Source organism: Lepidochelys olivacea (genome assembly GCF_965140295.1).
Source record: "Lepidochelys olivacea isolate rLepOli2 genome assembly, chromosome: 11".
In the NCBI taxonomy this organism is placed as follows: Eukaryota; Metazoa; Chordata; order Testudines; family Cheloniidae; genus Lepidochelys; species Lepidochelys olivacea.
Genome location: NC_140421.1, coordinates 67,243,614 through 67,531,971, shown reverse-complemented (window position 1 = coordinate 67,531,971; position 288,358 = coordinate 67,243,614). Strand labels below are relative to the sequence as shown.

Here is a 288,358-nt window from a genome sequence, read left to right as displayed (position 1 = left end):
TGATACCTTAAATGACTGCTTCTTGGAACAGCCAGTCCTGGAACCCACAAGGAAAGAGGCAATTCTTGATTTAGTCCTAAGTGGAGCACAGGATCTGGTTCAAGAGGTGAATATAGCTGAACTGTTTGGTAATAGTGACCATAACATAATTAAAGTTAACAGCTGATGGTGTGGGGGGAGTGGCAGACACCAAAGCAGCCCACCACAGTAGCATTTCATTTCACTAAGGGGAGCGACTCAAAAATGAGGGACCAAGTATCAGAGGGGTAGCCGTGTTAGTCTGGATCTGTAAAAGCAGCAGAGTCCTTGGCACCTTGTAGATTAACAGACGTATTGGAGCATATAGCTTTCGTGGGTAAAAACCAACTTCGTTGGATGCATATGGCATCTGATGAAGTGGGTATTCACCCATGAAAGCTTATGCTCCAATACGTCTGTTAGTCTATAAGGTGCGACAGGACTCTTTGCCAAAAATGAGGGAGTTAGTTAAACAGAAATTAAAAGGTACAGTGCCAAAAGAGAAATCCCTGCAAGCTGCATGGAAACTTTTTAAAGACACCATAATAGAGGCTCAAACTAAAAGTATGCCCCAAATTTAAAAAGTGCCACGGTGGCTAAACAACAAAGTAAAAGAAGCGGGCAGAGGCAAAAAAGCATCCTTCAAAAAGTGGACGTTAAATCTTATTGAGGAAAATAGAAAGGAGCATAAACACTGGCAAGTGAAGTGTAAAAATATCATTAGGAAGGCCAAAAAAAGAATTTGAAAACAGCTAGCCAAAGACTCAAAGTAACAGCAAAAAAAAATTTTGGAGTACATCAGAAGCAGGAAGCCTGCTAAACAACCAGCAGGGCCATTGGACGATTGAGATGCTAAAGGAGCATTCAAGGAAGAATAAGGCCATTTAGGGGAAACTAAATGAATTCTTTGCATCCGTCTTCATGGCTGAGGATGTGAGGGAGATTTCCAAAACAGACCCATTCTTTTTAGGTGACAAATCTGAGGAAATGTCCCAGATTGAGATGTCATTAGAAGAGGTTTTGGAACAAATTAATAACTTAAAGAGTACTAAGTCACCAGGACTAGATAGTAGTTCTGCAATTTCTCATTTCAGTTCCTTCAGAACTCTTGTGTGAATACCAACTGTGGTATGTAACCCATCATTTAAATCAGCTTCTGTACCAGATGACTGGAGGATGGCTAATGGGATGCCAATTTTTAAAAAAGATTCCAGTGTCGATCCCAGCAATTACAGGTCAGTAAGCCTAACTTCAGTACCCTGCAAATTAGTTGAAACTATATTAAAGAACAGAATGATCAGACACATAGATGAACACGATTTGTTGGGGAAGAATCAATATGGTTTTTGTAGAGGGAAATCATACCTCACCAATCTACTAGAATTCTTTGACGGGGTCAACAAGCATGTGGACAAGGATGATCCAGTGGATATTGCGTTCTTAGATTTTCAGAAAGCCTTTGACAAGGTCCCGCACCAAAAGCTCTTAAGCAAAGCAAACCATCATGGGATAAGAGGGAAGGCCCTCTCATGGATCAGTAACTCATTAAAAGATAGGAAACAAGGGGTAGGAATAAATGCTCAGTTTTCAAAATGGAGAGAGGTAAATAGCGGTGTCCCCCAGAGGTCTGTACTGGAACCCGTCACTGGTCCCTCTAAGCTATGCGCGTGTGCGCGTGCGCACAGATCCTAAACCCTGCGCACGCAGCAAAACACCACACGCACAAAAATTTGCACAGAAACACAACAATTTGCACAGAAGAAATTTTTTTGCTCACACGGCCTGTCAAAAATTAGAGGGAACACTGGAACCAATACTGTTCAACATATTCATAAATGATCTAGAAAAGGGGGTAAACAGTGAGGTGGCAAAATTTTCAGATGACACAAAACTATGCAAGCTAGTTAACTCCTAAGCAGATTGCGAGGAGCTACAAGGGGATCTCACAAAACTGGGTGACTGGGCAACAAAATGGCAGATGAAATTCAGTGTTGATAAATGCAAAGTAATGCACATTGAAAAACATAATCCCAACTATACATATAAAATGATGGGGTCTAAATTAGCTGTTCCCACTCAAGAAAGAGATTTTGGAGTCATGGATAGTTCTCTGAAAACATCTGCTCAGTGTGCAGTGGCAGTCAGAAAAGCTAACAATGTTAGGAATCATTAAGAAAGGGATAGATAATAAGAGAGAAAATATCGTATGGCCACATCTTGAATACTGCATGCACATGTGGTCACCCCATCTCAAAAAAGATATATTAGACTTGGCAAAGGTTCAGAAAAGGGCAACAAAAAGATTACAGGGAGGGAACAGCTTCCATATGAGGAGATTAATAAGACTAGGATTTTTCATCTTGGAAAAGAGACAACAAAGTGGGGATATGATACAGGTCTATAAAATCATGACTGGTGTGGAGAAAGTAAATAAGGAAGTGTCATTTATTCCTCATAACACAAAAACTTGGAGTCACCTAATGAAATTAATAGGCAACAGGTTTAAAACAAACAAAAGGAAGTAGTTCTTCACACAACACACAGTCAACCTGTGGAACTCTTTGCCAGAGGATGTTGTGAAGGCCAGGACTATAACGGGATTCAAAAAAGAACTTGATATGTTCATGGAGGTTAGGTCCATCACTGGCTATTAGCCAAGATGGGCAGGGATGCAAAACCATGCTCTGAAGTGTCCCTAGCCTTTGTTTGCTAGAAGCTGGGAATGAATCATAGAATCATAGAATCATAGAATGTCAGGGTTGGAAGGGACCCCAGAAGGTCATCTAGTCCAACCCCCTGCTCAAAGCAGGACCAATTCCCAGTTAAATCATCCCAGCCAGGAATGGGTGACAAGGTGTGGATCACTTGATGATTACCTGTTTTATTCATTCCCTCTAAAGCACCTGGCATGGGTCACTGTTGGAAGACAGGATACTGAGCTAGATGAACCATTGGTCTGACCAGTATGGCTGTTCTTATGTGATAGTACCAAATTAACAAATGCTTGTAAAGTATTTGAGATCCCTGGATGAAGGAGCAATCCATGTAAAAAGTATAGAGGTATAAGATACAGTTACACTATATATTAGTCATACTGTACAATGCTATATCCCAGCTGGCATTATTCACATTGGAAATAGGTCAGAAGTCAGCACAGAGGGTAAAATACTGTATTCTAGGGCCTAAAATACCCAGGAAAATTTGGCCCAGATCTTCAAAAGTATTGAGGCGCCTATCTCCCATTGAAATCAATGGGAATTAGGTTCAGACGGCAGTTAGGTGCCTGCATATCTTTTGAGGATCTGAGCCATTTGTACCTTCATCCATTGCGAATGTGAGATAGCAAAGCTGGGTAGCTCAGGGCTAGAGTAGAATTATGGAAAACACTATTCTTCAGAACTACTGTAGCAACCACAGGAGCCAAATACAGAGTAATTTAGAGCAAGCCTTCCTCTAAAACATGAACGAGGAGTGACCGCAGATGCTTATTGGAGATGTAATTGTCCTTGTCAGCAAAGCTCGTTATCCATATAGAAACATATGTGCTGCTTTTCAGCATAAAAGTGCATTTTTCAAGAGACAGTTTGAAATCTGAATCCCTTTAGTGTCAAATTAGAGAAGGCTGGCCTAGTTTTTAACTACACTAGTCAGTTACTGCATATCTATTGTATTGTGCGGAGCAATGAGGATCACACTACTTTCCAAAGCAAAGGAGACAACGTTGTGAAATTCAGGATGCAACCGTGATCCCGATAGAAATGTCAGCACTTGACATGACTTAATGCGTTCTTAGTGTGGCAAATAGGAGTCCTTACAGTGATTTCAACGGGCTTTTTTGATCAGGCCCCTAGAAAAGGATGTAATTGTGGAATAACTAAATGACAACTTTGTAGCATCTCAGCAAATGTTGCCTTTTTAATAGTTTCCTCTGTATTATTAATGTAAAGGCTCACATATATAAAAATAAGCAGCCTGGTTCTCTGTTGTCCTTCACCTTTAGTCATTTACAAGAGCAGAAGCAGGTTATGATGCTACCAGCTCACTACATTCATTCTTCACTGGTATAAGTAGCTGTACAAGACCCAAGAGGAAGAAATGATTTCCTCTGTGCATTCTGGCATGGTGTGTCAGGAAAACAGGGAGTAGTCAGCTATTTCCCTAATGACATTCGCCAAATAAATGAATTTCCACCCACACTTGATGTGAAGCATAACCTTTTACTTAGTGATGATAGAGACCGATGTGCTTCAAAGAATGGATGTGTTTAATGTTGGGAGTGGGCATAAAAAGAAGAGCCTTTGAAGTATGAATAGAAAGATAATGGGTTGGGCATGGAATGAGAAGGGGGAGTATCCTGACAAGCAGAACAGGTTGGGTGAAAAGAGGGAGGGTGAAATTTTTTTAAAGCTATACTTTCAACGTTAACTCAGTACCTGCTCATATCTCTCCTTGCTGCCTGTTCAGATTTTAAAATATTCATTTATCAGATTTCTAATTAATGGATGTGTACTCTAGTTAGTTAAGTGAGTAGATGTGTGTGGGTGGGTGTGATTTATGCCATAGTGGAGTTGCTAGGAAAGTTATTAATTGGGCAAGGTGATTGTCAGGATCCAATGATACCCTCCCCATTCTCATGAGCAGAGATCAACTGAATCAAGTTGGGTCAGGAACCAGCGAGTAATTCCACCTCAAAAGCATATTCCTCCTTTCTGCCCCAGCCCAACTCTCCTGCAGTCCCTCTGTGCTTATAAAGGCAACAAGACAGGCAGGGGCCAGCAGCTCTCCAAGGCATTGTCCCCGTCCTGTACCCTGTGGAAAATTCCAGGCCAAGTTAACAATAACCCTGTGTCAGTATTACCTTACATAACCTCCGCAGCACTGAAGGTGCTTGGAAGCAATGGTTGACATGGGATAGAGTGAGATATGCAGGAGAGCTTGGAGTCAGTATGGAAGAGCATTGCCTCACCGTAGATAATCCAGCTCTGTGGCAACATCCCTGACATTCAGGGGTTTATATCCCCCACAACACAGACTGAAGACGAAACTCCACAAGTACAAACTTTTGGGGCTTCTTTTTTTCCTAGAGCTGAAGAGTGTGCCTAAGGGAGACTGGAACTTAAATGAGGGCCAAGCACTCCCTTCTGTTAGCTTTTCCCCGCAAATGGGATGGGAGACTTTGCGGGCATTTACTCAGTTTCATTAAGCCTCTTCTGTTGAGGTGAACAGAGGCAGAAGGAACGGACACGGAGGGACACTGTGCAGAGAGCCTGCCACTTAGCCCACAGTGGCACATGACTGACAGGAACTGTGTTCCCTTGGACTCCCCCAGTGTCCTCTTCCCTCAGTCCATCCTCAAGGGGAGCAGGTAAATGAATGTTGACAGTGACAGCATTAATTCACTCACTGCTTTCCCAGGGGGTAGGTGGGAAATGGGGAACGGCTACTGCAGGTACTAACCAACCCTGCCTGCTGTCTCTCCACCTCTTCCTTTTATCTTTGATCAAGAATGTGGAAGCTCAGGAAGGATTTAATAATGTAAAATACATTTTAAGGTTTTTAGGTGTACACACCCAAAAGCCTCAGAGCACTTTAACAAACGCAGCATTTCCAACTCTCACAACTTCTGCTGTTTGGTGGTTTCTGTAATTACATGACTCCAGGAGCTGAGGTTTTATGAAGAATCTCAGCTTTCATTTAAAAAAAAAAAGTTTTGGAGGAAAGCTCAAAAACCTAACCTTAAGAAAGATAACCCAAATTTTAATTTGTGTGTGTGTGTGTTAAATCTCCATGATTTTTATGCTAATCTAATGCAGTGTGAATACTTGGGTTCAGCCACACTGGAAACAACAGAATTATATGGTTAAAGTCTTTAAACCTGCCCACCCTCCCCAGAATACCCCCAAAAGAAACTGATCCTACAGTTGGCTTGTATGCGGATTGTTACACACTTGAGGACCCTACACAGCTCTCCTTGCACCCTCTGCAAGTAAGGTTGACAAAGCTTCAGAGTAAGCAACACACAGGGCCCCATCTGCAGTTCTTACTCAGACAAGACTCCCTTTCAGAATCAATGGAAGTTTTGCTTCAGTGGAATCGGATCGTCAGTTAAAATCGTCTCTCGGAACTCCAGTGTCAGCTGCCCGATCTATTGTTTTCTAATATGAAAAACAGGAGAGTGTGTGTGGTATTGAACACTACCTTGTTACCAACCAGATCAATATTGCACATCAATAGTGCCTAATGAATCTGGCCCACTTTTACCATATATGAAAGAAAATACTCTTAGAAATCCCTGAGTCATTATTCAGTGGGCAGCTTAGATCTTGTTCAGTGTGAACTTCATGCATGGTGCTATTCTAGTCTACACAGGTTTTTATGCCACGCTCATCACCAGAGCATCTGAGCATCAGTGCTTGTTTCCTTCATGTATATTTTTATCCGCTCTCTTACCCAGAATTGCAGTACTGCCCAACACAAGTATTCACAAGTCAGGTCCCCCCAAAATCACAACATTTTAAACAATACGTTTTGGGGTTATTTTTCTTCTGGTGTTCAAACTCTTAAGGGTCACAATTTCAAGCTTTTCCATCACAATTTCAAGCTTTTCCATCCACTATGAGGGCAAAAACTTACTTTCCCTCCTGCACGCTCAAATAATAGCTGAGATTCATAACTCCAGGGCTAGGGTTTGAAGAAAAGCCCTAAATGTCAGAAGACTAGTACTAAAATCACAAGAGCTGGCAACACTGTAACACATACAAGAATAAATATAAAACCAAGACCAAAAAAGAGAGCAATAAACAACTATTCTATTTTCACTGGTTGTGGGTAGCCATGTCTCAGTCTTTATAAGTCTGACCACTCAAGCTGTTGTCCTGTAGCCAAATTCACTCCATGGAAGTCTAGAATGAATCTGGACCGACTGAAATCAATAGGAACTTTACTATAAACTTCAATGAGAGCAGAGCCAGGCCTGTGGGAGTCCAGTATTGGTGACTCCAAGCCAATCTGTGTTTTTTTGCTTGTGGGAAGTCCTTCCTGTCTCCTCTGGCTAGCAGAACTGATGTAGGGTCTCACGGATAGCAGACTTTTCAAACTTACTACACTGGCATGACTACACTAATAGCTTTGTAAGGTCCCTATCCTGAACTGAGAACAGTGCAGAGTGGACTCCTGCAGAGCCTCATAAAAGCCAGTGCAGAGGGACAGGAACAAGTTGCAGGCTTGAAGCCTCAGAGGAGGAACTGATCAAGAAGATACCCTAGATAGGGGAAAGAATCAGGCTTTACTGCTCCTTAGAATACTCCATGTTCTCCCCCAACCTTCCACACCCTGAGCATTGAAAGAGGCACCAGAGTTAAAACAGTGGTAAGACACCCAACCAAATAGATATACAGAGTGAATGCAGAAATCCCGGGTTCAATGTGCCCACTGATTTGGTCTGGGTGCTTGCTCCTACCTGCAGTTTAGACAAACAAATCAAACTAAATACATATTTGATTAACGTGGGGATGTGGGAGAGAAAGAAAACACACACATCTTGGGCCTGCTGCGGATTGCTCTGTGGGATGAATGGCTTTGCCACCCACATAAGTGATTAATAACATTTTGATTTTTCCTGGTATTATGTTTTTCTAAGGCTCAAAAAAGGGAATGGAACTTTTTTTTAAAAAAATCAAAACAACCCTTCAAACCTCTTTTGTGCATCATATTGAAACCAAAAAAAGGCACAAGACTACTTTTAAAAGGAAATCCTCCGCAGGTCACCTTTACTGGACTTAGACCATGGATTCCAACTACTGTAGCACTGTCAGCCCCAAACATTCAAAAATCATGAGTCAGGCCCCTAGAATTGTGAGATTGTCTTAAAAATCACGAGATTGAGAGAGAGAAGGGTACTCTCCCCCCCCCCCCCCTTTCTGATTTTTGAGCCTTTATGATACACATGGATCACATTGTCAGGTTTTTCTGTAAACATGAGTACTAGAAATTTACATTTTTAAACAAATGAAAGCTGAGATTCTCACATAACCTCTTGCCTCCATGAGCTAAAGTGTTAAGAAAAAGACCAAAAATTGTGAGATTTTCTGTTTAAAAAAAAAATCACGAGAGTTGGCAACAGTGTAAAGTTATCATGGTAACTGCTTTCCGTTACAAATCCAGCTGGCCTTGCATAGTAGCAGCCTGTGATACTTTGCCCCTCTCATCACCCAGTGTGCTGTCGGTGTGTAATATTTTATCATTTGGTTAGTTTGCAAGATCCTAGAGGGCAGGACTTACATCCTTAATATTCAGTAAAGCGCACTGTTGATGCAGTAAATAATGTGCCAGAAATAACAACAACCAAGAGCCTATTGCCCATAAAGGAAGAAGTATTTCTGTTCTAAACCTCCTGTATCAGCATTAATATTGTGGAAGCAGCATGGTCTGGATGATAAAGCACTGGGCAGATCTGGGAGATATCTGGGTTCTATTCCCACCTTTGCTACTAAACTGCTTTCTGACCTTGCACAAGTCACTTTACTTCTGTTTCCCTTCCAACAGTCTATCTGTCTTGCCTATTTAGACTGTAAACTCTTCAGAACAGGGACTATCTCCTGCCATGAGTCTGTAGAGTACTTTCCACAGTGGGGCCAAAATCTCAGCTGGGACCTCTAGATGCTACTGTAATAATAATTATTATTATTATAATTTTGTACTAGGAGGATTCTATTAGCAATATTGGATTAGTCATTGCCCTGATCATTTTCACAAATATGCAGTTTGTCCAACCTGCCCAGATTTCAGTAGTAGGGCATTCACCTTCCCCCACAGCTGGATCACATTCCAGTCCAATTATAGTCCAGGTAGAAAGTCACACGGATCCTAAACAAAGTCATAAATTTCATGAAAGCCCATGCTTGGTTGATCACCTATGTGGAGAGTTAGCTCAGAGCACTTGGAATATTTGGTGTGCCCACTGAGCATTGAAGGTCTCTGTGATAAAGAGAAGATTTATCAGGATGACAACAAATAAATTTGGTTTGCTGGCCAGACATTCGTAGCTCAGGGCTGTACATAGTCAGTGGCTATCAACCTTATTAGTGATATTATGGTAGAGCTGGAGGACACCAGTTGAAATCAGTGCCCCATTGTGCTAGGTATGGTACCTTACATATACTAAGAGAGTTTCTGCTAACAGACAAGAGGGATAAAGTGTGGGAGGAGAAACAGAGGAGAAGTTGGTTGCCCAGCGTCATGCAATGGCTCAGGAGCAGAGCTGGGAATAGAATCCAGATCTCCTGATTTTTAGGCCAGTGACCTATTCACTGGATCACACTACCTCTCAACGCTATGTTCCACTTAAGCCCTGAGTCAAACATTATATTAGGCCAGTAAAAATTGTGATGGAGATAACTTTAAATTTTATCCAACCTACTTTATCTCTTATTGATTCTTAATAATAATAATTGTAGGGTTGGAAGAGACCTCAAGAGGTGATCAAATCCAGCCCTGCACTGAGGCAGAACCAAATAAACCTAGACCATCCCTGGCAGGGGGCAACGTGTGTGCTGCTGGGGGAGTTTGGGAATGGAGCACTGCTCTGCGTGGGCTGAGCCTTCCCAGTTAGAACCTGGGCATGACCCAGAGATCTCCTACCTGGGCAGCTGACTGCAGTGTCAGTCTTGCAGGGTGGTTAATCTGCTTTCACCCACACAAGGCGTCTTCAGACTCATTTTGTAGCAAGTTACTGGAGAAGTCTTTCCACTCCATTATAAACCTGAGAGGATAAGATGATCCCATGGGTCTGCTAGGTTCTTCTGGGCATATCCTATCTAATCAATTCCCTGCCATTGCTGGGGCCTCAGGTATTGGTGGTGACACATCAATCTCTCCTGTTCTCTGCCTTGGCGCATGACCATTGAGTCTCCCAAGGAATTAAATGCTTTAGCGTAACTGAAGTTAATGGGGTCAATATAACTGGATGAAATTAATGCCCTATGTTATACAAGAAGGTAGACTAAATGTTCTAATGATCCCTTCTGATCTTAAACTCTATGAATCTATGAAAGTACACGTGGCCCTCTGTGTGTTCGCATATCTTATGTAAACAGTAGAATTAGTGTAGATTTTCTACTGTTGAACTCATATTCTAAGAGGGGTAGAGAGTGAACTGTGGGGCCAGTAAAATCCTGAACCTTATTCGCCTTTCATTAAGTGCCTGATCTGCAGTGATGAAGTAAATGGAGGTTTTATGACTGACCTAACATAAAAACACCACAAAGGAATAGTGCTGCACTCAGAATGAAACAGTTAAATTAGGAAAATTGAAATTGCTCCATTCAAAATAAATGTCAAATCTATTTGGCTTTTTTCCCTGCTAAGTAATGCAATGTAACTCCCGAGTTACACATTCCTAATGGCCAAAAGGTGGTACTGGCCATAGTTTGCCAGTAATGTCAGATAGAACTAGTCAAAACTTTTTGAACTTTAATTTTTAGATTGAAATTTTCATTAGAGACTGGTATTTCAGCACTGTGACCTACCAGGGTACAGTCCAGACTAATGAGCAGCTGTGTTACCCCCTGCCTGCAACTTTGGGTGCCTTACAATGCCTTGCTGAAGTAACTCCCACCTGAGCTGCTCACAAACAGCCTTCCAGCAGGCAAGCCACATCCTGAGTGTCTCTGTGTAACTGTAGCCTGCCCACCATTCTTGGATTACACTCTGGCTCTCGCCAGCCTTGGTTATACTGCAGGGTGACTCCAACACATCCCAGTCTTAGATTTTTCCCCCCAGACATGAATGTCCTATACTGCCCAGTCCTCTCCTGGACAATACAAGTTGTATTAAGTCTTATTTCTTTAAAAGAATAGTATGAACACAGCTTGTTACCACACATGGAGTTTTCCCAGATGCTTCAATTCAAACACACTGGGTTAGATTAGATCTCCCTCTTTGTAGTTAATAAACTTGTTTGATAGTTTTAAGTGAGTACCAGTAATGAGGCAGAAAAGTCAGAAATGAATACAAGAAACATAAAGATAAGACATTTACTAACACCTCGCTTAACAAACTATATCAGATTCAGGCAACATTTTTCACCACATGCTTTTAGCAGTCTTACTGACCAAACCCTGTAGGTCAGGACCCCTTCTCCCAAAATCCAACAAATCTTTTCTTTGTCATTTCGGGTGCCGTGAATGTGATGGGAAGGGAAGGGAGAGAGGGAGGGAAGGGTCTCTTAGTGTGTTTGTCCCTCCTTTTCATAGTTTGTCCCCTTCTTGAAAAACATTTCTAGCTGAGATTCAGGAGATAAAGAGTCTATGTGGAAAGATGTTCCCTGCTGCTTTTTATCACCTGTTTGAGCTTCCTTTGTTTCCCATCCTGCTTGATGACTCTGTTTACTGCTTAAATGCAAATTAAGCAGAGCACACATTTCTTTATTCAGGGTCGACCTGTCTGCCAAGTGCTGTTTGGGCAGGGCTGTGGGGTTTGGAACATGTGTTAATAACATCATACAGGGAAATCTTATAACTTCACTTACAGTGTTGCCACACACATTTTATCAGGAAAAACAATGTTCAGCCAACTATGAGTTTTCAAATGATACTTTGCAAGGCATACTTTGTTCAGATATTATTATAATAGTGTGTAGGGTGTGAATACAGGTGTATATTCTGTCACAAGCACATACACCATCTTCCCTCCCCCCTGAAATATGTTGATAAGCTTTTTTTTTCATGGTTTTTGACAAGCTGGTTGAAATTTTTTAGGTTTTGAAAAATGTCTATGAAATTCAATTTTGGTTAGTGATTTTTGAAATTGAAAAAGGTTTTTAAAAAAAAGAGCAGATGTTATTACTCTCTCGATGAGAGTAGCTAGCAATGTTCAGAAGTGCATCTTAAAGTCAGTTTATCTAATTACTTGAAAATGACGGGTTTGGAAATGTAGTAGCAGTTGCAATGGCGACCAGGCGCGCGCGCGCGCGCGCGTGTGTGTGTGTGTGTAGTTAGTTTTAGTTATATAAAATACAGATAATACAAGAAGTCAAAATACATGGGGCTACTTTACAGTGGTCCTGGAAGACAATGGATTGCCTTATAAATGTTACAACATGGTTCACATGAAAACTGATGCTAAGGGCTATTGTTGTCAGTCTTTGCAGAAAAGTCAATGATCCTCAATTCAGCAAAGTACTTTAGCAGGTGCTTAACGTAAAGTACATGAGTAGTCTCATTGGAGTCAAAGGGACTGACTATTCATGAGCGTGAAGGTACTTAAGTGTATGTGTAGCTTGCTGCTTAGGGGATTTAATGAGCAAGAAAACTGAATTACCTTCTTCTTGTCCTTAAAAGGAGCCACAAAAGGTTAGCTTTAAGAAATCACCTGTACTAGAAAAATATGGTTTGTAATATTACACACAAGAAATCCCAGCTTTCGACTGTTAGAACATATCTTACCCTGAGAAGCTCAATGGAGATCAGACCTTAAAACTGCTACAGCTCCAGGACTGAATATAACAAATATAATTATTAGTCCTTGCTCTTGCCTGATCCCAGGTGCCACCTGTGAAAGAAGGGAAAGGTAATGTTGGGTTTTTGTTTGTTTTTGTTTTTAAAGGGATGGCTATGTAGAAACATTGACAAGCTGAGACTGTCGCATGATGTCCCCACAGACCTAGGTCTGTGGGTAAAGTGTAGGTGAGAAAATAAATATGCTTCTTTCATGCTTAACACACCCACATACTGTCAAACAAAGGTATACTTAAGAAAACAAAAAGCAAGCTACCAGTGCACATTGGTGACGTGTCACTCATTAAATATAATGTAACAGCTAATGTATCATGTTTCAGATTTCTATTGAATTTCCTTGATTATACATGGAATTAAATATATATTGCCATAACTATATATATACATGAAAAATGATGTTTACTTATGTGTGTATACATATAATCTTGTGTGTGTGTGTGTGTGGATATATGGATTTTATTGAAGTAGCAAGTTTCAAAATGAACTGCCCAGGCATATGACCAACTAACTAGATTTCTAGCTGTGCTTTCTAAGCTAACATTAAGTACAATGGTTTGGAGCATAAAATAATTGCTTGTAAGGGCGAGGAATTATTTATTATTGGAATTGCAGTAACACTTAGGAGACTCCAGTCATGGACCAGGATCCTATTGTGCTACACACTGTACAAACACAAAAGAAAAAGACAGTCCCTGGTGCAAAGAGCTTACAATCTAAGTACACGACAAGAGACAACAGACAGAGATGAGGGGAGTACAAAGAAACAATAAGGCAATATATATCAGCATAGACAATATTGGTTTGGATACATTTCTCCATACAGCATACTAAAAAATTGGTGTAGTGCATTGTTAGGAATTTCTTTGTCTGTGAAGCATTAGGCACTGGCTACTGTTGGAGGCAAGATGCTAGACTAGATAGACCAGTGGTCTGATCCAGCATGTTTCAGAGTAACAGCCGTGTTAGTCTGTATTCGCAAAAAGAAAAGGAGTACTTGTGGCATCTTAGAGACTAAGCAATTTATTTGAGCATAAGCTTTCGTGAGCTACAGCTCACTTCGTCGGATGCATCCGACGAAGTGAGCTGTAGCTCATGAAAGCTTATGCTCAAATAAATTGGTTAGTCTCTAAGTCCGACGAAGTGAGCTGTAGCTCACGAAAGCTTATGCTCAAATAAATTGGTTAGTCTCTAAGTGCCACAAGTACCCCTTTTCTTTGATCCAGCATGGCCAATCATATGGCTAACACGTCTGAAGATAGGCATCTTTGTATCAGTAGCCTTTTTTTCAAAGGGCTGAGCATGCGCACCTCCCATTGCTAACCTTAGGCACCTAAGTTTGAAAATTTTGGCCTATATTTCTATATCTGCTACTATGGTAACTGAGCCATGTCTGCTTCTCATCTGAGAAGTTGTAGGCCTAGAGCTTTGGGCAGCACATAAAGGGTAGTGTGGAAAGGTAGCGATGGCATTCCCCCAATTCTTGGAGCAGCCCTATGCTGGGTTGGCTCTTCAGAACAGCTTCCCCTATAATAACATAAAGATTGAAGGTGCTTTAACTTAAAGCTGCCTGCCATTGCTGCCAATGGCATAAGGGCTGTTATGGTGGCCAAGGGTCACAAGTTAACAAGGAAGCCTTGCCCATGTCTCCTTGCCAGCAGGACTGGAAGGAGTTACTCTGACTCTATTCCCCTCTACTGGGGTGAAACTCCTGAGGCTTGTGACACCGGCTTTATGCCTATGGTGTAGTGCAAATTGCAACAACATAAAATGAAGGCAGTAATGTAAACATTATACAGAATTGCTCTCTGTTTATCCCAGGGTCATGGTGTGTTCCCTAATAAGTTAGTTGAACTCAAAGTAATTAATTGAAGTGGAGCCCATGTCTATGTGTTTGTGCCCACAGTAATTAACTGAAGTGAAACACTTGTATTACTAATCTTGCAGACTGTGTTTAAGATAGAAATGAAGATGGCTATCAGATTGAATTATTTCTTTATTAGCAAGGCTCAGGGACATTTTTACAGCTATGTAATTAATTTTCATTGTGTATATGAGTGTCTCCTATTATAGGTTTAAGTAAGATATTATATCAGTGTTCTGGGAGGAAGGAAATAACTATTAATATATGAGAAAGTACACAAAGAGTAAAGATTTAGTGATCTGATTTTCTTTAATGCTTTCTTTGATTTTTTCCAAGGTGATACAAAGAGAAAAATCCTTCGTGAGTGTGTCTTTCTTCACTAAATAAGAGATCTTTGTACATTAATATGTTAACCAGACTGTACTGCACACTCTTTGGCATACATTCAACAAGGTAAACAGGACAGGAAATTTCACTGGAGGAACTTCAACTTTTGCATTTCACGTTTTTTTCAATTGGAACAGTAACTTAAACTTTGTATCAGCATTTTTTGCAATTAATTTCCCTGCTTTTTTTTAAAGGACAAGGTTAACAATCCCTGATAACTGTGTTTGGGATTTAATGCAGCACATCTATTTAAGCATAGTAAGGCCCCAGTTGGCAATAAGGCCCCAGTTCTGCATACATTTCATTGGCTTCCATGAGATTATTCCTATGAGTAAAGTTAGGCATGTTTGTAAATGCTTGCAGGATCAGTGTCAAAGGCTCAGATATTTAAAGGTATTTAGGCATTGTCCCGCTCAGCGTTGAAATACCGAACTAGCTTAGGAACCTAAGTTTCATTGAAAGTTAATGGCATTTAGGTTCCTAAGTGCCTATGTCACTTTTCAGAGTAACAGCCGTGTTAGTCTGTATTCGCAAAAAGAAAAGGAGTACTTGTGGCACCTTAGAGACTAACCAATTTATTAGAGCATAAGCTTTCGTGAGCTACAGCTCACTTCCTCAGATGCATATCGTGGAAACTGCAGCAGGCTTTATATATACACAGAGAATATGAAACAATACCTACTCCCACCCCACTGTCCTGCTGGTAATAGCTTATCTAAAGTGATCATCAGGTGGGCCATTTCCAGCACAAATCCAGGTTTTCTCACCCTCCACCCCCCCACACAAATTCACTCTCCTGCTGGTGATAGCCCATCCAAAGTGACAACTCTTTACACAATGTGCATGACAATCAAGTTGGGCTATTTCCTGCACAAATCCAGGTTTTCTCACATCCCCCCCACCCCCATACACACACAAACTCACTCTCCTGCTGGTAATAGCTCATCCAAACTGACCACTCTTCAAGTTTAAATCCAAGTTAAACCAGAACATCTGGCGGGGGAGTAGGAAAAAACAAGAGGAAACAGGCTACCTTGCATAATGACTTAGCCACTCCCAGTCTCTTTTAAGCCTAAATTAATAGTATCCAATTTGCAAATGAATTCCAATTCAGCAGTTTCTCGCTGGAGTCTGGATTTGAAGTTTTTTTGTTTTAAGATAGCGACCTTCATGTCTGTGATCGCGTGACCAGAGAGATTGAAGTGTTCTCCGACTGGTTTATGAATGTTATAATTCTTGACATCTGATTTGTGTCCATTTATTCTTTTACGTAGAGACTGTCCAGTTTGACCAATGTATATGGCAGAGGGGCATTGCTGGCACATGATGGCATATATCACATTGGTGGATGTGCAGGTGAACGAGCCTCTGATAGTGTGGCTGATGTTATTAGGCCCTGTGATGGTGTCCCCTGAATAGATATGTGGGCACAATTGGCAACGGGCTTTGTTGCAAGGATAAGTTCCTGGGTTAGTGGTTCTGTTGTGTGGTATGTGGTTGCTGGTGAGTATTTGCTTCAGGTTGGGGGCTGTCTGTAGGCAAGGACTGGCCTGTCTCCCAAGATTTGTGAGAGTGTTGGGTCATCCTTTAGGATAGGTTGTAGATCCTTAATAATGCGTTGGAGGGGTTTTAGTTGGGGGCTGAAGGTGACAGCTAGCGGCGTTCTGTTATTTTCTTTGTTAGGCCTGTCCTGTAGTAGGTAACTTCTGGGAACTCTTCTGGCTCTATCAATCTGTTTCTTTACTTCTGCAGGTCCATAAACCTGGAAATCCTGGGCGCCCCATCATCTCAGGCATTGGCACCCTGACAGCAGGATTGTCTGGCTATGTAGACTCCCTCCTCAGGCCCTACGCTACCAGCACTCCCAGCTACCTTCTAGACACCACTGACTTCCTGAGGAAACTTCAATCCATCGGTGATCTTCCTGATAACATCATCCTGGCCACTATGGATGTAGAAGCCCTCTTCACCAACATTCCACACAAAGATGGACTACAAGCCGTCAAGAACACTATCCCCGATAATGTCACGGCTAACCTGGTGGCTGAACTTTGTGACTTTGTCCTCACCCATAACTACTTCACATTTGGGGACAATGTATACCTTCAGATCAGCGGCACTGCTATGGGTACCCGCATGGCCCCACAGTATGCCAACATTTTTATGGCTGATTTAGAACAACGCTTCCTCAGCTCTCGTCCCCTAAAGCCCCTACTCTACTTGCGCTATATTGATGACATCTTCATCATCTGGACCCATGGAAAAGAAGCCCTTGAGGAATTCCACCATGATTTCAACAATTTCCATCCCACCACCAACCTCAGCCTGGTCCAGTCCACACAAGAGATCCACTTCCTGGACACTACAGTGCTAATAAACAATGGTCACATAAACACCACCCTATACCGGAAACCTACTGACCGCTATTCCTACCTGCATGCCTCCAGCTTTCACCCTGACCACACCACACGATCCATCGTCTACAGCCAAGCTCTGCGATACAACCGCATTTGCTCCAACCCCTCAGACAGAGACAAACACCTACAAGATCTCTGTCAAGCTTTCTTACAACTACAATACCCACCTGCAGAAGTAAAGAAACAGATTGATAGAGCCAGAAGAGTTCCCAGAAGTTACCTACTACAGGACAGGCCTAACAAAGAAAATAACAGAACGCCGCTAGCTGTCACCTTCAGCCCCCAACTAAAACCCCTCCAACGCATTATTAAGGATCTACAACCTATCCTAAAGGATGACCCAACACTCTCACAAATCTTGGGAGACAGGCCAGTCCTTGCCTACAGACAGCCCCCAACCTGAAGCAAATACTCACCAGCAACCACATACCACACAACAGAACCACTAACCCAGGAACTTATCCTTGCAACAAAGCCCGTTGCCAATTGTGCCCACATATCTATTCAGGGGACACCATCACAGGGCCTAATAACATCAGCCACACTATCAGAGGCTCGTTCACCTGCACATCCACCAATGTGATATATGCCATCATGTGCCAGCAATGCCCCTCTGCCATATACATTGGTCAAACTGGACAGTCTCTACGTAAAAGAATAAATGGACACAAATCAGATGTCAAGAATTATAACATTCATAAACCAGTCGGAGAACACTTCAATCTCTCTGGTCATGCAATCACAGACATGAAGGTCGCTATCTTAAAACAAAAAAACTTCAAATCCAGACTCCAGCGAGAAACTGCTGAATTGGAATTCATTTGCAAATTGGATACTATTAATTTAGGCTTAAAAGAGACTGGGAGTGGCTAAGTCATTATGCAAGATAGCCTGTTTCCTCTTGTTTTTTCCTACCCCCCGCCAGATGTTCTGGTTTAACTTGGATTTAAACTTGAAGAGTGGTCAGTTTGGATGAGCTATTACCAGCAGGAGAGTGAGTTTGTGTGTGTATGGGGGTGGGGGGGATGTGAGAAAACCTGGATTTGTGCAGGAAATAGCCCAACTTGATTGTCATGCACATTGTGTAAAGAGTTGTCACTTTGGATGGGCTATCACCAGCAGGAGAGTGAATTTGTGTGGGGGGGTGGAGGGTGAGAAAACCTGGATTTGTGCTGGAAATGGCCCACCTGATGATCACTTTAGATAAGCTATTACCAGCAGGACAGTGGGGTGGGAGTAGGTATTGTTTCATATTCTCTGTGTATATATAAAGCCTGCTGCAGTTTCCACGATATGCATCTGAGGAAGTGAGCTGTAGCTCACGAAAGCTTATGCTCTAATAAATTGGTTAGTCTCTAAGGTGCCACAAGTACTCCTTTTCTTTATGTCACTTTTGAGAATGAAGTTAGGCTCCTATGTCTGTTAGACATTCCAATGCTGAGCAGAGAAAAGCCTAAATACCTTTGAAGGTGCTTATGGTGATATGACCCATTAGTTTCTGATTCTGAATAGTGTCCAGTACCTACACCTCTTATTGAACCTCCTAGGATCAGGCCCCTAAGGTAATAAAAGTGCTACTATGAAAGGCCACTGGCATGTGCAGGGCATCTCTATTGGTCGCATACTCAGAAGTGTTAAGCATTGGCCTGACTCTGCTCCTGTTGAAGTCAGTTAGGCTAATGCTGAGCACGTTTGACAATCCCACCCTAAATGTGGGCAAATACTCTGACTTCATGTAATTTTCTGGTGCTCAGACACCATAGCCAAATTTCTGTTATCTGAAGCTTTAAATTACTAGCCAAATCATTATTGTTTTCAGATTTGGTTCTGGACTTACTCCTCAGTACTGACTACTTATATGAGGACTATTTACCAAGTTTGAAAATTCATCTTTGAGTTACCTGTGCAAGGAGGTAGTGTAGCTATATATGTACCATATTTGAATGAAGAAAAGAGAGATATTCCACTCTAGCTAAATTTAAAAAGAAAATGGCTGAAGGGGGGTTGTTCAAAGTTTCAACAACAATAACCTTAGTCTAGAGCAGTGGTTCTTAACCTGGGAAGTGACCTACTTCAACGATTTTTGATAAGGGGTGCAAGAACATATTTTGAGAGCCAAAGGGGTGCAGGCCGCAGTAAAGGTTAAGAACCACTGGTCCAGAGAGATCAATCATAAAAAAATTCAACCTAAAGAGTAAATTTCTGAAAGTCACTGATACCAAACAATTATCTTCTTTGCAACCCTTTCTGTAGCCTTCACAACCAAGTGCATATCTCTAGATAACTGCTATATAAGACTTCTTTCATGTTTTTTTTCCACTCCCTAATTCAATTTGATGTGATTTGGAATTACTGCAAGAGGAGATATGGCTAGGTACATTTTTAAATCAGGGGTTGTCTTTCTGGTTCAGAGTTAACATAGATTCCAAGGCCGGAAGGGAGCACTGTGATCATCCAAGTTAAGATCTGGCAAACGGTTTAGCTTGTCGGGTGAATTGTTGTCCTACTATTTTTTTAAAATGAGGGGGAAAAGACAATGATCTCAACCTATTGGAAGAGCATCTATATAAATATACCTAGTATCTATGAGGCATACTGCAATGTATTCTCAGTGAGGATATTTACAATCACTAATATTCACTGCCCGGCTAATTTTGGTCCGTTTACGTTTATTATCCCATCCTTGATTTCATTAGGTAGTGTGCAACCTTTAAATATTCTGAGGGGGATTTTAAAACACCTGAATATGTTCACAGAGAGGTAGTCATAGGACAGAGAGTAGGTCTCATAGCTTTCTTCTGTTCTTGTCTCTGCCATTACAATGTTCTGGCTCCTTGGAGAAGCCATTTAACCTCTCTGCCCCTCTTTCCCCAGTTGTAAAATGGGGCTAATATTTTCTTGTCTCTTCAGAGCTTAGTAGTGCTTTGAGGTTCTCCGAAGGGCCTGTAGTAGCATTAATCTTTATATGCAGCATGAATATGATTGAGAAGCAGTATGGCTAATGGCTTGAGGACTGGACCCATGGAGCTCCTCAGTTCTAATTGCTGCTCTGCCTATGACTGTTTGGCTACCGGCAAGACCTGTGTCTGCTGCTCCTCCCATTTGTAAAACAGGGATAATCCTTCAATATTCCACAAGATTATTAGTTAATAGCTATATACTAGACTATTAGTTAATATCTGTAAAGGGCTTCAATGTAAAATGCTAAAATAACTGCTAAGTATTATAAACAAACACGATCCATAATTAAAGCTGCACTGTGCCCTTTCCTTTTGCACAGAAAACATTTACTCTGTATTCCAGCCTTCACTGCACTAGTGAAATACCACCTAAAAGCGACAAACTATGCTATGTTTCTAATTGCAGCCCAGCTTCTGATCAGTTGTGTATTTCTAAAAGAGAACTGTGGCTTTGTGTGTATTCTGTGTTACGTTATTATTCAGTAGGTCCTAAACCACAAAGAGCTCCTAGGGGAAGAGTCATGGTAGCATTAAACACGAGAGACGCAGGGGCTGGCTCACTAGCAGTCACAGGCAGGGTGCTTTTGTGTTTTTATTTTGCTTGTTGGTGGTGGTAGTTGTGGGGGGGCATGTGTGATAGAAAACAGTTTGAGATACAGTTGCATGGAAAAAAAAAATAAAGAAGCGACTGACCGCAGACTGAAGCTGTGCAGCAGAATGGAGGTTTTTAACGGCTCCCCTCCGACTTCAAACATCTCCCCAGTGTGCAAAGAGCAGCCACAATGTAAACTTATCAGTCTGATAATCATCTAGAATGAGAGGGTCTGGTGCAGGCTCCTCTCCTTCCGAGAGCCCCCCTTGCCTCAGAGCAGTGGCATGCACAGAAGCAACTCGTCTTCCCATCTGCCCTTTTACAGGAACTTTTTTCCCCAACATGTCTTACTGGGACTGGCCCTTTAGATTAAGGCTACAGCTGCTTGGCGAGAAGAGAGTCCGTTTTGCAACTTGCTGCTGTTTCCCACATCTCCCTCACTTTCAGCTAATAAATATTCTGAGAGAGGCTGTGTGGTCCAGGGGAAAGGGCACTCAGCTGGGGGTCAGCATTCTGTCCTCAGCTCAGCCACTGACCTTGGGCGAGTCACTTCACCTCGGTTTCCTCTCCCATCCTTTGTCTCTTTTCTCTTCAGGGCAGAGGCTGTCTATTCACAGCCGGAGCCTCCTGGTCATCAGAGGACACCTGGGGGTCATAACACCCACCTCTCCAAGGAAGCCTTCTTGCCCTATCACATGTATCCAGAGGTGGAAGATTATGGAGGGATTTCACAGGGGTCTGATTTTTCTGTGCCTATCCCTCCCCTCCAGCATTTCAGCATGTCTGGACAGACTAGCACCTTGCGGTTCCATCCATCCTTCGCGGCCACTGGGGAAGAAAGAAGGAAATATTTGTTACTAGTGAAAGGAGAAAAGCAGAATGGCCACACCAGCATTCCCCTGCCACTTCCTCCTTAATTTTAGGAGGTGCCTATGGAGCTTTCCGACCTCCTTTGTCCCCTTCTTCTGAAGAAGGAGAGTTTCAGATTGCAGGTGCTTCCTCGAGCAGGAAAGGGGTTGGTGCAAATTGTGACATAGAAAATATGAGCAGCAAGCTGCCTCATCCACACTGAAAAAAGGAGAAAAAAAGGGCATTTCCACACTGTGGGCTGTGCTGAAGTTATGTAGCCCTATTCTGATGTTAGAATGGAAGGGGAGGAAAGGGCCATACAGAATCCTAGAAATCCAGGGCTAGAAGGGACCCCAAGAGGTCTTCTAGTCCAGGCCCCTGAGGTGAGTCAGGACCAAGTAAATTCTCAATCCTTTCTCATTTGCTGACCCCTAAACTATTTCAAATGGAGATTCAGACCCCTTTGGAAATCTATTGTCTGCATATATAGTTGAATTCTATACAGTCAGTTTTCAGTCTAAATCTTTCATGGACCTCTTAGATGTAGTCTGCAGACCCCGGGAGTGTGTGGACCACAGATTAAGTACCACTGACCTAGACTATCCCTGGAAGGTGTTTGTCCAACCTGTTCTTAACAACCTCTGATGATGGGGATTCCACAACCTTCCTTGGAAGCTGATTCTAGAGTTTAACTACCCTGATAGTTAGAAAGTTTTCCCTAATATCTAACCTAAATTTCCCTTGCTGCACGTTAAGCCCATTATTTCTTGACCTACCTTAAGTGGCCATGAAGAACAGTTAGTCACTGTCCTCTCTATAACAAAAAGAAAAGGAGTACTTGTGGCACCTTAGAGACTAACCAATTTATTTGAGCATAAGCTTTTGGGAGCTACAGCTCACTGCATCTGATGAAGTGAGCTGTAGCTCATGAAAGCTGATGCTCAAATAAATTGGTTAGTCTCTAAGGTTCCACAAGTACTCCTTTTCTTTTTGCGAATACAGACTAACATGGCTGTTGCTCTGAACCCTCTCTATAACAGCCCTTCACGTATTTGAAGACTGTTGTCAGATCCCTTCTCAGTCTTTTTTTCCTCAACACTGAACATGCCCTGTTTTTTTAATCTTTCCTGACACAACAGATTTTCTAGCTCTTTTATCATTTTGTAGCTCTCCTCTGGACCCTCTCCAATTTGTCCCCATCTTTCCTGAAGTGTGGTGCCCAAAATTGGACACATTACTCCAGCAGAGGCCTGACCAGTACTGAGCAGAGTGGGACAGTTAGTTCCCATGTCTTACATATGAAACTCCTGTTTAATGTACCCCAGAATTATATTAGTCTTTTTTGTAACTGCGTCACATTTAACTCATATTCAGTTTGTGAGCCTTCTCAGCAGTACTAGCCAGTTATTCTTCATTTTGTAGTTGTGCATTCGGTTTTTCCCTTCCTAAGTGAAGTATTTTGCACTTGTCTTTATAGCCTTATATGTAATGGTGAAGCCAGTGTGTTCTGGATATTTTTCAGATGTCTTTTTGCACTCTGATTAAAATGGCTCTCTGCAAAACTTCCAACTTGGCAGGGATTTAGGGTAAAATTTTCAGACGTACCAAAGTAACGTAGGAGCCTAAATCACATTTTCAAAAGTGTCTTAAGCACTTTGGGGCCCAGATTTTCAAGGGTATTTAGGTACCTGACTATGCAGATAGGTGCCTAGTGGGTTTTTCAAAAGCTACTGAGCATGTGGGATACTTTTGAAAATTCCACTGGGAGCCTATCTGCAGTCTTGGGTGTCTACATACCTTTGAAAATCTGGCCCCCAAAGTGCTTCAAACACGTTTGAAAATTGGACTTAGGCATCTATGTGACTGGCTTTTTTGGAAATTTTACCCTAAGTTTCACTTTCAAAAGTGTCTTAAGCACTTTGGGGGCCAAAGGTATGTAGATGCTTTTGAAAAACCCACTAGGCACCTAACTGCATATTCAGACATACCTTTGAAAATCCAGCCCTTGATCTTCTAAGAGGACTCATGCTTGAGATGTATATGAAGAAACCTGGTCCATTATAGATCTTATGAAACTGTTGCATTGAATGAACTCAGAAAATTACTTTATGTAACTCTAACAAAGGAGTGGGGTGTAATTCTCTATATATACACATGTACATCTGTGCACATTGCTGGATAATATCCACACATCATAATCAACAAAACTGCATTTATTTCAGAGATTACCAGGATTGTGCATGGGTAGCATTTTATAACACCCTATATAGCAGGGAATTCCACAGTTTCAAAAATAGCTGGTTCCCTAATTTGTGTCTTTTTTAAAAAAAAATACATCACTTGTGCATTATATTTTATTGATGTTACTGTAAATACATATTTGTTTGCATTCCTAATTGGGAAAGCACAGATGGCAGTGGCTTCTGTTAAAATGATATGCTCTTTAAAATAGCTGGCAACATTACAGAAAAGTATAGTCATTAAAATGTGCGCCTTGTATGGAGCAGGAGTTTCAGTCTCTGGAACAGGATGCTGTCTTATTTTAAGGAAGTAGGCCTTGATTTAACCCTTGTTCATAATAGTACTTGAGACAGTGGACTAAATTCTGAGCTAGTATGAATGGGCAGAACCTCACTGACGGTGCTTTGTTTGTCTGAATGGAAGACAAGTGTCCAGGAAGGACTGAACGCTTGTCTTCACATACAGCACTGTAGCTTTAGTAAAAGACACCACTGTGCAGATGGGAGAGCTTCTCCTGACGTCATAGTTAATCCACCTCCCCAAGAGGCGGGAACTATGTCAACGGGAAAAGCTCTCCTGTCGACATATTGCTATCTGCCCATGGGGTCAGGTCTGTATAACTACATCGCTCAGGGGTGTAGATTTTTCACACCCCAAGTGATGTAGTCATACCAATATAAGTTTGTAGTGTAGACCTGGCCTTAGCCAGACTTGCATGCATATAGTACATAACTAGGGTTCTGGAGTTGATTATTTTTTTATTTAAATATGCCTGGGTACTTTGTTCCTTGCATACAGAACAAAATAACAAAGTATGGTAGTGTCTTGTCCCCCCAGATGGTTACATCATAGTCATAATGAGGAAAAGGTAAAAGGAGTTTCAGTCCAGGAGATCCTCTAAGCTTGGCCATTGGAATATCCCATCATGTCTCTACAATTGGAAAATCAAGTGTGTAATCATGATAATTCATCATCTTCTGAACAGAAGGGAAGAAAAATCATTAAAAACGATCAAAATCAGGCTGTCACGAGTGACTGTAGCACAGATGAGCAGCATTGTACAGAGCACCTGTACTCTACTCGCATAGGTGCAGATCCTCAAAGGGATTTAGGCACTTAACTCCCGTTGAAGTCAATGGCAGTTAATCACCTAAGTACCTTTGAGGACCAGGGCTGTAGTTGTTTCTTCTTACACCGACAACAAAATGGGGAAAATCCCCTTCTCTCTATTAAAAGAAAAGACCAGAGAGAGGCAATGTCTGCAGGGAGAGGCCTCTGAATCTGAGAAATTCCACGGGGTATCATACACATCACAATGCTTGCATTCCCCACTGTAGTTTCCTGTCCCCAAGCCTTGCTTGAATTGATGCATTTTATGATTGCCTCCACTGTACATTTCCTGGAGCAGATTTCAACATCCAACTCTGAACACCAATTCTGACAGACATTCAACCACTATAAGAGGGTTCATATTTCAACAGCCTTCATCAGAGACAGGGACTGTATGATTTTTGTGCTCTTAAAGGCCCTGATTCAGTACAGTACTTAAGCACATGCCTCACTATCAAGCAGGTGATTAACCCTGTGGTCCTCAATAGGACTACTCAATGCTTAACTATAGGTGAGTGCTTAAGTACTGCGCTGTACCCATCTGCAAAGCCACTTCATTATCCATCTTCAAATCCCTCCTCAAACTCTCCTTTGCTATGATGCCTACAAAAATCTTGCAACTGTTAGATTGCTGGTGAGCTCAGCCTATCATACTGATCAATATTATCTCATGATTTATTTGTGCTCCCCTATCACTCTATAGCAATCTGTTGTCACCAGTCTTACATTTAGATAGTAAGCCTCCTGGGGCAGGGACTGTCTTTTTTTTTCTGTGTTTGCGCAGCACCTAGCGTCTTGGGGTCCTGGTTCAGGACTAAAGGCTCCTAGGTGCTATGGTGTTACAAATAATTCATAATAATAATGAGTCAGGGTCCCTGACTTCCGCCTCTGGGGAATTTTTGAGAAGGAGCGAGGAGTGAGTGAGTGTGCACTCACACTTACGCTTGTACGGTTTTTTTGTCTTAAGATCATCTCCTAGTGTGTTTGCAGGACGCGTGTGTGACTAGCAATGATAACACTGAAGGGACAGAAAAAACTAGACTGGTGGGTTTGCAGTATACCCTGCTCCCCCAAGGACTAGGCTGCCAAGGCAGTACAAGCCAAATTCAGTGTTGCCAACTCTTGTGATTTTTGTCAAAAGTCTCACACTATGTAAATGTTCACAAGGTTTGGAACGTAACTCATTGACAGCAGACTATGGGTTGGATATACACCAAAAAGGTCTATTTTCCTCCTCTATTTCTGGTTCAAATATGGCCAATGTTTCAGGAGAATAACTAAGACTGGAAGGATGATACTTTAATAATCCTAGCTCAGATTCCTCTTTCCTTTCTCCCTCACAGCAAGCAGTGCTCTTTCATGCCAAAACCAAGGAGTGCAGCGAAGTACAGCAGGCCGCTTTGAAAATATGTCTCCAAGCTTGTACAGCAAGAGGGAGAGACCAGGCTGGGGGGAAGGCATGCAAACCATGCCACCCCCCTTCCTCCCCACTAACTGCACTACTCCCACCGTGTTGTATTTCCTCTAATGGAAAAAATTGCTATAGAAGAATTTCTAATAACGGGGTTTCTCTTCAGGGGTTAGCAGCAGTGTTGAATGTGCGGGAGGGGGCACCGTGGTTGTAAACAAGACTCATTGTTTCACGTAAAGTCTGATTTGTTAACAAGTGTTTACTGTCTGTGGCTGGATTCAAGAACAGGGAGGGGGAACAGGCAAGTGAACACTGGTGAAAAGAGCACTTCCTCAGAGCAGCACGGTTTTATATTTGCATTTTGGAGGGGGAAAGTGTTTAAACGCTGGGAGGAGGTGCGGGGAGGTGGGAGGCAGGAACTTGGGAAGATGTTTGAACAATGAAAACCAGACCGTCTTCATCCACATGCTGTTGCTGTATGATCCTGAGACCAGAGAGAGGCAGAGAATCTCTCTGGATTAAGCTGTGAGGCCTGGAGAATTACTGCTCCCTGCAACGCACTCCTGCTTTTAATATAAAACCAGCCAATTTTTGTGAGGTGAGAGAAAGACTGGCATGAAAGAGGGAGAATAGGAAGTGTTACACAGGGTACTGCTGACACTGTATCCAACTTACTAAAAGCAATTAATGCACATTTAAAAAAATTAGCATCCAAGTCACAGAATTTCATTGTGTAGTTTTTGAAATTTCCTTCTTTTATACAGTGCAATGCATGTGCTACGTTACAAAGATTTGAGTCTTACAAGACTTGCGAGTTTCACAGCATGGCTAAGTGCGCTATATCCCACAGCTGCTAAAAATGTGTGGCTTTCGATGGAAGAGTGCACCGAGTTTGGCAACTTGTCACACACACAGTGGATCAGCAGCTGTCATGACAAACCAGTGGCATTCAGGTGTTGTCTAAGACACCAATACGCTTGCAGTCAATCTTATAGTTAATGCTGTAAAGAAAAGAAAAGAACTATGCTCACTCAATGGGAATCTTTCCATCCGACTTTGGATCCGGCCCTTTTAGTCTCATGGAAGGCGAATAGTCAAATAATTAAAAAGGAGGCAAAGAAGCATTCACGGTCACATCTGCTTTTATTTTGTAATGACAGTGTTAAATTTCGCCTTGGGCAATAGCTGAGGCTTGTCGATAAGGCATAGGAATGAAACTGTAGAGCCCCCAGATATGGAAAACTTGGCTATCTGAATTTTTCAGTATAGCCAACTAACCGCTTGCAAATTAGGAGCTCTGTAGCCTCCTTAATAAAACGGCCTTTAAACATGAGCAGGTTCCTCTTGAGCAGAGGGCTTAAATTCTCAAAGAGTATTTCCTGGAGCCCCCTCTGGGAGGCGATGGGGCTTGGGGCATCAGTCCCGTGGGTTTAAAAATATTTACCAGAGCTCCACTCCACACAGCTTCAGCTGAATTTAAGCCTTGGCTAATATGATAAGCAGCTTCCTTCAGTGCTCACCCGGCAACTCAAAGACAGGAATGCAGTATAACCTATAACATCACTTATGCAATATTACTCCAGGGTTGAACTTTGTACACTGGTATATAGTCTGTGTACAATCACTTACCCATACGGAAAAGGCCCGGGATGTGTAAAACAAAGACTCATTGGAAGACACTTTGTGCTTCTAGAGTGTCTCATAATGAGTGTATTCACATCCATTTATTTCTAACCGGTACTGCCACATTACTTCAACAAAATAAAATCTGAGGCCATCATCTTTATACGTCATTAAGAGCCCTAAACCAAAATACTTTAGTTTTGGCTTTGCAGTTCACCTCAGAACGAAGGGAGCTGTGCCCAGGACCATAGGATTTACCATACTGCATCAGATACTAGTCCATCTAGACAAGAAAGTACCAATGGCTCGATTTCTGAAACATAATTGATGTTCCCAGCTGAATCAGCACAGCAGCACAGAGCGCGGACACAAATTAAAACAGGTTTGCAAATATTCCAAGGTGATCATTAAAATCTCTAACAAGGGCGGTAGTGGGTGGGAGTGGGTGTGGACGTGGAAAATTCGCTCTCTTCTCTCCACCTTGCATCACATTTTTTTAATTGATTTAGCTTTGTTAGCCGCTGCTACCCTTTCCCCTTCCAGGGTAATCAGCTGGCACAAATCACAACTGAAGTTCCACCAGTGTGTAAATTAAACACCAGGTGCAATTCCAGGTGGTGAGGAGAGAGAAAAAAAACAGCAAAATTAAATGAAACCAGATTAACTCTTCAGTGATGTTAGCAAGTTTCCAAAGTACATGCATGTGTTCTCTGTATCTTAGGGCATGTCTACACTACAAACTTAAGTCGACTTCAAGTAAGTCAACATCCAGCCACAGTAATTAAGTTGGTAGTGCGTGTCCACACCACACTTCTTGTGTTAGTGGAGTGCATCCTCACTAGCAGCGCTTGCATCAACGCAGAGAGCAGTGCACCGTAGGTAGCTATCCCACAGTGCAACTCGCCACAGGGGGTTTTGAGAAGGGCTTGCATTGCCTCATAGGTCCAAAACATTCTCTCACGGGAGGACTGGGTACATGGCTTCAACATCCCATGATGCAATTTTCTCCCTCCCTCCCCTGATTTCAACTGCAACCCATAATATTTCACACTTTTTTAAAAAGGCTGGCGTAGCCCATGTCCCAAGAAGTATGGACCCCACTCAACTGTGCACTATTGTTGTGAGCATTACAAACATCATGCCCCTTATCCTGCGGTATTTCCAGTCACGCAGCAGCTGAACACGGTGGAGCACCATTTCCGGTCCCGAGAAACAAGCACAGATTGGTGGGATCACATTGTTATGCAGGTATGGGATGATGATCAGTGGCTGCAGAAATTTTGTCATGCACAAGGCCACTTTCCAGGAACTGTGTGTGGCACTCTCCCCAGCCCTGCAGTGCAGCCACACTGAAATAAAACCTGCTCTGACAGTGGAGAAGCAAGAGGCGATCGCTGTGTGGAAGCTTGCAACACCAGACTGCTACCGGTCAGTGGGGAATCAATTTGGAGTTGGTAAATCCCGTGTGGAGGTTGTTGTGATTCAAGTGTGCAGGGCAATTAATCACCTTTTGCTAAGAGGGGTTGTGACTCTGGGCAGCGTGTTTGCGATACTGGATGATTTTTCCGTGATGGGGTTCCCTGACTGGGGTGGGGCAATAGATGGCATGCATATCCCAATCTTGGCACCAGACTACCTTTCCAAAGAGTACATAAACAGAAAGGGATACTTTTCAATGATGTTGCAAGCCCTGGTGAATCACTGGGGCCATACTACCGACATCAACATGTGATGGTCAGGGAATGTGCATCACGCACACATTTTTAAGAACACAGGTCTGTTCAGAAAGCTGGAAGCAGGGACTTTCTTTCCTGAATGCAAAATAACAATGGGTGACATTGAAATGCCAATAGTGCGCCTCAGAGACCCAGCCTACCCCTTACTCCCATGGCTCATGAAGCCGGACACTGGACACCTGGATAGCAGCAAAGATTGGTTCAACAATAGGCTCAGCAAGTGAAGAATGGTGGTTGAATGTGCCTTTGGCCATTTAAAGTGTTGCTGGCGCAGTTTGCTTACTAGCTTAGACTTCAGTGAAAGCAATATCCCCATGGGTATAGCTGCCTGCTGTGTACCTCATAATATCTGTGAGGCAAAGGGAGAGACGTTTCCACAGCGGTGGGGCATGGAGGCAGATCGGTTGTTTGCTAATTTTGAGCAGCCGCATACCAGGGCTATAAGAAGAGCTCAACGTGGAGCATTGACTCTCAGGGAGGCTTTTGAAAACCCGTTTCAGTAATGACCCACAGTAATGTGCGCTGCTTCTCTGTATTGGGCCTTCCCATAGTGTGAACCTAGCTCTGACTGCTGGGTTTTTCTTTCCAGCACATCCCCTCTGTTGCCTCAGTTTCCCGGTCTCCTCTCCTCCCTCCCCCCCCAGATAAAGATAATTTCATTCACAAGACATGGACTTTTATTGCACAAACATACTGAAACTTAAAGATCGCAAAAAGAATTTAACCTTGGACACAAGGTGGAATAAAATTAGGGAGGTAAAAACACATTCATCTTGTCTTTAAAAGCACAGTGGCCTTGCCAGTCACACATCATCGTATGTGCAACTTTTATTCTTAGGACCCTCCCCTGGGGTTGAGTGGAAGGGATATTGCATTTCCCCCCGTCACTTCCTGGAACATTTGAGAGCGGGAGAGGGGGAATATGTTGATGCTGGAATGCCGTTCTGCAGGGGCTGCAGAGGGAGCCTCGCCTCCAGGTGTTTCTGTTGAAGGTCAGCCAGACGCCTCAACACGTCTGTTTGTCCCTTCAGAATCTCCAGCATCTTCTGCTGCGTGCTATGTTCACTCCACACTCTCTGGTCAGTGTCTGCTGTCCCAGAGGCGTTTATAATCTCATTAAACATGTCCTCATGCATTCTCTTTCACCTTCATCTTATCTGGGAGAACCTCTCCGCCAGTGTCAAGGAAGAGCTGAAGACCACACTTTCAGCTGTAAGCCATGGAAAGCACAAAGCAAGCTTGTCAGTGGAGAGCCAGGGCCTAATGCAGAGTTGCCATATAGAAATCATTCCCTTATTTTACGGAAGTTTAAGGCAGAACATTTTCATTGAACCAGTTTACTGTCCCAGCCATTGTGAGTACAGCCCTGGGCCCTGGGTGCTGGACCTTCAGCAGCTCTGGGTGAGCAATCCACAGCAGGACCAGAGGTGGGCAAGGGGCCATGCCACCTTCCCTTTGTAACATGGACATTATCTGGAGATCGGAGACCAGTGTTGACCCTCCCAAACTGCAAGCCTTGGCAGAGGAAGCACCCTGGGGTGCTTGTGGCAGAGAGTGGGCACCACAAAAATTCGCTTCCCTCCTCCCCCACTATAGTGCTGCTGCTGCTAGCCATCGCCCAAGGCTTGCAGTTACTAAGGTCACCGCTGCCCCCTGCCCCTCAAACCACAGCCATGTTTTGGAAACTGGGGTGAAGGGGCAGAAAATCGCAATGGGTAAGGGGGAGCACAGGCACTGGTGTTTGTGATTTGAGCAGTTGAAATGAAAAGTATCATCGTCTCCCTTGGTGACCCTCACTGACCTCGATCTCCTGAGGATAACAGAAGTGGCAAGGGAACAGATTCTGCAAGCACCCAGGTATAGACCAGGTCCTATGCTGCCATGATGCGATGATGCCGGACGAATTAATACAGGAGTGGCACAGGAAAATGCCCTGCCATGGTGGAAGAAATAAAGCACCCCTTCCCAGAAACCTTCTGCACCAGATTGCAGAGTACCTCCTCAAAAGTTTCCTGGAGATCTCTCTGGAGAATTCCCAGGCCATCCCTGTGTGCATAAACAGTCTTTTTTGTGGGCACCTCTGCCTAGCTGGTGTGGCCCTTTGGAAGCAGATAACCACTGTACCTCACCTTGTTAATTTTAATTAAAAATAAAATGTAAGAATGTGTGACCCCAAAATATTACTTGGAATTGAATACTCACCAGAAGTTCCTTCAACAGCATCACGCTTGGCTACGATGCTGTTCTTCAACTGGCTGGACTGCTCCGGGGTTACAAACAGCTCCTGGCTCTCCGGGAGAATGGATCCTCCGCTGGCCTGTCTCCCATTCTCCTCCTCCTCTTCCTAGTCCGAGACGTTGTCCTTAGTGCTGCCTGCACTGGCCCAGGACTCTGGCTCTTCAGAGGTATCCACGCTGCTCTTGGGGGTCCTGCTGGGGTCGTCCCTGAGAATCACGTGTAGCTCCTTGTAGAAGTGGCGTGTGTGCTGTGCTGCACCAGAGTGACTGTTCGCCTCCCTTGCCTTCTGGGACGCCTGCCACAGGTCCCTGATTTTCACACAGCACTGCTGCATGTCGCTGGTGCAGCCCTTCTCCCCCAGGCCCTGCGCGATCTGCTCAGAGACGTCTACGTTTCTGTGGCTGGATCGGAGCTATGCCTGTACAACCTCTTTTCCTCACAGACCCAGAATATCCACCACCTCCCACGTACTCCAGGCTGGAGCGCGCTTGGCGCATGGAGCCACCGTGATCAACTGGGCAGACGAACTCTCGATGGCGAAAATACAGGAAATGGACATTCAAAAGTCCCCAGTCCTTTCACAGGGGAGGGGCTGTTTCCTGTGTACCTGACTGCTGTGCAGCAGAGATGAAAATGTTTACCAGAGTGGTCACAGCGGAGTATTGTGGGACACCTCCTGGAGGCCAGTTAAGTCGATGTAAGCAACACAGTGTCTCCACTGCATCTACATCAACCTAACAGCATCGAATTAAGCACTACGCGTCTGGCGGACATGGAGTAATTAAATCGATGTAGCAGCTGAGTTACATCAACAGAAGGGACCTGGTAATGTAGGCACATTCATTATTAGGTTGACATAAGGCAGCTTACGTTGACCTAACGGTGTAGTATAGACCAGACCTTAGTGTCTGTGATGAGAAGGGAATGCAGGACAGACCTATTACAGAAGAACATAACAAAATTTCCAACTCTGCATAACTGTGGGACGTGTTCTTTAAAAACCTACAAAATCTTATCAAATTTAAAGACTTTCTTTTTGTTTGGAATGGAAGGTCAGATTCTCTGCACGGGCTCCAACAGCACAAAAGAACTTGGTCACAGCTTCCTGGTCGAGAAATTCCTCAGCAGGAGGGAAAGAGACCCATCCACTGACATACACATGGCAGAACCAGTTTCTATGCCAATCGCTGCTCCCTTAATGTAGGGGGCAAGCTAGGGGCAGAGCAAAGCACAGCCAATTCTGACAAGTCATAACTGTCATGGGGTTCCCTAGGGAGAGCAGCTAGTTGTCACAAATTAGAGCGGCCCCAAGGCTGCTCTAATTTACATCAGTTCAGGGGCAATCTGAGAATCAGGACCAGAATCAGGGAGCCTTAACCAGTTCCCTGACAGCTCTTCCCCCTTTTATGGATCTCTGAGCAAGAAAGAAGCTAAACCTAAGCATGTATTTTCTAACTACTTGTCGCCTTGTAGCAATCAGAATCATAGAATCATAGAATATCAGATCCAATGGAAGGATCCTCAGGAGGTCATCTCATCCAACCCCCTGCTCAAAGCAGGACCAATCCCCAACTAAATCATCCCAGCCAGGGCTTTGTCAAGCCTGGCCTTAAAAACCTCAAAGGGAGGAGATTCCACCACCTCCCTAGGTAACGCATTCCAGTGCTTCACCACCCTCCTAGTGAAAAAGTTTTTTCTAATATCCAACCTAAACCTCCCCCACTGCAACTTGAGACCATTACTCCTTGTTCTGTCATCTGCTACCACTGAGAACAGTCTAGATCCATCCTCTGGAACCCCCTTTGTCTGGCGAAGTGTGTCTTTATTTGAATCCCCAGATGATGCTCTGCAACTGACCAGCTTTTACTCTCTTCCTGAGTTCTTCCACCATTCTTCTCTCTTCCCCCAACCCTCACACATACCTTTGTGTCTTGGGCTGCACTTCAGAGTAGAACCTACGTGAGTCTCTTTCCCTCACACTATTATAATAACAAACGAAATGTCAACTTTAAAAGCAGCACATGGTGTTTGAGTGAGATGAGTGAAACATATTGCTGTACTCTGCTACGCAGGCCTTCATCAGCTGTTGTTGCTCTTTGCTTATCTGTACATGCTCTACTTCTTTTCACTATTCATGAAATGTGCATGTTCCTTTCAAGCTTTGCCTACATTCAGAACTGCAGAGTTACAAATTGCCCCAGCAGAACTGAACTGGTGACTGGTGTAGTGCTCCCAAACCGCCCACCCTGCTTCAGATGCAGACAACGGACCACACCTGTCCAGCGTGCGGTCTGCAAGCATTGCAGGGCCTGTAGAGTCTTACACATATTCCAGCACTTCTCTCTAGAGCAGGTGCACCAAGTCTGTGGCCCACGGGGTGTATCTGGATCTGCTCACACTGTTTGGTTCGGTCCAATGGATTTTTCAGAAAGGTTCAGTCCTGCACAAGAACTTATATATGTTGAGGGGCAGAGCCTATTACCTGCTGCAGCCTGATGCATACAGATGCCATGGGGGTGGTCATCAAGCTATTGGCAGACAGACAGACTTATATTATTCCACGGTGCTCGTGCTTGAAGATTTAGGAAGCTTGAATCTGTTTGTTTTCCTCCTAGAAACATTATTAACAATGCTGGATTTAACTTATTTCTCTGTGTCTGTTTCTGCTGCTCTGTGGTTTGTATGAGGGGGAAAATGGAGAACTGAAGAAACAAAACCAGCCGATTAGTTGCTCACCTGAACTCAAACTTGCTTTGAACAGGTTATTGGGACTGGGCAGAGCCGAGAGCAGCTGACTGCTTCAGATGCTGTCGGACTGGCCAGCAGCTGGTAGAGGAATAGCTTGATAGGTGACAGTGACAGTGCTCTGAGCTGTCACCAATGCAATGGCGGGACCACAGCGGGAACTTCAGTGAGAGAACTGATTGCCCCATTACAGCTGCAACACTTGTGTTTCCTGGCCCCTTTGGCTCTGTAAAGGCACTGAGTGATGCCCGACTGCTTGCAACAGTGGTGAACCTTGACATGTTCCCTATTGCAAGGAGGTTTGTGCATAGATGCAAGATGTGCAAGAGGTATGTAAGGGGCTTGCAGTGCCAAAATACTATCGGTTTTGGACAAGGCTTTAGAATGGATGGGGCTTAATTCAAACACCCTCCTTCACCTAGCTGTGTTTAAATGAACTGATCTCAAAAGGAGCTAGCACAATCAGGTGCTAAAGTCCTATAGACTCCTTTGAAAACGTAAACCTAAATGTCTAGCAAGCATGTTTAATTCCTTGTAAGCAATGCATTCTCTTTTTTCTTTCTGTTTCTCACTCCTCATTTTCATCTTGTTTCTTTCTCTCACTTGCTGACCTGCCATCCTCATTGATAATCCACTCCTTTCTCCTCCTGAAACACAAATGTTCAGGTTTCAGAGTAACAGCCGAGTTAGTCTGTATTCGCAAAAAGAAAAGGAGGACTTGTGGCACTTGTGGCATCGGATGAAGTGAGCTGTAGCTCACGAAAGCTTATGCTCAAATAAATCTCTAAGGTGCCACAAGTACTCCTTTTCTTTTTACAAATGTTCAGAAAGCAGTTCATGCATCCCCTTAGGTCCTGCTCCTTGAGGAATTCTGCAATTGAGTCTAAGGTACTCAGGTTACTGTCCCTCCTGATGGAGTTCTCAAAGCAACATGTGTTAGAGTTTAAAGTCTATGCACGAAGCCACTGCTTAAGAGTGTTTGGTGTTTTTTTGCTAACCACAAATGCAACGGGAAAGAAACTAATTGGATACAGTTAGCATTGCAAGCTAACAGGTGTGAAATAACATATGTGGGAGATCAACATCCTCTTTACCATAGCAGCTTTGTGGTGGTGTCAGAAATACTAGACACTAACTTAATTTTTACCCTTTGTGCTCTCACAAAAGGCCTTCACACATATTCACTGCAGCCTCCTTTCCAGCCCCCACCCTGCACGGCTTAAACAATGCTAAACTGAACAAAAGTTAAACGGTTAAGAGTTAGAGGCACAGTCCAATCCTGTAATTCGTATAAAAATTGCTCCAAGGTTTGTTTTAAAATGCATCTTTCAATCATTTGAGGGTGGTGAGGGAAACCCGCAAATTCTAACATATTAGTTCAAAATGCTAATGACTCAGCTGGTCAAAATTTTCCATAATATATCATCTTCTTATTCCTTATGTGATCACCTGCTACTTCATGCATCAGGAGTCATGTACATTTCACTTTTATATCTCCCTAGTACAAAATGCAGTGGCTAGGGAGCTCCAGGTTTTGCTCATTTTCATGATTTTTATTGCAAGTCTCGCAACAGTAGCTGTTTTTTCTTAAAACCTCGGCTCCTGAAGTCATGTGAATATGGGAACATTTCTCTGTTCATTTAAATAAAAAGTAAGTTTGCAGAGAAAATCTGAAAATGTGACCTGAGCGTACATCTAAAACCAGAAGTCCAACTATTTTGCCTTAAAAATCAGGTTTGGTTTTTTGTTTTTTGTTTTTTTATCTCATGGTTTTTGGGGTCTGACTCGTGATTTCTGAATGTCTGTGGTTGGCAGTGCTGAGTGCTGCTAATCCAAACAAAAGAAACCCACTTTATTGACTTGCATGGAGCCCATTTTGAGCATCATACAGACCAAGCATCCGTGGTAAGGTAGCTGTCAGGTTATATTTCCACAAAGAAAGAGTAGAACATTTACTTTTAGTCTAAACTCTCTCTCATTGTTCATTAAAGAAAACAAGAAAGAACAAAGGTGAAGTCTCTACCACCCAATTAGCATAGAGCTCTTCTTTCTCTCTGAGCATGAGGCCTGGTCTACACTACAGAGTTAGGTCAAAGGAAGCAGCCTTAAGTCAACGTGTTAATGTATGTGTCTACACTACCGGGTCCTTTACATCAACCTAAGTCGCCTCTGATGTCGACTTCTGTAATCCACCTCTGAGAGAAGCATAGCGCTTAGTTTGATTTTCATGGGCTGACTCTGCGGCAGTGCAGATGCAGCATTGTGTAATTCGATTTAATTTGCCGCCAGGTGGTGTCCCACAATGCTCATCTGTGACCGCTCTGGAGATCATTCTCAACTCTGCTGCACTGCAGCCAGGTACACTGGAAACAGCCCCTCCCCTGCTCAAGCCCTGGGAACTTTTGATTTCCCATTTCCTCTTTGATCAGCATTGGGAGTGTGCCATCTTGAGCACAGCTGATCATGGAGACTACGCGCTCCAGCCTGGTCTGCGCGGGAGGCGGTGGATCTCATCGCTGTGTGGGGAGACGAGTCTGTACAGGCAGAGCTCCGATCCAGCAGAAGGAAGGCTGACATCCATGCAAAGATCGCTCGTGGAATGGGGGAGAAGGGCTACATGAGGGACCAGAAGGCGTATCAGAAGGCAAAGGAGGCGAACAGTCGTTCTGGTGCTGAACCCCACACATGTCAGTTCTACAACGAGCTGCATGCGATTCTCAGGGGGTGACCCTACCAGCACCCCCACAAGCAACATGGACACCTCACAGGAGTGTGAGTCTAGGGACAACAAGGAGGATGATATGGTGGGTGAGGAAGAGGAGGAGAATGTGAGACAGGCGAGTGGTGGATCTGTTCTCCCCAAGAGCCAGGAAATATTTTTAACCCTGGAGCCCTGTGGGTTGCAGGACATCATAGTGGCTGACTGCGATGCCAGAGAAGGCACCTCTGGTGAGTATACAGTTACAGTGAAAGTCCAGTTAAACTTTAGCGGGTGCACACATTTGGTGGTACTGCATGTTTACTGTGAAGAAAAAGCGAGGTGCTGTGGTTCTCTGCTTACAAGAGGCTGCTCCAGCTATGCAGAGGGTGGCCCCCGGAAAAGACTGTTTATGTGGACTGGGATAGCCCGGGAATCCCCCATCGATATCTCTAGGAAACTTTCATGGAGGTACTCTGCAATCCTTTGCAGAAGGTTTCTGGGCAGGGCAGTCTTATTTCTTCCACCATGGTGGGACACTTTCCCACACAACTCCTGAATTAATTCTGCTGGCATCAATGCAGTACACAGCATGGCAGCATAAGGACCGGGTCTATACCCAGACACTTGCAGCATCTTCTTCCTTTCCGCCTCTGTTACCCTCAGGAGACTGATATCACATAGGGTGGCCGAGGGGAAACAGGGGAAGTTCTCATTAAAAGTGCTCTAACATGGGGAAAAAAGGGCAAGTCGGCCCACCCCGCCCTGCCACATTCCAGATCGCCAAACCACACGACTGCTAATGTGCCTTTACTGTGCTTGGCATGGTCGGCAAGTAGTTTAAAGTGGCTGATAGGGGACTGGGGCCCCACATGAGAGATTCCGCACATTCCCCCACACCCCATTCACAAACAGCTTCCTGTGGTGCTATGAGGAAGGGCCATTGTTCGACTAGCTACCTCTGCTCCCGACATAAGCCTGCCATAAATTTCATTAAAAGTGTGGTCACCCATGACCTGGGGGACCTACTCACCATGGCTGGAGCAGCAAAACGGCATAGTGAACGGTTATGGATTCTGATTATGTTATTGCTGCACCGAGTGTAATAAGCTGTTTTATTTTTATGAAAATGGCCTTGCTATGGAAACTTTTGATTCATGTATAATAGCTCCTTTATTTTTTCCCCTGACTGACAGCTGGAAGTGTGTCCTTCAGCCGGTCATCAACACCTGAAAGCAGACTTTCGGTGATTAGAAGGAGGAGAAAGAGAGCGCGGGAGGATATGTTGACCAAGAGAATGAACACCTCAGGGACAGCTGACACAGAGCTGAGACCATGGAGGATTTCACTGTCCGAAAAGTTAGACATGGACAGACACGGAGAGCAGGAAAGCTTCTAATGAGTGAGAGCATGCAGTGCAGGATGAGATGCTTCAGATTATGAGGGACCAAACAGACATGTCGAGGCATCTGGTTGAACTGCAGGAAGAGAAGCAGGAGGGTAGAGTCCCTCTGCAGACACTGGTGGACAGCCAGCCAGCAACGCCTGGCACAGAATCACCCTCCCCCAAGCAGTCCATGATGTGTGGGCAAAAAGTCCATTATCCCTTTCTCTTAACTCGGTGGGGTGGGGGGGGTACAAGGAATAGAAGGCACCCATTCACAGACCTCTGATGGTTTGGAATGCAGTGTTATGTTACACAGCTGAAAATAGAACAGGAGGACTTGTGGCACCTTAGAGACTAACAAATTTATTTGAGCATAAGCTTTCGTGAGCTCCCGTTTTACAATCCCCTTTCCCCAAGGTTACCTTTTCTTTCTGTTCTTCCTCTTTACTTAAGTTTGTTAAATAAAGTAAATGGATTTGAGAAATAAATGTTCTTTATTAAGTAGAAGCAGTGGGCTTGGGTGGGGGATTGGCTTTAACAGGGACAGTGATACAAGCCAGGTGAAAGTTTGGGAAAGCACATTGCAGACAAGCAGCTCACATTACTGTGACTCATTATTGAAACAACTTTTCAAAGCCTCGAGGAGATGCAGCACCCCTTGCTGTGCTCTTCTTCTTGCCCTGGTGTGTGGCTGGTCAAAAATGGCTGCCATGTGATCTATCTTTGGCTGCCATGTGATCTATCTCAACTGCCCACCCCTGTGGAAAATTTCCCCGCTTTTTTTCACAGATATTATGGCGCACACAGCAGTCAGCTATAACCATGGGGATGTTCTCCTCACTAAGGTCCAACCTTGTTAGTAGACTTCTCCAGCGCCCTTTCAAAAGACCAAAGGCACATTCAACCACCATTTTGTACTTCCTGAGCCTATAGTTGAACTGTTCTGTACTGCTGTCCAGACGGCCGGTGTATGGCTTCATCAGCCATGGGAGCAAGGGGTAGGCTGGGTCCCCCAGGATAATTATAGGCATCTCAATATCGTCAATGATAATTTTGTGGTCTGGAAAGAAAGTCCCGGATTGCAGCTTTTTGAACAGACCCAAGGTGCACACGTCTTGAACCTTTCCCAACCATCCTAAGTTGATGTCGGTGAAACGCCCCCTGTGATCCATCAACGCTTGAAACACCACAATAAGGGAACCCCATCATGGCAAAACCATCCACTATGTCCTGCACATTTCCCAGACTCACTACCTTTTGTAGAAGAAGTTGATTAATGGCCCTCCACACTTGGAGCACAGCAGTTCCTACGGTTGATTTACCTACTCCAAATTGATTCTCCACTGACCGGTAACTGTCTGGCATTGCAAGCTTCCAAATAGCGAGCGCCACTCGCTTCTCCGCTGTCCGAGCAGCTCTTATTTTTATGTTGCTGAACTGCAGCGCAGGGGAAAGCTCTGCACAACGTTTCTGGAAGGTGGCCTTCTGCATTCAAAAGTTCTGCAGCCACTGCTCGTCATCCCATACCTGCAAAACGATGCGGTCCCACCAGTCAGTGCTTATTTCACGGGACCAGAAATGGCGCTCAGTAGAATGTAGCTGCTCTGTGACTGCCAGCAGCAACTGTGAATTGTTTTTTTCAATGGCTTGCCGCAGTGCTGCTTGCAGGACATCGCTGTGTTCCATGCGGCGGGCCCTATTTTGGCTCTGGAAATACTGCAGGAGACGGCAAGAGGTGTTTGAGATGCTCACAGCAAGAGAGCACAGCTGAGCAGGCGCCATGCTTCTGGGGATATGGTGTACATGCAGCGGTTTTAAGACGCGAAAACCACTGGGTTGTTTGCAGTGGATATGAGGGAGGGAGCACAGTGCATCATGGGATGCCAACGCAATGGTCCCATTCTCCCCTGCGACAATGGTTTGGTCCCATGCACAAACTTCCCAAAACACACTGTGGCAAGTTGCACCTTGGGATAGCTACCAATGATGCACTGCTTTGTGCATCAATGCAGGCGCTGCTAGTGAGGATGCGCTCCATGGAGACAATGAGCATGGTGTGGCCACGCACAATTGACTTCATTGGTTCGGGGGCTCAAGGTCGAATTAGATAAACAACTTTTTGTAGTGTAGACAAGCCCTCAGATTTGTTTGGGCTGTCAGTGACTGAACCCCAAACCTAACACATGAGAAGCATTAGCCTACACCATAACTGTATACTATGGCAGCCAGGCATACCTGGTGTGGACGGAGCATATATTGGCAAAACTAGACTTCTGGTAGGACGGATTATTTTGCTATACCAGCAACAATGCAGTTTTGCTGGTATAACTGCGTCTACTTAAGGGGCTTTTGCTAGCAGTGCTGCATCAGTCAGGTATCACACCTCGTCATGCCCCTGACTGACACATCTATGCCAGGAAAAGTCTGTAGTGTAGATGTGTCCTAACTCCTATAGCTGGAAGCGGTAGCAAACACAAACCTCTTTTGCGAACCAGTTGCTAAAAGGGGATGCAAACCCATCTTCCTTAGTGTTACAAGGGCTGGGTATGAAAAGCAATATCTGTGTGTGTGTGGTTAGTATATCTAAACATCAGCATCTAGTGGTATATAGGAACAATATCATCTGTTGCGTTGTTCATAAACTTGTAGGTTCAATAAAAGAAAAGGAGGACTTGTGGCACCTTAGACACGAACCAATTTATTTGAGCATAAGTTTTCGGGAGCTACAGCATGCTCAAATAAATTGGTTAGTCTCTAAGGTGCCATGAGTCCTCCTTTTCTTTTTGCGAATACAGACTAACACAGCTGCTACTCTGGAACCCAAAGGTTCAATAAAGTTATTGTTATACACAGCAAATGGCCTTCTGAGTGCAACTCTTAATATCTAGTTTCTCATTGTATTACCTGTTGTCTCCCATCCTATGTTCTTTCCCCTTACGCACTTCCCATTCTGGTTCCTTGCTGTTGCCCCTTCCTGCGTTGGTTTATCTCACTCTTGCTTGGAGCCAGGAGGGGCATTTTTTGAAGGGGAGCGGAACTTAGGAAGTGGAGGGGGCAGAGTTAAAACTCCCTCTCCATTTCCCACTGCACAGCTCTAAACTCCTCTCCTTCCCACCCTCCTTCCTTTTTACGTTCTCCAGTAGCTCCACCCCTTGTCTGCAGAAGTGCAGGGATTCAACTGCAGCAAGTTAGGCTGTTGCCTGTTGTTAATTACCCTAGTCTACGATTAAATGCCTCTGGGGTATATCCCAGTCCAATTCACTTTCTGAACAAACCTGGACTCTTAAAATGTCAGAGGTGGGGTTTAGGTGTCTTAAAATGTCAGAGGTAGGGTTGAGGTGAGTTTTACAGCTGCAGTTCATACCATTTTTTGCAATGTTATAATTTTTATGGAAAGCAAAGCTGGGAATGGGATTTCATTAAAATGGCGCTTCTTTCATATCGGCTAGAAGAAAAAATTGAAGTAATCTTTACTTGGAGACTGTAAAGGTATTAAAACAACCTTCCTCAGATCTTTGAAATCTTATTACTTCTGCATCCAGTTAGAACTTCAAGATGAGCCAAGTGCAATTTTATAGCCCTGATTTTTTTTGATCCTTTGAAACAATACCAGCCTCTCTTTGGTAAATGATTTAAATGATGGCAGTTTTTGTTGTTGTTGTTTTTAATGAAAGGACCACATTAATTCTGCAGCCATGCACCCAGTGTAAATCTATTCTTATGATTGTTAGCCTGCGGCAAAGTATACTAGGATAGTTCCACCAGGATAATGCACTAAAAAAAGTGATGCCTGCATGTAATTAATGCAATGACAATAGAAGTCTGTCTGTGTAGCGTTTCCTTCCCCTCCTTTGTGCTGTCAATGTCTAAGGACCACACTGTGTCCTTTTCTGATATTAATTCTAGTTACAACGGTGGTTTTTTGAAGAGTTATTGCTGCAAATATTATGGACAAACTTTGTAGATATAAGATTTTATTCATCCTCTGGCACTGCAGATAATGAAGTTTTATCAACTCCCTTTTATTACAGTGATCTAAAAAAATGTATCCTGTAATAGGATCATAAACATTTAATGAAACTCAGTGCTGTATTGAATTTAAAGAAAGGAGGGAAAAAAGAGATTTTTAGGGTGGACAAGTAGGTCACAGAAAACAGAAATCAAAGTAACTCATGCACCATGAGTTCAGAACTCCAGAGTACAATATCATATGCTAATTTATGACAGGACATCACGATTTATTGCATCCAGTCCCTCACTTTATTACTTAGTTATTCACAAGCCATAAACCGTATTAAGGATCTGGCTTAAAATGATGAAGGAAGTGCAAGGAGTTAAAAGTAGAACTTCAAGGGAGTCTTTTCTACTTTTCGCACACGTCCGTGAATCCCGTGAGCGTCAACAAGTGGTTTACCTCCCTAGAGAGCAAAACTAGAGCCCTTAAATCATTGCTTTCCCGAGTGTGCCTACTGCAGAGGTGGCTGAACATGAGATGATTCCACAGACAGCATCAATTGCTGTAGTGCCTTGGCATGTAAAATATGAACCCTTGAGTTTCCGACAAATGTTGAAATCAGTCTCCATAATTTTGCTACATGTGCTTGGTTACTATAATGCAAAACTAAGGCCCCAATTCAGCAAAGACTTTAGCCCATGCTTAGCTATACAGGCTGGGAGTGGCCCTGCTGATGCTCCCACTGCATAAAGTATAGCATGCTTCTTAGTCTTGGCAGGATGAGGGAGATGGGGGTTTGTGTACCCAGATTAACGAAAAATAAACATGTAATGCACAAAAGCTACTTTCCCCCCACATCTCTCTCCTCTTTTCTCTTCAGATGCTGGATTGACTTCAAGTCCTGAATTGACATCAAAGGAAGCAGTTGTCTTTTGCATATCCACAGAACAACTACAACTTAAGCAGTGTGGCTAGTTCAGGATTTGCTATTCTGTCCAGCCAACGTGTTTCAGTGGCGACCTGGTGGAACCACCTCCATGAGAGAAAGGATGGTTTGGCCTCCATTATTGTTCAGGTGCCAAATCAGCAAAGCACCTTTGTGCATGCTTAAGTCCCATTGGCTTCACTGAGGCTTTAGCATGTGCTTAAAGTACTGTCGTGAAGAGGGCTGTTTGCCTGAATCAGCGCCTCAGGCCGTGACCTCTTTGAAGAGACTTGAAACTAATGTCCGGTAGTGAGGATTTGGGCTGTAAGGCCCCACTGGGTCTCTGCATCTCAGTGCCATGTTAAATTTTTGTGGGCTCTGGCATCTAAAGGAATCCAGACCACAAGGTCTGAATGCTCTGAAAAGAGTTGTAGGGTCATTGAAGTAAATGGAGCTGCACCCGTCTAGGTAGATGAAGATCTGTCCCTACAGTTCTTTTATTTAGTCTGCAGAAGAGTGAGGGGGGATTTGATAGCAGGCTTCAACTACGTGAAGGGGGTTCCAAAGAGGAGGGAGCTCGGCTGTTCTCAGTGGTGGCAGATGACAGAACAAGAAGCAATGGTCTCAAGTTGCAATGAGGGAGGTCTAGGTTGGATATTAGGAAAAACTGTTTCACTAGGAGGGTGGTGAAGCACTGGAATGGGTTACCTAGGGAGGTGGTGGAATCTCCATCCTTAGATGTTTTTAAGGCCTGGCTTGACAAAGCCCTGGCTGGGATGATTTAGTTGGGGTTGGTTCTGCTTTGAGCAGTGGATTGGACTAGATGATCTCCCGAGATCTCTTCCAGCCCTAATCATCTATGATTCTATTAATGCTACGGAGAGCTAGAGGCCAGAGTAATTCATGGGGGAAGAGTGCCAAGGTCTCTGAAGGCCTGGCAATGGGATAGGCCTCCTTCACTGAACTGATCTAAGCACTGGGTTTCATTTAGACCTATTCTTATTTTGGCTTCATGGAATCCATACATTTAACCTCCATATTCTTAAGTTTTGTCCATCACTGTTTAAAATTCTGTGTATAGTATAATATCCTCATTACCTCCCTTCCTGTTCAGAAAAGCACCTAAGCACGTGCTTAAATGCCCACCAACTTCAATGGGACTTAAGCATGTCTTTAAAGTTAAGCATATTTTTAAGTGCTTTGCTGAATTCAGACCCTAATCTTTATAATTGTTGGGATGCTCTGGAGTTTATAACCTTTGTTGATTAGTCTATTCTATGGATATCTTTACTGTATTGTTTCATCACATACTTTAAAAAAGAAAGTTTGCATGGGGTGTTAATTACTTTGCTACCATAAAAGGCATGAATTACTGTCTAACTGACTTTCCCCGGTGCATTTCAAAGAGCAGATGTATATTATTATTGCACATCAGTTACACTGAGTCTGTGCAGTTCCAATAGGAAAAACTGATAACAGACATCTAAATTACCTGACTCTCACCACAGAAAAAGAAAAGATAAAGTGTAGTGGAAAGTGTTTTGTTTTTCTTAAAAATAATTACATGCCTCCCCCCTACTCTAAACCTTTCAGTGGGGAAAGTTTTTTTAGACTGGAGAATACAGCAACCAGCCCACACAAGACATAATTCTGCTTTGCTCACAAAAGAAGCATGTACACAGTTATTGTGAATGCAATTTCTTATCAGAGGGTTTTATAAGGATAAACTCATGAATATACTCAGATACTATGGTGATGGAGGGTGGGCCATGTAATACCCTGGATTGACTGGTCTTTAATTGACAAAAGGCCAAGTAAAGACAAATGGTGCAGTCATAGGTTGCTGAATTAATATAAGGTAAAATATTGGCCGCAGAGAAGTCAAAGGCAGAACTCCCATTAACTTCAATGTGTGGCCACAATTTCATCTATATATATTACGGCCCAGATCTTCAAAGGTATTTAGGCCACCTATCTCTAGTGGGTGATATTCACCCATATCTGACCTCTGACCTTTTTCCTTTTCTTTCAACAAGTTTACAGCCTTTGGACTTCTGCAAGGTAAAACTGCAAAGATTTGAACCAGGACTCCTGTGCATCTCATGCAAAAAATTACAGGAGCATTTACTATATTCTTTACAAATTTCTAGTGACTTGTCTAACAGAAAGGGAAATCTCAAAACCACATAGAATAATTTGCTATCCTGCCTTGAAAAATGCACACTTTGCAGAAAAGCCTAAAAGGGCCTGTCAATAATTCTCCATGGCAAGACTCTTGGTAAAACATAAGGTACAGCACACATCTGAGCTATTGTAATTATGACCTTCACCATGCCATAGGAAGCTTGTGACATAATATATCCTCGTGGGCATATTATGGGCCAAGGCCATGTGTCGTGTTTGTTTTCACCACTGGCAAATACACAAGAGGCCATAAAATTCTATAGTTCCTACTGCTGTCTCTTGATAGAGGCAAAAGCAAAGCTTTTACATGATCCTTGGGTTATATTTGATATACAATATTGCAGGCAAATTGCCTGATGTAGTCTATGATTTTGGCCTTCCAACAGAGCTATAAATGTGCTTTAGCTAATATTAGTCCCACTGGTAATGTAACAATGGTAAAGAATCATGGAAAATTGCTTTCTTCTAACATTAAACAAAGGACTTTATTAGAATAAGGGAAACAAAATTCTCCCTAAAGCTACTTTGTGTCTTTCTCTCTCTCTGATTCACTATTGATCTTTTGTCTAGAACGGGGTGGCCAAATTTACTGACCTTCTGAGCTGCATACGACAATCTTCAGAAGTTCAAGAGCTGGAGCACACCTACTGGGAGCCAGGGCTCAGGGTTTCAGCCCTATGCCTGCTAAAGCCCCAATCCCCAGCAGGTGCACCCTGCAGGGCTGAAGCCCAGGACTCTCCTCCCCACTGGACAGAAGCTCCTACCACACTGTAAGGCAGAGGTCTCAACCTCCCCCACCCCAAGTCTGGTAGGTGGAGAATGGAGGGAGGTGAGGGGAGGCTTGTGAACCGCACTTTAATGGTAAAAGAGCCACATGTGTCTCACAAGCCACAGTTTGAACACCCCAGTCTAGAAGCTTCTCTAGTTTCCACCTGATCCCCTTGCTTCCTGCTATGCATTTAAAGAAAAGGTAAATATTTAGGACTGGTTGAAAATATTCCACCAAAACTTCTTTTTCAAAGGAAAACTAGGGTTTCAATGAAATTTTTCATGAAAAGCAACTGTTTCCCCAAAACATATTGATTTTTCATTAGAAAACCAAAAACGTGTGGCTTTAAAAATAAAAGAGATTTGTTTGTTTTTTTGTCAGTTTTTGGCTGAAAATCTTCTGGTTTTGGTTGGCAAAAGAAACAAAATGGGGTGGCTGTTTTTTGATGAAAAATCAGAATTTTCCATTGAAAATACAGATGAAAATTATCGGTTTTTTGTTTGTATCTGTTTCCCATCCCATTCACTGCTCAGCTGTCGAATTACTTACCCTCTGTTGAGGTTCCTTCCCCACTCTGAACTCTAGGGTACAGATGTGGGGACCTGCATGACAAACCCTCTAAGCTTATTTTTACCAGCTTAGGTTAAAACTTCCCCAAGGTACAAACTATTTTGCCTTTTGCCCTTGGACTTTATTGCTGCCACCACCAAGCGTCTAACAAATATATAACAGGGAAAGAGCCCATTTGGAAATGTCTTTCCCCCCAAAATCCTCCCAAACCCTACACCCCCTTTCCTGGGGAAGGCTTCATAAAAATCCTCACCAATTTGCATAGGTGAACACAGACCCAAACCCTTGGATCTTAAGAACAATGAAAAAGCAATCAGGTTCTTAAAAGAAGAATTTTAATTGAAGAAAAAGTAAAAGAATCACCTCTGTAAAATCAGGATGGTAAATACCTTACACGGTAATCAGATTCAAAACATAGAGAATCCCTCTAGGCAAAACCTTAAGTTACAAAAAGACACAAAAACAGGAATATACATTCCATTCAGCACAACTTATTTTCTCAGCCATTTAAACAAAACAGAATCTAACGCATATCTAGCTAGATTACTTACTAAGTTCTAAGACTCCATTCCTTTTCTGTTCCTGGCAAAAACAACACATAGACAGAGAGAACTTTTGTTTCTCCCCCCTCCAGCTTTGAAAGTATCTTGTCTCTTCATTGGTCATTTTGGTCAGGTGCCAGCGAGGTTATCCTAGCTTCTTAACCGTTTACAGGTGAAAGGGTTTTTCCTCTGGCCAGGAGGGATTTAAAGGTGTTTACCCTTCCCTTTATATTTATGACACCCTCACATATGTGAAGACGTATTCCTTTGTTCCGGTGGCGGGGAGCTAAGGAGTGAGGTCTGCATTTGCCTGCGAAAATAAGAGACAGAGAGGGAGATTTTCCTTGGCAGAAATGGCACTAAGGTTGCCTCACTGCCGTTTCTCCCTTAGAAAATTTCCCCCTGGGAATCTTCTGTCACCTACATCTATGCAGAGATAGGTTTCTAACTGTTCATTGGGCACTGATGTAGGAGGGGAGTGCAGTTCTGGAATCTCCCCCACCTCTGAGGCAGAATTTCAGTCAAAATGAGACTCACAGGCAATGGAGAAACCCACAGGAAAGGAGGATTTTTCCCTAAAACTTATCTTTGTTTTGAAAAAATGACACTATTTAATGTTATTAATTAATTTTAATTTTATTTATTAATTTTAATTTTATTTATTTAATTAATTTACTATATGTTACATGCCAACGTGGTACCACCCTTGAACACACAAAAGTCCCATATCACAGCAGGGCTAGAGCTCCTCCCTCCTAAGATCGGGGTCCCATCGTGGAAGGCACTGTACGAATGCATCATAAGAGAGAATCTCTGACCCAAAGAATTCACAGACTCAATACAACTTTGAGTTAAATAAGAGCTACGTACCTGTATGGGCTGCAGGATCTAGCCCTTAGAGTTACTTTATATATAAGTTCTGTTTTTCTTTTTTCTTTTTTCAATATGGATGCAAACTTCATCGATTTTAGTGTGACCTCCTGTGCCAGAGAATTCCATCCAGTTACTCCTGTATTGAAACCAGCTTATTACAATAGCAACGAGGTAGTTCAATGTTTTAGGGTAAATAGTTTTAAAATATATGATGTATGTAAGATGAAACTAGATTCTTTTTTAAATGAACACCTTTCTATCTGTTGACCTATCCTCTATGGACCAGATCCTCCGCTAGTGTAAACTGGCATAGCTGGTTTTTTTTTTTTTCATTTCTCTATTTCCAAGCTAAGGGTAATGACAAATATATTAAATCTCTCACTAGCCCTCATTTTCTTCAATTATATGTTTGGTGCAATATAGACTGAAAAGAATGATGTGTTACTGAGAGCAGAGTTATGTAATCTTTGTATCTGTCTGATCTGAAAATATCATAATTCATGGGTATTATAGGTTTTCATTTTTTTCTGTTTTGTGAGTGAGTGTCTGGAACCAGGTGAACATCAAGTATTGTTGTACAAGAGGATAATTTAAAAATCTCATGTTGTCTGGAGGTGTGAGTGAATGAATTATCAAAGCCAACTCTCAAAATATACATCTGCAAGTGTTCCAGTCCCACACATACATCTGCAAGTGTTACAGTCCCACACATTTTAGAACATAAACCATAGTAGTTTTAAGAGAAATGACTCCTGTTATTTTCCTCCAAGGAACGCAATACATAGTACTGCCATACTTGTGGGTTATGTCTACACTGCAGTAACATACTCACAGCTGGCCTGTGTCAGCTGGCTGGGGCTAGAAGCCTATAAATTTGCAGGTGGGAGGGTCCCAGAGCCTGGACTTCAGCCTGAGCCCAAACATCTACACTGTAATTGTATAGCCCCACAGCCTGAACCCTGTGACCCCAAGTCAGCTGACCTGGGCCAGCTGCGGGTGGGTTATTGCAGCGTAGACGTACCGATGATGTCTGAGCTCCAAATTTCTATTATTTCTGAATGGGCAGAGAGTTTTCACAATAGAACTCCAATTTCACGAGGCCTTTGATAGGTCATTTTTTTCAGCTAGCTTCCTTTTTTTTTTTTAACCAAATTCTGAAAAAAATTGATTTGATGAAAGAGTGAAAATATTCTATGAGTTATAAATATTCCTAAAGGACACAATTGTGACCTTTGCGAACCAGAACATATCATGTTCTCCTCCTTCAAATCGCTTCTTCAAACTCTCTTTTGCCATGATGCCTATGAAGACCTACACAACAGTTAGGCAGCAGGTGTGCTGAGACCACTGCCTGGCATGATGTGCAGGATTGTCTCATTGTTTTCTTGAGCGTCCTCATTTGTCTGTATCCACTTATCATCTCTTGCATTATATTTAGATTGCGAGGTCTTTGGGGTGGGGGCTGCGTTTTGTTCTCTGTTTGTACAGCACCTAGCACAATGGGGTCCTGGTCCAGGACTGGGGCTCCTAGGTGCTAGTGCAATACAAATAATAAATAATTATTTATTTGGGTATCAGCAGGAGGGCAATTTCTGTGGGACTACTCCCACTCAGGTGGGTGGCACCTTGCATCTGCTTCTCCCATCCCCCCATTTTGATGCCCAGCACATAGGAGCCAGCATGAAATCGCAAGCAATCTGTGCTAGGTAAAGAACAGGAGCCACGAGGAACCAAACTCTGACTCTGACTCCTGGTCCGCTCTCGGGGCAGTGCAACAATGTCACTTTTGGGTCCAAAATAAAAGCCTGCCTTGTTGGAAGGATGTTGCCGGTTAGGACACCTTGAGCCAGAGTTTAGCGTGCTGGCTTTTCATGTGTGTTAATTGCGGGTTTAGGCCGGATTTAGCAAAACACTTAAATAAGGGTTTAAGTGCTTTGCTGGATCAGGTCATTAAAGTGAAAAATTAGAGAAAAATGTCTATGTGCCCCACGATTAGGAGGAATGCCACATGACAAAGAATTTAGATAATTTGCTGGTCAGTCTAATACCAAAGGTGACCAATGTAGTTTCACACTAGAAAAGTAAGTGTTGAGGCAATTATGGAAGCATTGGTCATGAGTGACTCCATAATAGGGAAAATGCATGGAAAATGCGGTTAAAATTGGGACTTATTCCGTTGATTAAGGAAAATAAAATATTTCTTCCCCAAACTCGGACCATTTAAGGAAGATATCAGATTGAATTTTTATGTAAGTTTTAAGATATTCCACTGAATGTGTGAAAAATTAGAAACACATCACAGTGACTACATCTTGACATTTTAAAAATGTTTTAATATCTTCGGGTCCCTCTCATTTAATATTGAAGACATGTGTAAAACCTGGACTTTCTGCCTACATGCAGAGGGTGTACATAATAAATTTTTATCCAGTAAAGGAATTTTCACCATATTGTTTCCCTCTACATCAGTGGTTCTCAACTGTGGTCCACGTTTGTTCAGGGAAAGCCCCTGGCGGGCCGAGCCGGTTTGTTTACCTGCCGTGTCTGCAGGTTTGGCTGATCGCGGCTCCCACTGGCCGCGGTTTGCTGCTTCAGGCCAATGGGGGCTGCAGGAAGGGTGGCCAGCACATCCCTGGGCCCGCGCTGCTTCCCGCACCCCCCATTGGCCTGGAGCGGTGAACCGCGACTAGTGGGAGTCGTGCTCAGCCAAACCTGCAAACATGGCAGGTAAACAAACTGACCCGGTGCGCCAGGGGCTTTCCCTGAACAAATGGTGGACCACAGTTGAGAACCGCTGCTCTACATCATAATCAACATTTAATATTTTCATTTAAGAATATTTTCATTGCCAAGTATATATGTCATCCAATGGATGCTCCAGAATCTTAGCCTTATTCAGGCCCAGTACAAGTCAGACTTGGAATATTGTATGTGCCTGATGGTATGTGGATTTGGATACCACAAAGCAGGGCACATAACAGCTTACATGGCTGCAGACATATTATCGCGATATTAGTCTAAGAAGCTGAAATAATTGCTTGGTAAGATACCGACTAGACCTCACTTTCACTGTGCCTTTGCAGAGGTCTTAAAAGGATTCAGTCTGGTCAATATTTTAAAATGTCAAATATTAAGTCAACACCATCCGCTTCCTATATATCTGGGAATTGAGCTCAGTTTGTGCAAGTGTGGCTCTGTGCTATGACTTGCACCCAGACCAGTGGCCTGAGTCCTGTAGTTGCCAGGAGCTCAGTTTTCAAAAATTCCCCATAAAATTCTACATATGCCCATTTACACACACCTAACCCATGTTTGTGCACAGGCATTGAGGACCCGAGCACCTAACCACTCATTTACAGGCACAACTGCGGATTTTGCATCTGCAAATGCCACGTTTGTGCAATTTTGTGGATTGGTTTTTCAGAAGTCCCTTTTGAAAATGAAATCCTCCAAGTTAAACAAGGAGATGTTCATCAATATGAAACCAAAATAACCAAGAACCAAAGGGAGAGATCTCCAAAAACAAGCAAAGAAATTCCTCATACTGAAAGCAATCCAATAGACAAAAACCCACAGCATGTGTGTGGGCATGTACTAAGCTGGGGACTTACTCATATTCTAATCATAACCCATGATCTCCTAAGGTACATATGGAAAATCCCAGGCCACTCTACAGAATGCATCATATTTTTTAACATAAAAGCAATTTATAGCAGAAAGCCTGCAAAGTGACAGATTTTTTTATATGCCTGAAATCATGACTACCTTCAAGCACTGAAAATCAATAAATGATGTGTAGGGTGTGCAGGGTGGCCTAATATTAATTTAATAATAATACTGTGAAGAGAAAGAGATTTTATTTGTCTCAATCAAACATGGTGGCCCTTGCCTTTGTGAAATGACCTAGGACAGGAATTCATGTCTCAACATTCTGCCGCTGTTTAACCAATACTTTGTACATGGTTACACATTTTCCTCTCAGTGTAAACTCAAAATCAAGCAACCCTAGAAAAATCAAGTTTGTTACAGTAAGGCATGTTGCTATAGATTGTCAGGTGGTGTAAACTGTCATAGCTCCACTGAAGTTCCTGCTAGACCTGCCCCCTGGTGTACTGTCAAACCCAACTACTACCTTTCCCCATCTGTGCACTCTGCCGATTTGGCTTCTGTGGTGAAGGCAAATAACGTTCATATAGCCACACCCAGAATGGGCACAGGGGATCGTCTTTCTACCGTAGGCGCGATACCTCTTCCAGCTCAGCCCATGCCAAGAACTGCCTAATGAGTGGCAGAAACCAAATTAAAATAAAATATTTGTACTAGCTCCATTCAAGTCAGTGGAACTCTGCTGATTTACCTCATCTGAGAATCTGGGTGAAATCCTCACACCACCCCTGGCTCCTTTACACTGGGTAAAAGGGCCTGAGGGGTCTAAAGGGGCACTAAAAGCACTGTATCTGGTCTTGGGAGGATTCTTCTCACCCAGGCAATGCAGAAGACAGTCAGGCTGTCTTCCCAGGAGTCCATCCCAAGCCCTGGCATAAGGGGTGTCATCAGGAGGGGCATGATGGGGAGCAGGAGACAGCAGGCAGTACTGAGGAGATTCTGGGCAATGCTGCAGCCCATAGGATAGTCCAGAGAAGCTGCTATAAGTTAGACAGGTCCCCAGAGCTCTCTAAGGGTAGGTCCATGCTGTGTATGGGACCTGGGCTTGTGGACTCAGTGTTTCCAAGCCCGCGTTTGAGAGTCCACACTGCATTGTAAACCTCGATTTGCAATTGCTGGCCCTGGCTCTCACAGCTGTGCTTACATGTCCATACTGCGCTACACAGACCTTCTAAGTCAGGTTTGAGGATTGACCTGTATCCGCACTGCAAAATGAGAGGGCTTGGATCTAAGTCATAGCAGGACTCGGGCTGTGACCCACCCCCAGCAGGATCCTAGGACCTGGGTCCTGAGGGCTTGCTGGCCCAAGTCAGACTCATTTGTGTGTCAGAGCCTGGGCTTGTCATGCAGTATATCCATACTCCAATGGCTGCTCCAGTCCCCAGAGCAGCCCAAGACTGGGAGGACACAAAGGTGGTTTAAAGCTACCATAATCCCCCCAACCCCTGGGCTTGGTATTATTATAAAGCTGAACCATTGGTCTGTTGCCGCGGTGTTTGTAGTTGTCCAATTCAACCATATACTTTTTTTTTTAAAGTGAGCAAAACCAAAATACACCTGGAACTTTTGTTGTGATAAGTGGAGCAGCACCAGATCTCACCCTCTGCCTTCTGGGTCAGATTTTATAATACTTATGGGTGCATTTATAAATAGCTTATAAGGGTTAATAAATGATTTATAGCTACTGTAAGTATATTACAGTCATGTACATACATGTTATAGATGATTAGAAGCACATTAGTAGAGAATTATCAGCCATGGTTATAAACAACCTATTGACCTGCTGGATTCTATAATAATTCATTAACCAGTTATTAAAATATCTAGTAATAATTTATTAGCCCTTTATAAACTAATTATAAATGTTCCCTTAATATAAAGCGTGACTGTGTTTTGATTAGATCTACAAATTAAAATGGAAAGCCATTTGCGAATATTAAAAAAAGGTAACAGCATGAGTTTAAATAGGAACCATAGATCTGAATAAATGTTTAGTTAAAAATAATACAACTGAAAAAGTAAAGCCCCGCTCTCCTAGGTAAGAACTTTATGCGCAGATCTGAACATGAGAGACAGACAGGGAGAGAATGATTACTTGAACTTCTTTTTTCTTCAGTAGCTGAGTCAAATTAGATAGTAGGCAGGAATGAAAGAGGACAGAATGTTAATACGTACGGGTAACATTTTGTTGCTGCCCAGTATAACAATTTAAGATGTGCTACACTGCCTGGCAACTGTGATAAGAAACAGGACAGCATTTTAAAGATGCCCTGCTTTAAATTTTGAATAATGTACTATCAGGCTGTTTTAAAATAGCTAAAGTGCACACCAATCACACAAGCTTAAAAGGGTGTACTGGTTACATAAAATATAATACAGTACTGTTCAGCAAAGTGACATGTTCCAGATAGACTATGAAGCACAATATGAAATCAGTAACATATAACAGTGTTGGGAAATGTTTCGAAGACCCACCAGGACCAAGAAATAACAAAAAGAGCTACAGTCGGATGATACATGACATGTGCAGGAAATAAGAAAATTAGATTCAGGTGGAGGAGGGGAAAGAGGGGAATGGAAGTTATGCATGAGGGAATAAATATAATCTGAAGCACAGATATTCAGCGGGAGGGAGCTACTTAGGAAGCAACAATGCCAAAAAGATACCTAAGTGGACAGCAAATCAGATATGTACTTGCAGTGTAATTGCAGAATACATAGATAAATGCCAATGTAATTTTGGACTGTGACTCACATCATAGAACTGGGAGAGAATGGTTCTCTGTACTGCATTGGTGAGAGGGCACCCAATGTATGGCAAGCTCTTTGGGGAGCCTTGACGGTAAGCTGTCCACAACTGGAGGGAATTCACAGAAGAGTAACCAGAACGATGATTGGTCTGGAGAGATTGCCTGTGAGGGCAGAGTGATATTGGGAAATATGTTCAGCTGGGCCAGTTACTATTGAAGGCAGATACGTTTTTGATGTGTGGAAGTGTAACAGACCCTGCTTGGGGTAATGGGATCAAACTGAACAAATGCAAGTTTTTGTGCTGAAAAATCATGAGGTAAGTTTGACTGGAATCACCTCCCAAGGGAAGCAATAGAAGCCCCATACTATGTCATCTAAAATGGGTGTGTGAGGAGACATGCTTTCAAGAATACAGTGTAAGGAATGAATCCAAGGACCAGTCATCTGCATGATTGTGCCTCGCGCAATTCCAGTCCAAGTCAACAGGAATTGTGTGCATACATCTAATAAGATGACTGGGCCTGTGCACTGTGAAGAAGAAGGGGACAATAAGAGCAATAGGGCTTTCCCATCTCTAATTTCTATGGTCCTACTGTAAAGCATGAATTATTAGTTAACAGCACTGTAGATGGCCACTGGGTGGCATCTTTGCTCTATCAAAAGGCTGTTGGAGCACCACTTATCTAGAGTTAAGAAACTTACTCTTAAAGGCTATCAGACATGATTCAGCTCCCACTGAAGATAGTGAAGCGTTTCCCATAAGAAACTATGGGGCTAGGCCCATAGTTCTGAAGATCGTTTTTTGGCTAGCCCTGCTCGTTACAAGAGCCATGCAATCACAGATATGAGAATTGTTGTTATTATTACAACTTTAAAACAGGATAGGCATGTTATTTTATGTGGGGGAGCTTGCTGCCAGCCGGAATGGTCAACCAGATGCCAAGTCCCGACTCAGGGAAGATGGCTGTGTCCATTTTAATATAAAATAATAAACAAGGCATAGCCTCAGGGTGATATTTTAAAAAACCACCTCATTGATGGCTAAACTGTTCCCATTGAAGTCCCCAGTAAATCTCAAAATTACTTCCATGGAAACAAAGTTAAGCCAAAGATGCATGCTTTTGAAAATCTGTATCTGGTGGCTCGCTATATAGAAGAAGTCAGGATGCCACAATCTAAAGTAAACAAGAGCCCTGAGAATCTTGAAGTGAAAATATCTTGTGCAAAATTTCATAGGACACCATATATGATAACTTCACTGGAGGCATGTGATTCTGTTGTTGTCCTGTCAAGTTAACTCAGTATAAGATGGGAATCAGTTTAAAACCAGATCAGCTGAATGTACCTGCAGCTGCTTTGTCTGCAAAATTGGACAACTGTTCTGGAAAGGTTCTATAGCATTTCAGAGAACATTACAATTTTAATTTTTTTTTTAAAATCATCCTATAGAATTTAATATACAATCATCACTGCTAGAAAATGCTACAGAAGAGTTAAAAATACCCCAAAGATTTCATTTCTATTTAGATGTGTAAGTTGTAAGACTGCTTTTCTACAGAGTTTCAGCCCTAATAAACTCCGTTCGGCTTATCCGTTATGGGAAACTCTTGTGTAAGGTGAATACTCTTCAGCAATGGATGGATGTTATTGGAATGCCCAATGGCTGAAGCAGGCTAAGGGTAGCCCAGGGCTGTTATCAAGTGGTGCGTGAGTGGTCAGGTAGCCAGGAGATTAATTGGTATTAGAGGCAGTTCAAGGCAATGGTCAGCATTCTCAGAGGAGGTCAGTAGCTAAGAGATTCAATACAAGGAGCTGAATGGGCAGGTTAGGGGGCTGAGGCAGCAAGGCATGGTCAGGCAAGGCAGCAATCAGCAGGCAATGGCAACTTCCTTTTCCTGTTGGGGTCTTTACAGAGTCCAGTTATCCAATGGGAATGCTGCTTGTCCAGCCAATCAGTGACTTGGGCTGTGGCTGCTGTGAAGCTATAGTCCCTGCTGGTCAGGGGTGGTGAGTCTGCATTGCCATGGAATGGTGGCTAAGGGTGATGCCTTGGGGCCTGAGTTTGATATTGAGGTCCTGATAGCCATAAACTGAGACAGGCAACCCAAAGAGGAATTTCAAATAAATGGCCTTCCAAGCACAATGAAGGTCATTTACAAAGGCACAAGTCTTTTTATTTAGGTTCTGATTCATTACCGATTGAAGTCAACAGGAAACTTTTGACCTTAATGGACTCTAAATTAGGTCCTTAAGGATCAATTCTACTGCTGCTGAAATCACTGGTAAAGTTCCTGTTGATTTTAGTGTTGCAGGATCAGGATCTTGCATAGAAAAATTGATTTCTGAAGTGTTGAAATTGCACTTAATCAATGACCCTACAAGTCTAGGAAAGATGGACAAGATCTTGGTTAGGAAAATCACCACTACTGTCAATACACAGAAACTACTTGCAATTCCAGACATCAAAGACCATGATAGGATTTTGGCAGAAGTCAGGAAGAAAAGATTTGTTTTAGAATAATAGAGATGGACTTATGCTCTTCTCTGATTTGTCCTCAAAGGAAAGCTAAAAGAAGGAATTTCTGCCTTTAGAAAAATAAATGATTACAACAATGAGATTTAAAGTGCTCTTTTCCCGGAAAATTGTCTGTGGGTAAGGTCTGGATGTAGGCAAATTTTATTTCTTTTCTGAAATAATAATAATTGTAAAAAATCCTCTGAAAAAATAAACTAATCTTTCTCACAGTATGATTCAGACTCGTAACAAAAGCTCTGAACCATTCCACCAACTGCATTGTTACAGAGAGCTAGCTGAATGGTTCACAAAATTAACATGCAGTTTTAAAAGGCTGTGGTCAAATATACTTTAATGTATTATCTGCAGAAGTGTCAAAAGCGGTTAATAAATGTTTAATTTTCAGGATCTGAATTGTTGCCTATGGTTAATTAGCATTAATGTGGCTTCACTTAAAAATGGATGATTGGTGCATTTAATTTAAGGCGAGCGTATCTTCACAATCAAATGCCAGAACACTTTTGCGGTGACACTTTTTTACTGGCATGAAATATTCATGCAAAAGAATACTTTAAAAAAAAGTCTATCTTGGTACTTGTACTCCCTTTACTTTATTATCTGAGCATCTCACATTCTTTCATGTGTTTAATTATCCTCAACATCTTTCCACTGTGGCAGAGAAAGGGTATCATCCCCCTTTTATAACTGAGGAACTGAGCCACAAAATGACTTTTCCAAGGTCACACAGGAAGTCTGTGGCAGAACAGAGAATCTAATGAATCTAAGTCTTGCAAGTCCCAAAGTTACACTCTGACTATTGGACCATCCTTCCTCTCCTACATGAGGTGGTGTCATGGTTGTCAGCTTTTGAGTCAACAGTGACATATGCCTGTTTCTCAGAAGGGAGTGTTTTCTTTCCGTTAATTTTATGTTCTGAATGAGTTTGTCCTGAAACACTGAGAATCATAGAATCATAGAATCATAGAATATCAGGGTTGGAAGGGACCCCAGAAGGTCATCTAGTCCAACCCCCTGCTCAAAGCAGGACCAATTCCCAGTTAAATCATCCCAGCCAGGGCTTTGTCAAGCCTGACCTTAAAAACCTCTAAGGAAGGAGATTCTACCACCTCCCTAGGTAACGCATTCCAGTGTTTCACCACCTCATAGTGAAAAAGTTTTTCCTAATATCCAACCTAAACCTCCCCCACTGCAACTTGAGACCATTACTCCTCGTTCTGTCAACTGCTACCACTGAGAATAGTCTAGAGCCATCCTCTTTGGAACCCCCTTTCAGGTAGTTGAAAGCAGCTATCAAATCCCCCCTCATTCTTCTCTTCTGCAGACTAAACAATCCCAGCTCCCTCAGCCTCTCCTCATAAGTCATGTGTTCTAGACCCCTAATCATTTTTGTTGCCCTTCGCTGGACTCTCTCCAATTTATCCACATCCTTCTTGTAGTGTGGGGCCCAAAACTGGACACAGTACTCCAGATGAGGCCTCCAATGTCGAATAGAGGGGAACGATCACGTCCCTCGATCTGCTCGCTATGCCCCTACTTATACATCCCAAAATGCCATTGGCCTTCTTGGCAACAAGGGCACACTGCTGACTCATATCCAGCTTCTCATCCACTGTCACCCCTAGGTCCTTTTCCGCAGAACTGCTGCCTAGCCATTCGGCCCCTAGTCTGTAGCGGTGCATTGGATTCTTCCATCCTAAGTGCAGGACCCTGCACTTATCCTTATTGAACCTCATCTTTTGGCCCAATCCTCCAATTTGTCTAGGTCCTTCTGTATCCTATCCGTCCCCTCCAGCGTATCTACCACTCCTCCCAGTTTAGTGTCATCCGCAAATTTGCTGAGAGTGCAATCTACACCATCCTCCAGATCATTTATGAAGATATTGAACAAAACCGGCCCCAGGACCGACCCCTGGGGCACTCCACTTGACACCGGCTGCCAACTAGACATGGAGCCATTGATCACTACCCGTTGAGCCCGACAATCTAGCCAGCTTTCTACCCACCTTACAGTGCATTCATCCAGCCCATACTTCCTTAACTTGCTGACAAGAATACTGTGGGAGACCGTGTCAAAAGCTTTGCTAAAGTCAAGAAACAATACATCCACTGCTTTCCCTTCATCCACAGAACCAGTAATCTCATCATAAAAGGCGATTAGATTAGTCAGGCATGACCTTCCCTTGGTGAATCCATGCTGGCTGTTCCTGATCACTTTCCTCTCATGCAAGTGCTTCAGGATTGATTCTTTGAGGACCTGCTCCATGATTTTTCCAGGGACTAAGGTGAGGCTGACTGGCCTGTAGTTCCCTGGATCCTCCTTCTTCCCTTTTTTAAAGATGGGCACTACATTAGCCTTTTTCCAGTCATCCGGGACTTCCCCCGTTCGCCACAAGTTTTCAAAGATAATGGCCAATGGCTCTGCAATCACAGCCGCCAATTCCTTCAGCACTCTCGGATGCAACTCGTCCGGCCCCATGGACTTGTGCACGTCCAGCTTTTCTGAATAGTCCCTAACCACCTCTATCTCCACAGAGAAGCTGGCCATCTCTTCCCCATTTTGTGATGCCCAGCGCAGCAGTCTGGGAGCTGACCTTGTTAGTGAAGACAGAGACAAAAAAAGCATTGAGCACATTAGCTTTTTCCACATCCTCTGTCACTAGGTTGCCTCCCTCATTCAGTAAGGGGCCCACACTTTCCTTGGCTTTCTTCTTGTTGCCAACATACCTGAAGAAACCCTTCTTGTTACTCTTGACATCTCTTGCTAGCTGCAGCTCCAGGTGCGATTTGGCCCTCCTGATATCATTCCTACATGCCCGAGCAATATTTTTATACTCTTCCCTGGTCATATGTCCAACCTTCCACTTCTTGTAAGCTTCTTTTTTATGTTTAAGATCCGCTAGGATTTCACCATTAAGCCAAGCTGGTCGCCTGCCATATTTACTATTCTTTCGACTCATCGGGATGGTTTGTCCCTGTAACCTCAACAGGGATTCCTTGAAATACAGCCAGCTCTCCTGGACTCCTTTCCCCTTCATGTTAGTCCCCCAGGGGATCCTGGCCATCCGTTCCCTGAGGGAGTCGAAGTCTGCTTTCCTGAAGTCCAGGGTCCGTATCCTGCTGCTTACCTTTCTTCCCTGCATCAGGATCCTGAACTCAACCAACTCATGGTCACTGCCTCCCAGATTCCCATCCACTTTTGCTTCCCCCACTAATTCTACCCAGTTTGTGAGCAGCAAGTCAAGAAAAGCGCCCCCCCTAGTTGGCTCCTCTAGCACTTGCGCCAGGAAATTGTCCCCTACGCTTTCCAAAAACTTCCTGGATTGTCTATGCACTGCTGTATTGCTCTCCCAGCAGATATCAGGAAAATTAAAGTCACCCATGAGAATCAGGGCAGGCGATCTAGTAGCTTCCGTGAGCTGCCGGAAGAAAGCCTCATCTACCTCATCCCCCTGGTCCGGTGGTCTATAGCAGACTCCCACCACTACATCACTCTTGTTGCACACACTTCTAAACTTAATCCAGAGACACTCAGGTTTTTCTACAGTTTCGTACCGGAGCTCTGAGCAGTCATACTGCTCCCTTACATACAGTGCTACTCCCCCACCTTTTCTGCCCTGCCTGTCCTTCCTGAACAGTTTATAACCATCCATGACAGTACTCCAGTCATGTGAATTGTCCCACCAAATCTCTGCTATTCCAATCACGTCATAATTCCTTGACATCACCAGGACCTCCAGTTCTCCCTGCTTGTTTCCAAGGCTTTGTGCATTCGTATATAAGCACTTTAGATAACCTGTTGATCGCCCCTCATTCCCAGTATGAGGCAGGAGCCCTCCCCTCACAGACATTCCTGCCTGTGCTTCCTCTCGGTATCCCGCTTTCCCACTTACCTCAGGGCTTTGGTCTTCTTCCCCCGGTGAACCTAGTTTAAAGCCCTCCTCACTAGGTTAGCCAGCCTGCTGGCAATGATGCTCTTCCCTCTCTTCGTAAGATGGAGCCCGTCTCTGCCCAGCACTCCTCCTTCATGGAACACCATCCCATGGTCAAAGAATCCAAAGCCTTCTCTCCGACACCACCTGCGTAGCCATTCGTTGACTTCCACGATTCGACGGTCCCTACCCAGGCCTTTTCCTTCCACGGGAAGGATGGACGAGAACACCACTTGTGCCTCCAACTCCTTTATCCTTCTTCCCAGAGCCACGTAGTCCGCAGTGATCCGCTCAAGGTCATTCTTGGCAGTATCATTGGTGCCCACGTGGAGAAGCAGGAAGGGGTAGCGATCCGAGGGCTTGATGAGTCTCGGCAGTCTCTCCGTCACATCGCGAATCCTAGCCCCTGGCAAGCAGCAGACTTCTCGGTTTTCCCGGTCAGGGTGGCAGATAGATGACTCAGTCCCCGACCACCACCACCCGCCTTCTCCTCTTGGGAGTGGTGGTCGTGGAACCCCCAACCTCAGGACATCGCATCTCATGCCTTCCAACCAGCGGAGTCTCCTTCTGCTTTCTCGCCCCAGACATATCATCTGGTCCACTCTCCGCAACGGTACCTGTGGAGAGAACATGAAAGCGGTTAGTTACCTGTGTCTGTGTTACTGGAACCCGGACATTCCGCTTACCTCTTCTGGAGGTCACATGTTGCCAAGCTTCTTCACTGGCCTCTTGGCTCCTCTGTGCAACCTGCTCTATATCTTTAGAGCTTTGTGCCCCTAGAAGCATATCCTGAGCAAGTGTCATTATCCTTCCCTTTGAGCAAAAGAATGGCTTTGATAGCATCTACGCTCATTCGACTTTTCACTGAAAACCCTTTTTATCACACCAAACACTCGTTACACTGCACCATTTGCTTGAGGTAAACAGAGTAAATTTTATTCTCTAGAGCAATACATCTTGACCAAATGTTTTTGTCGACATAAAAAGAAACATTTTGAATGATGAAATCAGGACATTTCAGGTATCCTGAAAGATGCTCCGGGAACACCAGGATATTGTCTGAAGAAGTGGGACTGTGCAAGTAAAACTGGAAGGCATGGTCACTTGAACTTAGTTCTTCAGGGTTGTAATGGGCCTTTTGGGTTAGAGTCAATGAGAAATTTAACTTTGCTTCCTAAACTTTTCCCCACTTTTAGAGCAGAACTCAAATTGCAATTCTTTTTGCAGGTCAGAAATGTTTGTACAGCAGGTGGTCTTATCAATTCTGGTTTCCAGGCAGGATCAGGACCAAAAGTGCTGAAAAACCATAAATGTCGTCATTCTCGCAGTATTTCTCTCTGCAGCCAGAAGAGTAAGTGCCAGATTTCTTGCAAGAAAGTCAATTCTCATTGTCTTAAGAACCCAATTTGGTAGACTTGAGAAGTTCAGAAAGGCTTTGTGACTTTGGATGCTTATCTGAACCAGATCTGAACTCCTAACCTTTTCAGGTTCACCCAGAAGTCATCCTGTCAATAGAAGAGGAGTTCACCTTAAACAGAATTTTCAGATGAGACAAAGTTGTGATTCAGTTCAGTTTCCATTAAACATTTCCATTGTACTTTCTGCAAGAGTATACATGTTGACATCTATGATTTGGCCAAATTCCAGGTTGGGTAATAATTGTCCGCCTACCAAAAAATGCCTCCTGGAACTCTAAATGGAGTTTGTGCTCTTTCATATCAGATACTGTGTGATCTGTTGTGCTACCCTATTGGAAACAGTAAAATGCCAACTATATTTCACCCTTATGATAGTAACATTTCAAGGGTAAAGTGATCTTTATATTTAATTATTTGTATTAAGGTAGTGCCTGGAGGCTCCAGTCATGAACCAGAAGCACGTTGTGCTAGGTGCTGTACAAACAAAAAGATGTTCCCTGCCCCAAAGTGTTGTATCTATAACTAGTACAGTAGTTTAAATTTGTAAAACACATTGGGATCATTTTACATGAAAGATGCTCTATGCATGTAAGTTTATATATTGATAGTAGAACATCAAATATGTAGGTTTTTATTATTGATAGTGAAACATAAAATACATCACCATAGGGACAGCATCTCTGACAAAGCAATTTGATTGGGCACTGAGGTACAAGGAAAAAGGCATTTCAGTGTGCATATGTATATTTATGTGCTTTATCTTGTCCACTTGACAAACAATAATGCATTTTCTGTGTCTTACACAGAGGATGTTGAATTCAGGTGAGGAAAATGCAGCAGAAGCCGGTGTACTTTTAAGAACCAAACATTGAGTCTCCATGAATAAACCTTTAACTGCAAAGAGACGAGAAGAAAAATACAGAAACCACAGGATATGCTAGCAGAGTGTTTTACAAAGTTCCCCACAAAGCGTCCATTGCCCTTGAAAGCCTAACTACCTCTAGTGTGGGGAGCTGAGGAACTATTCACAAATTAAGGATTCAGATTCCATAATCTACCTTTTCCCCAGTTCTACATACAGTGTATGCCTGTACAACAGTAACAAACACAGATCTGCAGCTTCTGAGTTCTTTGAGCTATTATGAGCATTGTGCTTCACCATAAATTAAATATGTTGGTCTGGAAAATATCAACTGTTTTTAATAGGCATTAATCTATCGGGTTTTATTTCCGTGACTACAACGAGTACAGTATGTTGTGCCTCTCTCAGAATTAACAGGGTATAGCTTGCAGATATGCCAGGATGATCATTATTTTCTTTATAGGTCTCTTTATTGATGCTGGTGCATATACATAAAAACCAGTGCCTTTGTGTTGTAAGAAGAGAGGAGTGTGGAATAAATAGATTAGTGTTTATGTAGTTTTAGGTAGTCTTTGCAGAATTAGGTAAATAATAGTCTATGTATGTTCTCTTGAAAATATATTAGGACTTGAAGCAATTTGTCTTCAAAGTAGCCCTTGTGTGACTAGATGATTGATGATTCAGTCCAATAGTAGGTAAGGGAGGCAGTATGTCTCAGTGGATTGAGCACTGGACTGGGTTCTATGTTTAGGCACCACTGGCCTGCTTGGTGACCTTGGACAGGTTACTTTCCCTCCGTGTCTCGGGTTCCCCTTTCTAAGTGCTTTTCATCAATGGATCTCAGAGCACTTTGATAGGAGCTTGGTATTACTATAAAGCCAATCCATTGGTCTGTTGTTGCATGTTTGTAGTTGTCCAATTCAACCGCATACTTTTATTTTTCAAAGTGAGCAAAACCAAAATACACTTGGACCTTTTGTTGTGATAAGTGGTTGCTTGGAGGGCTAATACCTATTACACTGAATTTGAGGGCTGACATAAATTCTAACATAGATATTTTACTTATTGTTTTGAAGAGTGACTCCAAGAACTCCTTGACCTTACATAGCTGCATAGCAAAGGAGCATTTGGGGATTTATCTGAAAGTATTTTGACAGATGTTCGGAATGATTTTGTGAGTGTTGCTGTATATATATATAAAGGTGAAATCGTCTCTTCTATTCAGGTTCTTATGCCGGGCCTATCAATGGAATATTAAGTGCATTCCTGAAATGCCTTAATGAACTCATCCTCACAACAATCCTGTGTAATGGAGAAATACTATTATCCCCATTTGAAAGACGATGAAGAACTCAGGCACAGATGTAGTAAGTGCCCGTGGTCTCACAGGGAATCTGTGGCAGAGATGGAAAATTAACTCAGATCTCCTGAGTCCCAGTTTCGTGCCTTAACCAAAAGATCATTCCAACTGCTCCACTCAGTAATATTTATAAGTGCTTGGTGTAGAATATTATGGAAACTCCAGTCTCAGCTCCTAAATTAAGGCTGAGTTGAGGTTTGCATTTAGAGCATGGATTCAGCCTGTGATGCCAGGCAATAACTATAGGATTATGACTTGAAAGATTTTAGTGTTCATGGTCCCAGATTAGATTAAACTGATTTTAAAGACACATTTATTCTTTTTTTACTTTTACTTTTGCCATTCTTTACTTGTTCAAAAGACCCTTAATGTTTGAGAAGTTCCAGGGCACCAAAAGCAAAAATAAGAAAAAATTTAAAATGATTAAATAAAAGGCCCTAATTTTCATCAAAATTTCAACAACAAAATTATGACAAATTTTTCACTTATATTTATTTCATGCCCTGCAGAGCTGATCAAAGTTTTTGAAATGCTAATAAAATTTCTAATTTAGAAACTGAGAAAAAATTAATTCCCAACCCACCTCACCTGTTTTTTGACCCACTCTAAAGTATAAAGCTTCTCCATCTGGAGAAGCAGCGTAGGGCTTGTCCACAAACGGAAACCGACCAGCAGACCTAAAGTGGTATAATTATCCAGCTGTAGCTATGCTGGAATCTCTCTCTCCCCATGTGGACACTCTATTCCAGGATAAAAGTGATTTTGTAAGTCACTTTATAAGATCAGCTCTTTATAAATCACTTTTATTCTGGAATAGAGTGTCCACATGGGGAGAGAGAGATTCCAGCATAGCTATAGCGGGATAATTATACCCATGTAGACAATTTCCCTTTGTAGACAAGACAAGTCTGTAGGTGTGGCAGTCAGAAGATCTGCTTTCTAGTCTCATCTCTTGACACTCAACATGGCCTTGGGCTAGTCACTTAATCGCTCTATCTTTTCCTACATAAAAAGAACAGTAAAACTTACCTACTTCACAGGTGTTTTGCAATGATTAATTAGTTAATATTTGTAAAATGCTTTGGAGGTGTAAAGAGCTATATATAGACGTTAGCCTTAGTGCCTTTGATTTCTGTAATCGCTTCTCTGAAGTATTGTCAATAACTTATCTTGATTCAGAGAGCTAGACAACAAGGTGCTTTACAGGGTAATAGTGATTTTTTGTAATACTATCATTTTAAAAAGTGGAGCTTGATTTGGTGTAGGATAGTTGTGCTATCAAATCTGGGTGACTAGGATTGAGAATGGAAATACCAACTCAACATGAACTACTGAGTTTTAGGCACCAGAGAATCCCAAAATGCAACATGAAAGAGTGATAACTTTTGGCTGTCTTAGTAAGATAACAGCAGCCCTCTGTTAACACAGGCGGAGTGAAAATCCATATGTTGCAACCAGAAAATGTAATTCAATTATAAATAAAAGAAAATCCAAAATATCTTGCGTAGACTGTCAGTCCTTCATCAGTTGAGACTGAGACGATCACAACACATCTTCCAATCTTCTCTCTCTCTGGCCATCCTTCGCCATGCTTGTCCATATCTCCTCATTGGGAAGTCATCCCACCTCTTTGGAGGCCAACCACGTGGCCATTTCTGTTCTCGCGGATACCACTCAGAAATAGCTCAGGTCCAGCTGCTGTTGCTGAGTCAGGCCACATGTCCCACCCACTGCATTGAGCCTACTTTCAACAACAAAGTCTCACACTCCAGACTGCTGCCTAATTATTTCACTGGGGATGTGATCGCGGAGCGAAATGCTCAAAAATGTTCATTCCATCACCCTCTGTGAGACAGACAGTTGATCTTCAATCTTTGTCAGCAACCATGTTTTGCTGCCATATAACATCACTGGAAGCACGGTCGAGTTAAAAAGATTTGCCCGAGTTGTTTTGCTGATCTTTCCTTGGAGGATGTCCTTGATGTCATTGAATGTGCACCATCCAGATTTTTTTCTGGGCAACAGTTCACCTTTCTGATCGTGGTGCATGTTGACTTCCTGGCCCAAATAATCTTAGGAAAGAATTATTTCTGATGTTATATTAAAAGATGTATATACACATAATTTGAAAGAAATTTTATGAGAAGCTCTTCATTATATTTAAATAAGCTGCTTCTCCCTCTCACTGTACAGAAGATAATAGCTGAACATTTTCTGAATTGCCTTAGAATAGTGTATGGTATTATTTCATCAAGCATCAAATGCCTTTATATTCTCTGATTTAGTTTTTCATAACACACACACAATGTATTTTCACCCCTAAAGTGAAATCCTAGCCCCACTAAAATCAATGGGAGGTTTGCTATTTACTTCAACAGGGCCAACATGTTACCCCTAGTGTCAAATCTGTTCCCTTCCCTGAGTCCCGCCATTGGAGTCAATGGGCCATATTCCGATATAACAGTAGCAGTACCATAGGTTTCAGAGTAGCAGCCGTGTTAGTCTGTATCCGCAAAAAGAACAGGAGTACTTGCGGCACCTTAGAGACTAACACATTTATTTGAGCATAAGCTTTTGTGAGCTACAGCTCACTTCATCGGATGTAGCTCACGAAAGCTTATGCTCAAATAAATTTGTTAGTCTCTAAGGTGCCACAAGTCCTCCTTTTCTTTTTAGTAGTACCATTATAACTCTCTGATTTACACCAGTGTCAATGAGAGCAGAATCTGGTCCAATGAGAATACATGTATAAGGCAAACAGAATTTGATCCTTAAAATGAAGAAAACATTATTTAATTTGCATTTTTATTTTATTGCTTATAATTAATGTATCTCTATATGCATTATAGGCTGCACTGATAGCACCGCTGACAATTGCCCATCACTTCCCATTTTAGTACCCTGTTTCCAGTTGCTTATACTTTGCTTTCAGCCCCATTTGGGCTGAAATTTTCCATGCCAGGTGTCTGCCTCAGACTGATTTTTGTTCAAAGTTTCAAAGAATGAAATTTGGGGATAATATGTTGTTTTGCTCATATTGGAAATAATTCGTATGACTGTTTCGTTGAGAAGCACGAGTGGGGACTTGAAATTTGGCACGGGAAGTCTCCCTGGTGCCCAGAATATGCCGTTTGCTGTCCCTATGAAAAGATGCCCAAGTTTGGCCAAGTTATAAGTCTCTGAAAAAGTCTCTGTTCACTCATGCTCAGTACACATTTGTTTGACAGCTAAATTCTCTGAAGATTTCATCTGCACAGAGCATGCTTCAGCCAAGAACGACGGGCTGAGCAAGCCTTCTCTGCAACTGCTGCTCCTGGCTGCTGGGGGGCCCGGCACCAAAACTGACCACAGGGAGAGTATCTGTACTGTGCTCTCAGAACTCCACCAGCTTTTGCCTAGGCAATGTGGTGGAAGACGTTTGCCTGACCACAATGCAGAGGGCACAAGAGCTGCACCTGTGGGAGGAGGGGGAGGCAGCAGAGGGAGTAGATTGTGATCAGGACCCAGGTTAGGAAACTGAGGCGTGACGGGACTGAGATTGGCTGGACAAGGAGACTGGAAGGTAGGGTGGGGAACGGGTTGGGACACTGCGATCGGATAAGGAGCCCAAGTGGGGGAAGACTGGGACTGGGACGGGGGTCAGGAGGTGGGGGTAAGGGGAGCCTGGGACCCAGTCCAGAACCATGGAGGAGATAACTGGGACTGGGCCAAAGACACAGCAGGGGAAGGGTGGAAAACAGAGGACTGTGCCAGGGCAGGCTGGAGGGGGAAAGGGTCAGGCTTGAGGGATATGGGCACAGGGATCTGTGACCGCTAGCGAACAGTCCCCTCCAGAACCTGGAATGGAACCCAAGCTTCCTGAGTCCATAAACACGCATTCCGGAAACATACAGCAGTGTGTGTGTGTGTGTATTTTATATATGCACACACAGAGGGAGATACATACACACACACACATAAATAAATAAAATATTTCCAAAATAAAACACTCCCCTGCACACACTTCATCTCGTGGGGAGCGGAAGAGAGATCACGTGACAGATGGTAGTCCCATTGCCGAATTCTCCGCTGGAAAACACACAGATAATACTACGGTACTGAGCACGATCTGAGAACCTAAATAGAATGGACTAGAGCAAGGTTGGCCTCCCCTGGAATAGAGTCTCAGGTTGCTCTGCAAATGTGTGAAATATCTGTGAAACCCTCTGGCAAAATCCTCCTCTGGTGTACATAAGGTCTGACAACCAACTCCTATAGCAGCTACTCTGTTAGCTCAAGTGGCCGAGGGTGCACGGGCCACCTGTATTCTGGCATTTCCAAGACGCTGAGTGTTTAACTTTGCAAATTTAATGTTCTTTTAATGCAGTTTTGTGTGTAATACAATATATATAATACAGTGTAGATGGCATATAAACAATAGCTCAGAAAGTAAGTGTGAATTGCCTCCTTTCATCTCACTGGACCATTAACCCTGACACTTAATGATGATATTTCAAAGTCCATCATCAAATTAACTAATTCAGTATTGATCAAAGCATGAAAGAACAAAAGGAATGATCATGTTGGGCCTGACCCAAAATCCATTAAAGTCAGTGGAAAGACTCCCATTGTCTTCAGTGGGCTTTGGATCAGGCTCCAAATCAAGTCCAGGGTGAGTGGCATCAAATTTTCACATATTATTTTAGCTTCACATGATGGTAGTACCAATTCCCCAGCTAAACCGACTCCTTCATATATGACCTGAGGATGCTAAATAAATAATGTATCTCACACTTACAATGAATGTCCAATTAAATAAAAATAATGGATTTGAAGCAGTTCTCTCCTCTTTGTTTCCTTTTGTCTTTTCCCCATGCATTCTCATGTAGACTGTAATGGGGGCAAAGCCAATAGACCAAATAGTTACAAAATTAAAAATCCAATCTAGGACAGTACATTGAAATTGCACGGGATTATGGGCACCAGAGATTGTTCAATTTAGATTTGCCTTCATTATCCTTACACCCCTATAGGCACAGTGCTATCTCGGCACTGATTGGCTGAGGTTTTCACAGCAGTTTAGGGGATTGAGGCACATAACTCACACTCATTTCAACGGCAGCTTTCAGAGTCGCACCCGTGTTAGTCGGTATTCGCGAAAAGGAAAGGAGGACTTGTGGCACCTTAGAGGCGAACCCATTTATTTGAGCATCAGCTTTCGTGGGCTACAGCCCACTTCATCCGATGCTGCAGCTCAGGAAAGCTGATGCTCAAACAAATGGGTTCCTCTCTGAGGTGCCACAAGTCTTCATTTCAATGGAAGTTATTGCCCCTAAATCCAACATCTGAATCTATAACCCGGAAAGGCTCGGGGTCGTCCTTTCTGGCGCACAAAACACAGTCTTGTGGTTTGAGCACTGGCCTGCTAAACCCAGGGTTGTGAGTTCAATCCTTGAGGGGGCCATTGAGGGATCTGGGGCAAAAATTGGGGATGGGCCCTGCTTTGAGCAGGGGGTTGGACGAGATGACCTCCTGAGGTCCCTTCCAACCCTGATATTCTATGATTCTCATTCCTGCTGCTGCGCCTGTGATGGCACAGGGGCAGAGTCTTGAGAAAGAAAGTTCAGAAACAGAACTGCTGAATCATGAATCCGAGAGCAGCACAGGGAGGTCGCCCCGGGCGGCGGCTCCGCTCCTGCCTCTGGCTCTCGCCGCAGAGGGAGCGGAAGGGCTCTGCCCGCCGGCCATCCGGGGTGGGGGGGGGGCCCTCTGGCGCGGTGAAGCCCCCCCCCCCCCCCGGCCTTCCCGCTCCTTCGCCGGGAGGGCGCGCGCCGGCGAGCCGCCGGAGCAGCGCTTCGCCCTGTAATCGATTGCCGAGCGCGCTGAGCAGCCCAGCCGGCGCGGAGGCGCACTCCCGGCGGCCTCCCCGGCGCAGGGGGGGGGGCCTCTGAGAGAGGCCGCCTGGGCGAGATGCGCTCTGAGGGCGGCGGGGGAGGGGAGGAGGGGGGAGGGCGCGCGCGCGAGGGTGTCTCTGCCGGATCGGTTTCTCGGGGTTTGACCAGCTGTCCCGGGCCGGCCCTGCGCTCTGAAGATGGAGGAAGTCCAAGCAGGATTACCTTTAGCGACAGACCCGCCGCTTGCGCTTCCCGCAGCCCGCTGCGGCGCCCCAACGCGCAAGCACTAGGCGCGCAGAGAGCGCCAGGGCGAGGAGACACGAATAAAAACACCACACACAAGGGTGATGGAAGTGAGGTACTGCCTGCGCTGCTGAGGTAAATCTTCGCTTGGCATTTTGGTTTCCAGGGGCGGCGGCGGGGGGGGGGGGTTATTTGTGTGATGATGGCTCACAGAAATCTCTCTCTCTCTCTCTCTGTGTGTGTGTGAACGTCTCTGCTTTTGCCAAGGGCTGGGGGGGGGGGGGGCTGTCTCAAAGTAAAGTCTAACGGTGGGGCATCCCTCGCGCTGTGATGCGATCAAATGACTTGTTGCTGTTACCCAGGAACAACAATAATACGAATTAACACTAATCAGCCGGTCTGCATACGTGTGGTCGGAGGAGGGGGGAGATTAATATGATTTGCTGTAGGGTTAGCATAGTGACTGGCTCTACGGGGTAGGACCGGCAAAGCCTTTTGGGGTGCTGCTTTTTTCTTTTTTTTTTCTTTTTTTTTTTCACAATTAAAATGCTCGTTTCTGGGCTGTGAATCGATTAATCAGTTCTCCGCTCTGGAAACTGACAACAAGGGTTTGAATTGCAGTTTGCAGCAGCTTCCTATTCTAGCTGCAGCTACCTGGGAGAAAGTGCTCTACATCCCTTTTTAGTGTTATTTTCGGTATTATTCCTGGCATGACAGACACGATATTGAATGAGGCAGGACTTAAATTACTTTGACAGGTTGTGCTCTGGGCGGGGATTGACAGAGATGAAATTAAGATCTCTTCATTTTGCCAGGGGCCAAAAACAATCCTGTGAAGTTGGCCTAGGTTTATTGCTCTGTGTGGGTGGTTTTTTTTTTTAACTTCTCTGTTCCTCCCCCCCCCCTTCTCCAAGTCCCCCCTTTCTTCCTCTCCTCCAGTTTTCTTGTCGATTCTTAAGGAACCGGTGGATCAAGTTTTTCTCTCTCCTGGTTAATCGCATTGCTGTAGCACTGGCTGACCTCTCTCCCCTTCTCCCTCCCTCCCTCTCTCTTTTTGTTCTTCATCTTTCCTGAAAGTATGTGCCATTCCTGAGTGAGTTTCTCAACAAGACCATCCCAAGGGAGGGAGTCCTCGCTCATTTTTTTTTGTTTCTGTTCAGTTTCCCCACCGATCCGTTCGCTCTGAATGTTCTACTTGTAAGTTTCAGGGGACAGACGGGGCGGGGGAGAGGGGATTTTAATTTATTTTTGTTAACTTTTCCCATCTCGCTATATCTTCAATACGATCATAACTATCCCTCCATTGGTGGTGGGTAGGAGGGGGTTAGCAGCTGGGGATTTGCCATTACAGCTGGACATTGTGATCAAACTCTCTTTTTTTCTTTATTTCAAAGAATCAAAGAACATTTTCTTTTATGTATATTTCATTCCTTCCCCCTCCACCCTTCCCGTCCTTTCCTTTCTTTCCTTCCATTTCATTGGCTAGGATGATCTCCTTTCCCTGTTGCTTCTGACGTGTTCTCCTCCCCCCTCCCCCTCATCTACCTGTACTAGGGGAAAGATAAGGTAACATTAAAAGGGCTTGAGGGAGCTGCTTGTCTGTTTTTTTTTTTTAAAGTGGTCTCTAAAAGTTGTTACAATCGTGTACAAATCAGTAATGGAAAGAGTTTGATGGCAGCTCTTCAGTTTGAAATGTATGTGTTATGTGTACTGAGTGCCTTGGGAATTTGATCTGCCTTATACCAGAGAGGAACACAGAGGAAAGTTGTTTTTTTTAGGGGCCGTGGGGTAGGGGAGAGGGAAGTGGTTTTGGAGACAAGAAGTGAAGCTGCCTGTTTTCCAGTAAGTAATGGAGAAATTCCAGGAGCCAGGGCTAAATATACTTGGCGATCAATACAGAAATGGCTCATGTGAATAATTTAGCTGCTTGGTGCAGTGAGAGTTTTGAAACTAAAGGCAAAAAAGGGGCCGTAGATGGAGAGAGGAAATAAAATTCTCCTCTGATCATGTCAGTTTCTTAACTTTTCCACTTAAAATAATATAGTTACGATTATTGATTCCTTCCCCCCCTCCCTTTTAATCAAATGAAAGCTTGGGGGTGTCATCCAATACAGTTACTTGAGTTTCTGGAAAGTAATAGCTTGTTCTATGTCAGCAAAGTGCTTCCAGAAACTTTGAGATCGGCACACACCGCAAAATGCATGGTCTAGAAATATTAAATATGACATGCAGCCCATAGTATGATAGGTATGGTTACAATGAACAGGTGCATACACAGGTGTCTGGGTGTGTGAGTGAGGGTGTTCGATGGCCAATTGAAGACAAAAGGCTGTAATAACTCTGAAAGGAATATGGACACTGAAGGGTTTTATTTTAGTCAGAACATGATAGCCATCATGGAATAAGTATGGAAGGGGCAATTTTTGTAGTATCAACATCTTAGAAGCCTGCTGTGGCTGTGAGAACTGATAATTGATAAAGCATTAAAATCCCAGTGAAAACATACCTGGTCCAACTGGATCCTCCAAAAAAAAAAAAATCATGAAAGCAGGTGGAACTGTAATTAAAAATTAAATTATAGTCTCAACATAGCTCATCAAGATGCAGACTTACCTTTTCTACCCCCGTCTGCAGCAGTTTTAGATCATTTGCCAAAAGAGTTCAAAAACTTACCAGTGCACGGTGCACCACTTCATTTGCATGTTTCTTAGGTGCTGGTTGCAGCGGCAGTAGCAAAAGAGGCAACTACTAATGGCTTTAAATAAGTGGAAGCATTTAATGGCTGATACTTGCAGGCATCTTTGAGGCTGTATTCTTTTGCCTTGTAGCACTGCACTTTGACTATGGAAGCAGAGGCTACTGATGGATATATAACATGTAAGTACTTTTATTTAACTTTGTTGGTTTACTTGTGAAGTCTCCTTTGCTTTCCTTTTCACAATATCTCTGTAGAAAGTGTTACCCCCCCACCCCCGAAACTCTTAACTTTCATTTGTGCTGTTATTAAACTCCATATTGTAAGAGAACAGTGGAGAGATACCATTTAACACTAAACTTGAGTGGTTATTTAAAAAAAACAAAACACTATCTTATAAGCTTAAATATTTGCTTAAATATTTTCATAAGAGAGCAATGTTTATTTTATATAAAACATAAATGAGAAACAGGACAGAAACTAAATCATTTTTTTACTGTGAGGCTTTTTAGTACTATACATTGCTCCCTTCTTGTCCATTAAGGGAAAATACTTTACTTTGTTGAACTATTATAGCTTAATGGCCAGCTACATGAAAACCATGAATCAAAATTGGAGTGGAAGGTCCTTACAGAAGAATGATACTCCACTCTGCTCCAGTTCAGTCTCTAGTCTGTTAGCACCAAAGTATGTAGAAATGGGCAAGTAATTCTAAGTTCTGTTCATGCAAAACAGCCAGAGCAAGATTTTCACGTGTACTTTTTATAATCTGTGGGGATTGGAGGATACTTTTTGATTCTCAAAAATAATAATTCATGTTTGTGGTCACTAGGAAGCCAATTTTAGTTGACCGTGGAGGAATCTATTAAAATTGGAAGGCGGGTGGGTAGAAAAGAAGTTAGCAAGTCTGAATGCTGTATAATTGAATAATTTTATGGAGCCATGGGACAGAAACCTAAGTGTTTTATTTTGTGAAAACAGGTGACAATGAGCTTTCGCCCGAAAGGGAGCACTCCAACATGGCTATTGACCTCACTTCAAGCACACCCAATGGGCAGCATATCTCACCGAGTCACATGACAAGCAGTAAGCCTTCTTTTTGTGTATTTCTCTCTAGCAGCATATTTGGACTAGTTTAGTCTGTGGGGTCTTCATCTTGTTCACTCGACCAAGCCACTGCCGTAGATTTTGCTAACAAAAGAAGAAAAGGACGGGACAGATTTGGTTTTGTTCATGTTAGTGTCTCTTCTAAACATGAGTCTGATTACTAGTCTGAAGTATCCCAAGGTGGCCTTTGAGAGCTGGTCCTTACCTGTACCAGGTAGGAAATGCTAGGTTTTACTAGTCTTTGTTTTGCTTTGACAGGTTTTGAGATCCAAACAGCTTTTTAGCAGGATTCCAAAAAGCAGTCTGAAATGGCTTTATCTAGAAAGCCAACAAGCTTTTATTTCCAAAAGGCTTGACTCAAGCAAAATCTAAAGTTACACTATGCGGGCTTGATGGCAGGATATATTTTACTGTTCTGAATGGAAACTTCAGCATCCTGTTCGTTACCTTAGCTTTGCTTTGAACATTTCAGAAAATGGCCAGTATAAATTGGTAATTTATGGAATGCTCTCACCAGTGGAGTCTTTAACAAATTGAAAGGGTTTTGTTTTAGAATGGCAAAAGAGAAACTGAGAAAGTGCAGAGGGATCTGTGAGTCTAACACTGAGAGTCAGGTGTACTTAATATTTTTGATGATGGATTTTTTTTCACCCTTAAATGAAATAACACCTTTCAGCTATATTTTGGAGCCTATACATACTTTTATCTGAAGAACATAGATTGTCTCACGGTTGATTACAATGTTTTATCAAGATACTTATCACAAAGTGCTTTATTATTTGTATTCAAAAGTAATTTAAAATGTATAGTTTCCAATATACTTTTGTGATACTCATTTTTTTCTCTCTCTCTTCCTCTTGTGTGTGTGAATATATACAATAAAAAAAAAAAGTTATACATTTCTCCAAATATTCTGGAAGAAAAATAAGGCATTAAGAATTAGTTTGTTTGTAATCATAAGAGTATTATCTTCAAAGCCTTTTTCACTGGGAGGAAAATGTTACTTGTCCTTAACAATTTCTCTTTGTCTCCTGCAAATTACGAGTAAAATACAGATTTTATGAGCCTTTAAACCTGAGGGTTCTTATGAAGATCTCCAATTATATACATGTTGCTGGAGAATGTGATTGCTAACACTCTGGGCTGAACTTTATGTGACACCCTGTCCTAATTGAGCAGCTTTAGACAATTCCAATCCTGCTGCATTGGGATTCTGATTTTTTTTTTAATGATCTTATCAACGTTTTACTACTCTCTTTGTTTACATTTTTATTAATGGGAAGGCTTCATCAGAGATAAGATTTAAACCAGTGGGTTTTTTTCGTTGTCATATAGACTAAAAAACAGGGTCTAATTAAGGAGTAAAGCTGTCTGCTGAGATCATGTGAAAATATTTTAGCATCTAATTTCACTGTGTAACGATTTGCAATGATTCTTCTTGTTTAATCTCATTCATGCCTGCAACATGCATGTTTCGAGTTCAGCATATGCACATGGCTACTGGTGTTGGTGAAAATTCCTGAATATTTATTCTTGCATGTGCGTCAGTAACTTCCACTATTGTTGGCCTGTTTTAAAGATATGTTGGTGTGGACAAATGTAGGGCTCTATCCAGTGTTCTGGAGGCAGGCAAAATTTGATTTTGTATGCAGGGCTTTTGCCTGTGTGATTGGAACCTTGGAATATGACCCCCTTTTTTCATATAGAATTCTTCTTCTTTTCATTACAAAACTACATTTTCTTCTGATCAAACATCAAATGTTTTCGAGCGAGGAGCTTTATCCCATGTCAAAAAAATCAAAGATGTTGATTAGAGGCTGTCAGGCTTTTGTTGCAGTTGGATTGGTTAACTTACACGTAGGGCCAAGTCTTCAACCCAGTGGATACAGGCCAAATAACAAGGCTGTGCATTGGGGTCCACCATATGTTCCACAGCCAGAGCGCTTTAGTAGCCCGTGGGCCTCTACGTTTTCCCTCTGCAGGGAGGAGGATGGCTATTGGAAACTGCTAAGTTGTGGATTTTCTTGCCTCTCAAAATTCCTGCTGCTGGGATGCAAGCAGATCCCATGAAGGTGGGCTTCATAGTAGGGAGGGAAGGAGGATGGGTACTCTGTGTGCACAGACCTTGGGTCTGAGTAGAAGTCACTGGAAAGACCTTGGTACACTGCTGGCCTGCCTGTTTATCTTGGTACAAAGTGTGTGTAATTCTGATTTGGTAGTGCTTTGCACTACTTTTGCACTGGTGTAAGTGGCGACACAACTGTACTGGGCAGTGCTGTATTGGGGCTGTTGCCTTCAGTGGGAGGTGGATTGCGCCCCCAAATCTTTCACTCCCAGACTTACCCACTGATCCCCCAAAGAAGTGGAACCTGCATTAGTTTCTCTGGGTCCGAGGGGTGAAGGTCAGGATTAGGTCCTCAGTCCTGTGTTTGATTGGATCATTTTGAGCCACAGCTCTTATTTCAGCTATGTCCAGTTTAAACGGAGATTAAAGGCAAGGCATGACAAGGCAATCTTCTTGGATATTTTATGTACAGTAAAGAGTGCATAGAGCAGACAGGAGAGTGCAAGACTTCTGAAACAATTAAGCACTTCTCACTCAACAGTAGTAAAATGCTTGGTGAAGAGTTCTTCATATTTATTAGCCTGTGGCAATTCCATGTTAGTAAGACTTTTGGCCAGGCCACTGATGTTGTCAGCTTCTGTTCCAAAAGGTTGCAGGTTAAATATTTTGGCTCATGTTGAAGAGAGTCTATTGCTTCCTTAACATAGTATCACTTTACAATATCAAAGTTACATGCATAGGTTATAGATGGGGCAGAGACCCACTATTCTTCCAAATGAGGTGATGCTAAAAGATAAATCAGAGTAGATTGCCTGTCATAGCTAACTAATGATGTTACGTATACCTTACAATATGCATCTCCCTTTAGCAAAGTACTAGGTAGATATTGGCAAATACTCAAATAATTCTAAGTAACTTATTGTAACTAAATTGTAAGTCGCCAGTTGATCAGCAGACTGTTTCCCTCCATCTCCAGTTCAAGAAATACTGTATCCAGTAGCATGCTTACACTGAACTACGTGTTTACATTGGCCCAAATCTGGAAGTCCTAGTTCACTGGCTACTCAGTCTTTACTTGGGTAAACTCTCACAAGTGCTCTGATCATGCATGAACTTGGTGTGGATGGATGCCGGTGCTTGACAGAGCCCCACTGTCCGACCTCAATACCACCCGTCCAAAGTTCATTGTAGAACAGGGACCAAAAGCCCTAATCCAAAGCCCATTTAAGTCAGTGGAAGTCTTTCCGTTGACTTCGGCAAACTTTGAATTGGAAATAAAATGGGCAGGGACTTGTCAAAACTGAACAAGATTCTCAGGAGAGGGACCAGCGTACTAATGTAAAAGCAGATGAAGCAGACAAATACAGCAATTTTTAAAAGAAACAAAACAGTTCCGATGTTTTCCCACACTACATTCTTGCTATAGAATTTGCCTGAGAGGAAACACTTTTTTTCCAGGTTACAATGGACTCAGAAAAAGTCCACTGTAATACAAGGGCTCAGTTGTTTGTTTAGCTGACTTGACGACCACTCTGTGTAACATGAAGGATATTTCGCTAAATCCATTGTCTGATACTGTATGGAAAATTAATAATGGCAGCTATTGGCATCTGACCATGGCAGAGGAAAGTTCCACTTAAATTAGAGAGTTAAATGGTGCTACAATGGGTGTTACAGATGGCTTTCTTATTTCCAGGTCTAGATTAAAATACGCCTTAAAATAGACAGAGTAAGAACAAGAATAAGTACTAAAATCCAACAATTTTGCTATTTGAAAGTGAATGCACTTTAAAAAATGTTCGTATAACAATGCAGGAAACGTATTAAAGAATAAGAAGTAATTTGATAAGAAAATAATTACGGTTGCCTGAGTCAGTTGCTGAACATAATGACTCTAGGAGAGTCCTTGGCTTTGGGAAATAATAACAGTAGCTGACTAGAAAGCTTTTGGGATGATTGTACCAAGTGAAAAGAATTTAAAAAGAGTGTTAAGTTAGACTCTGTTATAGAGAACTCAGATAAGACATTATTCTAAAATAACCTATATTATAGTCCAACCAATCAAAGAAGACTATTTTGCACCATCAGTTGTGTCCCTTTTTTGTAACCTTAAAGCTCAAAATCTTGCTTGGTAGCTTTAATTTTCCTTCTGAACTGGAAATTTTAGTACAACGCTTGTGTCACCTCAGTCATTTTCCCTGAGCAAAATGTTGCATTTACTGTAGGTGTATCAACTTCACTTCCCACTCACAATTGTTTGAATAAATAAACACATCCATGGATCCTATCTTTTGCAATGAAACTTCCTGAAATTAAATCAGCTTTGATTTCATCATGATACAACCTTGGAACTTTTATTTATTTAGTCTTTTGTAGGTAATGCGCACAGCCATTAAGTTCTACAGGATGGCCAATGCTGAACAACATAAAGCAGTAGTTCTGGTTTCACAGGATGTCGGCCAATGAAGTTTCTAGGCAAAGCTGATTTTAGAGAGAGGAAGGTTTTGGTTTTGTTGTTGTTTTAAAGACATTTTGGAAAAAAATTAACCATCCTCATTTTTAAAAACATTTGCACCACCCAGATCCCTCATCCAATTAACCTCAAACTTCTCAAGAAATATTCTCCCTGGCAGAAAAACAGACGTGAAATTTTAGGCAAACTGACGAGAAATTTTAGGTGAACCAGTTGAATGTTGGTGCGGTTAGAGGGGGGGGAAAGCTCATGCTTTAGACATAAAGCTAGGCTTTGTCTACAAACAAAAGTTGTACTGCTTTAGTACTGATAGTTAAAGTTGTCGAAAACCTTGCCCCCCTGTCTGGACACGGTTATCCTGGTATGAAAGTGCTTCTATAAGAAGGCAAATAAGCTATAATGGTATAAGGCATCTTTATACTGGTGTAACTTAATCCATAGTAGAGGTTGTACTGGTAAAAACTATTTTGTTTAAAAAAAAAAAATCACACTCCTAATCAAAATGGTCATACTGTACTGTGTAGAGCGGACCTTAGTCACACCCTGAACTATCCTGAGCGAGTGTGGTCTGTAACTAGCAGGCAGGTGAACCTAGCTTCACCTATGTATACTCTTTCCCAGTATCACTCCCTACCGTATTACATACTTGGCAGTAAAAGCATTCCTCCCTTTTGGTGAGTGTTATAGTGAGGGTGGAGTGGAATTATCAGCTAATCTTGTTTAAATACTATTTTATTCACGCCAGTGGACTCTTTTGAGAAGTCACCTACCCCAGCTTTGTTACCAGACACGCCCTCCTTCTGGAGCTTCTGTAACGTCCTTTGACTGTCATCTTCAGTTAGCTCTCCAGCACACACCCTGTTACAGCACTCAAAGTTCTTGAGAGCTGTAGTCAGCAGGTTTTAATACTTCATTCTGGTTTCTTGTCAGACAGTCATGAGAGGAAAACCCCTCAATTTCTGTGGAATATAGTAGTTGTCTGGTGTTTCTCAAAACTGGATTAATAGAAATTCAGTAGGCAGCATTTCATTTTTCCCAGAGACAAACTTGGGGCAAGACCCAGCTCCCACTGGAGTAAATAGGAGCCTTTCCATGGACTTGAATGGGGACTGGATCAAGCGCCGGCTTCCTAATCCTGCGAGAGGTGCTGAGCTCCCTCTACTTCCATAAGTCAATGGAAAGTTCTGTGCTGAGCATCTTGCAGGATTGGGCCTTATAGACGCAGGACTGGAGTTCTCTGCGTTGGCCATCGCTTTCGGTGCAGTGGTTAAAACAGATTGAAACAGTAGAGGGAGCTGCGCTCTCTCTCTCTCTCTCTGTCTCTTCCAGCTAAGGAGGAAGGGGAACTTTGAGGGCAGGGCGCTTATATAAGCCAAGGAGAGCAGGGGAGCCCCCAATGCTTTTAATTAAGGGGGGGAAAGAAGGGCTCTACTGCCTCCTACTTCCTCTCACCTTACATGGTTTTAGTGTGTGGAGGCTCAGGGAGTGGTTTAATTGGCTAGGTTATTCCATACCATTAAAAGAAACACGGTATAGGGTAGCTAGTAGGATCAGGGTGGTTTTTTTTCCCAATATGGAACTACCCGGTCTGGTCCAACTCAACTGTAACCATAGAACTGGTGTCTTAGGAAAACATGCCGAAATACTTTCCCCATTCCCTTCTGTTCCGGCAAGGTGCCATGCTTATGTGCCACTTGGATGCCATGCTTATGTGCCATCCATGCTGGCCTCTTATGCTGTGCATGCTCCATGTTGTTTCTCTTTCACTGGGGCAGAGAAGGTTTCCCTCTACCACCATCAGTTTGGAAGCTGAAAATCAGTCTCTCTATGGCCCTACCCATGAGGTTTTTGAACAGAAGTAGAATCCCCAAATGCTATCACAACTCACTGAGAGGCTGTGTGGGTTGGTGGATCTGGGAGTCTGGAGACCTAGTTTTGTTCTCTGCTCTCCCAGTGATCAGTGTGTAGGCAAGTCACTTCGTGTCTCTGTGTCACTGCTTTTCCTTGTACTGAATTGTGAAGAATATAAACTGTTCCGGAGACAGCCTCTGCCTCATGTTGTGTGTCTTAGGCTTGGTGTACACACAGATACTGTCCTAGCATAATTATTTCTAATCTTTTTTATGAGTACATACCACCATGAGTGTGGATGTAGTTATACTGATATAAAGGTGCCTTATACCAGGCTATCTTCTTTCCCATCCCACACAGGAATAGATATACTGGTTATAAAGTATCTTTATACTGATAACTGTCTCCACTCTCGAGAGGTTGTATCACTTTAACTATACCGGTGTAGTTACATTGGTACAACTTTTCTATGTACACAAGCCCTTATTTTCAGTGCCCAGCACCACGGTGCCCAGATCTGTACTGATGCCTCTGTAACACAAATACATTGTAATGACGGCGTACACGGTAAAATAGATTTTAAAAAAAATTCTTTAAAAGTTTTTGGTTCATTTTCTATCTTGGTGTGCACAGTTGGGTGCATTTTTAAAGGGCATTTCAAAAATCTTATGGAAATTTAGCACTTTTTTTTTTTTAAACTGCATTTCACTTTCCCCACCCTTCTTGTTTGTTTGTTTGTTTGTTTTTTTAAATTCCATTATGCGCTTGATCCCATTTGGATGCCACAGAACTGAACCCCGATAGCAGTGAATTTGGTCTGTTTCATACCTAGATCTGCCTTTTCCAGTAATTAGCATTCTGTAGTTCCCATAGTTCTTAAGCTCTATAGAAGCCCAGGTCTTCCCTCTGATGCACAGATGTAGTTATCTCTCTTTGAAACTAAATTTGCCAAACAAGTTATCTTCTGTTGCTCTTAGCAATTTGGTAAATATGCGTAGCTCTTTATCATGCCAAATTGCTCGCTCTGCTTATAGGTTTGGAGGGGATGAAATGCGTGCAGATACCAGGAAGTAGTAAAATAAAAGGGAGAGTGGTACTTAAGTGACGACATTGTCCACAGGAGCATGCACAGAGATTTCTGCATGCGTTGTGCATATTTTTGGCTCTGTTTTACATGGGGGGAGGCATAGTGATGTGTAATAGGAAGTAGAAGGTGCCCTGCTACTCTATGCAGTAGCATCTCCTGCTTGCCTGTGGAAAATGCTGAAGAATTTTCCACGGATGTTGATGCTAACATCACTGAAACCTGACCCTGCACCTTATATCCCATTACCAGAGGGGTGTGTGGTATGACTCTGGGGACAGTGGAAAAAGGTTTCCTAAGTGGCACCACACAAGGATGTAGTGGGATGGGCTAGGAAGTAGCACAGAGGGCAAGAGCCCTTTTAGTTGGCTATCCTTTTTGTGCAGAGGACTTGAGATCTGCTGGCTTCTCAAGACAGCCAGTGCTTTAGAGGATCATGGACCCTGGTCACTCTACAGGGATTGCAAATATGCCCTCTAATGACACGATTCCATGAAAACTCTGTGGGCAAGATCCTTACTTGACTTGTACCAGTGAACATCTGGCCCAGTAACTTTTTAAATTCAGGAGTGTATCTTTTCTCCCAAGCAGGGATTGTCCTGGTGCACAGTTTATCTCCAGCTAATGGATGATTTAGGAAAATTGTTATGGAGGAGATGTTGTTTTTTAAAATTAAAAAATACACTCTACTAAACGTAAACATTTTGTGGGGTGGAATGTACCTTTTTTCTCCGTTCCAACCCCGTCCACTTGGACAAAATAGGTTTCTTCCTCGGAATCCATATGTCCTGGGCATCCACATGGGCGCTGTGATCTCTCTGTTCAGCTTCCAGGAAATATAACTCCATTGAAAGTACATTGATACCACTTCTACCCCAGGAATCCACCCTCTGTGCTGAAGGCCATGGTAACCATTTTCATGGCTCCTATTTGATTTAATGAGTTTAGATCCTTGATCCCATGGAGGGCTGTCTGTGGTGTCCAGAGTAGAGAGGGGATATGGCCTACATGTCTCTTTTCTTGTTTTATGGCCAGTTTGTGGGAGTTCATGCAGCCTTGAAATTCTGGTAGCATGAATTATACACCAGCATCTGTCCAAAGGCTGACAGATTAGTAACCTGATGGTAGCCTTTGAATTCCCTTCTTTGAAGTTGAAAGAATTTACCACTCTTTTTGTATGACTATATTACAGCAAACCTGTTTACATGAAACGTGGTTATTCTCTTGGATGGTTCAGAAATTTCCAGGGAAAGTTACATAAGATTGAAGTAATTAGTGTAGCAGTTATTTGATAACTAGGAGGAAGAAGTTGCAGAGAGAAGATTAGGATAGTTTGGCGGTTTTTTCCTCTGAAATTCATCTCATGATTGTATGTGAAACTCATATTATAGTTTATTTCAGTCCTGCATCAATCTGTGTATTTAGTCATGTTCTTATGATGCCACCAAACAAATCAGTAAGGAATGCTAGTTATCAATTCTACATTTTCATTTTTCTTACTGCTTATTGCTACTTTTTCTTGGATATGTCCTGCAATGTATAATTCATACATGCAGTATTTTGATAACAAGGAGTCTTTTCTGGGAACTCTGTTGGGGGCTGGGGGGCTGGAGGAGGAACTTGTCTACACATGGAATTATTCTGGAATAGCTCTTATTCTGGAATCCACTTTGACAGTTAAACAGGAACAAGACACTCTTATTGTGGAATAAGAGCAACCACACATGGAATTATTCAGGCATAGCTATTAGACCTTAAATTAACTCCGATTAAGCTAGGGTGTCAACTTTCGTGTGTAAGCAAGCCCTGTATGTATATTTGTGTAATAGTTGTATGGTTTAAATTCTCAAAGTTAGGACCAAATCCTGACGTGTTCTGTGTGGGCAGATCCCAGCATGCCCACAAGCACCCCTGAGGTCAGTGCATCTCTGCGTGGGTCATGTGGGGAAACTGAGGCACAGAGCTGAAATGACTTGCCCAAGGTCACCCAGAAAGGTACTGGACTAGAACCCAGCAGGCAAGTGGGGCAGAACTGGAAATGGAATAGTTCTCCTGAGTTCAGCCCAGTGCTCTGTCTACTTGGCCACACTGCTTTGAAGAGAAACCAGAGCATGTAACACCCAACACTATAGTATTTGTATGCTACCCAGATAAATTAAATTTGCATGGCTAGGTTCCTAGTGGACTTTATCATTCGTTGATTTATATATCTAAATAAAAATGCAATGTACCCTCGCATATCTTAAGCTTTGAGGCTAACTTAGACATGACGGGGATATGAGAACATTGTTACAGCCATGCGTCTGGGGGCGTTAAGTGGCTTGTGGACATGACAGACTTCTGAGAAATGTATGTAATGTTGTTCAGAGCTTTTCTTTCATTTATACTTGGTCAGTCACACAAGAATTTATTTATTTTTCATTTCTACAAAACCCCTATGCAAAACCTCAGAGCTACATGTTTAAATATCACACACACAAAACTACGTTGAAAGAATGTCCAGGTTGCAAAGTCAAGCACGCCAAAGCTAGGAAATGGCAGAATTAAGATCGCCTGGGAAACTCAAAGGGTTAAAGTTTGGCAAAGGCATAAGCAACTAAAAAAAGCATCTGATAATGAGAAGTGTCAGGCAATCTTCATTATAAGTGGGGCTACCAGCACTACCCAATTCTTTTATGTATATAATATTAAAGACCAAGTTTTAGTGATTGTATTTTTAAACATTTGCAGTCTGGTTAAAAGACAGTTATGCAAAACAGCTTTTATGGTAGGGTTATGGCGTCGAAGATGATTCAGCCAATTGTCATAACGTGAGTTGTGTTCACTTACATACTATAATTATATAAAAATGTGGTAAAACTTGTTTGAGTTTATTCCTCACACTTTAAAGTTGTCATTTGTATGAGTCTGGTATCATGGTTATTTAAATATAGCTTTTGACTAATCGCTCTTACGTATAAAAAATTAATAGATGATAGTGAGATTTTTTGCTGTAATTAATAAATATAAATATGTATGCTAATACAAAACCAAAACAAAAGGATTGAAAGAAATAATCCATAAATACTCTTACATGTATTCTAGACCACCATGCTTAACAAATTTTATATAGAGATCACTGTACCTGCCGGTCAAATGCAGCCACTTCTGGAGTGAAACAGAACAGCTATTTAACAGCACAGAGCAATGTCCTACAATATCTGAGGCAAGAAATTGATCATAATTGTCTCTAATTAAAAGTACAAAGGATAGGCAGATTGTAATTATCCGAGGATCACTAGTGATCACAGACGGAGAGCGCTGATCTTACGTCCCCGCCAAAAGATAGCACCTCCAGTTTCGAAGTGCTTTCCTAACACCAGGCTGGAGCATTATTAGTTCAGTAGTGCTGACTCACATGGGTGTGTATCGCTTCTGAATGATCAGCCCCACTTCCTGTAAAATGTAGGCATTCCTTTATAAATCTCCCAACTAAGTGTTGGCCAAGCCCAACATACCCTGCTTCCTCTGTAGGAAACAACAGGACCCCAAGACCATTGGTATGGCTGCAGCTGTATTGCCTACAGAAATAATAGTGCCAAAATAATACGAATTAGAAAATAAAACACCATCCAGATAGTTATCTTACAGTTTTGTGTATGCCATCGCCATAGTTCTGAGTACCTTCCATGTAAAATCAGCAATAGCAAAATCCCTAGAGGATTTCATGGAGTCTCTGGCTCTTCTCCCTTTATGGGGTCAGAACTCTGCTTGGGGAGGGTGTGGGGTTTTGTTTGCTTGCTTTACAGAGTTTGGAGAAGTTTGGGAACACAAGGAGTGCTAGAATTGTGAGTGTCACTTATGGTGGAAGGGCTTTCTTCAAAGAGGAAGGCTTGGCAGTGTTTTCTAAAGATGTTCAGTTTTGGGATTAGTCTAATCTCCTCTGGACAACTGTTCCATAGTTGGCTCCCCTTGTAAGAGAATACTTTGTTCCCAACTCTCTCATGGTTTTTCCTGGGCTTTGTGATCTGTGTTGTCCCAGAGGAGCACAGTTGTCATGGTGGTTCACAGATCAAAATTTGGGTTTTGATGTAGCTGGGGTGTGATCATTAATGGTTTTGAAAATTAGGATTTGAGCATAAACCTGATGTGCTCACATGAGTGATGAGAGAAGGTAGGCAACTGTGTTCTGTGCCAGCAGGAGCCTGTGCAACATCTTCCCATTCTTTAGATACAGTGAGTTACAGTGATCCAGCCTGGAGGTGATAAATCCGCAGCCAGGTCCTCATGCATGAGAAAGGGATGAAATTTCCTAGCAAGTTGGAGGTGAAATTATAATTATAATATGTTTATAAATTATAATGTATAATATAAACCGTTTAATCCACTATATACAATTTTGTAACCCTTTCACTACCCTTTCAGGTAGTGAAAATCTTCTGTTTGTTATTGGCTGGAGTTCCAAAACTTTTTTTTGTCAACATGTGCGCATGCTGTGAAAAACAATTGTGTGTGGATGAGGCAATTATTAATTCTCTTCTATTACCTCTCCAACAAAACCACAACTAATTAACTAAAATGAATTGCAAATAAAGCTTATAGGTGAGGAGAATAATTGTAGCAGTAATTTTGTAACGACTGTGCATTTAATTTAAAAATGGAGATTCAAAAGCCACTGTTGGAGCGAAGTGTTCTGAAATGAAATGCGAAGCTTTGTGTGTTTGTTGACTCCTTAATTAGCTGTAGGCCAGGCCTTTTTTTTCTTTCCCCAAAACCACTCAGCATTGTCCTAATTGTGCTCCCATTGAAATTGAGAGGAGCAAGGCCAAAGCTGAAAGCATCTGGAAGTACTACCCCAAAAGCCACTACTTGTGTTTGAGGTTGTGCCAAGGGACACTACTCCAGTGGCAATATGTCATAACACTGGTAAGTTCTGAGTTATGGGAATATGGGGCCGTCAAAACTGAATGGTGACTTTCATAATAATAATAATAATGAAAAAGGCAGAACCAGTAATATTCCATGCTGTTTCACCACATTTGATCTGCCATAAGGATTATTTACTGTAGAATAATTTGCACTCACTCTTCCCTGTGTACTATCTGGAATTTCAATAACAAAGGAATTGTTAAGACCTGGCAGATACCAGGGATTTAAAAAAAATAGTTTTATATCAAAATGTCAATGGGCAATATATTTTGACATCTACAGTTGTCAAATCCTCCTTTGTTCCCGTTCTCTTGCACATATGACCTCCTAGCTTTCTTTTCACCTCACTTGGGTCAAATTGTAAGCAGCACTGTCCATTATTTTTTTAGCTCATAAATTGACCTACCCTGCTAGAGGTCCTATATAGTTTAAGTTGAGTTTCTTTTAAGAAACTTATTTGAACAATAAACAAAGAAGCAAATATAAGGTGTGGTATAGCTTTTATTGTCATACTTTACAGTAAACTCCGTGGTTCATAAGCAGTCACTGCTTGTCTGAAAGGTGAATTGCAAAATGGAAAACACGGAGTTAAACTCCAATTATTACGCTGAATGTTCTAACTAACCAGGTTGTAAGAGGACATTCAGCATAGAAATAAGTTTGATTTCCTTACATGAACTCCTCTTGGTTTTTCCTTGTTCACTGAAAAGAAACCATCTTTTTGGTGACGTCCCTATTTCGAGAACCCAAGTACTTTCGTGAATAGATTGTGTAAGTCAATATTGGGCCAATCCCAAGTACTCAAAAATCATGAATGAGGCATCAAATCATGATGGGCTTAAAAATCATGAGATTTTAAAAATTAATATATTTTGGGGTTCTGTTTATTCACTTTCTGGTTTCTGAGCCATTAGGGTACACTAAGGTCATGTTTCCAAAATTTTCTTTGCAAAGAGGGGAGAGAGAAAAAATACTTTATTTTAAAATGAAATCTGAGATTTCTTGTTCTTATTGGACTCAAGAATCTGGAGCTTTAAGAAAAATATCAAATGAAATGATAATAGCAATAAAATAGCAAGGTGGCAACTCTGGTAATTTTTAATGGAATTAGTTTGAAATTATTCATAAATTTCTTCTCTGACTAATTCTTGGTCTGCAGATTATAAGAAATTCATTGTTAAAATCTACAATCTGTGCTCAGTTATTTAGTTTTGCAAATCTATGTGAAGTTGTTTTCTTACACCATAATAAAGCCTCAACTTAAATGTATACACCAAATTGAAAAACATAGGAACAGAACTAAAAAAGTGCCACTATGGCTAAACAACAAAGTAAAAGAAGCAGTGAGAGGTTAAAAGACATCCTTTAAAAAGTGGAAGTTAAATCCTAGTGAGGAAAATAGAAAGGAGAATAAACTCTGGCAAGTGAAGTGTAAAAATTATAATTAGGAAGGCCAAAAAAGAATTTGAAGAACAACTAGCCAAAGATGCAAAATTAAGAGCAAAAAAAAAGTTTTTTAAGTACATCAGAAGCAGGAAGCCTGCTAAAAAACAGGAAGGCCACTGGACGATCGAGATGCTAAAGGAGCACTCAAAGACGATAAAGCCATTGCAGAGAAACTGAATGAATTCTTTGCTTTGGTCTTCATGGCTGAGGACGTGAGGGAGATTCCTAAACCTGAGCCATTCTTTTTAGTTGACAAATCTGAGGAAGTGTCCCAGACTGAGGTGTCATTAGAGGAGGTTTTGGAACAAATTGATAAATAAAACAGCAATAAGTCACCAGGATCAAATGGTACTACTCAGCCAAGGGTTCTGAAAGCACTCAAATGTGAAATTGCAGAACTACTAACTGTAGTTTGTCACTCATCATTTAAATCCACTTCTGTACCAAATGACCGGAGGTTAGCTAATGTGACGCCAATTTTTAAAACAGGCTCTAGAAGTGATCCCGGCAATTACAGGCCAGTAAGCCTGACTTCAGTACCAGGCAAATTGGTTTATCCTAAAGAACAGAATTGTCAGACACGTAGATGAACATAATTTGTTGGGGAAGAGTCAACATGGTTTTTGTAAAGGGAAATCATACCTCAGCAATCTTACTAGAATTCTTTGAGGGGGTCAACAGACATGTGGATAAGGGGGATCCAGTGGATATAGTGCACTTAGAATTTCTGAAAACTTTTGACAAGCTCCCTCACCAAAGGCTCTTAAGCAAAGTAAGCAGTCATGGGATAAAAGGGAAGGTCCTCTCAAGGATTAGCAACTGGTTAGAAAATAGGAAACAAAGGGTAGGATTAAATGGTCATTTTTCAGAATAGAGAAGAAAATAATATTGTCCCTCAGAGATCTGTACTATTCAACATACTTCAATGTATTCATAAATGATCTGCAAAAAGGGGTAAACAGTGAGGTGGCAAAAATTGAAGATGATACAAAACTACTCAACCTCGTTAAGTCCAAAGCAGACTGCAAAGAGCTTCAAAAGGATCTCACAAAACTGGGTGATTGGGCAACAAAATGGCAGATGAAATTCAGTGTTGATAAATGCAAAGTAATGCACATTGGAATGCTTAATCCCAACTATACATATAAAATGATGGGGTCTAAATTAGCTGTTACCACTCGAGAGAGATTTTGGTGTCATTGTGGATAGTTCTCTGAAAACATCCACTCGTGCAGTGGCGGTCAAAAAGTGAACAGATTGTTGGGAATCATTAGGAAAGGGATAGATAATAAGAGAGAAAATATCATATTGCCTCTGTATAAATCCATAGTATGCCTATGGCAAAGGTTCAGAAAAGGGCAAGAAAAAAATGGTTAGGGGTATGGAACAGCTTCCATATGAGGAGAAATTAATAAGACTGGGACTTTTCAGCTTGGAAAAGAGGCAACTAAGGAGGGATACGATAGAGGTCTATAAAATCATGACCAGTGTGGAGAAAGTAAATAAGGAACTATTACCTACTACTTCTCATAACACAAAAACTAGGGGTCTCCAAATGAAATTAATAGGCAGCAGGTTTAAAACAAATGAAAAGAAATATTTTTTTTCACACAATGCACAGTCAACCAGTGGATCTCTTTGTCAGAGGATGTTGTGAAGGCCAGGACCATAACAGGGTTCAAAAGAGAACTAGACAAATTCATGGAGGATAGGTCAATCAATGGCTATTAGCCAGGATGGGCAGGGACAGTGTCCCTTGCCTCTGTTTGCCAGAAGCTGGGAATGGGCGACTCGGGATGGATCACTTGATAATTACCTGTTCTGTTCATCCCCTCTGGGGAACCTGGCATTGGCCACTATTGGAAGACAGGATACTGGGCTAGGTGGACCTTTGGTCTGACCCAGTATGTATGTTCTTATGTCCTTTTCCTGACTGGATGACTTATGTAGCTAATCAACATAAGGTAGAGTGCAAACTATAAAATCTGAGATTCATTTTTTGGAAAATACAGAGTTTTAAAACGAGCATTTTGATGATAGTTTGAGCACTCATATGTTGTCAAAATGTCAAATTGACACAGTTCTGGTGTTGGATCTGAATGCATTTTAGGGTTTGGACAAATATTAATTGTTTTTAACTGCTCCTTCAACTACAGGTAACTCCATGGTGTGCTATGTATTGTGGTGCCTATCACAGAATGATAGAATTTGTTTCTGAAGGCTTCTGCACAAAGCAAGCACTTGTGTATGCTAAACAGCTGTGTTCCATCCCTAATGACTTATTTGTGTGTGTATTATATATGTGTAATGTATATAAGATAGGAAGGATTAGATTTGTGTTGGTAAATGTTGATAAATATTGATTTCACTGTATGTACAGAAACTGATGAGAGAATATTTCCATTGATGATGATGATTTACAGATAGGCAGAGTAAGAAAAATTCTTACTTGAAACTTATAGTTTGATTTTAGGGATATTTGCTTTATATATTTTGACATGTGACATTAACAATTTATGTTTGAATGGTTGCAAAGCTTTAAATTTTTGAATTTCAGTTTCTCCTGTCAGTAAATAATTGTCTGATTTCCCAAAATGCTTAAAAATAAACAGGTTTCAGAGTAACAGCCGTGTTAGTCTGTATTCGCAAAAAGAAAAGGAGTACTTGTGGCACCTTAGAGACTAACCAATTTTTTTGAGCATAAGCTTTCGTGAGCTACAGCTCACTTCATCAGATGCATACTGTGGAAAGTGTAGAAGATCTTTTATACACACAAAGCATGAAAAAATACCTCCCCCCACCCCACTCTTCTGCTGGTAATAGCTTATCTAAAGTGATCACTCTCCTTACGTGTATGATAATCAAGTTGGGCCATTTCCAGCACAAATCCAGGTTTTCTCACCCTCCCCCCCCACACAAACCCACTCTCCTGCTGGTAATAGATTATCTAAAGTGACCACTCTCCTTACAATGTGTATGATAATCAAGGTGGGCCATTTCCAGCAAAAATCCAGGGTTTAACAAGAACGTCGGGGGGGGAGGGGGTTAGGGGTTGGAAAAAACAAGGGGAAATAGGTTACTTTGCATAACGACTTAGCCACTCCCAGTCTCTATTCAAGCCTAAGTTAATTGTATCCAATTTGCAAATGAATTCCAATTCACAGTTTCTCTCTGGAGTCTGGATTTGAAGTTTTTTTGTTGTAATATCGCAACTTTCATGTCTGTAATCGCGTGACCAGAGAGATCGAAGTGTTCTCTGACTGGTTTATGAAAGTTGCGATATTACAACAAAAAAACTTCAAATCCAGACTCCAGCGAGAAACTGTTGAATTGGAATTCATTCACAAATTGGATACAATTAATTTAGGCTTGAATAGAGACTGGGAGTGGCTAAGTCATTATGCAAGGTAACCTATTTCCCCTTGTTTTTTCCTACCCCTCCACCCCCCCAGACGTTCTTGTTAAACCCTGGATTTGTGCTGGAAATGGCCCACCTTGATTATCATACACATTGTAAGGAGAGTGGTCACTTTAGATAAGCTATTACCAGCAGGAGAGTGGGGTGGGGGGAGGTATTTTTTCGTGCTTTGTGTGTATAAAAAGATCTTCTACACTTTCCACAGTATGCATCCAATGAAGTGAGCTGTAGCTCATGAAAGCTTATGCTCAAATAAATTGGTTAGTCTCTAAGGTGCCACAAGTACTCCTAAAAATAAACATTGATATTATCCATAGAAATGATATATATATATATCCATAAAAAAATCAAATTCTGCCAAGCCTAAACATATACTAGTACGTGTTCAATTTAGGCCCCAAGTTTTGAAAATATAGCCCATTCTGGTCCTGATTTAGCAAAGCACTTAAACATGTACTTAACTCCCATTGACTTTTGAGAGACTTAAACACCCACTTAATCAGAACCGCTATACTGTATCCACTTAGCTCGTTGTGTGGTGGCAATCAATACACACTGCCCCAGCAGTGTAAGTTTTAGTACAAAGATTTGTGGGTCCCGTCGAAATTAAGGCTAATTTTGCTTTGACTCATAACATGGGTTGTTTCTTGATCTGAAACGCCCACTGAATTCTATTAAAAACCCCAATATAATTATATGTATAAAGTTTAAAGAATTTAACTAGCTTGGCAGCAGGCTGTTTACATCAAATCTGTTCAATACACTTTTGAGATTGAAGAAACGAAAATATGCATCTGAGAGCACCTCACTGGAATGCAAATGTCAGCACTGATAGATATCTACGGTAGCAAATTTGTGTAGGAGTAATAATTTAGTAATAAAATAGGTCAAATTAATTCTTATGCTGAAGGGGATCCCTGACAATAACCATTTTGTCATTTTATGCCTGACAGTTTGCTGTGAACTATATGAATAGGTGGAGCTGAGACATAATACATCTCCAATTGTAAACAAGATTGCATTAAGAACTACTGAGTAAGATACATGTTGGCTGACTTGAAGCTGAGAGGTCTTTTGAATATTAATGCGTGCATGTGTGTTGAGGTTTTGGTTTTGATTCTTGGATATCATCTCTTGTCCAACTGCAGCTCTGAAGATCTCCCCCCACCCCCAACTTTCCTCAATTTACATCCATATTTTTCCAAACCTCACTTTGCAGCCACCGCTAAGTGAAGTCAATTGAAAGAGCTGCAGATCAGGCATGTTATTTGGTTATATTTTCTGTACTCCATCAGTTATGGTACTTTATAAAGACACTTTCTTTGGGGTTTTTTTTAATATATATATATATATATATATATATATATATATATATATATATATATATATATATATATACTAAGTAGCTTACAGTATTTGAGAAGTTGTTATTTTTTATTGCATTTGTGCCTAATTGCCTTTCTGGGTGAAAGTCATCTGACCAAATTAAATCGTTGACACTTCTTTATATATTTCTTCAACAGGAATAGTTGTTGGATGCTGATGACATTCTGTGTGGCTGGGTAGCATCTTTATCAGTAACTTGGGACTGTACATTTCCTCCAAGCCCATTAAAGTCAATGGGAGTCTTTGGATCAGGCCCTTAACGTGCAGGGAAATCATATGCAGTGGTAACACTCGATGGAGGAAATATCTGACCATTACATTGCACAGCGTACTTTCTGTGAACTTTGATACAGCGAAACTTTGTCTACAGGAGAGAGGGAGTAGCAAAACTCACATTCGAACTTTTCTGAAGAGTTTGTTCTGAGCCTGTCTAAAGCCTGAGTTACACTGCAAATATTACTTATTGCGTACAGTTGGTATCCGCATTGGGTGTAGCTGAAGTGATGTTGGACAGGATTTAACTGCAAATGTATACAGGGCAGCTAGGTGTTGAGCAGCATTTCCAAAAATTTTCTTCTGTGTAGGTTTGAACCCATGCCTTCTGTAATGGTGCTGGTCATGTTTTGTCCTGGTCTAATGCTTGTAGTTCCTGGAGAGGAGAGAGGCACCACCGGGCTAAGAGAACCACCAATTGAAACACTGGGAACTGATGCCCCATGGGATACGTAGCTATAGAATGTTTGTAGTAAAACCATGGGCTGCATCTGCTGCTGACACCTGTTGCTTATCGTGGATAGCCCAGATCAGGTGTTGAGGACGGATTCAAAGTGTAGATCCTGATCTGACCCTTCCCAAAGCTCAAGGGGTTGGTCAATCTACTGTAAAAAAAAACAAAAAAAATTCAGGTCCATTTTTACTTTATATAAAGTTCAGATGGTTTGGAGGCTAGATCCAAAGTCCATAGAAGTCAATGGGAGACTTTCCCCTGACTTCAGTGGGCTTTAAATCTGGTCCTAAGTGCTTTGCGACGTGCCAAACACCCCATGCAGTTCTGCTTTTAACAAAATTGTTCTGTGGACCAAAAAAAAAACCCCTTTGTTATAAGACCTTTGTTGTTAAGTTGGTAAAATGTATGTTTGTACAGCTCCATGACTAGGTCTCCTAGGTACTACTGCAATACACACAATAAATACATAATAAATTACTCTCATCCCAATCAACTTGTCATTTATGTGTGGGTCATTATCTTAAGGACAGCAGATTTATTTACTTTAATGAGCTTTCAAAAAAGGGTCCGTCTAATGAAGTTGACAGAAGGTATGTATTGGGCCTGTTATGAACTATGCCTTCTACTAGCATTTATTTTTAAGTAGCTCCTTGTAATGTGGTCAGAGCAGAAGATATAGAAAACTGGCCATTTCCCGGCAGATAGCGATATGTTTCTACTCCATCACAATGCTCTACGCACTGTGATACGTTTATAATTATTATCCTAAGATTGATGTTTTTTGGGGGGGAGTGTAAATTTGTGCAGCAGTAATCCATTAAGAAATCAATAATCATTTCATCCTGAAATGCAGTTTCTGCACAGCATTATAAATGCACACTGAAGGCTTGATACTATGTATGCCTTTCTTTTTTCCTGAAGTTCTGTTTCAATGTCCTTGGCTCTATTGGAGAAATGATAAATGACAGGATTTGGTTTTCCTGTTTAAGAGGCAGAAATGGTCTGGTGCTTTGAGCACAGGACTGAGAGCTAGAAACTTCTGAATTCTAATCATTGCTCTTACGTCCGCTCCTTCTCTGGTCTTGGACGATTCGCTCACCTCTCTTCCTCTGTTTCCTCATTGTTAAAATGAGAGTGGTGACAATCAATACATTGTTTGTAAAGAACTTTGGAGATGAAGTATTGTATAAGTGCTAAGTATTCTTTCCAGATTTCCTCTTCCAAATCCTCAACTTCACTCAGTATCATTTCTCCACATAACCTCACAAAGATCTAAATAAGGAAGTCTAATACATCATCCACCCCCCTCCCCCAAATTCCCGTCTTCTCTCTGAATTTCCCTAGGTGTGCAACTGTCCTTCAGAACCTCCACTGAGAGTCATCACCTGCCTAGAGATCTGGAAACCAGTATCATCCTAAAGTAAAGGAATTGGGTGTGTGTGTGTGTGTGTGAGAGAGAGAGTGACTGACTGACTAACATGCATTTCTCATGTGGAAGCTTAGATTATAACCACTAAGTCACTGGGCTAGTCTGGTTTTGATATTTCCAAAATAGTTTTGGGGGGGAGAGGATGAGGTCGGGCAAGTATTAACTATATGGGCCTTATCCAAAGTCTACTGAAATCAGTCGAAAGACTCCCCTTGACTTCAGTGAGCTTTTGCTTAGGCCCAGAAGTATGAAGTGGTGTTGTGATTAAGTTTCCATCTTTGTTTTTCATTTCTGGGCTGTCCTATGGGAATAGTCCTGTATTTTCACTAGAGCTGGTTGAAAAACAGGTCAAAATTTTCATGAAAATAGTGAGAACCTTTTTTTTGTTTTAATTTCAATTTTTTTTTCCAGCTGGTCAAAAAATGGGACATCTTCACAAACATGTGGACCCTTTTATTTCAGTGATATTACTCAACTGGCTCTAAACTTCACCCCAGATTTCTCCAACTGCCTCCATAAAAGGCCCCATGTCATGGTGACCCTGCTACTGACTTGAGATGGCTAGAAGTGTCAACGTCCTCCTATTCCTCTAGGGAATCCATCATGTAGAAGAGCATTGCATAGACATTCAACAGTGAGGTTGTACAAGCCTTTTCAGTTTTTCAAGGGAACGTTAGGCATTTCATTGCTTTTGTGCTTCACACAACTTTCCTTCTAGGATTTGGTAATCTCAAGGCATAGTTAAGCCATCTGGCAAGGCACAGAGAGAAAACGTCTTTAAGGCCTTGATCTTGCAAATGTTTAAGCAGGTGCTTAGCTTGGGTTATATGAATTTGAATACTCACATGACTAAAATTATTTATGTAGTTCAGTGTTTTCAGGGTGGAATTTTGAGTGAAGTAAAAGAAGAAATGGTGATGAGAAGAAACTGGATATATTGAAGCTGAACATAAGTTCTCAAGTGCCTACTTATTCTAAAATTACTTTAGGCCCCTATCATGGTAGATTTGCCCATTTGTATCCAGCTTTTGCAGCCAATAAGAGGAGAGCTTTTGTGTGTGACTTGATTGTTGAACAGCTTGAGTTTACTGTTTTACAGCAAAACACACAGAGTTTTGGTACTCGTGGGAAAAGGCCTGTCAAGGAAGAACAATTGGTCCTACCTACTGTCTTTTGTAGGTTTCTATTCAGGGCTCATTCATGCTAGTGACCTTTGCTGTCTATTGAATCTTACCTGATCTTTTTAGACTTCTGCCTACTCCATCAAATGTAAGTCTCTCCCTTTTTCTCCCTCAGTTAAGAGAACTTCCTCATTAACCTGAAACGTTCCCCTTTCCCAGGTGTGGGAAGCCAGAGAGTAGCAGTGAGCTATCTCCCTGTCTGCCAGCTCTGATGTAAAGAGGCTCTTGAACTAAAGACATTGAAACAATCATCATCATCATCTCACCCTCACCGCTACCAATTTGTCTCCTGCACCAGCAGGCTTGTCATTCTTGAAACATCACCTTTCTCCCTCTGGAAGACTTGTGACATGGAAGCAGCTATATTGATAGGTGGTGGTTCTGCAATGATTCGCTCAAACAGATGCAAATGACATGTGGCTTTTCAGCGAAATAGGAAGATTTTGGGTTTTACCCATGACCACTTTTTTCCAGCGGTTTGTAGAATGGCAGTGCTAGCGACCCGAGATCAGCTCACAGGATGCTGCGTCTAACAGATAGGGCTTTATTAACTCTCAGTTGTTTGCCTTTGCTTCAGAACTCTCTGGTTTGAGTTACCTGTGAAAGATTATTTTCCAGTGTGGTTTTCAAAGACAAACCTTGTTGTTTTTAAAAAGTTAAAGTATTAAAAGCTCACCGTTATTTATATAACGTTCAGCAGACTCTGTGTGTGTCTGTCTGTCTCCAGTGATCAATTTCCAGCTGCTACTGGAAGAGAAAGTACCACATACCTGTTGTTATAGGCACAAAAAGTACGCTGTAAAGACCAACGTGAATTCCTCCCTGGAAATGCTTTAACAAAGGGCATGATTAACAGATAACTCGTTAATTTAACATTGATTGAGGGGATAACTGACTTTCTACAATGTGCTTTTTAATTACTTATCTCTGAAGTTTGTGTAGAGTAAATTTAGAACTTTCTTTCTAAGGTCTCGTGAGGCCACTGGTAAAATGAGTTTCATGTCAAACTGTCTGAACTACTAAAGCAGCTTTGTGCTTATAGGTCATGATCGAAATCCCATGGAAGTCAGTGGAAAGACTCCTTTTGACTTCAGTGGGCTTTGGATCAGGCCTTTTATCCCGAAGAGCTCCAAGCTCATTTTAAAGGTGAGCAAGAATTATTCTCCCCATCTTACACAGGGGGAATCAAAGCAGAGAGAGTGGTACCAGACAGATGGTCAAAAAGTGGCCACTGACTTTTTCGGTGCCTGACGTCAGACATCCTGGGCCTGGTTTTTAGAGGTGACCTAGATAGAGCTGGGTAACATTTTTCAGACAAGTATTTTATTCGCCAAGAACTGCAGTTTTGAGGTAACAAAATTAGCGAATTTCAGTCAAATTCGGGGAATAGTTTGCCCAGATATAATTTTGTTTTTAAAGGGAGCATAGATACTTTCACCACTTTCTAAATGAGACATTTTGACTTTTCGTTTTGTTTTGAAAATTTGGAAATTTTAAGAAAACAAAAAGAAGTTTAAAAAAACCTTCAACTAAATAATGTGTGGGGGGAAATCTCTCTTTCAGGTCAAATGAAAAGTTTCATTCAACCCAGGAAAAAAATTTTTTTTCTGTTTTGGTGAGGGGGAAAATGGAAAAATTTCCAGTCTTGGTTGACTTGAAATAAATTTTTTAGTATAGTCACAGAACCAAAAAGTCAAGTATTCTCTCAGCTCTAGAGGTGGATTCTCAGCCCCTCTGAAATTCAGACTGTGTGTGTGTGAGAGAGAGAAACTGGGCACACACAATCACAGGCCCCTTCTGAAAATTGGGCCTTAGTGACTCACCAAGGACACATTGTGAGTCAATGACAGAGCTAAGAATAGAAGCTGGATTTACTGATTTCCAGCCACAACCTCATTCCACCAGACCAAACCAATTGTAATAAATCTCACCCTGGCCGGTTCACACCATTCATATTTTATCGGATAAAGAAAAAATGAAGACAAAATTCTTGAGCAGGTGTTCCTCCCATTCAGTGGGAGCTGTGCACAATGACACTATTATGCGTTTTTAAGCTGAGAGAGATACTTGGATGTTTCAAACTGTGTTGATACTTTACCAGATGGTTCAAGACTCTGAAAGAAATATCTCCTTGGCTCTTCTCAGCTGTGAAGTTCAACAGTGACAGTTAAAGCCCACGCGTTGGCTTATATTTAAATTTTTAGAAGGATTAAAGCTCCTCGGACTTGGTCTTCCCCTGCCTGTGTTCTGCCCCTTGCCCGGTTTGGATGCTACTGTAATAGAAATAATGATGCTCTTAAAGCAGGTTTAGAAATGAGGGAGTGGGTTGGCTAGGTGCATACTACAGCTGTATGCCAAACCCAGCAAAGCGTAGCTGAGATGAGTGCGCTGTTCATTGGTGCAATTAATGCATGGCTGTGACTGCTGCTACTGCTTTGGTTTATTGCACCCAGCCATTGTGCTCACAGCTAATCTATGCCAAAACCAACTATTATTTTGATAGCTGTCCCCTACCTCTTCCTCCCCTTACTTTGTTCTTTAGGCCCTGGTCCCACAAATGCTAATACATTTGCTTAACTTAATGCAATGAGGGCTCAATGCTTCAGGGTGCCAGACACTCTGACCATGATCCAGCAAACACTGGGGTTGAGAATCCTCAATCCCAGGAGGAGGTGGAATTAAGGTGACTCAAAGCCACCTTTGCACCCCACCAATCCTGGACTGTTCTGGAGGCTGAAGAGGTCAGCAGCATAATCTAAACAGCCCTGGGGTGCCGTCTAAATTACAGCCGGTCCCCCCTCCCCAGACTGCCAGTACTGTGGGCTGCAGCCCAAGCCTCAACATGCCTACCCCACTTCAGGCATGTCCCCTGTGTTAGGGAGTCCTCAGAAAGCAGCCCTATGGCTGTCGTCCACAGTTCCTGGGCTGAGGGAATCCTCCCCCAGCTGAAACCAGGCCATTCAGGGCCTCTTCAGACCGCTCCCACCCTTTCACCGGGAGCAGGAGTGAGCATTTCACCCTCAAACTCCTGCATAAACATTGGCAGGATTGGAGCCTTCAGATGATAAACTCTTCAAGGGAAAGAGTGTCATTGGCGGAGCTCGCGCAGGTCTTCGACTGAGTCCGACAGCATTTCTATCTCTGTCCGGAGCACAAGAACTTTTGAATGCTGCATCCAAACAATGCCAGCGTTTCAGAGAATGTTCTGAGCGTCGGTGGCCAGAGTTCTGTTGATTTCTGGGGTAAATCAGGAAACCAAAAGGGGGAGGAGGGGGGATGCATGAAGCCCCCGTCAGATTGTTAGCAGTGCCACCGCCTCAAGCACCTGCACAATTGTCTATAGATCCAACAGTTGGTGGCACCCACTAACACCTTCCAACATAATAGTACCCTGCTCATCTCTTCCTATCCTTCCCATAGGCTCTGACATGTTAAAGCTATTAAATGGCTGATCTCCCAAGCAGAAAGAGGAATGATTGTGGGGAGGATTGGGGGCATGCACACAGCCTTGCATTGGGAGTGGGGGGAGAATCGAGGACTCTGATTTGAAGGAAGGGGGCTATGGGGCACACAGAACTTCTGGTGGGAGAACAATATGGGGGAAAGGGTCACACAGAGTCCCGAGCATGGGGGAGGAGGGAATGGGCGAATGGAGGAGGTGAGGACAGTTAACGTCCCTGAAATAGAAGAGGGTGGGGTGGCCCCAGTGATGTAGTGGTTTCAAAAAAAGAAGGGCGGGGGAATCTGACCTAAATTGAATTTAGTATTCCCCAGATGAGAAATGGGTAAAACCCATTCACCTGTCCCTCCACTACTGGGTGGCTCATAAGGAGGTTGGGGGTAAATGCTGGGATGCTAAGAGCCTCTGCCGCGTGAAATAAACTCTACCAACAAAGTGTGCGCCCCCTAGTTTGTCATATGTTTGTATAGTGCCTCTGCCCCCTGGTCGAGATTATTAGACAATATAAATAACAATCAAAAAAGCTTGCCGGTGGCTCTCAAACCATTTACTCTTGCAGGAGGAGGCAGTTACACAAGCTACGCCCTATTGCAGAAAACGGATTTGAGCTCAATATTATAGGAGTAAAAAAAAAGACCTTCTTTGTAACACTTGTTTAAATTACGGCATTAATAAGCACATTATACCAACCAATTTATCTTGCAGTTCTGCTGGCTCTCATTAGAGATTTCCCTTTTGTTCTTTTCATTGGAATACATTCTGCCCTCAATTATACCCTTACTTTTCCATTAAAGTAAGCAGGTAACTGAGGGCAGAATTTGGCGCTCTCCTCCCCTTTCTATCCTAAGGGGGGGAGAGAACATATCTATGCACTTTTTTTTTTTAACTGTTAAATTGGTACCTTCTGTCACATTGTGCCCCAGATGGTATTTTCCAGTTGAACATGATTGTTACACAATGTTAAGTAATGTGGTGATTGGGTTGGGTTTTCTAAGCAAGAAGTATTCCCTTGGCTTGTCACAAGAAAGCTGACACATGCTCCTGCTTCACTCAGGGAGCTTCTGCATCTGTTGACACTTCAGACATAATCAGTTTAGATTTCAGCAGCTGATTAGTGTACGCTGCCTCTCAGTTTGGTTAGAGGTAAGCACTAATTAGTTCTCTACACAAAAAACCTGGGAGTCTTAGTTGATCTTGAAGACCTTTTTGTTCCAGTCCAGTAACGTTACAGACGGTTGTATCAGCATTCATGGTGTGCTTTTATTTCCCTTACTTCCAAATGCCTCACTGCACAATTAATTACATATCTGCAGCTAGGCATTAGGTGTGCAGCAGTAGGCCGCATACGGTCATGAACATTTCATTAGTGCCAGTTAATTTATGTCTGATTATGAAAGCAAGAGAAGAAATGCTGGGCAGGACTCCAGGATTATCCTCCATGACTTGTCAAATAGTTTCACAGGGACTCTTAACTTCCACCTGACCATGCACTGGAAAGGGGAAGGCCAGCTTGCCGTACCCACTGGTGCACGGTCAAAGTACTAATTTGCTTAAAATAGGAACCCAGTTCCTTCTGATCTAACAGAGGGGGAATAAGAGAGAGTAACAGAAACGGACTTTTCTAGTGACTGTCTGATAGTGACAGCAACGATTTTTACCAGGAAGTTTTATGCCTTTCTGAGTATGACTAGCTGGTTACCAAAACATGCCCTTCCCCATAAACTAAACTGTATGTACTTCCTCTTAGCTAGTACTGTTTAATGGGAACTTGTGTTCAATTGATATAAAAGCCCATACAAAGGCTTAATTTAATAAATACACGCTTAGCACTTGCAGAGATGGCAAATAATCTATTGGCATTTCTCAGAACAAGGGCAACTTTTTCCACCTGAGCGTGGGTGGATTTGGAGATACAGTATTTGCATCCCTGCTGGGATCCCTGAGGACTTCTCTCCCCATCTTTTCAAAGCCATACGTCAAGTCCTGTGTCAAGCTCTGTCTACATTGAATGAGTCAGTATCAGTCTAAGGGCCAGTGTTATCTGTGCAGCTACACAAGGCCCTGATTTTACCAGTTCCTTGAACCCCGTGAATGACATTCTAGCAGGAGCATGGTCCCTGTTCCTTGTCCATGCCCCCATTCTGCTCAGAAGGAAAGAGCAACTATCATATTCATTACCATAAATGCCCTACTCATCTACTTGATTGGAATGCTGCATGACAGCTCTCGTTCCTGGTTGTCTGGTCCACGAAAACCAGAGGCTGCAGAGCCTCACAGGCAGGTGTGTCTGTGTAGGGTAGGTGTGGGGGGTGGGGTCAGCATAACTAGAACAGAAAGACAGAGAGGAAGCAGTTGATGGTGGTACCTGGGGGCATCGCTATAAATTGGGAGTGAGCTACATTAAGGAACTTCATATAATGTAGTGTACCTAGGGCTGGCCTGGCCTGTAGATATTGTGGGTCATGTCACTTGGTACTGTGCCACAAGGCGAGATGGTAGAAGCATGCAGTGCAGGAAGTCTGATTCAGGCCTTCTTCTCTCCTTAGCTCACTTAAGTGAGCGGGGGAGGACTAAAGGAGTCTCTCAAAGCTCCTGCCATGGGAGGCTGGATGGGCTCCCGCCTTTTTGTTGCTTGTCAGTGTCAGTCCTTTATAAGCCTTACTGAACAGCGTGAGACATACCCTTGCTTCTGCAGTATTTTGTTTCATTGTCCAAATCCAGGGACATCCACTCCACAAACGAAACACACTCTGAAAGCATAATTAGTGAATTTAAGTAAACGTAAAAATCCACCAGTGTTCATACGAAAGACATTTCTTTTTGTCTTTTTACATATATGGTTTTAAGCCTGATAGTTTCCATGGTAATTCACCAGATGAAAATTGTTTGGTTTATACCCCCTCACAATTACAAATGTGTAAGTCCTACTTTCGTGATGTCTCGTATATAACGTACACCCACACGCTCAGAAATTACAGTGATGAGTGCCCTACATACCTAAAAAAGGTTAGATTGAAAGGATAGGTCTGAGGATTTAGTATCTATCACTTCTGTCACATGGCCAGAGATGCACATTCTGAATACCTAACCTAAGGGCTAAATCCTGCTTCTGCTGAAATTGGTGGGAATTTTTGCCATCACTGAGAGCAAGATCAGGCCCTGCATCAGAACTGCAAATACGCCCAATACTTGACTTTAGGAAGGTAAGTAGTTGTATAGATCAGGGTTCAAGTTTGCACTTTGGACACCATAAATCATAGGTCTGATTCTGCATATAGTAAATAAAATTCCAGTGAACACTCTGATCTTGCCAAAACCAGAAATAATTTGCTATAAAGTCCTGTACTGTAGACTAGGTATATAATTTCTAGTCAATATGAATTTTATTTTAGTGAGTGGGCCCTAGTCACTCCCCTTTCAAAGTATCATTCCAATATGTACAGAAGGCTCCCATGCTGCTGAGGGTGCAGGGAAGTTAAGAGGATAATGGAATTAGAAAACTGCACTTGGTTTATTGGATAATTAATTTATGGGACAGTGTGTTTATTTTTTGGATATAAAATATATGTATGTAATTATAAATTACTCTATGTATGTATGTGGAGGAGCGGGATAATTTTATATAATGCATAGTTCCAGGGACTATTCACTTGTACACATTTTTGTAGGCTCAGAGCCAAAATAAATTGAAACCATTTATTGAGCCAGATCATAAGCTGGTGGTAACTGGGGTAGCTCCATTGAAATGGGTGTAGCAAAGCTGATTTACATCTCCTGAGAATTTGGCCCATTAAGTTTCAGTCACTTTTAATTAACTCCTTGGATGTTTTATTAAAAGATCTGCTCTAGGAATTCGTTTGGGGCAGTTCTATGGTCCATGTTATATAGGAGGTCAGACTCGATGATCAAAATGGTCCCTTCTGGCCTTGAAAACTGTGTAAATTCCAGTACCATGAATAATAATTGTTTTCCTTTCTTCAGTAATAAAGAATAACATTCTTTTTCTTCATGTGATGTTTAGAATGTTTGAAATAAGGAACTGATTCAAGCAATGAAAATATGATTTTTTTCAAACTGCTGTTGAATAATCTCTTCTATCCTGTACTCCTGTAATATTAAATAGGATGGTGTAATGTCTAGTATGTATTACATGTGACAGATGCATTTTGGATATTAAACCAGGCAAGAGATTAATTGGAGATTTCGGACTATAATCTATTGCTCAGTGTTTGGTTGGAATGATTTAATCCTAGGATTTTGGAGACTGCTAAATGTGTGTGTGTGTTAACTCTGAGGAATACATTTTTCAAAGGAGTGTTCACTAATCCTGTTAACAAATAATGGGATTTGTGCATGTACCTCCCATGTACTGCTTTGAAAACATACCCTCAAGTGTCAGAAGTTTTCCGGAAACATGTTAAAGATGTGCTAATTCTTTAAAAGAAAAGGAGTACTTGTGGCACCTTAGAGACTAACAAATTTATTTAAAGGCTCTGAATAGCAACTTCCTGATGCTATAAATTGCAGAGGCACTTATAGTCTGCTCTGGAAACCACTTCAGAATTTTGTTTATATTAACAGGCTAACTAAAAATTGTCCTGGGTTCTGAAGTTTAAATTAAAACCCACTTCCAGGATGTCTGATTTGAAAAGAGAATAGGAATAAACCTGTATTGTGAGCTTGTTAACTTCAATAGAAAAGCAATTCAAAGCATCATTAACTTGAGACCAGGTGAGTCTTGTTCAAACAGAGTGACAGTTGGTATCCCGCAAACCTCTGAAACGCAATTCTTCAGCAAGATGTTTTTTTGTAAGATGGCCCTAGATTAGGGTCACTGCAGATGGGTAGCTGCTTACGCTGGAGTCAGATCTCAGATTATTATAGCTCGATAACTCCTATTTGGTGTAAAGAAGAGGGAATTGATCTTTCATACCTGTACCCATGTAAGTAACCCCCTAATCCAGTGATACTCAAACCTCAGTGGTTCAGGAGCCAAATTAGCAATTAGCGTTACCTGAAAGAGCCCCAGTAGTGTGAATTCATTGTTTCATTTGTTATAGAACTAGATGGTCAATCATTTTGCTGTGAGAATAATATATAAACTAAATATTTCCCATCATACTGCTTAAATAGGACTAAGTATTATTATTTTATTAACTACAATTGGTTAATAACATAGTAAAAGCCTCCTGATTGGTGGTTGTTTAAATCACACAGTGTTTTAATCGCATGTGCTGAAAAGAGCTGTAGGAGACACGTTAAAGATCCACTTGCGGCTCTCACGACATCTCCGCTGAATAAAGTCACTTGGCAAAATGCAGTGGCACTATACAGGAGCTCAAAACTGTACTTCTATATAAGGTCATTTGGGGAGGTCAAAGGCTTACTAGGTTGTAGCGTGGATGTAAGAAGTGCTGTATAAGAAGAACTATGTAATAGGTCTTGCTCTCTGCTGCACTGCACTTTGTATAGTCCTCTGCATGCATCCAACTCAGGATGGTGGCATTTTACACCCACTGAGCATTGGGTGTAAACTGTGCAAGACAACAGAGTACCAGGCTCAATACGTTTTAGGGACAGGAAAAAGCCATCTGGACTTCCTTGCTGTCAGCTTCTTATTTTTACTCCAGACACTTCAACCCTCTCCTTTGCTGGAAACATGTCTACAGGAGAGCGAGTTTCGATGAACTCACTGAAAAGCTTTACTTCAGTTTCCTTCCCCTGGTCACTTCTCCTGGTGTAAGAGAGATTTGCCTGAGCTGCTGTTTACTCCTAGTTTCCTAATTTTGTAGGCTGGCCTTTAGTTTGGGAGACAGTTGCTGGTATTAAATGTATCTATCCTTTTTTACACTATTGAAAACTTCTGTTAGGTCACCTTGGAATCTCCTCTTTTCCACTGGGAAATAATTCCAGGCCTTTTAATCTTTCTCCATGATTGGGATTCTTGAAATCTGATATCCTCCTCATTGTCCTACATAGCATCCTCCAAGACAAATACGTTCTTCCTGTGAGGCGGTTAAGATTGCATGTGGCAATCAAGATGGGGATCTAGGAAGTGCCTTTGGTCCCAATTCAGCTGAACAGTTACGCACAATGCTTAATTTTAAGTAATTCCATTCCTATTTAGCAAAGCACATAAGAACATGCTTAAGTCCCTTTTGGCTTTAATGGGATTTAAGCATGTGCTTAAAATTAAGCTGGTGTTTAAGTGCTTTGCTGAATGGAGCTTTATATACAGTAACTATCTCTACTTCGTATTCTGATGCTCTAACCAAACACCCTGCTTGCCTTTTTACTGCCTCTTTGTAGTAGGCTGGTGGCTTTAATTAACTTTCTGCCTTGACCTCATTTTCCTGAAAGTGTTCTGGAGTATGGATTGATTGTAAGTTTGGGTTCTAGAGAAAAGAAAAACCGTCACAATGCTTAGTCACACATAGCCATTAAATGTCATTTGTTGTATTCCCTAAATGATCCAACTCTTTTTCAGTTTGATTGCATTGTTTTCCCTGCTAACAGTTGTAATGTCATATATGAACTCTGGAGATCTTGTTACTTTCTAATACGAGTGGGGGGAATGAAAACTCCTTTTATCTGTGTTAAACTCGGAGCCAAATAACAAGGGCTTGTCCAAATAAATGCATAGAGACCTATATTCAGACTTACTGAAACTGACTGCCAAGGTGCTCCACTTCTCGTCCCTTTCCAACGTGAAAAATGTTGACTTCTGGCTCTCTTTCAGCTCCTGCTGCTTCCCCTGTTTACTATGCAGGCTTCTACTTTAGAGCCTATTCCAAAACTCATCACCTTTGCTGTAAATCTCTGATGCAGAATCTTGAGCAATGCTTTTCTTTAAAATCTAAGTACACAACATCCCCTGGATTTCCCTTATCTCTCATGGCAGTAATATCCTCCAAGAATTCCAGAAGGTTAGTTAAGCATGACCCCTTGTGCCTTGATCAAACTGATTTTCCACAGTTCTCCAAGCACATTGCTCTTAAGAGACTGCAGTTTCCAAAACTTTCTCCCCACAATGGATTTTAAACATGCTTGTTACTAACTTTATGGTTTAACTGTTGAACCTGTTGCGGGGGGGGGGGGGGGGGAGGAATAAGTAAAATGAGGTTTTTTTTCTAATGTAGTTCACTAAAGCTGAAAGTCTGTATGCAGTGATTGTGTTGCAGGGGTAGCTTGAAGCATAGCATCATGCTTGAGATGCAAGAGTTACAGCTGAGAAGACACTTTTAATATGAAGCTCTGTCTTTTTCGAGCGCTGTGGTTGACATGGATGAAATGACTTATGAAATGACTTTTGGTCTGCTCCTCCGGAGGGATGTAAGATCATGACATTCCTTGGGGTTTTGTGAATGATACCGTCCAAAACAGCGCCCTAGGCCGATTTTCTGGTTTGCAGAGAGAGCACTTTAGAGCAAGCTTGATCGTGAGCCAAAGTTTCGGAAACCTTAAAGTTGTGGTTAGCAGACAGCCACTTTAGGAAATTAGGTCACCATTACCTCACCCTTAGTTTTTATCCAGTAGTCTATCTGCCACACTGTTGCCTTCTTATTAATCACACCCAAGTTGGGTTGTATGGGAAGATGTCAGGAGTAAAAGGAATAAGAGGCGTTGACTCTTTAGGGAGCTGTTGGAGGCATGCGGGATGGGGGAAGACAGGATTTTTGGAGGAGCTGCTGGGAGTGCAAACAGCCACGCGGTTGCATTAGGCGGGTGATTGGGCCCTTTGGGGGAAAGGAAGGCTGTAGTGTAAACTGGTTTTTGACACTTGTGAGAGTTGGTTGGGTGGCTTCTACAGTTCACAGTGTGGGGCAGTTCTCTTTGGACTGGAGGGGATGGCACTTGGGAGGGGGCGGGTCTCATTTTGTCAGGGAGAGTGAGTTGTGAGAGATGTTTCGCCCATGTTAGCGGGTTATTTGCCTCTGCACTTTCCGATGTTGCTGTCTTCACTGCAGCAGAAATGTTTCTAGTGTGGGTGGGGGTGGTCTATAAAAACAAACGCCTTGAATCATAGAATCATAGAATATCAGGGTTGGAAGGGACCCCAGAAGGTCATCTAGTCCAACCCCCTGCTCGAAGCAGGACCAATTCCCAGTTAAATCATCCCAGCCAGGGCTTTGTCAAGCCTGACCTTAAAAACCTCTAAGGAAGGAGATTCTACCACCTCCCCAGGTAACGCATTCCAGTGTTTCACCACCCTCTTAGTGAAAAAGTTTTTCCTAATATCCAATCTAAACCTCCCCCACTGCAACTTGAGACCATTACTCCTCGTTCTGTCATCTGCTACCATTGAGAACAGTCTAGAGCCATCCTCTTTGGAACCCCTTTCAGGTAGTTGAAAGCAGCTATCAAATCCCCCCTCATTCTTCTCTTCTGCAGGCTAAACAATCCCAGCTCCCTCAGCCTCTCCTCATAACTCATGTGTTCCAGACCCCTAATCATTTTTGTTGCCCTTCGCTGGACTCTCTCCAATTTATCCACATCCTTCTTGTAGTGTGGGGCCCAAAACTGGACACAGTACTCCAGATGAGGCCTCACCAATGTCGAATAGAGGGGAACGATCACGTCCCTCGATCTGCTCTCTATGCCCCTACTTATACATCCCAAAATGCCATTGGCCTTCTTGGCAACAAGGGCACACTGCTGACTCATATCCAGCTTCTCGTCCACTGTCACCCCTAGGTCCTTTTCCGCAGAACTGCTGCCTAGCCATTCGGTCCCTAGTCTGTAGCTGTGCATTGGGTTCTTCCATCCTAAGTGCAGGACCCTGCACTTATCCTTATTGAACCTCATCAGATTTCTTTTGGCCCAGTCCTCCAATTTGTCTAGGTCCTTCTGTATCCTATCCCTCCCCTCCAGCGTATCTACCACTCCTCCCAGTTTAGTATCATCCGCAAATTTGCTGAGAGTGCAATCCACACCATCCTCCAGATCATTTATGAAGATATTGAACAAAACCGGCCCCAGGACCGACCCTTGGGGCACTCCACTTGATACCGGCTGCCAACTAGACATGGAGCCATTGATCACTACCCGTTGAGCCCGACAATCTAGCCAGCTTTCTACCCACCTTATAGTGCATTCATCCAGCCCATACTTCCTTAACTTGCTGACAAGAATACTGTGGGAGACCGTGTCAAAAGCTTTGCTAAAGTCAAGAAACAATACATCCACTGCTTTCCCTTCATCCACAGAACCAGTAATCTCATCATAAAAGGCGATTAGATTAGTCAGGCATGACCTTCCCTTGGTGAATCCATGCTGGCTGTTCCTGATCACTTTCCTCTCATGCAAGTGCTTCAGGATTGATTCTTTGAGGACCTGCTCCATGATTTTTCCAGGGACTAAGGTGAGGCTGACTGGCCTGTAGTTCCCAGGATCCTCCTTCTTCCCTTTTTTAAAGATTGGCACTACATTAGCCTTTTTCCAGTCATCCGGGACTTCCCCCGTTCGCCACGAGTTTTCAAAGATAATGGCCAATGGCTCTGCAATCACAGCCGCCAATTCCTTCAGCACTCTCGGATGCAACTCGTCCGGCCCCATGGACTTGTGCACTATAAACCTATTTATATATGCAAATGAATTCTGATTTCCTTCTTTTAAAAGACTATTATCCGAGTATGGGAATAGAGCTGCCAGCTCTATTCCCATCTGTTCTGCTGTAGGTGGCTGTTTTAAGGTGTGACCGTATCAAAGCTGCCATCTAAAAACAAAGTAAACTCAGTACAAGCTTGTTCTAGCCAAGGTTCCTGTCCCAAGACCATGGCAATAGGAAACGATGGATACATTCTTCTTCAAGTGCGGTTATATCAGAAAAAGTGACTATGTAGAAATAACCTCTTCTTACTTAACAGTCTGCTCCTTTTGCTTTCTGAGCCCTATTCACTTTACTCATAAAAAAGAGAGCTTTTTACTTTAGGTAGAGTATTATCAGAGCTAATGCAGCTATAGATGCTGGAGTGAACTCAAGCATTAGAAGTGTATACGTTATTTTCTTGTCTGGGCACCATGGACAATATTGTTTAAGTTCCAGCTGCAGAATATTTATGACTGGAGGTGGTCCATATGCCAGAGACAATCCGGTTTGAATCTCCAATTCTAGGATAGGCTTCCAGGCCCAGAAGTAATGTGTGAGCTGAGTACTTTTGCTGCTGAAGTCCTTTGGGAAGGAACAACCGATGCAGAATCACCCAGTGCTATTTTTTAGTCACTTTTCAGGGTATAACTGCATTTTGGGCAACCTGCAATGATCACACATACTAACCCAGATTGGTAAAAATGCTCTTAAGGGGCAGATTGTATATTTCTTGCTCATGCTGAGTAGCATCTTACTACTTAAAAAGCTCACTCTGCTGAGTGCAAGCACTAATGGAGTAAGGAACTCCTCAATGTAGGAAAGCGGTAAGAATCTCACCCTAAATTAGCACCAACCTCTGCGGTTACATTTTAGTTTATAATGAAAAGTTTTCCTCTCTAGTGCATTTTGGTGTCTGAACTTTGCCTGTCTGTTTAATTGTATATTACAGGACAGGGACCATATTTTGCTTTCTCCTGTATACTGTTGAATATATGGTCAGTGATTAACAAACAGTAAAGCAGCCTTCCCTTTTTTACTGTGTTGCCTACAACACATTGAGTTTACAGACTTCACTCTCTTCATGCGGAAATTTTAAGGTGGGACTGAATTTCCTTGTTTAATATACATTGGATTGGGAGAAAATTATTTATACTGTGTATATCACTTTAAAACCTCAGAATAAGTGATTCGCTCCTCCAGACACAATTTCTAAAGATTTTTAAATAATGTGTAACTCGACTCAGAAAGCAAAGAGTGAGGGTAAAGGCTTTGAAGGAGTTTCTGTGTGTAACCTTACTGGGAATTTAATGAGCTAAGTACAGCGTTGTCAGTACAAGCTGTAAGCTGAGAACTCCTCCGTCTCAGGAGATCCTTGCGGATATGCCCTTGGGAGGGTTTTCGACTGCTAGAAAATGTGGAAAAACAAGAAGGTTGCACTGCAGGGATGGATATAATATGGGGAGGGGTTGGGAGAAAAAATAAACACTCTGCCCCTCTTCATTATGAGAGTAAAATGACACTTTTGGCTTGAGGCCAGTGAAACCTGGGAGATCTGGGATGGTGCAGACAGGACTAGCGACAAGTTTGTTAAGGAATGGATTGGATGCCTACAGTTTGCCTCAGCTCTGTGGTTTTTGTTCTGAATGCACAGTGTTAACTCTTAGCTCCCCGCCACTCGTAAGAAACAGAAATGAGATGCAGGCACTCAAGGTGGAAATTAAAGACAAAAAGTTGCTGGGTAGAAGTTTTAGAAAAGAAATGAATGTGGCCACTTCTCCTTAGATGACATTCAGGATTCTCAAGGAGCATTCTCTGTGTTGCAGTCATCCCATTTTATGCACCCAGTGAGAACTCCGCTCTGCTGGGGTTGTGAGGCAGAGACTTCCTAACCCTTGAAAAAGCATTTACAAAAATAAGTTAATTAAAAAAAAACAAACAAACAAACCCTGGAAATTAAAATTTCACAGTCAACAAATCTGAGAGATGGCCAGTTTTAATCTCAGGTTTCAGAGAGCAGTTGTGTTAGACTGTATCCGCAAAAAGAACAGGAGTACTTGTGGCACCTTAGAGACTAACAAATTGATTTGAGCATAAGCTTTCGTGAGCTACAGCTCACTTCATCGGATGCATGCAGTGGACACCTGATGAAGTGAGCTGTAGCTCACAAAAGCTTATGCTCAAATCAATTTGTTAGTCTCTAAGGTGCCACAAGTACTCCTGTTCTTTTGCAGTTTTAATCTGAAATTTTAGCATGTCCCCTCAAGTGTCTCAGCCCGCCAAACATACAGCTAGGGTGATGTTCTCTCTAGGAACGTGGAGAGAGCCATTGGTATAGAAAGCCCGGATGTGTCAAAAACTCCCACTGGCATGTCACACCTATGGAAGTCCACAGTTTTCTCAGCTCTCTCAGAAAAGATTGGCTGACAGTGTTCGTCTTTGAAAACAGAGCCGTGGGTGCCACATTTTCCGAAGAGCTCCCTGCCACATAGATGCTATTTAATCACCGGACAAGGGGGCCAGGTTTCCCAGCGTTTTGAGCATCTGGAAACTGCCATTGAAAGCAATGGGGGTGACCGCCGCAGGCTGAGGGATGCTTTTGGACATCTGGCTCTTAGTGTGTTCAGCTTGTTGCATACATGGACTAAGTTCTGCTTTTGGATGGGCATGGGCCATTTCTGTTTTTTCAGGGGAACACGTGCACAAGTATCAATCAGACGGCAAACCTTAACCTGTGGATAGACTCATGGTTGAGTGGATCCCTTTTCAGAATGAGGCCTGGGCAAAGCCATTTGCGTTTCTTTGATTCGGAACAAATTAAGGACCCGATTCTGCAAAGATTTACACCGATGTATAACTGTAAGGTCCTGATTCAGCAAGCACTTAAACATGTGTGTAACTTTAAGCAAGTGCTTGAATGCTTTGCTGAATAGGGATGACTTAAGCACACGCATAAGTGCTTTCCTGAGTCAGGGTCTAAATCTGGGTTGACAACCCTCCCGGTTTCGCTGGGAATCTCCAGGAATCGGGATCTATCTCCCAGAGGCTACTGAAGCCAAATCAGGCGATTTTATTTTGCTAAAGGTCTGGTGGCACAGCGGGGCTAAGGCAGGCTCCCTGGCTGACCTGGCCCCTCCCGGAAGTGGCCGACACATCCCTGAGGTCCGTGGCGAGGCACAGGGTCTCTGCGCGCTGTCCGCGCCCCAAGCGCCAACTCAGCAGCTCCCATTGGCCATGAACTGCGGCCAATGGGAGCTGCGGGGGCAATGCCTGCAGGCAGGGGCAGCGGACGGAGCCTCTGCCACTCCCAGAGGGGCTGCAGGGATGTGCTGGCCGCTTCCAGGAGCGTTGCACGGAGGGGGCAGCGCGGAGTCACCTGGCTCCACTTACCTCAGGCAGCTCCTGGACAGCAGCGCAGCAGGGCTAAGGCAGGCTCTGCTCTGGCAGCTCCCATTGGCCGTAGTTCCCGGCCAATGGGAGCTGCAGAGTCGGCACTCGGGGCACAGGCAACGCGCAGAGACTCCTGCCTCCCCCCAGGGGCCTCAGGGAGGTGCTAGCTGCTTCTGGGAGCCGTGCCGGGCCAGGGCAGGCAGGAAGCCTGCTTTAGCCCTGCTGCGCCGCCACCCGAAGTAAGTGCTGCCTGCACTCCCTCCTGCACCTCAGCCCCCTTCCACACTCTGAATCCCTTGGCCCCAGAGCCTACACCCCCTCCCGCACTCCTGCCCCAGCCTGGTGAAGGTGAGTGAGTGTTGGGGAGAGCGAGCAACGGAGGGAGGGGGGATGGAATAAGCGGGGTGGGGCAAGGGTTTTTGGGTTTGTGTGATTAGACAGTTGGCAACCCTAGTCTGTGTACACAGGATATCTCAATGAGTTCAGGAGCACATGCATAAGTCTTTTTAGGGTTGGCGCCTAAGGCTTATTGTTAAAATCCTACATTTTACAATTGTGTAAAATGTAAAAGCCTGAGTTTTGTAGTTTAGAACAATACATTGACTTACCGTATCTAGGAATCTCAACTATATTGACTCAACTCTGCCATATTCCTTAGATATTCCATATCTACCCCCCCCCTTTTAGTACTTAGGTTTTTTTAAAAAGACTTGCACTGTCAACTGTTCTTTGCATCTGTTATGTATTGAATTTTGAAGTTTTGTGCACAACTGGGTGGATTTGTTTCTCGTTTTATTTTTGACTCTAATAACTTCTGATTTCATCCAAGTCAAACTGAAACTAGGATTTTCTGCCAAGAGTCTTTTTCCATTTTTAGACTTCAGTTGAGAAAAATGTGTCACAGTTTATACAAGTCTGCACTGGGGTTGTTACTAAATTTTAATTTAATACTGAATCCTGCTAATTTGGTAGAAAGAATGGACCGTTACTTTAGTTACAAAACCGGACTAAACCACTTTGGAATTGCACTATATATACAGGTTTCAGAGTAACAGCCGTGTTAGTCTGTATTCGCAAAAAGAAAAGGAGTACTTGTGGCACCTTAGAGACTAACCAATTTATTTGAGCATGAGCTTTCGTGAGCTACAGCTCACTTCATCAGATGCATACCGTGGAAACTGCAGCAGACATTATATACACACAGAGATCATGAAACAATACCTCCTCCCACCCCACTGTCCTGCAGGTAATAGCTTATCTAAAGTGATCATCAAATTGGGCCATTTCCAGCACAAATCCAGGTTTTCTCACCCTCCACCCCCCACACACAAACTCACTCTCCTGCTGGTAATAGCCCATCCAAAGTGACAACTGTCTTCACAATGTGCATGATAATCAAGGTGGGCCATTTCCTGCACAAATCCAGGTTCTCCCACCCCCTCATCTCCCTCCAAAAACCACACACACAAACTCACTATCCTGCTGGTAATAGCTCATCCAAAGTGACCACTCTCCCTACAATGTGCATGATAATCAAGGTGGGCCATTTCCAGCACAAATCCAGGTTTTCTCACCCCCCCCACCCCCATACACACACAAACTCACTCTGTGAAAAGTAGTGTAGAAAAAGACTGTAGACAACAAACTCTATCTATTGTGTGTATCTCCACACTCTTTCTACTCTCTTTTCCATAATAAATTCACTATGTGCTCGTGGCTATCTTAATTAAATTTGACATTTCCAAAAAGGAGGAATCAGTAGTTACATTAGAGATTACAGATTAGCTGTAAATCAGCATAGCTCCATTAAAATCAGTGAAGCTACAACACGAGTTGATGATCTTGTTCTACAAACTGCCTTTGTTGTGATGATCCAGCCTTGCCTTCAGATGCTTTCAGTGACAAAAGAAATCTGTAAAATGTTGGTAGAGTTAAAGATTTTATTGCCATGAAGCATTAGTCTTGCAGCCAAGCCTTGGGATATATTATGTGAATACCCTGGCAAATAGTAACCTTGATGAAGATTTTCTGAAATTCATAATAGCAATTTGGTAACAGAAGTGGTTTAAGTTGCTGGTATGGTTTTGTTACCAGTGAATAGATTCTAATTTCACACACGATAGGCTTCTTCAGGTGTTGTGGGGGAAAGCCACTGCTTTGAGTCAGGTGCTTTCTTGTACATATTGCTGCATATTAACTCCAGTCTTAACACAATCTTACACCTTTGCCTACTCACTTTCGGATGTAGTCAACCTCCAGTGTTCCCATGTGGTTCATTTAAAATCAAACCATGTCTTTGAATCCTTGAATCATTTTCATGAGGACTGTTTCATTGGTGCAGTATTAACTATATCTGCCTTATCTACTAGAATAGAGCTGAGCTGAGGGGCAGTACTGTCTGGAATAATGAGCACTGGGTTGGGAGTCTGGCGGTCCTGGATTCTAATTCCGGCTTTACCACTGACTCACTAGGTAGACTTGGGCAAGTTGATTCAACTTTGTTTCATTTTCCTCTTACCCACCTGCCTCTCAAGGTTGTTGTCAGGATAATCAATTAGTCCTTGCCTGTCCAGCACTTTGAACCTGTAAAGGGCTACAGGATAAAAATGCTAAATATTCTTATTAACAATTGGCTGTGTATCGTTAGGTGTACCATAGCTTCTGTATAGTGCATACTGATTCTGTGCTTTCCATCTGTCTGATCTTTATCACATACAATTCTGGATTAAGAGATGTCCATAACAAAGGCTGGTTGGTCCTGCCCAAGCTTCCCTTGTACAGATGAATCTAGTCTTGACTTTTCAGCCTCTCTCATTTTTTTCCAGTTGTTCTGGATGCACTGATTGTTCAGCATGCTGGAAATCCACATGTCCTTGAATACAGAACATTCACTTGGGGGAATCTTAGCTATCACCCATTGTTCCTTGCTTCATTTGCAGTTTACCTTATTAGCACCTTTTACTCCTGTTGGAAAAAGTCTGGAGAAACAAGACACCTTAAAACATGCTGATAAGGACCACGGCTTGGCCTTCCTGAGAATAATAATTGTCGTTCATTTCCTATTGCAGGTAGTACAAATTTCTCTTCTAACTCCATTCATTCAGGCAACAATGAAAAATTTCAAACCTATTGATGATCGTGCCGATTGGAATTGTCACTGAACCAGAGAGCAATCCTTGCTGTCATCAACTAAACAGTCTACGTTTCAAAAACAAAACAAAAATGTGGCAGAGAAGAGCCCTCTCTTCAGTTTTGTTGCAGGAAGGAGCATTTAGTAGAGCTATTTTAAAAATAAAAAGACAAACTGCTCCCTTATTCCTGCTTTGCCACTATGTTATGCTTTTTGCAGGTCAATTTGACTGTTGTTCCTTTAGGGGTTAAACTAACTGCCTGTCCTTAACCCACTAACATTTTGGCATGGGTTGGAGGGCTGGAGGGCCTTTATGGAATTGGTATTGGCATATGGAGCCTTTCATCTTGAGACGTCCAGTTAGAATCTGGCTGAAGTCTGGTAGTGACCAAAACTCATTACCACACCGCGGCTGTGGGGTGGTCTGTATAAATGGGTTGATGATCTGAGTACAGTTCCCAGGAGATCTAAGAACAGATTTAAAAATTTTATTAAAGTTAACTTGTGTGAATTTGATTTTAAACATTAAGAGGGAAGATACTGTACATCTGGGATCAGGCTTGGGTTATGGGGGATTGCAAGTATTGGCTACAAGGTTCATGAGGTATATACATATCACAGAACCAGCATAGATCCAGATTGGGGTGTGGGAGTTTTTAAAGCGTCAGTGGATAAATGGGCTCAGGTACGCCACCCATGGAATGTATTAAGAGTCCAAATCAGTATTGGTGTAGAGAATAAGTACATGGGTGGGGTATGTCCCTCGGTTTGTCAGGGAAGGAAGTGGGTTATTTCCCTGGTCGGCAGTCTCGGTTACTCGATCTGGTACTGGTGGTGTCCTGTGATGTGTTCCGTGTAGATGTCTCTGGACCATGTAGATGTAGATGTCGGACACCATGAGCTGTCCCACGAGCCGGGCGTAGCGTCGACCGATTCCGCACGCTCTCAATACCGGCTTGTTGTGGGGGTCCCATGCACCCAGGGCTCCCACGACCAGGGCGTGAATCTGGACCCTGTAGCCCTGGGCTCTCAGGGTTTTGGTCAGCGGGGTGTACTTCAAGGCCTTCTGTGCTCGGGCCTCGTGGAAGGCTGGTGACCTGTTTTCAAATGGCACCACACACAACCAGGACTGACATCCTTATTGACAATCTCTGCAGAAGGAGTGAATGGAACACAGAGACTGTGCTGCGGGCCTATCCCTAGGGCTTCCTTATGGAAATGTCCTGCAGTATTTAATAGGGATTTCACTAGTTGGATTCACTTGCATTTAGGATCTATAGAAATTATTCTTAAGACCCCATATAATTTAATAAAGAGGACTTCTTCTTTTTTTACATGTTTTTGAAGTACCATATAGAATACGCTAGCAGGGATATAATTCCCTGACTAATTTCTATGGGTTGTTTTTAAAAAAAAACTTTAGATAAGTTATTTTTTCTATCAAAGTTTATAGGCCTTTTCTATTGGGCTGCTTTCTCCAGTGCTGGTTGAGGCACTGTGGTGTGTGTCATCTGCAGACCCATTGACTTTGCTGTACTCTGGATAAACAGATGACTCCGATTTCCCAGGCTGTCAATCTGACACCTTTCAGGAGCACCCTATTTACTCAAAACCGGGGGCAAACCTTATTTTTCTTGAGTTTGATCTCTAGCATGGAAGCTTGTGTGACAGAAAGAAAGACTCAACACAGTGGAGAGCCAAGTGCAACAATGTATGCCCTTGTGTTTCAGTCCCAAGGTAGTATCAATCACATCACTGCTGTATGAAGCCTGGATTGATTACAGCAGCCATTGCCATAAGATACCCATCTCTATCCCTGGGGAGAGCTGTGCACTTAATGTGTTTGTCATTTATCATGTAGTGAAATGGACTGATAGAAACTGTGAGCTAGTACATCCAGGGAGCTGCACATCAGGACTTCAGTGGGACAGACAAAGATAACAGCTGCAAATTATTGGGCTAAATACAGAAATCACTGCATGAAATTATCTGGCTTGTGTTATGCAGGAGGTCAGATTAGACGATCATATTGGGCCCCTTCTGGCCTTAGAAGTCTATGGATCTTACCTTTCCCATGAATTTCTCTCCCCACATAATTCCTCTCATGATGTATAGTTTTATTTCCTTGTTTATACAGTGACCAGTGGTAGGAGTTGTTTGATTTTTGCAAAAGATTGCATAAAAGTCTGTCATTTTGAGGCAGAGGTGCAATATTACCAGGGCTTTCCTAGGAACTTTTTCGCGTGTGTGTGTGTCTCACCCCTGTTGTTTCTATGTGGTTCTTTCTCCTCATGGACATGGGGAGCTGTGCACTTACAAAGTTCTGTTTTTACCACAGCAGAATGCAGGAATATGTCTCTGGCATGATTAGAGCCAGCACTGGAATGGTGCAGCTGCATTTGGAAGAACAGTGCAGTTTGCAACCCTCTTCATCCCCCTCCCCCATCCCCTACAATTTTAAATATGTATTAATTAATCCAAGGATCAATACAGTAATTTGTATGGCAGGGCAAATTCTCTGATGGCACGTAAGTGGGCTCACCATCTGTGAAAGAGAGACTGGTGTAAGGAATTCTAGTAATTTAACATAGTGTGCCCCAAAGCCTGTGAAATTCAGACAGGGCTTTCTGCATTATAGGAATCATAGGACTGCAAGATCATGTGAAAACACTGATATGAAAGCAAAGTAGGGGAAGGTTCAAGCTTAAACCTCCCACTAGTGTAAACTGCTCATTTAAACCTCCCATTCAGAGGCCTTTAAAGGCGAACGCATTACAGGATGTTCATGTGCTTTATCCGACACTCTGGACAAGACTGCAGGGCTATATTCTTTATAGTCAATGGCTTTAGTTAAAACATCCAGTAATACATTGTCTAAGCCATTACTACAGGATAGTCTATGGCCTTCTGCATTGGATGGAACTCTCTCCATGAGTAGCAAACTGTGATGTGGTGATGAAATGACCATGATGACAGGTTAAGACTGATGGCTGGAAAACTTTTCATGTGTAAAAATATTGATTAGAAAAAGGTATACATGAAAACTTTCATGGAACTGGGATACTGTGAAAATCTCTCTAATATTGATAACTTGCAAGAGCAATACTGTGACATTAGCTTCAACCAAGTGTAATGAAACATGGCAGTATGCAGACACTATGGTCATCAGCGGGGAACAACCAAGACACCACAACTACTGGCTTCTGTTACTCAAGCTAACGGAGAACTCCTTTATGTGTGAGACAGTAGCAGGCTGTTGTAGTTCTGCAGACAGCCACTAGGGGGTGACATAATTTCACACAGGACAGTTTATTGCACGAGCTTCAGAGGTCTAGCTACCATAAGGGTGGCAATAATAAAGCTGTAATAATTAGGCTGAGAAACTGTTGGGACTGTTTATTTATATCATTGTAATGCCCGGAAGCCTCTATCTAGGCTCAGGTATTGATGTGTGCTTCCTTACATTTAATATATAAAATGTGTCTATAATAAATGTTGTATAAAATTGAATATATTTTGATTGTCTACTTCTCCCTCAACCTTCATATTCTGCTAGTCTTTTGGAAGGGGGTGAGGGGATAATGGAACTAAAATTCCTAATGCCTATTATCATGTCGGCCACTTTATTTTTATGTTGCATGCCACTCCCTCTCCCTTTGTCTGCCTTGTCTGTTTAGATTGTAAATTCCTTGGGCCAGGGTGTCTTTCTCGGTCTGTGTTTTTATAGTGCCTATCGTAATGGGGCCCCAATCTTGAATGAACCCTCTTGGTGCTCCTAAAATACAAATAATGAGAAATAATTATTAGACCCATTCTGGAAAATACTGTGGTTTGGAGTAGATGTCTTTTTAAGTACGAGTAAAGATAAGCTACAAAACACTTTTTTGTCTGTCCACCCCACTGGGCTTTACCAAGCAAATCAAAAGCACCACTCCATAGGTTACATGATTTAACTCCACTTTACTCATGAGGTAAAGTGATCACTCAGTGATATGACATGTCTTGATCAGTATCGTATATCTATGCGAATCAAGTTCCTGTGTGTGGCATGTCCTGATATCTTATAGGGGTTAGTCAGATGTTAACTCATCCTTTGCCGCAAAACTCAAAGTCAGCTCCTCTCAGTGTATATATTTTGAGTGTGGTCTCTTAAAGACATACTGACATCTGGATATACTGTAGTTCCCCACAACAGAGAGGCGGTGTGACCCAAAGCTGGTGTTTTCTGCTGCCTTGAGCCTGCATTTCATAACAAATGCCTCTGTTCTGTAATCCTAATGTTAAGCTAGGTTTACATGTATGTTAAGGGTCTATATGTCTTCAGAGCAATGCCTATTTGTGTTGTGTTGGTACAGAAACCCAGAAATAGTACCTCCATGGAGCCGCACATTAAGAACGTCAATTGGTTAAGCAAAGAACACCAGCACAAGTTACAACCTCGATCATAAATCAGTGGGTGAAGCCCTGATCCTCAATGGGTCCTCCAGGTGCTACTCATGCTCTCTTGTACTTACACCAGGTGTAGTTTCACTGAAGTCAGCAGGACTACTTGTGGAGTAAGATTCTACTCAGTGTGAGTAAGGGCACCAGAATCTGGCCCATAAGAAATAATAACAACATCCTCTTGTTACAGCTCATAATGATAAAGCAGTCTGTATCTACACTCTATAGCTCTGTATTCTACACTCAGCTGTGGCTTCTGTAGGTTAGACTGAGATTCCAAACTTGGAGATGATAGTCCTGAATCTCCTGTCTCTCAGTCCAGTGCAAATCAGGTACAACGCAATGGAAAGCGGCTGATTCACTCAGGGGTAGTACTGCCATCACTGAATCTACAGAGTCTCAAACTTTGGTCCTGTTAGTGAATGAATTCCGAAAGAGTGAGATTCAGATACATTGTTGTGTCCTGCACTGCCTGTGCATATACAGCACATTTTGTATGTGGCATTTTTGCTCCAGATGTGTGAAAAGGATCCAATAAAAATCTAGAGAGGAGGATGACCTCTTTAATGTTGTTGAGTGCACTTCCCACCATCTTTGCCATATCTCCAGTAATATGTATATGGGAGACAGACAAAATGACTTAAGTGTCTTCTTCCCTTTCCTCCAATCCCTTAAACTTTGTTTATCAAAATTGCTGCAGCACTGAGGGTATTTTTGGTTTGTTTTGTTTTTTCACATTGGGACACATCCATATTCTACTGGCAAATGCTCTGCTGCCCAGCCGCGACAAATAAACAACTGGCTTCCTGGGAATACTACATTGGTTATAAACTACCTTGCCTGAAGCTCCCAAGTTGTCTCCACAGCCCCTCAGGAGGGTGAGAAAGCTTGTTCTTCCAAAATGAGCAGAGCTAGCGCAAGGCATTGTGAGTTTTCCAAGAAGTCACTGCAGCTCTTGATCAGTGATTAGCAATCTTTTATCATCTAAAAAAAAGGATTGGGAGACAACAAGGACAGGTTTGGAACAAGTGAATCCTTGTTTCTCTGCCCTTGAAGACTGTAGAGAATGGAGGGACAAGTGCCTACATGTGTTGGATTTTGTTGGCTGGATCCAGTTGTAGCCTGGAGTTAGCAAAGGTCACGTCCTCCTCTGGAAGGTTGGGAAAGCAGGAGAAGCAGCAGCTTAGCTGGCTCATCCCCAGGCAAACTGGTTTGAACCAGGAAAAAGTCAGAGAATTCTAAGGAACTTCTTGCATATCACCTCAGGCAGTTGGGTATTCTGTTTCCAAGTTACCTTTTTTCCTGGTATCAACTGAAGGGGGGGAAAAAATAAAATAAAGCATTCCTGAAAATAACTCTTTCATGCCTTGGGCCGAATTCTTCTTTAGAATGTTAGAACCATTTAGATACAGAACATCTCTGCTGACATCAGTGGAATCATTTCAGCTTTATGCCAGTGCAGCTGACAGCAGAATCAGAACAGATGTGCTTTTGCTGACTGGAAACAGGAGCTTGGTAACTGTTACATGTATTTTGCACTGCACTGTGTGGCAACGTGGTCTAATGGAAGAGGCATTGGACTGGGAGTCGGGAGACCTGTGCTCTGCTACTGACCTGCTTTCTGACCTTGAGTGAGTCAGCCTTGAGGTGTTTCTTCCATGTGTGCCTCTATTTCCCCTCCTACCTTATGCCTGTCGATTTAGACTGTAAGGTATTTGGAACAGGGTCTGTATTTTATTATCATAGAATATCAGGGTTGGAGGGGAACCTCAGGAGGTCCTCTAGTCCAACCCCCTGCTCAAAGCAGGACCAATCGCCAGTTTTTGCCCCAGATCCCTAAATGGCCCCTTCAAGGATCGAACTCACAACCCTGGGTTTAGCAGGCCAATGCTCAAACCACTGAGCTATCCCTCCCTCCATGACTATGTATATGTGCAGCACCTAACACAATGGGCCCCCAATCTCAGCTGGGATCTCTAGGCACTACAGTAATGCAAATAACTAGTCGTCCTAAATTTGCCCAAACAGTATCTGATGTTTGAAAAATAAAATCTAGGAAGAAGGATATCCTGATGGACTGATCCTGAGGAATGGGCCTCTGCAACTCCAAAAGGAGTTAAAGTATTTGGCTGATGATGTGATTGCTGAAGCCTCAAGACATTCAGCGGTGATTTTGAATTGTCATTTCCCTGGTGAGTTTGTGATGTATGGCTGTCTCTCGACAGCATCCGAGGAGGATTTGGGCGTGCGTGTTGTCAAATTAATTTTTTGAGAATTGATTCTCTGAAGTCAAATGTCATAAGCTGCACAGACTGCACACTGTCGGCTTCATATCCGGTGCCACTTTCATGGGGTGTTAACAGCCACTGGATTTGCTTATAGTGAAACCAGGAGCCACTTCCATAACCTCTGCCTTCGACACCACCCTGTTTGGAATTGGCATAGCGCATTCCCATTCAATATGCCCATACACACTAGGGTAAATTCAGGGTTTAGTGGGTGTTTGGTGGGCCCTTGCTGTGTGGTGAATTTTACCTACAATGCATAGTTTTGCTTGTCGCTAGCAAGTGCTGTAAGCACCGAGCACCAACCAGCAGCTCCCAGTGTCTTTGGTGGGGTTTGCAAGTGTTCAATAACTATAGAAATCAGGCAGTAGTGACTAGAAGCAAAGTGTCTTATTCCGAGAAGTGCTAAGCACCTGCAACTCCCACTGAGATCAGTGAGAATTGCAGCTGCTCAGCACCTGTCTGGATCAGAACCGAAGTGTGCAGAGCATTGCCAGTTGGGCTGAAAAAAAAAACCCGATTGATTGGATGATGATGGTAATTGCCACTAGAAATCACTTTTCATTTCAAGGCGCAACAGTTCAGCTAAAAATCATGGGCACGATTTTCAGAATTGTTGAGTGATTTTTTTTGGATGCCCAGCTGGAGACACCTTAAAGGGAGCTGATTTTCAGGTGTCTCCTCCATTTGCCTGTTATAAGTTACAGGAGGGTCTTTTACCTTCTGGGCTGAGATGGTATCCAGGATCTACTGGCTTTTGCATACCCCAGTTTCCTTTGCACTTGTTGATATGGCTTCTCTTATGAAAAGGATCATGTTTCACAACTAAATCCTGAAGATACTGGTGCACAGGGTCTCTTTGACGCGCTCTGGCAGCCAGTGCAAAGGACTGTGGGCTAACTGATGCGAGTTTATGCCTGGCAAAGATGCCAGCTGCTGCAGCTTGGCAGGAAACCACAGTTCTCTCTGAGAGCTAAAAGTTGGAACACAGCAAGATGACTGTCCCTTTAAAAAAGTAAACCTAACCCTCATCCCCTTCCAAAAAAAGCCAGAGGGAAGGCGATGATCCCATTTCCTGGATTGCAAAACAGACCAGTTGACCTAGAAAATGTCGTGTGAACAGTTTAACCAGTGGTATGGGTTAATATTTCAAAAACCTGATAAGTGTCCATTCCAGCTCCCATTTCATAACTGCCATTCACTTGAGTGGTAGTTGGATCAGACATCAAGTGGCCAGTAGCATGTTAAGTTGGTGCATAGTGGAATTTTATTTTCTTCAGGGTTCTTTAGTGCTGGTTCAGACAGGATGCTTAAATCCTCCTACCAGTGATGGAGAAGACATCATAAAAGCAAAGCTGTTATAATCCCCCTTCTGCTATAAAATGGGACAGCTGGCTGATCTTGTTCAGTCAAGGCCCAGTTCTGCAGAACTTACTTTAGCGACGTACCTATTGGTGTCGATGGGAGTGTTACCAACGTAAATACCAAAGAAGGCAATTGGGATGTTACCTGACTTAGCATCTTGTTGCTTGGCACACACAGGTTTCACAAGCAATTAAGATTCCATTATATTTAAAAACAATGCCAACCAAACCAAAGAAGGGGGTGAGAAATCCAGCCTCGCCAACAGAAACAAAGCAAAAACCATCCTCAAAAATGATTTCCCAGAAAACAGTTTAATAAATAGGACATTACCATTTTGTCCTGTCATCCTGCTAGTCAACTGGACTGTGCTTATCTACCAAAGAATTTAATAAAACGTGTACCAAATATACTTGGTCATATTTTGTTGCTTTTGCATCCATTGAGGTAATTATTCTACAGGATATATTCATTAGTTGTCCTTCCTTTGCCCCCAGATTATGTCATTTAAGATCAATATCTTGTTTTAACTTGCGATGCGAAGAAAAATCAGACTCAGACTTCTTCTTTGCAATGTAAAACTTGCTATAGTGACGCAAATTAATTTTCCTATTCATCACCGTATCTGGCGTGATTTTCCTCAAGCCTCAGTGGAAATAATGAGTCATGAATACAACAGCATGTGGCATGTCCTTTGCAAGACATGTGTCTCCTCTGCATGTGCTGGCATGGCCATGTTTATAAGACTTGAACACTGGATTTTTTTTCTTTTTTACCCTACTCGTTTTGAACAATTTCTCGTTAGTGTGAGCACATGCATCTAAGTCCAGATGGCTGAAACCCCTACTGTTCTAGTCTTGAGTTTCCTCTAAGCAGCGAATACCAGTTACACTGAATGAGGACCTGGTTCTGCTCCTACGGACTTCATCACCTGAAAGTCTCGCAGACAGTAATGATTTTATAGTCACTCCCTCCCCCTATGGTAGGGAAGTATCATCCCCAGTTTATAGATAGGCAGCTGGGTTTAGGACCAGATTTACAACGCTGTTTAAGTGATTAAAGATTCAGGCAGTGGGATTTAGCTTAACTGGCTTTCAATGGGAGTTTGGTGTGCTTTCAATGGGAGTTTGGTGTCTAGCCTGCTTACGTTCTTTTGTAAATTCCACTGGGCACCTATTTTTGTCTTTAGGTGCCTTAACTGCCTTTGTAAATACAGCCTTAATGGACTTCTCCAAGGTTACACGGGGAGTCTGTGGCAGAGCCAGAAAATGAACACTGGTATCCGGAGTCCCAGTCTAGTGCTATAACCACAGGACCGACCTCCCTGTCCTTCCTCTTACATGATGGGTGCACGTGGTAGTGGGGATCCAAGGACAGAGTTAAGGTTATTTGGGGTGCCTTTCTAAATTCTACACTTCCGTGCTTTCAGATGGTGTGTATGTATTTCAAATGTTTGGGATTTTTTTTTTTTTAACGTTGACACCCGTCTGTGCTCCGGCTTCCTGATGTACAGTATTAGGTCCTGAATAGTTTGGATAAAGACCACCTTCTGGGAGCTGACAAGCTGTGGCTCGTTTCAGGAGCGGCCAGTTTCAGGAGCTGGTGTGTAGTGCCCCATTTACAACATACACATTCTTACACACACACACACACACACCCCACTTCATTCGTCTGCCATGTGCCTGGACTAGATCCACTGGTTCCATCTGGTGTGTCGTACCTGGGGCACTACACACCAGCTCCCTGAACCCCGGGGAGGCTCAGATTTGAGCACCACAGCAGTTGAGTCAGACAGGGATCTGGTTGCAGCTGGAATCATGCAGGTACATGCACTTGATGTGAAAGTGGCAAGAGAAAATTGAACGTAAAGTCTCCTAGGCAGTTAATAAATTTTGTTTTATGTCTTTATCTCTTCCTTAGTTGACAATTAGTTCAGTGCCAGCTGAAATACTTTCTGGTTGCTAAAAGAAAAGGAGGACTTGTGGCACCTTCGAGACTAACCCATTTATTTGAGCATGAGCTTTCGTGAGCTACAGCTCACTTCATCGGATGCATACTGTGGAAAGTATAGAAGATCTTTTTATACACACAAAGCATGAAAAAATGAGTGTTTACCACTACAAAAGGTTTTCTCTCCCCCCACCCCACTCTCCTGCTGGTAATAGCTTATCTAAAGTGATCACTCTCCTTACAACGTGTATGATAATCAAGGTGGGTCATTTCCAGCACAAATCCAGGGTTTAACAAGAAAGTCTGAGGGGTAGGGCGGAGGGTAGGAAAAAACAAGGGGAAATAGGTTACCTTGCATAATGACTTAGCCACTCCCAGTCTCTATTCAAGCCTAAGTTGATTGTATCCAATTTGCAAATGAATTCCAATTCAACAGTCTCTCACTGGAGTCTGGTTTTGAAGTTTTTTGTTGTAATATCGCAACTTTCATGTCTGTAATCGCGTGACCAGAGAGATTGAAGTGTTCTCCGACTGGTTTATGGATGTTATAATTCTTGACATCTGATTTGTGTCCATTTATTCTTTTACGTAGAGACTGTCCAGTTTGACCAATGTACACGGCAGAGGGACATTGCTGGCACATGATGGCATATATCACATTGGTGGATGTGCAGGTGAACGAGCCTCTGATAGTGTGGCTGATGTTCTTAGGCCCTGTGATGATGTCCCCTGAATAGATATGTGGGCACAGTTGGCAATGGGCTTTGTTGCAAGGATAGGTCCTGGGTTAGTGGTTCTGTTGTGTGGTATGTGGTTGCTGGTGAGTATTTGCTTCAAGTTGGGGGGCTGTCTGTAGGCAAGGACTGGCCTGTTTCCCAAGATTTGTGAGAGTGTTGGGTCATCCTTCAGGATAGGTTGTAGATTCTTAATAATGCGTTGGAGGGGTTTTAGTTGGGGGCTGAAGGTGACGGCTAGTGGCGTTCTGTTATTTTCTTCGTTAGGCCTGTCCTGTAGTTGCTGTAAACTAGTGTACTCGATGACCTACTGTAAATCCTGTACTTAAAAGAATACATACTCATCTGAGGCACTTGTATATTTAGTGTGAATTTAAGACAAATTGAGAAATTAATGCATTCTCCTAATAGAGATTTTTACTTGTGGCTGGGTTTTCACTAGAAGGTAACTGAAATTTATTTATTAGCACCACCAGAACACTCTCTTTTTTTGAATAAACTTAGTGAATGCAAAGGGTTACCTCTCGGATCCTTTTATATTCTTAGTTGAATTCAATGGAGTGTTTACAACACCCACATTGATATTAGGCTGTATCCTTACTTGGCTATGGGTTTTTTATACTCACAAGATTGCAGGGCTTGATGACAAAAAGACGTTTATTGTTTTTTATAATACCCAAGTCTGCTGGAAAAAGTAAAAAGAGACAGTGTATGAGATCCTGGACGAGGAAATGCATGTACTTAATGCAGAAAGAAAACACTTTTTACATACCAGGAAATTGTTACAACTATCTCTTATTGTACATAAATGCTCACTAGTTATCTAAAACTCTGTTACAGACATCAGCATGAGCAGACTAGCATAGTCTCTGAGATCACACTAGACTCTTCTTTGAATGACTGGGGTGTCCTAATCTCACCACCCTTTCCTGCGTGTTATCATCAGGGCAGAGATATTTAACGTTCGACTCCACTACTCCTTTCCTGGAGGCTTTTAGTTCTTCCCATACCATGTCCTTCCACCACTTCTGAGAGTTGGAGCGCAGCAAGGAGAAATTCAGAGTGGTCCTTTAACCATGTCCTTAAGGACATAAGCAGATACTTAAAGTTAGGCAGCTGCCTAAGGATTGTCCTGAATAGGGATAGGTTTCAGAGTAACATGTTTTCCTGATTCAGGGCTCCAGGCATGTACCAGTTTGAACACAAATTACCTTGGGAACCCCAGCATTCCCATTTCTAGGGTGGGAGACATAGTGATGTCATCCTCTTAGGTTTTCGCGCAGCACGGTATGAGACTCCTGTCCAGAAATCCTCTAGCACAGCATGGGCCCTGCTACAAACAAATAACAACTCAGAGCTCTGTCACTCTTGGTGGTGGTTGTTACAGTATTTCTATTACTGTAGTGCCTATGAGCCTTTGTCATCGACCAGTGCCCCAGGGTGCGAGATGCTGTACAAGCACAGAATGAAGAGATGGTCCCAGCCCCCAAAAGCAAAATCTTAAAATATAAAGTAGATTTAGCTCCAAATTTGCAAAGCAGGTTATTCAAAAGTGCACATGCAAACCAGGGATTTACATCCTTTCATAGCTGTGTGTGTGTGTGTGTGCACGCATGTACGCAAACCCAGCTTGTATTTGCACTGGGGGTTGCACGGGCCTGAGCTGAGTTCACACAAAAGTGCATGCACGCTGTTCCATATGCCTCTCTTAAAAATGTGATGTTTTTCCTCACTGCATATTATTAGCACGAAGATATCTAATGCATCCTATGCATTACAGGTCCAATCCAAGAACGTGTAGAGAAAATTACTTTCAAGGCCTAGCAATGTAGGAAGAGTTCAGGTCTCTGTGTATGTATATCATGCCCTAATCCAGTTAATGTTGTAGTAAACAGATTCTAGTCCTGGGGATCTCATGTGAATTAAGAAAGTTTGGGGCCCCTGTTAAAACAATGGGTGTCTTAAATTATGATACCAAAATGGTAACACATTCTTTCCTATTTTCTCTTCCAAGGGGTCCTATGAGATCCCTTCTAACTCAGAGGACATTCCAAAATAGGGCTAAAGTGGGACTTAATATGGGTGGTCACCTTCACCCTCAATGGGAAATTCTGATCGTGGCTTTATATGGAGCCCTTCCGTGTTGCTCCTTCTGTTTGGTAGAGGAGGTAGATGGAGAATGACAGGATTTTCCCTTTCTCCCCCTTCAGAAGTCATACATGTTTCTTCCATAGTGCTTTAATATCTTGACAGCTCAGGGAAAGAGGCGCTATTTATAAATATTTCTGGTAAAACCGTAAGTACTTTCCCATGTTTTACTCGCTCATTTTCTGTACCCAGAAATCTATCCAAGCGGAATCAGTTCACTCTCTTTTATGAGCAGAAAGAGATCCAAAACAATTAAAATTGATTTTAAAAAAAAAAAGTAAGCACAACGTATTATTGACCGACTGTGCCCGTATTCACATTGCTTTCCAATCCATGGATAATTACCTCATGGAGGTTGTGTGCTGTGTACAGTGTGGTGATGGAATGAGGCACTTAACTGAGCCTTAGTGAGCATGTCAAACTCTCTCTCAGGGCAGTAGGTAACCATTTTAAAAGGCACGCAACCCATCCCCAGGCTGGGAAAAATGAAGGAAGGTAATTCAGCGTTAGATAGTATAAAACAAAAGAAACACGAGAGACAAAAATTATTCCAACTGTGTATTACGCTCCATCTCCTACTCTGCACCAGTGAAAAACACACTCTGTACAGGGGATTCAATACTTTATAGAATTAAAAACGTGAAAATAGGACCCACCCCTGCTCTAGTAACACCAGTGTACACGTGAGCAGACGTTGCCCCTCAGAATACACAAAACACTTAAGTGTGTGTAACCCACGCACCTTCTGGGTGCGGTGTTCTGTCCCATCTGGGGGCACTGAGACCACTTAGAGAGAGAGAGAGAAATATGAGTCTGCTCTACAGCCTTAGCTAACAGCCAGTTGCCTTTTAGCTCATGCGGTCGAGGCTCATGCACTAAGCTCCAGAGGTCCCAGGTTTGATCCTGCCCACTGACGACTGGGGTCTGTCGGCGTTACACCTGCACTTAAACTTTAGCATTGTCTCAATTCCCACCCTACGTAAGCACATGATTAAGCATTGTGCCGATAGCAAGGGGGTTATTCACATGCTTAAATTCAAGACTGTGCCTAAGTGCTTGGCTGAATAGGGCTTAATATGTTAGATACAAATCACGCACAGTTAATTACATTTAATATAATTACACAAAAATTACATTAAAAGGACATTATTAAGGTTGCAAAGTCAAGCACACAAAAAGCTAGGAAATGATGGAATTAAGGGTAGCTTGTGTAACCTTCGTTCGGCCCGCTTGTGGGTACGCTTTATGATACAGTCTTTAATTCCATGATCATACACTACTTTTTCTTCAGGACCTGTGCCTCATTCAGCGCACAGGATTGACAGCGCTCACTTAATTCAATATTTTGTTTTCTCTTTGTTCATTGTGTGGCCCTAGGCCTTATTTAATACACACCAGGAACTCAGCAAAGGGGAGGTCCAGGCCCCTCTCCATTGGCCATAGATGCTAATACAAATTCGTGGTCCCAGTCTCGCCAGTGGGAAGGAAATGGAGGGAGGGAGAGGCCCCGTCCAGTCTCTTCTCAGCCAGACATGGCCTGCAGAGACAGGGAAGAAGTGACAATTGAAGCTGCCAGTGACCAGTGCTGCTTGGAGCTGGACTTGAGGCTCCTCCTGGGACTTCAGCCCTTGGGACTGCCCGCACCCAGCTCTCCACTTCTCAGAACGCCAGACAGCCATTTCCTCATGGTACTTCCCCCACTTCTTCCACTTCCAGATCTGCTCCAGCCAAGGACATACATGTGGCAATGCAAAGGGGGGAGCCCCAGACATGCTTGCATGTCTCTCAGAACGCAACACGTGCATAAAGCAGATCCCACCAATAAGGAAATTTGGGAATGTAGCGCATGCTACCTCGATCCCCGCCTTAGGAAAATTCTGGTGCACCCTGGCTGTACACTGCTCAAACCATGTGCTGAAGGCAGAATGATTAATTTCCTGCTGGGCTTTTCAATGGCACTCATCACAATAGTATCCAAGTGCTTCACAAACATAAAAAAATTTATTTTCACACTACCCCTGTGAGAGATGGGGGTGCTGTTATCCCCATTTTACAGTTGGGAAACTGAGTTACAGAGAGATAAAGTTAAAAAAAAATCACTAATTTTGGGTGTCTAATCTCAGATAGCTAGGACTTGTTTTTGTTTTGTTTTCCAGAGCACTTGGCATTAGATAAGCACTTTATATGTTCCTTCAGTTGCAGCTAAGAGTCCTCATCTCTTCTTCAGATCAGACCTCAAGGTCTCAAGTGGGGCACCCAGAAAATGATGAACACGCATTTAGTGACTATCTGTGAAAAGTTTGGTCTAAATGTCTTACCCAGCAACACACAGGAACTCCGCAGTAGAGGCAGAGAGAGACTTCAGTTCTCCAGAGCAGCATTCAAGTGTCATACTTTTCCTTCCTGCAATACCCCGTCTAATGTATCACACACCTTCCAACTTCTGCAACACATGAGTCAGGAGTTCCTACAGCGAATAGCCTCATTTTCTGCGCAACACTGATCCATCCCCAGAGCAAGTCCTTTCTGTACATCGAACGAGAGCAGGGGGTCTTGTGGAACAAATACTATGTGGTCAAGTAATTAAAGTAGGAGATTTGTGTGTAATTTCCCAGATTTTTTTTTTTAAATAGAAAACTAAAATAACCAGAAATTCCATTATATGGTATCATAGTGACACTCATTTGGTTCATAAGCATGGATTACAACCATTCGATCCACTGCCTCTGACTTGCGTTAATGGAGTAACTGGAGTAGCAGCAGTAGGTTGTCATCCTCATTGAGAACCAGCACTAGAGAGGGATGGACACTTTAACAATAAGTTTCACAGATATTTGCTGACAGCAGAGGAATGGTGAGGCTCAGGAATGTGCTGTGGAGGGCGCAGGCTCTTCCACTATGTTCCCTCCACAATCTCCAAGTCCTATCTTTTTCCCATCCCAGGTTCCTCATCCTAGTACCAGTCTCCACAATTTAGGCTTCTCATCTCACCTCTTTAAACTCCCCATCCTACTCTTGCTGTCCTCACACCACACACTCATTCCAACTCTCCTTGCCCAGCCATTCCCAGTCCCACCTCATGCCCTGGCTTCTTGCCCCGTTTCTTTCCCCAACCACTGTCAGTTGTCTCCCCAGAACCTGGCCCCATGTCAACTCTCTCTCCACACCACCCACTTCCCCTGCCCTTCCTAGTTTCTTTGCCCAAACAGTCTGTCTCCCTCCAGCTCCTCATCTGATCTCAGTCTCCCCTCACCTACTGACTCCTAGTCTCCCCACATTCCATCCCTGGCTCCCAGACCTAGTTTCCATGCCCAGCCAGTCCCAGTCTCTCTCTCCTCCCATCTTCTAGTCCCAGTTACCTCCCAGTCTCTTTATCCTAAGCTACTGCTCTTGGCCTCCCCCCTCACCACCTATCCCCACAGGTAGGGCTTTTGTCCGTTTTGCATATGAGTCAGGCAGCTTCCTCTTCCACACTGCTTGGGCATCAGCAGAGAAGTCATTGAGAGCACAGGAGAGATGGGCTCCTGGGTCTTGGTTCTGGCTGGGAGCAGACATTGCAGGGAAAGTCTGGCTTAACACACTATATCCCTGGTTTGGAGGAAGCATTCTCAGTCATTCTGTAGGGATGGTTCATGTGCATCGTCACTAGTAGGAGCTGTGAAAGGCTAAAGCACACACAGTGAAGATGGGGAACTAAAGAGATTTTTGCTCTTAAAATCAAAAGTCTCTGCTGAGCATGTGCAAACTGTGATTTTGCCAAAGTCTTATAACTTAGCCAAATTTGGGCAGATTTTCGCAGCAAAAGACACATCCCTGATGCATAGCGCCCCTCTTCCCTCTCCCCCTGCCAAATTCCAAGTTCCTTCTCCAAATCATGGGGGCACTGGAGCTTTTCAAAGAAAAGGTTGCCAGAATTGTTTTAACATGGCAAAACAACATATTTATTTTCCCTAGCCTTGCTCTTGGAAATGAACCATTTTGACTGATTTCTTATTTTTTTCCCCAAAATTCAGCCTGAGGCAGATACCTGGCATGGAGAATTTCAGCTCAAACAGCTAAAGTCTGGCAAAGTTACAAGCAACTTTAAAGGGGGGACTTATGAGAAGTATCAGGCAATAATAGGTGATGCAACCAGCCTGCCTGTAATAAGTGCTGGCATGTAAATAGCTTTAGACAAATCCATAGCCCAAGGAAACAAAATATTTCAACACCGAAATGACTTATGCCAGGCCTGAGTTTGGCCCTTTGGCCCTACAGCATGGCTTGGCATTTAGGCAGAGTACATAGATTTTAGTTTTCCATGAGATATTACCAGGTCTTTCAGAGATCAGTGCTGTCTAAGATACCGTAAGAGTAGCTGAAAAGAAATGACCATTTGTGAGGTTAGAGTTGAATATGCAAATACCGGCAGAGCTGCTGTGTTTCTTCCAGGTAAAATTCTGGTCTTCCATCTCCACTATTGATTTCTTCTTCTCCCTGTCAATTTCTAGTGAATATGTAGTGACTGCAGTGCATGCTGCTATTGTATCGTATTTGTGCTGTTGTAGTACCCCCAGGTTTCAATCAGCATCAGGGCCTCATTGAGCCAGGGGCTGTATGCATGGGTGTACACAGTCCCTGCCCTGGAGGGCTTGCTGCACTTCCATTGATGGCAGCAGCAGCTCCATCAATGGCATGGGATGGGAGCAATAGAAAACAACAGATGCGGCAGGGAGAAGATTGTAATTAATATGCAGGAACTTGAGTCTGCATAAATCTGCTAGCTCTCTGCCTTCCTGAGCAATGCTGGAGCCCTCTGGGAGAACACTCAGGGTAGAAGTTTAAGGGGGTTCCAATTTTCTCAAACTCTTCATCTGTTTGTACATTATTGCACCTCTACAGTAGTCTAAAATGTCTCCAATTTTGGACCCAGTCCCCCAAACATATAATCCTTACTTCTCTGAGTAGTCCTATAAAAGTCAATGGGACTATTTGTATGCCACTTTATTGGCACAATGTTGAATAATATGATGTACAGTTTGGCTCTGGAAGCAATAAAAAGTGAGAAAATGATTGTTTTCGCTTTAAAATCAGTAACCATTTCTTTATCTGACAAATATTTAGATTTCCATGTATATAATCACCTGCCCTTCCCCTCATCTTTCCTTAAAAGGGAAAAATGTACAGATGATGAATAGCAAATCTTCTCTAAGAGTTATTCAGGAATATTTACCATAAGGTTTTGCTTTTGTTTGCCTTTCTTGAGAAAAGAAATGTGAGGCAAAAGCTTTTGGTTTGAACACTGTCAGAAAATATCCAGAAATTGCAAGTTGCTACACAGATGCATAGATTTAATGAGACTGTGTAATGCCAGTTTTTTATGCTAAATAATCTGACACACATGCTACTGAAATAAGTTAATACTTCGAGAGTTATTTTATATCTTTTTCCATTGCCATCTGTCACTGCCTACATTAATAATACAGGTGAAAGTGTAACATTTCTAGATTTTTTTTAAGGGATATTTATTTAAATATTTCTCCAGTTTAATATCTGGTTTGTTTTATGTTGGTGGAGTTTGGGCCCAATCCCGCAATCATAAATAATCCTTGCACAAATGAACACTCCCATTGATTTCAATGGGGCTTCGGTCATGGGTAAGAATTACCTGTGTATATAAGAATTTTCAGAATTAGACTCAGCAGGTCTGATTCTCCTTTCACTTAGACAATTTTACATCTGTGAACAATATTGGGTTAGATCCTCAGCTGGTGTAACTAATCCACTGGAGTTACATTGATTTATAGCAGTTTAGGATACTCTGTAGTAGAGTAGTTAGTCAAGTTTTAACTAGTATAAATGAGATCAGAACCTGTGGCTCATAAATTGACTTCATCCAATGAAGTGGGCTGTAGCTCATGAAAGCTTATGCTCAAATAAATTTGTTAGTCTCTAAGGTGCCACAAGTACTCCTTTTCTTTTTAAATTGACTTCAGTGGCTTAGTTACTCCAGATTTCTATTGCTGTGACATCAGAATCTATCATGCAGTAGAAAGGAGTTGGACCTTTAATATCTAATTTCTGATGTAAATAGATAACTGAAGTTATGTTTAAAACAGTGTTCAAGGGTAAAAGGATGTAAACAGTTATAGTCACGCTTTGTCCTTTTGAATTTGCAAAAGCAAGGAAATTCAGGACCAGATTGTATTACTCTTACTCAGGTTTAGCAGTGGTGCATTCTGTGAATAGCCCCTTTGATAATTGAGGAAGAGTAGAAGAATTTCGCCCTTGGTAGTTGTACTCCATCCTTGGCACGTTACATTGTTCTGACTATATGTGTTACTAGGGTCTCAGAGCATAAGCGGAACTCTCTAGTTCCCAAGAGTCCAGTACCTTGACCTTCATGGACTGTCTGAAACCAACAAAGTGAAAACGGAGAGAAAAACACATTTTTAAATTATGTCCAATGAAACAGGTCTCTTAAAGCAGCACAACTTCTTGTCTGAACTCTGCAAATAAAAAAACAAATGTTTTAACTGACTTTGGAAACTTTTCCACAAGAATTGAGTAGTACACACAGCCACATCATGCTACTTATACAGAATGAAAAAAGGAAGACATGCATAATGATCGTATTGGTTGGCTAACACATTAATGATACAACCATTCAAGGATTTTCAGCGGCCCACTGAAATTTGTTTTAAGAGAGCACAGGGTGCGTAATAAATTAGTTTGCTCATATTTTGTCATGTCGCTGTCCTGATCCTCAGCTGGGGGAAATCTGCAAAGCTCAATTGACGTCACTCGATCTTCACTGATTTACAGCAGCTAAGAATCTAGCCCTATTATTTTTACTCCAACATGGTCAATTAAATTGGACGTTGACAAGATGCAGGAAAAGCATTGATTAAAATAAAGAAACAAAATGAAAATGTTAAGATTCCTTTTGCAGTTCATAGATGAAGGCATACAAAATATTTGTGATTGTGACAGGTGCTTCTCCAAAAATTTTTCCCTGGTTGGATTACTCAGTCGAGGTGTGTCCTGTTGGGGAGAAGTATCTTTGCTGTGTCATTTATAGTTATTTCCTAGAAGAGGACACCGATAGATCAAGTTGTATTAAGAGCACTTGGAGTTTCGTAATTAAAAACAAAGCAAGCTTGTTTCCATGAGCTAAGACCACTTGAGTAGCCCAAAGGGTGTAACTTGTGATGAAAGCCTTACACTTCTTAAAAATACTAGTTTTAAAACATATACAATAGTAGACACAGAAAATGAGCAGCTGCTATTTAAGCACCTGATCCAAAGCACACTAAAGACTATGGGAATCTCTTTAGGCACTTCACTTGGCTTTGGATCACTGTTTCTGTTAATTTTTTTTTTTAATTTAGTGCAATTCCCCTGGTGGACAGGGCTCTTTATAAATGAAATCCTTGTTATTGCTATAATTATTATGCGTTGCGTGTTTTAGAAAGCATTTAGGAAGTCACACGCTCTTTGAGAAGTAGAGATGATGATAAGTGAAACTATGAGGTTTTGGTAATTTGAAGTGGTGCTATATATATTTATTGATGATCCCGATATAGCTGTAATCTGTCAACATTTCCATTACAAATTTCTAAGTTTTGGGGTATAAAATTCACAGTAGGATCTTAACAAGTCGCTTGGGAGTGAACCTTAGCAGACAGTGTCACAGGTCAATGAGTAAGTGCTCCTTATTATAGCTCAGAACCAACCTCTTAAAAAAAATAAAGTGTTTGAAGTCCTTAATGTTAGACCAATGCTGTGAGATTCGAGAAAACTCACTGTAAATATTAGGGCTGATTCTCTGGTGTAAATCAGGAGTAACTCTACCAAAGTAACAAAGGTTAAACTGAGCTGAGAGGGGAATCATGCCTGCTGGGTTCACTACACATATTGTAGAAGGTCCAAAGGCTTGCCTTGAATATGAACATGCAGTTTTCATTCATCTAGTTACATGTGTGCATTTAAGGGCAAAATTTGACCTCTGCATCTTTTATGAAAGGTTTGCCCAACACTGAGTGATTATCTATCTATCCTGTCATATGAGTTGCAAAATCCAGGCACAGAGGGTCTAATCCAAAGCCCATTGAAGTCAATAGATAGAGTCCCATTGACTCTGAAGGCCTTCGGGTCAGGTCCAAAATTGGGGACAAATTCTGCCACCCTTACTTGTGCTGAGTAATTTCTTCCTGAGTAATCCCTTTCAGTAGGACTACTCACTGAATAAAGTGCTATTCATGGTGAGTAAAGGTGTCAGCATTTGGCCCCATTTTTAGAAATGGCATTTCATCTCAATGCTGAACTTGTTGGGAGTTTGTAGGTTTGAGTCCGAATACTTGCCATGACTATAACGTTTTTTCTTGTCAGTTGGAATAGTTATATAAGCTTATATAGACCGCTATGAAAGTTGTTCCACTGGTTTCACTACCACTGTCCCCACCACTTGTATGTGGCATTAGAAAATCCAATTGGGAGAAAGAGAGTGGTGTTAAAAACAGAGCAATCAAAACTCTGTTTCGACACTGCAGAGAAACCAGTTTAAACCAACTGGGTATAACAGAACTGTAAATGAAACTAGCCCCTCTCACAGACCTGAAATACATGGCCCAATCATGTTCCCATTTGAATTCAACAGAAGCTTTGCCATTGATTTTATTGGAGCAGGATTAAACCCGTGATTCTTCAATGTCCTTATAAAATCCTTTTGTCGTCTGGGATTTTGAAAGGTGCCTAAATTAGCCACCCAATTCCCATGGACTATGGGCACCTAGTCCCTTTACACTTATTGCTAAATCCAAGCAATAGTGTAGATAAAAACTTTGTAATCTACTTCTAACCATTTGAATCAACGTGGACAGGTGAAGGAGCATTTGGGTTGTGATATATCTCGACAAAGCACTATTGAAATCAGTGATGTCGCATGGATTCCCACCTTCTGAGGACCTGGGCTGTCATGTGCACAAAAGTGTCATCTTGGTAGCTCATGCTGTGTCAGCTGGTGAACAAATCTGACATTCAGTAATGTAGTGGGAGAGGCTTTTGCGCATGTACAAGAGCCTCTACTTAAAACTGAAGGGAGAGAGGGGTAATTCCTCTTCCTTTGTTCATGGAGTTCACCCTTTTCCTTGGATACAGCTCAGTCAATTCAGCCAAAGATGCATGGGGCCTGATTCTCCTCTTGCTTACACCTGTGTAAATCAGGAGTGACTTATCACTGGGGCTTTTTTAAAAAAAAAAATACTATTCAAGAGCAACTGGACTTCCCTTTGGAATGTACCAATTTGCACAAGTGTCAAAATATTTTTCCAGAAAATTTCCTGCAGGAAGATACCACCCATAGACACCATTGAAATATCTTCATTTTCCCCTTCTTCCCCATTGGATATGTTGAACGCTGCAGTATACTATCCATACATTCAGTGGACCTGATTCGCCTTTCTTGTCAGCATTCACCAGTGTAGCTCTACTGACTTTGGAGTCACTCCTGATTTACACAGGTGTGAGCAAGAGGAGAATCAGGCCCCGTGCATTTTTCAGGAACAAAGTACAAAGTTTCCAGTAAGTACACTTTTTAATATACGTCTGTTTGCCAAGTGGAGTTGCCTCCCTCCTTGACTATGCGGAAACAGATAAATAGATTCCCTAGTCCCTTATCCCTCTGCTCTGTCCGGATACCCATGACTTTCTAAGTGAGAGAATTTTTGTGGGCTCTCCTTGTTTAAACCTTTGGCAACACATTATTGTTAGAACCAAAGTTGATTATAAAGCCTCTTTAATTAAGGGCCAAATTCTGCCCTGAAGAAGAAGCTCAGGGTATGGCTCTTCTTTATAATGAGACCCCTTTGCATTGCTCCAGCATCAAATTATGTTTACACTAGCATTAAAGCCTCTTTGCCATTCTGGCAGTGTAATCATGGGATAAGAGGGAAGGTCCTCTCATGGATCAGTAGCTCGTTAAAAGAGAGGTTAATAAAGGGCAGGAATAAATGGCCAGTTTTCGCAATGGAGAGAGGTGAGTAATGGGGTCCCCCAAAGATCTGTACTGGAACCTGTGCTGTTCAACATATTCATAAATTATTTGGAAAAGGGGTTGAACAGTGAGGTGGCAAAATTTGCAGACGATACAAATTTACTCCAAGATAGTTCAGTCCAAAGCTGACTGGATCTCACAAGACTGGGCAACAAAATGGCAGATGAAATTTCATATTGGTAAGTGCAAAGTAATGCACATTGGAAAAAATAACCCCAACTATACATACAAAAGGATGGGGTCTAAATTAGATGTTACTACCCAAGAAAGAGATCTTGGAGCCATCATGGATAGTTCTCTGAAAACATCTGATCAACGTGCATCTAGTGTTTGTTCATAAATTGGAAGAGGGAAAACAAGCTTGCCTGCTTTTTCAATTCCCAATTGATTATTTAATTTTGAATGAACTAATCATTGAACTGAACTAGTTGAATAAACTGAAATGAAGAAAACATTCTCTCTGCACCTGCACAAGAGGCTACTGCTGTCAAAAGTAGTTTAGCACATCAACAAACTCTGGTTCCTCCAGATGCTTAGCCAGTGACTTTCACCAGTTCCATGGTTTTGTCTTTCTTTAAAACTTGGAAGCAAACATGTACTATTTAACATATTTTTAATTTAATTTAAATTATTTTAATAGATAGTAAGTTTAGGTCTTAACATAGGCAGTCAATTTCAAATGTAATTTTAAATAGGTTTTCTTTTTAAAAAAAAAACCCACAACGGTATTTGATTAAAATGTGTAAAAAATCAGATTTAAATAAAAAATCCATTTATTTTTAAAAATTTATTTTTATCCACCCTGCTCCTGCTGCCCACACAGAAAATCCTCTGACCCAGTTTGGAAGTGCATTAAACCCAGGCTCGCTTTCCCAGTTGGGGTGTGGGTCAGAGCCCAGGCTCTGCTTTATTTCAGGCCGGAACCCATCTACTTTGCAGTGAGGACGTAGGCTAGAGACCAGTCAAGTTCTGCTAGTCCTCCAGTCCCCTTCTGACAGTTCTCCCCTCCATACTCAAAGGATGGACAAGGTCTCCTAAAATGGACACAGCTGACTGGGGAAGGAAGCCTAGAGTGTCTCCGCCCAAAGAACCAGGGCACATGCTCCCAGGCACACATGGGTGAGTGCAGAAACAGTGAGGACCTAGTAACTCAGGTAAGGTTTGGCAGTGGGGATGCTTACACTCCGGCTGGGCTGACTCAGGTGCTTGGACCCGGATTCCAGTCTCCTGAGTTAACTGTGCAGTGTAGACATAACTGTAGAGTTAATTGTGAATCAGGCCTTATTGTTTGTTTCTAGGGAAAAAAAAGATACTTGTGGCGTTTTTTTACCTTGAACTTTCAGAATCATTTCAGGCTGAAACTTGATCTTTTTTTCTTCTTCTTCTTCTTCTTCAAATTTAAGGTAATTAGCAAAACTGTTTTTTGTCTTTCTTTCGTGTCAAAACCATTTGCCGTTCCACCGCCCATGTTTCTAAAATTAAACCTACCTCTCCCCCACATACACCCCCTCTCAACTGGATGGACATGAGGCACAGTGCTTTCATGTAGTAATCTTTCAGTCCATAATCCCAGGTTCAGATGTGGAAGGAGTTAGGTCATTGCATGATCATTCGTAGCGGACAGCTGGCCATATCCCCAAACTACTACACGTGAATTATACCTAGGAGAAGCTGGGAGTGGAACAGACCAATTGTTAGAGATCGGGGTGGCCAAACTGCCACTCGTGAGCCACGTGCAGCTCTTTTGAAGTTAAAGGGTGGCTCCTGGAGCCCTCCATGCCCAGCATTCTTCATCTACCAGACTGGGGGCAGAGCTCAGGGCTTCTGCCCTGCGGTGGGGTGGTGGGGCTAGGGCTTCTGCCAGAGACGACTGCTGCCTGTAAGAGTGGTGGGGAGGGCGGCAGCACAATTTAAAGGTTTGGCCCTGCCAACAGCTTGAGTCACACACACCCAGGCACACTCCCCCTCTTTCCCTCAGCAGCCCCTCCTTCAGCTCCCAGCTATTAGCTTTGTTGGGAGAGGCAGTGGCAAACAGCTGGGAGCTCCAAGGAGGGGTCTCTGCTTTAGCTCCTTGGGGAGTGGCAGCAGCTGAAGCCCCAAGCCCCAGCAGGTATGCCCAGGTTCTTCATCTGAAGATTGTCATATAAGTCTTGGAGGGTCAGTAAGTTGGCCTCCCCTGTTATAGATCATTGACCGGACTTTATGGAAAAGCTCCCACTGTGCTACCTGTCAATATCTCCTTCTCTAGGTAGTGCTTTGAGTCTGTCTTACCCGAGTAGTTGTATTTACTAACTTTTACTTATTTCTTCAGGTCTTTGAAATGTTGAGATAAGGCGGGCAATATATCCATTACTTTGTTCACTGTGCCTGGACAAGGGTTTTTAGAACAAACACTGGGTGAGCTAATTTGGCATCTGCTCTACACTGTTTAGATCCATGCTGAGTTAAGAACACATTTTGTCAGCATTAACTTAGAATTTCTTTGATTTTGTATGTTACACTGTGTCTGCCCCATGATATTCTATCAGCAGGAGTTTTTGTGCTTCCCTTTGTCTTGCAGTGGGGTACCACTGTGCATTACTACCTCCTTGTTTTTTTTTAAATAATGACCTTTACTTTTCAGTACTGTACCTTGTAGCCCCAGCTGAGGATCAAAACTTTTAATGAGACACTAGGGATTTTCTAAATCTCATTTTTGGGGGAGATAACTTCCATAATAGAGGATAAAATGCACAGCAGGATCATCTTGCAATACTCAAGCTTGAAAAATCATTAAAATAGGAGCATAACATCTGCTAATATTTTTGCTGGTGATTGTTATGCTTATTCATGGATAAAGAAAATATTTTGGTGCTAAGGACTTACCAGAGCACTGCTTAATATGGCATTGTTGATTAATTAGCACATGAGACAAGATTTCATTATCTAGAGTTCCCTGTAGAAAATAATTACTCCAAGTATAAGCTAGGGTCAGTTGAATACTGATACTCAGAAAGAAAGAAAAGCAGTTGTATGCCCCACTGAATGCATGCTGTTAGCATCAGGTTTATGGATGGTGCTTTTATGGTGGGTGATTGTCTCAGTTTGTGTCAGGAGGTGTTGAACAGTACAATGAAGTGAATGGTGATAAAATGAAGAAAAGTTAAACTGGAAAAACTTCTGGCTTCAGGTTTGATGCTCCTTGAAAAAATCTGTTTTGTTTTTTTTAATAATTAGTTTGCAGTGTGGTTGTAGCTGTATTGGCCCCAGGATATTAAAGAGACAAGGTGGGTGAGGTAATATATTTTATTGGACCAGCGTCCATTGGGGAAAGAGACAAGCTTTCAAGCCTACAGAGAGCTCTTCTTCAGATCTGGAGAAGAGCTCTGTATAAACTCAAAAGTTTTCTCTCTTTCACCAACAGAGGTTGGTCCAATAAAAGAGATTACTCACCCAGCTTGTCCTTCTGGATTGTGTTTGACATTTTAGACTCATTTGCTGTATTGTTGTGATTTGTAGAAGAGGTGCTGAAAAGTTTCAACTTTGTTCTGTGCATATGTATTTATCTATTGTATAGTCAAGTGCAAGAATGATTGCAGTTTTCAGTCAGTATGCAAAGAAGAGCCTTGTGGTGCAGTTTACCTGCAGACATTATACAGTACAGGATAGCACCAAACTCTGCTTTATACATCCTTTCTCTCTTTAACATAATTCTTTTATTTGTTAAATTTGTGGCAATAGGTGAAATCACAGAAAAGGTTATGTAAATAGCTCTTGTCTTCGGGCTGAATAAAATAGAAGAAATAAATACACCCCCTGAACTGTGTGTGTTTGTAAAATATTGTACATATCTGGTATATGTATCAACATGAAGTAAAGCAGCAAGGATGGCTTGATTAGCAAAGTCCTCATGAAGAGCTGAGGTGATCCCCACAGTAGCAGCATTCCCTTCCTTGGAGACCTGCAACTCTCCCTAGTCCCAGCTGAAGAGGGAACCTTCACAGAGCAACAAACACATGATGCCAGGTTTCTGAAAGCAGCAGGGACAGAGTCAAAGGGGGTGCGGGTATGAACTTTTGTCAACAGGCTGAACAATTCTGCACAATAGCCAGAGTGCTTTTAAGTGATGAGATGGAATGAGCAACTCTCCGTATACAGCCTTTGGAGGGTTCTACTGAGCTGTGTTCTGAGGAGTTGAGAGGGTTGTGTGTCTGGAAGGTTGTTTTGCAGCAAACAACTCGCTCTGTTTTGCTTTGCTGTTTATCCTACTGGATTCAAGCCAGCATTCAGCAGAAGGCAACACTCGGTTAAGATAAAATAAGCCACTGACAACAATCTCCCAGTTTCTAAGCACTTCTGACCTTATTTTCAGGTCACTTATTTTCAGAGGTGCTCAGCAACAAGGGCTTCCATGGACTTGAATGGAAACTGTGAAGGCTCAGCACCAATGAACGTTCCAGATACAATAAATACAATCGAGATACAGTTTATATAAAAATATACCCTGGATACAAATTACACTCCTCTCTCTTGCATGTGCACACGCACACACTCGGTCACTCACATAGACATACACCCCTTCACTTGGTGCAAAGTGTGTTGTGACTATTTTGCATATTGTTCCTACTCTACAGGGATAAAGGGTAATCTTGTGGTTAAGACACAGTATTTTGGGTCAGGAGAGCAGTGTCCTACTCCTCACTCTGCCACAGACTTCCTGTATAACAAATCCACATAGACAGCAGACACAATTACTTTGGGCTGGTTGCGCTGATACCCTGAACACCCCCAGTTCCAGTGGAAGTCAACGGGAGCTGCTGGTTCTCAGCACCTTTAATAATTCGGCTCCGCATAAATCATACACAGATACTTTCAAAGACAAGGCAGGATTAGAACCTTGGCCCTTTCATTCCCAAAGCAAAGACCTTGCAATAAACTAAAACTGTCCTGTGTGACTTGGAGAAAGTCAGTTAGCCTTGCTGTGCCTCTGTTTCTTTATCTGTAAAATGGGACTATGGCACTGCCTTGCCTTAGAGGAGTGATGAGAGTGTAAACACATTCAAAGGTTGTGGGTCGCTTTGAGCTCTGATATAAAGTACAGAGTAAGAGCTCGGCATAATTATGGTGATGATACAGTGTTTTTCATCTGTAGATTTCAAAGTGCTTTACATAGGAGGTCAGTATCCTTTACAGATGGGGAAACTGAGGCACAATGAGGGAAATGACTTGCCCAAGGTCTCCCAGGAGGCTAATGGCATAGCTAGGAATTGATACCGGGTCTTTTGCTCTTAATTTGTTACCTTGAATCATTTCACATCATTCAAACAAACAAAACTGGGGCAGGTTAGAATAAAAATTTGCAGTTTTGATTAAAAAAAAGTGAGATGTTTATAAAATGTTTATAAAATTTTCTTGAAAATATCTATCTTTGTGGTTTCTTTGAAAAACTCTGTGTAAAGCATAGGAATTGTACATATTTGGGGCCAGATTGTGGTTTGTCCTTCATGTCCACACAGGTGAGTAAAGAGTAGTAAGGCTTCCCCTTGTTCCTTTGTGCCAGTTACCCATACCATAGCTAGCAGCGTGCTGGAGAAAGCTGCTTCTGTGGGCTGCTATATTCCTGCTCTCTCCTGTGCATGGGGAAGGGGAGGAAATGAGCGGGAGCCCAGACCCAGAACTTGAGGCAAAGTCACCGTTTAGCCCTCAGTTGCGACATGGTATCTTTGTATCAGCAAATGTATCTTTGTGGAAATAAAATATCATTTCCATTCAGCAAATAAAGAGCAAAAATATTTCATAATGTAAAATGCTTAATGTTTTGATGGCTGGATTTACAATGACGTACGGCTACCATGGTCGATCTGTCTCCTTTTTCTGCATGGGCCTTACTACAGTATATGCATTCCTTGGCTCCCATTAATGCCCTGGTGAACAGTGGGAGATGTATTTTGACAATTGTACAATTAGAAAGTCACCTTTAATTGGCCTTTGATCTCCTGGTTTTGTTCCTAGCACTGTACATGCCCTAGGCAACATGGAAACACAGATTTCTGAACCTATCAACTATTTAGGGTGGGGACATAGAAGGGTAACTAATGAGGTTAATGCTGAGGGACTGGGTAGCTCAGGGTACTTGTAATGGGAAATGGAGGAAGCTTTTACCCTCTTGTTCAACTCGAACCTCAGTCTGTAGGGGCTGAAATTGTTCCTATATGATGGCTGTCCTATAGCCTATATGAGAGAGACAAAGTGGGCGAGGGAATACATTTTATTGGACCAACTTCTGTTCGTGAGAGACATGAGCTTTTGAGCTCCACAGAACTCTTCTTTGGGTCTTCAGGTTCTGAACCACCTATGTCTGTTCTGTGGATAGACAGTGAAACTCTGGGGCATTCTTTACAGCAGCTTTCGCTAACTGGACAACATTTTCAAATGTCGGTGCCGAAGGTGAGGGATCTACACTCGCATTGAGACACGTCAGCAAGGGGTCTGATTTTTTTCAGTTCTCATCGGCTTTGATGGAATTTGGGTGACACCTTAATGGTCTAAAATAAAGTCTGCTGAAGTCAATGAAAGACTCCCAGACTGTGTCTCAGGCTCTAACAGAGTATACAGACAATGGGATGCCCTTACCCCACTTGTATACGTGAACTGCAAACCAGAACACAGCTGGCATAGTAGGTCTGTGCAAGAACTATGACTTGGAGATTATCTTTGCACCATGTACGCCCTTCTTCATTAAACTAATTTGTTTTGAACAAGTGTCCCTTTAAGGAGAGTTCATTTCAGTGAACTGACTATGTAGCATTCTCTATCTGGAAGACTGCTATATATAGTTTGATGTGCAACCGCTAGAATTAGGTGCGAGTGGAGGAGTAAATATTTTTAACTGCTCATTCACTGTGGTACGCGACTCTTTGTACTCCTTGCATTCAGTGGATCCATGAAAGGAAGAATGACTTTGTGGTCAAAGCAGTGGAAAATCTGGATTCAGTTCCTTGTTCTTCCACAGAATTTCTGGGTGACCTTGGGCAAGTCACTTAATTTCTCTGTGCCCTAGTTTCCCATCTGCAAAATGGGAATAAAAATTCTTTCTTTCTCCTACCGTTTGTCTGTTTGGAATAGATTGTATATGTTTAGGGTTGGGGGTCCGTCTTTAACTATGTGCATGTACAGCACCTAGCACAACGGGGCCCTGATCATGTTTGGGGCCTCTAGACATTACTGTAGTCAAATAATTAATAATAATGCTAATTGGCCACGGTATTAGTTAATTGGTAATGAGGAAAAGACTGATTTTTTTTTTGTTTATATATTTTTTAACATTTCAGCAAATTCAGTAAAGCTAGAAATGCAAAGCGATGAGGAGTCTGACAGGAAACCCCTAAGCCGTGAAGATGAGATCAGGGGTCATGATGAAGGAAGCAGCTTGGAAGAACCCCTCTCTGAGAACAGCGAGATGGCGGACAACAGAAAGATCCAGGAGCTGTCAGGCGAGGGAGGAATCCGGCTTCCGAATGGTAAACTGAAATGTGACGTCTGTGGCATGGTTTGCATTGGGCCCAATGTGCTTATGGTACATAAAAGGAGCCACACTGGTAAGCAGCTGAAAGAAAAACTGATGACTGCCTGTGGCATCTGATGTTGATATTACCTGACAACTCTTCTCTTGCCTTTGTACTCAAGGGTGACAATAGAGGATGTTGGGGTGGGGTGCTGTAGGGGGATTGGGGTGGATTTGCTCTTTCAAAATTCCGGTGGCACTCTATTGTTGGCAAGCAAAAAGCTTTCTTGGCATTGAGTGCCGGCCTTCCGTTCTTAGCAATAGCAAAGAAAAGAAGTCTGGAAATCAGACTTCATCATTCTTGCCTAGCAGTAATATGGTGAATGATCAGCACAAATAGAATTGACAGGTGTCATTCTTTTCCATGTCTTTAATGTGTGTGTGATCCCATACGTTCTTCTTCAAAGCTAAGTGGCTAAAGTGACTAGGCTTCAAGATGGGACATGTGTAAGTATCTGGGGAAAGCCTTGGGTTACACTCAGATTGGGACCCCAATTCAAGAAAGCACTTAAAGCATGTGCTTACTGTACTGGGACTTAAGCATATGTTTAAAGTTAAGCACATACATAAGGTGCTTCATGCTTTCCTCACAGATTCTGGGAAGAAGAAGGTTCTTTCTTACCTTATGCCTTTGATATTGTTAATGGTGTGACAGACAGTCCACACTCAGATATTGTACTTAGGAACTAGTGGGGGGCAGGGAGGTTAGGAAGAGTAAGAAAAGACTTTTTGTATTATCCCTTTAAGAACTGAATAGTTTTCAGTGCAGTAATGAGCAACTGATGACAAAGAGATCAATAGAGCTTTTGCACAGAGCAATACTATACATATTATAAGTAAGGATATGGTTTTGTCAGGGAGGACCTGGATTCCATGACTTTCCGGGACCTCTGTGTCTTCTTCTGGGGCAGGGCTGGAGCAGCGATAAGCCCCTGGGCTGCCAGAGAAGTGGCCGCTGGAACAGTTGTCCGGTGGCCAGTCCTGGGCCGCTGAACAGCTGGCTAGCAGCCCGCCGCTGGATCAGCAGTCCCCGGCCCACTAGAGCAGCAGCCAGGGCTGGATCAGTCTCTCTGGGGCTGGAGCAGCAGTGGTCAGCCCTTGCCACAGGGTATTTTTAGTAAAAGTCAGGGACAGGTCGCGGGTTTCCATGACTTTTACTAAAAATACCTGTGACAGAATCTTAACCTTAATTATAAGTTAATGCTCTTTACAGAAGTTGTGTTGATAAAAATTAGCATATATGTATAATGCAAAGCACTGCAGTATCATATATGGTGTATGCATGATTTCAGACAGATTGGCAGCTACAGCAGAGGAAAAGCCCAACTTAGAGAACTGAAATCTTGATTGATTGATTGATTGACAGTTTGACATCCCTCTACTAGAAAGGTCAAGTGGAAAGTGCAGCATACTGAGTCCCCAGGTTTTAAAGAGTTCCCGTAAGTTTTCAGCGGCATATGCACACAGGCGAGTATATCTGCAGTAGGTACGTCAAAGGCTACACTGTCTACCTTGAGTGCCCAAATGAGAGATCCTACATTTTATATTTAGGCTAGGGTTGCCAACTTTCTAGCTGCTAAAAACCGACCACCCCCTGCCCCGCGTCTTCCCAAAGGCCCTGCCCCGCCCCACCTCTTCACCCAAGGGGCCAGGGCAGCTGGGGCACAGTGGGGGCTGGTCCCTGGGGCAATCAGGGAATGGTGGAGTAGAGGGGGAGGTGGACAGGATCCCACCCCCGCACCCCCCGCCCGAGCAGCAGCACCTACCTCTGCAAACCCGGTCCCGAAGCCTGCCACCTGTCTCTGTCAGACGTCAGCAGCTGAGCAGTTCCTCCATGTGGCTCCAGCTGCTGCTCTTCCCACCCCACAATGGTGGAGGCCGGTTACTGCGACCAACCAGACTTTTAGTGACCAGTCAGAAAACCGGACACCTGGCAACCCTAGTTTAAGCTCCTTATTTAAAAACAGCCTGAGGTTTTGAGGTGTTGAGGACCGGCAGGTCCTTATTTAGGTGCCTCAACATATGGGTGATTTGGGTGCCTAACTTTTTAGGCACCCACATTTAAACAACAACATTTGCCTTCTACTGTGCAGACTAATGCCACCCTATGGGCACGTGTAGCTAAGGATTACATAACACACTGCTGGTTTTGTAAAGCCATTAGAGCTTCTCTGCAGTGCTCCAGCTCTATGCCCCTGGGCAGAGAGGCTGTGATGAACCGCTCTATACAGATGATTTCGAGCATATAGAAATGGGCATTCCTTTCACCATGTAGCTGGGCACGCTGCTCTTAGTGAACTAGCTGGCCCGCTGTTTTATTTTAGATGCTGCTGCTTCACTGTCCACAGTGGCATGTCCATGGAAGGAGGAATTTGCTTGGATGTCCACATCCTTGTCTTTAATGGCAAAAAGCAAATGTTAAAAATTCTAGAGCAAGGCTAGTATTTAAAACATTGTACTGCCATTTCATCAGCAGTAGCTATTAACGGGCTAGATTGAGCCTTTGGACTCAGCCCTCTTAAGCTACGTGTGGCTGTGCAGCCCCCAAGGGAACTCTGGGGAGGAACTGTACCCCAGAGACACCTCCCCTTTTCCACTGGCGAGGGGCAGAGGGTTCTGTATCAGCCCTTCCATGACGTAGCCTGCTCCTCATCCCACTGCCCCCCAGCCAGCTCTGCTGGCCAATGCATACGTGGGGGCCTGACTCCCCTTCCTCTCCTGCCTGGCCGATATGTCCTGTGTACTGCAAGGCACAGTCTGGCCCGCTGTTTGCCTTGCAGAAACTTCAACTGTCTTCCCCTCCAGAAAATGGTAGATCCCGTCCCTAAAGCCTGATGCCATTCTGTCCCAAACACTGCAGCTTACCGTAATAATCATAATTCACGCACAAGGCAAAATTGTGCCTCGCCCAGGGGAAGGGGTTGCAAGATGGCCCCTTACTCTTTGGCATGGTCTGCTTCAATCATAAAGGGCACAACAGCCTCCCCCTCCCTTACTGATAAGGTCCCTTCTGCCCCCACGGCACACGAGCCAATGTGGCTGAACAGACGTGGAAAAAGGGCAGTAAGCTGTGACAGGCATAGGGCTGGCGCAGATTTTTGCTCCCGTGACCACACAGTTTCACGATGCCCCTGATTCAGGGCTTGTGGTAACCCCACAATGGAGCCCATAATGCTCCTGCCGAGGTAGCAACCATTACTGCAGAACCCTGCACTTTTTAAGGCATTAATAACTCAGGTAAAGCAAGTTCCAAATGTACAAGGGCGGCTTTTCCCGTTTGTTTGTCATGTATCAGTAACATTCGGCATAGGGATGCGATGCGAAGGTGGAACGGTTTCACTGAGCTTCAGCGTTCCAGCTCATTTCACAAGAGCACATCAGGGCTAATTTCTTTTCTTCCCCTTTCATCCTCTTCTTTTCTTTTCAGTAAAAACCTCATTCTCCATGCTGTTGCATGCCAGGGGTGGGGGGCGGTAGCAACATCTTTCTAAGAGTTTTGTGTTACTGCAGTAGTTGGATAATCAGGTAATATTGTCATCGGGTACTCCAGGCATTCTTGTTTGGTGGCATCGAGGAGAGAGGGGGGGAAAAAAAAAAGTAGGGTTAAGAATCCAATTTGTCTACAGAAATAACAAAGAATTCGAATGTGTTAAAAGTGAATTTGTCATCTCTCTAGGCTTGGCCCTTTATGGGAATGAAAAAAACCAAACCCTCTCTTATCTTCCCGCTTTCAGCAGAGCTGATACCATACTGTGTACATTGATGCTCTTCTGTAGCCATGCTATAGCCTCAGTGAGGTTTGTGAGACCCTTACACACACCGAATAGTAACTTAATCCATCACCATAATAACACTTAGCTCTTATCTAGCACTTTTCATCAGTAGATCTCAAAGTGCTTTTCAAAGGAGGTCAGTATCATTCTCCCCATTTATAGATGGGGAAACTGAGGCACAGAGCAGTGAAGTGACTTGCCCAAGTGACCCCGCAGACCAGTGGCAGAGCCAGAAATAGAACCCAGTTTTCCTGAGTCCCAGGCCAGTGGTCTATCCACTAGGCCATACTGCCTCCCTTCAATGTGACTACTCATATTGCAAGATACTATTCAACGTGGATGAGGGTATCACAATCTAGCCCACCTTGGCGAAATTTTGCATTTCTGCTGTTCTGGGTGATCTCCTCAGGAAACTCTCAAGCCTTTGGTTTCATCCCACCTGCATGTTAGTACCGCAATGTATATTTGATGTACCAGGGAAGGAATTTTTACCAAATCCTACTGTCACGTTCATAACATTGCAGATGCACATACAGAAATTGGAACAACTGAAAATGCTGTTTAACTTTTTTTTCTTTTATGCAGGGATAAGGCTGTTTTGGCACAATCGATTTGGGACCAAAAAAAACCCAAATTTGCTATTCGGTATTCAAGACATTCATACTTAATATGGTTAACCACACACAAATTTAAATAGATGGCCATATTCCCTGGTTAGAATTAATTTCATCGGACTGTCAAATATTTGTATAGAAAGGCTTAACTTTATTTAATTCCTAGACTACTGCCGACTACTGCCTCTTGCATCGTGACATTATTTCGCACTGGTTAAATGGAGCAAAAGTTCTAGGGCTAGATTTTCCCAAGAATTTGGCATCTTCTATTTAGGCATCTAAACAAATGGCCAGATTTCAGAAGAGCTCATCTCCCATTTAATATTTAAATGAAGAGGTTGAGTTTTTCTAAATAGCTCTGTGCCCAGCAGCTCTTATTGTTAACAATGAAAATTGGTGTGTTTTTTTTTTTTTTTAATGTTGCCCCTTCATGTTAAGGGACTAACTGGGAGTTGAGCTCTTTTAAAAATCTGGCCCAAAATGTGGGTACCGAGTGCTCTTGGAAAATCTAGGCCCTTAAATTATTTGAGCTCAGGAATTACTGAGAAATTAATAACAGAATTCAAATAAAATCTGCCCCGGAGGTGGGATTATCCAAAATAAAGGCAAATAAAACCCTAAATTTCCTTACTCCCGTACTTGTTCTGTAGTTAACCAGGGTTCTAAAGTGATGGTTAGCCCCCTCGCTTAACTAGCTAATGGAATACAATCCAATAGGTAAACATCTAGACCAAGAAGCTCAGAAGGATTCAAAACAACAAATATGGAAATGGAATGAGTTCATCCACTTTTTATTTTGCTCAGATTAAGGCTGATTGCTTTCGCTGTTGGTAGATTAGCAATACAGCTACCATTTTGTTTCTGCTCCCAGAGCAGTTGAGGCAATGAACGCACCAGAGGAAATATTTCTTCAGATAGTTTAATTAAAACAACCCAAAACAACTTTATGTGAAAAATTAACGTGATCATTAACGCTAAACGAACACTTTTTTTCATACCTCCCTGGGCATAACAATTTAGCATGAGGAGGTGAAGAGGGCTGTTTTGTGAGTATCCATCTTTCAGTGCGTAATACATTCTTTTAACAGCAAACTTGTCTGCAAAATAAACAATTGTCAAAATCAAAATCCCTTTATTTCTATGGTCCAGACTTTGACACCTTTAGTCAGTTTGATCCTGACTATTTTGATCCTGAGGCTCATTTACACAAAGGCTGCTTTATACCATTCTAGTAGGGAAAAGGAGCCTTAAGGGCAGGTGCAAAATAATTACATTAACACTCACTTCAATTTATTTTAATTAATGTAATTAATTAACATGCACTGCTGGTAGCAATGTAAAAAGGTCCTTTGTGCAAATGAGAATTAAGCCCATTGCTTTAGTTTGCAGACAGTTCTGTTGACTTCAGTGAGACAAGTTATGGAGAGAGGTGTTGCTCATTGTTAACAGAGGGGTTAGACTCTCGCGCTAAACTGGGCTCAGAGTATGCAGGTATAATGTGTTTGGAAACCTAGACAACAGCAATTTGGTACAGCCATGCCTCCATCTCATTCATTCCCCATTTAAAATCTCCAGAATGAATGGAGCTTTTTTAAAAAGCAAGTGGCAGTTCTGTGCAGGAAGCAATTCATTGAATTTGAAGGAAACTTATTTTACCTGTCTTCTTATGCGGGCTATTCATATTGTCTTCAATACTTTGCAAGCTGTTTGGACTGGAGTCTCACTAAAAGCAGCAGATCAGCTTTGGATATACCCCTGGTCCTCAGTTAAACTGCTGTTTTGATGCTGAGAATGTCATGGTTGTATTTCACGGTGGGATGAAATATAAAGGAGGATAACTCAGACTGAAACTTCTGCCCATCACTTGCGTGCTGAAGTGATTAGGGGGAATGACTGTACGTGGAAGCAGTCCAGTTAAGCAGAGAAGGAGCGGGTTTGCTTCTTGAGAATGTTTGAACTATTTATATTGTAAAAGATTGAAAACATTAATAGGAAGTTCATCAGTACATCGTCCTGGTTTCAGATTGTATAATTTCAAATGATCAGCAGTACTAATTTGTGCTATTGTAAAGTCTATAGCAAAGGTGCTATATATCGGGGTGGACAAACTTACTGACCCTCCGAGCTGCATATGATGATCTTCAGAAGTTCAAGAGCCGGGGTGCACCTGCCAGGGCTCGGAGCTTCAGCTGAGCCCCGGGAGGTGAGCTCTGTAAGGCTGAAGCCCTGAGACCTCCCTCCCTGCTGGGTAGAAGCCAGAGGTGAGGTGGGGGAGGAGGGCATGTGGACTCGCACGCCCACTCAGATTTTTGCTAGGGTTTGCTGGCCCCCCTCAGAGACATGGTACCACCAGGCCACCTCCCTGCACGACAGCTGGGAGCTGCAGGGAGAACTGCTGCTCTTGCCACTGCCTTTCCCCAGGAAGCTAAAGCAGCTGGCCCTCCCTGCAGCTCCCAGCTGTTTGCGGCTGCCTGTCCACAGGGAGCTAGCACCTGGGAGCTGCAGGGAGGGGCCACTGAGGGTAAGAGGGGGAGGATGCTTGGGGTGGGCCCAAGCTATAGGGCTTGAACCTTTAAATTGTGCCCCCCCCTCACTTTCAGAAGGCACCAGTCATCTCTGGGAGAAGCTCCTAAACCCATCACCCTGCTGCAGGACACAAGCCCCGAGCTCCGCCCCCCCACGATCTGGTAGGCGGAGAGCTGCACTTTAACGGTAGAAGAACCGCATGTGGCTCATAAGGCACAGTTTGGCCACGCCTTCTATATATAATATAGTTAAAATTCATTACGAAGGGCCACAGCCTGCCAAATCCACTTGGTCCAAATTCCCAGGGCCCAATTCACCTTACACCTTGTGCAGTCATTTACACCAGTGCAAAGTGGGTGTAGAACAGTAACATGTCAAGAGTGGTAACATTTTATATCCATTTTGCACTGGTGTTAATGATTTACGTAAATTGCAGGTCAACTGTGAATAGGGCAGTAAGCTTCAGTGGGAGTTTGGCTCATGTAAGGAGTTAAATATTTAGCCACATGACTGTTGGCTTGAGTTTTGCCTTTGTAAAAGCCAAAGAATTCATAGAATCATAGAATATCAGGGTTGGAAGGGACCCCTGAAGGTCATCTAGTCCAACCCCCTGCTCCAAGCAGGACCAATCCCCAACTAAATCATCCCAGCCAGAGCTCTGTCAAGCCTGACCTTAAAAACCTCTAAGGAAGGAGATTCTACCACCTCCCTAGGTAACGCATTCCAGTGTTTCACCACCCTCCTAGTGACAAAGTTTTTCCTAATATCCAACCAAAACCTCCCTCACTGCAACTTGAGACCATTACTCCTTGTCCTGTCCTCTAATACCACTGAGAATAATCTAGAACCATCCTCTTTGGAACCACCTCTCAGGTAGTTGAAAGCAGCTATCAAATCCCCCCTCATTCTTCTCTTCTGCAGACTAAACAATCCCAGTTCCCTCAGCTTCTCCTCATAACTCATGTATTCCAGACCCCTAATCATTTTTGTTGCCCTTCGCTGGACTCTCTCCAATTTATCCACATCCTTCTTGTAGTGCGGGGCCCAAAACTGGACACAGTACTCCAGATGAGGCTCACCAATGTCAAATAGAGGGGAACAATCACGTCCCTCGATCTGCTGGCTGTGCCCCTACTTATACATCCCAAAATGCCGTTGGCCTTCTTGGCAACAAGGGCACACTGTTGACTCATATCCAGCTTCTCGTCCACTGTCACCCCTAGGTCCTTTTCCGCAGAACTGCTGCCTAGCCATTCGGTCCCTAGTCTGTAGCGGTGCATTGGGTTCTTCTGTCCTAAGTGCAGGACTCTGCACTTGTCCTTGTTGAACCTCATCAGATTTCTTTTGGCCCAATCCTCCAATTTATCTAGGTCCCTCTGTATACTATCCCTGCCCACCAGCGTATCTAGCACTCCTCTTAGTTTAGTATCATCCGCAAATTTGCTGAGAGTGCAATCCACAAAATCCTCCAAATCATTTATGAAATTTTTGAGGTATCATCAGACTAGTCCACAAGCGGAAGGACCTCAGAAAAAGGAATAATCTGTAATTATTACCAAGTCTATCTCTTCTTTGTGCCAAGGGGTTGAAATTAATGTACGGAACCTACAGTTAATCCGAGAGCATATAGACACTTCAGTTTACTTTTCTAGGGAACCACACACTTCAGAAATTTGGATTGTTAGTTTGTGTTTTGGGAGGGGGGCTATGTCCAAGATGTGAAAAAAATATTTCAGAAAAAATAATCCAGTGGTTTGGAGGAGTTTTAATTTTTTGCTTGGGATGAGAGCGAGGAGATGTTTTTAAAAATATAATGTATATTTAAGTTTTTTCGTACTAGAAATTTTTTTTTGGTTACACTTGACATTAATGTTCCGTTTCTAAATAGTTTATAAAGGGGTTACTAAATAATGAACAGAGGTTTTAATAAGTGGCTAGTCAATTATTATACATAATTATAGAGTCCAAAAGGTCAAGAGATTACTTATAACAATCGATATTGCCTTCTACTGACATGTTTATAACCATCAATAATATATACAACTCATGTCTGTAACATGTTTATTGCATCTATTACTCATTTATTAACCCTTCATAAGCCATTTATAAATAGAATCTTAGACTTCTCAATTGTGGGTGTTCAGCACACTATTTCAACCTTGCTGAGAGAAAAGTAACACCCAACCCAGTCCCTAAAGCACATTGTGAAAGTTCAAAAAAAAGAGTCCCCAATTACCATCAGCGGTTGGTTGACTGAAAAAATGAGGATTTATGGCCCAGCTTGTTAATAACACTCGGTCATGCTCTCAGGAAGATTACATTTCTAAATTGGTATCCAACACACATGATGGAATTTGCAGTAGACATAAGAAGTAGTTTGATGAAAACATAGCATGCATTTTATGCAAAGAGGGGCCATTAATCTTACAAAAGCAATTGACAAAGGTTTTAAAGGGATGTGACAGATTACAGGTTGATCACAGTCCTGTTGCAGATGCCATGTAAATGTGTCTTAATGTAATTAACAACAACAAAATGGAACCACACACAGCAAAATTGGAAAAATGATTCAGTGAAGCTATGGAACATTTCCATTACTTAGCCAACGTGACTGATCCTAAATACAAAGGTCATACGTTGAGCCCAGAATGGGGAGAAGAAGCTGAAATGTGGCTGATGGCATAGTTGAGTTCCTTCCCTCTCTTTTATCATTTACAAATGAAAGTCAAGATTCTGCCCTAAATCTATGTCTGGGAAGGAGGTTGTGTCACAGATCATTGCCTCAAAAGGGGGCAAAACTGGAACTAAAATACTAGAAAACTGGACAATTGATTACAGAATGCTGTCAATTTTTTTTTAAAAGATTAATACTCCTCTCTAGCTAGCTCATTATCGAACCAAACATGCCTTTACCACATTGGGACTAATTTGGCCAAAGCTTTGTAATAGGAGATGAGTTTAAAAAATAAACAATACTCCTGGCATGCTGAAAGTTAGGTATATCCTTAAGTATCTTGTTGAATCAAGGCCTTAATAAAAGCGTTTCAGTGTCTAAGACCCCAATTCACTACAGCACTTAAGCATAGGGTTGACATTAAGTACATGCTTCGATCCCATTGACTTCCTTTATAACCAATAGGGCTTAAGCATATGATTAAAGTTAAGCACATGCTTAAATGCCATGTTGAATTGAGATAGACTAAGTATGTTACAAAGTGGATCACATAGTGTATGTTTTGTGTTTCATTTCACAAAACCTTTGTGGGTTTTTTCAGGTTTCCTACTTTATTATTATTTATTTATTTATCTAATCAAAAACTGTGTCTTTTAGGTTGGGAACAAAAGCACAACCATCCCAGGTTAAATCAAACCTTTAATGGCAACACAAATACATTTATTAAAGGCTTATTAATTTCTACTTTAAGACAAAACTCTCATAATAGAGATAACTTTTAAATAAATGTTATTTAAAAACCAACTCTGTTTACTTCTCATTTCTCTAGGGTGCAGCTTTTCTCCCCGTGTTTGCTACTTACCAAAGCTATTTGGGCCGGATTCTCATTTACACCAAAGACCCGTTGCATGACTCTAGCAGTGCAGAGGAGCCTTAAAAGGGGGTTTTAATTATTTTAAAAAATAAGAAAGAATGTGTAATTTGTTTTACATTGAGACCGTGATATCTATCCAAAGTAAATTTTTGTGACTGTTCTAAACCCTTCCGAGGATGGGGCCCATAATAAAAATATTTACAAGCCAGAGAGACAGCAGCATAGCAGTGGGCTTAAATTTTCCATGGTGATTAGTGGTTTTGGTCGCCCAGCTTGAGACACCTTTTTTAGAGGGTGGATGTTCATGCCTCTTAAAGCATCTCAGGTTGAGTGCCCAAAACCACTCTTGAAAACATTGCCAACAATCATCATGAAGTGCGAGCCCCTAGCATCAGCAAGTCCCATGTTACAAAGGTATTAGACAAAGGATTTGTGGGTTAAAATTGGGTGATAGAGTGGACTTTGACATGGCTACACTATATTCTGTTACAAGCAATAGGATATTGGGTCTGTGTGTTCTGTGTTCGATGGTTTCTTGATGATTCTCTCCACTGTAGGTGAGCGCCCCTTCCATTGTAACCAGTGTGGAGCTTCTTTTACGCAGAAGGGGAACCTGCTGAGGCACATCAAGTTGCACTCTGGGGAAAAACCGTTCAAATGTCCCTTCTGCAGCTATGCCTGCCGGAGAAGGGACGCCCTCACAGGACACCTCAGGACGCACTCTGGTGAGCCTTGAATGTCTCCTCTTCCTTCTTGTTTTCTTCCTTGTAACTGTTAAATCAAAGTAGGTTATGAAATTGCAACCACGTTTCCTGGTGAATTAGTTCTGGGCTCACCGACACACCGAGTCCTGAACTCTGGGGAAACCCAAAATCCAAATCAGAACTTTGTGGTTCAGACCTACCTCTTGTACAAATGAGCTCCTGCATGGATGCTGACACATTTCCCTTTGCACATCTCGTTAGATGCATCTTGACTTCAGCGTTAGATTGCGTCGACATCTTAAGCCCTAAGCATCTGTAAATCTCAAAGACGGATCAGAATAAATTAGTTCATTTTTATAATGTATTTTACTATTCATGTCACATTCCCTCTTGACATCTAGTAACTTCCATACGTTGGTAAGATTTATAATACTAATTACTTGTAGGCCTCAGGCATGCCATTAAGCCACAATGCCTCCTAAAGTATAAGGAGGATGCAGCAATTGCACCCCCATTGTAGAGAATGCTCCCCCCGTTCAAACCACCTCCACTGGAGCTATGGTCACATCCTTTCAAATTCTCATTGGCTCCCGCTAAGGAGTCCAGTGCTGTCAGTGGCACTTGACTGTAGCAGTCCCTGTGTTGAGGGTCATGCATGTTGTGTCTGGCCCCTGCACATGGGCATCTCAAGGGGCCAGACTACTTGTACACTCTTTGCCCAACTTCCTCACTTATGGGGTAGCCAGACACAATCCACCCCTTCACCCTTGAAAAAGTGAAAATCCCCCACCATTATCTGTCCCCCTAAATTGTTCATCTTTTGGGGGGATATCATTTACAGGAGACTGTGTTTTAATTGCTGAATGACCAGAGATAATTAGACTGTCTGGAAACTGTTCTACTTACCTTTTTACTGATGAACTTGTTTAATGAATTGTAATATGTGATTCTTGGTACACAGAAGTACCCAGCAAAAAATACATATGGAGTATCATGAGATGAATTTCACACATTGTTCTGACCGTAACCGCTTGAAATATAGTAGAAAGAACAAATATTTTTATTTTCAAAAATGAATCATGGCAAAAAATAACCCATATTACAAAAACACATTCATTATGGTTTAAGATCATTTTCATAAGATGACTATAGATATTGTTACCTAGATATAGGTTCTTCACATTTCCTGTGTGAAAATATAGGGCGGATCTTGTACTTTTTGCATGAGAATGAAATGTTGCTGTTCAGTGGTGATATTTTTAAAAATTGCCTAAGTCTTGTGCTCCTCAATGATTCATTTGCACTTGCAAGTTCTGCCTTTTTAGTTTTGAACTAAACTTCATTTAGTTTAGTTCAAACTCCAACTTCATTTGAGGGAGTGTCTTCTATCTAAGAGGTGGGTTTTTTTATTTTGTTTTTTACTAGCTCCCCTCACTGCACTATATGAGCACCAACATATTAACTATATGTTAATAGACTGTCCTGATAGTCTAGAAAAAGAAGCTGATCTAGAAGGTCTAACAGAAGCCTAGTAGACTTCATAGAGTCTTTGCCTCTTTTCCCTTCTCTAGTCATAAAACTAGATACATCAGAAGTGAAACCTGGGAATGAAGATCATGATGAAATATGAGACCTCAGTCTGGTCTTAAGTGAAAGCACTACAGATCCAAGTTGGGCTGGTTTAAATCAGCACTGCTCCACTTAAGCACAGCTCTCTTGATTTATTTGCACTGCTGAGGATCTGGCCCATTATTTCAATGTGTGTGAAACTCTTAACCCTTAAAATGATTTTTAATAATTAAAAGGACACCATCAAATTAAAATCACATTTTTCTCTGAAATATTGTTTACATACTATTCATAACAGGAAATACCCAGGAGTACTATAGGAGAAAGAGACTGGTGAATTTTTTTAAACACCTAGTTTTTCAGCTTGTTTAGTCTGCAATTTTGGCGGCACTTTGTGTTTATGACACCACTTAGACAGTTTCACTATTTCCCCTGTGTAGTCTGTTAGTCAGTTTTCCCCTCTTCTGTGTGTGGGTCTTTCACACAACAAAGGAGGAAAGGAAGACATTTTAAAAATAGGAAAATGTGATTGTAAACCCATAGAAATTAGCATCTCAGCAGCAGCTAAAGTACCTGGAACTTCTTTTAACTTTTTTTAAACTGAATAGATTTTGAGTTCATATCTTTTATTGAACCAGCTTCTGTTGGTGAGAGAGAGAAGCTTTCAAGCCACACACAGCCCTTCTTCAGGGCTGGGCAAGATACTTAGAGCATCACACCTAAGTGCATTTAGCTGTGATGCTTGTCTTTCTCACCAACAGAAGTCGGTCCAATAAAAGATATTACCTCACCCACCTTGTCTTTCTAATATCCTGGGCCTGACACAGCTACAACTGCACTGCACATAGATTTTGAGTTGAAAGTTTTCCCCTTTTATTCCCTTTTTTTTTTTTGGCATTTCTGTTTTCTTTGTACTTGCATAATATCTTCATCCATGGATTTTGGAGTACTTAAAAACATTAAAAACTATACTGTCCCACCCTTATTCACTAGTACTTTACAATGCAAGTATTCCCAAAATGAAAGTATTACTCAACACATAGGTACCACTGAACATGTGTAGTACTGGCATAATTTAGCCTTAAATAATTAGGGGTTTGAGCCTACAATTATATACTATTGTGATTATTTATCTTTTACTGACATTTGCAGTTCTTCTAAACTATGTGTATATATTTTCTCCCATCTGTAGCCCCTTTGATTTCAGGAAGGTTATGATGTCCATATAGGATATCCATAATCTTATGCATGGGAGTAGACTCGTGCACTGGATTTCACTGGGACTAGAGAGACTCATGGGAATTCAATAGGATAGTAACTATTTGGAGTATTGGACCCACAGTCCCACCACACCGCTGTGACACAGGTATATGCTGTTCTATGCTCATTTTGAAGCTAAGTAAATTGGGGCACATAGAGGTTTGTTGTTCCAAGATGTCCAGCAGAATTGGGTATAAAGCCCAAGAATTCTGACTCTGGGCACAGTCTAAACACGTACTTTTCTGTACAGTTTATGTACCCAGGGAAGACTTCACAGGAAACAAAGGTGATGCCATGGCAGTGCTAGTCAGGAGCCTTGGGTTCTGTTCCAGGCTTTTCCTCACACTTCTCCTAGAACTTTGGGCACATAGTTTATAGCCTGATTTTTGAGATTCTGAAAACCTAGAACTTCTATTAAACTCACTTGCTAGGCTGGATACTCAGTACCTCTGAAAATCAGGCCATAATTAACTTCCCTATGGCTTAGTTTACATTTGTACAAAGTGGCATAATATTTTTCTACCTCTCAAAGGTGCTGTTAGGCCAAAGCAGTGTTTACCTAGTGCACTGAGATCCTCAGCTTTGTGTTATGCATTTTTACCCCTCCCCCCCAAAAAGAACTCATATGTTAAAAGGGCATTAAGTTTGTGAAGTCAAGCACTCAAAAATTAGGAAATACCAGAATTAAGGTTGCCGGAGCAACCTTAATGTGGCCTCCTTGGACATACACATTATAATACTGTCTTTTAATTACATGATCGTATACTGTTAGGAATTCTGTCTCATTCAGTATATGGATGGACTTGCTCTGGGGATGAATCAGGGTTGTGCAGTGAAGGAGGCTGTCCTCTTTAAGACCCCTGCATCATGTCTTGCAGAAGTTGGCAGGTGAGTAGTGAATGAGGTAGAGGATTACTGGAAGATAATGGACGACCTCATGGTTAAGGCACTTGAATGCCGTCCTGGAGAATTGGATTCTATCCCTGCCTCTGCCGCAGAATTCCTAAGTGGTGCTCGACAAGTCACTTAAACTAACATTTCACAGGTGGTCACGAACACTGTGTTCCTCATTTTCTGGGAGTCTGATTTGCAGAAGTGCTATGCACTCGTAGCTTCAACTGAAGTCAATGGGAACTGTACTTTGAACATATAAAGTGAGATTCAGTGCTAAGTACTCTGAAAAATCAAATCATCGGCATCTGAAATTGGGCACCCAAAATTAGTGAATACGTTGGACCTCAATCTCTTTGAGCCTCAGTTCCTCATCTGTAAAATAAGGATAATAGCACCCCTTCCCTCACAGAGGTGTTTGTGAAAATAAATTCATTAATGTCTGTGAAGCACTCAGATTCTCTAGTGATGAATGTCATAGAAGAGCTTATGAGGAAATTCATAATTCTGTCTTCAGAGTAGGGCTTAAACTGTAAGTAGTAAATAAGGCCTGGGGCCACATATAGAGCAACGAGGAGAAAACATAATATTAAATAGCTGCTTTTTAAGCGTCCATCTTGTGCACTGAATAAGACGGGTCCTGTGGAAGAAATAGTATGCAATCATGTAATTACAGACTGTGTCATAATGCATATGCACAAGGGGTCTGAATTAAGGTTACACAGGCAGCCTTTATACTGCCATTTTCCTAACTTTTGAGTGCTTTGACTTTGCAGCCTAAATAATGTTCATTTTTTTGTGTTATAGATAACAAAAGAGCCTACGTTAAAAAGAACATTTTATATATATTCTTTGCACTATATAGATACAGAGAGATATAGATAAGTCTATAGCATAAAGGATTACTGATGGAAATGTAAAGTATGCTTCCAAGGTATTTTTTTCATTTTTAAAATTTTTATCATGATTGTTTGTCACAATATTTGTTGTTGTTTTTTTTCTTCCCCTTGTTGTACTTGAATGCTGGCTTGTTATTCAAGAGCTGTTCAATAGCACTGAGCTAATGGTATCCTTTTTATTTGTGAAAGGAAGCCAGTGGAGCATTTGTTTTAAAAAGAACAGCACAGAAAAAATTGCATCTTAGCAAAATACATACAGCATCTAAGAAAAATGGCATGCCTGATGGAGAGGCACATTAGCTATGAAAATAGCCATGAAAGGCAGTTTTCTTACTCTGCTTTACACTTCTTGGGTTGAAGTCTCATTTTTTAGGGCCTTGATTGCAAACCCCTTCCTCATGTTGATGAACATTCACCATGCCAGTAATCTCACTGAAACCAGTGGGTCTACTTGCATGAGTTAGCATTCTTCAGGGAGGAGCAAGGGCTGTCCATTTCAGTCTTCTGTGACACCTTGGGCTCTAGTCATTGGAACACGCTCACAGTGGAACGGAGCAGGTAAAATTTTGGGTATGGGCATGTGTGGACGAGGAGCTAGGAGGAATTCTAATTCTGCCTGAGCTAGTGACTCAGTCTGAGCTTTCTAGTGTCTCAATCAGTCCAGCTGGAATATTGCAAGAACAAGCACAGCACTGAAAAATAGATCAACCAGAGGTTAGGAGTCTGTTACAGGAGTGGATGGGGGAGGTTCTGTGGCCTGTGATGTGCAGGAGGTCAGACTAAATGATCATGATGGTCCCTTCTGACTTTAAAGTCTCTGAGTCCGTGGTGCTGTTGCCACTGTGGGAGATTTGCTATTGACGTCAGTGGGGCCAGGATTTCGCCCAGTATTTTAAGCTGGACTTGCCTGCGTTGAATACATTATGGATGGAAAAGAAGTTACACGTGAGCCAAGAGTCAGCCCTATGGAAAAGAGAAGAAATATGTGATATGCATGCAGGGGTTGGTTTGTAAGGCTCAGTTCCTCCAAGTTATGTACGTGTCTATCTCTTGTTTCTTTCAGTGGGAGGTAGGTGCCTATATACCGTTAAGGAACTGCTTCCTCCACCAACTAACCGGGTTTGATAACCTGTTGAGAGTTTGTTTTGATGATCTAATGCGTGTAGCTCTATTTACTGGGTGCTGCTTCTGCAGAATGAGGCAGGACTTTCTCTCCTTCTCTGCCTGTTTTGCTTGTGTAGTTTTGGTTAAAGTCAGTGGAATTAATCTCTTACTCTTAATGAAATAGCTTTGTTATTTGCTTGTTAGTCTTTGGAGTCTTAAACGTTGTTAGTTCATACACAGCATTGGGATGGCTGCTGTTTTCCCATTAGTGCTTGCAGTACCTTCTTCAGTCAGCCTTGCGCTCAGTTGTAGTGTCTGTAAAACCTTAGGTTCCCTGTGTGTCTGGTTCCTTGTTTTAAATATGAATTGAAAAGGTGAAAGGATTAAACTATGTTAAAAGGAAGAGGAGTTGATTTGATATAAGGCCTTCCATACTTCCGGCATCCCAAGGTGAAATTCACTCCTGAGCAGAGCTCCAGAACAAGGCTTATACTTCACTTATTTCCAGCTGAGACCCAATTTTGAAGGCTTAAGTGGTGCATGACCCTCTGCACAAGGAGGAATTTCATCCTCAGAGTACTTTTATGGTAGTAAGTATTCATAGTGCAGCAACTACCCTAGCACGAGCAGCCATTATGTACTGAGATATATCTCCCATACTAAATTGTAGTCATTCCCAGATTCTCAAAGGACCAATTAAGCTTCTAACTCCCATTGATTTTTCAGCGGAAATTAGGAGCCTAAATAAGTTTGAGGATCTGGGCCTTTGAGCCTTTTCTCTTGAGTGACCATAGCATCACACACCACTGTTTTCTAAAAGTGCTACGGGAACCTTCACCCAGCCCCAAAAAAACCACATTTTGATTTTATTGTACAACTTTTTCTGAAGGAGATACAGTTTCACCCCAAACTATAAGACGAAAGTTTATTTTGCTTATCGTGTTTTTAAAAAGATAAACCTTCTTAAAGATTCCCTAATAGTTGCAGAAGTTATGAGTCAATTGCCAGCTGTTAAACCCAGAAGATCTGTTTCTTACAGATAAGACAGACAAATAGGAGAAGTGCCTTGGCAAATGCGGGCAGTGCACTGTGGACTGGGCTTACCAAACACTCGCTGTCTGATAATGATGAGTGTTGATTTTAAGAAAATAAAACATCATGCACGTTTGGGCTTTAGGGTCAGGGGGCTGAAGGAGAGATACTTGATACTATTCAAGAGTCCAACAACCGCTCCCCTCTTCCCACTTCTCCCCCCACAGCAAATCTTCTAAGGATCATGGTCATGCTCATAAACATGTGTTACCTGGCTGTGTGGTAAAGGCCAGGTAATCCAAAACTCCTCTGGAAGGCCATTGGGTCAGAGAATGGATGGGAACAGCAACCAATGCACAAAACGGGAGTTATGGAGCTGGTTGGTGCATTGGTAATGCTAAGCCAGATTCTCTCCTGCAATCTGTTCTGCTCAGCATGGGGAGGGTAGATCCAAGGAGCTGGTTATGGCTCCCTCTCAGGTTGCCCCAATCTAAGGAGGGGCTGCTCTAATTTACAACAGCTGAATATGGTCTCTAAGTGCCGTTTGTAACTTGGCAGAGAGGAGCGGCACTCTTTTCTTCCCACAGCATGTCACTCACTACCTTTCAAGTGTCATTCCCCTCTCCCCACCGCCTGTGCCAGCACGGGATAAGGCAGCTGGTGTGGCTGCGGTCTCTGCTAGCTTAGTGCCAGCTGACAGTTCCCCCACACGCACACCTGGGCAGTTCTCAGCCTGGCAGCAGTAGCCAGATTCTGACCACTTTGCATTGCTCAAGCAGCACAAAGGGTCTGTGACCAGGGCAGACAGCTTGGCCCTTGATCCCTTGCATGATTTTGTCACACTACTGTTAGAGCTGCTGTTTAGATGGAGAATACGGGGCCTCACCTGACTCACCACTGGGTTATATCAGCTTTACACCAGTGGGACCCTGTAACCCAGTAGTGAACCAGGCCCAACATATGTTAAAATCTACTTATGGGTTGGCGGGGGGAGTTGACTTCTGTAAACCAGTTTAAATCTTCCTCTTCTGGGCTTTTGTGCTACCCCAATACAGTATGTGTAATTTCAGTGGGAACAGACAGACAAAGGAACGTGATCAGACTGTTACCTATGGTGCAGGGGTCTTTCTTAACAGAATATCTAATCATACCTTTAACATTTGAAGTGGTTGGACTTCTATCAGCTCCCTTGGGATGCCAGGCCCCTACCCATCTGCTTTTGCAGCTATGAATCTCTTCCTAATATTTAACTTACACTATCCCTTAATTAGTTTCAGGTTATTGTTCCCTGTAATACCATCATCTGGGACTGTGAATAATTCCTTTACTTTGTTTATATTGTGATTTCGATAGCTTTTACAGACTATATCCTCTGTGCCCCTTCAGTCATCTCTGTTCTCCACCCTATAAATTCTTTGATCTGGTCTTCTATCTTATCTCCCAATCCTTTTACCTTTTTTGTTGCCCTGTTTTAAATTTTCTCTACTTTTGTATTTCCAGCCGAGACTGGGGGTGGGGCAGCAAAATTAGAGGTGGTAACCGTGGAGGAAGGATGGTCTTGTGGGTAAATGCTAAGCTAGAGCTAGCTCAGACCCAGGCTTCCTCTGTGACCTTGGACAAATTAATTTAATCTACTCTCTGCCTCGGTTCTCTGTCTGTAAAAATGAGGATAATATCACTTCCCTACATCGCAGTAGGGTTGTGAGGGTAAGATGCACTCATGATTGTGAGGTGCATGGATTCTGTGATAAGGAGAGTCCTATAAGTACTTAAATATTTCAGTGTCTGTTACACCAAGGCTATGAAGATCTATGTATTATCTCCTTAGTTTTACATATCCTTGGTGCAACAGTGATATGCGTTAATTACTAAGTGGAAGGAACTTCATAGTGTTACCCTCACCACTTCAGTATTATACTCTGATAACTGGCTGATTATCTCAGGCAAAATGGTAAAGGTAGTTATTTTAAATAATAAAGTACTTAGGCTGCACTTTTCATCTTCAGTCACTTTACAACCATTAACTATTTAATCCTTACCAAACCCATGGGAAGTAGATACATATTATTACCCCATTTTTGCAGATAGGGGAAATGGAACTGGAAAATCTAAGGATCTGATCATCTACAGTTGAAATCAAGAGGAGCTGGGGGTGTTCAACACCTCTGAAAATCAGACAGCTTGTCTCCCTTAGTTTGGATTTAAGGGCCAGTTTTCAGCCATCCCAGTTTAAAACATTTGCCTTTGTACATACAGGGCCCACTTGGCAAACATAGGCACCAAAGGAGGATTTGTATATTACGTGTCTCTCCGTGTGCCCGATATATAAAGGACAGTCTCTCAGCTAGAAGACTTAGGGACAAACTTTAAAAGGGCCTGAGTCCTTTAACTCAAGCTGTAGAGGCTCTGGGGGATGTAGGGGTCAATCGTTGGTGGGAACCAAGATGACAGCCGCTACACAAATGTTGTATTTGAATGCTCAAAATGGCACGTAAGCACATAAGCAGGAATTTAAGCTCCTAAATGCTGCTCTAAGCATTTGCACATCTTGTATAGGGCCCTCTTTGGAGATTTGGGTTTGTCGTTGCATTAAAATTGTGATAGGCTCAACACACAATCCTGCCACACCACAAATTTCTTAGCTGGCTGCAGATACTTTTTCAGAGGAGACAACCCAAGATGGCATCAATGAGCCTGCCCTTATTGTTGTTGATAAAACATGGTTTTCACTTAAGTAAGCTGGAGCGGAGGAAAAACGAGACATTTTCTTGGATCTGTCCCATCTGAGCAGCTCGATGCTACAGCTGCTTTGAAAGCAGGGAAACATTATTTTCACTGGGAAAAGCCTTTCTCAGCATGGCCTACGTTGGGAGCAAATCTAACATGTCAGCTAGGCTTTGACAGTTCTTGCAAGGACCTGAAAAACCGCTCACTTTAGGACACTTTGGCTCTGGATCTGAAGTGTGTGTCTTTGGACCCAGCTTTCACTGCTATCACTTAGCCGTTTTATGGGGCCATGTAAAATGGAGACCAGAAACTGGTCAGTGACTCTGATAATAAGCAAGACCGCTAAGGTGAGCAAGGTATTTTTGCCATTCTGAGGGAAGCTAAGAGAGATTGGAGAAAAAAATTAACCTAGTTAACACCATACCACGGTGGAGTTGGACAAGGCTTCTACTGATTTATTCTCCCATGCACTCAGCAACCTGCTGTTACGAATTGCCTCAGGTCTAAGATATTGATGGATCTCACTGGCGAAGGAAAATGAGAGAGAGAGGGAGAAGAGTTTTTTATAGTGAACCTGTTGTGAACCCTGTGTGACTCTCTGCATATCTACTTGGAATTGTACGTGAAAAGCAATGAAATTTATCCTGAAGGTTTGCTCTCAGGGGAACTATATTTTCACCGGATTGCACCTCTCTGGCTAGTTTCCCATTTTCTGTTTGATCTAACTGTGAATTCTCCCCACCTAATGCCCCTCCTTCTTTCCTGGAGGTGGTTGATAGTTGATTACACTGCGGATTACACAAGAGGTGTCAGTTGCACAGATGTTTTGCATAACTGTGCAGTACTGATTTCAGATATAGTGCACCAAGTTCTCCTCCATGCTTTGCAACAGAGTGGTGAGATAGATATCTTCATTCCTGAACCAAGAGGAACACTGCTTACATCATGCCCCATTGAAATTTCACAAGGAGCACCTGGTTATGATTATACCAACCAGACAATTATTCATAGGCTGCAAAATGGTTGTGGATTTTGTTTTGTTTTTTCCAGAAAAGTGATCATTAAAAGATGTTCATTCTTTTGATTTTTTTTAAAAAAGAATAAAACACAAAAAATACCTTTATGTGGGTTCTAGGCACCCTGACAGTTTTCAGCAAAGATGTCACCCAGCAGCACAATACAATGAGAAAAGCTCACATACCAGCCTGTGCGGCATAACGCCCCATCTCAGAAGAGAGAAGGTTTTGTACTTTTGGCAAATTCCAGCTGTTTTGATTCAAGAGTGGGAGAATGAGTTTTATAGCCAGTTGACCTTCGTGGAGAATACAAGCTGCCACCTCTCTCTTATAATGAGGTAGGTCAAGCTTGAGCAGTCTTACTGATCTCTGAGAAGAATAGCCTTGTGGTTAAGGCATTGGAGTGGGGCTTGAGACCTGGGTCCAGTTCCTGGTTCTAGCACAGACTTCCTGTGTGACCTTGGGCAAGTCACTTAGCCTCTCTGTGCCTCAGTTCCCCATCTGTACAATGGGGATAATAGCTCTGCCCTACCTCCCAGAGGGGGGGAAATTAAAAAAGATTGTGAGGTGCAGATATACGATGGTGATGCGGACCAGATAAGAACCTGACATGGATAGTCCTTGGGCAGGTCACTCGCTTTCTTTGTGCCTCAGTCCCCCATCTGTAAAATGGGTATTATAACACTTCCTTTTCTCTCACCTCTTGCTTATTCAGATTGTAAGACCATCTATAACTGAGCTAGTGTGACAGGGGAAGACGGATGCTCTCTCAGACAGGCCGATCCCAGGCTATTTTGGGCTTCAAACTCCTACTGGAAGACCGGCCCATTACCTGTAAAGAATCCATTGCTGAGAAATTGATGATGGAGTTTTTATATAGAAAGGCCTTGGGTCCATAAAATTTTCCTCATCTGTGTGCTGTTCATCTGCATGCATTTTGCTTATCTCCTTGGAGATTGTGGCTTGCATCAGAACAGCTAACCTTGACTGTAGAAGGCCTGGCATTTCTAGTTTGTGGGAGGGGAGCAAAGCTGGAGCTCTGCTGCCGTAACTTGCAATGGACATAAAGTGAAATTTTTGTACAATCTGATTAGAGCAAAAATAGTTCGGTACAACGTTCCCTATTGAACATCTTGCCCTGTTACATCCCACCTTAGCACATCTTGCGTATTTCGCATGAGACGTGTGGGGGTTTGAGTTTCTTTCATGGCTAATCCCATCCCTCAAATATCAGAACTGTCCACCCAGTCTTCTTTCTGTCCAAATAGCTGAATCTGCGGGATTGGTATGTTTGGAACTCTGTGGCAGTGGCGAGGCCGTGTGCCAGCTGCATTACTCACTCTGTCTCCAAAGGAACAGGTTGCCTCTCTTTTCTTTATAGTCTCCACCCTCTCCCCTTTCTTTTTCCTCCTTGATCCGTATAGGAGAGTCAGAGAAACCTGCTCATCCACAACCTGTCCCTTCTTGCCAAATCTTGGAACAGTGCTCGTCATTCTTATTAGGTGTCAGGAATAGATTATGAAAACAAAAACTCTTGTCCACAGTGTATCCCTGTACAGCTATACTGTAAAAGGAAAGACAGTGTACGGTAAATACATGATTTAAAAAATGAGCTCAATAAAGACAGCTAGCTTTTGGAAGAGGCTTTTTATTCTGAATTTCATATTGCAACACTGCTCTTTTTCCTCTAAAGTGCCAGTGTGGAATGGGGAAATGATTTAAGACAAAAGTAAAGCACATTCATGGAGATTTAAGAAACTTAATCTTAACTATGCTACATCTTAAAATGACAGGAGGAAGGAAGGGATAAGGTATTTACATAAATCTTTTAAACAGAAGGAGTGAGGTTCTGATCTCTATTATGGTTGGGCAAATCTGAAAAAAAAATCCATTGGTTTCAATGGAATTCTTCTGGTTTTGCAGCACTGCAAATGCCAAGTGTTCAAAAATCAAGAGTCAAGACTCTTAAAATCAGTGATGGGCTTAAAAATTACGAGATTGTAAAATAATGCATTTGAAGTTCTTTTTATTGGCTTTCTGGTATTGGAGCTTTAGGGTTAACGTTTCCAAGCTCTTCTCCCCAATCCCATGGGCTAGAAACTTCCTTTCAAAAAAATGAAACCTGAGATTCTTCTATAATCACCTAATTGCAGGAACTGGAACTTGACAAAAAACACCAATTATTGTGAGACTTGCAGTACAACTGGAAAGAGTTGGCAACAGTGCCATCAGATCTGGCTCAATATAGGTAGCTACCCCAACCCTACGAAAAATGCAGGGATACATTTTCAGCATGATGTGTGGAATGAAACCACTTGACTCCTAGCAGTGGAGCATCTCCCAGTAAAGCAACATAGCCAAACCTTTATGCACCACAGTGTAACTGTCCACATTAGACATACTAAGAGAATGCAACTCCATTGATGTCCATGACCTTATGTAAGGGATTCATTTGTCCCAAAGGGGTAGTGATGAGTGAGCCTCAAAGGATTTGGAGTTTGGGTTCAGTTCAGTTTCATATTCAGATTTTGTGTACACTATTCTAACTTCCAGAGTCTGCTGAAAATTTTGCAAGAACAGGCTCTCTCATAAGGTTGCCACCACTTCTGCTATAGTCCATGCTGAAAATACAATTAGAACAATTTTTCTAGTATTATTTGGGGCTTTCAGGTCCAATCGTGATTGAAATGTCTATGAACAGACCTATGGGAACAATCCAGAACCTTCCAAAAAGTTTGCATTCAGTTTAGTTCTTGAAAGGAGGGATTGGCAAGTCTTTTTGCAGAACCAATTAATCCATCCCTAATTAAAGGTTCTCAGATATTCATATAAGAGCCAGATGCTGGCCTCCAGGAAGGGCAAACCAGCCTTAAACCTGCTCTCACTGGTGGGAATGAGTCTCAGTCCACCATAGAGACAGCAGCACCATGATCTGCTGGCCACTTAACATAGCATTGTGCCAGCGATAGGACAGGGGCATGCTGGAGGAGGACAATATGCCTGGATGGCACTATAGTCCGACAGTTCTCAACCAACATTAGAAATTGGCATAGGCTACAGCAGCCTTGAGGCCTCCCCTTGACTTAAGTGAACCAAGTGGCGCCCTGGTGCAAGTGAGGATCTGACTCCTCAGACCCTGCCAGTTGGTCCCCCTCTCTCTGCAACTGACCAGCTTCAGCCTTTATTTTTGTATTGCCGATGAACTGAAACATCCAGGCATCTCTATATGCCTATCAAGGAAAGCACAAGCAGGAGCAAATGCTTTGGTGAGGAGCCTTGGTTTTTGATAAAAAGAAGAGTGCATATCTACATCCAAATTCTGTGTGGCCCACTGGCCCTTGGCATGCTGTGCCCAGTTAGTCCTTGGGCAGGCTTGGTTTGCAGCTAAGGAAATAAGGTGATGTAATAAGAGCACCTAAAAATGTAAATAGCTATAATATAAGAGCGTTTTTTTCTTAAAGTCACAGCTCCTGAAGTCAGATGATCACAAGAGAATCGCAGTGCAAATATTCTTCAGGGTGGTGGAGTTAATACAGGCCAAGCTCCTACTGAATTACTGTTGACTTCAGTATGAGTTGGTGGTGCCCAGTACCTCACAGAATCAGGCCCTTTGTTTTGAATGTGTTTACTAACTAAATTATTACGGTTTCTATTACATTACAATCGTGATTATTATTTCTAAAGTCCACAAAACGAAAGCAGGGGCCCATTCTGCTAGGGGCTGTACACACGCCTAGTGAGAGACGGTCACTGCCGAAAGAGTTGACGATCTCCGTACAAAAGACAGGAAAAGGATAGGAGGAAAGAAGGCTCATTATCCCCATTTTACAGGTGATTCACTGAGGCACAGATGTATTAAGTGCCTTGGGCACACAAGGAGTCTGTGACACAGCTGGGAACTGAACACAGATCTCCTAAGTCCCAACGAATGCCTTAAGTGCAAGACTACTTTTCCTCAAACTTTAATTTAAAAAAAAAAAAGTAGAATAGGAAAGAGAGCCTGGTGAAAGCAAAGATGTTTTACCCCCTCAGCATACTGAGGAAATGATAAGCTTTATACTTTTCCTCAAACTGCATTTAAAATTAAGGAAAGAAGCAACCAGCTCTGAACTTTCTCATGGAAACGTCTCCTGTGCATATTTTTTTAGCTGCTCCATGATCCTGAAATTCCGTTAATTCATTCGAGTTTCCTAAATTCCCTGTTTTAACTTCTCTGTTTCCACATAGTGTACCAATGGGTTTAGAGGTCGCTGTTTTGTTTTCTGTAACTGCCCTGCCTTAACTTTCAATGCAGACCGTTTCATGTGGGAGGTGGGGGTTAGTCTTTTGGTTTAATTTTACACCTGTATCTTATTTCCTTTTCCTTTGCAGTTTGAATTCATCTAGTGCTTGTATTGCAAAACTAATTGCATTGGTAAGCAAGCAAACTTTGAGTGTTTTAAGGAACTGCAAATTCTCCAGAAGAACTGGGAAAAGTATTCAGGCAAACAGGAATTGCTGCATTTTTCTTATGACGCAGATTAATGGCGCCTTCCTGTCAGAGGTAGGCACTTGAGGTTTTCAGTAGAACAGAGGCTGTCCGATACCCCAGATTCATTTCTCATGTAGTTAAGAGCCAGTCCCCCTTTTTAAAATATGTCCTTCTTGTTTCCATTCTGGCGGCTCCACAGAATTAGACCCACAAAAGCTGATCCTAATTTTTCTCTCAAGGGCGGCACAACCTCACTCCAGCACTGTTCCCATCTGGGGCTACCCTTTGAGTAGCAGAGGGATTCTGTCCCGAGCTGTCTGTGGCCTATGCGCCATATGCCCACCCATAACAGGGAACCCCTCAGTAATGATACCCAGGGCAGTCATCTGAGCGTGCTCAGAGAGCACTTCCATGCCTACAGCTAAGGGAAGAGCTTTCAGAAACAGACTGCTTGGCAAGATCAAAGCAACAAGCAACTTTAAAAATGAAATGCCCAAAGTCTTGTGCCCTCGGTTCATGACTGTGGGCATTGTGCCTTCTGAGCACACGCATGGGTTCTTCGAGACGAAGTTAGTCGCTAATTCTCTATTTAGAGAGCACTGTTCCCAGCTGGAACAGTAAACTACTGGCTATATCCTAATTGTGCTTCCAGCAGCAGATAAGAGAGCTCAAATTATTGCTGGAGGAACTTTTAGAGTGGGATTTTCAAAAGCTGAGTTAGGTCCAGTGCTGAGTGCTCTTGAATATTCCACTTATTTTTTTTTTAAAGTTCCCTGTAGTTTTGTATTTTTATGAGATCTGTTTGCCGAGGGCAACCGGAATAGTGGGTTAAGGGCAGAGGGACTCAATCAGATTGGTTTCTCTTTAACCTTATTTGACACATGGAAGAGAAGACAAATATGAATGCTTGAGCTGCTGATGTTTGTGAGGATAACTTTGTGCTAAGCTGCTCATTGGGCGGTGGGAGGAGAGAAATTATAACTATAGAGTCTTTCCTGTTTTTGGAAGCAGTGCTGGTTTTGTTGGATTCCGCCCTTGATCGAAGTAGGTAAAAACTTCCTAATCTACTGCTTAGCAGAAACGAGGATCTGGCAATATTTTCCCTGTCACTGTCATCTCCATGACAACTGGTTAAAAATCTGTTTTCAAAACTGATCTTTTAATGTTGGGAAGAGGAGAAACGAAGCTATTGAAATGAAAACCAGAGCATGAAGATAGAATCATAGAATATCAGGGTTGGAAGGGACCTCAGGAGGTCATCTAGTCCAAATCCCGTGCTCAAAGCAGGACCAATCCCCAATTTTTGCCCCAGATCCCTAAATGGCCCCCTCAAGGTTTGAACTCATAACCCTGGGTTTAGCACACCAATACTCAAACCACTGAGCTATCCCTGCCCCCCATAGGAGGGATAGGTCTAGAGTGTCTGTTCTTGCTGTCTCAGAACACAAAAACAAGGGTACATTCAGTGAAACTGAAAGACAGCAAGTTCAAAACTGATGCAATGAAATATTTTCCTTACAGAATGCTGAATTGAGACCATGGAATTCATTGCCACATGATGTGATTGGAGCTAAGAATTTAGCAAGATCTAAGGAAGGATTGGGCATTTCTGTGAATAACTAGATTATCCAGAGTTATTGTGCTTTTTTAAAAAATACTTTGGAAGGGACAAAACCATCACAGAGGATAGATTATCCGACATTTGCCTACTGCACCTTATTCTGAGACAGCTGGTACTGGCCACTGTCAGTCAGTGGTCCAAGCTTTCATTTCTTGTGTCACCAATTCAATAGCCTCATTGTATAGGCCTTCTGTATTCTGAAAACACTTTGGACCAGATTTTGCTACCCTCACTCACCTTGAGTGGTACCTTGCTTGACACTGAAGTCAGTGGGACTGCTTGTGGAGTAAAATGCTACTCACCTTGAGTAAGGGTGACAGAATTTGGCCTTTGACTTTCCTTTTTGACTTTGGGACAATTCACTGCCCAGAATTGTGAGGACAGCAAACATACTTGCTGTGGACATTATGGTAAAGTGCTAAGGGACTCAGTAAGGTGTACAAGAGATTAAGGAAAAAAGAACCAGATCCTTAAGTGGTGTAAGTTAACTCCAGTGCAGCTATGCCAGTTTATGTCACCTGAGTATCTGGGCCATAGTCTACATTTGTTTCTCTGAGAGAGAGAAAACCACCTGTCAAGAAGTGTTTGTCCAACAGCATTCCTGATATGATCTGCGGATTCCACACTCTGTGTTGCATGCATGAGCAGTTCATCTCCAGTTGGGATTGGTAAACGCAAACCTTCAGTTTCAGATGAGGTAAAGACTCAGCTCCTTAAGTTCCTTAGAGGCGGATGCACTAATTACACAGACCAGAAAAATAAGACAATCAAAGCACTTCCTTTCTTCCTCGCTGATTTTTGCTGAAACTGGATTAAAACCAAAAGAAGCTCATTGGTCTATTTCGGAAGGTTTGTTATGTAAATAGATTTACGTGCAGCATGCCACAGTACTATAATGCTAACGGTCTGAACTGCAGTAGACAGTCCAGAGCCAGGAAATTGTTAAGGCTTCGTTTCTATCCTTAATACACTCCTTCCCATGCACCTTTGGTGCCTAAGAATTGTACATAGGGATGCCACTTGCTGTGGGGAATGCCAAATTTTAAATGATCCTATATATCCCCTGCAATGGTTCTCCAACTTCAAAGGAAAGTTATAGCCAGGAAGAAGAAATCCCACAGCATTTAAATAACGGTCATCTTGCAATCTGAAAAATGCCCAGTTACTTAGGAACTTCCTGGTTTTTATTAGTTTATCTCACAACCTTAGTGCTATTTAAACAGCGGTTTTAATAGCATTTAACCCTTTGAGTGTCTGCTATAAAATTCATGGGAGCTTTACAGAAGTCGGGTATACCTGAGAGACTGGGAGAATGTTCTGATCTGGCAAAGAATGAGGTAGTGTGTTTGAATCATACTCACTAAACCTTTGGGTTGAGATTTTCCTAAACTACATAGGGGATTTGGGGGCCTGATTCTCATTAATTTTGAATGAGACAGGAGCATCGAGATCCTTTAGGCAGCTTTGAAAATCTCCCTCTTAATACCTGGGGGCGGGGGAGGGATTACAAGCAAAGGAAAATACACCGGAAGAGTTTCTATCCATTAAAAGGCATGTTGGATGAGTGTAGCTACCTTCAATGGCAAATCATATTTAAAGCCTCTGTGGTCCTCTGCAGTCATTTAAAACAGGGAGAAAGTAAACTGTGAGGCTTCTCTTTATTCCTTCCCTTTCCCATCATGCTTTGCAGGTATCCAGCTGGGAGGGAGCATCCTTGCCCCTCTCCATCATGAGGGATCAGCAGAGACTTAATTCCCCCCCGACCTCTGCCATATGCTCTCACAGAATCCATTCCCCCTCCAAATGGATCCAGCTCTTCCCATGCCATCAGGCCTGTCTGTCCACCATTCTGCATAATTGAATGGAGAACATCCCTGTGATGAGCTCTCTGCCATTTACACCTGAGCTGTTCACAAGACATTTTCCCTCTGGTCATGGCAGTGTAATCTCAGACACCACCTGGCAAAGGCAGACGCAGAGGGGAACTGCAGGACCTTTCAGGAAATGCAGGTTAGCAGGCATCTCCAAAGCTGGAGCATTGCATGCCCTCTTTCACCTGGTAGTGTGACAGCTAATGGTAAAATGGATTCTTTGATCTAAACAAACACACTTTGGGGATAGAATCATAGAATCGTGGGACTGGAAGGGACCTCGAGAGGTCATTTAGTCCAGTCCCTTGCACTCAAGGCAGGACTAAGTATTATCTAGACCATCTCTGACAGGTGTTTGTCTAACCTGCTGTTAAAAATCTCCAGTGATGGAGATTCCACAACCTCCCTAGGCAGTTTATTCCAGTGCTTAACCACCCTGACAGGAAGTTTTTCCTTACGTCCAACCTAAACAGCCCTTGCTGCAATTTAAGCCCATTGCTTCTTGTCCTATCCGCAGAGGTTAAAGAAAACAATGTTTCTCCCTCCTCCTTATAATAACCTTTTATGTACTTGAAAACTCATGTCCCTCCTCAGTCTTCTCTTCTCCAGACTAAACAAACCCAATTTTTTTCCATCTTCTCTCATAGGTCATGTTTTCTAAATCAGTAATCATGTTTGTTACTCTTCTCTGGATAGTCCTCGCCCTCCACAAAGAAAGTGCTTCTATGCCTTTAGTTCCACTCATGAATTTGAGAGGTAGAACTTTCACAAGAGCTGGACCTAAACTATGGAACCTACTTCCATAACAGATAGGAATGAGAGCAGATCTCTTCATTTTCAGAACTAACGGCAAAATTCATCTCTTTGAGCTTTCTCTCAATAAGTTCTTTGCAAGCACCGCTCACAGAGAGACAGCACATACAAACACACAGCATACAAACAAGCCAGCCTAGAAACTAATCAAGCTATTTCTCCTTTGGCCTGGAAAGGACAAAGAGGTGGCAAGAGATTATCAGTGTTCTATTTTAAAATATTTATGGAGTTCTTGGAGATTGGGTGATAGTGGCCATGTAAGTATCTGGATGGATAGACAGATGTAGCTACTTAGAGGAACTGTGCCAATGAAATGGATGTTTGTTTGTTAATTTTTTTTTTTACTTTTGGCATACACTCCACCTACTTGTTTCTATTCCTGAGGGTAGTTGGGATCATTTTTGTACCTCTAAAACAGTGCAGATTAATTAATGAATAAACATGTAATCTGATTGATCAGATTAAATAACAGAGCTAATAATCCATAGCAAATGCAAGCGAAATCTTAGAGTAAAGCGTGAATGTCTGTAGATGGAAGTATCTTTAAAAATAAATAAGGGGGTAACTAGATCCTGAATTATAAATTGGCATTGGCACACACTGATTTACACCATCTGAGAACCTGGCCCAGATATTTTATATAAAGAAACTATTGTTGTGTGAAACAATGTGTTCTGAGCAATATACTTTCTTTCCTATTTTTGTTTTATCCGTTCATTCTGCCAAACTGTGACAGGGATAAAGTTTTCAGAGTTAATATATAACCTGATGTTTAGCACCTCTCATTGCAGAAGATCAGGCAGGACTAAATGTTGGCTGTACAGTATTTCACTGCTAGCCTGCTTGGTTTACAAAACCATAAACAGCTGCCAGGTAAGCGCAGGTGTCGGCTGCTGTTTTGTGCCCCGAAGGTATTTATAGACAAGGTGGGTGTGTCTAAAAAACAAAAGAGTGAAAATAAGTGTAAATGTTCCATCATTGTTTTAATACAGGCTGTTTTAATACAGTACTACAAGTCTATGGATGGTGTTATAGGACAGACTGCACTATTCCAGGATAGGATTGCTAGGACAGCATGTAGTAATTAAAGACCAGAATCGTGACTTGTTGACTCTGGTACTGAAAGTTAGGGTGAGCTGTCTTTCAATTGCCAGCAAGGGCATGAAATACAGGACAGCCTTGTAGTTTGCAAAGCATTTGTGAGCCAAGTAATTGATATTAACCTTCAGGTCTGTGACACTAGGCCAGGAAGTAATGAAGTGATAGGAGTTCTCTTTTTCTTTCAAGCTCAAAGTCAAGAAAGTTGTTGCAGCTGTATAAACTGTGTTTAGGCCTACAGTCTTTGTAATACTACACTAGAAAATTTGAACCTGTACTTTTAGAATTAAACTTCCCAAGTGTGGAGAAACTCTGCATTATACACCCAACTTAGAACAACACTGAAACTTTCCAAGGTGAAACACCATCTGTCCGCTCTCCTGAATGAAAAGAGAACAACAACAAAAGCAAATATAAATGCCTTGATCCTCCAAAGCCTCACTCACGTGAGTAACAGTTTGAAAAATTGGCCCATGTTTTAGAACCTGGTATAAGATTTTTGTTATCTTTTTTTCCCAAGCAATGCTATGATGTTGCTTTCTTGTGTTGCAATTCATTAATAAGCAGGTCTTTTATTCCCAACTCATGCTCTTGTGCAGTGATGGGACTAGTATGTGTTCAGAGCTAAAGTTTTTTCTCTTTGATCCACATTGTGGAACAGAATAGCCTTAAAGTGATCTGCCAGGTGGATCAGACATTAGAATTTATCTCACATGTTGCTGCCTCGCTTTGGACTGACAAGTGCAAAACTTTAACCCTTTTAAAAATCACCAGCCAAGATTTTCAGTACAGACTAGTGATTTTGGGTGCTCAACACGAGATGCCTTACAAAAGGCCTGACATTCAGGGGGTGGGTGCTCAGCCCTTTTCTGAGAATCAGACCCCGTGAAGGATGTGTTAAACTGGATGCTCACAAATTGAGGCACCCCAAGTTACTAGTCACATTTCTGTATGTTCACATTTATTTGCTCTGTAAACTTGCCAGCTTCTGGGTGCCGATGTCTTGGATCTTGCAGATTGGTGTGGGTATGTAATCTCCCAGGCGAAAATCAAAGAGCCCCCATTAATTTCAATGAACACATTTACAATCATTAAGGAGCAGCGCTGGTTGTGAAGGGGAAGCAGGAGTGTACTGTGTACTTCTCAGAGCCTGAGTGCATTCAGGTTTGATTTTAATTTGTCGATAATTTATTCAGGGTCTGTTATTCGTGCAAATATTTGTCTGTGGGAAGCTTTGGGGACATGCAGCTCAAGAAAATAAAGTGTGTTTTAATTACAGGCCAAAGATATTGTACATTACTGGGAAGGCTTTGTTGTCTTATCTTGACAATGTCTTTCAAACTAATCGTTAGTACCCGCTAAACCATATGACCCTTCCCAGCTTAACAGGATAATGTGTCTGAAAATGTTCCTGCTATTCAGCCTAAATTTTCTCTTTTTTTCTAATTCAATCCCCTTACTCCTACTCATGCCCTACCCTCAACTGTAATACCCTAAATATTTCCTCTTCTGTTTGACATTTACTTCATGATCCGGTATATTGTTGTCATCTCTCTCCCTTCCTTTTAAGTCCTTGATTTGTCAAGCTGTAGATATGGTCCAAATTCTTCTACATCCTTGTATGACCTCCATTTCCTTAGTGTGTGAGCAGCTCACAACTTTCATAAATTTATTTTCATAACACCTCTGAGAGGTAGAGAATTATCTCCATATAGGGAACAATAGCAAGGAAAGACCATGGAACTTTTGCAAGGTCACACAATCAGTTTTTGGTAGAGCCAGGAATCGACCCTAGGTCTCTAGAGTCACAGACCCAGGCCTTACCCACAGAACCGTACTTCCTACCTTTGGTAAAAACTGATCTCAGTAGAGTAGTTCTAGTTTTACACGGGTGTAACTGAGTGCAGAATTCTGTCCAAATCATTCCTAAAATGTTACGCCCTCTTATCAGAACTCCCTCTTAATTGTAAACATCTGTCTCATAAGGAAGTGCCCGGGCCTGAACACAACTGAATGTCTGATATTTATTATAATTATCAAACAACGATGTCATATAGACATTACACTTGGGTATGTAAGAACAGTGTCCTTCATTTTCCTCCCTGACATGTTGTATAGAGTTCTGATGTGCTCTGAAACAGCTGCCAAATCCCACATCTGAGAGAGCTACATTTCAGTGGTGATTCTCAAACAATACACAATCTGTAGAAGTAAGTTTGATGAAAGGCTCTGTTTTAAATATAAACTGATACTAATCATCATGCACTTCATGCTGACACGTTCCTGAATGGAAACTATTACATATGCCCTATTTGAGTAGCATTATTGGAATTGCCAATAGCCACGTTACCTTGAATGTGGTTCTAAAAATTCAGCACTTTACTTAATTATTCTCTTTGAATCCGGGACTATCATTTACTATTTGCACAGCAGCAAACACAAGGAGGTGCAACTTGCTTGTGGCCCGTAGGTATTACTGCAATATAAATGTTAAATGATGATCACAGTAATTCACAGCTGTGACCCTGTCCCTGACAATGTGTGCTGCTAAAATTAAATTTCTTGAATATTTTTGCAGTATTTGGCTGGTTCAACAATGGTGATGATAAAATAGCAGCTGCAGACCTTCCATGAGGTGTCAGGGTTTCAGCTGTAGTTTAAACTTCACCACCAGGATGTGATACGAGCAGAGCATCTCAAGCCAAAAGCCAGACAACTTCAAATGTTAAGGCTGAATTCAGAAATCTGGAGCTTAATTCCTGTCTCAGACTGCTGCATAATTTTTCAGACTTTAAATGCCTGATCCAAAGCCCATGGAAGTCAGTGGAAAGAGTCCCATTGATTTCAGTGGGCTTTCAGTCGAGACCTACATCTCTAACAAATGTAGTGGGCCAGTGCCTTCTTCAAACACACATCTTAACTGCTGAGCTATGCACAGCGGGTAGAACTAGGAACGGGTGGAAAGGAAGGAATCCTCTTCCAGGCTGCTGTAGAGAACAGAACGTGGTTGCCAACATGTAGATATGTGTGCTGATATCCTGGGCCTACTGAAGTCAGTGGGACCAGGATTTCACCCCTCATGTGTACCATTGCTTTTAGAATCTTCTATACATTTTTGTCATTTGTGCTTATGGCACCTGGGATGCCTTGTTCTTTTTCCATGAGTAGTTTCCCTTTGACTTACTTTGTATTCTGTTATGTACTTGCAGCTCATTTGAGAACAAAATGCAAAGTGAATGCCTTACTGACTCTTTTGCTTGTGCTGACCTTTTTTATGACTTAAAAGAAATTTCCTTAAGTCAGTGGTCCCCAAACTTTTTTGCCCACCCCTCCTTACCTGGTCCATGCGCCTCCCTCCTCTTGGGAGCTGTGGTCTGGAGCAGGGGCTGGGTACAGGACCAGCATCACAGTGGGGAGCCAGGGCCGGAGCCAGAGCTGAGATGGGGAACCGGTGCTGGGACCAGGGCCAGAGGTTCCCTGTGGTTGGGGCCTGAAGCAGGGCCATGGCTGGGAACCAGGAGCCAGGAACCACGGCCAGGAACTACAAACCATGGCCAGGAGTGGGAGCCGGGAATGAGACCAGCGCTGCAGGAGCTGGGCGACGTGGCCAGGAGCAGAACCATGGCCAGGGGCAGAGTGGGGTTGGGTAGTTCTCCCTCCCTGCCCCCACAATGGGGGCTGGCCCAAGCCAAAGGTTCACATTGGATTTCAATATGACATTAAGTGGGAAATCCACTGTATACTATTGCTTTTAGCATCTTTTATAAGCCTTGCAATTCAATGGGATTTGGGCCCATAAACATCTTAGACGTCGTTGAAAATCTCAGCCTCACTGATCAGATGCAATTTGTCAAATGGTCCTTATGAAAGTGGGGAATGCAAACGATAACTTTGTCAGTTTTGCTTGTTCTTGTTATAATTACAGGAGTCAAGACATGTTATCTAGTGTCTCAGAATTATAGCAAAAAAATTGAATACACTAAGCAATAATACATTTAACGAATACTAGAAACTGATGCTTCTTGAGAGTTGAAGGTACCTGGCCTGTTTCTTAGTGCCTTACAGTGCATATAAGGAATCTGATTATCTGGATTAGCCAATTGTTTTACAATGTGTAATTGATTAGATATCTGAACTTCTAAAACACTGGAGGTCAGACTCCGTGCTAACTCAAATCAATGTAATCAATCCCTTTGACTTCAGTTGGCCCTGAGTGCAGTTTATTTCTCAGGAAAGTTACCAGAGTGTAGGAAACTGAAATCTCTTCCCTACACAACAAGGATAGTATGAGTTGTGGTAAAAGAAGCTTTCCTATTCTGCCCAGCCAAGGTGTTCTATAAGAACCGCTTCCAGGAGTGAGAAGCTAGTTTAGTATCCATAAATATTTGCGGCCTGGTCCAACCCTATTGACTTCAATCAGTGTGCTCCACTGACTTCAGCAGGCTTAGGGTCGGCCCCCAAATCCTTGGTCTCAGCTGAGACTACCAGCAAAAGTGCCTGTTACAACGGTGGTGTAAACTGGTGGGCAAAGTCACCTGCTGGGGTGTAAGTAGAATAATGCCCGTCAACACCCATTCAGTCCAAGGCCTTTTCCTTAGAACTGCCTTTATTTCCAAACAGAAAAGGAGTACTAGTGGCACCTTAGAGACTAACCAATTTATTTGAGCATGAGCTTTCATGAGCTACAGCTCACTTCATCGGATGCATTCCAAACAGGCGTTCCAGCACAAGGGCAAACAAACTCACAGTCCTGGGGACTAACTAGAGATGGTTGGAATTTCTTTTTACCCTGCAGAAAATTTTGGTGTTTCAACAAATATATTTGAGGGAAGCAGAGACTTTCTGAAAAAAATGTTCATTTCATTGAAAACCCAATTTTCTATTTAAAAAAAAAAAAAAGTTTTGATGGAAAATGTTTGACCACCTGAAGCTTTCCTTGCTTCCACCAGCCAGGAGGGGAGAGGGGACATACTCCCTTTATTTCTTGGCTATGGAGCGAGATCCTCTATGACCTTCCTGACCCCGTGTCTCTTCTGTCTGCTGTCTCTGCCACAGAGACAGGAAGCCTTTTATCTGGCTTTCTGTAGGGAACATAAGAATGGCCATACTGGGTCAGACCAAAGGTCCATCTAGCCCAGTATCCTGTCTTCCAACAGTGGCCAATGCCAGGTGTCTCAGAGCGAATGAACAGATGCTTGCTCCTTGTCATGTGCCCTACAACTACAGCTCCCAGTTTTAAAGGACCCAGGCCAACACATTGGGGTACATCCGCACACCCAAATACCCAGGTGCAGGTGGGTTTTATGCTGTGGATACCTCTTAAGTAAGAACTGGACTGAGATCACCATTGTTCTTCATGTGAGACACCCAACAGTCATGAGATGGTAATAGTAGCTTCTGGCTACAACTAGTAGGACCTTGATTTCATTTGGTAATTGAAAGGTAAAGGACTGTATCCTATTATCAGGCCCGGGAGACATCCACTGGAACAAACATTTTGAATACACATATATTATCCCAAAGAACATATTTGCCTGGTCTTTGTTTAGGTCTTAAAAATTATGACTTAGATTTTCAAAGCTGCATAAGGCATTTGAGAATTGAACATTCTAACCCCCCCAGGCAGCTTTGAAAGTCTCCGCCTAATGTGATTCCCAGACCTCCAGTACTGAATAAATAGCCCTCTAATTATTAGAGGATATGTTCATGTTCTATGTATTGTAAGGTTTCAGAGCAGTAGCCGTGTTAGTCTGTATTCGCAAAAAGAACAGGAGTACTTGCGGCACCTTAGAGACTAACACATTTATTTGAGCATAAGCTTTCGTGAGCTACAGCTCACTTCATCGGATGTAGCTCACGAAAGCTTATGCTCAAATAAATTTGTTAGTCTCTAAGGTGCCACAAGTACTCCTTTCCTTTTTATGTATTGCACAAAATTATTAACATGGTTTTGGCAAAATACACCATTTGGCTAGCTTTCTGGCTCTAGGATTAAGCTATTCTTGTGGTTTCTTCATGACATGCTATGAAAGGACTTCACTGTACTAGGATCTGGTGCCAGGTTTTGTGCATGTTAAGACCTTTGCCAGATCATGTTGCTCTTGAGTGAAACTAAAGATAATATAGGAATTGTCTCTTGCCTTCATTGAGTCTCTTTTTACTGTGGAGCTTCCCTGGTTGTGTGTTTGTCATTTTTTGTTTTTGTTTTTAATTATCCAGTCCTTATATACCCTTGGTGACTGCTCGGTTCTGGCGTACCACAAAAAATGGAACCCACTTGCTGTTGTCTCTTTCTAATTCTTACCTTATTTGTTTTGGCAAAATAGGTTGACCCAAAGGTGACCTTGCTCATGTCATGTAACTCAGTCCCCACCACTTTGATGTTGCAGTAGGCCAGCAAGTTTATGTGAGGGCAAATGCTGATGCTATGGACAAAATTGTTTAGAAGTTTTCCCACCAGCGTTGGTGACACACAGTCATAGGCTGGTTGTGGTTCAACTGCTTGTTTCTCCTCATGGGTGCAGTCTACTTATTGACTTTTCTACCAAGTCAGCCTTTTTGTGAATGTCTGGTGATACTCCTTTTCAGTGTGAATAATCAGTAGGGTGATGTGTGGGTGGGTGGGGTGGGGGGTAGATGGGCGGAGGTGTGTGGGGGGTGGGAAAACAGGGCAAGGGGAAGAGGGTTGGGACTTAAATGACCTTTGTAAATGTCTTTCCATCCCCTTTGTTGCTTGTAACGGATATGTAACGTTGGTGCAGATGACAATTTAACCGAAAGCTCTGTTCTTTCCACAGTGGGTAAGCCTCACAAGTGTAACTACTGCGGCCGGAGCTACAAACAGCGCAGTTCGCTGGAGGAACACAAGGAACGCTGCCACAACTATCTTCAGAATGTCAGTATGGAGGCTGCTGGGCAGGTCATGAGTCACCATGGTGGGTGGAAACCATGTTCAGGAGCCTCCTATACCTTAGAGTAACTTCTGCACTTATTTCATGTTTGGTTTTCTCCATTTTTTTTTTCTATATTTCAAATAACCTCATTCTTCCTAGAACAGTTACGCTTAAATATTCTTAAGGACAGAAACCGTGCATGAAATCCTGGCCCCACTGAAGTCAACATCAAAACTCCCTTCGACTTCAGAGGAGCCAGGATTTCACCGTGTGTGGGGGGGAGGGATTACACTGTGTGGTGTGTGTGTGTGTGTGTATGTGGGTGTGTACACCTATATGGATATGTATGTGTGTGTGTAATATATATTATATTTTTCATAATTGTGTGTACATGTACCTATATGGGGGGGAGGGTGTATTTTATATATGTGTGTATATGTATATATAAAATCAGCCCTGCAAAATTATCATGAAAAATTGATAAGACCAAGTATAAAATGTGGTGTTTGCCCACCCTTTAACATAACTGATTATGAGAAAAACTAAAAATATTGTAGCCTTCGTAAAAACAAAGCTTCCCTGTTGCAAGTATGAAAGTAGCATTTGGCAAGATTGCTAAATGCAATCTATATAAAATGTGTATATGTAAATATTTTTACATAATAGGCATGCTGGATGTGTAAATAGTATATTGAAAAAGATTGAGGCTTTTTGCGCAGTATAAAGAGCTTGCAAAAGAGGATATAAAAAGCACACTATGAGAATGTAGTTTTATCTTTAGTGGGTTGTAAAATTTAAAAAAAACATAATTTTTTTCAGACTCTCCAAATTATTTTTGGTTTTAGGTTTTGAAGTGGAATTTTTTGATTTTTTTTTAAATGTTCATGAAATGGCTTATCCTTTTAAAGATATTTTTATTGATAATTTTCTTTTTTGATTTTTGGTATAATATTTTAAAAATTTGGTTTTAAAAAGAAAACCCTGCCGTGCGACTGAGCTAACCAGTCAAAATTTGCACTGTTGCAAAATGGAAAAAAAAGGAAGGAAATTAAAAGCAGCCTGCTTTCCCCTTTCTGTTTGTTTTTTGCTCCTGTGTAACTTTTCATTGGTCAGTTTCGTCCGGCGGTGGGATTTTCATTTACTTAAACATTTAAAGAAATTTTTTCAAAAATGTATAACAAGAAGCCAAGAACAACAACAACAAAAATTTAAATTATTGATTTCTAATAGAAAATTTTGGTGGAAAAAAACCCCAAGAATGTTTCAAAATGGGTAATTTTTTCATGAAATATTCTTTTTTCACAACAAAGTTGCACTGGAAAAATTTCAGCTGCTCTGTTCAATAAATTCAATTATATACCACCACCATAAATGCCAGGGAGAAGAAAATAAGCATTTAAAATCTGGTACATTCAGAAAGATTGACGTTTGTGACTAGACATTTTAGGCCTGATCTAATGCTCATAAAAGTGAGTAGAAATAGTCCCTCTGATTTCAGTGGTCTTTGGATCAGGGCATTTTTGTACCTTGAGTTTCAGACATACATGATCTTTGTGGACTCATGGTGTTTAGTTGGAAGCTAAGAGTTTACCCAGCTACACCATTCCCAAGAAGAGTCTTGGGCGCCAAGCCCTGCAAAGGCATACACACCTGTGACTTCAATGGGGCTTCTTTCAGGGGTGAAAGTTAAATCGGTGTGTGCAGTTCTTTTGAGAACTGGGTCTTTAGTGAGCTTTCTCCGTAAAACACAGTTATGAAAGCTACAAGTAAGTGCTTCAGGGATTGTGTTGTGAGAGATCTCTCCAGATTCTACTCCACTTCTAGTCAAAAACACTTATCTTTGCCACTGTTGAGACAGTTTTAGATTTGCTTGGAAGGAACTACTTAAAGGTGAAACATAGACTGTGCCGGCCAAGTTCTTAGCCTTTTCTACACCGAGAAGTTTCACTGGTTTAACTTAAATCAGTTTTTTCAACCAATTTTAAGTTAGACCTGTCCAAACCCCTGTCTGAACACTCTTAGGGCTTTTGTACACTACCGCTTAAGTCAATGTAAGTGATGTTGCTCAGGGGGTGTGAAAAAAACACCCCTCCGAGCAATGTAACTTACATCGACCTAAACTGTTGTCCATTGAGGTGGAATAATTACGTCAATGGGAGAGCGCTCTCCTATCAACATAATACGTCTTCTCCAGGCCCGCTACATCGGCGCTGCTGCATCAATGCAGGGGCGCCAATTTAATGTGGTAGTGAAGACAAGCCCTTAGTCTGGTTTAATTTAGTTTGTCTGTTCTTAATGGGTTTAAATTAATCTGGAATAAGCCTGGTTTAAAGTCAAATAAGAGCATCCACACAACCTTTCCAATGGTTTAATTAAATTAGTTTAAAATCACACCTTAAGTGAATCCAGCACAACTTTCTCATGTAGACAAGTCCCTTGTGTTTAAATCTCCTGCCATGCAAGTGAGCAAGGGAGTACAAGGCCCACCCCACTATGTGGTCAACCTGTTTCTGCTTTGGGCAAGGTGGGGAGGAGCTGGGTCAGCAGGCTCTTCGAATCCACAGCTTGACCCAACAGTGAGCAGAGTCTGGTCTACCAACATGCCTGCCAGTGTAGCTTAGCCAGCGAAAGAAGGGATGTAATCACTGCCCTATAAAAGTGACTGCAGCAACTTACCTCCTCCCTGGAGCACAGGGAAAACCAAGGATTTGTGACTGACTGGGACACAATTCCTTCCCACAGCCTCCCTGAAGGCGTTGCAGCTATGCAGTGCCCCTTACGAAAGGGCTAAAAGTTAGGTCTTAGTCTACCCCTAAGAATGTATTGTGCAAAAATGTGCCCATATTTCCTTCTGTCCCTTGCCATACTGTGTAGTTTTAAGGATCGGTATTATTGTGAGCTAACTGATTGGGGCATTTGATATCTTGGAATTAGTCAGCACCACCCTGAACTTGAGCTTTCTTGTGTGTCTTTGTAATTGTTTGTTTTCTCATTTACTATGTTTCTGGAGGTATACCCAGTATGAGATTACCCCGTGCTTTTCTTAGTTTATGTTACCAGAATGAGCCATAATGTATTTGCCTGGATCTATGAAACCACTGGCGCGTAACTGACTCCTATCTACAATTAGCAAAGTGATTCTCTGGGGTGGTCCTGCGATGAGCTTTTTATAAAAAGATGGGGGTGGGGATTTTCTGGTCCCCACCAGTGTCTTGCTATGGGAGGAAGGGGAGCCCAGCTGTTTGTGCTGGAACCCGTGCATCCTTGCCAACGATTAACAATTTTTTTTTGCCAAGGTGAGCTGTTCTAATAAGCTGGGGGCACCCCTTGGAGGGGTGTTTATGCATTGTGCTCAATTTGGTCCTTCATTCATTCATTTACTCATTCATTCTCACAACAGCCCTGTGAAGAAGGTAAGTATCATCGTCTCTGTTTTCTAGATAGATAAATCACCTAACTAAAGCCACAAAGGGGGTTAGGTTATCAGAGCATGGGTTAAAATGCAGAAGTTTCTGGCTCTCAGTCTCTTGCTTAGTCCACTAGCATGCCACTGATGTGCCCTTCCTTGTGGCTAGAAACCATGCAGCCTGCTACAGCAAAGCAGATAGCTCACTTGCAGACAACTTGCCAGAAGAAAGTTGCCATGAGGTAGCAGGCTGGGCAGTGCTGGCCCTCCCAGGTGAAAAATTGGTCTGGGGACCTCTAACTCTAGGTTTCCTGGGTCCCAGCCCTGTGTGAGTATAATGGAGACCAGTGCTGGATGTCTATAGCAGTGATCATGAATAATCTGTGATCTTTAAGAAAAATCAAAGACAAACTTTCAACCCTAGCTACACATTTGCACCAGTAAATGATTCTAGCTTAAAACAAACAAAAGGAAGTATTTTTTTTCACACAATGCACAGTCAGTCTGTGGAACTCTTTGCCAGAGGATGTTGTGAAGGCTAAGACTCTAACAGGGTTCAAAAAAGAACTAGATAAGTTCATTGAGTATAGGTCCATCAATGGCTATTAGCCAGGATGGGTAGGGATGGTGTCCCTAGTCTCTGTTTGCCAGAAGCTGGGAATGGGTGACAGGAAGTATCACTTGATGATTACCTGTTCTGTTCATCTCCTCTGGGGCCCTTGGCATTAGCCACTACCAGAAGACAGGATACTGGGCTAGATGGACCTTTGGTCTGACCCAGTATGGCCGTTCTTATGCTCTTATCTTGACAGAGAAAAAGGCTAGAGAAATTCTTCAAAATAGATGCTTCATGGTTACTCTGTTTGCTTATTTAGGACCCCAAAAATAAGAGAGAGAGGGAGTCCAGCCCTCTGCACCTCCCAAAAGTCAGCTTGACACATTACAGATGATGGGTCCTTTTATTCCTACATAATTGAGTAGAATTCTGGTTTCAATGCTGACTCCAGGAAGTTCTTCTCACCAGGATCCATGAGAATTTTCCCTGTCATATTTTTTAATATCGTTAATGTGAGCTGAGCAAAGAAGGCTTAGGGTCAAGAGCCTCAGCTGATGTAAACCAGCATAGCGTTACTATTTCAAGCAACATTCAGGGACCAAAAAAGTCCTGAGTGACTGTTTTTACTTTTGTTATGCAGTGTTCTCTGTTGCTTGAATTATGCACAGACTCTTATTACATGTGTGTGATTTCATACAACTAAAAAAACCCCCAAACTAAAAGTTGCTTTGAGTCCAGCCTTTTGATCTACAGTTCCCTTAGTTTCAAGGAAATGGAGGCTCTGAAGCAGTGTTCCTCAACTCTTGTCACCCTGAACACTGTCTAGGTCTGTTTACTGAAAGGATGGGCTAACAAGGTAGTGTTACTTCGAATATCCTCTCTTGCAAATGTCAGAGGAAACTCATCATCTTTGCTTAGGCTCCAGTTCAGGAAAGCACTTAAGTGCCTGCTTAAGTCCATCCCCTCTCAGAAAAGCACTTAAGCATATCCTTTGCAGTACTTCGTCTTTGTTGAATAGAGATGCTTTGTGGACCTTGGGCCTTAGTTTTGAGTGTGTGTTATCTTCCTTGGTTTGGTTTTCTATTTTATAACACTGATATTCCTCGGTGAATTATGTGGACTTTGGTTTTTGGCTTTTACTTAGGTATTGATTTTTTTTCCCTAAAATTAAAAGCAAATCAAAACAGGGTGCCTCGTGTTACAGCATATAGGAAATAGACATAATCTCTTGTCAGTTGTTTCTTAACATATATGATGCATTCCTTTTTTTAAAGAAAAACTCAAATAATAGATCTCGATTTTAAATATGTGCAATGGCATGATGTTCAGTTTCACCCTTCAAGTTTCCACTCTGGCAACATCTAACCAATCTAATCTTGATTTGTCTGTGGTTTAACAAATTCAGGGATTGGTTGTTTTTGTTGCTGTTCCTTTTCCTGAAATCTACATAACCAATCACATCTTGGCAATTTATCTTCCCAGTAACATAAATATTGGAGAGGGTCAGAAACAGTAATGTTTCCACTTGGAACTTGACTGTATTGGCAAAGGTCCCATGCCCTAGTCTCGTATTGAACCAGATAATAGTCGCCACGTGTTGTTAAATGTGGAGCAACCCTCTCTTACTATCAGTTTCAGAAATATGAAAGCAGGCACTGTATTGATTGTGATATTCCACAGACGAGTCAGAGCAAAATCCTTGCCTAATTTATTAATTGTAAGGAATTTCGGTGAAGACTTCTCGCTTTCAATGGAAGAAAGAAGTCCAGTTGTACATTGGTCAAATTTCACCTAGGACATTTCACATACCTTTATCCAAGACTGGGGTGTTGGCACTTTTTTAGCTACTATTTAGCCTTTATATGATATATCAATGAATATGATGAGCCGGGGACTCAAGTGACCATTAAAGTTAATGGAGTCTTTCAGGCCTATGTGGATGCAATCCTGTGAAGTGCAGAGTGCTCTTAACACCCATTTACCATGGGAATGGAGAGCACTGAGCACTTCCCAGGATTTTCCCCCAAGAAAGTCTCGTGTAATGTATAGCAGGGGCAGACGGTCATCGGTTTATCTTAATAGAGGGTGTGATTCTGGCCCCATTGAAGTCAATGGGAGTTTTCCCATTGACTTCAATAGGGACAGGATTTCACCCGTAGTGTACATGGTGACACTTTTTTTTTTTTTAAGCACAAAGAACAGCTCGGCACCCAGTTCCCATTGAACATCAATGGGACTGGGTCTCCTTGCTGCCACTTGTGTCTTTGAAAATCTCCCCATGTTTTCAATACATCCCTAACTAGGCCTATTGTAGGTTTCTTTGGAGCAGCCCAAGTGACCTAAGTAGTCTTCCTCAGTCCAGTCTGCTGACTGTTACCCCAAGCCTCGAAGTCTGCACTGGTTATTAATTAGGTCACTTGCATACCACACACCATTTTTGTAAACATTGATTGCATTTTGTATTTGTGCTGTTTCTCTTCCATTATTTTCACTGGTGCCAGCAGGATTCCTTGGTAAATGAGAAATCATTGTGCTCCTCAGTAGGAGCATCCTGTACAAATAAAAAAGGCAGCAGAGTAAATCATTTTACAGCATATGCTGAATTCTGAGACTCAAAGCATTCAGCTTTCCCTAGCAGCACAAAACACAAATGGAATCAACAGAATAAACTGTCCCATGTTCTTGAATGTCTGAGTTGAGAAGTTCACCAGAACAGGTCTTTTATTTCATAATTGCCAGGTATTTGCTCTTTCTTTTTTGGAGGCGAAGGCAATGCTTTTACTACCTCGTTTTAATGTGTATTGTGCTACCAAATAGCCACATGTTTAAGAATAGGAGATTCATTAGCACTGATGTCAGTGGAGTTACAGTGGAGTACTGCAGTGCTGAGTCAGGCCCAATCTTGCAGTCTCCACACACACTACACTCATGCGTGAGGAGTACATGATAAAGTCCTTGGGAACTGCGTCTTAAGGAAGTTGCCATGGTGTGAGGAAAAAGAAGGGAACAATACAAGATTTAGGGTCCAATCCCGCTCTCCTTATTCTGGCAAAATTTCCTTTGACTTCAGTGGGAGTTTTGCCTCAGTAAGGAGAGCAGGATGGGGCCCACAGGTCATACAGATGAGAGCAATTGTTTGCTCTGCCATTCCAGAAACCTGTTTTGGTTTGCTGCCCAGGAATCCTTAAGTATAAATCATAACCATAGCTCCTACTAACCTCCAACTAGCACAAGGACACTGATCGTTGAACCTTTTCAACCAAAGCTACCTTCTGTGAATGAATCTGGGACAATGAGTCTATTTGTTAGATTCAATGCTATGGAACAATTGAAACAACTGGCATTGCCTTTTGTCATCCATAAATTCTTCAGCCTACTGCGATGAATTGGAATGATTCAGAAATTGTCGGCCTGATCCTCAGCTGGTGCCCATCAGATAGTTCCACTGAAATTAACTTATCTTCTTGTGCTTGTAAATAAGAAGCCCCAAGAAAACCAAGTATTACTCAAGTATTAGGTGAGCAGTCATAAGGTTTGGTTTTTTTCAGCTAGGCATATAAAAGTAGTTAGTGGTCCATGGAGTACTTGCTGTTCATGTGTTTCTGGTGCCTGCCCCTTATTTCCAGCGGAGAGAATCAGACCAGGCATGAGATGGAGGGTGAAATAAGCAATAACAGAAGGTGTCATTAATGTCTCTTTTTTGCTTCAAAGACAGCTGAAAATACATACCTTTTTTCCAAGTATTCCTCTTCCATGTAAGTAGTTCCGGTAGCTGCCACAGGGAAGTTATTCCGTGGGTAAGGAGGTTGTCCACGGATTGCAAAGAGTGGGTAGATGTCCACAAGGGAATCTTGACATTCACTGGTGATTGAGAATGTTTAAGAACCTCTGTTTTATGCTATTCACCTGAACCGGAAAACTATGAGATGATGATCTTATAAATTAGATGCATTATGCCTGGAAGAGTAGCATGGAAAAAGGACATATACACTAAAGCCCATATTTTCAAAAGAGGACTTTGATTTTGTAAGCCTCCATTTCTGGGTGCTCAGCTTCAGTCAGAAGAGACCTGAATCTCCATTGCCATGCGCCTTTTGACATGGGAGCAAAGGGAGTATAAAATGCTATCAAGACAGAAGGATAGCAATTCACTCTCACTACGCACTGGTGTCACTGAATACACAAAGTGGAAGGCAACGGAGAATCAGGACTCAAGGCTGATTTTCAAAAGTGCAGCGCACGTGACAGCTCCCACAAGGAAGCACTCAAAATCAGAGGCCCACGTTTGAAAATTTGGCCCTAACTGCTCAAACTTTAATGCTGTTTCATTGCCAATTGTATTCCTTGCACCTTGTTTCACTGGTATTTTAATATGCACTGTAGTCTACAGGGCTCAAAATAGTTAGTGCCATCTCTTAAGTGTAGACAGACCTGTCTGATGTGACTTTTTGGTTTTACGTAGTACCTCCTATGGAAGATGGTAAGGAACGAGAGCCTGGGATGGACAACAATATTTCTCTGGTGCCTTTTGAGAGACCTGCTGTTATAGAGAAGCTGACAAGCAACATGGGAAAGCGTAAAAGCTCCACCCCACAGAAGTTTGTGGGTAAGCTTGAGAGAGCATTTTTATTATTCTTAGTGAGTAGGAATAGGTTATTTGTTAACACCTAAGAACAGTCAAAAGATCTAAGGGGAAAACTGCACTCTCAGAATTGAGCATGATTGGGGAGGGGGAAGGGCGAAACAATTGAGAGATGATTAAATCAAAGCAGAAAACAACCTGAAAGCGGCTGGATTACAATATTGTCATCCCTAAAACTCATGAGTCAGGCCCCCAAAATCTTGAGATTTTAAATTATACCTTTTGGTGTTTGAGCCTTTAGGGTGCATTTAGGTCATATTTTCGAACTTTTCTCAGTCATTGTGAGGGCTAGAGACTTACTTGTGTAGTGAAAGCCGAGATTCTTATGTAATCACCTGACTCCAGGAGCTGAAGGCTAAAAAAACGCCCTCAAGACTTGTGATACAACTGTGAGAATTGGCAACATGGAAATTGCCTCCCTGATATGCACGCGTGTGAAAGTGATATGTTGCAGCTTTTATTGAAAGAAGCCCGTATTCCAAGTGAAACAGCACATTTATTGATCCTTCAGAGCTCATACACAAGTTTTTGGGTTCAATACAGGGGTAACTGGGTGAAATTTAAGGACGTACAGTGATATTTAGGAGAAGGTCATGAAAGCATACGCTTGAATTTTCCCATGCTGTATCTATCACAGCTTTTCTGCACTTTTGTGGTCAGCAGTCTCTGAGGAGCCTTGGTTATGGACCACAGTACGTGCGCTCTGACTGAAATTTCAGAAGGAAGGGAAAGTGGTATGCTGCAAATGGTGCTAGTAATTGCGGAGAGAATGGTTGCACCCAGTGTTAAGGCACAGAAGTTCTTGAGAGATCTGTTGAAATAGTGGAGGTATACAGAATAACAAATTGTAAGGAGAAGGTAGATATAACACTTCTATTCACTTTCTCTCATAATACAGGAACGCGGGGGTCGTCAATGAAAATAAAAGGCAGCACATTTAAAACCGATGAAAGGAAACACACTTTCACACAATGCAAAATTAGATAGTAAAATTCATTGCCACGTGATGTCACTGGCACTAAAAACTAATCAGGATTCAAAAGAGAACTGGGCACTTGTATGGTTTACATAATATCCAGCATAGTTATAGTAAGGATTAAATAATACAGAAGAGATAAAAACTCTCATGCTTCAAAGCATAAGCCGAGCTATAGTTAATGGGAGTAAGGAAGAAACTTTTTCTGTGGTTGGGTTATTCCATAATTGCCTATGTAGGGTTTCTTGCACCTTCCTCTGAAGCATCTGGTACTAAAATATGATAGTGGCCTAGATGGAGCACAGGTCTCATCCAGTATTGTAGTTCTTACGTTCCTTGATCTGGCTATAAATATATGGTTTGTTTGGTAATACACAGTAAGATAATTAAGGGATAAACTGTTTCATCTTTCAGTTAATGTAGAGTGAGCATAATTAGAATGAAAGATCTCATAGTCCTAAAGAACCTCAACAGATAAATCTGACAAGTTACTTTTCAATACTTATTTGACCAAGAAGAAATGATTTTAAAATGAAAGCCATGTTAACATGTGTTGAAATATGGGTGTCAAATGTTTCTTTTGTATTGTGTGGCGCATATGGTGAATTAAAATGTACTGTCCCTGTACATTTTTGCATTATTATTTATTTTTGTATGTCACGTTCCCTTTTTAAAACTCAGCCCAAGATCTTTACAGTTATGGTGAAACATTCTGGTTCGTAACTGAAGGAACAGAGCAATGCAGGTCCTAAGCAACTTGAGTGTTTTCTTTAAGTCTGGTGAAGTTAATAAATGAGGCCTGTGAAAGGAACAAAAACGAGGTCTGAGGAGTTCACCACACAGCAAGATAATAATCACAACTGGCAGCACTTTCAGCGCAAGGCTATGATGTCAATTTAGAAAATCCTGCAGTTGGTAAAGCCTAAAAAGAGACCTTTTGATGGCAACCAACAAACCTAAAACCTATTGCATATAATTAAGCCAGTCATTTTCCTGTGCTTTACCTCTCCTCATCCTGTTTCTCTGACATCTACATTGTTGAGTAAATGGCGTATTTTGTGCTCCTGTTTTTTTGTTTTTGTTTTTAATTTGTGTGCTAAATTATAATGTCACTGTGGTCAGCCTTGGAGAACCATAGTAAGGCTCTGATTCACCCCAGGTGCTTTAACTTGTTGCCTGATTTGAAGCACACGAGTAATGCCATTGAAGTCTGTGGGACTATTTGCATACTTTAGATTAGGCACATACATAAGTAGTTTGCTGACTCAGGGTCTGAGTTCCCAAACATAAGTGATGTGTGGACTCTGAGAATATAACCTAATTGTTCCATGTATAATGTAAAATCATTTCTCTTTATATACATCATTTTAAGACAAGGCAAAGGGAGTGGAATATCTGATATTTATTATTACAGGTGATGAAAATAAAGTGTTGCTATATTGAAAGGTACTGATGCCTTTCAGGAGAGTTGAGATTGCTTTTTGCCCCAGGCAGATTTTCCAAAAATTGAAAGAGAAGTTTGAGGTTTTTAAGTTCCTGGACAGACAAAGTAGTGACATTTGTGGCTGCCTGAATTAATTTATTTGCAGTGGTGAGGATACATGTGTTTCTGTCGGGTGATAGAGTGGGATGTGGTGAGAGAATGAAAACAAACAAAGTTGTTTAGTTTATAAAATCCACTATCCAGTACCTTTAAAACATAACCTTAACTTTTCAACTAAAAAAACAGAAACAAAAATTTTTAAAGAGTTGTTAATTGACCTTCCCATTTATATGATGCCATACAATAATATAATTGGAAAAGAAGTGGGGCCAGATTCAGCCTAGGTATAATTAGAAGTAACACTGTTCATATCAGTGGAGACGTACCTTGTGTCAGAACTGAATTTGCCCCATAATTGGCATGATTCACCACTATGTTGTTCCATTTTTACACTGCTGTACCTCAACTGTTTTAACAGGGTCATATAAGTCTACATTTGGAGTAACACAGTGCTAAATCATACCTTATAGACTTGACTTATGTCAGCAAAAGTGATACTTGTTTAACCTCTGCTGTGGATAAACTAAACTAATACATGTTATTTTTGTTATATCAGTAACCTGATATATAGAGACTGTGTTCTCTAAAAGAGATGTTCCTTTCTGCCTGAATAATTGAGTGAAATGCAAAATTCAACCCCAACCTGGGACCTGTGGTTTCAGCTCAGCCTCCCACTTCCTGCATCCACTACTGCAGTCTATGGGCAGATGCAACCACCCTTCACCACCTCTGCAGGCCACTGCAGCTGCACACTTACGGGTCTGTAGGTTTGTTAGGCCCCAGTATTGCTGTCCTGTAAGGCCATTGTTTAGACATCCCCCTCAATACAGCCTCACTGTGAGATGTGAGCCATGATGGGTGTCTCATGCAGGTGCCTCTGCATCATGGCTGATTTAATCTTATGTTGAAAAATAAAACACCTTTGGCTTGATAGTCTGGTGATATAAACTGGTGTAGCTCCATTGATGTCAATAGAATTACATTCTTTTCCATCAGCCGAGGAGCTGGTCCCATATTTCCTCATTTGGAGCACAGAGGACATCATCTGATGGTTTCGAGCAGGTCTGGAATTCATACCAGCCATAGGCTTATCTAGAGTTAAGACTCAAGACTGCCTGCGCTGAGGGTGCAATTCCATCTCTGGGCAGAGGGCTCACGTAAGACCAAAACACCATAAATAGAGCTGAAGTGGCACTTGAATGGTGCCTGGTGCTGTCCCTCTGCCCAGGGATGAATTTCACCCTCAGTCAAGAACACAGCCGGTCATCTGCAGGGGACAGTGAGGGATTTTTTTTTTCTCCAGTGTATTCTGTGGTTTTGGATTGGATTTTTGGTTTGGTTTAATTATTGCTCACTCCTCTGAAGCATCAGAAATGGCCATGACTACAGATGGACACTGGGCTGAATGGGGTGGTGCTCTGAGGTGGTACAGAGCTTTTTTTTTTTTCCCCCTAGGTGCTCATCTGGCTGGTTCTTGCTTACATGTGCAGGGCCTAACTGACCACAATATATGGAGTTGGGAAGGAATTTTCCCCCAGGTCAGATTGTCAGTGACCTTGGGGGATTTTTGCCTTCCTCTGCAGCGTGGGGCAGGGATCACCTGCTAGGATGATCTTGGTATATCTCACTTAATCCTTTCCCTGCCACTGTAGAGGTCTAGGCGCTGGTGCACCTTGTTCCCTCCTGTTTTTTGCCTGTGGCCCACCATAGTTTAGTCCCCTGAGGGCTGTAATACCTTGGTCTAATTGTTGGGCTTAGTGTGGAGATGGTTGGGTGGTGTGTAATGGCCTGTGATATACAGGTCAGACTAGATGATTAGATGGTTCCTTCTTGCCTTAAACTCTGGGCCTAACACAGTGTTTTTCTCTGTTACAGTTGAATGTCTAGGTGACTTTCTTTTTCTCATTCATTTTGTTCTTACCTTTAGGTGAAAAGATCATGAGATTTGGCTATCCAGATATTCACTTTGATATGAACTTAACGTATGAGAAAGAGGCTGAACTGATGCAGTCTCACATGATGGACCAAGCCATCAACAATGCAATCAACTACCTTGGAGCTGACGCACTTCACCCCCTGATGCACCACACACCAAGCACAATTGCAGAGGTGGCCCCGGTCATCAGCTCAGCTTATGCTCAGGTCTATCATCCTAACAGGATAGAAAGGCCCATTAGCAGGGAAACAGCTGACAGTCATGAAAACAACATGGATGGCCCTATCTCCCTCATCAGACCAAAGAGTCGACCCCAGGAAAGAGAGGCCTCCCCCAGCAATAGCTGCCTGGATTCTACTGACTCGGAGAGCAGCCATGAAGACCGCCAATCCTACCAAGGAAACCCTGCCTTAAATCCCAAGAGGAAGCAAAGCCCAGCTTACATGAAGGAGGACACCAAGGCTTTGGATGCCACAAAGGCTTCTAAGGGCTCTTTAAAGGATATCTATAAGGTCTTCAATGGAGAAGGGGAGCAGATTAGGGCTTTTAAATGTGAGCACTGTCGAGTTCTTTTCCTAGACCACGTCATGTACACCATCCACATGGGTTGTCATGGCTACCGGGACCCATTAGAATGCAACATTTGTGGGTATCGAAGCCAGGACCGCTATGAGTTCTCATCGCACATTGTTCGAGGGGAGCATACATTCCACTAGGCCTTCTCATCCAAAGGGGACTCTTATGAAGTAGAAGAACTGCACATGAAGAAGTACTGCACTTACAATCCCACTTTTCATTGACCCACCTTTTTGTTGTTGTTTGTTTGTTTGTTTGTTGCTGTTGTTTAATTATTATTATTAACCTTATTGTATGGACCCAACCTCAGTCTCTCTGCCCAGTTTAAGAATGGAAGGAAGGAAGGGAAGGGATGAGAGAGTTTTGTGTTGTTGCTGTCATTCTGTTTTGGTGATCTGTCTTGCATATTTTGTGGGAATTGAAAGGCAGTCCATATCTGTCACAGTTAGCTGTACATCATGTCATATGTTGGATATCGCTCAACTCTGGTAGGTGTTTTAAAGTCATAATGAGTTGCCACCCAATTGTAGATTAATAATTTCAGGCAAATAGGTAGAAACATTTCAGAGGAAAGCCCTTTCAAATGTATAGCTATGGCGGGGAAGATGGGGGGAGTGGACAATTGTATTCTACAGAATGAACAATTATTTTTAAAGCAAAACTCTTTTATTTTAGGGATTTAGGAGCACGAATCAAAGTCAATATTCCTTGCAAAATTACTTCCATGGGTGAGCTATGTCCATGGCTTCTGTGTTTACTTCCCCTGTGGAATGTATAAAATATGTATGTGTAACACTGTACCACATAACAAGAGTTTAGTTTCATAAGTCTTGGGACCTCCTGTGGTAGGTTTGAGGTTCTGTGATGTTATTTTACTTAACTTACGAAGCACGTTTTTAGAATTGCTGATTTGCTATTATTCCATCATTGTGTTGACTCACTGGCTTCTTATAGACCTCCTAGTATCCATACCTACTTAGTGGCACCATGTGTTTTTAAGAAACAGCATTTACAAATAACACTTTTTTACCTAGCTTCTAGGGCAGTAGATATCCTAGGAGTGAATACAAATTCTGCAGTTTACTGAAGAGGTTCTGCTGCTGTGAGCTCCATTGACTTCAGTGGAATACTCTGAGCTACAGCAGCTTAAGATCTGGCCCTAGCTAGCCACCTCTCCAATGAATCCTTTGCTTTGTGATTTGTTGAATCAGTGACTACCTAGTATCCTTAATTCCTCTTTATTTTTTGGATAGAAGCCCTTGCAGATTTTGATGCACACCCTCTGCTCTAGGAGAGTGTGAAAGCCATGCAGAAAAACAATTGCTAATTTGATTTGATATCACTTCACGCTTTAGGAAAATGGGTACATGAGCTAGAGGCACTAAGGTTAGTTTGATTTAGTATTATTGACACTTACTAATTTCACTGCAGGGGGAAAAAAAGCTGGTGTGATCAGGCCATTTAGGTACAGACCAAACAAGAACAATGCAAACTCTCTTTTTTTTCCTTTTCTTTTTCTGACAATGCAAGACAGAAGCCCCAGACAAAATCCTGTAGGTTGAGTAGCTCTACAAAAAGTAAGCTTAAACCCAACATGAAACCCAACTCTTTTTATATCAATCATTATTGAAAGTGAACTGCAAAAATAGAGCTTTAACCTGGAAACATTTGCACAAGTGCATAGCCATTTTCCACGTGGGTACCTTCGTTGAGTTCCATGAGAACTTTTCACATGAGTAAAGTTACTTAAGTGCATACGCAATTGCAAGATGAGGCCATAATGAATCCCCATTTGCTCGTTTCAGTCTGTTTTTCTTATCTTGCCAGACCTGCAGCATTAGAAAGTAGGAGCTGAGTGGTATTGATTGAAATCTTTTTATGGCGACACACTTGGCAGTTAGAACCTGTGTTTAGAAAGGATACAGTAGATCATGGCCAGATTACCTGATGACTGTTTCCCGGCACTGAAATGCTATTAAGTAGGAACTGGTAAAGTTTAGCAGTAGCCTATTAATTATAATACAGTATGGATAGAAATGTCGCCTTATGTAATGTGAGAGCTATCAAGGATGGGAAAGAATGGACTTTGAAGAGACAGATACAAAGAGCTGGTTCCAACATTGTCCTTGACATCTTTTCTTCTTCTGCCCTTATTAATTTTGATACAGATAAAGCTCAGGCAAGACTAGCTGCCCCTATTTCTCTCATTCTCTTGTGCCTGGCACAATCAGAGTAACTAATATCCTGCTCATGACCACTGAACTCTTTCTTTGACTCCAAGGTTAGTTATTAAAGGGCATACATTCTCCTCTATTAATGGGAAAAGAAGGGAACTGCAATCAGCCAGGGGATGTGGAATAGGATAGCAGTTCCTCCTCTGCCCCACCTCTGCTCGGTAGGGCTGATTCTCTGTGGCTGTTGAGGTTGTGCGCTAGGAACAGAACTGAGAGATGGCTGTATTCTGTGACATCTTCCCCATGAAAACCCATGGGGATTACCTTGCTGGAGATGGCAGTGATCAAGTTAGCATTGTGTCCTCTGGGTTCCCCCTTCACACTCTGAAAACCCCACTGTCTGGGCTGGGGGTGCAGGGGCACGGTTTGGGCACAACCACAATGGCATAGCTCCAGAAGCAGCCATGTTCCCATTGTGGAGAGGGAGGACTAGGAAGCAGGGCATTGACAAAGGTATTATATGTGGTTGTCCCCACCCTTTGCCCATAACCTGAGATCCATGTGATTTCTCTCATGACGTGACCTGTCCCTTGCCTCCTCTATAGAATCATAGAATAGAATAGAATCATAGAATATTATCAGGGTTGGAAGGGACCTCAGGAGGTCATTTAGTCCAGCCCCCTGCTCAAAGCAGGACCAATCCCCAATTTTTTGCTCCAGATCCCTAAATGGTCCCCTCAAGAATGGAACTCACAACCCTGGGTTTAGCAGGCCAAAGCTCAAATCACTGAGCTATCCCTCCCGCCCGTCCCCAATGTGACAATTGGGATGTTCCCTGAATGGTTTCCTGGCCCCATGTGCATTTTCCCTAGCTGTGGCGTGGTTTCCTCTCTTTTAAAAGGTGATCGTAAATTCTGCCCAACCATGACAGCTGCTTGAAGAACAATCTGTAAAATAAAATGTTCTCGAAGTCGCTGGCCCCGTGCTGGGGGCGGTGTGGAGCATGGAAAGGCATTGAGAAATGCCCTGCCTGAGCTGGCAAGAACGGAGGATGTCAAGCCCATTGCTGCACCTCTAAGGGAGTGCAAACTGTGGTTGCTTCTATAGCCAGGGTGACAGTGGGCTCCTTGGGATAGCTAGCACAAGGGCATAGGAGAGGGAAAGGAGTGGGAAGATCCCTTTGTGTACGCACCCAGGAGCTGGCCATAGTCTGACCCAGCGTGAGCCAGTACACTTCTTAATTGATGATGCATTCTCCACAGCCCAGTGTGTCTCTTGTCCCTTTCAGTGACCTTGACCCTTTTTTTTCCTCTTTGCAGTCAATGCAGTTTATAGGGTGCTATTCAAGAATCACTTGGCAGGTCAGTGCAGCTCTGTGAGATCAACCCTGAGTGCTGCCATTTTAGAAGCTGTCACAGGGAGAAGTGCATATTGGCAGGAACGCCCCGTGACATAGCACTAGCCCCTAATACCACAGAGACGCACAGAGAACATCTTTGTCATACTGGGGTTGTGCAGGAGTGTCAGAGGGACAGCATAATTTTAGTCATCACCTTTTGATAGTTGAAATTCCTGTCTAGATCAAATCCGCGGGGGGTGGGGGGAACACATTAATATGTATTGTCATTTTTTCTTAAAACTCACTGTTTTTCATCTCTTCAGGGTGCTTTTAGGGGGAATGGTTTAAGTTCAGTTCAAGTTTTGAGTAAAGGTTTGGGCTAAATCTTATTTTAGCATAATCAGCAAATGCATGTCTATGGGGGATTACAGTGAAGAGAGTAGTACGCAGTCGATAATGTAGGCTCCAGTTCTGCAAGCTCACATACCAAGGACAACTCAATGGAGATTGCAGTGGGGTTCCTTACTGACTTACAGGTCTGCCCACAAATCTGAGCCTGCAGGACTGGGACCTCAGATGATGATTTTTTCTCTTTTGCTGTTTGCGGATTTCTAAGAGCAGCTATTGACTTCATCAAATTCAATGGTTATTCAAAATTATTTACTAAGAAATTTCAGCAGTCTGGGGATTATCCCCTCGCAGAGCAGTTGGCTCCAAGTATTTGCTATTGATCACTAGCCATTTGTTCAAAGTATGTGCTAAACGCTGGCTAGTTTTGGGTAGACACACATAAGTCTTTTGACTCAAAACTCGATTCCAATACTTGTGTTTAAAAATTCAGAATTTGCTTTCTGTGAGCATTTCCCATATTTGGTTACAAGTAGCTTTTTCCTCAAATGTCCCTGCCAATAAACTCTTTACCTAGATTTGTAAGGGGGAAGAGAGCCAGATTCAGACTCGGTCTAAACAGGTGCAAGTTCTGGTTTTGATATGACCCAGGGCTGGGTGCACAGAGCTTTCGTTACAATTCTGTCCATCATTGTGGGTAATGAGTTTTACAGCCAAAGCCCTTTTAATTGATTTAGGAATCCACAACTAAATATATAGGATTTTTGTATAAAACTAGTTCTTTACCACATACTTAAGGAGATTAAAGCAATTGCATTCTCCTTAAAAAGTGCTTCCATCCATGAAAGATGTCTCAACATTAACCTATATTGGTCTCTACTTAGAGAACCTGTTTTTGTAAATCACCCTGACTCTTACCTGCAGTATTAGCCTCTCTAACTTTAGGGCACCAGTCACAGAGTTCATACATCACCAAGTACAGAAATTCAACATTTGATTAACTCTCCAAATTGCTGTTTTAAACTTGTGCTTTGCTGGATAGGGGCTAGAATACTCGTTGCTTTGCAGGATCCAGTCTGAATGAAATTCAGTCCTTTGAAATTGGGCTTTTATAGGATTTAAGGGGCTGGCCTTCTGCACTTTTCTTATGGATGCACAGGGGAAAAAAGAGTCCACAAAAGAACAAACAGCTTCTAACTCCAAAAAGTGATTTATTCCAGTTGTACCTACCAGAAGATTTGAAAGCTGAACTAAGGGCCTGAGTAGCAATTATAAGGTTCCATAGTTAGTTAACTTCCTTTTACCTCACTACTTTGAAGCAACTATTTCTTGTAATTTCATTAAGGAAAAATGAAGCAGGAAGAAGAAGGATAATATTTGTTGACAGAGTAGCCAATATCGCAGGCTCTTGCAAAAGTGAGATGAAACTGGCTCTGTTTTAGTTGGCTTTTATCTTTAGTTTTATATAGTCTTATTTTTTTTAAAAAAAGTTAACATCCGTGATGATGTGTCGCATAAAGCATCTGGAGATTTATGATTCTGAAATAGTATATACACTGTATCATGTCATTCAAATAAGTTTTATTGTACACGTGCCTTTTTCAAATGCATTTTGAAAGCTGCTGTTTCATATCATAGCCTTTCACAATGCATTTAAAAGAAACACTAATGTTACGGAGTGGGACAGAGGAAGCTGGGGTTTCCCCTTGAGTAGGAAAATCCCTGAGTGGTGTAGCTGGCTCTACGCTACCTGGTCTTGGGAAAGGGAAGGGAAATGTCCAGGGCACAGTGTGCTCCAGCAATCCCCAGCTGGCAGGCAGCACCTTTTGGGGCCATGGATAATGGCCATAGTTTAGAAACGGATTCTAATGCTGCTCTGAACAATGCCAGGGGCTGAAAAAGTTCCCGCCTGCCCCCTGAACTTAAGAGGTTTGGGGCAGAAAGTTGGTGTAATACCACCTTTCTCCTTTCTCTGCACCCTATTGCACCAAGGCTGCAAACTTGAGAATCTAACCCTCCGTGTATTTCAGTGCTATATTGCACAGCATCAAACAGCATGATGGAATGAGAATATACTTTAAAGTAGTGTATCATTGCAAAAGTCTGCTTAGCTTAAAAAAAAATAATAATACAAAAAAAAAGGAGGGTGGAAGCTTGAAGACTACGGGACCACTGCTATGCCGATTGTTCAGATAAGATGAGAGAGTAAAACAAACAAAACTCATCTGTGAAAGGCATTAGGGAGTGTGATTTGTTTCTCAAGTCAGGCAGAGATGTGTGTCATATTAGGGGTTTCAGAGTAGCAGCCGTGTTAGTCTGTATTCTCAAAAAGAAAAGGAGGACTTGTGGCACCTTAGAGACTAACCAATTTTGTGAGCTGTAGCTCACGAAAACTTATGCTCAAATAAATTGGTTAGTCTCTAAGGTGCCACAAGTCCTTCTTTTCATATTAGGGGTTGTATTAGCAGAATACTTTGGTGAAAAAATCAGTAGTTTTTGGTACTTGCCTTATGGGACCAGTGACCTAGCTTTTGACCCATTCCTGCCACTTTCCCAACAGTTTACCCTGCATTGCTATAGGGTTGGATTCTAGTCCCAGCACACAGCCTGAATAACTGAAGTGTGCCACAGAGGTCAGTAAGGCAGCAGTCCTTCCATCACACCATAGGGCTTTCCATAGCTGCGATGGTAGCCTCAGGGATCTGCAGCCCCCACGTAACTCCCCCCTCCCCCGAAGGGCTGGCAGTTCCCACTGGAAACATGAAGACACCGATCTGCTGATCTACCCTGGCTCTGCCCCAAATCTCTCTGTGTGCTGGGACATAAGCAGGCCCCACACAGAATAAACGCAGAGGTTCCCCTGTGGTCAGGACCCTCCATGCTCACAGTGGCTGGGTGGGAGATAAATAAAAGAGTTTGCCCCATATAGCAAATATTTGACCTCTTCTGGAATGTAAAGTTAGAGCCCTTACATCCCATCGGGAACTTTCCTGTAGTACTGTATAAAAAGAATATCACTTGGTGTTGTCTGAGCTTCATGCAGAACTTACATGATGCATTCCTGGGAGGGTATGATTTATTTTCCAATATTAAACTATGACACTTAAACTATGAAATGAGCACAATAGGCTCATGAGGTGGTAATATGCTAACTTTCCTCCACGCCGGGTTATTAACACTAGGCCAGTGTAACAATAAAATGATACCTCTATAAATGGGTAAATTGCTAAACCTTTCACTTGGTATTCATGGAAATGTGTATTCCTGCCTCCAACAATTCACTCGCAGTCTTACGAGGGTGGAGAGAAGTAATCTCACACAGGCATTCCATTTGGGAATAAATTCATCACCTTCTATCCTTATATGGGATCTTTTCCCTTTCATACATACCATAGAACCTAGCTAACCTGCATACAAAAAGACTCTCTCTCTCGCTCAACAAAAATGTAACAGTAGGTTGCTGCAGTGAAGTCTATCATTACTCAAGCCTTCAATATTTTTACAAAAAAATACTATGCTGTATTTACTAGCACGTTCTGAAATATTATGAAGTCCAAGTGAATGACAGCTGTCAAGTTAAATGCTCAAAGCATGTTCTGAGGTGCTTTAGCTCTTTTTTTTTTTTTTTTTTTTAATATCGCTCACTTAGGGCTTAATCCAAAACTCACTGGGTATGTCTACACTGCAATGTAAGCCCAGGGTTAGTAGAACTCGAGTTAGCAGACTCTGGGTTTGTTAACCTAGGGCTTGAGTGTCTACAAGCATTTGTAACACCAAGTTAGAAATGGGGCTCCAGAATCTACATTGCATTATGCAGCCTCATGTCCAACCACCGATATTCCAGACTGGAAGCATCCTCCCAAATTGTGGCTGCTGTACCACTTTGTTCATGGTGCAGTGTGGAAAAACTTGACTTTCTACCAGACTTGACTGGCCAAAGGACAAAGAAAGTTGGCCCATGGGATTGTGGAATATTTTGGCATACTCTCAGACCATGAGTCCAATGAAACTGTATCTACACTACAAGGCAATAGGGCTTGAAGCCTGTTAATTCAGGCTTGGACCCTCCACCTCCACAGGCTTCTAGGACCCTGAGTTTCAGCCCAGGGTTTGCACAGTTTGTATGTAGACAGGAGTGGGGGGTAGGCTTCAGCCTGAGTTCAAACCCTGGGTTCACACTGCATTGTGGACATACCCATTGAAGACAATTGAAAGGACTCCTTTTGACTCCAGTGGGCTTTGGATGAAGCCCATATGCCTCAGTCCAACAAAACATTTCATCACATGCTTAACTTTAAGCACCTGAGCAGTCCCACTCAAGTCAATAGGCCTACTTGTTGAGGACTAAAGTTAAGCATGTGCTTAATTTCTTTTACTGGATGAGAGCCTTATTTGCTAACTTGTAAAGTTCAATCTCTCTCGTTGGGCCTCAGTCACTAGTACAAATCAGTGAGGTTCTACGGTAAATATGTATTCATTTAAATTTGTGTCCTAGACTTCACCCCATCCATGAATGACTAGTAGGCGGTACTTTTCATTGTGAATCAAATGGAAAATATGTAGGCCCAATGCAAAAGCAGAATCGAGAGCATGACTCCATAGTGGGAACTAAGGAGCAGGGAATTGGGCCATTTAGTTTTTACCTCAAGTGACATAGAGTAAGAAAAGCTTTGTGAAGGGGCAGAGATTACTGAATCCCCTACTATGCACTTACTGAGATTTGACATTACTTACTGGAAATGGATGTTCATTTCTGAACACACTGTAACAAGGGAAGGATTTTGGGTTATTTTTTGTAGTAGTTCAAACTTCTGAAACTGTGATCAATTATTTGACTAATTGTCAAGCATTCTCAGAGCTTGAACATCTTCATTTCCTGTTTCATGTAGCAAAGTTTTTTCTTTATTGCTTTCTCTTCCCCTCCTCCTTCTCTTAGCTTAAAGACTGGGCCAACTCTTATCTCCCATAGCTTTGGCCCATCTAGTTTATTATTATTTTTTCTGTTTGTTCGTTGGCTGTACAGGCTGTTTACATATTTTTGTACTCAAGGGTAGTTTTTATATTAAAAACAGAGGGGGAAAAAAGAAAATATTTGATTTGAGAAAAAATATTAAGGTACATAATCTTTGTAACACTGTCAAAACTAGGGTACCTAAAGAGATGACTCCACACCTATGTACTTGTAATACTGTATATTTGCCTTCCTTTTTAGTCAGTTTTATTTTCGGGTTGTAATTTTTTCCTCTAAAATGTATATCTTTTTATGTGAGACTGGAAACTTTTAATGCAAATGTTTGGAAAGATTTAAAATTGTAAAGTAAAAAGTCATATAACTTTTTTTTTTCCTTTTGGAAAAAAATGCTTTAAAAGAAGTTTTGCTACTGTTGTATTCCAGGGTTGAGGTCACTGACCACAGAATTGCTCTTGATGCTTCATTCTTAGATCTTGCTTTCAGAACGTGCTTCTTGCAAACATGGAAGATTGCTTATATTACTCAGTTTAAAAAAAAAAAAAGACAAACAAAAACTTTTGGTTATTTTTCTGTTCAAGTGCAATATTTTCCTGACGTCTTAAAAGTGTACAGTAGTTTCTTTTTCTTTCCTCAGTCAACACAAATTAAAAAAACCAAAATGCTCTATCTTAAATCCCTTAAAGGATAAGATTCAAATATTTACATACGTTAAAATTGCAAAGCAGACTGACAAAAGGTGAGAAACTAAAAGCTAAGGCTAAAACCGATTTTTTTATTCCCTGCTTTTGTTTGACATCAAAACATATACAACGGTTTGAACTAAGGACAGACATTTTATTGCCTCTGTTTCTCTTGTTCCTTTTTAAATACAGTTTTTCTTTAGAAAAGCACTTATCCTGGACATTTATAAAACACGTGCGGCCTGATCCCAAGCCTACTCAATAGAAAGACTCCTATTGACTTTCATGATGGGCTTTGGATTAGACCCTAACCTCTTAGCTAAGGCAAAACTCCCACTGATTCCAGTGGGAGTTTTGCCTGTATAAGAAGTGCAGGACTTGAGACCAGAAGAGCTTCTTTAGAGCTGAAGTTGTCTTATATAAGTGTAGATGGGGCTTGTTTTACATATCATACATATTTATATCTAATTTTTAAATGTCTGTTTCCCAGTAGACTGAAGCCACTGTTGTGTAAATATGTATTTAGGTACTAAATAAAAAATCCTTCTGAGAGTTCTTGGACAGGCAGTTACAGTGCATGAACAGGAGCCACTTTTGTCTTTTCAATTTGTATTTCAGATGTTTCCTTATAATACTAGCAAGGGCAATCAGACTTTATCATGCTCCAACCGATTGTCAAAACTATTTCCAAGACGCTTTTGAATTAAAAGAAGCAAAACACGTTCAACCTCGTGAGCTCCCCAGGTTATTTTTCATGCTCGTAGGGCCAGATTCTGATACTGAAGGCATTTTGAATAGCCCCTTACTCCACGAGGGTCTTGTTAAAGTCAATGGGATCATTCTTGGAGCAAGAAGTTGCTGAGCATGAGGAGGAGTGTCAGAATCTGACCCTGAAGCTTGGTGCATATGAATGCACCTTTAATCACTTCTGTGGAGTTCTACCCTGCTTACCCTAGGGCTGAATTTGACATCTGTCATTTAGGAAGAGGCAAACCAATTGAGTAGTATGGCAAACAGCTTTCCTCCAGGTTGAGTTCCAATTCTGTGCAGAAGTTTAAGCTCGTTTAAACCTCTAAACATCAGGGTTGAGGCCTGATTCAAAGTCATTGTGAATCTTCCTGCTGCCTTCAGTGGACTTGGGAATATGCCCTTATGACAGAAGTTCTGAAACAACCCTTACAACAGTGGTACCCGTGAGCCACTCTAATGCAAATCTATACACCCCTGCTAAACAGTTTTGCCACTGCAGACTGAAATATGGGACTTGTATTTTCTTTTTCTTCCCTTTAGCGTATGTGCATAATATGGTTCCATCATACCTGTGTGTGTGTATACTGTGCAAGTGTGTGAGTGTTGTACAGCAATGTGAGAGTGCGAGTCTGTATGTGTGTATAAATACAAGAAGAAGCTGCAGAAACTTTGTAATACTTTGTGAAAAGGATTATATTATAAAGGTTTGTACTGTCTGAGTGCACAGCTACTGGAATAAACATAGGGAATCTCAGGAACAAGCATATAATTTGTCCAAGACTTATTTCTTCTCAGAAGTGTAAGTGCAGTTTTTAATTCTGTATATTATTTAATATTTTACCAATAAAAATAAACTTCTGACATGAAAGGGTTTTCCATACAAACTTTCTGGTGCCATTGGTGTTCACATACATTTCTTTCCTACAACTGAAAACATCAATAGCTGAATAACCGTGTAGTAGGAATCACACACATGATGGTGAATCGTATTCAGTAATTGGAAAAAATTCTCATACGATACAGAAAACATGAAAAAGACTGGATGGGCTATGAGACAGGTAACTACGGCCCTGCTCCAATGCCCATTAAAGCCAAAGATAGTCTGTCCATTGTCTTCATTGCATATAGGTTTGGGCCCCCTCTGTTCAGGGCTGTTCCCTTTGTGACAGGGTCGGGCCAGATGGCTATAGGAGAGTAATAGAAGGCAGATATATTAGCCCCAGGCTAAGTAGGTCCCTTTTCCCTGGGTAAGGTAACAGGGAAGGTTCCAGAACAATCAGGAACCTTCTGGAGACAATTAGGCTGATTAGAACACCTGCAGCCAATCAAGATGCTGCTAGAATCAATTAAGGAAGGCTAATGAAGGCACCTGGGTTTTAAAAGGAGCTCACTTCAGTTTGTGGTGTGCGTGTGAGGAGCTGGGAGCAAGAGGCACTAGGAGCTGAGAGTGAAAAAGCGGACTGTTGGGAGACTGAGGTGTACAAGCATTATCAGACACCAGGAGGAAGGTCCTATGGTCCCCCCAAATCCTCCCAACTCCTAGTCAGACACAGGAGGAGTCGACCGGGACTGTGGGTTCAGAAAAACGGCCAAGCTAAGGGCTGCCGTGATGCTCCAAGGCAAGCAAATCCGCCAGTAAGCGCAAGACCCATCAAGGTAGAGCAGGAACTTTGTCACAACTGGTGTCGGAAGTGGGATCTAGTGTCCACAGCGTGGCGGAAGAAGGAGGGTGTTTGGAAGGAAGAATAAAATAAAAGGGAAGAGGGTCTATTTTTATTTTTTTCACCGCAATGGAGGAGGTAGTGAGGGCACTGATACAAGCCACGGCTGCCCAGCAGGAGGCTACTCATGTCCAGGCAGCCGCCCAACAGGAGGCAGTGCGCTGCAGCAAGAGACTAATCACCTGCTGATGGACCAGACTGCTCAAGACCGGGCTATGTTCCGGGAAGTGGTAAACCAGGTAAAGGCCCTTACAGAGCTGAACCGCGGCCATGATGGGACGCAGATCATGCGGGCCAGCAATCGGCTGCAGAAAATGACGCGGGAGGATGATGTAGAGGCGTACCTCCTGGCCTTTGAGAGGACAGCCCTGCGGGAGGCTTGGCCCCGAGAACAGTGGTCTGGCACCCTCACTCCATTCCTGTGTGGGGAGGCCCAAAAGGCCTACTATGATTTGCCTGAAGAGGCTGTGGCAGACTACCCCCAGCTGAAAGCAGAGATCCTGTCCAGATCTGGGGTAATGACCACAGTGCGGGCCCAGCGATATCATGAGTGGAGGTACCAGGAAAACAAAACCTTGCAGTCCCAATTATATGACCTCATCCATCTCACATGAAAGTGGTTACAAACTGAGTCCCGGAGTCCAGGGGAGATACTAGAGGTTCTGGTCATCGACCGGTACATGAGAGGACTACTGCCAGACCTTCGCGCCTGGGCAAGCCAGAACGAACCCTCCACCTACGACGAGGTTCTCGAGCTAGTAGAAAGGTGAAGGACGGCGAGGGAGCTGACCCAACCAGTTACGGTATGCCTGATTTTTGACCACCCTTGATTTAACAAAGGGATACTGGCAGATTCCCCTTGCCAAAGATGTGAAAGAAAAGACGGCATTCTCTACACCAGAAGGTCTGTTTCAATATATTGTTCTTCCTTTTGGACAGCATGGGGCACCTGCCACCATCCAGCATCTTATGGACAAGCTCCTATGGCCCCATACCAGTTATGCAGTGGCATACCTGGATGATGTGATTATTCACACCCCCGACTGGGAAACCCACTTAGGAAAGGTGGAAGCGGTTCTGGACACGCTAACACAGGCTGGCCTCATAGCCAACACAGCCAAGTGTGCTATAGGGCTAGCCGAGGCTAAGTACCTTGGCTACATTGTAGGAAGGGGCATGGTCAAGCCCCAACTAAACAAACTAGAGGCTATCCAAAATTGGCCATGGACGAATCAGAAAAAGCAAGTCTGGGCATTCCTGGGTGTGGTGGGGTACAACCGACGATTTATTCCCCATTTTGCTACCAGAGCGAGTCCCCTGACAGACCTGATAAAAGCCCGGTGTCCAGACATGGTGAAGTGGACAGATGCCGCAGAGAAAGCATGCATGGATCTACAGACAGCCCTCCGCAGTAACCCCGTGCTTATAGCCCCGGACTTCAACAAAGCATTCATTTTACGAACAGATACATCTGAAGTTGGATTGGGAGCGGTCCTATCGCAGATGGTCAGAGATGAAGAACACCCAATTCTCTACCTCAGCAGGAAACTCCTCCCGAGAGAGCAGAAGTATGCCGTGGTTGAAAGAGAGTGCCTAGCTGTGAAATGGGCCATGGAAACACTAAGTTACTACCTTCTGGGATGACGGTTTACCCTTGTGACCGACCATGCACCCCTCCAGTGGATGCAGCGAAATAAAGAGAAGAACGCAAGGGTGACCAGATGGTTCCTGTCCCTACAACCTTTCCAATTCACCATACAACACCAGGCTGGAAGCTACCATGACAATGCAGATGGCTTGTCACGAGTACACTGCCTGACGTTCCAAGTTGCCCAACCCCGTAGTGTTGAGCGGGGGGGGGGGGAAATATGTGAGAGGGTCGGGCCAGATGGTTATAGGAGAGTAATAGAAGGCAGATATATTAGCCCCAGGCTAAGTAGGTCCTTTTCCCTGGGTAAGGTAACAGGGAAGGTTCCAGAACAATCAGGAACCTTCTGGAAACAATTAAGACAGGCTGATTAGAACACCTGCAGCCAATCAAGAAGCTGCTAGAATCAATTCAGGAAGGCTAATCAAGGCACCTGGGTTTTAAAAAGGAGCTCACTTCAGTTTGTGGTGTGCGTGTGAGGAGTTGGGAGCAAGAGGCACTAGGAGCTGAGAGTGAAAAAGCGGACTGTTGGAGGACTGAGGAGTACAAGCATTATCAGACACCAGGAGGAAGGTCCTATGGTGAGGATAAAGAAGGTGTTGGGAGGAGGCCATGGGAAAGTAGCCCAGGGAGTTGTAGCTGTCGCACAGCTGTTCCAGGAGGCACTCTAGACAGCTGCATTCCACAGGGCCCTGGGCTGGAACCCGGAGTAGAGGGTGGACCCGGGTTCCCCCCAAATCCTCCCAACTCCTAGTCAGACGCAGGAGGAGTCGACCTGGACTGTGGGTTCAGAAAAACGGCCAAGCTGAGGGCTGCTGTGAAACTCCAAGGCGAGCAAATCCGCCAATAAGCGCAAGACCCACCAAGGTAGAGCAGGAAGTTTGTCACACCTTTGAGAGCAACAGTTCACATGGAAGCTAAGCTGGTGGCAACTGACAATTGTTGTTTAGCTGGCAGTGTTTCATATGAGTTTATCTCAGTCCAATTCCTATTGGACTCGCATTTAAATTAGTCACCATATTGGCATCCTCACCAGGGAGGCCACTTGACTGGATTTGGAGGTAGAAATACTCCAATATCCAGACGTGCTCCTGCCAGGTTGTCTTGGTGGGAAAGCTTGCATTGCCTGCACCTGTTCCTTACTCCTCCTGATAATAATAAAGCACTTTGGTTTTCAGAGCAGTCAATCCAATAGCTTTCACAAGCACTAGATTCACTTTCAAATAAATGTTTTTAAAAATAAAATTAAAAAGCCCACTTCATGAAACTCCATAAGTTGTGGGTTGCTTTTGTTTTTAAAGTTCTTATAAAATGTTGGTTCCGTTTGTAAAAAGCATTCATCCTGTCTCCTTAAGGAGCTCATCAATGTCGTCATACTGGTAACAGCTCTGAGCATCCCCTGGATGAATCTGCACCTTAATTTAAGTGCTGCTGGTGGATATTGTCTCAGAGACACATGCTTACATTTAATTAGCAAGGTTTTCATCTGTGTTTTTTCATAGTGTGTTCATTACTGTTAGTTACCGATTTTCACTTTGAAAGATTCCACAATCCGGGGACTGTTACGCTCTAGGCACATTTTTCACTCAACAGTTGCCCTCACAGCTGAAAGAGAAGTCGTGTCACACTGTGATGAGATGGAGAAGGTGGGAGGGGCAAAATAGGGGCCTGCTCCAAAGCCCATTGGAGTCCGTGATGTCTTTCCATTGACTTTGGGTGGGCTTTGGATAAGGTTATAAGAGGTTAGGGGGAGAAAAGAAAAACCTGAAAGCCTGGTGAGTTCTTATTTAAAGGAGATTCCATGCAGGGTCTCAGGTCATTAAGGAAGGGGCTTGAGGAAGTCTATTATCAATGCCTTAAGTACAGTATACTATTACACCTGCATACATTTTTTGGCTGAGATTCAAATAATGGTGTAAGAGTGCCCTTTTCTGATGCCTTCCCTGACAATAGCTAAAAGCAAAGCAGCAGAACAACTTTGCTGTCTCCACCTTAAGTTAGGCATTAGGAAATAAAGTCTGTAGGACTGAATCATTTTCTGCATTACTTACTTTTCCAGGGAACCAAGGAGTTTTTAATCTACTTAAAATTGGCTCCTCCTCTGCTCCCGAAAGGATATTATAGTGGCAAAAGTATTGTGAAGTGTTTGCAACTGTAATATTGAGCCATTGTGTGACCTACTTGTGTCTTCAGCACAACCTTATTCTGTCTGCTGCAGGATGGAAGCCTTGCTATAGCTCATGGCCCTGTCTGCTTTTTCTTGTTTGAATCAAACATAACCATGCTCGGTCCTGCAACAACCAGCCTCCTCTCTTCCTCTTGATGGATGGGAGCTCTTGTGCACCAACCATCCCGTCCCATTGTTCACTCCCACAGTACGTATATATAATACGTGTCTGGCTTGCCCATCCAGAATATTTGAATCAACGTGAAATTTTTCACAATTGTGGCCGATGAGTCAGGGCCTTTCTGAGCTATTTTTTTTTTTCGTAAATATGTTCATGCCACTTCAGACAAATAAGGAGATTAGAATCCTGACTTATAAAAACCCATATAGTGTAACGATCAACCCAGCACATGACAGCTTTGCTAAAGCTGCATAGTTGTCCCAATCAATAAGAATTAGCTAAGTCTCTGGCTTTCTTCCCTCTGGCACCAATGTTTCTAACATGACAGTATCTTTGTTGTGTAGCAGGCCAAGAAAATGACCAGAACTGAACCTGGATGTGTATTTGTCTCCTCAAAAGTGGTGAGTGGGCAAAGAGAGTCTTCCTTTATTTTATCTCTTTTTTGGAACATTAGCTCCCTGAGTACCTATATTGAATCATTTTTAAGTACGACGCCGCAAGAAGTATGACAGAATTTTTTTTTAATATAAGGGACCGATATGCCCTCTACATTCAGTATTGCAAAATTTGGAATAATTGAAGGACTAAAAATAAATTTAGCTTGCATTGCAATTTGAACTTCTTTGTTTGTTTTTTTTATGTCAATCCTAATGTATTTAGTCCTCAGTAAACTCCACTTTTACCCTCCTGCCTTTCAGAACATATTTTTGTCTCTTGCTGCTGTATCATATGGGCGGACCATGATTTCCAGCATGGTATTATCAGTGCATAATTTTTCACAGCAGGGTACCTTGCGAGCTATAATGACTTTTGGATACAATGAAATACGAGTTGAAGGGATTAATGTGTAAGTTTGCTTGCAACTTGGGGCTGGAATGAAAGCTTTTTTTAAAATTAATATGCTTATGAAATAACCTGCATGTCCTATTAATGCCTATTACAAGTAATACTGGTGAGGTATCTGAATAAAACATTTACCAGCGTTTTAGTGCAGAAAGAAAGGCTAACCTCTCTGATGAAACTATAGAAGTGCTAAGTATTATCTCATTATTGTTGTTTATTATTAATTCACGCACACCCGTAACTCCACATTACAACCCATATTCAGACTGAAGTAGGAACAAGATATCCAAGACTTCCACATAAGTCTAGAACCTCCATTCCTCCACAAACTGCCATCAAAACTCATCCCAGGGCATGGGGGACTGTCCCAACTAGACAAGGGAGAAAGATCTTGATCCATCCCCTCTAACCCTTATGCACCATCCCTAGTTAAGGATGTTTAGCCCTTGTGCTTTCTTATTGGCTAAAACTTTGCCCTCTCTAATATTGAGGGCTGGTTGAACTTTTCTGTCTAAACTGTTGTTCAGTTCTTTTCCCAGTTAAGTGAAGTGTCTGCGTTTTTTCAGAAAACATTAAACCTTTCATTGAAAAACTTGAAAACATTAAACCCGCAAAGCTTTCTGGTTTTGGCCAGACACTTCTCTTTTTTTCAATGAAAAGTCAACATTGTCCTTGGGAACCACCACCATTCACCGCTGTTTTCTCACCAGCTGTAATAGTATCAAGTGGCCACTCAAGTTTCTTTCTGGGCTCCAACTTGCTAATCCTTATTATTTCCTTTTGGTTGCGTACATCAGCGTCTCTTCCAACTGTAGGGCTGGTTATGTTTAGTTCACTGTGACACTGTACAGGCTTCAGAGTGGCAGCCGTGTTCATCTTTATTCGCAAAAAGAAAAGGAGGACTTGTGGCACCTTAGAGACTAACAAATTTATTTGAGCATAAGTTTTCGTGAGGTACAGTGAGTTTGTGGGGCGGGGGGGGGAGGGTGAGAAAACCTGGATTTGTGCTGGAAATGGCCCAACTTGATGATCACTTTAGATAAGCTATTACCAGCAGGACAGTGGGGTGGGAGGAGGTATTGTTTCATGATCTCTGTGTGTATATAAAGTCTGCTGCAGTTTCCATGGTATGCATCTGATGAAGTGAGCTGTAGCTCACGAAAACTCATGCTCAAATAAATTGGTTAGTCTCTAAGGTGCCACAAGTACTCCTTTTCTTTTTGCGAATACAGACTAACACGGCTGTTACTCTGAAACCTGTCATTATGCATAGATGTGGTAGCTGTTCAGGTCTGACTCCTGTTTTCAACCCTTCTAACTGTTTACTTTGTGGCTTTTACTAGCTGATCACTATCTTCACAGCAGAGGAGAGTTAGATCTATCAAGTAGAAGCCTTATATTCCTAAAATAAAATAAAATAAATACTAAGCTGACCCTAAAATGTCCATCTCTAAACATCTTATTTGAAGCTTTCACCCTCTTTGAAATAAAATTAACTTGTTTCTATCGTATATTTTTATCAGGTAGTTGCAAAGTCCTACCACCCTTCAACTTGAAGCTTCTCAACAACAATATATTTTAATAGTTGCCCTTGACTTTAAAAAACAAATCACCTCGGCATGTTAGTCACAATTAGTAAGAAGCAGGGGTAATACAAGAGAAGAAACTTTCTAGTCTTCTCGTGATGCTGATCTTGGTTGCCAGTTCACTTTCTATTCCTTTACAATAGTTATGCTAGGCATGTCTAAAAGTATCAGTATGTTTACAGGAATGTTTAGATTAGCTTTTGAAATATATTTTAGGAGGTACTTTCTATGTCCCCAAAAATATCTACCCAAAAATAATTTTAGACACATTTCCAGTAAACATGTTTCTTAGCGTTATAACATGGTTTTATAGTTATTGTAATGCAGTTGTGAGATCAAGAGCCTTCATAACGGAAGTGAAGGAGAAAAGTTCACACAATGGGCCAGATTCTCAAATCAATGTAGCTCTATTGACTTCAATAGCAATGTGTCGATTTCCACCATCTGACGTTCTGTCCCAGTGCCTTACAGGCTGCGTTCTTTCAGTATTGCACCATATGCAACATGCAGATTGCAAACACTGTGTACTTCTTACAAGATGAGCTTTATTAAGACCTCTTATCTGTGCACGATGTATATGTGGATTATATCACATATATGAGCTCCTTAAGTGGTCCTTTTGAGATCACAGCTGCACATTTTCATGTAACTTAACTTCTAGATTCCAATCAAGATTATGTCATAGATGCAGAGGCAAAAATTATGAAGTCTTATTTTAGACGCTCAGTTTCTGGGTGTTCAACTTGAGACCTAGGGCCTGACTGCCTGGCGTTTTGCCACCTGCAGCTCGCAGAACCTCTGAAAACAATGTTCTCGGTGTCTCAGGTTAGACACCCAAAACGAGTGGACACACCTGCAAATTATGGCCAGTATCATTTGAAAAGCACAAAGATGCAGACTAGCATCAATGTGTATATCCAGATCTACCGACGTAAAAATCACATTTACTGCACTTGAAAATATCACTGTGGTACCTGAGGCCCAGATGCTCAAAGGTATTTTGAAATCATTGGAACTTAGGCACCTACATACTTTTGAGGATCTAGGCCTATGTGTCTCCTATAAAAATGACCGCATGTTGTTTACTTAATTACCACAGTGCTGCATATAACAATGGGAGAGGGTTAAAAGGGCAAGGAGTGTCACTGAGTCTTGGCAGGGTCAGAAATTGTAGTGGCTAGGCAATGTGCTGATTAATGTACATCTGGACTATTTCTCTTTGCTGAATGGATCCTGCTCAGTATTTATGATAATATCATACTCCAATGGTTGGTCCACAAAGAGGCTGATTTAGGAGCCCTAATACTCCTGCTAGCTACTGGAAATTGTCTGTTTGCTCAAGTGGTAGAAGTCTGTGATTTTTGGCCCAACCGTTCCTCAGTTCTATTCCCCATCCAACTTGTGCTGCCATTTACTTGTTACAGCAAGGTGCAAATGATACTTTCCCCGGATGGCCTTTTAAAACGCATGTCTTCAGCCAAGTAATACAATTCCTGTTGTTCCGCACTTGTTAGCCATGCAAGGTTTCTTCCTTTCTTCCTTAGGGAATGGAGAAGTTAGCAGTAGGCTCTGTAGTACAGCTTGCCAAACAGAGAAGAGCAAACTGCCCTATATTATTATTTATATTACAGTAGCTCCGAGGGGACCCATTGTGCTAAGCACTGTACAAACATATGACAAAGAGAGGGTCCCTGCCTTGAAGAGCTCACAATCTATAAAAGATTGAGCTTCTTTAGTGTCTCATTGTAAGGCAGTCTTTTCAGACCTCAGATTATTCTTGTATCTCTTCTCTGAGGCTTTCCAAGATGTCAATGTCCTTTCTAAAGTGTGGACACCAGTACTGGATGTGGTATTCCAGAATTAGTCTCACTAATACCATATACAATGATAAAAACTGTTCTCTATTTTTACTCAGTATTCCCCTGCATTTGCATTTGCTGCTTTAGCCACAGCATCACACTGTTAGTTCGTGTTTAGCTGATTATCCACCATGACTGCTAAATCCTTTTCTGAGTCCCTGCTTTCCAAAATAGAATCCCATATCCTATAAGTATGACCTATGCTCCTGGTTCCTAAATATGACTTTGCTTTTAGCTGGATTGAAACATAAGTTCTTCAAGTGAGCCCAGGTTACCATGAGATTTAGTTTGGTCTCTATAACTGTCCTGTCATTATTTATCTCTCCTCCAATTCTTGTCACCTGTAATCTTTACCAGTAATGCTCTCATATTTTCTTCAGATAATTGATAAAGATATTGAGTATCATTAGGCCAAGAATGGATTTATGTGGGACCCCACTAGAAACATCCCCTACTGGATGGTGGTTTCCAGTTTCCAATTATTTTGTGAGATCTATCAGGGAAGCCAGTTTTTAATCCGTTTAATATATATGCATTGATTTTGTCCTCTCCCATTAGAGAGAGTGAGAATGGTACTGACCCTGAATTCCATGTTTATAATGATCAGATCAGCTAGAAAACAACTGGAAGATGAGTTTCTTCATTAAGCTAGAATGATGCAACCCATACAGTATACCTCAACCAGTTTTAGGAGACACCTTTATATAACTGATAAAAGCTGAAGGTATTCTGGGTTTAATGTGCCTACAGTCTTAGTCATCTTTGGTAAAAGATAACCAACCTGTTAAGGAAGGAGTGGTTCTGAAATCTGCAACACTATTAATTACATATTACAAAATTTACAGTCACTAATTCGTCAATAGCTCTTTCACTCTCCTACAAGGCAAAATGGAGGCAAATACAATATCAACAGTGCACTGCACTTCACAACAAATACTCTGTCATAAATATAAAGGGAAGGGTAAACCCCTTTGAAATCCCTCCTGGCCAGGGGAAAGCTCCTCTCACCTGTAAAGGGTTAAGAAGCTAAAGGTAACCTCGCTGGCACCTGACCAAAATGACCAATGAGGAGACAAGATACTTTCAAAAGCTGGGAGGAGGGAGAGAAACAAAGGGTCTGGGTCTGTCTGTAGTCGTCTTGGCCGGGGACAGAACAGGAATGGAGTCTTAGAACTTTTAGTAAGTAATCTAGCTAGGTATGTGTTAGATTATGATTTCTTTAAATGGCTGAGAAAAGAATTGTGCTGAATAGAATAACTATTTCTGTCTGTGTATCTTTTTTGTAACTTAAGGTTTTGCCTAGAGGGGTTCTCTATGTTTTTGAATCTAATTACCCTGTAAGATATCTACCATCCTGATTTTACAGGGGGGATTTCTTTATTTCTATTTACTTCTATTTTTTATTAAAAGTCTTCTTGTAAAACACTGAATGCTTTTTCATTGTTCTCAGATCCAAGGGTTTGGGTCTGTGGTCACCTATGCAAATTGGTGAGGCTTTTTATCCAACATTTCCCAGGAAAGGGGGGGTGCAAGTGTTGGGAGGATTGTTCATTGTTCTTAAGATCCAAGGGTCTGGGTCTGTAGTCACCTAGGCAAATTGGTGAGGCTTTTTACCAAACCTTGTCCAGGAAGTGGGGTGCAAGGTTTTGGGAAGTATTTTGGGGGGAAGGACGCGTCCAAACAGCTCTTCCCCAGTAACCAGTATTAGTTTGGTGGTGGTAGCGGCCAGTCCAAGGATAACGGGGGTAATATTTTGTACCTTGGGGAAGTTTTGACCTAAGCTGGTAAAGATAAGCTTAGGAGGTTTTTCATGCAGGTCCCCACATCTGTACCCTAGAGTTCAGAGTGGGGGAGGAACCGTGACATACTCGTATTAAAGATATAATGTTTCCAGGCTGTTTAGAGCCTCATGCTATTAAGGAGAATACAGCAACTTTTGCTGTTCTTTTAGTTTGATCTGTATATGGCCCTAAGCTAAGGCAACTGAGGCAGAGGTTGAATAAGATCATGGAAGCACAAAGCCTTGATGCAATCTTCCCTTTAGTGGTTTGCCACAATTCCACGGTGAGTCCCCTATCCCAAGCTGCACATCAGCAGAATCTCCAATCTAACGTTTATCAAGATGGAAACAAAGCCAGGCCTGCACTTCTAGATAAAATGTTTAGCCTCCTAACTGCCTAGTGGCTTATCTGTTGTCCTGCAGCGTTAACCATAACTCTTTTCCTGACCCATTTCACTTCTTGTTTACAGCAGAGCTGTGAGGACTTGTGAAAAAAAACTTGCTTTCTGAATAAGTTCTCTCTTTTGCAATGTTAAAAGCTCTTCCGCCTCTCCATGCTTACAAGCATTGGGGCAAGGGAGAGGGGCAGGAAAGAGTCTCTACTCGTAATCAACAGAGAAATCATCTAAAGGGGAAACCATTAAGAACTTCTCTCTCATGCTTTGGTTCATACAATCTGGTTTTCTGTAGCTCCTTTGGATCTCCACTTTCAAACAACAGGAATCTCTTTAAGAATAGGACTTGAGCACATTCATCTGTTGCGTTTTTTAACCTTGCCTGGGTTTAAATAAATTGATTCTGCCCCTTCTGATATCCAGAATGGATTCCATGAATTCAATGTACTATCTGGTGTCACAATCTGCCTTTCTTGCATTGAGCCTCACATATAAATAAAGAGGACTGGACATTGATAATAAGACAGAAAGGGTCACTACTCTCTAGGATGTCATTTGGTGATGACTGAAAGATGTAGCCAGCACATACTTGTTTGATAGCCCATCTGACATTAAGTCTGAGGTCTTAGACTACTTCACAGTGAATGCTCTCCACCAAACAAAACAGCTACATCAACCGGCACTAACTAGAGTTACTGCTTGCAGTCACTAGAAGATGTGCTACCTTTTATGGATATATAAGCATGGTGGGAGCTGATTCACTACATGACTTCCAATTAAAAAAAACCCAGGTACTACAAGAGATAGAATGGGTGATTCAATAAGTACAACTCTTCCCCACGGGGCCTGTATGGAATAAATAAGTCCGGATGAGAGGTATGGTACTGCGAGAGTGCTGTCACACTGGATGATACATTAAACACAGAGTAGAACATAAATGCTGCCATACTGGGTCGGACGATGGGGCATCTTACCCCATATCCTGACTCCAAAGGTGGTCATAGCAGAGCTTCAGGGGGATGCACAGAACAGGGCAATTGTGGAGTGATGCATACCTGCCTTCCACTCCTTCTGGTAATCAAAGGTTTAAGGTTGCCCCAAGCATGGGGTTATGTCCTAGACCATCTTGGCTAAAGGCCATTGATGGACGTATCCTCCATCAACTTCTCCGGTGCTTTTTTAAACGCAGTTATACTTTTCACCATCACCATATCCCATGGGAATGAATTCCACAGGTAGGCTGTGCATTATTTGAAAAGTACTTCCTCTTGTTTGTATTTAACCTGCAGCCTATTAATTTCAGCAGATAACTCCTGGTTTTTGTATTATGTGAAAGAGTAAATAACACTTCTTTACTCACTTTTCTACATCATTAATGATTTTATAGACTTCAATCATATCTTCCCTTAGTTGTCTCTTTTCTAAGCTGAACAGTGATAATCTTTTTGGTCTTTCCTCATATGGAAGTTGTGCCATATCCTTGATTATATGTTTTGCCCTACACTGAACCTGTTCCAGTTCCACTATATCCTTTTAAGGAGGGAAGACCAGAACTGCACACATGATACAAGGTATGGGCATATCATGGATTTATATAGTGGCATTATGATACTTTCTGTCTTATCATCTATCCCTTTCTTAATAGTTTCAAACATAACATTAACCTTTTTAACTTCTACTGCATACTGGGCAGAAAGTTTTCAGAGAACTTGGTGACTTCAAGACCTTTTTCTTGGGTAGTAACAGCAAATTTAAAACCCATCACTATATGTATAGTTGAGATTTTTATTTTTTATGTGCATTACTTTGCACTTAGCAACATTGAATTTCAACTGCCATTTTGTTGCCCAGTCACCCACTTTTGTGAGATCCCTCCATGACTCCTCGCTGTCTGTTTTGGACTTAACTATCTTGACTAATTTGTATTATCTGAAAACATTGCCGCTTCACTGTTCACCCTATTTTCCAGATCACTGATTGATTAATTAATTAATCAATCATTAATGAATATGTTGAAAAAAACAGGTCCTAGTACAGATCCTTAGAGGACCCTTGCTGTATAGCTCTCTCCATTTTGAAAACTGACCATTTATAACTGCTCTTTGTTCCCTATTTTTTTCAACGAGCTTACTGAGCCATGAAAGGACCTTTCCTCTTATCCCATGGCTACTTAGTTTCCTTAAGAGCCTTTGATTTGGGACTTTACCAAAGCCTTTCTGAAAATCCAAGTGCATTATATCAATTGAATTACCCTTATCCACATGCTTGTTGACACCCTCAAAGAATTCTAATAGATTGGTGAAGCATGACTTCCCTTGACAAAAAACAAGGTTCTGACTAGTTGTGGTTTCTAAAACCCCCACCATACTTTAAAATCAAAAAAGGTGATGTTAACCTTGGTGTCCCCCATCAAATTTATATTTAATAATATTTAACACATAGGTTCCAATCCTACAATAACGTAGGCAAATATTTTCTTTTACACATCAGAGTAGCCCCACTGAAGATAGTACATACATTTAAGCATGTGCATGAATCTGTATGGGTCTGGGTCCTTACATTGTAAATATGGGACTAGATCCTCACCAGGTGTAAATATGCATAGCTCCATGAGAGTCAATATAGTTGCACCATTTACAACAGTCGAGGCTCTGACTGTTTATCTTTAGATCTCAAAGTACTTTACAAATTTTACAGTTTCTCAGCCTGAATATTTTTCTTTAAAAATAATAAAACACTTTGTAATGACATGAACGGATATTATTCCCAGTGATTCACTTCCCTGTTTCTTCAAACCTGTCCTTTTGGTAATAAATTCATATTGTTCTCCTGCTTTGGCTTGACCATAGTTCTGGTTTCCCCTCTTCACCTGACCAATGGGGAAGGCAAGAAAATATTAGTATGTTGTGGAGTGATTTATGGGCTAAGAATGATGATGGAGTCAGGTGTTTTGTTCAGGCCAGTGGTGATGGGTGCCCTAAATATGCTTAGATTAATAGTTATATATTGTAATTAGGACAGACCAACAGCATCATCTGTTGAGAAATTTGCTATACAGAATGGGCTGTAGTCCAATGTAGTAAAACATACTAGGATTCTAGTGCCATCTAAGTAACTTCCGAGGTAATATGTACCACCACAGCTTAGGGGAGCGCATGTTTGTAGTGCATGAAGCTATCAGAAATGTGGGGTGACTGTGTGTGCTTACCAAACCCCTAAAGTCTGGGACACTCTGGATGTAGAACTCAGAGACTCATCATGGTGCCTGGAGCTGAAACTGGGAAGTGAATGTACGAATGAAGTGGGCTGGACATAGCTTGTAAATATGGACTCTCTCACTCTACCAACATGATTATCTTGTGGTTCTGAATCAGTACAGACATTATAGTTGAATTAAAAGTCAGAATTGGCTGTCTGACTCTTCAAAGTCATAAGAGGAGAGCTAGATGAAACTGCTGGAACATTTGTGTGAAAAATATCGTCAATTAATTTTTCATGCCTGAAAGTTGGATTTTTTTCCCCTCAAAAGCTGATTTAAAGGACCTTAGCATAGACTGAGGATCTGGCTTATAGACACTAAATTCACTTTAGGGTTACCATTTAAGGGAACACGGATGGGGGTTGGGGGGACGATAGCAAAGTGAATTTACCTGCCCACTGCTAGTTTTCACCCAGCTCTGGTTTTGACGTGTTTGTAAAGAACTTCTTACAACAAAGATGAGCAGTTGAGAGAGGGCAATTAGAAAACTAAGCAAGCAACCCAGTCAGTTGCAACCAATGAATGTCCCGGGAAGACACATGACCTTTCACACTATCATATTACCCCATATTCTGAGGTTATCACCTTTCCACCCTCCGTTTCCCGTGTATAATCTCTTCTTGTCAGTTTTGATTTTTCCATGTGCTCCATTTTTAGAAACTGTCCTTAGCCAGTTGTAGAGTCATTATATCACCATCCCAGCACATTGAGTTGCAGTCATGTGTCACAAATGCCCTGTTCACTACCTCCCAAGGTCTGACCACTCTCTGTCACTGCACCCTTTTATTTGCCCTTTTTCGTTGCTAATCACTCGCTCCTCCCAGCAACAGCCCTATATCTTCTGCAAGCATGGCACAGCTTGATGTTTTATTTTAAAAAATTATGCATAGAAATCAATAGAATTGATACCATTTTCTATGAAGTATTTAACAAAGCAGGGAACTCTTTGGACAGTCATCCAAATATTGCACTGTACCTTTGTCTGTAAAGATAAGCAGGAAGAGATAAGGAGTTCTTGGGGGGCAGAGGCCATCTTTTTGTTCTGTTTTTGTGCAGCACCTGGCACAATGGGGTCCAGATGCATGTCGTGGGCTACTGATATGCTACCGTCATTCATATAATAATGAGAATATCAGCTGAAGGAGCATGTCTCCTGAGCGTGTCTCATTATGTTTGGCATTTAGCAGTTGAATGTGCCTTGTAAAACTAATTTAGGGGGAGAGCTTCAAAGGCACTATATGCAGTTAGAGAACCAGCTCCCATTTGTGCTTTTGGAAAATCTTCCCCTTGAAATGCATGGCAGCGCATTAGTAAAATATCCATTTGAATAAGCCAAAGCCACAAAAATGGAAACGGTAACAGTTCAAGCATTATGGCCTTTCTGTGCCTCAATCCACACATGCAGTTCTCTTGACATGACAAAAAGATAAGCTGAAGATAACATCTGTCAGAGACTTAGAAAGGAATACGCAGCAAGGATGTTTGCAATGTTGGGAAATAGGATGTGAATGTGGAGTAACTTAACATATCGTATGCTGGCTGGATAAGATCAGGAGAGAGTTCCTTTTTCAGTTGGTGTCCATTACTGGGTAAGCAATGGTATATTGCCGGGCTATTTGTTCACAGTCAGTGCAGTAGCTGGGAAAGTGCTTATCTAAGGGACCAAAGCAAGAAAGCCTCAAACCACTGCTGGAACATTTTGAAATAGACATTTCATAGAATCATAGAATATCAGGGTTGGAAGGGACCTCAGGAAGTCATCTAATCCAACCCCCTGCTCAAAGCAGGACCAATCCCCAACTAAATCATCCCAGCCAGGGCTTTGTCAAGCCTGATCTTAAAAACCTCTAAGGAAGGAGATTTGTAGATAGAAAGGTCAGAAGGGACCATTATGATCATCTAGTCTGACCTCCTGCACAACGTAGGTCACAGAATCTCACCCACCCACTCCTGTGAAAAACCTCTCACCAATGTCTGAGCTATTGAAGACCTCAAAACATGGTTTAAAGACTTCAAGGAGCAGGGACACCCTCAAACTGTCCTCAAACTTGTCCTCCGGCAAGTGACCTGTGCCCCATGCTACAGAGGAAGGCAAAAAACCTCCAGGGCCTCTTCCAATCTGCCCTGGAGGAAAATTCCTTCCCAACCCCAAATATGGGGATCAGCTAAACCCTGAGCATATGGGCAAGATTCACCAGCCACATACCCAGGAAAGAATTCTCTGTAGTAACTCAGGTCCCACCCCATCTAACATCCCATCACAGGCCATTGGACCTATTTACCATGAATATTTAAAGATCAATTAATTGCCAAAATCATGTTATCCCATCATACCATCTCCTCCATAAACTTATTGAGTTTAATCTTAAAGCCAGATAGGTCTTTTGCCCCCACTGATTCCCTTGGAAGGCTATTCCAAAACTTCACTTCTAATTTCAAGTCTAAACTTCCCAATGACCAGTTTATATCCATTTGTTCTTGTGTCCACATTGGTACTGAGCTTAAATAATTCCTCTCCTCCCTAGGTAACCGATTCCATTTGTTGTGCCACAGAAAACATAAAAGGTGAATAAGGTCCTTGAGGCCTCTGGAAGCCTGTGGTGACTAGATCTAGGCCTGCACTTTTACCATGTTCCCAAGGCAAGTGTGTCACATGGTATAATGCAAACTAATTTTAATTTCTTATTTGGCACCATGCTGCTTCTCTACCCTCTTCACCATTTTTTATCTCTTTGCAATACCTTATAATATTCATGCAGATATACTGAAAGGCACAGCAAGCTGGAACACACCAACACAACAAACAGGGATCAAAACAGAGCTCAAGGAAACATAAGAGAATACTGGGGAAAATTCTCAGCATCTAGGGTATGATGCAACACGAGGGGAGTCAATGACACTGGATTGGCCCACACATGGCAACAGAGCCAGATAACATTCATGCTGTGGTGTCAGGGGAATTACCAAACAAACTGATGGAACCGCTGACAATTCTTTTTTTTACAAAAAAAATCTTTTTCAAAACCATTTTAATTTTAATTCAGACAAACAAAAATAAAGTAAAAACTAACCCTTTGGAATAGGTTTCAGCTCACATACTTTGTCTGAGGAAAGGGTGAGGGTGCACACAGAAGTAGGTATTAAAATAGACTCATGTTGAACTAATAGAAAATATTGAAACTGAGGAAAATATACTATTATTAGTTACATAGAGACATAACCAAAATGGGTAAAATTGGGAAACTCTGTACATTTTCTTCAGAGGTATGAAAGGACAATAGACTCTCTGGATTGGGGATACATATATTGAACGCAATAAAAAATAATCAACGGCCCCAAGGACGGAAGATAGTATGGATATATTTTTATTTTTGGAGAAGAAATTTGCCCTTGTGTCAAGGTCCTAGAGAGGCTATGTACCACTCAAATCTCATTGTTTTGAGGGCTTTAGTGGCACTTGAGTTGATGCCTGGGCCTCATATTTGCCCTATGCACAGGTATAAATTGCAGCCTGACAGAAAATTGCTCCATTGTAAGGATGTCCTATACTTTAATGAGAAGTTATGGAAAAATTGAGAGGTACCAAAAGACCAGAGAAGGCAAAATGGATTTTACAAAAGGATCTTCAAAAATAAAGCTGGACGGAAGAGTGACAAGTATCCGGTAAGTCACGCTGCTATTCCTGTTACAGTAATGGAACAAATGGAAAATGAAGCGAGCAGAAGGGAAATCACTAAACATCTAAAAGTTAACGGAACCATGAGCCACAAGTAAACTGAGTTTATAAAGAATTATAAACTTTGCCAGATACACTTGATTGCACTAGATAAAAAATAAAGGGCTAGATTCTGTAGGAGTGTGAATCAATATTAATGGAGTCAATGAGATTATGTTGATTTACAACAGTTAAAAATCTAGCCTGAAAGGTAGATGAAAGGAAAGTGGTAGATTGTTGTAAAGCACTTAACACAGCAACTCCTGGAGATCCTCTAGTCAAATGAATTCAGCTTGTGGGGACAAGGACACTGTCGTGGGGACTGAAAACAGGTTATAGGACTGTAAAGAAAGAAAATGATGAATCGTAAACTGTTGCGCTGTGGGCTGCCCAATGGGGTATTGTAGGAATTGGTGTTACTGTAATCCTGATATCATTCAGTGTTTGCACTGCTGCTCTTTGTGCTAGATCTGTTCTGTGGCTAAAGAACAGTCTCCACCAGTGGCAAACCATAAGTCCCAAGTATACGTAATTTTTTTTAAAAAGAAAAGGAGGACTTGTGGCACCTTAGAGACTAACCAATTTATTTGAGCATAAGCTTTCGTGAGCTACAGCTCACTTCATCAGATGCATACTGTGGAAACTGCAGCAGACGTTATATACACACAGAGATCATGAAACAATACCTCCTCCCACCCCATTGTCCTGCTGGTAATAGCTTATCTAAAGTGATCATCAAGTTGGGCCATTTCCAGCACAAATCCAGGTTTTCTCACCCTCCACCCCCCCCCCCCACACACACAAACTCACTCTCCTGCTGGTAATAGCCCATCCAAAGTGACAATCAAAGTGATGATCACTTTAGATAAGCTATTACCAGCAGGACAGTGGGGTGGGAGGAGGTATTGTTTCATGATCTCTGTGTGTATATAATGTCTGCTGCAGTTTCCACGGTATGCATCTGATGAAGTGAGCTGTAGCTCACGAAAGCTCATGCTCAAATAAATTGGTTAGTCTGTAAGGTGCCACAAGTACTCCTTTTCTTTTTGCGAATACAGACTAACACGGCTGTCACTCTGAAACCTGTAATTTTTTTTGTTTTCTTTTTTTTAATGAATGGATTTTAACGGTTTTACTATGTTCCTCTGATTTTAGCCAATGCCAAAGGAATGCATTCTGCTGGCACCATTTCTATTTTGATAGTCTGTGTCAGCAGGATGAAGTTTTTTGAATTGTAACAACTCCTATATTCTTTGAAAGCTAATTGCTCACTGTGTTGTTTAGACCTTTTCAGTGTTCTCTACTAGGAATCGTTGGCCATCCACCTGCTTCTCCTGTTTACAGCTTGTGACACCAGAAAGGATGAGGTCAAGAGGAGAGCCAATGAAAACGTGGACTAATGAAAAGGTCAAATATATTATTAAGCATTAAAATTCTGAGAACTCCCTGTTGTGAAAGAGGTTGTGACGAGAAGAGGAAATAGCACAGCATGAATTCTTTCTGGTTAGTGTAAAGAGCAGAGGAAATGAAACAAGAGTAATCTATTCCCATGATCGTAAGATTCAAAACTCCTTGTCTTAATCTGGTGTTCTACTTAGGGTCCGGACTGAGACAAGAACTGGAGTTTCGTTAAACTATGAAATCATTTTAGCTATTTTAATGTTGGCAAAATAATGTGACAATTCAGTGTAGTGCTTATGAAAATGCTCTGGAGACTCAAGTCCTCTGTCCACACTGCAGGTACAGTATGAGGATGCAGTCTTTCCCACATGGTTCTTCCAATATGTTTCACACCTGACCTGGCAAGATCACCTTGAGGAGTGAGAGGTAGTTCAGTCTTTATGCTTGTTGAAAACTTGGCCTTGCGGGGGCTGATGCCGGGTACCATTGGTGGCGTGAGTGGGTGTGAGAGCGAGAGATGTGGACATCTGTGACCCACAGTTGCTCCGAAGTAGAGATATCTATCAATTAACAAGAACTGGTGACCAGTAGAGTGCAGAGAAAAATTCCGTTGGGCCTAGTTTGTGAAGGGATTCATAGATTCTGAAGCACCGGTAATTAATGTGCCCCTGGCTAGTCTTACATGATTGAAATATCTAGATCTGGACAGAAGCCCCTAGCTGCTGTATCTGCCACTAGTAGAAACTTATCAGTTAAATCATTTGGAATATTAATAAAGAAAACATGACAATGATCAGTCGTGATAATCAGTCACAGCACAATCTGCCATCCACGCATCTCATATACTGAAGGCCTGCTGGCTGCATCAGCTGTTTTCTCACATAAAATGATTAGCCTCTACTTTACCCACACACCAAGGGAAACTTCAATAAAAAGGACAAGAAGGACCAAGCTTCACCTGTGTCCATCCCCACAGCAATCATGAGGAATTAATGAGGTAGCTTACAGACACCTGATATCAACAGATGAGCTGAAATGGCAACAGCAACTTCCATATCACCCGGCCTCAACCTTGTCCAAAAGAAATCAGCACTTGGGGTGAGAAGACTTGGGGTCAATGAAAACAATGCCTTCAACGGGCTTTGGGTCTGGCCCCTTAGAACTTTTACCTCTGCTGAAACAGCAAACAGTATTAGTTGAGGTGGGTGGTGGATTTTTCACAGGTCAGCACCTGTTCATGATGAAGTGGACTGGGGAAAAAAAACTCATTCCACTTAGTTCACCTAACAGGCACAAGAGTTTGGCAGCTTTTGGTCACTCACTGTATCCCTGGGCAGGGTTGGCTGTTTCATCCATGCATACAGTTTTGCTCTTGGTTGAGTAGAGGTGGAAGCATTGCAATATGCCATGAAACATCTTTGTGAAGGGGAAGAGTTGGGGGGAAACACCTGAGAGGAAAGAAGTTACTTAACCAACTGCATCTGGAACCTTGTAGCTGAGACACTGTTGCATGCACAGGTTTATATGCAGTAGACACTGATTTCAGGGGAGGGATAGCTCAGTGGTTTGAGCATTGGCCTGCTAAACCCAGGGTTGTGAATTCAATCCTTGAGGGAGCTATTTAGGGATCTGGGGCAAAAATTGGGGATTAGTCCTGCTTTTGAGAAGGGGGTTGGACTAGATGACCTCCTGAGGTCCCTTCCAACCCTGATATTCTATGATTCTATGATTGATGGCACCCTGGTATATAATAATGAGAGCTAGTTAGAAATATGTCAGCTTTCTAAAATGTGGTTGGCAAAGGGAAAAAAAATCCAGGCTTTTCTCCCTATTTCCCAGCTAACTTTATTAATATTTTGCACATTGTAAAATGCTACTTACACAACACTATTAATTTGAGCCATTTTCACAAATATTTGCTAAGCCTCCCTCTCATGGGCTGAGCAGGCCCTTCACTGCATCAAGTGAACTTCTGAGGTAAAGGGAATAAGCCTTGGGGTCCCGCAGTAAATGATTGTGACTCAGAACCAGGCCTGCTGGGATATAAAAGGCAGCCTGAGTTCATGGAGCAAGTTAGAGACAAGAGAGGAGCAGAGGATCTCTTTAGTGCTGAGGTAGGCAGCTAAGGAGTGCAACCCTGCAAGGAGCTGGCTGGAAGGCAGTTTTTTAGAGGAAAACTCCAGCAGAAGGGAGAAGAGAAACTCTCCTTAACCCTCAGGCATAAAGCCGTGCAGGGTGTAGAGAGGCTCCTGTGGGAGACCCTAGGTCAGGGGAAAGGCTGTGGTTTAGAGGTGGAATGTCCGTTCAACTGTCTTATTTGGGAAAATAAGCCAAATCCTGAGGAAAGGGCCTGAAATCTAGTGGGTACTGAGAGTTCCATGAGGCATAGGCTGGTGCATTGGCCTACTGGTTTACCCTTTTATACCTATTTTAAGTATAGCTAAACTGAGGCGCAGGGAAGTGAAGTAGAAGTAAATTACCCAAGCTGATTGAAAAATGTGAAAGCAATTTTCAAAATAAGTTGAAACATCAAAGTTGATTCAGTTGTGCATGGTTCAAAACAAAACAATTTTTTTAGAACTTTTTAGTGAAATCCTTTTTGGAAAACTTAAAATTTTCAATTTTTTGTCTTCATCCCTTTCTCTTCCATTCCCCCTCACCCCACCCTGACACACACTTTTTTCCACAGAATGCAATAAAATGAGCCACTGTGAGGATTTTTTTTTCTTTCCACTTTTTCATTTCATTTTACCGTTTGCTACGGTCACTCTCTGGAGAATTTACAGAGGGGCAAAGTGAAAAATGAAACTGTTTTTAAAAAGTCTCCAAATATTGCTAAGTTCATGAAGGGAAATGATGAACAAGAAAACTCAGACAATTACACTTTAAGGGGTTACAATTTCAGTGCTATGGATAAAAGTACTGACCCTCTTGTAAGCTCTTTGGGGGCAGAAACTGCCTCTTGCTCTGTGTACATACAGGTATTAGCACAATAGGACCCAAACGTGGATAAGGGTTTGAGGTGGTACTGGAATACAGATAATAACCTGTTCTGATTCTATTAATGAAAGCCAACAACCCCCTCTATTGCACAGTATTTATTTTTAAACCATCATGCAGCCGCTTTTAAAAATGTAGTTTTAGCAACAGAGCTATCAAACAGAACTTTAGTTTTTGCTTCTTTTATTTCTTTCAGGGGAGGATGTTCATAGGTCAAGAACTTGAAGGTTGTCTCAGGTGGGAGCCAGTTAAACAGGAATTTTCTTGCCCTGTGGACAAATGGTTGGCCTACTTCAAAAATTCCAATAATTATTATTATTCTTTTCTGCCATGGGAAATGTACCTGCAACTTCTCATAGAATACGTCTTGTGGCATAACAACAATCCCATCCCGTTGCCCCAGTGCACAAAATATAGTCAGGTTTCAGAGTAGTAGCCGTGTCAGTCTGTATCCGCAAAAAAGAAAAGGAGTACTTGTGGCACCTTAGAGACTCACATATTTATTTGAGCATAAGCTTTTGTGAGCTACAGTTCACTTCATCAGATGCATGCAGTTAAAAATACTGTAGCTTTTGCTCAAATAAATTTGTGAGTCCCTAAGGTGCCACAAGTACTCCTTTTCTTTTTGCAAAAATATAGTCAATCGCCTTATGTAAAGAGCAATTTCTCTCTCATCTGTTTATTGCTCTGCCCTTTTTGCATGTCTAAATGCTTGGTTTCTTTGTTTTATTTTTGGTGATGATTAATGCTCATTACAGGGGTGGACTAATAGCGTTGCCTACAGCCACGCACAGCAGAAGTTAGGTGCTGTACAAGATTGCGCAGACAACTCTGCCAAATGCAGTTCAGTCCTTACCAGCAGCACCTCTGCTGTTCTTGTTCTCAGCCTCCTCTGTCTGAAAGCTGTCGGCTGTGACAAATCATGGGATGCCTTTATGGGTCATTGAGCTAATGTATCCACATGCAAAAGGCACTGACTTTACCCTATTGGGATGGATTAGCTGTGTCCTAGCAAAGCCTATTAATGGGTTTTGGCAGGCACCCTTGGAAGTCTGGATTCTGTTTTACCTTTCAGCAGGCCGCATGCCCAGAATACCCTCCCATTCCTTCCTAAAGCCTGGTGGCCCATTCACTGGTCTTCAGAAGGTGGTAGATAGCTGTTCTCCAAACTTCTGATATGGGGTTAGTAGGCAGGTAGGTAAAGACCACTTTTTCCCCATTCCAAAGGAGCTCTGGCAGTGGGGTGAGGTATGTTCCTTACTTTGGGTTCAGTGTAAACACCTATTAAAGTCCATATTATACACACCACATGCAGTCTGGTAGACTCTGCTCAGGAGTGGACCAGGCCCACAACAGCAGAGGATATTTCAGGCAAAGCCAGAAGAGCCTTGGTACTGAGCTGTATGGGAACTGGGGCATGCTGTCTGGATCCAACCTGCCAAGCTTTTCTCAGTGCTATCTGCCCATCACTCACAACCCCACTAAAAATCATGCTAACGCTGAAACAAATAAAGAAAAGCCTGGCTGCCAGGTGGCCAAGTACTTGTGAGTATCAGCACCTTACTTCAGTAAGTCTCCAGTCTTTCACCCTTGGGCCATTTCCTTTCATTCCTGGAAGGAGGGAGTGCCTCAACTCATTCAACAATGACTCAGTTTGGCAGGTCAACGAGAGGTATTAATGGACTCTGAAAGAGAGGCTGGCTTTTCTTTAATTATTTGTCTATAGAGGAGTGGGAGGAAAAAATGCCAAGGGGAGTTACATATGCAATGGTTAAATTTACAACATGCATCTGAAATACTTCCTTGCCCTGATACAGTCAATCCATTCAAAACTTGTTTCTTTCCTCTCTGACAAATGATTATATGAACACGCAAACCTACTCCTCATGGAAAATAACTTGAGAGATGGCAGAAGTTCTCAGCTGTTTTCTGGTGACTTTGTTTCAACAAATGATTAAATTCCTCAGAAAGGAAATGGTTAAAAGGTGATCTTCAGCAGCTATCACTTTGAAGTTATAGATGCCAAACTATATAGTTCAATAGGGGAAATAACAAGGCACATCAACTTTCTGTGAAGGCAGGAAGTGGCTTCCATGAAAGCCTTATGAAATTTTGCAGAAACATGGGCATGAAAAGGTCACAAGTCTTACCAACCATTCACATTTGTATTCATGTACAAAAATAAATATATTTTAATAGCTCCAAATACTCCTACCCCAACTACTGTGCTGAACTGCTAATATAACTCCAGATAGTCGGCTTTAAACTTGTTAATGAAACAGTTTAACAAAGCATTTAAATGAACTCACCACTGGCAAAAAGTAGAATGGTATTTCTGAAGACCACTGATGTATTGAAATAAGACTTGTCTGTTTCAGGGTTGGAAATCAGTTTTAAATCAACAGACTGATGCTGATTTACACCAGCTGAGGATCTGGCCCAGTTTAGTTACACACCAAGTGTGAACATTTAAAGTTTATCAGTTTTTAAGTGTCGCCAAACATTAACAAAGCAGTGGTCAAAATTATGCCCACACACATTACTAATTATTCTCACAACTCCAAATTTGGATGAGGGAGGGAAAGGGTTGTCTAAGGGGTAGCAGGCGCTATAATTAAGTGGTGAGAACTTAAAGAAGAGAACATTTGGCTTAACATGATAAATATTGCAATTGAAAGTTAACTATATTTTTAATACAGGATGGACCAAATGATTAATCGGTTCTTAGCTATAATAGATACAGCATTTTCTTGTTAACGTCCCTGTTTGTTATCCAAGGTGACACACCTTACTTTGTACAACAGGGTAAGCCTGCATTTGACTTTGTTCCAGATACAGAAATAACTAGCAGCAAGCAAAACTAGGAAGAAAATAATTGGCAATGGTCCTGTTTTTGGTCAGGATGGTCCTGATTTTCAGCTCACTGTGTCAAATACTGTTCTCTCTTGCACCCATGTAATTGGGGGTCTTCAGGGGTAACTGAGAACAGAATTTTCACCTGGGTAGCAGCCTCTGTTCCATCAGTTTGAGCAGTGTTTTGAACACAGGTCCTCCTCCCAGTCACCAAAGGGCCACTGGTGTGCTGGAGAGAAGGCTGCCTCTCTTTCTCTTCCTTTGTTGTGTCTCACTGATCCCCCTGGTAGGACTGCCAAATATGGAAAAGAAAGAGAGAATGAGATGGAAAGAGCAAGCACCCACCAGGATCAGTGTACTGCCACAGGATGGCTGAAATTCTTCACAGCAGCTGCAGTAGAGGGGTTGTCCTGAGGCCTATGCTGGCAGGAGTGATGGCAGGAAACCTGCACCGTGGTCTCTAGCTTTGGGAAGCAGGTCCTCCTATGGTGTTGAGCTGGGTGGTCAGTTGGGGAATGGGTTGCTGTTGGTTCTTGAGATGGAGGGAGTCTACTCTGGCGGCTGGAGGTCTCCCTTAGGTGGTATGGGGGGCAATGGAAGATTATGAGCAAGGATACTCTAGAATGGTGTATTATTTCTCAGTACACAGTAATTACTACGGTGCTCCAGAGTAAACATGAGAACTGATTTATTTTATCTCAACAACAAAACATAATTATTTGATACACACGAGCCTCCTTCTCAGAAGCGTCTCTCTCTCCAAGGCTTGACCTCTCTTTTGCAAATCTTAAAGCATGGGAAAACCTGCCTAGCCACATTAATTGTCTCATGACATAAGAAGAGAAGGATTTGAAGCTGAAAGGACGAATACAGAAAGTGCTTTTTGTTTCAGTCTTTCGCACTGTAAATTCTTGGGAATACAGTCCAGACAGGCCTGCAGCACTCTCTGATGATTAAGTAGCAAAAGGTCAGCGAGGTCAAAGCTTGTGTAGACACAGTAACAAACTTGTCTTGTAATTTTAAATTGTTAGTGGGTAATTGAGAATCTGAGGTGATTCAATCCTGCTGAGGCTATAAAGTCAAAAGTCACAGAAATGTTATTGGTAGCTTCAACTCTAAGTAACTAAACAGTTCGATTTGGATGTTATGTGACCAGTGATTTTAAAATAAAGCTTGCAAATTAGCGAACAGAATGCTGGCTGTCATTTTCAGAATTGCACTCCACCAAAACAAAATCTTTCTCCTTGGCACTGTGTTAAACATAAGCTGCCATTTCAAGACCTCCATGAGTGGGACATCCATTGATGGGGTAATGGGAGCTCTGTGTACAGAGGGCTTACGTGATACTGGCGTTACTGCACTGTGTGTAGGCACTATTCTGACATACTAAAACTAGACTCTGTGGTTGTACCTAAACGAGTTTCATATCCATGACAAGAACTTGTGCGAGCTTGTGGTGAGAGCCATCTTTTTGTCCTGAGATCAGCACCGTCTGCCCATGTCATCTGGCTAGATTCCAACTCAGTTAGTTAGCTTCCTCCCGCCTGAATTCCACTCTCTCAGTACAGAAATGACACTGACTTGCTTCATTTTTGTGGGTGATTTAACCTTTAATTCTGAGACCCCTGCCGTAACAGCTCAGTGTGTATGCATGTGGTACAGATTGAGTGACACCCATTAGTAAGAACTCCACTGGGGTTTTGTGGTCACGTCCTTACAGTTAACACTTAAAAAAATACTAGCATGTATTTTAAAATATAGAGTATCGGCTGAAAGGGGAGACTTTTAATATGAAAGGGTAAAGTTTGGATGGATTAAGGGTAAATAAGACCCTCAGTTTGACCTAGATACCTGGCCAGAAATTCGGTTGGGTCTGGAGTCGTTACACAGGAGTTCCTTGCTCTCCAGTTAGCATAATGTCAATAGGATCCTCCAGTTAGCACAATGTCAATAGGATCATTGTTAAGCAGCAGGCTGGTAAACACAAGCATGTTTTCATTAAACAGCATTGGGATACAAAATTGTTTATAGTGACCTTGCTTTCCAACTCCTTGGAAGCCCAATGAGATATTTTGAGATTCTACAAGAGATCAAGGCCCTTCATTCCATCTTTCCCCCCCCCAGTCTATCAGAGTAGTTGCATGAAACATGAGCATTCGTTCCCCTGGAAATAATGGGAATTTCACGAGGTAGAAAAAGTAAAGGGAGCTTTGCTTCACAATTTAAGGCCAAATCCTGCCTTTGTTTATCATGCAGGCATGCAACTCCATTGAAGTCAAGGGGGTTACACATAAGTGAATTCAGGTTTGGCCCCTTAAGGTTACCTTAAAGAACTTGTTTAACTTGTCTAACGTGAACATTAATATTTTGGTCCCCAACCCAGCAATGAGCTCGATGCAAGAAGACCCCAGGGGCCTGCCCAGGATCTCATTGATTCTGCTCTGTTCTAGATTTATACTGATGTAACTCCACTGAGGACAGTGGCATTATGCTGGATTTTGGTTGCTGTAACTGACGGCGCAGTACAATTCTTCCAAAGTTACAGTGTAATTTTGTGATGGTTTTAATACTATTACTTAAAACTCTTGCTTCATGCCATAAGGGTTCCAATCTTGCAGACACTCAGACCCTGAAAATGCTAGAGCCTGTGTATAACTCTTCTTATGTAAGTAGCCCCATTACTTACAAGAGCAATGTTAGATACGTGCTAAGATTTTGCAGGTGACAGTCCAAACTGGCCACCTTTACACAGAAACAGGATAGTCCAGTCGTTCGGATATTCGCCTGGGTAGACCTGAGTTCAAGTCCCTGCTTTGCCACAGAATTCCCATGTGACCTTGGGCCAGTAATTTAGCCTCTCTGGCCAAGAGGTATTTTGTGCTTCAGTCACCCATTTGTAAATTGGGGATAATAGCAAATCCCTCCCTCACAAGAGTGTTGGGTGAATAAATATATTGTGAGGCGTTCAAATGCTATGGCGATAGGTGCCATAAAAGTACCTTAGATAGAAAGCTGATCAGACGTTATGGAGTGCAGCTGGGGAGATTGCCTTATGCTCAGTTAGTGTGACCAACTCTTGCTATGTTATCGTGAGTCTTGCACTATTTGGTTCACTTCTTAAAGTCCGAGTTGGTGGAATCAAGAGATCTTGTGAAAGTCTCTGCTTTTGAGAGTAACTTTTGAGTGCCCGTGTGTCACGACCGGGACGAGGGCAGTCAGACCTAGTGGTAAGAGCAGGAGTCGAGAGTGAGGTACTGGGAGGTCAGAGTCTGAGACAGGCTACAGGGCAAATCAAGAGTCAGGCAGGTAGGATCAGGTTACCAAGAGATCAAGGTCAGGCACCAGGTTACAGACAGCAATCGAAGAGGAGCCAAGGATAAACCAGAGTCAGAAGCTAGAGTCTGTGGTCTGTCACAGGCAGGGTTTGGAGCAGAGGCAGGCAGGCAGTCTTCACTGTTGCTAAGACAGCCTCCTATCATGACTTCCTGGTTTAAGTACTGGTACCAGCCATTCAGTGGACTGCAAGGGGCTGTCATTTAGGTCCTGTTGGTGGTACTTCCTGCCAAGCCCAGCCTCACAGGGTCCTCCTATGGGAGCCCCACCTCAGCCTCCAGTGGTGACGCATGGTCCCAGTTCCAGCCTGTAGGTTTTTATATCATTGTTGTGGAGAAAAGCTTGCAAATATGACCCTAGGGCACCCGAAAAGTTTGAAAAAAGAAAGTACATTTTCTGACCCGCCCTCTCCCACCAATGTATTATTTTTGAGGGCCTGTTTCACAGCTCTCCCATGGAGGATGAAAGGTACTGACTAATCTGATGTTCTAATCTGAGATGGCAAAACTTCTTTAAGCATAATGAGTGGGATTTTCAAAAGCACCTAAGTGAATTAGGAGCACACGTCTCATTGGAAGCCAATGGGACTTGTGTTCCTAACTCAAATGATTCTGATAACCCCATCTGAAGTGTCTTAGTAATATCATTCATATCTTGGGACCAACACAGTTACAACAACACTGCAAACATTAGTAACTGAATGTGATTTGGTGTCTATTTTAAATTTTCTTCCTCAGACAAATATTTCATATGATCAAGGAGAAAAACAACCACATGAATCATTGATTCATACCGTCCAAGGCCAGAAGGGACCGTTGTGACCATCTGGTTGGACCTCTTGAATAACACAGTCCATAGATTTCAGAGTAGCAGCCGTGTTAGTCTGTATTCGCAAAAAGAAAAGGAGTACTAGTAGCACCTTAGAGACTAACCAATTTATTTGAGCATGAGCTTTCGTGAGCTACAGGAAGTGAGCTGTAGCTCACGGAAGCTTATGCTCAAATAAATTGGTTAGTCTCTAAGGTGCCACTAGTCCTCCTTTTCTTTTTACAGTCCATAGAACTTTCTCAAGATAATTCCTAAACCATAACTTTTAGAAAAAACATCCACTCTTGATTTTTAAATTGCCAGTGATGGAGAATCCACCATGCCCCTTGGTAAATTGTTCCAATGGTGAATTACTCTCACTATTAAAAATGTACAGCGTCTTTCCCATCTGAATTTGTCTAACTTCAACTCCCAGCCTCTTTCTCTGCTAGACTGAAGAGCCCATCAGAGACAAAAATTACCATGCGCATTAAGTCATGAATAACAATGCTATGTGCACATAATTGCAACAAATAAATAGCAATTGAATAGTTCATCGCAAGAGGCAATCTGCATTTCTCGGTGTTTAGACCTGCCGACGTGGGGCTGTGCAAATGGCCTGCCTCTAAAAGTGACACTTAACAGTGTTTTGTGAAATGGCACCTTGGATTTCGTATTCACTTTAATGGAGCTATTCATTACACTTTGGAAAATGTAATTAAAAGTGAAATCATCCATTTGCCGTACAGTTTATTGGCCCTGTCTAATTAGAGTCTGTCTAAGAGAGAATAGCTGTAGTAAGCGCAGGTGGAATTCCTGTGAAATCCTACACCTGAACTGCTTTCTTAGGGCATGTCCAGGCCAGAAGGGAGATGGAGTACGGCAAATTATTCTGGTGGAAGGAAGCAGGTGAAATGATTTCCTATGACTTCTTGTTTGTTACCCCCATAGAAGTCCCAAATAAATCAATGTTGACCTGTAGCAATAGCACACATTAGTTAATCTCCTGAACTTTGTTCAGAGGTGACACACTTACAACTACTTATGAATCTGCACTGCAAAGGAGCTGTGTAAATGTTTTGAGGTTGCCCTGCAGTTCATATTCTTTCAGCCTTATTATAACTCACGCCTTCAGACACACACAACTCCCTGGCAACTCATTCAGTCCTTTTTAGATCAGTCTTGTGCTTCAGCTTCTGATGGGAGGGTGGGGACAGGTATTTGGTGTACACATTTGGTTTGCTGAAGCATGTCCAGGAGTAGGACATTTTGAATGTTGATTTCTTACAGTGCTAGGAATCTGATGACACTCCCATAGGAAAGAGCCTTACCTGTGAATAGATTTAGTGCTCAAGGCAGTTTCTAAGTTGGAATCCTTCCTAGAGAGGAAGGATCATCCAGTAACTAGGTCGCTGACTTGGGAGACCAGCGTTCAAGTCCCTGCTTAGCAACAGAATTCCTGTGTGACCTTGGGCAAGTCACTTAATCTCTCTGTCCCTAACTGAGGCACATCTGTAAAATGGGTACAATGGTATTTTCCTGTAGTGTTGTGAGGAAGAAATACATTTAAAGATTGTGAGGCACTCGGATGCTATGGTAATGGGAGCCATAGAAGTAATTTCGGAAGCAAAATCCTGAGTAAACTACAGCCACCATTACTTTGTTTTATATGTTATGCAAATCCACCCTGAATGCATTATGTGAATTTAAATAAGCAGTGTGGGCACGTCATGCATCAGAGTGTGAAGAAGCATAGCAGATATGCAGGGCCACGGCAGTCAGCCCACGTCTCTGCTCCCAGCACAGCACAGAAATTCTCACATTGCATGGGCAGAAGTGGAGGCAGGTGTCACTTGCACCATCAGAAAAAAAAATGAGATTTGTTGCCAGCACTCATGATTCTATTGTGAGTCTCGCAATATTTGATGACCCATCCACTGCACTTTGCAGACTGCATGGGAATCTCAGCTTTCATTTTAAAAGTACATTTCTAGTCCTCACACCTGCAGAGAAAACTTTGAAAATGGGAAGAGAGCCCACTTGAACGGATAAGAAACCAGAAGGCAAATAAAAAAGAACTGAATATTTATTTTCTTTAATCTCATGGTTTTTAAGCCAATTTCATGATTTTTGAGGCTTGACTCGCAATTTTTGAGCGCTCGCCATTGGCAATGTGGTTGTTCATGTCTAGCTTGGAGTTAATGAGCTGTGCTCTTTCCCTTAACGTACCTTGCAGGAGGTGAAGTGGCCATCAACAACCCAATCCATGGGCCCTTTCCCCAAAGCTACTCCCTCCCCAGCCTTTCCACCAGACCCATCTGCCTAAGGGAATTACCCTTAGGGTCTGTCTACATTGCATTATAATCCCAGGTCTGGGGGACCCACACTTGAGTGTCCACGCTGCATTGTAAACTGGGTTTTCAATTGCTGGACCTGAGTTTTACAACTGTGCTAACATGTCCATACTGTACCACGCAGACCTTCTAACGTGGGTCTGTGGCTGGAGCTGTATCCACACTGCAAAATGATCGGGCTTGGACCCGAGACTCAGCAGAACTCTGGCTGAGCCTCCTCTTGCCCCTAGGTAGCTATCCAGATGACTGGAGGATAGCTAATGTGACACCAATTTTTAAAAGGGACTCCAGAGGTGATTCTGTCAATTGCAGGCCAGTAACCCTGACTTCAGTACCAGGCAAACTGGTTGAAACTATCACAAAGAACAGAATTATCAGACACATAGATGAACATGATTTGTTGGGGAAGACTCAATATAGGTTTTGTAAAAGGACATCATGTCTCACCAATCTATTAGGATTCTTTGAGGGGATCAACAAGCATGTGGACAAGGGGAATCCAGTGGATATAGTGTACTTAGATTTTCAGAAAGCCTTTGACAAGATCTCTCAAAAAAGGCTCTTAAGCAAAGTAAACCATCATGGGAAAAAAGGGAAAGTTCTCTCATGGATCAGTAACTGATTAAAAGATAGGAAACCAAGGGTAGGAATAAATGGTCAGTTTTCAGAATGGAGAGAGGTAAATAGTGGTGTTTCCCAGGGGCCTGTACTGGGACCCAGTACTGTTCAACGTATTCTTAAATGATCTGGAAAAAGGGGTAAACAGTGAGGTGGCAAAATTTTCAGATGATACAAAACTACTCAAGATAGTTAACTCCAAGGCAGACTGCGAAAAGTTACAAAGGGATCTCACAAAACTGAGTGACTGGGCAAAAAAATGGCAGATGAAATTCAGTGTTGATAAATGCAAAGTAATGCACATTGGAAAACATAATCCCACCTATACATATGAAATGACGGGGTCTTAATTAGCTGTTACCGCTCAAAAGCGAGATTTTGGTGTCATTGTGGATAGTTCTCTGAAAACATCCACTCAATGTGCAGCAGCAGTCAAAAAAGTGAACAGAATGTTGGGAATCATTAAGAAAGGGATAGATAATAAGAGAGACAATATCGTATTGCCTCTATATAAATCCATGGTACGCCCACATCTTGAATACTGCGTGCAGATGTGGTCGCTCCATTTCTAAAAAGATATATTAGAATTGGAAAAGATTCAGAAAAGGACAACAAAAATGATTAGGTGTATGGAACCGCTTCCATATGAGGAGAGATTAATAAGACTGGGACTTTTCAGCTTGGAAAAGAGACGACTAAGGGGGATACGATAGAGGTCTATAAAATCATGACTAGTGTGGAGAAAATAAATAAGGAAGTGTTATTTACTCTTTCTCATACATAACACAAGAAACAGAGGTCACCAAATGAAATTAATAGGCATCAGGTTAAAAACAAAGAAAAAGGAAGTATTTCTTCACACATTGCACAGCTAAGCTGTGGAACTCCTTGCCAGAAGATGTTGTGAAGGCCAAGCCTATAACAAGCTTCAAAAAAGAACTACATAAATTCATGGAGGATAGATTTATCAATGTCTATTAGCCAGGATGGGCAGGGGTGTGTCCCTAGCCTCCGTTTGCCAGAATCTGGGAATGGGTGACAGGGGATGCATCACTTGATGATTACCTGTTCTATTCATTCCCTCTGTAGCACCTGGCATTAGCCACTGTCGGAAGACAGGATACTAGGCTAGGCAGACCTTTGATCTGATCCAATATGGCCGTTCTTATGTTATATGTTCGGGTGGGTTCCAGGAACTGAGTCTTGAGTGCTTGCTGACCTGAGCCAAACAGATTTGTGTGTGGATGGCAGCGGGATTTGGACTCAAACATGAGTCAGGTCCTGGATTTACAATGCAGTTCAAACATACCCTTCGGCAGTAGTTAAGAGTAGATTCCAGAGGGAGAGCTCTCAGTGAACCAGCCAAAAGGAGGGGTAGCTGTGGGGAGCACTGTGTATCCAAATCAGGGTGAATCTGGGAGAAGATCTCCCTCTGCTTTTAGGTCTCCCTGTGCTCCCTCCTGCTCCCCCTTATTTTAACCCTTACTATTACAGCTACTCCTGCTGTATTCTACTCCTTCAGAGCTCTAAAGCCAATTTTTGCACCTCTTACAGGTCCAGATGCTGTTGCTCCATGGACCACCAGCCCTGGATTTAGACCTATGGGTATTAGGATATGTTAAACTGGCTCAGGGATAGAATACCCTAGCAGGAAAGGAGGTGGATTAACTTTGAAACCTGTCATTTTGCAGTACATTCCTGCTACAGCTCACACTAATGCTTTGTATTATTTTAAAGTAATAGCAGACAATGTTAATTATCATCTTCCTGAGAGTGCAGATAGCATTTTTTAAAGGAGAAACAGTGATTAATCATGAGGCTCATGTTTGCAAACACACCAACAGCTCTAATCCAGGTTTTCTGACATCTTGCTACATATCCTGACGTGCGGCAATGCCTGATCTTATCAGTGGGATGAAGTTTGGAGTCATACTTAACTTGGATGGCACAGGAGAAGCCTGGAGCAGTTTGAGACCTCACTGTAGAAATGCTGCCTGACTTCCGTCTCCATGGTGCCACTTATCTACCACTAACCAGTTCTGCATGAGTCACTCCTTGTTAAACAAAGCTTCGCCTGCCTCAGTTTTGTGTAGCGACAAAACTACAGGTTATAGAGGTGAAAACTGTGCCCTGGTGTGTGTGTTCTCTCAGTTCAATGACCTATAGGGTACTAAATGGCCCAGGACCAGGCTACCTGAAGGATCTCCTCTCCCCCACCTCACCATGCCATACTGCCAAAGCTGCAGTCAGCCAAGGCACTCGAGCTGGATCCTCTAGTTATAAAAGAGAGGGGGCAGCTGCTCAGATGGTCTCTGAGGGGGTCTGGAACTCCAGAACTTGCTCTCACCTCTCCCCTGATCTGAAATATTTTAAATTTGGCCACCTTCTAGGCACACTGCAGAGGACACCTGTTTGACAAAGCTAAGGGTTTGAGTCCCAGGTGATGAAAGGATGGAAAGGAGTTCTTGGAAGTGACTGGCTGGCTGAGTTCCGATTTGAATTGATTATTTTACTGAGATTAATTGTACTGTTAATGGTGTGGTATTGGATTTTCAGCCTTGGATAAGCCTCCCTTTAGTTATTATTTACCTCAAAATAAATAAATTCCAAGCTAGTGCCTGAGATTTCCCTGAAATAAGCAATATCTACCCAAAACATGACTGGCTCAGGAGAGAGCCTGAGAGCAGCTTTCTGTTCTGTGCAAGGCATCTGTAGAACTAGGGAAACATGGTAGGCTTCAAAGCAGGACAAGATAAGCTGGAGCAAGTCAGTTAAAAAAAAGTGTAGCAAATCTACGCTAGGCATTTCCACTGAGCTGGAAGCACAGGTGGCTAAAACCCCCAAACGTAGACGAGAGATAAAGGTTTGTCTGGACATTCTTATTCCACGCTAAGAGTACATTTGTGCAGTGCAGCTTAGGTCCACTTTAAAGGGAATTAACCTAAAACCACCATTCCTCAGTATGGAATAAGAATGTCCGTATGAGGGATTTAGTCCAGAATAACAATTGCACTTTAAATTCACACCCTAGCTTATTTCCAGCAATTTCCCCATGTAGACAAGCCCTAAATCAGAGACAACTTATGGCATTTTAGGGAGAGATTGTGCCTAGAGAAGAACTCAGCATCTTGTTTCTCCTTTTTTTGTCCAGGATTCAGTAGAGGTTTTAGACCTAAAACAAGAGCCTCTGCTGCCTGAGTTAAAAGGCCCAGCTCCATTAACCAAGGCTGTTACAGGCTCATAAACCTCATATGACATCTTGCTACACAAGATGTAGCCACCTCTAGAGGGGAAGAGAGCACCACACTGAGGGGTGTGGGTCACACAAGCAGGATGTGTTTCACTCATTGGCCTGATCTCTTTGACTGTATTATTGTATCTGTTACAGAAGTGCGTTTACCCTGGCTTTCCCACCAGACAAATGATGGAAAGGGAAACAGAGGCAAAGAGAGGGGAAGTGATTTGCTCAAGGTCACACAGTTGGTCAGTGGCAGAGCTGGGAATAGAATCCAGGTTTCCTAACTGCTGGTCCAATGTCCTGTCCATTGTGACTACATCATGCTGCCTCAATGCCCTAGCCTTTTGCCACACACTTCATCCATTTTGTCTTTTCTAGAATGTGTTTTTTCAGGACAAGGGTCTTTCCACATCTTCCTAATGTGTATAAACAGCTGGTGTAAACCAGTTTAGCCAGTGGAGTTATGCTGATTTACACCAACTGACTGACTGGCCCTTCTTATTATGTCTGTACAAAATCTAGTATATTTGGGGTGCTATTGCAACATATATGCATTTTATTTTTCAAAAAAGTAATATAAGCTATTGGCTTTTCAAGATCTAAACTATTAAAAGACAGTAGAAGAATGGAAAGATCATGGGGTGATATGTGGCATATGATGGCTGTCTTTTGGGGGAAGTCAGGGAAGGGTTAAAAATCAGACTTAAAATAGGATGCTAGCTTCCATTCTCATTACAGAGCAGCCAGCACTGGAGGAAATCCAAAATAAAGTATAAATGATCAGAGACATAGTTATAAAAAGCCCAAGTAGTGAGAAAATACGCCAAGAAACAAATCAGGTACATAGCTGTGTTGCTGACTTTTCCAGAATGATGGCGTAGCTTTCACATCACAATGAAGTAATCTGGAATAAAAGTCAACAGTGTAAAGGATTCTTTGGTTCAGGCATTGGTTTCTTTCAGTCTTGCCCATGCGTGTCTTCAGTTCCACCCATTTTATTTGAACATACCTAGTGCCGCTGATGCATGAAAAAGTCCCACTCTCCATTTGTGCTGGCGTTTTCCTTTGTTCTTCTTGCAGTCGCTCGCAAGAAATGAAAGGAGCTCAGGACTGTGTCTCAAACATGTCTGTTGTAAACTGACTTCCTCTTTAGGGGCTTGTCCACACTGGGACAGCCAGGAAAATTAATCCGAATTCACTAAAGGTGTGAATTTAAAGTTAGACCCTGCATTAAACCCCTGTGCGGACACCTTCATTCAGAATTAAAGCAACATTAATTTGGTTTCGTGTAAGCCTTTAGTTTAAATATAGTTTAAATTTAGTTTAAAAACCCTAAAGCAGCTAATAGTAACGAGGCATGTGCTAACTGCTACATGTGATTTCTGAGCATTCGGAATTATTACCTTCTTGAGACATGAAGATTCCCTGTCTGACCCCTTGCTTAATCATTTTAGAGTGTGCAGAGTAACATCAACAGCAGAGGACGAAGAGTGGCTTAAACGTACCCAAAGCGTCATATCTAGAGCAACAATCTGAATAAAGTAGGGTCATGTCAGCTGCATTTCCAACGTGTGCTTTGAAACTGGTTAGCTGCTGTGCACCGCTTCCTGGTGGGAGTTTATTCAGTGAATACCATATCAAGTGTCTAGTCCATATTAAGTCATTTGTAGCTCCCTTTCAAAAATTAATTCTCTCTCTTCTCTTAAGAGCCCGGTCCAGACTCTAAAAAACTTCGCATTGACTTCAGCAAAAAGGGGCAATTGTCCAAAAGGAAACTCGATAAGAAAGAAAATAACTGGACATCACATGACGGCAGATTCTCCCTCAAGGACTCCCAGCCGAAGATGTTTTTTCTAAGAGCTAATGCACCACACACAGCTTGGAATCTGACTATCAAGGGCAGCTGTTCTATGCCTCCATCATCACCTGTGGTATAACTTCTGCTGTAGAATGCATGGCCTGCGTAGGCAAGGATGGAGTTCAGGCCGCTTCTCGTTGTCTAGTTCTGATGCGTGGCTTATGCGTGGGACCCTCTCTAATGGAAAAGTTGGAGAACGCTGGCCTATAACTCTGAGTAGGAAAAAATGAGAGAGCTGCACGTTGTTTCCAAACGGAACCTCTGGTGATAATAGTCCCACACTCAGGCACTTGTGCTTACACTTTAATGGAATAGTTTTATTTTTGAATGAGCATGTGTATTTTTATGGGTTGTAAAAATAACAGAGGAAGCCCCCACTCTCAGAGGATCCTCTCTTCAATCGCCCACTTGATACTGCATTCATTCCCTCCTGTCCTCACAGTCCTTGCTTCCAGCTAAAGAGAATGGGTCAGAGCTGCCTGCAGAGCCTGTCAGCAATGCTCCCTAATCATGCGAAAGAATCAACAGCTGAGTGATGTGAGCCACTCCCTTCTCCTCCAGGTGCTGAGAATGCTGCCTAATCTGCATTCCCAGTCTCTGCTGGCTTAGTGAGTGGGAAAACAAGGCAGGGGAAATGTCAAACAGGAGCTTTTAGGGCAGTCCAGAACACCTATCAACAGACAAAGGGGGCCCATCCAGTAGAGAGGAAAATTTAATAAATAGAGAAATGACTTCCCTTTTCCGATTAATTTTTTGTCCAGAAATTATTTCTGTTAATGTTTGTTTTTCTGCTGAGCATCAGGGGAGAAAGCTGAGCCAATGAAATGAAATGAAGAGTTCTTTTTTGTAACTAGATGATAGCCACAGACTGTGCACTCACTTGAGAATTAGCAGGCAAGTTGCAAGCGAAACATGCTCTCCAAAATATTGTTTGGTCTTTTGGGGTTCCCCTGTTCCTTCTGAGGAGGATGCCTGGCCCTTTTGGGGCTCCTTGCCCCTCTTCAGGTCCTGCCCGGAAAGGGAGTCTAAAAATCACTGAAAATTCAGTCTCCCCTAACTTAATAAAATGTTATTACCAAATCACTTGGAACCCTTGCCACCCTTACTCCATGAATTATCCCATAGAACTCAGTGGAGCAACATCCTACTCAGCATGGGTATTAGCATCTAGCCCTTAAAGAGAAAATCCAAAATACTGCTTGCCATGGTTAGGGAGATGGGGAGACACAGAAGCAGCCCAGGGTTGGAAAGTAGAGGCTGACTGTAGGGATTCCTGCAGAGAAACCTATAGGTCATTTTTGTTATTCACCTGGTTTGACTGCTCTGTGTTGCTCCATCCTGGGGAAGTGGAGCAGTTAATAGCTCACTCACCTTTCATGTGACCCCTTCACTACCACACCTTTGAGTGACAATTACAAAAACAGCGCAGAGAATTCCCAAAGGGTGAGGGCAAATTAATCCCTTCAGAACTACACCAACCCGATACTTCATGGGTGGGTCTCTGCTAGTCTCAGAGTAAATTAATGTCTTTTCTCTTCCTCATCCACGGCGCTCTCCCTTTTCGTTTACAGAGCATGCAATCACCTGCCCCATGCGCCCACGATGACGGCTCTGCCTCTCCTGATTAAAGACTTGCTGCCTCAACCAGCAAGGAACAGTTGTTTTACCCTCTTAAAGACCCCTCCTTTTCTCTCTTCTTCCATCCCGGTGTATAATTGGGGGCTAAATTGCCTACTGGTGTAAATTGGGAGAGTCCCCTTAACATCAGAGTCGCTACACCGGTTTATCCCAGCAGACAGTGACGTTGCCTCACTGTTTAGCTTCCTCTGCACCAGTGGCTCTCAACCATTTTTTAAATCAGGGTCCCTCTTCCATATTGAACCCATCCCTTCCATCTAGCTGGGACTGCTCTCCCATTCTCTCTTAGGTACTTGCATGACCCTCATCGATGCAGTAATGGATGTTTTCCATCATCCCTGTGAGCTCTGGAAGCCTTATCCCCATTTTTGCAGATGAGGAAACAAGGCATGGGGTAGATTATGCAACTTGCCCAAGGTCACACACTAAATCTATGTTAGAGCCAGGCATTGAACTCAGATCTCTTGAGCTTCTGTCTTCTGCCCTCTTCATATAGAGCACCTTTCCTCTGCTCCTATTTAGCATTATGGAAAGGGCAGGATGCTCATGACCCCTTGACACTTTTGGTTACAGTCTCTATGTTTCAGAGTAGCAGCCATGTTAGTCTGTATTCGCAAAAAGAAAAGGAGTACTTGTGGCACCTTAGAGACTAACCAATTTATTTGAGCATAAGCTTTCATGAGCTACTGCTCACTTCATTGGATGCATTCAGTGGAAAATACAGCGAGGAGATTTATATACACACTCTATGTTGAGAGATCATGAATAATAATAATAAAAAAAAGCGAAGACTATTTCTTTTTATACAGGTGCAAGGTTCCAGATGGACAACTCTGGAAACTGAAGGCTTCTATTTATCAGAGAAAATGCAGAAGGGTAAAATTCCACACCACCATAACCCAGCTCTGTCCTACAGATGATGACCTAGGTGGGCTAGTGGGTATGGTATACAAGATATTTAGATAATTTGTGTCATAGCACTCTAAGAAGGACCTTTACAGCTCTGTGGTTTCAATGCAGGCATGTGGCCATAGAGAGCACCGAGAAATGTAACTGCCTCTGTCCATGTGGCTTAGGGCAGGTGGAAGACCTACCCCATTATTTAGTACATTGTCATTTGTATTGCCACGTGAGATCAAAATGGCTTTCCGTGTTTTTTGTCCTGGATGCCTTTTTTCTATGATGTCGAAGAAAATAAAACACTTGGTAGGAACTGTCAATGGAGCGTGATTCGAGGGGTTGCTCTGTTTTCAAGGGCAGCGGCTAAAATAAGGAAAAGGCAAATGGCCTGGTGAGTGTGCACAGTTAATGGTTTACATCTTTCTTAATCTTTATTTGTAAGTATTGTAACATTTTATCAGTTGAGATTTAGTTTTAAATCTCAGTGTAATATGTTTTGGATTTTGTGCATTGGCATCAGGCTAAATCGATAGTAATAAGCGTTGCTTTGCTAGTGGTTACATCAGACTCTATAACCCTTCCACTTTTGGCATCTAGTCTGAGAGTGTTTGTTCCTCCACACAGGCTACTCAGGAACCCTCACGTGTTAAAGCTTTTGATCACGGCCAACCTAGGAGGGATTCAGATTAGTAATCTAGAGGTACAAGGAGCATTAATCCCCTGAGCTGTTCTGTCATGCTGTGCCCTGGTTATTCTTCCTAATGGAAGTGGTTTAGCCTGCACCTGCTTGTTGGAGAAAAGACAATGCACCTGCCTTTGTCCCCGTGATGGGGTGTAATTCCCACAAGAGCACTGAAAGGGCTGAATTAGGTCAAGTGGGCCCAACCAGCCAATTAAACTTCAGATGGGGGAGGAATATAGGCTGTGTGGAGGGAGCTAATTACAGGGAAGCTCACCTGTGAGGGAACAGGTGCGGCTTCTGTAAAGCCAGGTGGCTGGAAATGGTGCAGGGAAGCTGCATGGAGGAAGCCTGCAGTCCCTCTCCCTGAGGAAAGGGAGAAGTCTGATAGGAAGGAGTCCAGGGGTGAGCGCAGTAAGGCTGGGGTAACTGCAGACCTTAACTGTTCATTTCAGGGCCCTGGATGGGAACCCAGAGCAGAGGGTGGGCCTGAGTTCCCCTAGCAACCACTGCAGAGTGCTGTTGCTAAGGCCAGTGGCTATGAAGACTGCGGGAGTCACTGTTGAAGTAACAGCGTGAGGACTGCCTGATGCTGCCTGTGGAAAGAGACCTTTAAAGACCGTCCCCGAAAGGAACCTGCAGAGTGACCAGGCCGCAGGGCTGAGTCATGAAGAGGAAGCTGCAGCTCCTGGAGTGCGAGAGGGGCTGCAGGCTGAGTGAGACAGAGTGATGGAGTACAATCGCAGGAAGGGGTGTTGGCCTGCAATTGCCAGAACCACCAGGAGGAGGCATCATCTCTCAGTGAGTAGAGCCCCGTCGCCCCCACATCGCCGCCTCCCACTCACATAGGTGCATGCATCCTGCTCCCAGACCCACGCTTTCTTCACAGCGCTGCACCAACCTCACTTTCAAATCCAGATGAACACATCTCTCTCAACTGGCTTGGAAAAACTCATCAATTATGTTACTGATTTTTATTTTTATTTTAATCCATCAAGACCCTGGTCCAGCTAAGCAAATGCCACTGAAGTTCATGGAATTACTTGTGTGCTTGAAGCTGAGCACTTCCTTAAGTACTTTCATGGACTGTCTGTGGCCTACGTTCAGAAGGAAAAAGCAGTGTAGAAGCTGAAGGTTCAGTAGTTGGATACACTGTAAAATCCATCAGGGATAGACACACTGAGGGAGCCCAGTACAAATAGTGGAACAGTATCCAATGGAAATCAATGCTGCACGTTCACAAGCTGCTCAAAAGGTGGTATCTTCCAAGCTCTTGCAACACTAAACACAGCTTTCATTTCTGTGCCATGAGGACAAGCTTAATGCCACAAGGACTCCTTTCCTGCCCGCTTATGCCCAGCAACTCCCACTGCACGGCAATGCTCTAATTTCCAATTCCTGTGGTTAGAACGGCAATTCTACTCACTGTGGTAACCTACTAATAGCTGGTGTGTGTGTGCATATACCACGTTCAGGGGAGGAAAGGGAAGGAGCTGAGCTTGGCTGGCTTGCAACAGCTATTACTTTTTAAAGCACAGGTACCATGTTGTTCAGCACTCAGAAAGCGGCTGTCTCAACTTTTGTAAAGTCACTCTTCTTGTATTTCTGAGCAGCTGTGAATAAGGAATGGATCGCTTCTTCGGTCCATTGCTTCCCTGTCCATGATAGCAAATAATTAAATAGACAAACTAGTGAAATGTTTGTCAGAAGATCTGTAATTATGGCTTGTAAAATTACCAGATCAGTGAGTGTATGAGGGATACGTGGTGGAACCCAAAATCATTTTCACCTCCAGTTTGCCATTAGAAACCCCAACTAAAGCACAAAGGATATAGAGTACCGAATCCAGTCAGAAACTGTTTTCTCCTGCTGTTGGGGACAAAGCAACCCATACCAGACCTATGATCTGGTTTCATGGGAGCAATAGTTGAACCATGTTTCAACATTGTTTTGAAACATGACAACTTCTTCGTCCAGACTAGGATCTACCATTATTCATTACATATATCTTTCATTTCCACTCTCAGCTTCTTCAAGAGCTTCTGGATACACATGGGGCTGGTTTGCTAAAAGCATGATATCCTCTTTCTATTTTCACTTGATGTCACACAGCAGAGGTGTGTGTGTACGCTAATTCAGCACTTTCATCAAGAAATAGCAACCATAAATAGTTTTCCCAAACAAAATTTACTGTTGATTTATAGTTATTAATTGATATTTCTCACCAACTGTATCCCATTAAAGGAAATATTTAGAAATAAAAATAACAAAAATACATTGAAATAGACACGGAAAATATATAACAGAGAAAAAATGTCTGTCCAAATATATCTACCTAATTTAGCCAAACATTTTATAACAAATTTCAGTTTCCAATGACACCGAAGTGTAGCATTGGGAAAGTATGAAGACCTTTTTTACAAGCTTACAAGGGGGAGTCAACATCAACTTTCTAATAGGGTCTCAGTGCATCCTTAACTATGGAAAGGCCATAGAGAAACAATTAGACTATCTTAGGAATAACGGGGTAGTTGAGTCATAGAATCATAGAATATCAGGGTGGAAGGGACCTTAGTAGGTCATCTAGTCCAACCCCCTGCTCAAAGCAGGACCAATCCGCAACTAAATCTCCCAGCCAGGGCTTTGTCAAGCCTGACCTTAAAAATATCTAAGGAATGAGATTCCACCACCTCCCTAGGTAACGCATTCCAGTGTTTCACCACCCTCCTAGTGAAAAAGTTTTTCCTAATATCCAACCTAAACCTCCCACATTGCAACTTGAGACCATTGCTCCTTGTTCTGTCATCTGCTACCACTGAGAACAGTCTAGAGCCATCCTCTTTGGACCCCCCTTTCAGGTAGTTGAAAGCAGCTATCAAATCCCCCCTCATTCTTCTCTTCTGCAGACTAAACAATCCCAGTTCCCTCAGCCTCTCCTCATAAGTCATGTGTTCCAGTCCCCTAATCATTTTTGTTGCCCTCCGCTGGCTGTTTTCCAATTTTTCCACATCCTTCTTGTAGTGTGGGGCCCAAAACTGGACACAGTACTCCAGATGAGGCCTCACCAATGTCGAATAGAGGGAAACGATCATGTCCCTCGATCTGCTGGCAATGCCCCTACGTATACATCCCAAAATGTCATTGGCCTTCTTGGCAACAAGGGCACACTGTTGACTCATATCCATAGTCTCCCCACTGTGCATCTTATATCCATATTCTCACCAAGACATTAAATTATTTGCCATATATTTTCTCTGAATAATTCTTAGTCTGTGGCTGGCTTGCAAGATATTGGATGTGAGAAAACTATGAAAAATTAGAACTGTCATGATGGCATGCATCCGATGAAGTGAGCTGTAGCTCATGAAAGCTTATGCTCAAATAAATTTGTTAGCCTTTAAGTGCCACAAGTACTCCTTTTCTTTTTTCATGATGGGATGTAATTCATGTTGTATTATAATTAACATGTATTTGTTTACCATAGCACTTAGAAGCCATAATCATGCACTAAGCCGCAATTGTACTAGAAGCTGTACAATCACAGAACAGTGAAGGTTTTATTGCTTGGTAGTTTCAGTGTAAATCTTAGAATCAGTTTTATGGTGTTAATATTTGTAACTGCAAACATGAAATCTGTTTTCAGTGAATATCCTTCAGTGTTTAAAAATTTATGATGAAATCCTAGCTCCTACTGAAGGAAATGGCAACATTCTTGACTAGGGCTAGTCAAAAAATTTTGTCAAAACTGTTTTTTATGGAAAATTGGCTCTTTGATTAAACAATTTTTTTTCTCAGAAAATTTTGATATTTTGTCAAAATACTGAAATCCTCCATATTTCTATACAAAATGGCATGGCATTGCCTTGCCTCATGGGAGTTGTAGTCCTGTGTGCCCATTCTCCTCCATTGGCTGGACTTTCTGTGCAGACTGCATCTTCCATGATGCACCATGTTCTGCCATGTGGGTGAGGGGAGGTGATGAGTCATAGGAGTCCTTGGCTGTGGTGTATCATGGAAGTTGTAGTCCAGCCAGCGAGTTGGAGGGAGCATAAGGAATGTAATTCCCATGATGCACCATAGTGTTATTTTGAATTAAAATATTTGGGGTTTTGGCCAAAAGGGTTCTTAAAAGAAACTAAATTTTCTGCAGAAAAGTTAGAAGAAAAATGAAAATGTTTTTTCAGAAATTTTCTGTGTGGGAGGGAGGAATATTTTCTGATTAGCTCTACTGCTAGCAGTAAACTTGTTTCTAAAATAGTTAACTCAAAAGGGGCTTTAACATAACCACAGTAAATTAATTAAAAAACCCAGATGAATTTTAGTGGAAAATCTTTTACATTATTGATCCAGTTCCATGACCTTTGAAAATTTATTTTGCAATATTGAAGCTGTATACCCTGAGTTACTGGGCCAGATCCAGAGCTGGTTTAAACCTTTGAAGTTCCATTGATGTCAGTTCAGATGCACTGACAAACATCAGGTGAGACTTCTGGCCCAATAGGTTTATTTTGCACTATGTTATGAAGTGAGGACTTGTTTATATGCAAAAGTTGTACCACTTTAATTATAATGATATAGTTAAAGCAGTTGTACAACCCTCTCATATGGATCAATTATATCAGTATAAATATGCTTATAGTGTTCTAGCTTAAACAGGAGTCAGCTATACTGATCAATTAATTATATCACTATAACTGCTTTCCCACTAGGGGATGGACTATTTCAGTAGAACATCGTAACCCTAAGGGCTTGGCTACACTTGCGACTTACAGCACAATAAAAGAGCCCCGGGCGCACTAGCTACCTGTCCACACTGGCAAGGCAGGTAGGGCGCTCTGATTCCGCAGCTACAGCGCTGCTGGTACGCCACCTCGGTGAATGGAATAACATTTGCTGCACCCCCGCTGGAGCGCCGCGGCACCAGTGTGAATGAGGTGTTGCTTTACTGCACTCTGACCAGCCTCCAGAAATGTCCCATAATCCCCTTAAGTCAAGTGGCCACTCTTGTCATTGTTTGGAATTGGCTGTAGGAATGTGGAAATGCCCGTTGAAAGCTCCGTTTCTGACAGCTGGCTGCTTATCTCCTCCAAGACAAAGCAACCATTACTGTGGAATGCTGTGTGTGTGTGTGTGAGAGTGAGAGAGAGGTGGGGGGAAAGGGGGTCTGCTGCTGTCTGAACTTACAAGACAGCATGCTGACATGCTCTCAGCCCCCCAAAAACCCTCTCCTCTCTCCCCCCACATAGGCACAACACACTCCCTGTCACACTCCACCCTACCCCCCCCCCTCATGTGAAAAGCACATTGCAGCCACTTGCATTCTGGGATAGCTGCCCATAATGCACCACTCCCAATGCCCCTGCAAGTGCCGCCAATGTGGCCACATCAGTGCGCTTGAAGCTGTCAGTGTGGACAGACTGCAGCGCTTTCCCTACTGCGCTCTCCAAAGGCTGGTTTAACTCAAAGCGCTCTACATCTGCAAATGTAGCCATGCCCTGAGCAAAAGTGTACGTAAACCAGGCCTACCTGATTTAAAAAGTGTAGGCTTTTCAGTTAAGATGTTCCTTCAGGAATGAGGGAAAAAAAAACATTCTGCTTGAAACAAGCTGATACCTGAATCCATGGAAACAACTCCACAGCTCTGTTCATTGTGTTTATACAGTAATTAAGGGTGGGTTCTAAAAGAACTGGAGCATAGCATCTCTGACTGCTCTTTCCATTCAGAAACTGGGAACATGAAAGCCACATTGTTACATTTAGCCAGTGGCATTATCCTAAGTCAAAATTGTCAACTCCAGCCGGTAGGACAAGGTGGAGCTGAGAAAATGTGGACTGTTAGTTTCTACCTTTGAGCGTGTCACTTTCAAAAAGGGGACAGATTAGTGAATGAGTGACAGTCAAGGGTTTTTCAAAGAAAGTCCATTTTTTATATGGTATTTGGAAGGTCATTAAATAAGGGAGTTTGACACAGAGGATCTTTGTCATTAATGAATATCTTCAGAACAACTTCAACTCTTATTAGAATTGAAAGAGCCCCCCAAGGATCCGGATTGGGGGCCCAATTGTGCTGGGTGCTGTACAAACACAAAGGAAAATGCTGTCCACCCTGCAGTGCTTGCAATCTTGTTTAAGTCATTGACACAACAAGCAATTGTAATGATAGGAGAGTGGTGCGGAGGGAGTGCACTCTGAATGTGACCCATTCACGACCCATACCATGTGTCATACAATATTTGCTAAAGGGGCACTCCAAGCCTTTACTCCAGGGTTTGGGTTTTTTCTTGTTCCACAAAGTTAATTACAAGTGAGAAGGATGTATTTCTTTTTGGCATTACCCATTGTGTCTCAGTGCAGTGAGAGATTCCCTCTCCCTCGTTTTCATTTAAAATTATTAGTTCTGTAGTGTTTTCAAAGATATGGGGCTTTGGTGCAATTAAAAGATTCCAAAGTGGCAACCCAACACACCAGTAGAGCAAGATTCCAGCTTTCCATGGTAACAGCTTCATAGTTTGCCAATCCCTCTAGTCCACCCAGACAACCTAATCCTACCTTTGCGGTCACCCTGAAAAGGCACCCAGCTCTGTTATCAGAAAAGATCTCTCTTAAGAAAATATTTACAAGAGTGTGCTTTAGGGGTTTTTTTGGTTTCTTTTTTTGGGAGTGAGCAAATGAAGGTTGGTTCCACTCAAAGCCCTGGCATCACATGTCATGGAGATGATTACAAGGATATACACAGTCTGCATGCCAGCATTTACTACCCAACCTACACGTGGGTTGACAAGGGGATGGCTTCCCTGATGAACACAGAGCTACGGTTGCTAAGGTTGACCTGATATTATTCCTTATTGCCATGAGTTGCAAGTTCCTTGCTGTGTCTGGCAGATATCCAGAAGCATTCCTTGTTAGTTACAACATCTTTCCACACACAATGGCAGGCCTTACCTTTTCTTTTGCTCCCATGAACTTTTAAAATGTTAACATGATTCAAATGGGAGGAGATGATCCTGTGCTCCCCACTGAGGGACTTTGCATTGGAATATGAATTGATGTGATGCTTAGCCAGTTGTTAATGTGCCCCATGTCTAATATCACTGTATTACTGGTCTGAAGGCAGCAGCAAACTGGTTGGTTTGGACAAAACAAATGACGAAGGAATATGGGAGGGTTTCAGTTTATGTAATGACGTTGTCTGTCCTGGCAACCTGTATCACTGAGCCTTAAATAATTCCTCACTTCTTTTCTGAAATTGGTCCTTACCCATAAGGCCATCCTGTCAGGGGACACACACTCCTACATGTGCTATGCATGTCACTGAAAACCCAGTGGAGACAGATCCCTGTCCCAGAACACTTGCATTCTGGACATGACAAGCAAATCATGACAAGATACAACATACATACACAACGAAGGGAGCAGGGCAAAAAAGGATGCAGGTAACAGCTCCATGGCCACATGTTTGCCCCATGTAAGCATGCATACATCTCAGTGGTTCAAATATTTCTTTGTCAAACCTACGCCGTCCCCTCATTGAGGTCACTACAAAAGCTTAGCTTCTGTAGCATCATCTAAACAAAGAAAAAGTGTGTTTACTCTTTAAGCAATCAGCTTCCAGAGGCATCTAGGGCTGTGTGGAAGAAGGAACAGGGTTCTTTGTGTGAGCAGATAAAAAAGAGGCATGGCAGCTGCTGTCCCTGGTAGAGCAGTGAATGGGAGGGAAACCTAAAAGGAGGCCAGGTCAGAGAAATGGGTCCAGGCTGTATGATGTAGGGGTTCGAAAGCAAGGACAAGATGCATGCACAGCACCATGTAGTGCCAGGGAAGTGTCTTGAAGAGGTGTGCTTGAGTTAAAGCAAGAGGCAAAAGATGATTTTGGCAGCAATATTTTCTGATGGACTGGAGGGAGGCAAAATTAGGCACAAAATGCTTCCTAGCTGTGTGCTTCAGTTTCCTCATCTGTGAAATGTAAACAATATTGGTAAACCCTGACTTCTAAACCCCAGATATCAGTGTCTCTGAATTATCAGGTTTCAGAGTAGCAGCCGTGTTAGTCTGTATCCGCAAATAAAACAGGAGGACTTGTGGCACCTTAGAGACTAACAAATTTATTTGAGCATAAGCTTTTGTGGGCTACAACCCACTTCATTGGATGCATGCAGTGGAAAATACAGTAGGACGATTTTATATACACAGAGAACATGAAACAATGGATGTTACCATCCACACTATAACGAGAGTGGTCAGTTAAGGTGAGCTATTACCAGCAGGAGAGAAAAAAAACCCACCTTTTGTAGTGATAATCAAGATGGGCCATTTCCAGCAGTTGACAAGAACATGTGAGGAATAGTAGGGGGGGAAATAAACATGGGGAAGTAGTTTTATTTTTTGTAATGACCCATCCACTCCCAGTCTTTATTCAAGCCTAAGTTAAAGGTGTCCAGTTTGCAAATTAATTCCATTTCAGCAGTCTCTCATTGGAGTCTGGTTTTGAAGTTTTTTTGTTGTAATATTACGACTTTTAGGTCTGTAATCGAGTGACCAGAGAGATTGAAGTGTTCTCCGACTGGTTTTTGAATGTTATAATTCTTGACGTCTGATTTGTGTCCATTTATTCTTCCCCCCGCACCCCGTCCAATGTTCCTCACACGTTCTTGTCAACTGCTGGAAATGGCCCATCTTGATTATCACCACAAAAGGTTTTTATTTTTTGTTTTGTTTTTGTTTTGTTTTTGCTCTCCTGCTGGTAATAGCTCACCTTAACTGATCACTCTTGTTATAGTGTGCATGGTAACACCCATTGTTTCATGTTCTCTGTATATATAAAATCGTCCTACTGTATTTTCCACTGCATGCATCTGATGAAGTGGTCTGTAGCCCATGAAAGCTTATGCTCAGATAAATTTGTTAGTCTTTAAGGTGCCACAAGTACTCCTGTTCTTCTTTCTGAATTATCAGAAATTCATATCCAGCGTTGTATCTGAAGTTCATACTGAAACCAGAAGGAATGTTTTAAGAAGGTTTTTGAATGTGCTTGAGACCTTCTTAAAATCAGAGTTTACTTGTGCTTAACCACCTCACCAGGGTGCTGTGAGGCTAAATTAATTGTTTGTGAAAAACATTGAGGTCCTCAATGAAACCGCAAAGTACTCTTTGAAAAGTAGCAGGTTCCCCATCAGGAAGGCTGTTCCAGTGCCTAGGATGCTAGCCTGGAACTTTAAAGAAGTGGATTCAATTTCTGTTCTACTACAGACTTCCTGTGTGACTTTGGGCAGGTCACTTAATCTCTCTTTGCTTCAGTTCCCCATCTACAAAATGGGGGTGATGTGTGGCTAAATGCATGAAAGCTTGTTAGGTGTTCAGGTATTACAGTAATGGTGCGAATATCCATGCATTAGATTAAAAACCCATGGATCACTTATCTGTAGGTAGATTTATCGATAACTATTCAATCCACATTAAAATAACTTAATTAGTGGGTGTAGGATTAGGGGTATCTGAAGGAATGAGATATTGTATAGGAAAAACAAATCCAACAAACTTTGAAGCTCTCAGAGGCACCCATAGAGTTGGTGAAAGGCAGCCCACACCCTTTCCATTCCCTCATCCCCTCTCCCACACAGTGGGAGGGGATAACCATTCCACATGCTGTTTTTCAGTACAATGGTAATGTTATAGGTTAAGTGCAACTGGAGCTTAGATCAGTTTCTATCTTTCTACTCCACCCATACCTTCCATCATGGTTCATGAGGTTCAAATATCACAACCTGTTTTAAACAGGAGGCATTTATCAAAGAAAACAACTACAGACTAAAGACACCAACAGGATTCCACCCAGCTTGACTCTCAGCTTTGTCTCCTTTCTTTACCATGAACCACATCCTGTCCAGAACGCCTTGTGGCACACAGAGACATCTAGTGGCTGAATAATATACTTAAAGTAAACATATTATTATAATATAATGCACAAACGTGAAATACAACATCAGAGGAACACAGCTCTCTTTAAACAAATTGGCTTCCATTAGTTAAAAATTGGAGTACACCTTGCAAGTCAGAAAGGTTGCCAATGCCATGATTTAAAAAAAAATCGGGTTCAGATGCAGATCCAAACTTTACAGCTGGCCTGGATGCATATGCAGTTGAATTTGAGGGCTTAATCCTCAACTAGTGTAAATTGTCACAGGTCTATTGAAGTCAGTGCATTTAACTCAGTTCACCCCAGAGAAAGATTTGGATCCATCATGGTATTAAGGAAGCCATGATCCAAACTGTCCCAAATTTCAGAGAAGTTTGCCCCTGGATTCGGTTCTACAACTTTTTAGCTCAGATCCATTTCTGTTTATACACAGCAGAGATGGTGTAAAACTAAAAAGGGGAAAGAAAAAAAGCATGCATCACATATTCTTTAAGAGCAGAATTGCAACTTGTGAAATGATTGAAAACAAGCATTGAAGCACCAATCACCTCTGAGTAATCATCTTGGAACGATGTTGTCTAATGGATCAACTCACTCAACAACTTTTTCAGTGGTACTTGTAAAGTTAACCGAAGGATGGACAACTGCTCTTTGGTGACTTGGCTCATTTTATCTCTCTTAATAGACCCCGTATGTAGGGGTAATTTTCATATTATAAGCTATATTTGTGCATCTTTGACCATTTTCCTGGTATTCACTTCATTACTCCCTGTCCACCAGGACTATACTTAGTTGAGCACCACCAGACAGCCTCCATTATCCCTGTTAATGTTCCGAGTACCCATATGATGACTGTATGTCTGAGATGTTTGCATTCAGAGTCAAAAACCCAGAGGTAGGTGAGCAACTTCCATTGACTTCAATGGAAGCTGTGTGAATGTACATCTCCTGAGAGACTCGGGCACCAGAAAATCATAGCCATATAACTGTTTGACTTCTTAGTAAGTATATCCACTTGGGGAGCCTCGACTTTATATACCCCTAGGAGTCTCCCAAGATTATAGGCCACTTATGTGTATGTTCCTTTGAAACCTTTCAGGTACTGGTGTGTGGGATTTCAAAAAGCACCAAAGTGATAGAAGAGCTCTGTTGAAATACTCTTATTCTGGCAGGAGCAGAAGATATTCAGCTTAATGGGAAGGGGGGAATTAGGGGAGAGCTCCTCATTAAAGGAGCTTTAAGTTCACTGGATAGTGTAGAGCAGCGATCCTCAAACTGGGAGGAAATGGAAAGGTGTCACAATCACTTTCCATACTGTTAGATGGGAAGGGGAACCAGCTGGATAGATGGGAAGGGGAGCCTGGTATGGAAAAGAGGGTCCCAGAATAGCAAAAGTTGAGACCCACTGGTTAGGGGTATTAGTAATGGGACAGAGCCTTTCACAGCTGGGTCATTAGTTCTAGTGTGGCTAAGGTAAGTGACTAAAAGTTGTTACATGTTTCAGTGGTCTATGTGGCACCTTATAGACTAACAGACGTATTGGAGCATGAGCTTTCGTAGGTGAATACCCACTTCGTCGGATGCATGTAGTGGAATTTCCAGAGGCAGCTATAAATATGCAAGCGAGAATCAGGCTAGGGATAACGAGGTTAGTTCAACCAGGGAGGATGAGGCCCTCTTCTAGCAGTTGAGGTGTGAACACCAAGGGAGGAGAAACTGCTTTTGTAGTTGGCGAACCATTCACAGTTTTTGTTTAATCCTGAGCTGATGGTGTCAAATTTGCAAATGAACTGAAGCTCAGCAGTTTCTCTTTGAAGTCTGGTCCTGAAGTTTTTTTGCTGCAGGATGGCTACTTTTAAATCTGCTATTGTGTGTCCAGGGAGGTTGAAGTGTTCTCCTACAGGTTTTTGTATATTGCCATTCCAAATATCTGATTTGTGTCCATTTATCCTTTTACATAGGGACTGTCCAGTTTGGCCGATGTACAGAGCAGAGGTGCATTGCTGGCACATGGTGGCGTATATTACATTGGTGGACGTGCAGGTGAATGAACCGGTGATGGTGTGGCTGATCTGGTTAGGTTCTGGTTAGGTCCTGTGATGGTGTGGCTGGTGTAGATATGTGGGCAGAGTTGGCATTGAGGTTTGTTGCATGGATTGGTTCCTGAGTTAGAGTTACTATGGAGCGGTGTGTAGTTGCTGGTGAGAATATGCTTCAGCTTGGCAGGTTGTCTGTGGGTGAGGACTGGCCTGCCTCCCAAGGCCTGTGAAAGTGAAGGATTGTTGTCCAGGATGGGTTGTAGATCACTGATGATGCGTTGGAGAGGTTTTAGCTGAGGACTGTATGTGATGGCCAGTGGAGTTCTGTTGGTTTCTTTCTTGGGCTTGCCTTGCAGCAGGAGGCTTCTGGGTACATGTCTGGCTCTGTTGATCGGTTTCCTTATTTCCTCATGTGGGTATCGTAGTTTTGAGAATGCTTGGTGAAGATCTTGTTAGTGTTGGTCTCTGTCTGAGGGGTTGGAGCAAATGCGGTTGTACCTCAGTGCTTGGCTGTAGACAATGGATCATGTGGTGTGTCCGCGATGGAAGCTGGAGGCATGAAGGTAGGCATAGGGGTTGGTGGGTTTTCAGTGTAGGGTGTTGTTAATGTGACTGTCACTTATTTGCACCGTGGTGTCTAGGAAGTGGACCTCCCGTGTAGATTGGTCCAGGCTGAGGTTGATGGTGGGGTGGAAGCTATTGAAATCATGGAGGAATTCTTCCAGGGTTTCCTTCCCATGGGTCCAGATGATGAAGAGGTCATCAATGTAGCGTAGGTAGAGAAGGGGCGTGAGTGGACGAGAGCTGAGGAAGCGTTGTTCCAGGTCAGCCATAAAAATGTTGGCATATTGTGGGGCCATGCAGGTGTCCACAGCAGTGCCACTGGTCTGGAGGTATATATTGTCGCCAAATTTGAAATAATTGTGCATGAGGATAAAGTCACAGAGCTCAGCAACCAGTTGTGCTGTGGCATCATCAGGGATACTGTTCCTGACAGCTTGTATTCCATCTGTGTGTGGGATATTTGTGTAAAGAGCCTCTACATCCATGGTGGCTAGGATGGTGTTTTCTGGAAGATCACCAATGCATTGTAGTTTTCTCAGGAAATCAGTGGTGTCACTGAGATAGCTGGGAGTGCTGGTGGCGTAGGGTCTGAGTAGAGAGTCCACATATCCGGACAGTCCTTCAGTGAGAGTACCAGTGCCCGAGATGATGGGGTGTCCAGGATTTCCGGGTTTGTGGATCTTGGGTGGTAGATAGAATAACCCCAGTCAGGGCTCTAAGGGTATGTTGATTTGTTCCTGTGTTAGTGTAGGGAGTGTCCTGAGTAGATGGTGCAGTTTCTTAGTGTATTCCTGCCTCTGGAAATTTCCACTACATGCATCCGATGAAGTGGGTATTCACCCACGAAAGCTTATGATCCAATATGTCTGTTAGTCGATAAGGTGCCACAGGACTCTTTGCTGCTTTTACAGATCCAGACTAACACGGCTACCCCTCTGATATGTGGAGAGAGTTGGTGGTTCCTAACAGAGAGATACACATCATAGAAACCACCAACACATTAACGGGCACTCCCAACAGCAAGGACAAGGGCTGAAGTGGCATGGAAGATGAACTAATCACTAAATCCCCACCTTCAGAATATAGGTAAGGTGCTGTGTGGGATACTCACCCAGCCATCACCTCAGCTCTTAATAGCCAGAGGCTTTCAGCCTCCAGCACTGTCAGATTCTGTTACCACAAAAAGCCTAATCCAGACCCTTTGGAGTCAATGGAAAGATTCCCATTGACTTCAGTGAGCTTTGAATCAAGTGCAATATTCAAAAAGAATTAAATTTATCCCTGTTCAGAGAAGCAAACCAAAGCCTATGCCCCACTGAATTCCTCATAATAGGGGGAAGTGGGACATGTGTGTTGTACAAAATTGTGCTCGCTGTCTGCATACTGGTGAATTTCACCCCAGAATATTTTTTTCAAACCATCTATTCAAATTAATACTTGCTTATTTTAAAGCAAAGAGAGATTTGACCAATTTTCCCTGAAATTAAAATAAGATATAGCTTATTCAACATATAAGGCATTGATAAACAGGGCTTTTGTAAGAACAAGGTGACTCATTGCTCCTGGATTCAGAAAAAAGTGAACATATAAGCAATTACAGGGGTGTGAAATATTTTGTTCCTTAATAGCCTGACAGTTTTGACAGCTCTTAGATGATCATCCCAAAACTCTCTTAAGCTTTCCACTTCAACATTAATTTTTATTGTACTTTTCTATTAATAAAATCATTTATAATTGGACAAAGTATATGTGATCCATAGACTGAGCTATTTAGAACCTTGCAGGAGCCTTTTCTTCCCAAGGAAAAGAAATGGTAACAATACGAAAATTACAAATAACATTCCTACGGGGTTTTTGTTTTTAAGTTCTGCTTTTAAAAGGTGACTGGGAAAATAGCTGCTATTTCAGTCTTTTCTATTGCTTCAAAATTTCCCATTATAAATTAGTGTTTTAGGACGGTCAGATTATTTTATTTTTATGCACCTTTAAAAATAAAATAATCTGGAACTATAAATGTGTAAAATTTGTTTAATTGAATGTTTCTTTTACAATCCAGCACCTCACTAATTTGTTGGTTTTGTTTTGATTATTTATATTCCAGTAACGCCACTTAGAGGCATTATGGTCTCATGGTGGACTGAATGAGGCAGGGGTACTGTGGGAAGGGGAACAAAGCACGTGATCATGTAATTATGGACTGTATCATAGTGCATACACAAAAGAGGGGCAAATTAAATTTGCACGGGCAACCTTAATGGTGGTATTGCCTAACTTTTGAGTGCTTAACTTTTCAACCTTCGTGTTCTAGTCGAATAGTTTTATGTGGGTAATTGTTATATTACACTAGTATCTAGCGGTTCAGCTGGGGCCCTGTCTTGCTAGGTGCTGTGCGAACATAGGGTAGGAGACTGTCCTGGCTCTGAAGAGCTTATGGTCTAAATAAACAAGACAGACAAAAGGTGGAACGGGAGAAAAAGGCAAATCTCAGGTCTATTAAACCCCATCCAATCCATGAACCACACTCTTTCAAGTTGCCTTTTAATGCCTTTCAATCAGAGCTTTATGAAACTCCTTTTCCTCTTGGAGGTGAACTATGGTGGGGGTTATTTATTTCATATGTGTTAGACTCACTGAGGGTTAGTTTGAGTCTCAGGTCCAAAGTGATGAGTTTCTTGTGGTTAATTTCTCACCAAAGTTATAACTCCATCCCCTACATTTGTGGGGAGTGAGGAGTTCACCCAAAATTCAGCAAACATTTTTCCCAGACCTCAGCTCAGATTCCCAACAGCAGACAGAACCCAACCATCCTCAGATACAGGGTGAATTTAGATTTCGAGCCAGACTTTGAAGTTTAGGGCAGCTTTACTTCTTTGTGCTTTCAGAAAAACCTTTAGGCAAACCTGGACAGAGTTCTTGGTTTGTAACAACGCCAGACGAGGTCAGTTTCATATGGGTCATGTTTCCTCCAAGCTTTAGCACGCATTTAGGTAAATAATTGACACTAATAGTTGCAGCTTTTAAATGTATTACTCAAAATGAAAATTTCATTTGCAACTATGGGCTTGATTCATCAACATCCTCATGCCCTTTCTGGCCAGCTTGACAGATGCAAAGGGTACAGAGGGTAGACATGAGCCCCTGGGATGCAAGAGGCTCCTATGCTGGGCAGAGCTGCCTCTGAAGAAGCTATGGGTGCAAGGATTGCCCCAGAGTAGGGCATAGGCCAGGGTGGGAGTACTGGATGAAAGAGGAGGTGTGGATGGGTTAGACCTGTACGCCGGTCATTGTGCACCGCTATGATGGCTCTTACCAGCCATTGCAACAAGAGTGCAAATTCTGGGAGCCCCCAGGGTTATTCTAGCGTGTGTTGGAGGCTGCTCCAGCCCCCATAAAGGCCTGAATAGGAGGGAGCTCAAGCCACCTCCTCCCAGTTCCTTCACTGGTACCTGCAACAGTGAAGGGAAGAATCCCATGTTCCACACACAGACATGGAATAATGGCCACACACTGCATTTTTGGCTAGAGCTTAAGAAATGTCTAGCATTGTAAGGGTTAATTGAAAAGTTGCAACTCCCCCCCCCCCCCGCCCCACTTAATGACCACTTTAACTTTATTAAAGTTCAGTTGAGTCCCAGGACTTTACATTTTACAGAGGTGTTTGGCGGGTCTGTTAAAGTCTCTCTAGAAGGAATTTAATTACAGCTACTAGACAATAATCCACTAAAGCTGCCACACCTCTTCTGGGCTGTAAAACATTGAAAGGATGAGATCAGTTGCCTTGCCCCTGCTGGATTTCTGGAGAACCTAGACCAACTCTTGCAGATTGTGTTGAGTTCAAAAGGGTTCATTTTAAAAGAACCAGCATATAGAACAAATAAAAAGATTCCAGTCAATGTGTTAATGTAAATAATTAGGGATTTTTTTCTCCCCAATAGCTTTCATCTGTTTTTTGTGAAAACATTATCCATGGGATTCAGAGTTGTGGTTGCCAATGAGGTGATGGTGTCTAATATACTGTATCAGCATTTGTATTGCAGTAGTGCCTAGTAGCCACAGTCATGGACCAGAACCCCATTGAGCTAGGCATTGGACAAACACAGAAGTTTATAATTTAAGTAGTATGGAAAGCTTTACACCAGCTGGGATTACAGGCGTGGTGGAAGAGAATAGAAAAGTCCAGTCCAGGATTTACCTGTGGTGGTCACAAGTTAAGAGTTGTAGGTAATCTGGTTTGCAATGCTGTGAGGCAGGTGTAGGGCCCTGCCATCCCATAACTCACTTTGCGGTAATTTGTTAGCTAAATCTGACTTATCTCTTATGACTGTCTGGCACAGGTGAGACCTGTGTCTGAGTGATGTGTATTTTGCCTGCCATTCCCCAAACACAGATTTCCTGTGACCTGCCTTCTAGGGCTTTTAGTATCAGGTTCCTTCAAAGAGTCTACTTCATACCTGCACACAAAAATGCCCCACTGAGCTGTGAATACACAGCATCAAAGATGTCATCAGTAGCTGCATTCAGAGCAGCCCAGTGAAGTTCAGGCTAGAAGACTATACAATTTTCTGTAAAATTGTAAATGAGATGTTTGGAAAAATAGTTATTTAACATCTTCAGTGACAAATGAGAAGCAGAGAAAGCTTGATAGTTATGGGGTGATTGTGAGCAGTAATCCTGTTTACCTTTCACTTTACTCTAACCTGTATTCACTGTGGCTTGGATTCCCCCCTTTAGCACCTCATTAATAGGTTTTCACATTCTTGAGATCCAGGGTGTTAATGAAGGATGTGCCTGAATTCTGGGGGCGTTTGGATCTAGATGCGATCCTGGCACTTGCTTCTGTTTCTAGAACATATTGAACCAAAAGCCCAGATCCACATCTCCCCAAGCTTTGTGACAGTTAGGATCTGGCTCCAGGTTTGCAGTTTGCATCTCAGCCCCATACTAAATAATAATTATAGTTTTTAATACTAGGGAAGCTTGTGCATGGTGCTGGTTTATGGGAGATTCGGGGATGTAAAGATTAAACTTTTATAGCCTCTTTCCCCAACACAACGTCCATTCCATTTGTTTCCTAAATATGAAGGGTCAGTAAAATTTGTAAGTGTTTTGTATTAGTGTTGATCATAGGAGGTGCTGTGCTATGTAGACAGCGTTGCATACCTCTAGCTCTTCTCTTTCACCAGCAAATACGGATATGATTTTGCAGTGCACTTATAGTCCAACAGCAAGAGCCTGGCACAGTTGCTAAGCAGGTAGTATTTATCATCAATCTTTTTTGGGTTTTTTTTGGTGCCTCTTGGGTGCAGTATTGTGGGTTACACTCAATCCTGATAAAAAAGAAAGATTGTTTTCCCCAGTTCAATTGCTGATCCTTACTTTGTGATTAACCCTCCCCACCCTCCCCCTACCATGCATGGTATGAAATCAGCAAGCTGCACAGGTCCCCCTTTGTCTAGCTTTGAGTTCAGGTGTATTATATGGGTTACAAAGATTGTGATGGTATTAGAGTTATGGTAATTTACACCAGCTGAGGATCTGGTCCATTACTTTTCTCCACCTGCATATTTAAGGAAAAAGTAAAGACAGAAGGAGGAAGTTACTCCTGGTACGTTCTAGTGATGTCCTACAGCATTTCTCTGAGTCAGTTAGCTGTTGTGGGAAGACTAGAATCCCTGCCCAATGATGTTTATGGATTGGAACATAAACTACCTACCACCTTCTGAGCAGGTTGGAATGCCTGCACCACTCGCTGATGTCCGTGCTGGTGCTCATGGTTAGGCCCTATGTTAGTTAAGGAGAAGAAAAATGGCCCAGTGATTAAGGTGCTAAGCTGGGACTCAGGAAACCGGGATTCAACTGCCTATTCCACGCCATCTGAGTGACCTTGGGCAAATCACTTGGGGTATGTCTCCACTGCAATTAAACACCCACGGCTGGCATGGGTCAGCTGACCCAGGTTTGCGGGACTGTAGAATTGCAGTGTAGACTTTTGGACTCGGGCTGGAGCCTGTGCTGGAATGTCCACACTGCAATTTTACAGACCCACAAACCCACATTCGCTGACACAGGCCAGCTGCAGGTGTTTTATTGTGGTGTAAACATATCCCGAGCCTCTCTTGTCCTTCAGTCCCCTGTTTGTGAAATATGGACAATAGCATTTCCCTACAGTACAGGAGTGTTGTGAGTCTCAGTATAATAAAGTTTGTGAATAGCTCAGACATTAGTGACAGCTTCCTCCAGGCCTGGGTGGTGCTCAACCCCCCGCTCCACCCCAGGCCCTGCCCCCACCCCACCCCTTCTCTCAAGTCTCTGCCCTGCCCCCTCCCCTAAGCATGCCCCGTCCCCACTCCTCCTCCTTCTTCCCAGAGCATCCTGCATGCTGTGAAACAGCTGGTTGCAGCGGGCTGGCGGGAGGCTCTGGGATGGAGGGAGGGTGTAGAGTTGATCGTGGGGGGCCCCTCTGGTAGGCGAGAGGCGCTGGAGGGTAGGAGGGGAGCTGGCTGCCAGTGGGTGCTAAGCACCCACTAATTTTTTTTTCCGTAGGTGCTCTAGGGCTGGAGCACCCACAGAGTCAGCATCTATTAGCTCAGATATTTGGTGATAGAGGCAATATTAGAACCTAAGGGATTGTCTTCACTACTGATCTACATTGGCACAGCTACACTGATGTAGCCACACCGATGTAGCGCATCTAGTGAAGACGTGCTATGCAGACAGGAGAGTGCTCTCCCATCAACGTCATTACTCCACTTCAAAGCGAAGCGGAAGCGATGTCCACAGGAGAGAGTCTTCCACTGATGTAGCACGGTGCAGACATCTTTAAGTCAATGTTACTTAAGTCGCTTGGGGGTGTGGCTTTTTCACATCCCGAAGCGACTTATGTTACATTGACTTAAGCGGTATTGTAGACAAGCCCTAAGATAGAAAGAAGTAAGCTGTAGAGATGGGTAAGAGTATTTTTTTTCTTCCTGCAAAAATTGTCAATACTTTGAAATATTTTCCTATCCTGAATTGGGACAAAAAGTCAATCTTGGAAATTTTCATGAACTAGAGAAAAAAAACCCCTAGTCTGGTACAATCTGAGCATTTTGTTTCAACAATTTCAAACTGTTTCATTTTGACTTTGAGCATTTCATTTTTTAAAAAAATCTTACTATAATTAGTTTAAATTTCTAAACAAAGTCAAATTTATTTTAAAAAATGTCCAAATTTTGAACCTTTTTCAACACTTTTTGATTTGAGAAATAATGTTGAAACTAAACTGATCCTGCATGAAGTTTCAGGTTTGATGAATCAGCATTTTCTAAAACTAAAAAGGTTTTGTCAAAAAATTCCTGACCAGCTTTTTTTAAAAATAAGTTGGAAGTAAAGAGAAAATATGAAGAGAAAATAGCCCAAAGTATTATGTTACATTAAAACAATGGTATTAAGGTTTCAGGATCAAGCACTTACATGGTAGGAACTTCTAGGGTTAAGATTGCTTCTGTAAACATAGTTCTACCTCCTTGTGTGTACAAGTTATAAAACAATCTTTAATTACATAATCACGTACCATCTTTTCCATAGGACCTGCTACAAGTTTCTCCTATAATACTGAAAAAGAGCAGCATTTGTGACCATAGTCCCTCTTGACCAGCAGAGAGGTAAAATGATTTTCAGCAGTTGGTTATCTGTCTCAAGAGTGTATGTTAGGGAAATACTTATCTCATATGCATTTCTATAGCCAATGATCATGTGGAACTCAAGGGAGAAAAATTTAAGTGAGAGGTAATGGAGCAACTTGAAAATCTCATGGGGAATAAATCACCAGACCAGATGGTATTCATCTGTGAATGCTATACAAGATAAAATACAAAGCAGCCAAGCTGCTGATAAAATATGTAACATAGCACTAACAACCCACATTCTATTTATCTCTGTAGTGTCTGAACAAAGAACAACCAACTTAGTTCTCCGTTCTGACATCCAAAGTTGACTTCATAGAGGATTTGTGGTGTTTAGATGTTGCTTGTAATTATTAGAATTGGGAGCACTGGCTGTTGGAAGTCTGAAAGGACAGGAAACAGGAAGGAGCGGGGAGGAGTTGAGAGGCTGGGAGAAAGCTACAGATGGTGCAGCAGCAGCTTGGTAAAGAGGTTTCCACTTTGAAAATAAAGTCCTGTTGAAGCTTGTTAGTACCTTGCCTGGTTGATACAACATTTTGGCAATGAGGGTGGGATCTTCTGCCTCTGAACCCACCTGCACCCTTTCTGCAAAGGTGAGCCTCCAATTGCTTTTACTACCTGGATCCATATGTTTGAGACTTATCCGCTTGCAATCAGTGCTACAGAGATTTCTGAAGTTAGAAAGCGTGCTCTGCTAATCCACTGCCTTGGAGCAGAAGGGCAGCATATATTTTACACTTTTCCCCTTGCAGATGATAAATATGAGACACCACTCACTGCATTAAAGAATTTTTTTGTGCCAAAAGTGAATGTAGTAGCTAATCACTACAGATTTCACCAGCGTGAGCAGAAACCAGGGGAAACTCTAATGCAGTATATTGCTTCCCTGAGGAATCTGATTGTAATTTGTGACTTTGGGAATATGGCAGATGAGATGATTCGAGACCAGCTCATTGAGAAAACAACCATGCTTCATGTAAGAGAACACTTACTTCTAGAACCACAAGTTACACTAGAAAAAGCAATAACCGTTGCTACTCAGATTGAGTCAGCTATAGCTAAAGCCAAAATAATGAGCATGGATACAGGAGGCACGGTCCAGGCTGTGACTCCTTTGCTGAAAAGTTCACTACCACTGCAGACACACAATTGCAAGAGGAAAACTAATGAAAAACTACCGAATCAGCAAATTCAAAATATAGTAAAAGCATGTTTTCTCTGTGGATCCTCACAACACCTTGCAAGCTACACAGGGTGTCCAGCAAAAGTAGCTCAGTGCAGTCATTGCAAAAAGATTGGGCATTTTGCTAAAGTATGTTGCAGTAGCGAGTTCAATCAACAGGTGCATGCAGTTACAATACCAGATGTTACTTTGCTGAGCGTGGACAAAATCACGACGGCACATATTCCAGAACAGATAAAGTGCACTGTAAACGTTTCCGCCATACCCTCTGGCAAGCCACACTCTATTCAGCTAATGTTGGACACTGGCTCAGCAGTATCTATACTACCTGATTCCATCTATCTGCATTACTTTAAATATGTGCCTCTTACTGATCCCAAACTTCACTTGGTGTGCTATTTGCAAAACCATATTCCAGAACATGGCTGCCTGCCAGTAATAGTTATTTTTGGTCATTGCTGTGTAACTGCAGAGTTCTACATTGTCCACACAGGCACTCTTATCCTTGGCAGAGATTTATTGGCTGCTTTAAATCTCAGGGTAGTTAATGGACGAATTGATCTTCCTCAGCAAAGCACTCTTGCGGTACACACACCAGTTTCAGCTGGGACACAACACCAAGTTGAGGAGAAACTCGGCTGTGCCTATGGGTTTCTGCATAAAGTTAAAATGTGGAATAATGTGATGCCTGCACGACAGAAGTTACGGGGCTTGCCATTTTCAGTCAGGGAAGCTGTTTCAGAGGAACTTAGAAAACTTGTTCAAAAGGACATTATTGAAGAGATCAACTCCTCGGAATGGGTTTCACCTAAAGTAGTGACGCAGAAGAAGGGTGGAGGCATTTGCCTTTGTGTGGACTTAAGGGAGCCAAATAAAGCTATTGTGATTGACAGCCATCCTCTTCCTCACATAGAAGAAGTATTTGCAGAACTCTGTGGAGCAAAGATGTTTTCTACTCTTGATTTGCAGAGCGCATACCACCAGGTTATGTTGCATGGAGATGGCAGAGACCTCACAGCATTTATTACACATGAGGGACTATTTAGTTTTAAATGTGTTCCATATGTCTCGTATCTGCCCCAAGTGCTGTTCAAAAAATGATGTCATTGATTCTGAAGAAGCAACATGAAGTTCAGTGCTATATGGATGATATTATTGTGTTTGGAAATACTTCTGAGGAACATGACAATAACCTGCAGCCTGTACTAAACTGCATCAGCACAGCAGGTCTCTAGCTCAATAGGTCCAAATGCAAATTTAGACAAACTGAACTCTCCTTTCTGGGGCATACAATTTCGCAGGCTGGACTAAAACCTGATCCAGATCATATCCTGGCAATTTCAAATGCTCCTCCTCCAACAGATTTGCAAACCTTATGTTCCTCCTTGGGTCTTACCTCCTGGTATGCAAAATTCATTCCCAATTATGCTTCTGTCATTGAACCGTTACGGGAATTACTACGGAGAAGTTCAACCTTAGTGTGGACAACAGATGCACAAGCTAGTTTCGAAACGGTAAAAGACTTGATAGTACATAGTCCAGTACTTGCATTGTTCAGTCCTGCATTGCCCACAATTGTAACTACTGATGCTTCTGATTATGGACTTAGGGCTGTTCTCACACAACTGCATGAGGACAACACAGAGAGGACTGTTGCATTTGCTTCAAGGACACTAAGTAATGCTGAGAGAAAATATTCTACAGTCAAAAAAGAAGCACTTGCTTGTGTCTGGGCTACTGAAAAATGGAGAACTTACCTGTGGGGCTGCACGTTCAAGTTGTGCACAGACACAGCCCTTTGATCACGTTGCTCACCACAAAAGGACTGGGAAGAGCAGGATACCGTATTCCTCGATGGTCTGCAAGACTACTCCCTTTCAATTATGAACTGGAATATAAGCCTGGAAACCAAAATGTGGTCGCTGATTGCTTGTCTCACCCGCCTTTGCCTTCACCAGATGGTCCACCAGAGGATGAGGATGTAGTGGTTGCACTTATTACAAGCACTCTCACTGCAGTCACAAGAGAACAATTTCAAGCTGCTTGCTCAGCGTGTCCAATTCAACAAAAACCACGGGAATTTCTGACAAAGAGTTGGCCCAGTTACCCTAAAAACCTTGATCCAGTTTTGCTGCCTTATTTTAGAGTTCAGGATGAACTTTCTTTGTTTGATGGCTGTGTGCTACAAGGTACACACCGGCTCCTTGTGCCAGAAGAATTACAGTCAAAACTCATACACCTGTTACACGATACTCATCAAGGAATTGTCAGAACCAAACAAAAACTACGGGATCTGTATTTGTGGCCAGGGATGGACTCTCAAACTGAAGCACTCATAAAATCCTGTGTCACTTGCCAAATGCATGATAAGACAGCAGTGACATGTACCCCTCCATGACAGCCTGTTCCTCTCCTTGAATCTGCATGGGAAAAAGTGGCAATTGACATTGTAGGAGCCTTTGATACTGCTCCAATTGACTGCCGTTATGCCACCACTTTAATAGACTATTTCAGTAAATGGCTTGAGGTAGCGTTTACATTGCAAATCTCTTCTGCTACAGTAATTAAGTTCCTCTCTTCAGTTTTTAGCAGGGAAGGTAACCCCAAAGAACTGGTTTGAGATAATGGTAGTCAATTTACTTCCCTGGAGTTTGAAACTTTTCTAGCACAGAGGAACATTTTACACAGAAGGTCATCCCTATATTACCCTTGAGCCAATGGAGAAATCGAACGGTTTAACAGAGGTTTGAAAGAGTTTGCAAATGGCTAAACTAGAAGGGCGATTGTGGATACCCTTCACTACTGATTTCTTGCAAGCATACCGGGCTACACGACATGCCACAACGCAAAGATCACCTGCAGAGTTACTGCATGGGAAATACATGAATACTAAACTGAATATTGCTGGATTGTTAAAGGCACAACCTGATGCCCCAACTGAGGATGATGTGAGAAAAACAGTTGAACAGAACCAAGCAAAGTCTAAGGCTTTCACCGACAAGCAGCGGGGTGCTAAGGAACCAAAGTTTGAGTGTGGTTCCTTTGTTAGAATACGAAAACCTGGAATTTTACACAAAGAGGACCATAAATTCACAGCTCCTCTTAAAATCATAGAGAAGAAGGGACCTTACACGTATCGACTTTCTGATGGGCGGGTATGGAATGCTTCTTATCTTGCACCTGCCTATGCACCAAGAGGAGATTATGCCAACACCCAGTCTGCACTGGATGACTTCACTGTAGTACCAACACAACAAGACATTGCACTGGAACCGGGGCTTGAGAGATGGCCTGTCAGACCCAGATGACCACCTGTCTGGACTAGAGACTATGTTATGTAGTATCTACAGTGTTTTTAGTGTAATATTTCTGCCAACAGTACAGTGTCTTGTTTCATATTTGTTCCTGTGGTTAGAACAATGTTTATTTTAATTGGGAGAGTCTCTTAAGAGAGGAGGGAATGTGATATTTAGATGTTGCTTGTAATTATTAGAATTGGGAGCACTGGCTATTGGGAGTCTGAAAGGACAGGAAACAGAAAGAAGGGGGAGGAGTTGAGAGGCTGGGAGAAAGCTACATAGTGTGCAGCAGCAGCTTGGTAAAGAGGTTTCCATTTTGAAAATAAAGTCCTGTTGAAGCTTGTTAGTACCTTGCCTGGTTGATACCACAGGAGTCTTTTCCAGAACCTGGCTGGGTGAAGAAAGCTCAGTTTGGTGGGGTTTTTTATTAGCAGTCGGAAGACAGCTTTAATTAATTAAGTAGGTGGGTTCTGCAACTTGTTCTAAAATGAATCAGACTTCGATTCACTCACCTCTCCGCTAGTAAATCATTTCTCTCAACCAAGTATTCTTTATCTCTAGCTCTTGTGCCTTTCCCCTTCAGTTTTATCAGCTGCCTTGTCCCAAAGGAGGGCAACTGATTGATGGAAAAGCAGTCTCTGGTGTAGCTAGGTGCTGAGAAGGATCAGGAGCAAGGCCTTGATTTGACATCAGAAGCAGATTGTGAGCGAATGATGGCTGTTCTTGGTGATAAGGCCTGCTACGGACCTGGCCGACCAAATTCTGCATAGGCTTGGAGCTTCCCGGTAGCTTCCGTCTTCAAAGGCTAAGTAGAGTTAAAATGCCATAACCGAGAGCAGGGCCTTCAGAGTGGCCAGCTTGATGCTCATCTCTACATTAGCAGCGGGGTGATCCACAAATCAGTTGGGTTCCATCTCATTTCCAGGAGAAACATGAATAATGAACCAAGTTATGAAACATTTGTAGGTTCTAATCAGTATGCCTTCAGCAAGGCTAAAACTTGCCTCTGATTTCTTAGAATGTTTTTGAAAGAGTTGACAGAATAGATTATAAAAGAACCCAGTGAGCAAAGCAAGAGGAAATGGTGGTGTTCAGGGCTTGAAAGACCTGCTCCATCGCAAGCTTTCTGTGTGAGCTCAGCAAGTCACTTAGCCAGTCTGTGCCTCAGGTCCCCATCTCTAAATAGTACTTTCCTGCCTCATCAAGATGTTGCAAACCACGGAATTTGCATTTTTTTTGTCCTTTTCATCATTAGGAAAATATAGTCCATAATAATGAATAGCTGTGCCATTGGGAGCTCTTCCAGGGCCGGTGGTTACTGCATACAGACTCTGGTCCCTACGTTGCTGCTGGGGAAGTCATGGCAGCTGCATTTAGGCATCAGTGCATCTTAGGTTCCTCATGGTGCTGATGCCATGGCTCAATAAGTGGCCCTGGGCGTCAGAGGGGTGCTCATGTAATAGCGTTGGGGGAGAAAGTAAGTGTATATGACTTTGATCACACCCAGAGGGAACAGCTACTGGCTAAGTGGTCCATATGTACACAGCCATTTTTCAGTAGAAAAACTTTCCTTTTAAGGGTTGTTTTTCAGTTTTACATTAAAGCAAGAGACATTTACTTTATCTCTTGCCGCTTACTTGTTCATACAATGTGTTCTATTAGGGTATTTGGCTTTTAGAAGAGGAAAATGCCTAAAAGTAAAGTGTGCTATAATATTTATTCATAGTAATTTCATGTTTGGCAAAATTATAGTTGTTTCAAAGGTCCCAGGAACCAATTAGTAGTCGACGGCAATTATGTTCATGTTTAAATTATATTTAACTAATTAAGGAACTCTTCTTGTAGAGGAGATAAGTAAAATAAATAAAATGCATATTTATCTCAGATTATAGGCAGTCTGTAAAGAGATTTTAATCACATGTTTTAAAAGCCTATATTTTTGATTTGTAGTCCATGTTTAGCAACATAGTAATTGAACGGAGAACACATAAAATTAATGAACATATGTATAACCCAACAGATTTCAACTACCCAACTTTTTTTTTAAACTCCCTTAACCTCAGAACAGCAGGATTTTTTTTTACAGACACGAGTAGAAATGGGCATATAGTGAGGAAAACTTTTTGCTAACATTTTGGTGAGTTGAACATTTTAAATTTATTTTCAGTGTTTTTTCATCATTTTCAATTTACCTTTAGAGTGTGTTCGTGCAAACAAAGTTTTATGCTTCTGAGTGTGGGAATTGAACATTGGATCCACATATTAGATTCCTTTTGTGACAGAAACATTTGATTCTGGAGGAAGTGGAAGTACTATATGTCCTTCCTTCCCGCCCCCGGCCCCAGCAAATGGCTGTGGTCTGTAGCTACTCGATATGACAGGCTGTGTGAAAGATGCTATGCTAGTGGTAACTATGGGCCTGATCCAAAGGCAATTGAAATCAATAGACTGATGATGATGTCAAAAGGCTTTGCATCAGATTGTGCATGTTAGGAATGTCCTCGGTATGTTCACTAAAAGGCAGGATAGAAGTGCAAAGTATTAACACTACATCAAAGAATGCTCCTTTTGTCTTCATTTTGTTTACTGCTCTCATCACCAAGAGCAGTTACCGCTGTCCCTTCATGGGTTAACCCCATAAAAACAGAGATTTTAATCTGGGGGTTTTTCACTAAAGGAAGAAGCTGTGGCTCTAGTCAATCTCTGCTGCAATGCAAACAAAAATTGGATTAACTTGTTCTTTAAAATACAGTGTAATGGAATGACCATCACCCAATGCAAAGTGATTCTTCTCCCTAGCCTTTGCTTCTAATGCCAGATCAGTGTGAGAGAAGGTTTGCTGGCAAAGCTACACCGGCAAACCCTCTTAGTACAGACATTGTTTTTACTGGTGAAAAAATGCATTTCGTGATATAGTTTATACCAAGCCCCTGAGCGAGATAAACGTTGCCAGCAAAAAGAACAGGAGTATTTGTGGCACCTTAGAGACTAACAAATTTATTTGAGCATAAGCTTTTGTGGGCTACAGCCCACTTCATCGGAGTCATAGAATGGAACATATAGTAAGAAGAGATATACATATATACAGAGAACATGAAAAAGTGGAGTAAGAGGCTAGTTAATTAAGATGAGCTATTATCAGCTGAAGAAAAATCTTTTATAGTGATAATCAAGATGGCCCATTTAGACAGTTGACAAGAAGGTGTGAGGATACTTAACATGGGGAAATAGATTCAATATGTGTAATGACCCAGCCACTCCCAGTCTGTATTCAAACCCAAGTTAATGGTATCTAGTTTGCATATTAATTCAAGCTCAGCAGTTTCTCATTGGAGTCTGTTTTTGAAGCTTTTCTGTTGCAAAATTGCCACCTTTAAATCTGTTACTGAGTGGCCAGAGAGGCTGAAGTGTTCTCCTACCAGTTTTTGAATGTTATGATTCCTGATATCAGATTTGTGTCCATTTACTCTTTTGCATAGAGACTATCTGGTTTGGCCAATGTACATGGCAGAGGGGCATTGCTGGCATATGATGGCCTATATCATGTTGGTAGATGTGCAGGTGAACGAGCCAACGATGGCGTGGCTAATATGATTAGGTCCTATGATGGTGTCATTTGAATAAATATGTGGACAGAGTTGGCATCGGGCTTTGTTGCAAGGATAGGTTCCTGGATTAGTGTTTTTGGCGTGTGGTTGCTGGTGAGTATTTGCTTCAGGTTTGGTGTCTGTTGGAAAGCAAGGGCTGGTCTGTCTCCCAAGATTTGTGAGAGTGAGGGATCATTTTTCAGGATAGGTTTTAGATCTTTGATGATGCATTGGAGAGGTTTTAGTTGGGGGCTGAAGGTGACAGCTAGTGGCGTTCTGTTATTTTCTTTGTTGGGCCTGTACTAAGAAGGTGACTTCTGGGTACTCTTCTGGCTCTGTCAATCTGTTTCTTCAGTTCAGCAGGTGGGTATTGTAGTTTTAAGAATGCTTGATAGAGATCTTGTAGGTGTTTGCCTCTGTCTGAGGGATTGGAGCAAATGCGGTTGTATCTTAGAGCTTGGCTGTAGACAATGGATTGTGTGGTGTGTCCTGGATGGAAGCTGGAGGCATGTAGGTAAATATAGCGGTCAGTAGGTTTCCTGTATAGGGTGGTGTTTATGTGACCATCATTTATTAGCACAGTAGTGTCCAGGAAATGGACCACTTGTGTGGATTAATCTAGGCTGAGGTTGATGGTGGGATGGAAATTGTTGAAATCATAGTGGAATTCCTCAAGGGTTTCTTTTCCAAGGTTCCAGATGATGAAGATGTCATCAATGTAGCGCAAGTAGAGTAGGGACATTAGGGAACGAGAGCTAATGAAGTGTTGTTCTAAGTCAGCCATAAAAATGTTGGCATACTGTGGGGCCACGCAGGTACCCATAGCAGGCCGCTGGCTTGAAGGTATATATTGTCCCCAAATGTGACAAAGAAAAGGAGGACTTGTGGCACTTTAGAGACTAACCAATTTATTTGAGCATAAGCTTTTCTCAAAAAACCTTTTGAAGTGATAAACAGCCATTTTTTCATGGTCTGTGTGTATAAAAACATCCTCACTGCATTTTCCACTTTTATGCATCCGATGAAGTGAGCTGTAGCTCATGAAAGCTTATGCTCAAATAAATTGGTTAGTCTCTAAGGTGCCAGAAGTACTCCTTTTCTTTTTGCGAATACAGACTCACACAGCTGCTACTCTGAAATGTGACATAGTTATGGGTGAGGACAAAGTCACAAAGTTCAGCCACCAGGTTTGCCGTGAAATTATCAGGGATATTGTTTCTGACAGCTTGTAGTCCATCTTTGTGTGGAATATTGGTCTAGAGGGCTTCTACTTCCATAGTGGCCAGGATGGTGTTTTCTGGAAGATCACCAATGGATTGTAGTTTCCTCAGGAAGTCAGTGGTGTCTCGAAGACAGCTGGGAGTGCTGGTAGCTTAGGGCCTGAGGAGAGAGTCCACATAGCCAGACAATCCTACTGTTAGGGTGCCAATTCCTGAGATGATGGGGCATCCAGGATTTCTAGGTTTATGGATCTTGGGAAGCAGATAGAATACCCCTGGTTGGGGTTCTAGGCATGTGTCTGCACAGATCTGTTCCTGTGCTTTTTCAGGGAGTTTCTTGAGCAGATGGTGTAGTTTCTTCTGGTAATCCTAAGTGGGATCAGAGGATAATGGCCTGTAGAATGTGGAGTTAGAGAGCTGGCAGTGGTGGGATCTACTGCACCCCATGGACAGCGCTTCCTGCAGTAAGTGACTGGGGGGCAATAAAACGAAGGGGGATTGACAGGGACCCGGCGTGCTGAAGAGTCAGAGAGGAGTGGTTTCGGTGGGCGGAGGAGCTACGGTTAACCCTTGGGAGTATGTGACCAGCGAGGACTGTTGCAATAACAGGGTCCCCTTGGGCACTGCAGTGAGCAGTCTCAGGGGCGGAGGGGTCTGCAGCTTCACCCTGGGAGAGAGGTGGTGACCTAGAGAAGGGCTGGCACAGAAGGGGTTCCTCCTGGACACCACAACTTGAGCACACAGGCCTGCAAGTGGCCAGCAGGAAGATGTATGCTAAGTGCCTTAAGAGCAACCTGGTGGAGCTGTGCAGGCAGAGGGGGCTGTGCATTGGGAGGCTCACCAAAGAACAGCTGATTGCCCAGCTGGAGGAAAAGGATCGCTCGGGTGCACCAATCCCTGCCTCTGAGGGAAGCAGCCTGGCAGATGCAGTGCGGGCCCAGGTTCCTGACCCGGCTGGGACAGGTCAGACTGCTGCCAAGGACATCCTGAGACCCCTCCAACCTATACCTAGGGGAAGGGCTGGGAGGAGCCCAGTGAATACCGAGGGCACCCTGACCCCGGCAGCCAGCAGGGAATCCTCCTGGTGGAGCTCTCCATCCCTGGAGCTGAGATGGGAGAGGGAGATAAAATTGAGAGAGTTGGAAGATCACGAAAAAGAGTGAGAGGATCATGAAAGGCAGCGTCAGCATGAGCTGGAGTTGGCAAGGCTGAGGAGCAGCGAGGCCCCAGCTGTGGTGAGTGAGGGGGGACCCAGGACTGCACGGAGCTTTGATAAGTGCGTCCTGGCCCAGCGTAAGGAAGGGGAGGACATAGATGACTTCCTTAATGCCTTTGAGAACGCCTGCGAGATGCACAGAGTTGACCCAGCAGACAGGCTCCAGTTTCTCACCCCCTTACTGGACCCCAAAACCGTGGCAGTGCACAGCCGAATGAAAGGGGCGGAGGCCGGGGACTACGAACTATTCAAAAAGGCCCTGCTACGTGAGTTTGGGCTGACTCTCGAGATGTACTGGAGAAGGTTCCGGAGTCAGTGTAAAGCCCCTGAGGGCACATATCTACAACTGGCCCTCCGGATGCAGGTATATGCCCGCAAGTGGGCGGATGGGGCCCAAACTAAGGAGGACCTGCTCGACCTAATCGTACTGGAGCAACTGTATGAGAGGTGCCCATCTGATCTGAGGCTGTGGTTGGTGGACAAAAAGCCAGAGAATCTATAGTACCCAGTATTCCCAGGAGGTCTCCCATCCAAGTACTAATCAGCCCCAACCCTGCTTAGCTTCCGAGATCAGACGAGATCGGATGCGTTCGGGGTGGAAAAGCACTTTTTTGTCAGTATAAGTGCCTTTGCTTTTTGCTATCATAGAAATATTGCAAAAAAAAAAAAAAATCCCCACCAGCACTGCCCAAAGAGACAATACTATATCAGCAAAAGTTTCTAGTACTAACCAAGGCTAAGAAGACAGTTCTATTTAACAATATTTCAGCATTTAGAAGTGTAGCAAACAAAACTGCAGACAAAAAATAAATGATCCCCACTTTACTCAGAATAAAAGATTGTGTTCACCCTTGAGGGGAGCAGAGTCGGACAAGATATTGAGCATCAACTACTGCAAAAGATGAGATGGGAATATTTGTCACCAAATTGATAAAAAAATTATCCGTGTTTGACAGGTGGAATTACTGCATGGCTGAAAAAGCATCTTGCATTCTGAGATGTTTGAATTGTTTATTTTTATTTTCTACTGCATTTACAGCACTCACCAGCTAGATAACCAGCTACTTCTAAAACATATGTAATGTTTAGAAGCACTCAATATAGTTATAAAATTTTTAAGGGCATATGAAAGTGGTATGTTAGCTATATCCAACGAGCCATAGTTTCCCCTAGAAAAACAAAAAAAGCATTTTCCTTGGTAAACTGGAGTGTCTGATCCTGATTTTTGTAGATGGCCCACACAGCTCCAACTGGCTGACTTATTGGCATTTGAAGGGAGACACTTTAGAGAAGAAACTAAAGAGATCAATAACCCTTATGTGATGGAGTTTTTTGTGCTCCAGGGCTGCTAAAAACTTGGTGATAAAGAACTGCTTGAGAGACCCACCGAAATTAAACAAGAGGAAAAACTGTGGAGTGGCTGAAGGAGGTTAGTCTCATTTTAGTGCCTCGGACATTCATCTATTTAGGATTTGACTCAGCCAATACTACAGGTAGTTATCACTCTGGTGTAACTCCAAGGACTACTTCATTGGAGTTATTCTTGATTTATAGAGGTATAAGCAAAAGCAGAGTCAGACCTACTGTTTCCTAGCAAAGGCACAAAAATAAGAACAAACTGTTGTGGGTTTTTTTTTTTTCCATTTATGAAAATGAGGAGTTTGGAGATGAATATATTCTCCAGTCCCTCAAGGCAGATAACTTAAAACAAGTATTGGCCTTTCATGCTGTGAAGGTTTATAGTCTCCTGGGGCCATTAAGAAAAAAATCCTTTGAGTCTCTAAATTATACCCACTGGTTCTCCTATAGCCATTACTTTGTTAAGTCTTTTAGTAAATTCTAGCAACTTAGCATAGAACAATTTTTATCTGCAAAACTCATGCTAGTTTGTTCCACTCATATTATAGTGATCAAATTTCTCTCTCTCCCTCTCCTTTCCCCCTCCCCTTTCCCCATGACCTTTGCAGCTATTTTTCCTAGTTCTGAAATGAGGATCTGTAATTTCCTAGAAGGACCATTAGTCCCTTTTGAAAAGCTTGATGCAATGTTGGCCCCATTCCAGTCCTCCAGTATAGTAGCTGCTTTTAATGATAGATTAACTACAATATTTTTTATATGCAGTGTAGTTGTAGCTGTGTCGGTCCCAGCATATTAGGCCAGATTTATTATAACTTAGTTGCTGGAACTGGTCAACCACCTCTGTATTGATACCTATGCCTCTGACTCTGCTTCACCTTCACTTATCTGTGTCTTCATATTATTTGGGCTATATCTCCACTAGAAATATACCCAGTGTGAAGCACAGCTCCCCCATGACTACATCAACTGTGGCAGAACATAATTTGGCTGTTGATAGACCTTGCCAACTATGGTCAACACATCAGAAAGTATGCTAGGATCCCTGTCAGAATAAGTTGTAGATCATGTTTTCTGCATCAGATGTTGAAAATTCTATAACCTTGTCTATACAACAGTGTTCAACAAAGCTTGATGCCCAAAATCAAATGCAGTTCTCCCTCAAACAGCGCCGTTGCCTGCTTCACTCATTAGCTCGAGTGCACTTGATTTCTCAGCTACCTACATTTTTACTTTGCCAGTGCTTTTACTAGGATAAAGGCAAGAGAAGCTCTTCCTCTTGTGAGCTGCAGAATGAGCTGCTTCAAGAAGAAATTGTTCAGGTATCCGGGCAGTATTCATCCCAGTTTACATATAGGCAGTTGAAGTTGCCTATTACTATTCCAACTGTTACTATTCCAATAGATTTTGTTATTCCCCCGATAATACTCTGTTTCGACTTCTGTTATTCTGAGGCACTAGAAACCCGCTATTATATTTGTTTCCTTGATGCTTTAGGATTTGTTTCCATATTGACTGTACCATCCTGCTCTATATCTCCATTCTCCAAACTTGTTTATTAAACTTACTCTTTGCATAGTCTTCTCCTGCATACACTGAGACTCTTTGATTTTTCTTATTTAGCTGGCTCAGCGTATGGAACTTGGAACCTTTCAGGGGAAGCTGATAGGTTAAAACCAGAGCCTTTCTTTTAATCATTAGTATTCTTCACTTTGTATCACAAGGGGTCTCTCACAGCTTTGTGCTAAAACAGAAATAACAATGGATTAATTGCTCAGCTCTTTCTTTGCAGTCAACGTTCCCACTTCATCATAGTGTACTGGTCTTTTTCAGTCACTCCAGACAATCTCTCCAATTCAATAGAATTGCCTCAATAAAAGTTAAATGCATTGGTAGGAACTGATCCCAAGCCTATCCTGTTGTAGGTGAGAAGTCTAGTGACGCACCGATACATTTGTAGAGCAGAATAACATGACATTTTCCCTTGTAATCTCATATTTCTTTAAATGGCTGTGCACATTTGTTGCATAGATAATAAATAACAATAATATCTGTACCTTAATAGCCTAATAATATAGTGCAACACATTTTGTCTACTGAGCTTGTCTTGCTGATACAGACACCAAGACTGAGACATTTAAATGCGAAGACATGGATCCCTGAAGCTGAACATAAAATATTTATATGAAAGGACTATGGACCAATAAATTCCCGTTATAAATGTTTATAGCTGGAGGTAGCAATAAATAAATAACGTTCCAAAGCAATATATCAATTTGCACTTATTGTACGTCATCATCATTAGATTTTCAGGAAACGGTAATTATAGTAGGACATGGGATTAACCTCATGTTTAATGAATGATTATCCAGTGTAGCTGTGGTTGTTATGCCATCTTGACACATTAAAGACTATGAAAGGTAGATATGGGAGAGGTATGGGACTGCTTCCATGTTATTAGCATTTACATGATTAGCCTGTTCATAATGTAATCAAAGTTGTAACAAAGTAAAAAAATTAAGTGGTAGCAGAGGTCTCCTGATTCTATTACTTGAAGTTTAATAATGTAACTCATAGCATTTTCACATGATCATAAGCAATACAAAGTAAGGATCACTGAGGGTGAAATCCTGGCCCCATTGACATTAAGGGCAAAACTCACATTGATTTTAATGGGGATAGGATTTCACTCTCTTCTCCATTAGAGGGAGTTTCATTCTCATCTTATCCCTGCCAATTCCTTATTCTTCTAATTATTTATTGCCATCTCCATATCGTCTTCCTCACTATATCTGGAATCACCTCTTTTAAGGCAGGGCCTATTTTCATTTTAGCTCTTGTCTACACAAGAAACTTTCACTGGCTTAATTTAAGCTGAGTTTTTAAACCTACTTAATTAAACTGGTATAAAACACCATGTAGATGCTCTTGTTTCAAGTTAAACCAGGCCGTCTTTGGTTTAACTTAAACTGATCCCTAATCAGCTCAAGCTAAACCAAAATAAACTACTCTTAAACTGAAACAAGTGTGTCCACACAGCCCACCCCTGAGTTTAACAAAATTCATCTAAAATCACACCTATAAGTAACCCAGTGCAACTTTCTCATTTTGAGTTTTTACTATGCCTGGCAAACCACGAGCACTACTATGATGTAAGATAGATCCAGATAGTACATATGTTATTTGTTCTATCCTATTTAGCTATCTAAATTAACCTTATTCTGTCATCTGTCTGATTGTATGTTATCTATTATTATGGCCCCATCATTCTACGTGTCTGAGCCTCTCCCTCGAAAAATAGAAATAACTATAACATTGTCTTTCTTTCTTATAGAAGAAATAGCTTGATTAGTGTTGTTGCCCCTTTAGCCTGAGCAATTAACCAAATTCAGAGCCTTGCAAGGTTTTCCCATTAGGATGAGCAATTGCTTATCCAAACTGGGTATGTTCTTGGCATAATCTTCTTACTTACAAAAATGTACATAAAGTCCTGTTTCCCTGAACACAGTAGAAAGACACAACAGCTGTTAGTTTCCTTGCTCAGAAATCCCCAAGTCTATTCCAGCAAGCTCTTTGCCTAAGAAGCTCTGTTGCACTGCTTCTTCTCAGGGTTATGCTCACAACTGCTTCTCCTGGCTTTCTTCCTCCAATGCACACAGGCCACAATGTACTCTGAGTTTGCAACCAGCGAACCCCCCCAATGCACACATCTCCGCTCTGTCCAGGCCACTTAGTGCCTTGGGGTGCCTTGCGGAGTAGCCCCACAGTTCTTGCCTATTTTTACTACATAAAGGGGCTTGATTACTCTTGTTGAGCTGGAAAGAGAGTGCTTTGCTCCCCTAGTGGCTTTATCGAGGTCTATGATTGTCCTTAGATCCAAGACCCCTCCCTGTTGGCATCCACTAGTATCTTTCAACATTATAGTGTAGTATTCTTGTGTGTGTGAGTGAGAGAGAGAGAAATAGAAAACTGTATAGAAGGAAAGTCAGGGCAAAGAGAGACATTTTTGCACACAGATCTGACAATTTTGTGACGAAGAGTCCTTCTTATTTCATGTGACAGAAAGTTCCATTGCCTTGCTTCAGCACCTATGCAAATTCCATCTGATGTGTTCACAAGCTGGCTTTTATTGGTTGACAATTCCTTGGTTCCAGAGGAGGGTAGCTGTCATGGGAGATTATTTCTCCTCCAAGACAACAATCTCTCAGGTAGCAAAGTACCTCGGTCTGGTCTACATGTTCAGCAGAAAATAGACCACTGTAGTGATATGGTGACCTATTGTGCTGAACAGATAGGATGATCTGTTCTGTACCAGTTGGAGCTTTATTTCAGGGGATGTGGCTTCAGACCTAGATAAAAATTGCAATAATAAAAGCTGAATGTCACAAATACATGAATCAGTGACCAGGTCTGTGTCAGATGGATGGGGCTCAATCTTCAGGCCACTGGTTGATGGAAGTTGATGGGGGTTTTTTGCTATTTGGATATCCAGGAACACTGAGGAGTACAAAAGAGCATTGAGCTGCCAGACTAACAAAATAATCCTGAGGACAGAATCCATTTATAGTGGGGGATGGTACAGGGCAGCATCTTTAACAAATATCTTGCATTTAAATGCGTAAGCACTTCTGAGATGCAGTTAACTTTTCTGATACTTTTCTTGGCATAATGAACTTGGAGAGGTTTTTTTCTTTTATAAGTGAGAGCTAGAAACTTGCCAACTTTCCCTCTTTTGTTCTTACATTGGTGGTAATAACTACCTGACATAAATTTAGCTGGGAAGCTAAACCAGTTGGTTTACCTTTTGGGAAAGGCAATCAGTTCACAGGCTTTGATCTGCACTCAAATGATAGATATGTCTAAGGGCGGCTGAAAATGAGAAACAGGCAAATATTTGAATGCTGTATTCCATTAAAGGCACTTTAGCAATGACTCCACCCAAGAATCTCCTAAAGAACTTTCAGATGTATTATCTAAGGAGTGGCCTTTAAATGATCAGGTGGAAGAGGACAGCAGAGTCAAGCATAAGAATAATGACATATATGACAAGAATACACAGTGATCCAAGAAACCAACAG

At 42.3% G+C, this 288,358-nt stretch overlaps 1 protein-coding gene across 1 annotated transcript; it reads left to right on the top strand.

Annotated features, from left to right (window-relative positions):
• Positions 1-71,200: 71,200 nt before the first annotated feature.
• Positions 71,201-208,268, top strand: IKZF2 (IKAROS family zinc finger 2). The gene is made up of 8 exons (XM_084642840.1): positions 71,201-71,379; positions 74,073-74,121; positions 74,921-75,025; positions 146,846-147,112; positions 158,097-158,264; positions 185,413-185,550; positions 193,933-194,076; positions 198,559-208,268. Exons 2-8 carry the CDS (start codon positions 74,088-74,090, stop codon positions 199,281-199,283), a joined length of 1,581 nt encoding a protein of 526 aa, XP_084498966.1. The 5' UTR covers positions 71,201-71,379; positions 74,073-74,087; the 3' UTR covers positions 199,284-208,268.
• The last annotated feature ends 80,090 nt before the right edge of the window (positions 208,269-288,358 follow it).

What these genes read in the sequence shown, in the direction of transcription:
- IKZF2 (XM_084642840.1), top strand. Translation starts at nt 74,088, where the DNA reads ATGGAAGCAGAGGCTACTGATGGATATATAACAT. An exon ending in ACCGAGTCACATGACAAGCA is followed by an intron (nt 75,026 to 146,845) that starts GTAAGCCTTCTT and finishes TTAACATTTCAG; the next exon opens with CAAATTCAGTAAAGCTAGAA. An exon ending in ACATAAAAGGAGCCACACTG is followed by an intron (nt 147,113 to 158,096) that starts GTAAGCAGCTGA and finishes TCTCCACTGTAG; the next exon opens with GTGAGCGCCCCTTCCATTGT.